This window comes from Cydia splendana, chromosome 1, assembly GCF_910591565.1.
Source record: "Cydia splendana chromosome 1, ilCydSple1.2, whole genome shotgun sequence".
NCBI lineage: Eukaryota > Metazoa > Arthropoda > Insecta > Lepidoptera > Tortricidae > Cydia > Cydia splendana.
This window is the reverse complement of record NC_085960.1, coordinates 26,480,314-26,763,178: the sequence shown is the minus strand read 5'-3', so window position 1 is coordinate 26,763,178 and position 282,865 is coordinate 26,480,314. Positions and strand designations below refer to the sequence as shown.

The 282,865-nt window shown below is 36.8% G+C and overlaps 5 protein-coding genes across 8 annotated transcripts; 3 read left to right on the top strand and 2 right to left on the bottom strand.

Moving 5' to 3' along the window:
• Nucleotides 1-40,897: 40,897 nt before the first annotated feature.
• Nucleotides 40,898-45,929, top strand: LOC134798298 (uncharacterized). The gene is made up of 2 exons (XM_063770698.1): nt 40,898-41,826; nt 45,005-45,929. Exons 1-2 carry the CDS (start codon nt 41,057-41,059, stop codon nt 45,114-45,116), a joined length of 882 nt encoding a protein of 293 aa, XP_063626768.1. The 5' UTR covers nt 40,898-41,056; the 3' UTR covers nt 45,117-45,929.
• Nucleotides 45,930-63,381: 17,452 nt separating this feature from the next.
• Nucleotides 63,382-71,317, bottom strand: LOC134792398 (zinc finger protein 658B-like). Its single transcript, XM_063763694.1, has 8 exons — nt 71,113-71,317; nt 69,757-69,885; nt 68,748-69,036; nt 68,582-68,668; nt 66,413-66,542; nt 65,987-66,214; nt 65,033-65,141; nt 63,382-63,926 (listed from the first exon to the last, which is right to left on the bottom strand). Exons 1-8 carry the CDS (start codon nt 71,257-71,259, stop codon nt 63,447-63,449), a joined length of 1,599 nt encoding a protein of 532 aa, XP_063619764.1. The 5' UTR covers nt 71,260-71,317; the 3' UTR covers nt 63,382-63,446.
• A 10,243-nt stretch (nt 71,318-81,560) lies between these two features.
• On the top strand, nt 81,561-168,128 carry LOC134797725 (uncharacterized). Of its 2 annotated transcripts, XM_063770079.1 has the most exons (8): nt 81,561-81,835; nt 94,956-95,140; nt 131,241-131,353; nt 153,711-153,806; nt 160,232-160,367; nt 160,787-160,920; nt 162,645-162,861; nt 167,436-168,128. In XM_063770079.1, the coding sequence occupies exons 2-8, from the start codon at nt 95,083-95,085 to the stop codon at nt 167,564-167,566; spliced, it is 885 nt and encodes a 294-aa protein (XP_063626149.1). In that variant the 5' UTR covers nt 81,561-81,835; nt 94,956-95,082; the 3' UTR covers nt 167,567-168,128. The 2 variants fall into 2 exon arrangements, with proteins under 2 accessions (XP_063626149.1, XP_063626158.1); XM_063770088.1 differs by lacking the exon at nt 81,561-81,835 and having other exon boundaries at nt 94,951-95,140.
• A 73,058-nt stretch (nt 168,129-241,186) lies between these two features.
• On the top strand, nt 241,187-261,391 carry LOC134797815 (neuroendocrine protein 7B2). 3 transcript variants are annotated; one of them, XM_063770191.1, is made up of 6 exons: nt 241,187-241,390; nt 256,961-257,051; nt 257,351-257,574; nt 258,016-258,173; nt 260,881-261,059; nt 261,221-261,391. In XM_063770191.1, exons 2-6 carry the CDS (start codon nt 256,968-256,970, stop codon nt 261,293-261,295), a joined length of 720 nt encoding a protein of 239 aa, XP_063626261.1. In that variant the 5' UTR covers nt 241,187-241,390; nt 256,961-256,967; the 3' UTR covers nt 261,296-261,391. The 3 variants fall into 3 exon arrangements, with proteins under 3 accessions (XP_063626261.1, XP_063626254.1, XP_063626263.1); XM_063770184.1 differs by having other exon boundaries at nt 241,192-241,390; nt 260,881-261,063; nt 261,225-261,391; XM_063770193.1 differs by having other exon boundaries at nt 241,202-241,242; nt 260,881-261,063; nt 261,225-261,391.
• A 9,898-nt stretch (nt 261,392-271,289) lies between these two features.
• Nucleotides 271,290-273,892, bottom strand: LOC134792388 (gremlin-1-like). Its single transcript, XM_063763684.1, has 2 exons — nt 273,672-273,892; nt 271,290-273,547 (listed from the first exon to the last, which is right to left on the bottom strand). Exons 1-2 carry the CDS (start codon nt 273,696-273,698, stop codon nt 272,873-272,875), a joined length of 702 nt encoding a protein of 233 aa, XP_063619754.1. The 5' UTR covers nt 273,699-273,892; the 3' UTR covers nt 271,290-272,872.
• Between the last annotated feature and the right edge of the window lie 8,973 nt (nt 273,893-282,865).

Here is a 282,865-nt window from a genome sequence, read left to right as displayed (position 1 = left end):
AAAACGACAACGTGTCGTGATTAGCGCTGAATGGGTTAAGTAACCCGATTCGCACTTTTCCAGTTTTTTTTTTGTTAACTGAACCATTCACACGTATCACTTTGTGCAGGTGTGATATAAGGATATAAATAAACCGAGCGATTTGTCATTTCACTCGGGGACAAAGGAAATGGGAGGTTTTAATAAATTTTCTAATTTATCGCATTTTCCAGGCCCTCAGACTAGGGTGGTTCAAAATATATTTCCGACGGGGCACCCCCTTATTTTGTTACACTTATTATGCTGATAAAATACACCAAGTTTCGTAATTTTATCTCAACTACAAGGGGGTGCTCAACCACTTACAAATTTTTGTATGTTGTATATGAAACCCAAAAAAAAAGTATTTACTATTCAGACTTTTATTTAAGTAGGTATCTGTTTTTAAACTGTTTGCACATGTGATTTATAAGTTTTCAAGTAGAAAAACATTTTTATTTCTATTTTTTATCATTTTTCAAAAGGAAGATTTTTTGAATTTCACCTAAAAAAATCATAAAAAATAGAAACAAAATTATTTTTTTACATAATAACTTTTACATCACACTACACAAATAATGTGAAAACTACTACTTACATAAAAATCTAAAAAATAATAACTAGATTTTTTTGGATTTCATACAACTTTGAAAAATTTCAAAGTGTTTGAGCACCCCCTTGTAGTTGAAATAAGATTAGAAAACTTGGCGTATTTTGTCAACATAACAAGTGTAACAAAATAAGAGGGTGCCGCTTCTTCTAGCTAGAGTTTGAATTTTTCCCATACAAACGTGAACCACCCTACCCCGGAAGACAGGGGCACGCTTAACCTAGAAAACTGAGAGTGGAGAATTCGTTTGTATAAAGCGTAGACATACCACGGGATTCGAAAAGAAATGCCACAAAGCAAAGAAGAAATACGAATACATGCCTACTATACTATTTATAAGTAGGTGCACATCATATGTCACTGATCTTAATGTTATGCCCAGATGTTGAAGTCTGTTTTTTTTAAATATGGAGTATGTTCTGCTGCCCATAGGAAATACTATCGAACTCTAATTTATTTCTTGCATATAAAATGTATGGTGTAGTACCTACTTTATAGTTAAATAAGTGTACCGCGAACAAAGTTTTGTGCGGTACTTACACTAAAAATTAGACTAATACCAATTTACGACCTTAACTGTACGTACATTGGATCTTAAACACTCAAACCGACAGCCAGTTTATCTGAAAGCAATTATTGTTACTAAAAAGGGGCAGTTAAAAAGTAATTTACATAACGGAAAGCAATTATAAAAAATCAGCAGATAATTGAACAAATATCTTACCTAGATACTCAAAACCAAAATATAATTGCTAGACATTACATATTAAAGATAATTTCCAATTATAGCAGAGCAAAGAAAGGTAAATATTAATTCCATTTAAAACGTTTGAATACTCAAACACACAGTCTAGACAGGAATGTTTCAACACAAAAGTACCTAGTTACCTAATAAGTTGGTACCAAAGAATAATAAAGAAGAATAAAGAATAAAGTAGTTATTCAGTTTAGACAATTACTTGTACAATAAGATGTAAGTATATTATTGGTAGGTAGGTACGGGTGTGTAATGCTTAATATAATTATAAAAAAAACTATCATACATTTGTTATAACGCCATTTGATATATTATTGTATGTTATAATGTAATTTTTATTATACGTTTCCTATATTATATTGTGATTTCATCTAAACTGTCATTGATAGAATGCCTAATGTAATATAATTTTCAAATAGTATATAGACATGTTTTATAATGACATTTATTATATTATATTTTTGTATAAATTGTATAATATTTTTTGTCATATTTCATTTACTGATAACGTAAAGTTGTACATAATTTTTATAACTTAGTACGCAGGTCTACTTATTTTATTCTAGGGAAGTCACAGTTCTAACCTAACCTAACCAATTTTTTCACGGTTTTCGTTCTGCGGGGGCCGCAGTTCAAACCTAACCTAAACCACTTTTTTGCTAGAATATTTTATTCTACGGAGGGTCAAAGTTCTAACCTAACCTAACCCTCCTTTTGTTAGGTAGTTATTCGTTAGTGCGGAGTCGCAGTTCCAACCTAACCTAACCCATTTATGTCATGCAACTATTATGCCACACGAATAATTATATGATGTCACTTGTTATAACAAATAATATGCTTTAGAGTATGTAATAATTATGAGAATGTATATTAGACGAAGTGTAAATATACCTTATGACCATTATACCAATAATAACATTATGTTTACCGTTAATTATGTATTACGGTACTATGCCATTTATTACGTTATCCAAAATAACGATATATCAAACTATAATATATGAAAAGTAGTTATAACAAATGTAATGCACCCGGTAGGTACATATGTAGCATAAAAATACAAATTACCTATATACTAATATATTGAGTAATCCATCCAAACCGAATTCCAGACGATAGCTAATACCAAAATCAAACCGCAAATCTTGCAGAATACCAATAATTTTCCAATGGATTGAATTTATTCCAGCCGGGAGATAAGAATACTTAAAAGAGATTTGAAATTTAATTTAAATAATGCCGTCAGGGTGACAGACGCCGGCTGCTGGGAAGGCTGTGATCGATTGCTGACACCATCGAAAATTAATAAGCCCCATTAAGCAACCTCTCTTACAAGTAAGCTGTTAATTGGAGCCTTAAGCCATCAAAGACGGCACCAAGTTTTCGATTATGCTGTCAGTGATTAAATTAAACTATTACTGGATCAGTACAGTTTGAAGGCACAGTTAATTAGTTTAGCTAAGTTTTGTGAGATTTATATCTCTAACACAGACGTTATGATGAGATGGGTATCTCAAACGGTTATTTAGAAGCACCCGTTGTCGACGTCATTTGACGCCATACAATCCGTTAAAATCATTTTATTTCATAATTAGGTTCTGTAACTGCTACTTCAATAATCTTATTTAGCAATAATTGCACAACAGCAGTTGGAACACCCGAAAATTTAACTATTGTTTACGAGAATAAGCCAACATTATTGAGAGCAATTATATCCCAAAATTTGCGAGCAGAGCTGTATTATATTAAGGCGAAACTCGTTAAAGTTTACCTCCTCAAACAGTCATAAAAATAAGCTCCGTGCTTTCCTTAAAATATTATTCATATGGTAATAAATTTTCTGAAATAAAATCTAATGTTAAATTTTTTGAATCACAGGTAATGTTAAATTTTTTAAATCACATGTTTATCTCTTTTTGTAAATGCGATTTTTTTATACATAAAAAGTCCCTTAATGGATCCTATAAGACAACTGTACGCTGGACGTAATTATAGAGGGTTTAGGATAATATATATATATATATATTTATGTATGTATGTAGAAAAACTATCTTATACTAGACCGCGGGCCAGGAGCAAATATCGTCAGTCATCGCCTCCCGCTTGATACTATAGGGACAGATTACGTGTCAGCATTCCCCGCGCTATACGGAATGCCCACCGCGCGGCTTGCTCCTTAGTTGTCCCCGGCCGGCCGTGTACTAAGTAATACATGTTCTAATTAAGTATTCCTGATTATCATTTATATACTAAGACTCCGCTGTCCGTCCGTTAATTCCTATAATACTTTGTCAGATGATAGTTTAGATGCTATCATAAATTAAAAAAATAGTCAGCCGGTTGTATCGCGGTGGAATAACCGTCAGTTGATCATGTCCGCATATCCATAAGGCGTTTATTGAAACGCCTGATGAAATCCTACATGCAAGTTTTCATGATTTAATTATTACTATAATAAAAAGGTACAGCGCTTATTTTTTACATGTTTATGCAAGTAGCTGACGGTCTTTCCACCGCTATACAACCGGCTGACGGTTTTTTTTATTTATACTTAATAACATCTAAACTATTTTCTGGCAAAGTATCAAACGGGAGGCAATGACAAAATTAATTTAATTTTTTTACATGTTTCGGTGGCTGCCATTGCTCAACCCACCAATGGACCGCCAGCTGACGTCCATGAGAGATCATCATACATAGCCGTTAACCAATATACGAGTTATCACCCGGGAGACGATGGTCATGGGAATCTGTTCGTGGCTCGCGGTCTATACGTATATTTTTAAAAACCTTGTGCATGCGTTCTATAAATACACTGGAGCCACGTAAAGTGGGTCATGTCATGTTACACCGAAAGGAGGTAACTAATAAATAATTCGAAGATTAGTATTGAATTTCTTAGTTAAAAATGATTGGACACTTAATACGACACGACCACTTCTTTAAAACTATCCTGGAGGGGCGGATAGGACACAAGCGGGGAAGAGGAAAACCCAGACGCAGCTTTTTGGAGCAAGTGAAAGAAAAAGTGGGGGTCGTGTCGTATCAAAAAGTCAAAGAGCTGGCGCAGGATAGGGAAAGCTGGAAGATACTCCACCGACAAGAGAATAACTCTTAAGTTGATGATGAGTTAATTAATTCCTTACTCCCCGCTGTTCACTGGACAACGAGTATTGACATTAATCATGAAGGTAAGACGAATTTCGTGTATAATACCTATAATAGTAATCCTAGTTTCATTAATTACTTATTATATTTACAGCGATCATCTACGTAAACTTCGGAATTCTAAAATTACTTAGTATACCTAAACTAATATTTTATATAAAAAACTCCGCAAAAGTAAGCATTAGCCACTTCAATTTTAACCAGTCATAAAATATCATCTTACTATACGCGTGATGCCCAAAAGTGTTTGCAAAACAAATAGGTATGCATGTCAGATTTAGCCTATTATATTTTTTCTGTAACATTCATTTATTAGCCCAAATGCAAAAATATCTTCTTCGAACCCAATTCCATTAAACGAGTTCAGTAAAGCAAAAACCAGCGCCGACGGCGGTGGATTAAGGGCTCAAGCTATCAAATGACGTTGAAATCCATTACTACTAATCTTTCAACCTAAATTAACTTGCATAATTCCGAATACAAAAGTCACTCAGCTATCTAACATCGTCAAATGGGAAAAACGGTATGTACCTAATATAAAAAAAACATATTCAGCACAGGAATTTAAAAGGTTTAGGTAGCCACAGTTCATATGTAAATGAGACATTAGGACGAATAATTTAATGAAGGCACTAAGCGGATTTGCATACGTAATTTTAGATAAGCTGATTAAATTATTACGTAAGTTATGAGCACTTTTTTGTAATGCATTTATAAACCTTTCAGGATAAACGTTTAAGCCAACAACTAAATCCGACTTGCTTCACAAGACTTTCCTTTATGTTCTCCGTAAGATCTTTCACAACTGAATAAGATTTAGATAGATTCAAACGTTTGTGATCGGTTTACAGGATCCCATATCAACTAACACGTTTAAGAAATTGTTGTTCAGTATTGTTGTAGGCTATAGTTAGTTACATTGCTTAAGGTAAGAAATATTACCATTTTGTCTGTCCATCAAATACGTAGGTATATGCGTACGAAGTAATGCGAGTACGCATTTAGATGTTAGGGCTTCAATTGCTACAAATATATGTTTAAATAGATTCATTAAGTTAAAAAAATGACAAAAATTAAATTTTGTCGCATGTCCTTGCACCAGTAGTTTACATCAAAGTATCTCCTACAATATAGTTAAGTATTCGGATACCATTAGACAATTTTAGTAAACACGAAAATAATGATTACCCAATTATCTCAAATAATCGGGCGAAATTTTATTTAGGTAAGTATAGTTTACAAAACCACGATCTCTTTCAATCGGAATAATGTATAAGTACCTCAAATGTATGTACTTTAAGTACTTATGTTAAGTACCTACTTATATATCCTGGTTAGCGGGGAGCCCGGGAGACTTCCCCAGGTGGAAGACTTGTAGAATTTTATTTGAAAAAGTGCCAACATATAAACATTCATTTATATCAGCACTCCGAAATTATCTACATGGATGCCAAAAATAAATATCGAGCATGATACATGAATGCCAAAAATAAACATAATAATCTCATAAAAGGTTCACGTTTCCCATATTAGGTACCTATATAAGAGGCGTTTTTACTGAATTTATATGAATAAAAACCCAAAATGAGAGTATCCCACGCCAAAAGTAGGTACAGGTAGTGCATTATTTTTTTTATTTATTTTTATTTAATAAAAATACAGTTATTCTTAAAAATAGGCATAGCCCCGCAAAACTCAACAATGAGTTTGACTGTGGGGTCATCACATCAGTCTCTAGTTGTTAACTTAATAACTTATAAAATTGTATGTACTTATTTAGAGTTTAAATTACTGCATAATATACTTTTAATTAAATGTTGCGGGTTTCCATTTAAATTAAGGCGCCTAGGTAACCAAACAAGTCAAACCTGCCATTATTACGTGTTCGCACGGAGATAATAAATCACTTTAAGAAATTCGATACCATGCTCAGATCTTTTGTGTAGAACGACATATTTCCAACCTTTTTCCAGCATAAATAAGAAGATCGTATTGTATATTCACATTATTTGATGGGAACATATTATAGGTAATTTAATAGCCTGCTTTTTATTTGCCACGCGTACCGTGATTGGGTAATGGGTATGCGACAAAAGCGTGTTCTGTGTTATGTGCGAATATTTAATGGTGATTCAAAAAGTTAAAAACAATCTCTATCATGGCTAGTATCGAATCCTGTTTGCCAGCCTCTGCCTATATTTACTGAGTGTTTTTAATCGTAGGCAAAATGTATCTACCTACAAGCTTACCTACCCTAGGTGGCAGGCTATTATACTCACTAATGAGTTGTTATGTATCCCAGTTTAATAACACCAGCTGGCCATGCGACAACTTCCAATTTCAGCGTATATAGGCCAAGAAAGGTACGCTCGGCTAGTATGGCGGAATGGAAATAATTAGTAATAGCTGAAATTTTCGGTGTATGGGACAGATAATAAATCTAGTGATTACGTCGACACATAATCCAAATAAATATATTACATTTAGGTATTTAAAAAAAAATGTAAAAATATAAAAAATCACAGAAAGTTTGTAAAAAATATTAATAACATTTTTTAAATTTATACTCATAGAGAAATATTTGCTTTATGACATTAAGCATGAATCACACAAAAAATAATTCTGTATCCTACATTTAAAGTAAGTAACCTACGGTTATTATTAAATTCAGTATATTTCCGTCCTCAAAAATGGTAATAGGCTATTTTTTCTCTCATTATTTCCAAATTACAATAAGTACAAGCGTTGCAATTTAATCGTACACTAAATAATACCGTATGGGAGGTTTTATGGGGTTGTGCATTAATTGCCTGGTTAAAAATGGTAATAGATCAATATCATATGGGATTTTTATTATGAGTTCTCCTTCATCGAATACTGTAAAAATCGGCTTGAAATATGATTCGTAACACAAAAAACCATCAAAAACGTTATCGTTGCTTTAAAGTTGCCGCGCACGAGCCAGCGAGCTAACGCGATTGGTCGTTGCATGGAGCGGGGCGACGGAACGATGAAACTTCCATCGCCCCGAGCGCAAATATTTAAAAAAGTATTTAGTATATTTACTATTTACTCGGTCAAAACATATGTACCAGTGAACGTAAAAAATATGGGAGACTAGATTCGAACTAATTATCAGCTTTAATCTGGGCAAGAGTGCTGTAAATAAGAAAGTAAATTTTACGTAATTGCAGGCTTTCCGTCTTTGCGTGCGCGTTAAATTTAATACAATAATAGGCCAATTATATAGAGCTATTATACTGACACACACCCAATTTGATAGCAGAAAAAGACGTGAAATTAAAATTTTCTTAGGGAAATCAAATCTTCGCGCCTATAAGTTTAAACTTTAGGTTTCAATAGCGGTCATTTAAGTACCACCCCTCACCACTAAAATGTAATTATCAAAAACGACAGTTGCTAATGTTCCCCAAAGTAAGCATTTCTAGTTAATGCTGCAATACAGTGGTACCGGGCACCTTGCGACGCAAGGCCGAGCAGGAATCGCAAACCTTAAAATATTTGCACTAATTAATTGAGTTAGGATTTTGTTAGTACTCTTTAATTGAATAGCAAAAAATATAAGTTATGCATTAGAAATACCGTTTTTATTCGATTTTTAATTAAGTAATTATTGTTAAACTTATTTTTACCGTGTGGTGTCGGTTAAAATTTCACTAGTAACATCATTTGGCGACTAGGGCAATAAAAGTCGACACCACAACCAACAAATTAACAAACAACAATAACCAACAAATTAACAAACAACAAAAATTTGCAGTAATATTCCAAAACTCGACTGAACGCAAGCGCACCGAACCGTGTCGCTCCCCTGACGCGACTCAGTGTCATAAAACGTAAGGCCGTGGTATTAACGACAGCGGATAGCTGAGCGGCGAGCGGTGACTGCAGGCGGCAATAAGGTGTTCAGTTAATGTTTTTATAATTTGAAATGACTTCGTTTCCATGTAGAAATAACCAAACAGACTTTAGAAGCATTTAATATTTTATTTGTGGCCGTATAAATTATGTTTTATTGGTAAATTAACTACAATTATTCATATTTGTGGATAAAACAATATACATACTATAATTAATACTAAATTAACATTAAATAAATACATTATTTATGACATAAAAATACATTGCGCGTATTTAACTACTTAGCACTGTTTAATTACGATACTTGCAAGCAAGTAGTAAAGTATATGGCTCCATCCTATCCTGTACCACGATATACAAGCGATAACATTTTTGCGACAGTTTTGTATAGATAATGGATTTGTCGCTAGAAAATTACGATATCGAGATAAAAGTCAGGTCTCTGAGCGCTATTGAAACCTAACGCTATACATGTTTTAAATTTGCCGCTCTTTTTCTAGTCAAGCTGAATGTGTTTCACTATAGAATAGTAATCGAATTGGTTCAGATTTAACGTTTAATGCATATAAATAACATAATTAGTAAATAACATAATTAGTAAATAACATAATTTTGGACTAAGTACATTATACATACCTACATGACATCAGGCTATGGTTTGGCGCACCGTGACCCTGAACGGCGCGGTAATGTGTTACGGCTGTTAAGTGAAGTCCAGACGGGATGATCAAATCGACCGATTTGATCAGAAATGAAATTGGGGTCAATCTCCAAATTAAGCAACAATTAAACAACTGTACCGATATTTGGAACCTCAGAATAATATACCCGGCCGGATACCGGATAGTAACTTTGCTTGATTTCAGAGTAAACAAATTGGATTTAAGAAACAGTCACGGTCATATTGTACATTACTCGTTTATTATTTCAAAACAATTTAAACATCCACTCACTTGCACGCGTAGGTACCTACTCATTTCGAACATAGAAATGAGTCCGCGCCAATGTTCACCACGAAACAGGTTAAAACCTGCACAATGCGCACCTAAAAACCGAAATGTAGGTATTGTTAAATTTAGTTTGTAGTTAATTAGTTTTTTGGTGTAAGTGTATGAACCAAGGTCTGAAATAAATGATTTTTTATTTTTTTTATTGTTCCGCCGGCCGAAGATTCGGCGGTCGGATACCGAATATTTGGCCGACGGTCGGGCCGAATATCCGGTATCCGACCAAACAACTATCCATTGCATTTCTAATTGAGAGTGGCAACACTATCGTAGGTCGTATTGCCCTTTTCTAGCATATACGTCCCTCGCTCCTACACTCCCACCACACAGGCAGGTTGCTTTGTCAGTTATACAAGGCAAATTTTCAAGTCATTGGCATGCTGTTTTTCCATCTGGAAGGTCGTGAAGCTAAACTGCTGGTGAGTTTTTGAATTTGTACCTCAGTTTAGCTGACTATATTGAAATAGTTATTTATTTTACAAGGGGGCAAAGTTGTTGTTTAACCGCTCGTGCTAATATTGATACTTGAGCAAGTAAAACATTCGAAACATGGAATCTTGAGCGTTGCGAGGGTTTCAAAGTACGAGGGTTAAACAAAATTTGCCCCAAGTGAAACACAAAATGTTTCACCACACCAACCCGAAGCAAATATTAAATGTAAAAATATCATACAAAATCAAATACAAATGAATTTTATTAAATATTTATGATTTAAAAGTCAATTCTACCAGCAAACATAAGAAAACAACTCAAAATTTGCATTTGATTCCTTTGCCTCACTTGTGAATAAAATGAAACTTTGCTCTCAGTCTTTGAAGTGCAAAGTAAGCCTTTCCGAGCTGGTGTGAAATAAATAATTAAATTTTTCACGCCACTGTTCGGAAATGTGGCAATAGATGGTCTAAAACCAAGCTGGAAAGTAGGCAATAGCTGTAGCACTTGAACCACCACTACTACACTCGCGTGCAAAAGTATTGCATCACTTTGCATTTTTTCGTCCGCACCCAATATCTTTGTAATTCTATACCCGATTCTGAAAATTTTGGTATCAACTGAAAGCTTATAATGTAACGCATTAGAAAAATGGTAAATTCAATGAAATTTCGAATCTGAAGACTATAAAAAATCATAAAACTGAAAGTAGTCGCATAATGCTCCAAAAATAAATCCGGAAACTTGAGAATAAAAGTCATTTTTTTAATACAATATCGTTTATTATTATTAAATTAATACTTGGTATTGCCACCTACAGGCCTCCTTTCACAAACCAAGTGGTTTTTCATAGACGTAATTAATTTTCTAATGTGATCATGAGGAATAGCGTCCCACTCCTCCAGCAAGGCTCCCTTCAACTCCTCAACATTGACCAGGGCAGGATTCCGCTTTCGAACCCTCCTTTTTAGGTAGTCCCACACGTGTTCAATGGGGTTAAGGTCCGGGCTCATCGCTGGCCAGTCCATTGTGTCGATGCCCACTTCGAGAAGGTAGGCTGCGGTGGCCCTAGCGGTATGACACGGGACATTATCCTGCATTAGGATGAACCCCTCATCAAAAATACCGGCATAAGGAACAACATGTTCCTCCAGGATATCAGTGATGTACTTGGCAGCGGTCAATCCACTGTCACGGCCCCCGCCAGGCACGAAAACCAGTTCTGTCCGCCCGTCGTAGGAAATGCCGCCCCAGAACATTACGGATCCACCGCCATAGGCGACCCTTTCGGAGAAGAAACATTGAGCGAACTGTTCTTCTGGCCTTCTGTAGACTCTTCCTTTTCGGTCACATCCATTCAAACACATTCTGCACTCTTTCAAGGAGAGAACTGGGGTTCATTGCTCAATGGTCCAGTCCTTGTGATTTTCAGTAAACTCTCTTTAGGCTGTACGGTGTCGCGCCAGCAATCTGGGCACCGCTGCGGGCCTCCTGGGTGTCAAGTTCGCTTTCTTAAGTCTTCTTCTTATTGTCTACTCACTGTGTTACGTTTCAAACGTAGCAGGGGAAATTCCTTTTTTTAGTTTGGTACTCACAACGACACCTAGCGGCATTGTGGTTGAACAGACCGCACAGGATTGTCTTCAGCGCCATCTATCCGCACAAGATGGCACTTGATCACTTAGTCGCAAGCTGTTACTCTAGGAAACTTTATGGTTCTTATTTTAGTATTAAAGATTTTCTTTAATGATTGCAAGATTTAGGTTTAATTCTTCTAAAATATTAATACTCAATATCGTTAGTCTTTTAATATGATAATTTTCAAATATTGTTTGGGACATCGTTTGCAATGCCTGGCAAAATTCCTTGGCTGTGAAGCGCGGATGTAGATTAAAAAAATAACAAGAGAGGAAATTGATTGTCGAGCGCGATCAAGTCACTGAGATTTCCGCAGCCATGTGAGAAAGTTGGTGTAGATCTTCTCTGGTCGCTTTGTACGGGAGCCATCCCTGTAAAATATGGGAATACATCTTGACTTCTTGTAGCAAGGTAAGTCACAGCGCAAGTGTTTAATGTTAGGAGAATATAGCCCGCTCTCTGCAACGTTTGTCAATACTGATTTTCCATTTCTTTTGTTACAGCAAACAGAACTCAACATGGCGTCCCATATTAAGTCCCTGTAAGGGCAAAATTAGGATTATTTTTTTATAAATGTCGGCAGTGTAGCATCGGCAGCTTCAATTGAACTCCGGGTAAGCAATTGCGATTTTATTGTAGGAGGTGTAACCTTTTTTCTGTCCTTGTCCATGTGTGTCGGATGACCGCATGGCCAATTTGTAAGTTTTCCTGTAAATACCAGATCGGTGTGTCAGTTTGGTTAATGTCTAGGTAATTTCAGTGGAGAACAAGGTCTAACATGTGCGTAACCTCAATCCTTTTCATATTGCGTTTCAATATGTGTTTTTTCCTTTAGCTTTAATGCCGGTCTCTACCCTGGGTTTTTTCTTCGGGCACGTGTCGGCGCTGGGCGCTGTTCCTTATCACAGCTGGATGGTGATGGCCACGAGCATGCTGTTGCATATGCCAGTAGGGCACTTGTCGGTGCTGAAAGAAATCACTCCACTACTGAGAAGGAGTTAAATGCGTTAATTTTTGCCCTAGAAAAGTTTAGAGGTTACATAGAGGGTTCTCCTCATAGAACCAAAGTTTACACTGATCATAGTAGTCTAAAATGGTTAGTAAGTCTAAAATCTCCAACAGGACGCCTGGCTAGATGGGCACTGCGTCTTTCTCAATTTAACTTTGATGTTCATTATCGAAAGGGTTCTGAAAATAAACTTGCGGATGCACTTTCTCGTGCTCCCATCGTCTCTGGTAACTTAAATTGTATATATCCAGTTGGTTCCATACAGGATACTTGGTTTACTAACTTATTTGCTAGGGTGGAAAATACTCCACACAAGTATCCAGACTATAGGATAATCAATGGGAATTTATACAAGCGTGTCAGGGACAAGAATCCGTTAGCTAAAGACTGTGACTGGAAACGAGTAGTACCATTAGAGCTGAGACAGGACATATTGAAACAGTGTCATGATAGGCCGGATGCGGCACACTTGGGTGTATTTAAAACCTTTAAACGGGTTTCACAAAGTTACTTTTGGCCCCGAATGCTAGGAGACATAAAGAAATATATTAAGAAATGCTCAATTTGTTTGGCATACAAAAGTAGCAATGAGGCATCTCCAGGGTTGATGGAACATCCTAAGCGTATACAAAGACCATGGCAAGTTATATGTACAGACATTCTCGGGCCATTACCCAGAAGCTACAAGGGCCATGCTTTTGTTCTAGTGGTCAGTGACTGTTTCACTAAGTATACATGTCTTTTCCCCATGAGAAACTCTTTGGCTAAAACGGTAGTAGATATCATTGAAAATAATGTTCTATTAAAGTTTGGTATTCCCCAATGTATCATAATGGACAATGGCCCTCAGTATATTTCTAAGCACATGCAAAATTTGAAGGATAAATATAAAATACCTAAACTGTTCTATAACTGTAGGTTCACTCCACAAAATAATCCCGCGGAAAGAATTATAAGAGTAGTAGTCACTGCTATCGCATCTTATGTAGGTAAGGACCATCGCAAATGGGCAGAGGAGTTGAGTGGAATTGAGTTTGCTATTAATACTGCAGTTCATGAGGTCACTGGACGCAGTCCCTATTTTCTAAATTCTGGAAGGGAGGCTGTATTGTCAGGTGAATGGTATCCTGCAGGACCTTTGTCAACTGAGGAGTTGGTATTTGTTGATAGATCTTTGTATTCTGCTATGTTAACTCACCTCAAACCGCTGTTTGAGAATGTCAATGAACGCCTACAAAGGGCCTATCAACGTAGTAGAATGTACTATAATCGCAATAGAAGGTCTATAGAGTATGAGGAGGGTCAAGTTGTCTATAAAAAGGAATATCCACTCTCTGATGCTAGCAAGTTCTTCACACAAAAGTTGGCCCCAAAGTTTAAAATGTGTAAAGTCAAAACGAAAATATCAGCTGTTACTTATGAGTTGGAGGACTTAATTACTGGTAAATCGATAGGTATATGGCATGTCAAGGACATTCTGAAATCACAACCTGTGGGCTTGAACACCGATGCAGTTACCTAACTTTCACACTTTCTAAATTGCTTTTCATAACGTTTGTCATGTCTTAACCTCTTTCTTTCAGTAAAGTGAAGTGATTCAGTGCTTTGTGAAGTGAAAATGGTGATTACAAGTGCAGTGATGTGTTGATCCATGTTCCCTCGAACATTGGATGGAATTTCAATCCCATCTGGAGCGAAATTTTTCATTGTGCACTTGTATATAACCTCTATTTTCAATTCCTTTGGCGCTTACGACCTTTTGGAATGGGAAGCCTATACGTCAAACTATATGCGTTCCGTTTCACGTAAAGATTTAATTGGATCTGTGTTCAAGGATTAGTTCTTGTGTTTCGTATGATGAAAATAATTTCATGGTGTGTTCTTACACATATTGACTCTAGAAAAGGGGAGACTGGGGCAATCTAGTGCCCATCTCTTTTAAAACTCTAACTTTTGTAATGACTTTAAACTTTGATTGGAAATTGAAGTTCTCTGAGAAGGTACGTTCTGCTTGTTGTGCACTGTTTCTCTCTCTCTATAAGCAGTGTACGGGAAATTGCTTCCACCTCTGTTGGAACAAATTCTTAAGGACATATACTTACGTAACTTTATATTTTGATAAAATCGTTTACTCTGAATGCTTCTCTTTGTATCTCTGAAAGGGGACGGTAGTCTTCGGTGTGTTTCTGCACATTTGGTACAATAGGGGAGAAAGGGGAAAAATGTATCACCGGTTTTGACACTTAGAATATTTTGTAGTTTCTTTTAATTAGGAATGCATTTGACTGCTAAGTCGCGGTCTACTTAATTTCATGCATTGGATTCTCGCTTGCGGTCCGTGCATGGGGAGTTCGTGTTCTTCTGCTGCACGCCTCCATGGAGTCGATAAGGTTGAAATTTTGTTTTCTTCCTGTCCGTACGCCACGTTGTGGTGTTTCTGCAGTCTACTCTTAGCTTTTAGTGGTTGTGGAGTAGATAAAGCTCGGACGTGCACCCCGCTTAGAACTATTCTTCGCTCGCTGCACCGCCGAGATTTACTCTCCCAATCTCGCACTAGTCGATAGTTTTCTTGCATGTTAGTTATAAACATAGTTTAACTTGATAGTTAGGGTTGTGTATACCTCATGGCATAGTCAATATAGTTAATAAGATGTTAAAAAAAAAATGTTTAACTTACATTAACATTTTTTTATCTAAGTTGGGTGGTAATGTTACGTTTCAAACGTAGCAGGGGAAATTCCTTTTTTTAGTTTGGTACTCACAACGACACCTAGCGGCATTGTGGTTGAACAGACCGCACAGGATTGTCTTCAGCGCCATCTATCCGCACAAGATGGCACTTGATCACTTAGTCGCAAGCTGTTACTCTAGGAAACTTTATGGTTCTTATTTTAGTATTAAAGATTTTCTTTAATGATTGCAAGATTTAGGTTTAATTCTTCTAAAATATTAATACTCAATATCGTTAGTCTTTTAATATGATAATTTTCAAATATTGTTTGGGACATCGTTTGCAATGCCTGGCAAAATTCCTTGGCTGTGAAGCGCGGATGTAGATTAAAAAAATAACAAGAGAGGAAATTGATTGTCGAGCGCGATCAAGTCACTGAGATTTCCGCAGCCATGTGAGAAAGTTGGTGTAGATCTTCTCTGGTCGCTTTGTACGGGAGCCATCCCTGTAAAATATGGGAATACATCTTGACTTCTTGTAGCAAGGTAAGTCACAGCGCAAGTGTTTAATGTTAGGAGAATATAGCCCGCTCTCTGCAACGTTTGTCAATACTGATTTTCCATTTCTTTTGTTACAGCAAACAGAACTCAACATGGCGTCCCATATTAAGTCCCTGTAAGGGCAAAATTAGGATTATTTTTTTATAAATGTCGGCAGTGTAGCATCGGCAGCTTCAATTGAACTCCGGGTAAGCAATTGCGATTTTATTGTAGGAGGTGTAACCTTTTTTCTGTCCTTGTCCATGTGTGTCGGATGACCGCATGGCCAATTTGTAAGTTTTCCTGTAAATACCAGATCGGTGTGTCAGTTTGGTTAATGTCTAGGTAATTTCAGTGGAGAACAAGGTCTAACATGTGCGTAACCTCAATCCTTTTCATATTGCGTTTCAATATGTGTTTTTTCCTTTAGCTTTAATGCCGGTCTCTACCCTGGGTTTTTTCTTCGGGCACGTGTCGGCGCTGGGCGTTGCTGTGGATCTTGGGCTGGAGCTTCGTGCTGTTCATCGCGACGTTGGCGAAGCGGGCAGGCAGCCACCTGGACACGTGGCTGACGGTATCACCGCGTGTCACCGCGACTCTTGGCTGTTCCCCTGCGCGCCTCTGGAGCAGTGCGTGGCCACGGCTTCACCGCCTTCTGCTATGGACACGTGACTCAGGTGTGGTCAGATCTAATTTGTTATTGGCTCTTTCGAGCTCGTGATTACTGTTGCGCATCGCGAAGTTGGCGTGGTAGATAGGCGGCCACTTGGACACGTGGCTGACGGTTTCGGCACGTGTCACCGCGGCTTTTGGCTCCAACCTATGCGCCTCTGGCGTAACACGTGGACACAGCCAGACTGCCTTTTACTATAGACACGTGATTTAGGTGTGCTAGTATTAATAGACTTTGATTAGCTTCACGCAATAGTGGCCTCTTAATAGACTTCAAGTGCTCAGTGCATAATTAGTGTATAGACTTAATAAACTTTAACCGAGACTGCCTAGCCAGTCCGATAGCATAGTGTTCTTAGTATACTTAATAGCATAAGGTTATTTTCTGTACTGCTTTACTGTACTACTACTGTTTTCCTTGTGTGAAGCTTTGGAAATTATATTTAATTGTGTCGAGCTTGAACAATAGTTTTCTTTTCTTCTCATCTTAGCTTTACCTATTTTGTACGCTCTATAGCGTGCTGGCGCCCAATATTACTCATTTTCTCTCTCTAGAATTGATTTAGTTGGCAAATAGATTTTTAGGAATAACACAGACGTGTAGTGTGACAATAGAGCGTCAGACCCACGAACCCTGAGTACCACCAATAGTCCATAGCTTAATAAGACCAAAACGCTTGTTACAACTGGCAGCCACTCCTCGTACCTCACGCAGACGCTGCTGGATGGCAATGCTGGTCTGGTGTCGATCTCGGAGAGATGTTGTGACAAAGAAGCGGTCGTCCCTCTCTGATGTACACTCTCTGCGGCCGCTTCTTGGTCTTGAAGTAAAGGATCCAGTCCCCTGGAACCTCTGGTAAACTCTGCAAACTGCAGATTGGCTTAAATTCAGCTCGGCAGCTACTGAACGTTGGCTACGCCCCGCTTGCAGGGGCTGGATGATTTGGCGGACTTCAGCTTCAGTGGTTTCCATTTTTCCAGGTCTTTTTCACGGGAAAATACGCGGAGATATGTAACGATCGACTTCTGATAAGTGACTGATAACAACCCCTTCTCTACCCCCGTTTTATAAGGGTCAAGGGTAACGCAACTCGTGTGCGTGATAACGTGAAACCGCTCACAAATCGGGAAAATGCCGATAATTTGAAAAATACTGGGCCGATTTCCATGGTTTTTTACTTTTCGTAAAGCTAAAACTTCAAGGAACATGATTACATTAAAATAATTTAGAGAAATTAACCAGTTTACAAATATATTGGATGCGGACGAAAAAATGCAAAGTGATGCAATACTTTTGCACGCGAGTGTACAATGTTTCATTATTATCATCATCTGTCATTGGTGACAGTTCGCTACAGCAATGAGTATAATTTAAAACATAAAAATCAATAAAAGGTCTTTTTTGGCGCAACTTTTTCCTTCAAAAATAAATTTAGGTTATTTATAGGACCAATTTCTTGTTTAAAAAAAAACGAAATGTCAAACTATTCATTCATTCAGTCAGTTCATTCGATTCACGCTTAAGGCGTTTTTTACCTTTGTAGCTGTTTGTGGTTTTTTTAGCAAAAACGCTTCTAAGTTTAGAGTCCGTTTGAAGCAAACAACATAAAAACGCCTCTTAAATGTGATAAAAAAGAAAAAAGGCGGGATCGGAAAATTCTCACTGAATTGGATAGTACTATAAAATATAAGAAACACGTATCTACGCTCGCTATAAAAATGAGTTCTTCTAGTGAAGAAAATGATATTCTTACGCTGACGCCTACCGAAATTCAAGAGACAGCACAGGCAGTGGCTAGTAATTTGCTACCAGAGAAATCGCGGGCTAGTACTTATAGTTATCCAAATGTTTCCTTATTTCCTCGCAGTAGTCGTGAAAAGCACTATGTAATGCCTCGGCCGGAAACGCTAAAGATGGAGTCGTATTATTCGAGGGCCTCCACCAACGTGTCGGCCCTCAAACTCACTCGTCCATCTTTTAGCGGTTTTACAACGTACTATAGTTGTCCGTTAAATTATCTAGCAAATAAAAACGATCCGGAATAGTGATGTGAAAGTGCAAGAGGATATTAGAAAGAGAGATGCCTAAGAGTAGCATACCATAATGAATACATGTGTCTTAGCTGTATATTGTATTGTTATAAATAATGTTAAAAATTAGTGTCCGACCGAAGGTTCGGTTTCGGTTTCGGCCAGTTTCGGCCAAAAAATCATGTTTCGGCTGTAGTTTCGGTTTCGGCCAAAAAACGGCCGAACCTTTCGGCCGGGCCGAAACTTACGAAATAGTACTTCGTACTATGAAACTAAACTATGTGACAAAGACCAAAAGTTGGGGAATAAGTAGGACAACAATATTAATATGTACCTACCTACATATACTGATTCATGTATAGGTACAGAAATTAATTGGTTTATTATAAAACACAATTCCACTAATGAGGGCGCCACTAGACGGTCGACGCAGTCTTAAGAGGCTGTTAATACCTATAACGCGCACACTGTCTAATTGTATCGGAGTAAATGAGATAGCACTGTCGTATGTTACTGGGCCTGGGCAAAGGAATAATAAGAAAACTCATCATCTTCCTCGCGTAATCCCGGAATTTTTGCCACGGCTCATGGGAGCCTGGGGTCCAATTGACAACTAATCCCAAGAATTGGCGTAGGCACTAGTTTTTACGAAAGCGACTCCATCAGACTGACCTTCGAACCCAGAGAGTAAACTAGGCCCTATCGGGACTAGTCCGGCTTCCTGACGATGTTTTTCCTTCACCGAAAAGCAAATAGTAAATATCAAATGATATTTCGTATATAAGTTCCGAAAAACTCATTGGTACGAGCCGGGGCCGGGACCTGCGACTTTCGGATTGAAAGTCGCACGCTCTTACCGCTAGGCCACCAGCGCTCAAGGAAATATCTCGCTTTTTAATACAATGGACATTGGTTGGAGTCTGTGCTCAACTACTTATCCTGAAGCCTGAAGCACGGCTTTGACTTCGCATGAAAGTTCGCCTCACTGGGGCTCTTCGGACGTTTAGGCCCAGATGAAGATCGGTACCCGGCCTTGCGATATTGTCAACAAAAAATTCGCGCTCGCTGCGCTCGCGTTTTTGGTTGACACTGTATCTACATGTTGACTTGACTGGTGAATGAATAGAGTTTGACCAAGAAAGTTCTACAATTATTTTGATAGCATACGCAGTGCAACTAGTGCAAATGTTATTTATACGTCATAATTTCACACAAGTTTTGACGTTTAAAATAACACTTGCACTGCGTATGTTATCAAAATCGTTGCAGAATTATCTTGGTCTAACTCTAGTAATTTTCTTAAAAAACTGCTTAATTAACATCAATTTCAAGGACATGGGGTGTTGACAGCCCCATAATATGTGTGTAAAAGCGGTTTTATGACATTTTTTCAACGATTTTAACAAGTCTACAAAAGGTTCGGTTTCGGTTTCGGTTTCGGCCGAAACTAGAGCCAAAGCCGAACATTCGGTTTCGGTTTCGGTTTCGGCAAAAAAACATGTTTCGGTCGGACACTATTAAAAATGCTTTATGTTGTTAATGTGTTCCAAATTGTGCTGCTTTGGCATTAGCTGTAAGGTGCAATTTGTTATTTGAATTAATAAATAAATACAATAAATGTTAATTTTACAAAATGTACCTATCAAATTGTATACTTTACTAAATATCTCTCTCCTCACAGGTGTTACAATAAAGGGTGTACGTACTACATTATTAATTAAACACTCATAATATAATTATATTACATACACATAATAAGTATATCATAGGATATGTATAATCACATTGGTTTGGCGTCTTCCCACCACCAGGCGATAACAAACATGTTTCAATATTATTCTTAGGTTCCGAATATCGGTACAGCTGTTTAATGACAGCATTTACACAAAAATAAAACGCTAATTAAATAACTTATCATATTCGGAACTACAGATGCAACGGATAGTTGTTTGGCCGCATACAGGATACGGGAGGTACGGCCTGACCATAGGCCGAATATTCAGTATTCAGCCGCCGAATATTCGGCCGGCGGAAATATTCAGGTTTTTCAGGTGCGCATTGTGGAAGTTTTGGCCTGTTTCGTAATGAACTTTCGCGCGGTATATAGGTCTATCACTAGGTACAAAATTAGTGCGCGAGCTAGTGAATGGAACGTTTAAATTGTTTTAAAATAATAATCGAGTACGATTATATTCCGATATCAAGCATAGTTATTTAGTACCCTTATTTTAGTATCCGGTATCCGTCCGGATATTAAAATAAGGGCGAGATAGGATACCGGATAGTAACCGAATATCCGGTGCATCTCTATTCGGAACCTAAATTTTTAATCCTGCATGGTGCAAATATGTATAATATTGAGACAATGACTTGAAAATTTGTCTTGTATAACTGACAAAGCAACCTGCCTGTGTGGTAGGAGTGTGGGGTAGAGAGGGAGGTATATGCTAGAAAAAGACAATACGACCTAGGGGCTGTCCATACATGACGTCATCTATTTTTGACGATTTGTGTCCCCCCCCCCCATAAAATCATCAAAAAATCATGCTTCGAATGACACCGTTTCCACCTGCGTCATGCTACCATCATCCGATGTCCAGACCCCCCCCCCCCCCCCCAAATTTGAAATGACTTAAATTTATGAATAGCCCCCTACGACACTGTTGCCACTCTCAATATTATTTATTCTTAGGTTCCGAATATGGTAAGTTATTTAATTAGCGTCTTATTTTTGTGTAAAACGCTGTCATTTTAAAGCCGTACTTTTCGCCTTATTGCAAAGGAGTAAGGTGCAAAAGTGTAAACATATATTTCACGTCGACTCTTATTATACTATGTTATACTTATTATGGAACTTACTATGTTATACTTATTATGGAACGTAAACTATGAATTGAAAGAGCACGAAATAGTCAATATAATACGTTTGTTGAAAAAAAAAGTCTACAGACGCTTAGGCGCGAAGGGTTATTGTCTCATAGAAAATTTGAATTTCGCGCCTTTTTCTACTGACAAAGTTGTTGGATAGACGTTAATATCAAATTAAAGAGTGGGCCTACACACTTCGCTGTGACAGAATGTGAAAGTGTCACCAAAACTGTCAAATGACTACGATAATAAGTATTCCTTTTATAATGCCACTCCACACTATGCCATTCTGAAATTAAATAAGAACGATAGATAGTCATGCGCAATTTTTATTTTTGTAGTGGGTCATAATTGACGTATATAATTACGAATATAATTTGAACATCAACCAATAATATTGGATATGATATCAGTTATTTTTAATCAGCTATCATTCACGCGCGCGTTCATTTTGCTCAGACTTGGCCGCACAAATATTTGGTGCGAGCGAGACGCCCGCGCACGTTCGAATTGGCCTGTCACTTGTAGCAACTTGTAGGTAAGTACATACTTACCTACATACTATCCACGCGTCCTTGGCACGAACTCCCGCCACCGCCCGCATTGAAACTGTCCCCGCGCGCCGCAAGGAAATGTAATCCTTAGCATTAGCGCAAAGAGTTCAAATTTGGTAGTTTCATTTAGCGAATTTGATAAAATGCACATATTTATTACATTGACCATATTTTTGTGTGATTATGTATTGAATATCACTTTGAACGTTATCAGAACAAAGTCTGCAAGAAATTATATCTATAACCATTTTTTCTAGCATGTTTAAGGCGTAAATATATATACAAGTGATACAAATAATATTGATGTCGGATTCTCGGATAAATAGCTTAATGAGGTAGTTTTATGGTAATTCAATCAAAGACCTAATTATTACTTTTTTTTTATATCAAGTCACGACGTATATCCGTGAGGCCCCGCCATTTATTGAATGAGTTATTTTCCGTGTTAATATTTTGACTGATTCCATTGTCGACTCATTATAAATATTATTTTCGTCACGTTTACGAACTAAAAATACTATTACTATTTTTAACAAACAAGAACGGCTCTTTTTTTTAACTATTTTTTTTTACCTACTTCCGGACAGAAAGTTTTTTGGATTCGAAAATAAAGTATCTTAAAATGATCTAAAGAACAGGAATAAAAAAAAAATTGCCTATTACTAATTAATGTTTAACGTAAGCGTATCTTTACTGGAGTAATATTGCAGTCGGGTCGCGTTCCGCAGCACAGGCGACGGATGCACTACGGTCTTCTGTTTTATGTGACCCGACTCGACATCAATAACTTATTTAAGAAAAAACAAACAAATTGAATAAACAAAAATCGCATAGGTTAATATACATATATAGGATGCGCGTTATAAATTATCAATCAAAGAAATCGTTTCCAAAAAAGTTAATCGTTTTCTTTGACAAGTACTTGGAAAGAAAATTAATATAGGTAGTATTAATATAGGTACTAACTTTGAGGACCAAGTTTTTGCTGGTGATTAAATGATTGAAATACAATGGCTTCCTGGCAACCGATAGTTGTTAGCCCACAAATAAGCCTGTAACGGGCATTATGCCTAAGGGAAACTCGTTTAAGAAAAATATAAATAGGTAGAAAGTATTGTTATAATTTCCTGTCATATTATTTACGTACCTAAGGCTGGCATTCGGAGTTTATTTGCCAACTACCATGAAGAGACTTTATCCGAGAAAAAAAGAAGTGAAATCAAAATGCAGAGACCATAAATTAATTCAAATGTAAGCATCTCCGCGGACAACTCGCGGAAACTTTCCACAATGAACTATTCAAGCTGTGCTTTCTCGGGCCTAAATTGTTATTAAACTGCGAGTATAATTTAAATAATATTTCTACAGCTTCGTCAACTATTATCCGCTTTTTCCACTAAAAATGACGTTACTAAGTGAGCTGCGCCAGTGCATTGAAGTTGTAAAACTATGTTTAATTACTTTCAAGAGAATAATTTTGCATAAATTTATGTGTTAATTTTACTGTAATTTCCTATGAATATTGTGTCATATTTATATGACACAATGGGTGTACTTTCGTTTGGGCCAAATACCTTTCGCCAAATTTCACTTCCCAAGAAACTTATCGCAATAGTTTCATTTCCCAAAGGAACCTTTAGCAAAGTTACACTTCGCATATAATTTATTTGGTCAAATTATCATTTGGCCAGATTTTACTTTGTCAAATGTTATTAGGACAAAAACTTATTTAGCAAACGTTTTGGTTGGACTGGAGCAAACTGAGACTTAGATTTTTTTTGACAAAGTGGTGTCACTATGACACTATTTTTAAATGATTGTAATGTGTAGGTCACGTCAAAATAAGCCTAGGCCAATAGCCTAATAGGTCTTTTATTGAAAAATATTTTCTCAAAAATAAAAAATGGCCGAGTTAGACGCCTCCAAAGATTGATGTTTTAAAGGGAGCTGGGACTTGGAAAATTTTCATCGAGAGTGGTGTCATTATGACATATATTTTAACAGATTGTAACGAACACGTCAAAATAGGATACTTTTACTTGGAAAACTTTTTTCTAAAATTGAAAATGGCGGAGATAGAGCGTTTAACATAACACTCTTTAAAGGCAGGTCGGTGTAGGTACGACGACGAGCGAAGCGAGGAGGATTGTTAGGTAGAACTGCGACCTTTCAGTGCGCGAGCCGAGCGAGCGAAGCGAGCGTGCCGCGGCAGCGGCCGGCGAAGCGCCAGAACCGACTTTTTTATAATAAAGTCCCAGCTCCCTTTATGCAAGTAAGTTATACTTAATGATATAATGATACATTTGACTAAATAATACTTGGTAAAATGAAACTTGTCCAAGTAATTATTTGCTAAACAATAACTTGCCAAAAAAGACTATTGCTAACTGAAAAATTGCGATAAGTTGTTTTGCCAATCATTTTTTCGGGAAATTATAATTTGGGAAACATAGTTTGGGATGTGATACTTTGGGAAACGTTTTTGGCCCATTCGTTAATAAACCGACACAATGATTTCTTTCTCCAATAATTACCTATTTAATAAGTACTAATTTCTTAAATAGGTACCTATCCAAATTGTTTATACTTAGTTCGTTTTTTTTAGCATTAGAAATAAGATAAACAATCTTGATGTGTCTTTTTATTGAAAAACACGTTTTAAAAATAAGTCACGGCAAATTTGTAACAATTATGAATTGTGTTTTTTTTTTTTTTGTACAGTCGACGCGCACTTGGCCCCCACGGCCCCAAAGTTTCGACACCAAACGCCGCAAATATGTAGCTGCTTCCCAGAGCGGCATATTTGCGGCGCTTGAGGCTCTCGGCTGAGGAAGCCGCAGCGCCAGCAGAATCTTTGGTGCTTGGAACATGGGACGGTGCCAGGGTATCAACGCAACTAGCGTCCCAAACTAGCGGCCGACCCATGCTCCAAGGCACCAGTGTCAATCCGTCGGGTCTCTTGCCATCATCCCTGGCCAGACCGCTGGGCTCGAGGACTGCAGGTACTTTGGCACTAACAAGAGCCTGACGGATGACATCATTTATACTGGCATGGCGGGGGATCCTGCCAGCGCTTCGAACACATGAGAGGCCATGGTGGCCAAGAATGTCCACTGTGGTGCCACATTGACAGCGATGTGGCTGATTGGTAGATGCCCCTACACGTAAGCTAGCTGCTAGGCGGAAGGTAGTGTTGTCTAGAAAAGTCCCAATGTTTGGAGAGGGTAGCGCCTGCAGCCACAGCCCTGACTACCACCCTGCAGTCGCAAGGAGACGAGCTCGGTCTGTTGAACTAGGTGACGTATCTAAAAGGTTTTTCCGTACTAGTTGACAGATCGGCTCGTCCCACTGCCTCTGCGAACAGGGATTTTCAGGCAGGTCTGTGTTGGGACAGGTTATAGACCAGACGTTCTTGGCCTCGGAGCAGTGTGCGGCCTCCATAGATCCAATAGAAGGATCTAGTATTTTCCCTATAAGGCTTTGAGCACCATGCACCGAGGACAAGAACGCAGGTAAAGATACACAAGAAATTTTGCGGATGCCCAGGCCGCCAAACCTAATGGGCAGGCTAGCCTGGGTCCAAGACCTTTCGTCAAAAGAGATGTTAAAGATGGATGTGAGTGTTTCAATTACTAATGTGTCTAATTTTGAAACCAAATTGGGGTGTTTCCAAAGATGGATTCCGCGAAGAATATACGTGAATTTTGGAACGAAAAGACAATGCTTAACGATCGAATAGGCTGAATGTAGATTAATTTTGGCCAGGCGATGTGATGTCGCTGTAAAATTTTGAATTTTTGTGTCAACGAAATTTTCAAAGGATTGGTCTAAGACGGGACAGCCAAGGAGGTGAAGCGATTCTTTGTTTATAATTTTGATACCAGGGGCGAGTTGTCTAAAAAGGTTGATTGTATTTTCCTTGTCCGGACAGGAATCTGTAATTAAAAGTTCGCACTTAGAAAAATTTAGCGAGAGGCCAAATTCTTTCAGGTCTATGTTGATTTTTTTTTAATCTTCGAGGACGGAAATCGCTTCGCCGCCGAGGGTCCCGTCATCCAAATACCATATGTTCAATTTTGAATTTAGTTTCTTAATAATGGGATGTATAGCGAGGCTAAAAATTGCCGGGCCGAGCGGGTCGCCTTGTTGACAGCCTACAGAAGATGCTAGAACGTTAGTTTTATATAATAATTTTGAAGGCGAACTATAGCATTGCCAAAGGAATTTATATATCAAAGGAATTTGGTCTTTTATTTGGGTCAACAAGGCGCCCCGGTCTACGGAATTGAAGGCATTGCAAACATCCACCTTCAGCAGGACCTCTCCTGCATTATGCTCCTGTAAGTAATATAATATAATTTTTCTTAGATTGTTTTCTCTTGGAAATTAAATAAACTGCGTTCCTATATTTTGAAATTTAAATCTCTCCAGCTGTTTGACGCCATGGCAAACCTTTTCTTATTTCTTATATATTTTATTTAAGGATATCTCGTGTATTTTTTCTTTTTACTTTATATTTCAAGAGACTGTCCCCATAAAACTCGATAAAAACTAGTGATGTAACGAATAATCGATGTAATTTAAAAAAGGTTTTCCATTTTATCCAGTGCTTGTTCCAAATTTCTATCATACCTATTATTAGATTAATAGTAATGTATGATTAAGTATTACATCAAATGCCGTTGAAGAATAGCATTGCGAGTTTTTCAGGTTTAAAAATTAGCCCAGGGGTAATCTGTTGATTTAATGTAGGTACCTAATGGTTAAATGAAAACTATGTACACTCAGCTGCAGAGAGAAGTGGCCCCTTCTGCTAACAAATTTCTATGCAGAGGGGGGAGGGAGGTCACCTCTCTCTGCAGCTGACTGTACATTTGTGATGACGAAGTTATGTTTGAGCGTGACAACGCTATGCGCGTAATTCAAGCGACATCCCGCCCGCACATCGGAGCGACGTGCGAATCGGATCCAGTGTGCTAAGCGCCTACGTTTGTAGGTACCTACCTAGGTACCTCAATCATAGCTGCTATTCGTATTCGTAAAATTCTGTAAATACTGCGCGCCCCGCCGCGGGCCGCTCTCTGCGACTTGGTACATTCAGCACAGACGAGGTCTACCAAATAATAACGTCACGAATTCCGCCGAAGCCATCCAAGGATGTGTATGGCGTCAACATGTTACTGTTGAGGATGGCCCCAGGGTCATTTGCAACGTGCTTGGCGAAACTGTTTAACATGTGTATTAAAGAAGGTCGATACCCCTCTCCACTTAAAATCAGCAAGGTTGCGCCACTTTTTAAAGGTAAAGGGAAAAGGGTAGACATGGATGCCTATAGACCTGTCTCTATAATCCCAGCAATAGCGAAAGTTCTAGAGAAGGGTCTCAGCAGTCGCCTCTCGACCTTTTTAGCTGCTACGGGTGCCCTGTCTGAGAAGCAGTTTGCATATAGAGAGGGCCAGTCAACGACATCTTTGACTCGTGAGTTGTTAAAACGTATCATGGTCGCAAAGGAGAGAAAGCAGCAGGTCGCAGTCTTGTGCTGCGACCTGTCAAAGGCCTTTGATGTAGCAGATCATGGCGTGATTACGGAAAAGCTGCGCCATTAAGGGATAAACGGCGCGCCGCTATCACTGTTTGAGAGTATGCTGCGCAACAGGTTTCAGATAGTAGTAGGTGATAGAGGAAGGGTGAAGTCAGACCCTCTGGGGGCCTCAACCCAACTAGCAAATCTATGTGCTATAAAAGTTGAGAGCACGTTTTTATTTTCGCTTTTTGGTGCTATAAATGGTGTAAAAACAGTCGAGTAAAAGTCCTGTAAGCGTTTACTCAACGCGAAAAGGCGCACTTATACAGACTAAAAGTTTAGTGTTATAAAAATCGAGTAAGCGCTGTATAAGAAGCAAATCGATGCTGTAAGAGTTGAGTAAAAGTGGATAAAAGCACTTCTAGTGTTTTAATAGCAACGATAGTGCTTTTACTCGACTATTTGTTCTATAAACATTAGCAATTTACTATTACTCAGTAAAAGTGTTCTATAAAAGCAGCCGCACTGCTTTTTCTCAGCAAAAATGTTTCGTAAAGGTAGCCGGATTGCTTTTACTCGGCATTTTAAATGTGTAAGAGTGCAGTAAATGCTTTTATTCAACTAATATGTGCTAAAAACGATCTCAGGTAAGCGATTATATTTCAATTATTTGATTAAGTTTGAGGCCTAATCGTCTTCGCGTGTCTAATAAAACAAAAAGGTACTTAAGTATTTTTTACTGCTGTCATCCATGACATTTATTTTTACCGTGATTGTGTACATAAGTTTTTACTGTCTGTAAGTACACGTAATACAGTAAAACCCAGCGCGAAAAAAACTTTATTGATAAAACCAAAGGCACTGGTTCATATATATTCATGGGCCGCCTAATTTCTTAAATTTCAATAAAAAAATATTAATAAAAATAAGTAAAAATTTGCTTACACGATCTAGTTTCTGTTATATCTCATTAATTCGACTATAAGTCGAGTAACTGCATTTACCGCTACACTTATAGCACATGATGTCGCCATGTTTATGGATTTATAGTCCGATGGCCGACTGCATGAAACCCTACCTGATAAAAAAATTGAAAAATCCTACTCTGTAGGGGTAGCTGACTTTTAGCAGCTTCAACTGCTCTTGGTCGGCCGTGGCTTAACTTGGCAAATTTTGCGCAAATGGCAAAAAAGGGTACAAATATTCATCAAAAAAACAAAAGTGGTCAGCTACATCCTGTGTTGGCAGGTTCCTGTGTCCGACCGAATTTGTGGTACCAAGTGAGCTACAATTTACCTCATCGAAAAATAGAATGTCACTTGTATGGTAGGATAGCTGCCATTGACTTTTTTTTTATGCGGACGGACTGAAAACGCTGTCAGGCTAAGGTGAGGCTGACCAAGATATATGTCAACAAATTTAATGTAGGTATTACAATCAGTTGTTTTGATTCTATTTTTCGATGAGGTAAATTGTAGCTGTCACGTGGTACCACAAATTCGGTCGGTCACAAGAACCTGCCAACACAGGATGTAGTTGACCAGTTTTGTTTTGCTGTCCTCAAAGGCAGCTATCCTACCATGCAAGTTTCATTCTATTATACGATGGGGTTTTTTTTATGAATTTTTGTACCACTATTTTGCCATTAGCGCAAAATTTTCCAAATTAAGCCGCGGCCGACCAAGAACAGTTGATGCTACTAAAAGTCAGCTACCCCTACAGAGTAGGATTATTCTATTTTTTTGTCAGGTAGGGTTTCATGCAGTTGGCCACCGGACTATATTGAAACGTCAACATGGCTGACTTGTGCTGTTAATGTAGTTCAAAACTCTTTAAAAGTACTCTAAGCTGAATACATTTTGAATAAAACCTGTAAATACACTTCAGCTCCTATAACAGCGGTTTGAACCCCATTACCCGAATTATGATATAAGCGCGCTGTTACAGCAGCATTGTTGCCAAATGGTTATTTGATTGCTTTTAATAGGCTTTTATAGCAACAGAGAAGAGAGTTAAGTAACAGTTGTATTAAAGCGCCTTATTCAGACAATTAGCTAATCTATAGCTGTTATATGATTTTAATAGAACAATTATGCTGAATAAAAGTGATTTAGTAGCGCTAACTCAGCATTTATTAAAAGGTGGAATAAAAGTGCTAAAAGATAGTGCTATAAACGTTTATACGACATGATTATAGCACTAATTAGCGAAAATAAATAGTCGAGTTAACCGCTATTATACGATATATTGGTGCTTCAACAACCGTAACTCGGCTGTTATACGATTACAGGCTGAGTAAATCAATTCTTATACGACTATTTTGCTAGTTGGGAATGGACGTAGCACAGGGGTCATCGGTCTCCAACCTGCTTTTTTCACTGCTCTTAAATGACCTGCCTGAGTCTATAGACACTGCCGAGGTTCTGATGTATGCTGACGACGTCGCCGCAATTGTCACTGCACCGAGCATCGAAAGTATTGAGGAAAAACTGAACCAAACTACTGCACAGCTGGCCGAGTGGTTTGATGTGAACGGGCTATCCTTGAACCTGAAGAAAACTCATTACCTTGTTTTCAATCTCGCTGGCCGCCCGACAAGACCGCTCACTGTCAGGGTAGGCGATGAGATGCTTGAACAAGCCAGCAACTCAACCTTCTTAGGTTTTGAGATAGACACGTGCCTGGCATGGAATCAGCACGTAGACAGACTTTGTGGGAAATTGGGGAGCGCGTGCTTCGCACTGGGCCGGGTTGCGAGGTCGGTGTCTGCAGAGGCGGCGCGCACCCGCTACTTCGCCACGGTGCACTCACTGCTGCAGTATGGCGATGAGCTCTGGGGTCGCAGTGCAGAGTGGGAGCGGGTGTTCCGTCTCCAAAAACGCGCAGTGAGGATCATCGCTCGAGTTCCCCACGATACCCATGCCAAGCCTCTTTTTATTAAGCTAGGCATATTAACACTGCCGGCAATAGTCATTCTGCATGTGGCCGTATATGTGAGAGTGAATCTGGCGTCATTTAAAACATTTAGAATGTTAAGCTTGTACGAAACGCGGAACGCAGATAATATTGTGGGTATAGGCCGGAAGTTGACCAAGTCATCTAAACTCACTCACGTCATGGGTCCCACTGTCTACAATAAGTTGCCAAAAAACATACTTGATGCTCCAAGCTTGGGTAGCTTTAAATTTCGCTTAAAGCAGTGGCTTATCGAGCAATCGTTTTATAGCTACGACGAATTCATTGCGTATAAGGTGCAATAATTATACTGTTTATTGTGTTATTGTAATAACTATCATAAGTACCATGTTTTTTAGTAAATTACTATAGGTACTATTACTAATTATTTATTAATGACGTATAAATTGGTTTTATAAATAAATTATTATGATTATTATGATTATGATTATGATTACTATTCGTATTCGTGAAGTAAGTACCCACTTTTCGTTGCATCACTATTAAAAATACCTATAGCCTTAATTGTTTCCAAAAGAAATTATATTAAATTGACAATTGTTTTCTTACCCAAATTCTTTTATAATGAAAACTCAAAACAATTCTTTCGACATTCAATCTTACTCTCGAACAATTCCAATGTTTTCTGTTTCCGTTCAATTTCTTCGAAACGACAATTCCTAGCAGTCTTAATGGGTCGAGTTTCACTTTGCTAAGCAATACGACACAGGTTACCGGCTACACCCTTTTAAATGAGATTGCTTTTAAGAGTTTACCGTTGATAGATAGGTATTTCTTAACGTAAAACACAAACTGGTTAAAACGTTTTCAAAGCCCTCATCATCATGCCCGCATCAAAGAAGAGTCTTTGATGCTTAAAATTATTGAAAAAAATACCTTGTCATTTCATAGTTAATTAATACCAATTTAACATTATATATGGTATTCATGACCTTAACCTTTTGGACGCCAGTGACCGATATATCCGCAGCGCAGGTTCAACGCCAAAGACTGATTAATCGGTCACAGAACACAGAGCAACATAGACCTACGTGCATATGCATAAAGTTCAATTTCAGTTTTGACACTTCGGTGTCGTGGCGTCCGCGTGACAGCTTTTGTGTTTGACACGGCGTCGAAAAGGTTAATCCGATTGGGACTGGCATTTTGTTACAATCCTTAAGTCATCCTTAGTAAGTAACACGTTAATATACGTATTTTTTATCTAACTACAGCAAAAGACTAAAAGAGAGGGCTAAAATTTATTTAATTTATTTACTTTCACTGTATACGTAACGTATAAATATAATAATTCAGCCTATATACGTCCTACTGCTGGGTACAGGCCTCCCATGCGCGAGAGGGCTTAGGCTATAGTCCCCACGCTAGCCCAATGCGGATTGGGGACTTCACATATGTACACCTTTGAATTTCTTCGCAGATGTATGCAGGTTTCCTCACGATGTTTTCGTTTACCGAAAAGCTAGTAGTAAATGTCAAATGATATTTTGTATAATTATAAGTTCCGAAAAACTCATTGGTACCTACGAGCCATTTGAACCCGCGACCTCCGGATTGAAAGTCGGACGTCATATCCACTCGGTCACCACCGCCTACATACGTAAGTAACGTATGTTCCGCCCTTAAAGGCGCACAGCACGTACCTACACCTACACCTAAATTACTAAGCCGAAATTGATGAATGTCAGTCGATTCATAACGGAATCGGTTCTAATGACTTGTGTATCGAGTAATGGCAGGCGTTCACTCCGCGATTTCGTCGCTTTGCAACAGGTAGCTACAAGTACATCCGTTCCACACCAATTTTGGTGGCTAGCCATAAGCCGCGCGTGGCGCTGTCGCCAACTAGCGGCCATATCTGTCCTGATCGTAACAGACGCGTTGTGTTAGAGAGTGAGTCTTCTATACCTAATACTATTATTTATTCTGTGGTAATGGTCCGGATAAAGTTCACTTTCTATGTGCTATAATTATTTTTTATCGCAACACTCGCAACACGAGGCACATGCTCCTCTCCTATTCGTTTGACGTAGGTAAAATATCCGGCAAAATATACGGATACGCTCGCTTACCTGCACTTCAGGAAAACGTTGGTCAATAAAAGTACGGCCGCGCCGCTCGAGCGTCTTGATGGCTTGACAGCTAAATGGTGAAAGCGAATATTACGACTAAGCAGTTTTTCTCATACGTAATCGGTTAAATCCTTTTTCGATTTATTACCTCACGCAGATAACCTAACCCAAAGAGAATATTTACTCCTGGATTATGTACCTACCCATGTATAAATAAGTCGTTTTAGTTAGTGTTATGATTATGAACTAAATGCAGACTAAATGTCATTAAAATATAATATATCGGTACATATTGTCCAGAACCATACTAAACTGAGATCATTTGCGTCAGTTACACGTATTAACAGTTTGTCATAGTAGTTTTGTCGTATTTAATTGTTTACGTGTTGTAATAAATAAAATAGAGGCCTGGGGGCCGATTTTTGAATTTCGACCACTCGATTTCGTGTAATTCGTTAAATAATATCTCCACTACTAGGCATTTAAATTCTACTAATAGAATTGAAATCGAGTGGTCAATACCAATAGTTTCCAAATTTCGATCGCTCGTCTTTCAAAAATTAGCATTTCGCCGTTTTCCACCGATTTTCGAGTGACGAAATCGAGCGAACGAAATTCAAAAATCGGCCCCCTGTTTCTGTATCATCGCTTAAGATGCTCTTTAAGTAGCGTTATTTTGGAGACGATGTTTGTAGACGAACCCTTTTCACGTATAAAATCGCCTCAGGGAGCATGCGTCGAAGGTACGTGCTTAGCGAAATCTTTATGGCTCGTATCTCGAAGCTTTTTACGAGGTAGGTACCGACTCATGCCTTCATTCGCCGGCGTTGCCCATGTTTCGTGCGAGAGCTATATAAAAGTACCTAGGTACTCATTAACATTTTCAGATTCCTTATTATAATATGTATATGTATACAGGGTGGCTAAAAATAACTGCATTCCCGTTGCCAGGGAGGTTTTATACTGAGCAACTGTTACTATGGGACCAACCCCGAAATCGCGAATAAAAATTTGGCTGTTTCATACATTTTGGCTGGTCCATTTTCTATGGGACGGTAAATTGTTTTTTCGCGATTTCGGGGTTGGTCCCATAGTAAAAGTTGCTCAGTTTAATCCCAAAGCCTCCCTGGCAACAGGAATGCAGTTATTTTTTAAGCACCGTGTATACCGGATGTGGCCTGTAATATGAGCAAAAAATTAAACTGTAGGCTGTACTCCTCATACTGACCAACATTTATTCAGCGACTTTTAAAAATAACTTGTGGTTTGATTTTTAATATACTTTAAAGTTTATTCTACGACGCAATGTATTGCGAATTTTGTTATGTTTAAGGCGTGACAAGCAACGTCAATCACAATGATATGGCGTGGCGATGGCGCCTATTGAAGATAATATTTATTTTGTATGAAAAATAGGGAGTCTAAATACTTCATAATCTATAAAAGTTGTTGAACAAAAGTGTCACCGTTTGAGGAGTACAATCTATGTTTTAATTATTTGCTCGTGTTATAGGCCACACCCGGTATACCTTACCTAGGACTAAGGATGACATTTCTATTTAGAACACTCGTGACTTCATGAGATTAGTAGTATAATTAGCAGGGATCGTACATTTTCCAGCATTTTTGGTGCACGAAGTGTTGTTAACGGAATTGGTATAAATAATTTCAACCCTAATGATTAATTAGCGTTTATTACGTTGATATTAACCTTAATTTACCATTTCAGTTGAAAGTATCTATACCAATTCCGTTAACACCACGCGAATCGATTTGGTGCAGCGGAGTGGTGTTAACGGAATTGGTATAAATAATTTCAACCCTAATGATTAATTAGCGTTAATTACGTTAATATTAACCTTAATTTACCATTTCAGTTGAAATTATCTATACCAATTCCGTTAACACCACTCTGCTGCACTAAAAGTGCTGGAAAATGTACGATCACTGATAATTAGGTACTTATAGAAATAATATTTTACGAAATAGAAGATTATTTCAGTTTAGTGCATCTAGAGGTTATCTTAAAAAAATGTTCTTTATTCAGAAGAAATTTGCTTTTATTTTTTAATTTATGCACTATATGAAAATATGATCTAGGACGGCATTATAGTTAAATACCTAGGTAATTAAATTTTTCACAACGAAGTACTAAAGACAATTTGCGGAAAAATTGCACCTTGTTATGTGAAAACGCTTAAAAAACGTTTTTTGTTTTTACTCTTCCAGCGATAATTCAAGTTAATACATATTGCAGTCTAGGTTACTGTACCTATATAAGTACAATGTAGGTAAACATTTTGACCCGTGTAATGCCTCTATTTCGTTACAGGCATTACACGGGTCAAAATGTATAAAGGTATTCGTAATAGCTGAATGTATTCCTCATCTTTGTCAGCTCATCACTCATTCATTCAACGCGCAACCATGCGAGGAAACTTCATCTCAGCGAACACAACTTGAAGCTTATGGTAGTTTCGTGAAATTTCCGACGCGTATTCAGTCAGTGTACATATTCCTAATCTTGTTCAGTATTGGTTAAGGGTGAACGTTAACATTAACTTTGTTGGTTGGTAGTAGGAGAAACGAAAGCCTCAAGACTCCGATGTTTCGGGCACGTGGTCCGTATATATGGGTGAAGATCGAGCGGTTTGGAGAGCGTAGGTACTCGGGCCGTCCGGATGGTCGACGACCGGTTGGGCGTCCTAGGTACCGCTGGAGCGATGAGGTCGTGAAAAATCTGAACGAGCTCGGTGCCGTCGATTGGACAGAAACGGCGCTAGACAGAGAAGCATGGCGTTCCTTAGTGTCAGAGGCCAAGATCCACTTCGGGTCGCTGCGCCACGGCAGTAAGTAAGTTAACATTAACTTGCTGACTTATTTTTTGAAAACAGGTTTACACAACAATAAATTAAGAATTGTTCTTGGTAAAAAAACAAACCCAAAAAAAAAATAAGAATTTGTAATAAGTACGAGAGAAGTGGCAAGAAAATCGCCAGTTGAATGTTTTAGTAAGTTTATAAAACTAGCAAAAAGCAGAGCTTTGTAAGGGCTCGCGGAGTTTTTCTACCTAAACGTACCGGACCGCGACTTTGATCCAGTCCGACGCTTGATCCATGTTCGATCGAGTCGAAATATACTAAACGGACCCCAGTCGCTGTCCGGTACGCCTGTCTGTTACAGCTTTTAATTTGTCCATTAAAAACGTGTCCAGACGACAAAATCAAATTGCCAATATCATCCACACGTAATATACAATTTCATAAGCGCTTATTACATCCTTCACGGTCGCCCAGTACTTTTTGTAAGGAAGCCAACTGGCTTTCCTACATAATTTGGGTCAGCGAGCCAATGTCCTTGAATTTATTTTTGCGGCCATACCACACAATTGAGCGAAAAAGTATCCCGTCTGGACACCTACTGGCGGTAATCACGCTGCTCCGCATATAAACACACGTATAATTTGCTCTCCTAAGTGCTCATCAAGACGAGTGAAATGTCCAAAACAGCGTTTGCCTATGTTGCAACAAACTTGAGTTCCAATAGGTACTGCCAAGGTTCAGCATCAGCTCTATCTTAGGTACTACTCTCCTAAGTGCTCATCAAGACGAGTCGGATGATCAAAACAGCGTGTGCCTATGTTGCACCAAACCTGAGTTCCAATAGATACTGCCCGGGTTCAGCAACAGCTCTATCTTGGATACTACTCTTCTAAGTGCACATCAAGACGAGTTGGATGACCAGAACAGCGTGTGCCTATATTGCGCCAAACCTGAGTTCCACTAGGTACTGCCAGGGTTCAGCATCAGCTCTATCTTGGGTACTACTCTTCTAAGTGCTTAACAAGACGAGTCGGATGACCAAAACAGCGTGTGCCTGTGTTGCACCAAACCTGAGTTCCACTAGGTACTGCCAGGGTTCAGCATCAGCTCTATCTTGGGTACTGCTGTACCAAGAGATCATCATGACGAGTCGGATGTCTAAAACAGCGTATGTCTATGTTGTACCAAACCTGAGTACCACTAGGTACAGCCAGGGTTCAGCATCAGCTCTATCTTAGGTACTACTTTCCTAAGTACTCATCAAGACGAGTCGGATGACCAAAACAGCGTGTGCCTATGTTGCACCAAACCTGAGTTCCACTAGGTACAGCCAGGGTTCAGCATCAGCTCTATCTTGGGTACTACTTTCCTAAGTACTCATCAAGACGAGTCGGATGACCAAAACAGCGTGTGCCTATGTTGTATAAAACCCTAGCTCCACAAGGTACTCCCAGGATTCAGCATCAGGTATATTGGGTACTGCTCTACCAAGTGATCATCATGACGAGTCGGATGTCCAAAACAGCGTATGTCTATGTTGCACTAAATCCGAGCTCCACTAGGTACTGCCAGGGTTCAGCATCAGCTCTATCTTGGGTGCTACTAGGGCGGTTTGATAAGTAACTTGGTTCGACCTGAAAACAAATGAGTTGAGGAATGTTGTATACTTTTTATGAAACTAAGCCTTATGAAAAATGTGAAGAACTCACTCACTTGAGATGCTTATGGCTACATCTAATTCTCATTCTTTTATTCTTCTGCCAGCTAAAACCAGATCCTGAATTTCTATCGAACCAAGCTACTTCTCAAACCACACTCGTACTCTCCTAAGTGCTCATTAGTGAATATACAGCAAGATTGAATGTTCCGTTCCAGTATTCACAGAAACTTTTAATTGCTAAATTGGGAATCAATCCGAGCGAAGCGCGGTGGGTCGGAATCCAAAATTTTAAGCCACTTTTGTATTCATCGTTGTTAATGGCGTAAGCACCATCGACGATATTGAAATTGAAAACACCACATTAGGTATCGTTGTTTGAGTGAGTACCCACAACACAAGCCTTCTTGAGCTAACTGTGGGGCTTTACAATTTGTGTAAGAATGTCCATTATTATTTTTTTACTACTAACGCCATCTGTCAGAAAAACAAATAATTACTTAACATTAGCAAGAATGTTAATTTCATCACTTCTCCAACAGATGGCGTTAGTAGTAATACAAAGTATTATTCCTTTATTTTATTTTTTTAGGTTTATAAAATGATATTTTTATGTTTGATAACACATCTAGACATCAATTTGAATTACTATGTTAAATCTCAAACCTAACAGTGCAGTAGTTTTTCCGTAAAGTGTACCACAAGAATGCATAGATTGTCGAATAGTGATAGGGCTCGCTTCGCTCGCCCTAATAATTTAGAAGGGGTTTTGGGTATTTTTCAGTCTATATCGATTTTGCACGTAAAATGTCCGGAAAAATAAAAATAAAATGTGTAGGCATTGAATAGAACGGTTTTGCATGACTGGCCCCAATTTCACATCGGTGACAGGTGCGACAATAGGGTTATTATACTGTATTTAAAATAAATCATTTTACACCATGCATGAAATAAAGCACCAGATAATTATTAGAAAAACACAGATAAGAGTTATTTTTAAACACAAGTTCTATTTAATAAAACGGATAGAAATATAAAAAGTAGGTGAGTTGACCGTAACGTCACGATGTAATGTTTCATATAAATTCCATATTAGCAAATCGTTTTGACAGCTCTAAAAAAGTAACTGATTTGACTAGTAGGAAAATACCCTATTGTAAAACATCACTGTTGCTGACGTCACAGGCATCCATGGGCTACGATTACTACAGGAAATGAGTTACTTATATGTCGGAATTTCGTGACAATTGTCGTGTTTCTTGTGACAATTGTCATAAACTTAGCAAGAGAAATATCTGTTTTTTTTCCGATATAATAAAGTTTTTTTTAATAATACAATGATTGTGGCAAACAGGAATAATAAAATAAGCGGTAACCGTAGCCCATGGATGCCTGTGACGTCAGCAACAGTGATGTTTTACAATTGTCGCACCTGCCACCGATGTGAAATTGGGGCCTGTATATTTATTTACTACTAGCTGAATTTAAAGCAGAGCTTTTTTTAACCCTTTGACCGCCACAGACACAGGCTTTCCAAGGCCGCCAGGGACGGCTACAGTCGTCAGCTTCCCCAATGCAATTAGGACTTACGCGGGACTCCGTAAAATTCAATTTCCCTTAAATAATCGCTATCGCCTGGCGTCCGGGGCAAGGCATTCCTTCGCCGTCTGGCGTTCAAAAGGTTAAATCATTTAACTTATAGAAGTTTAACCTATTCATTTTAAAATTAATTTAATACCACGACGTGGGCAAACAAGTGAGCGACCCACCTGATGTTAATCAACAATAACAGCCTATGGGCGCTTGAGATTTAATTAAATAGGTTTATTGTATGTCAGGCACAAGTACCTAAAGTGTAATTCTATGGAACTTGCTAACTATGTAAACAAAAGTCACTAGTAAATTCATCTTTCAGAGACAATTTCAATATAGCGGTTTGTTTACATAGTTAGCAAGTTCCATAGAATAACACTTTAGTTAATATTAGGTCATTACCTATGAAATTGGCGTTTTGTTCGGAGAATTTTTCCAGTAATTTTTGACACCTTTAAGGTATGTTTTCAATATCTCCATTTCTTGAAAATTGGTACCATTAGAAAAATATAAGTAATTTTAATACTCGAACCGACAGCACATGAAAAGACCTATTTTCAAGGCTTAATTCTGAACACTTAACAATAAAAAATAACAATTAATTGTATGTAAAATCGTTGTTTATTGAGTGCACTGTAGTTTTATTGTAATTGTGTATGTACTTTTGTAAAAAAAAAAAAACTAGGATCAGACTTATATCTATGAACAAAAACGCCAATTTCATAGGTAAGGACCTAATACTTGAATAGTTACTTATACCAAATTAAATAAAAATAGGCAGATATAGAGTCTGGCTAGCCAAAAATTGTTAACAGATATTTCGTTGTTGTATCACCAATTGTCTATGATTAAAAAAAAAAGCTAAAAGTCAGTTGTCAATTTATGTCATTCATTCAAATTGTTTGCGGTTTATAAGGGGTTTATTTTAAATAATTTTAATAATGTCTATACTGAGTGAGGTTCGCAAACTATTATTTAAGCTCGTAAATAATTACAACAATATGCGAAGTCGACGTGTAGCGTTGTATAACGAAAAACTGCAATGTTTACAACTTATATCCTTAGGTACCTTATGTGTGCACAGAAAATCAAAAATATTTTCTAGTATCAAAACTATAATTCCTACTACACAAAGTGTGACCAGCCCAAGATTTTTTGAATTTCCCGCCAAACATTTGTGTAATATTTCAGTAGCCAGACTCTAAAAAATAAGATTCTTTTACGAAGGCAACTTCATAGGTATCAGACGTGTAATCAATAAAAGTTATATGACGCTCCCATAAAAACCAGATGCTGCTTACAATACCCATCTTGGCCGGTCGCAGAATGGCAAGTGTCATTACAAAGATCTGTCAACCTACGTTTCATTCGGCTGAATTTGTAAAGATTTTTTTGCGAACCTTCTGAACTTGATAGTGATTGATTACAGCTTTTATTGAAAGGCGTCCTTCAATACGTGACGTCTTCATACCTACTAAGGAATACTTGCGTAGATAGAGTTAGACCAAGAAAAGTTTGCAGCGATTTTGATAGCCCACGCAGTGCAAGTGTCATCTTAAACGTCAAACTTCTATGAAATTATGACGTATAAATAACCCTTGCACTGCGTGGGCTATCAAAATCGCTGCAGACTTTTCTTGGTCTAACCCTAGGCGGTCTTCACATTGGATCTGGATTCGCACGCCGCTCCGGTGCGGTGTAAGAGCAGGACATAGCCAATATTACTCTGTCACGCTCATACACCAGAGCGACGTGCGCATTCGCATGCGTCTGTCATATATCTGCTTGGTTTTGTTAAGTTCTTAAATTTCGTTTTTTTTGCATTAGAAAGAAGGTAAGCGATCTTGACATGTCTTTTAATTGTAAAACGCTTTTTAAAAATCAGTAACTATTACTTATGAAAGCAGTGTGGGCTACTTTCCCACTTACACTTATACCTACTCTTATACCTACACTACACTTAACTAATATTAATACACTTATATAAAACATAATATTAATATATACACATATTTATTTACATACATTTTATACATTTATTTACATTTACACAATAATAATATACACGTTATATTTACATATCGTCCGTCAATTCTTGACGTTGCCAACAAGTCGGGTGCAATGCACACGCGCACCGTGATAGCATTCCTTTGTTCAGAGCGGCCGGTTCTGAGACCCGCTCCTGTGCCGGCCGGCCATCGCCGCGCCCCGCTTCAGTCTATGCACATTACTGACGCGAATCGCATGTCGCTTGTGACCGCTAGACGCATTACGTTCGCTATCGCTTTTGCCTTGTATTGACGCTTTATTTCTATTTCCATATTTCTTCCGTACTTTACCTTCTGTGTTTCTATCTTCCGAACTTTGGACATTCCTTCTGTGTTGTAATAATATTTATTGGAGAAAGTGGACGTTTGGATTACTGTGGCTGAGATACGTCACGCACCCTATCTACATCCCCATACTGGTGACCCCTGAAGAACACAGTACCAAGAGGATTTTATCAGAAAACCGTACGTAGAAGTGTCGAGCAAAATAGACAAAGGAAATACCGTTATGTCGCCCATCACACAAGTACCGGCGGGAGTGCCTGTTCCCACTGCACCATCCGTCACAACTGCGCCGCTCGGTTCCACAACAACAACGACTCCGTCATCCGAAGTTTTTAGAGTCGGAGTACGACTTCCACCATTTTGGCCGGAGGAACCCGCGATTTGGTTCTCGCAGGTCGAGGGTCAGTTCAACATAGCCGGCATCACCAATGACCTGACAAAGTTTCATTATGTCGTCAGCCAGTTGGATCGACAGTTTGCAAAGGAGGTCAGGGATATTATCACCAATCCACCGGCAACTGACAAGTATATTAAGCTGAAGAGCGAACTCATCAGTCGCCTGAGCGATACCACCGAGCGACAGATCCAGCAACTCCTGCATCACGAAGAGCTGGGAGACCGTAAGCCGTCTCAGTTCCTGCGTCACCTGCAGGCTCTGGCAGCTAAGCGCATATCGGACGACGTTTTACGCATGATGTGGACCAACAGATTACCCGCGAGCATCCAAACTGTCCTCGCAGGGCATCCAGATGCTTCGTTGGACATTATCGCAGACCTTGCTGACAGGGTCCACGACATCGGCCCACGCTGCGCTTGTTCGTCGCACGTCGCTTCTGCAGGCTCCGAGCAACCTGGCTCCAGTAGTGACGCCTTGGCAAGGGAGATAGCTGCGCTCAGGAGAGAGGTTCGAGCCTTGAAGATGGACCGTGAAGGAGGAAGATCCCGCTCAAGGAATCCCAGCCGCTCCAAAAGGCAGAGTCGTTCCAGCACCAGGTCCCAGTCCAGTTGATAGATAGATAGATAAAACCATTTATTAGCTTGCCACAATACACACATTGATAGAAAAAACAGAAACAATAACAATATCAAACTAAAACTAGAATCAGGAACAAGATGTATCAATAGGTAAAAGTGCTGTGTGCGTTGCAGCAAAACAAACGGGTTCTGGCTCAGCAATACGCTCCACTCTTTCGGGTGAAGCACTGATGATTCTGCCAGCACCCAGATCACGGACAGATTAAATAAATAAATATAAATAAATATTATAGGACACTCTTACACAGATTGACTAAGTCCCACAGTAAGCTCAAGAAGGCTTGTGTTGTGGGTACTCAGACAACGATATATATAATATATAAATACTTAAATACATAGAAAACACCCATGACTCAGGAACAAATATCTGTGTCATCACACAAATAAATGCCCTTACTGGGATTCGAATCCAGGACCATCGGCTTCACAGGCAGGGTCACTACCCACTAGGCCAGACTGGTCGTCTCGATTATCGATGTATAAAATAATAATAATAATATAAAAATACAAAAATATTTAAAACTTGCCTATTAAATAATAATCATTGTCTTAGTACCTACGGATTGTGTAAAAGTGTGGTGCCTGTTAGTGTATAGTATGATATCAGACGAGGAATAAAAAACGGCCTACAATAACATAAAGTATTTTGTATATACAGACTAGATCCGGTAATCTGCAACCAGATACCCGTGCGGAATTCCTATATTTTGTTTATTTAAAAGGTATATTTTAAAATGAAACTTGAAGGATTGTTTTGTTTTAAGACATCTTAATGGTGGAGGGATATTATTCCAGCACTTGGTTGCGAGATACCGGAAGCAGCCCGTAAAAGCGACAGTTTTGTGTGGGTGTGTTTCTAAAAGACAACGCCTGGTGGATCTAGTGCCATGTCGTCTGTGGAATGAAGAAACATGTATTTTCGAATATAAATATTCCGGTTTTTTGTCGTTCAGGACACTAAATAAAAGACTTGCAAGGTGTAGGTGTCTGCAAGATGTCATATTAAGTATTGAAGCCTTATTTAGATGCGGTGTAATGTGACTCCTAGTGAGTAGTGAGTGTAATGTGACTGAATAACAAAAACGGTAACAGGCATTCTGAACTCGCTGTATAAGACGACGAGTTTTTTCTTGAAGACGTGGCCCATACACTATGTCCCCGTAATTTAGTTTGGAGAGAACTAGTGATTCGCATAGAGTCTTACGTACTTGTTCACTTAAGAGGTTTCGAATTTGGTATAAGACTTTCAGGCGAAAAAAGCACGACTTGACCAACTCATTCACATGTTTTTCGAACCGCAACTGTCTGTCGATCACGAGCCCTAAGTTCCTAGCCTCCTCCACTCGTTCTATTAATGAACCTCCTATTTTTATCTTTGGGTCAAGATCCAAAATTTTTGATATTTGTGATTTAGAACCTAATACCATAAACTTGGATTTGAGAGGGTTCAGTAATGATCCATTTTTATCTGCCCAAGTAGATATACTTTCCAGATCCGCATTTATTTTGTCAATTGATTCGGCTAGATCACTAGGACGGGTTGAAAAGTACAGTTGTACGTCATCAGCATATAGGTGGTATTTGCAGTAATTAATACTTTTTATTATATCTGCACAGTAAATAATAAATAACAATGGACCAAGTATAGAGCCCTGGGGGACTCCCCGGGTTAAAGATCTGGCGTCAGAAACCGATGGAGTACCATTTTCGTTATACAGTTTGACAGACTGCGTTCGCTCACCAAGGTAACTACTAAACCAAGCTAATGACTTTAAGTCTACTCCATAGTAACTCAGTTTTGAGAGTAGCAAGGCAATATTTATACAGTCAAAAGCGCGCGAAAAATCTAAAAGTACCAAACAGGTACCCTTACCTGAATCCTGTTCAGAAAGAACATTATCAACGACATCAATTAGAGCAGTTATGGTACCCATTCCCTTACGAAAGCCTGATTGCACTTGAGGTAGGATATTTGTGTCCTCTACATACTGGTATAATTGATCGTAAACAGCTTTTTCTAGTATCTTAGATAAGAATGGTAATATGCTTATTGGCCTAAGGTCTTTAAGTTCATATGCATTATCCACCTTAGGCAATGGAGTAACCAAAGCAGATTTCCAGATAGCAGGCACCTCACCGGTAAGAATTGACCTATTAATAATAGCTGTGATCACAGATAATGTACGGGGTAATGTGAGCACAACCATGTCCCTACAGATAGAGTCAACACCAACCGCATTCGTTGTAACAGATAATATATATTTTCCAACCTGTTGCTCGTCGACAGGTTTAAGACTGAAAATTGTATCCCCAAATCGGTTACACTCAAAGTCCATTATTGTTGACAGCGAAAACCTATCACAACCAGGAACATTGAGAAAGTGGTCATTGATCATATTAGGGTCATTAAAACGATCAGAGAGACCTTGTCGGCTATTAGAGTCATCTAATACCGTTTTTTTAAGATTTTTCCATAGGGACTTCGAGTCTCTACACTGAGAATTTATCTGGGTATTATAATAAGATTGTTTTTCATGAAAAATGCTCTTAACAACAAGCTTTTTTAAGTCATTGTAGTATTTTTTGCTGCTATCTGTTCTGGACTTCCTATATTTCAAATGAGCTTCATTACGTTTCTCAATCATTACCTTAATAGTGTTAGTTATCCAGGGCAAGTTACGATTTTTTCTTATTGTTAAAGATTTCATTGGTGCGTGCTTATCATACAACGTTATTAATAATTTATTGAATAAATCTAACATACACTCGACCGAATGGATATTCAAAATAGATTCCCAGTGTATAGACTGCAAATCCCTATCAAATTCTGCAATATCAATTTCTTTTATTGGCCTATACGTAATTAATTTCGGGATTGTTTTGGGTTTTTTAATTGGCACGGTGGCTGTTACCATACAGTGGCCGAGAGAACCCGTTATGTTTGAAACCCGTAATTCGCTGACAGGTGCATTTGTACATACCACGTCAATAAGTCTCATTGTCAACTGAGTAGTGCGTAGGTTCTGTCACCACTTGTTTCATACCCAGATAATCGAGAAAGCTTGTGAATTTTGCTACATTACTATTACCAGTATCAAGCATATTGATATTAAAATCTCCAAGTAAAATTACATAGTTATAGGAAATTTCCCATCTGCTGGTACCATTCAAGACATGGCGAGAACGCTAACAAGTGCGTACAACCCTGCGACTACAAGAAGTCGGGAAATGCCATGGGCAGTCGGTAATGGCGACTCCTGACCGCCCTGTCACATCGCGTCGCCTGTTTGTCACCGACAGAAGGTCGAAGCTGCAGTTTTTGGTCGACACCGGTAGCGACCTCTGCGTCTTCCCCAAGTCGTTACTGCACGAGCGTCGAGCACCGACGGGGTACAACCTGTCCGCAGCCAATGGGACACCCATCGAAACCTACGGTTACGCGCATCTCAACCTGGACCTTGGACTTCGACGCGACTTTCCGTGGCGTTTTGTGGTAGCTACGGTTACTAAACCGATTATAGGGGCGGATTTTCTAGCGCACTATAATTTAATTGTAGATTGTGGTGGTAAGAGGCTAGGTCGTATTATAGATAACGTCACTAGTTTATACGTTAATGCCGTTTCTGCTGTTAATACTAGTGATATATTTTCTGTAAAGGTCATGAACGGCAGCGATTCCTGCTACCATCAAATATTGTCACAGGAATATCCTGAGATCACACGACCTGCTGGCATACACCGCACTATACCACACAATACACAACACCACATTCGCACCACTCCAGGTCCCCCGGTATCCTGCGCTCCGAGACGTCTTGCCCCTGACAAGCTGAAGCTGGCGAGGCAGGAGTTTGAAGGTATGTTGGCTAGCGGCACGGCACGACCATCAGAGAGCCCTTGGTCTTCACCACTGCACCTGGCGCCTAAAAAAGATAATGGGTGGCGCCCCTGTGGTGATTACCGTCAGCTCAATGCCCGTACCGTCCCTGACAAATACCCCATCAGGCATTTGCATGATTTTACCCACAGCATATCTGGTTGTAAGGTCTTTAGTACCATTGACCTCGTAAAGGTTTACAACCAGATACCTGTATGTCCGGAGGACATACCGAAGACGGCCATTACTACACCCTTCGGTATGTTCGAGTTTCCGTTCATGACATTCGGACTCCGGAACGCAGGCCAAACCTTTCAGAGGTTCGTGGATGAGCTGACACGCGGGCTGGACTTCGTCTACTGCTACTTGGACGACTTTTTAGTATTTTCCAGAGACGAGGAGCAGCACAAACAGCACCTACGTGAAGTTTTTACCAGACTCCGAGACTACGGCATGGTTATCAACGTGTCTAAGTGCGTTTTTGGGGCTCCACAGGTAACTTTTTTAGGTTACCTGATTTCTGAGACCGGTACCAAACCCTTAGACACGAAAGTCCAAGCCATACGCGACTTTTCACCACCCAAGGACGTCAAGCAGCTGAGGAAATTTTTGGGTATGGCCAACTTTTACAGGCGATTTCTGCCACATGCCGCCCAAATCCAAGCACCTCTCAACGCACTCCTGGGTGGAGCAGTCAAAGGTTCCAAACCCATCAACCTAACCGGCGATGCTCTGAAGGCTTTCAACGAGACCAAGGAAAGCCTATCCAACGCAGCATTACTTGCTCATCCCGATTGTCGGGCTAAGCTGGCGTTGGTCACAGACACATCAGACGTGGCACTGGGTGCAGTACTGCAGCAGCAGCTGCAGGACCAGGTATGGCAGCCGTTGGCTTTCTTTTCTCGGAAGCTGAGTCCATCCCAGACCAAATACTCGCCGTATGATCGCGAACTGCTTGCGATCTACGAGGGTATTAAATATTTTCGGCATATGCTAGAGGCGAGGCACTTCACGATTTATACTGACCATAAGCCGATCAGTTTTGCTTTCCATGAGAGGAAACATAACTGTTCGCCTAGGCAGTTTAGACACTTGGACTACATATCCCAGTTCACCACCGACATAAGGCACATATCTGGCAAAGACAATGTCGTGGCCGACACCTTATCTCGGATTGAAGAACTGGCGATACCATTCGATCTTGCCGACCTAGCTAGATCTCAAGTGTCTGACCCCGAGCTTGCCGAGTACTTGACCTCGTCATCCCTGCGCTTGGTAAGAATGCCATTCCCGGGTAGCCCTGAACCCTTGTACTGCGACGTCAGTACGCCGACTCCCCGACCATTCGTTACCAAGCCGTACCGAAAAGCCGTTTCCGACAGTCTCCACTCCTTAAGTCATCCTGGTGCCAACACAAGTGCTAAGATTGTAGCCCAGCGTTTTGTATGGCCCAGCGTAAGGAAGGACTGCCGAGACTGGGCACGAGCTTGCGTGCCATGTCAACGGTCTAAGGTGAGCCGTCATGTGTCTGCACCTCTAGGCACATTTGAACTCCCTCGGGCTCGCTTTCAACAGGTACATATTGACCTAATCGCTCCCCTCCCTGTGTCACAAGGCTTCCGCTATTGCTTGACGGCCATAGACCGCTTTACGCGGTGGCCAGAGGTCGTACCAATAGCGGACATCACGGCAGAGACGGTGGCCAAGGCTTTATTGGCTGGCTGGATATCCAGGTTTGGATGTCCTGTAGATATTGTCACAGATCGTGGTCGACAATTTGAGTCCACACTGTTTCAATATCTATCCAAGGCCATCGGCTTCCAGCATAGACGCACGACCGCATACCATCCAGCATGCAATGGCATCGTGGAATGCTTCCACAGGCAGCTCAAGGCCGCCATTACATGCCATGCTGACGCCAATTGGTCCGAGGTATTGCCTCAAGTGCTTCTCGGCATACGCAGCGCTTTTAAAGAGGATTTACAAGCGTCCTCAGCCGAAATGCTTTACGGTGAGCCGCTGCGACTTCCAGGCGAATTTTTTGACCCAAGCGTACCCGGTACCACAGATATCACCGATTTTACCGCACGGTTACGCTCATTCGCCTCGAAGTTGAAGCCTACGCCAGCTTCACGCCACAGCAAGAACAGGATCTTTGTGTTCAAAGAGTTAGCGACAGCTGAATACGTCTTCCTCCGCGAAGACGCTTCACGCGCTCCTCTAACGCCTGTTTACTCAGGCCCGCACAAAGTTCTGGAGAGAACTGATAAAGTTTTTAAACTCCTCATTAAAGGCAAACCGGTTACCGTGACTATCGACCGATTAAAACCAGCGCATTACCTGTCCGAGGACTTGAAACTCGCTGATCAGGGGTCGACCACACCTGCCGCACCAGACAACATCCTGCGTGGGAGGCAGCATAGTGACCCTGGGCCAAGTCAGGCTAACGTACCTAGAACTACTCGTTCGGGAAGGCAAGTACGTTTCCCAGATTATTATCGCCCTTAACCAGGTCTCTGGGGGGGAGTGATGTGGGCTACTTTCCCACTTACACTTATACCTACTCTTATACCTACACTACACTTAACTAATATTAATACACTTATATAAAACATAATATTAATATATACACATATTTATTTACATACATTTTATACATTTATTTACATTTACACAATAATAATATACACGTTATATTTACATATCGTCCGTCAATTCTTGACGTTGCCAACAAGTCGGGTACAATGCACACGCGCACCGTGATAGCATTCCTTTGTTCAGAGCGGCCGGTTCTGAGACCCGCTCCTGTGCCGGCCGGCCATCGCCGCGCCCCGCTTCAGTCTAGTCTAATCAGTCTATGCACATTACTGACGCGAATCGCATGTCGCTTGTGACCGCTAGACGCATTACGTTCGCTATCGCTTTTAGCTTGTATTGACGCTTTATTTCTATTTCCATATTTCTTCCGTACTGTTACCTTCTGTATTTCTATCTTCCGAACTTTGGACATTCCTTCTGTGTTGTATATATTAATGACATTATAATATTTATTGGAGAAAGTGGACGTTTGGATTACTGTGGCTGAGATACGTCACGCACCCTATCTACATCCCCATAGCAGAAATAAAATGATCTTAAATACAAAGACAAAGACTTGTCGGCGCGCCTAATAGAGGCTTCTGGTGACCAGAGGGCTGGCCACTATTTCACCCAGCGTATTAGTATCGCCTTACAGCGGGGAAATACAGCCAGCCTTCTGGGCACCTTGCCCGTTGACGGCGATCTGGGCCAAATTTTTTATCTTTAGATTTTTAAGTTTTATTATATTACTTACTAAATTACCACTTTCAAGTAAAATGCAAATATTTTTAACCTACATTTTATTACTCCGTTCCACCCAACTTTACCTACATACGCGCTCTTTCCCTTACCGTACATGATTTACGATGGAGTGGGTGAGATTTTATCTCAGGAGGGTAATGGAATCATGCGCCTAGTGTGTTTAAATCACTGTCACTTTTGTCATTTTAATCACCGCCGCATTGTCTAAACTCATTATAATTAAGGTCTTGACGTGCTGCTGACGGTATGATGAAAGGGCAAAATGTCAAGATAGGTACCTAGAGAAATGTTTTGAGCCCCTAGGTATTGTTTGGAGAACGTGGGCCTCTGTTCGTTCCAACAGAAGGTTCGTTCGTGCCAGAAATTTCTCTCTGAAACCAGACATCTCTAGTTTCTATGACCTGCCGAAAATATACCAGAAAGTTGCTCACTCGAAATGATGGTTACAATATCAGAATGCCTAAAATGAATTTACGTAATGATAGAAACTTTTGTTTTGTAAATAATAACTATTCCTAAAACCGGCATGATATAAATACATGTAGGTTGTTATAGACAAAAAAGTCAACATAAAAGTCTTACTTATAGGACCTAACAATCTGTTGCTATCCTCGAAAGATCCCAATTACGAATACTAACCTAATATTCGAACTCGTATAAATACACTAAACCTCGAAATGGGAAAGGTAAATCCTTGAGCAATAATTTCGGGCGGAAAACTAAGTAAAACATACGGTTTTCCCCCAAGCTCCACATCACTCGGAAATGGCTGTATTTACGAGTCGTCGGGACCCTGAAGTAGTTAATAGACACTAGCAGTGTGCTCGAGTAGATCCGATGAACTTTGGGAATGATTGACATTATTATTATTAACCATCAAAACGCCAAATAAATGTTAGGGCATGCACCTCGGAGGCATGCACGGATGAACTGCGTACGTGCACTGACACTGATAGTCTGAACTGTGGGACTGACAGACTGCAATATTTATGGAAACTTCAGCATTTTTATTTCAACATAGAAATGAAATTCCGCAAAGTAACGTACCTAGGTACATACTGATTTAATTTAGGCATCACTTAAAACTAATATTACCTACTCATACAATTTGATGTAGGTATTAGGAACCGATATTTTAAAAAGTGAATCAAAGATAAGAACTTTAATTTTGAGTATGTAAATATGTACCTCTGTCATTTTCATAATTAATAGGTGAATAAAAAAAATAGCGACCATACTATACGTAAAGTTAATATCGACTCGGATGTTGTTAAGGTGAAGTCGGTTAAAGGTAGGTAGATACCAAATACAGAATAGGGGTTCAAACACAGCCGATAGAAAAAGCACCCGTGGTAGCTTTGATCTTGACTTATTTACTGGATAAAATCCTGATCGCAATCAAGAACTTGAATAAACATATATATTTACACTATTACAAGGTTACAGGGTTCTGCGGAACAAGGAACCCTTTTAGTTTCGCCGTCCATCTATCCGTCCGCGACTTACAGGCCTATTCGGATTTCGAGATAATCACAAGATCTAGAGACGATTTAGAGATCAACTGGATCTACATTAGATATCGACTAGATGTGACTTGGATATCTAAGTCATAACTTGTCGACATCGTTCAAGAGGACCTCCAGAATCGCGGAAACGTCAAATTTGACATATCTATCTTACAAATATCTTTAAATTATCCATATCGTAACTTGTTGAAGTCTAGTAGAAATCTAATTCATTTTCCGAATCGAGCCGTTAGCTTAGCACACTGGAACCCGCCCATACATTGCAGTGCTCAAAACTCAACTTTGCAATTGTGGGTATTTTGTACTCAAATTGAAATATATGCATAAACAGGGAGATATTGCACCTCACTGCAGAAAAATACCTTCATTATCAGTTGTCATTACATAGTTGCATTATGTCAAAGGTCTAGGATTTTATATGTCACATCTCAGTGGTAATTTGTATTGATTAACAAAATAGTTATTTCAAGTAATTGTAGTTGGTATGAATAACTCAAAATCCGCAATGACTTATCTTGAGCAAGGTATGTAGATTATGTTTTACGTATTTTATGTTCTAAAACAATTTTGGGTTTGTGGTATTCCGACAAATAGTAACATGTATTGTAATTTAATAAAAATGGTCATATTTCCGATAATGGACAACATCTTTTGATAATTTTTAGGCATGATAGCTAAAAAAGTTGTCGTTATTAAGATTCTTTATTCGAAAGTAAAAGATGTTGTCCAGTTTTCGAAATGGGCCAAATTTTTTGCTCCGACTATTTGATCAGGCGTTTTTACTTTAGCGAAAATATAACTTTTTCTCACTAAAACAATGTTTTAGTGCGTAATATTTTACCTTAAGGTTATTTCTATGCATTTCGACTGTTTCAGATGAAAAAAGTGATACAATTTTACTTAATAATAACTTAATAACTTCCTTAATAATAGATCAACCAAAACCAGGTTTTGGCAATATTAATAACGGTAATGTGGCTCGAAAATTTTTCCAAAACTACGAAATATCAGCCGAAATTACTAAAATAGATGAAGAACTCATACGTCGCTTTTACATAATTTTACAAACAATTTCCAGTGGCTACAAGATCGATACGTGTAAATTCAAAAAATACTGTCTAGAGACAGCAAAGTTATATGTAAAACTGTACCGGTGGTGTCGCATGACACCTACTGTTCATAAAATCCTTATTCAAGGAGTCGCAATAATATCTGAGCACCTGATCCCAATAGGCAATTTAAGTGAAGAGGCCCAGGAAGCGAGGAATAAGGATTTTAAAAACTATCGAGAGAGATTTAGTCGTAAAACTTGTAGATTCGACAACATGACAGATGTTTTTAATAGGCTCTTGGTTTCTTCTGATCCCATCATCACCTGCACACGACCTCTGCCAATTATTAATTCAAAAATATTTCACCCGGAAGCTGTCAACATGTTTATCGGTGAATATGTAACGTCATCATAGGAATATTTTATTTTTTAATATAAATATAATGTAAATAATTATTATTATAAGCACTACTTGACATTACGAATGTAGAATAGTATTTTTTTTGCTTAATTTTACTTATTGTAGTTTTGAGCACAGCAATGTATGGGCGGGTTCCAGTGTGCTTAGTGACCATGAAATGAACGAAGCGACCTAGAAAATAGTGATTCCATTTTGGCGTGGGTACACTGCGTGTGTATACGAGTACGTCTACATTGTGTGTGTAATATGAACTACCTACAAGATGCTTTCTATTTCTGTATGCCATATCAGTAAATGCGTAGGCGGTGTGACGATGACACGTCGAATAGATTTGATGGGCGGCGGCATGATCGCCGGTTTGGGGACCGCCGGGACAGGGCACTGTCGTGAATCGCTTTTAGGATATTAAACTGACTCATGACCATGCATGGACGAGTTTAGGCATTTAATGGTTGACACACTTGTGTGTCAGCGAAGCATGACGAGCATTTTACTGTGTGTGTTGATCGGATGATGTTATTTTCTTTTCAGATAGCAGGTACGCACCATTTCCAACTTACCTACTTAATACTGTTTTTACTCAAATAATGTGTATATTCAGGTTTTCTAGTCACTCTTAGTCACTCGGCAAGTTTGTACTTAGTAAAAAGAAACTGTAGGTAGGCATTTACAATAATTTTCGACTGTCGGTTTAAGTAGGTACTTTTTATTTGTCAAGATCTCAGGATGACTATCGACGGATACGTGGGAGGACATCATCATATTATATATGATGAGATGTTTATTTACCAGTAATAGGTAGTTATACTTATGTAATAATTTGCCTTAATATGCCCGCTATAAGTGCCAATGAAAAAAGGTTATCACTACGTAAAAATTACCCACTAAAGAAATTAACCTTCATTCAAATCTCATTTTGTTCAGCCCCGATCCCTCCGAAGTTCCTCACTGCGACCTTTTTCTCCGGATATTGTTTTGGATGTCCTCTCGATAAGGGAACATTATCGGTTATCGTTACTGAGAGGTTTAATAAAAGTGCAAAACCTCTAAAACTTTTAGCAATCTCTCATAAAGATTCAGGACACGGCCGATGTAACATAAAAAATGCCTTAAATGTGGCAGAAGCTGTAAAGGTGCTCGGAATTTTAGGACGAGCGGCGACTAGATGAGATTTCTTCTTATTTCCACATATCTGCCCAATCTAACGAGTATCTATTCGACTGGATTGGTTCGTCTAGCTGCTAAGCAAACAGATACTGGATATACAAATATCCTTAAGTATTACATTACTAATAAATGATGGATGAAGAAACTTTCTGGCATAAAGAAATACCTAAATGATCAAACCAGTAAAAAAGATGTAGTACATAATTGTTTTCCATCGTATTTTCAAGGAAACGTTCGTATATTTGTCTAGCACTTCAGCCAACTTCAGTACTTTTTGTACCGAGACTGACAGCCGTATCCGAACAATGAGATATGTCAAATATATTGAAACGATATGGATTGGATATTTCAGTGTCAAACAAGTGTCAAAAGTGACGTTTTTGTTTGAAGAAACGTCACTTTTGACACTCGTTTGACACTGACATATCCAATCCATATCGTTTCAATATCTAGTATTTGACGTATCTCATTGTTCGAATACGGCTGTTAGTACTGAAACAGCAAGTCACGTTCGTACGTTTCCGTAAAAATACGATGGAAAACAATTATGCGCTACATCTTTAATTGTTAAGACTGTTTGTTACCTTAGTAACATAAACTTTATAACCTAACTACATTATGTTGTGTTGTGTCTGATGCTACGCTCATCGCGGCATCGGCAGACGGGAGGCGGCGTTGTCATTCCAATCGCAATCAAATTATTCAAATTCATGGTACCTACTTGTATAACTACAAATAACACCATATTGTTTATATATCTGTACTGTACTCATTATTTAGTCGATTGGGTATTAATGTTCCCTGTCATTAGGTAGAGTAGTGATTCGGTTAAATTGTGTTCTAATGTATGGGGAAGACAAACTAATTATAGCCAGCCTTTTATGAATGTAGTATGATACCTTAGGGTATGGTGCTTTACGCACACTAGCGTCCCTTCCCCTCCCCCTGACGCAACCCCCCCTTTTTGCATGAAATATGTCCCGGTTCACAGTTTTTACATTTTTTGAGGAAAGTATACATTTTAGGAAAAAAGTGTCAATGAAAGAAATAATCCTTAATAAATTCTTAATAAAAAAGGTCATATCTATTTTTTTATATGATGCACCATATTCATGTAAGTATTAGCTTGTTAAAATTCGAAATAACATAGTTTTTACTTAGGATTAGAAACTCATTTATTATACACAATGTAACACGAGGAATCCGAATAATTTTAACAGCGTACTCCTGATCATATTTAGAGACAAAAATGTCCTATATTTTTTTTTGAAATCCGGCTAGTTTCAGAGTTAATACCGGTTAAAAACAAAACAAGTTTTTATTGTTACATAGTGCAAAACGCCTTTTTGATGGCGATGTTACTACTATGGGACGTAGTCTAAATATCCTTATTGATAGATGTCAAAAAGTGACAAGTAACACTTTGCAAAAGCCAAGTTTTACGAAAAAAAAAGTAAAAATCCATTTTAACTGACAAGTTTACCAATAACATTTACTTTTTATGTACAAATATATTCAAAAAATAAAAAAATATAGAACAAACAAAAAAACATTTTTTTTTGGCGAAATTGACCTAAATTCATATTACGTTTTTTCCTTCTTTTGACCTCAGAAATAAAATCTTTCGCATTTCTTGAGAACACCTTGTATATTAAGTTAATAAGTGTTATAAAATGAATATAACCTTTTTTATTAAGAATTTAATAAGGGATTATTTCTTTCATTCACACTTTTTTCCTAAAATGTATACTTTCCTCAAAAAATGTAAAAAACTGTGAACCGGGACATATTTCATGCAAAAAGGGGGGGTTGCGTCAGGGGGAGGGGAAGGGACGCTAGTGTGCGTAAAGCACCATACCCTAAGGTATCATACTACATTCATAAAAGGCTGGCTATAATTAGTTTTTCAAAAAACACAATTTGACCGAATCATAGGTACTTATGGTTATTTTATTAAAATACAAAGAGTAAAAAGCGTCCCTATATCTATATTTACTTAGTGCTAGCACCCTGCCATGTTTCTGTAATACGGATTTATGTATGAAATAAGCTATCTATGAAATTCTGCGAACAGCGTAACGAACAGATCGCCGAATGCATATTTGATGTTGAAATAAGGGTGTAGGCAGCTAAAGGGTGACCTTTGCAATTTGCCGGGAGCACAAGGCTTTACGTCCCACAAGGGGTTGTCTGGCCAATATTCTATTGAATTGTGCGGCTCATGTTTGGTACACAACAGGCGTTGTATGAAATAGGATTGAATGCGCATAAAAACCTTTACGTAAAAGGTACGCTTAGGCCACAGATCCCTTAGCGACTAGACGAAATGTATAAGACGAGTTGCGGTCACCACGCACCGGCACTCCCATAAATTTAGTACGTGTTTAGTACCTAGGTACCTCCATATCCACATCCATACCTACATATACATACATATTCGCGTCCATATTTACGATTTAAAAATATATTCTCTTGTAAATGACTACCTAATAAAATTTGAGTTTGAGTGGTGAACATTGAAGAGCCTTTTTGTTTGTTGTGTTATAAAATGATGAATAATATGTAATGTAATTAAGTAGTATGTGTCAGTATTTAAAAAGTATGTACCTACCTAACACAAAAGTAAAGAGTGCATAAGACGTGGTGAGCGTGTGCTTATAAAGGAATTATTTTTTTGTGGTATGTCTGCCAAAAATGCATGGAGAAACAAGTCTAATATTGTGTCAGGTCAGATGGAACTCCTACCTACATTATTTACCTACTTAAGTTTCAATATGGAATAAATAGAGCAGTCTTGTAAGTTTCAATGCTCGAGTAATACTGAACACCGAAACAAACTAATATTACCTACCTACTTACTACCTACGACCTGTATAATCTTTGAAACTTCCTCTCAACGATCTAGCTAGTAGGTGGATATTATCATGGTATAATAATATCCCATACAACCATTTCCAGTCGCCGTTCCGACGCGGTGTTGACACATCTTGTGTCGACACCGTCTGTTTCGGTCACAATTCCAGTCGCAGAGTCGTCGCCGTGTCGACACAGTTACCAGAAATGGGGAAGGGTCGACACATGACACAAAGTGACATAAAGTGTGGTCGCCGTGTGCACACATTGTTTCGGGTTTGCGACTACTTTATGCCAAAATCATTCGTTCATTCGTTCATTTTGTTCCTGTCAAATGGAAACTGTCAGATGGAAAAATACTTAAATAAAAATAAGTGACATTAATACGCCATCTCTAAAACGGATTACAAGACGTAATTATATGTTGTTTGCATTTATATTACAATAGGACTTAAATTATTATGGGGAATTAAACTGCTCGAGTGATTTGATAAACTAAGTGTAATATAATCAACGCGCCACCACATTGTTTTAGTTTAGCCGGAAATGAAATTGTTTACTTCTCAGTGCCTGTGTTCATAACTATATTATTTGAAGCATTTTTAGTACTTCGATGCGTATACTATACTTAAATAACAGAAATAACGCTTTACATACTACGAAACTTGTTAATTATGATGTATAAATATGGTTTAAGGCTGAGAAATATTGCAGTCACAAAGTAGTTGCAATGTTTCGACTTTGTGTCGACTCTGTGTTGACACATGACACGCGCTGTCAAAAGTAATAACAAAGTTACTGGTATGTTTACTGGATTTGCAAAATGGCTCCTTGTGTTGATTTGTTTTCAGATATTCCAAAAGTGTAAAAATGCCGTGGTCAGAGATGGGCATCGATTAACTGTTTATTCGACTAATTAATGGAATAAAAAAAGTTAATTCTAAAATTTTAATCGCGATTAGTTTAGTCGACCTAACATAGATTGAAATTGAATTAATCTGAATATTAATCGAATAAATTATCGATTAAATCTCGATTGAAAGTTGACAGGGGGCCATTTTTGTACGTAAAAATAATAGAAATGTCTTGCATGCAGATGGTAGCAAAACACTTTGTCATAAAAGTCGAGATGGGTGTCGATATATAGGTTTTAGGGAGTGCCGATTTCGAAAATAATGACCATTTTGGAATCCGAAATGGCGGCCATGCACTGTGTCATAAAAGTCGTCATGGATGTCGTTTTATAGGTTTTAGGGGGCCCCGATTTAGAAAATGATGACCATTTTGAAATCCAAAATGGCGGCCATGCACTATGTCATAAAAGTCGTCATGGGTGTCGTTTTATAGGTTTTGGGGGGCGCAGATTTAGAAAATGATAACCATTTTGGATTCCAAAATGGCGGCCATGCACTATGTCATAAAAGTCGTCATGGGTGTCGTTTTATAGGTTTTGGGGGGCGCAGATTTAGAAAATGATGACCATTTTGGAATCCAAAATGGCGGCCATGCACTATGTTATAAAAGTCGTCATGGGTGTCGTTTTATAGGTTTTGGGGGGCGCAGATTTCAAAAATGATAACATTTTCAATTTAAAAATGGCGGCAATGCACTATGTCATAAAAGTCGTCATGGATATCGTTTTATAGGTTTTAGGGGGCGCAGATTTCGAAAATGATGACTATTTTGGATTCCAAGATGGCGGCCATGCACTATGTCATAAAAGTCGTCATGGATGTCGTTTTATAGGTTTTCTCGGCGTGGAAATAGATACGCATTTAAATTGGAAGGCACACATAAACAAGATAAATAAAAAGATTTCTAGTAGATGTTATGCTTTATCCATTTTGTCAGAAACTTGCTCCGAAAAAATAGTTATCAATGCTTATTATGGAACAGTCTACCCACTACTTACGTACGGAGTAATTTTTTGGGGCAATTCTGTTGAGGTTGATAAAACATTCATATTGCAGAAAAGATGCTTAAAAACTGTTTTTAGAATGTACACAGATGAATCGCTACGTGACGTATTTAGGGAAAAGCGCTTTTTGACTCTTACCGGCATTTATATATTAGAATTAAGTCTATTTGTAAAAAATCACCCTCAATATTTCACAAAGCGTTCATGCAAAGAAAATGTCAGATCGCAATATAAATATAATATGGTACTTCCAAGAGTTAGCACCTTAATATATAAAAAAAGCACATTCATATCTGCCATTAATATCTACAATCATCTGCCTAACGAAATAAAATGCCTAGAAGGAAATACTTTTAAAAGTGTCTTAAAAAACTTTCTAATAGACAAAGTCTTCTATAACTTAAAAGAATTTTATAACACGATTAACCTAAATGTATACTAAAATTAAGTTAAGGTTTAAATATAAAAATTTAGTTTAAGATAAAATATAAAAACTTAGTTTAAGATAAAATAAATTGTATGCCCGAAAAGGGTAAAACTGTTGATACTCATCAAAAAATGTACTTAGTTATAGTTCTTGTACCTACACAGTTTACACAATAAATATTTCTGATTTCTGATTTCTGATAGGGGGCGCAGATTTCGAAAATGATAACATTTTCAATTTCAAAATGGCGGCAATGCACTATGTCATAAAAGTCGTCATGGATATCGTTTTATAGGTTTTAGGGGGCGCAGATTTCGAAAATGATGACCATTTTGAAATCCAAAATGGCGGCCATGCACTATGTCATAAAAGTCGTCATGGGTGTCGTTTTATAGGTTTTGGGGGGCGCAGATTTAGAAAATGATAACCATTTTGGATTCCCAAATGGCGGCCATGCACTATGTCATAAAAGTCGTCATGGGTGTCGTTTTATAGGTTTTAGGGGGCGCAGATTTCGAAAATGATGACCATTTTGGATTCCAAGATGGCGGCCATGCACTATGTCATAAAAGTCGTCATGTATGTCGTTTTATAGGTTTTAGGGGGCCCCGCTTTCGAAAATGATGACCATTTTGGAATCCAAAATGGCGGCCATGCACTATGTCATAAAAGTCGTCATGGGTGTCGTTTTATAGGTTTTGGGGGGCGCAGATTTCGAAAATGATAACATTTTCAATTTAAAAATGGCGGCAATGCACTATGTCATAAAAGTCGTCATGGATATCGTTTTATAGGTTTTAGGGGGCGCAGATTTCGAAAATGATGACTATTTTGGATTCCAAGATGGCGGCCATGCACTATGTCATAAAAGTCGTCATGGATGTCGTTTTATAGGTTTTAGGGGGCGCAGATTTCGAAAATGATAACATTTTCAATTTCAAAATGGCGGCAATGCACTATGTCATAAAAGTCGTCATGGATATCGTTTTATAGGTTTTAGGGGGCGCAGATTTCGAAAATGATGACTATTTTGGATTCCACTTTTATGACAAAATACGTAGCCGCCATCTTGGATTATAAAATGATCATCGTTTTCGAATTCTGCACTCCCTAAAACCTATAAATCGACATCCGTGACGACGCAAGTTATCTTTATTTTCAGATCTAACAAATTGCTACAGAATACAAATGACAAAAAAGAAGCGAGGAGGTAATGAAACAAGCAAAAATACAGATGATTCCTCGACGCAATTGGGTGATTCTTAAATAGTGTCCAGATTTTTTTTGTCATAAAAGTTTTAGATTTTTTTTTGTGTTTTGTATCTGTATTTTTTATGTAATTCGACATTAAGAGACCATATACATCTCTTAGTAATTGTAATAAGTTAGATTGAATTGTTAGTTTTATTTTATAAAATTGTTGATGTTATTATTTTTGCTTGTATGTAAATTCAATGATGATGTGTAAAAGTGCCCTTGTGGCCTATTTGCTGAATAAATGTTGATGTTTGATGTTTTATTTTTCACATATTACTCTCACAAGTTCCGTGACATTTCGACCTTGTAATTTTTTAAGTAAATGTTTTTGTTTATCTATGAGGATCTCACTAGAATAGTATAATCAAGGTATGTTTATATTTGATGAATGAAATAGTAACGCAAAAAAAAAATATATTTGTGTCTTATATTCCTGCCGAAGACTTTTGTTTTACCTTTTCCTTCTACACAAGTTTGGCCAAGTAATAAGAATTTAGGGCTCTCAATTTTATTTTGACTTCTACAACAGTAAAGCTACGAGGCCATGTTTGGTATCGTTTTCGTATAAATTCGCAGTACCAAATTTAGTTAAGATATCACATTGACACCATTCCGAAGTAAAAACATATAAACTTATTAAAATACTTTCTTTTAAACTCCTCTTCACGCTTAAACTGCTGAACAGTTTTAATTTAAATTTGGTACACATATATTTTGAGTCCCGAGACAGGATATAATAAGTTATCTCAAAAATCATCCTTTAAAGGTGTGAAATGAGGTGTAGGGGGAATTAAGAATTGACTTCTTGAAGTTAATACAGTTTAAGTTTAGGTTTGAAGTCATGTTTTTTCATCATTTTTAAATAAATCAAAGATGTAGACCATCCCAAATTTCATATAAATCGGTTCAGCGGTTATTGATTTCCCGTACAAATTTCCACGCCACTTTTCACACCTTCAAAAGATGATTTTGGTTATAAGATCTATCCTATGTCCTGTTCCGGGACGCAAACTATTTCTATACCAAATTTCAACGAAATCGGTTCAGCGGTTAAGCGTCAAGAAGAGTTTCAAAAAAACCGGCCAAGTGCGAGTCGGACTCGCGTATTAAGGGTTCCGTACATTAAGTCCGACTCGCGCTTGACTGCACATTTCTAATAGGTTTTCCTGTCATCTATAGGTAAAGAACTATTTTGTGTATTCAGACGGACATACATACAGACGCACGAGTGATCCTATAAGGGTTCCGTTTTTTCCTTTTGAGGTACGGAACCCTAAAAAGATTTATTTTTATTTTGTGGAATGGTGTCAATGTGATATCTTAAATGGATTCAGCACCCCAGATTTAAACGAAAACGATACCAAACACGGCCTAGCACCTTCACTGATATAGATATATCAAGATAAAATTGAGAGCCCTAAATAAACTTTCAAGAGCGGATATCTCAAAAACTATTCAACATATCGAAAAAATTGACTGAATAAACTTGTAACAAATTAAATTAACTTTCATTTTGTATAAGTGGCCATGTCGCTGAGATGCATAGTTTCCGAGATATAATCGAAAAACGGGAAAATGGGACCTTCAAAGCCCCCTCTCTCCCCCCCGCTCAAGGGCTACGACCGGGGACTTTTGATATGTTCACCTCCTAACTTGTCAAACCGAGTTACGGAGTCAAAAATTGTGTTCCGAGCATTTCCCTCTACAACTTTTGGAGCATTCGTTGCCTGACCTAAGTAGCTTATTGCATTTCTTTAAAAACTTTTCTGTAAAAGGTTGACGGGTGTTGGGTGTTTATATGGTTTCGGTCGATTATTATCATTTGCATTGCCCATGATGACTTACTAGAATTACGAGCACACGAGACACTAATAGTAGTTTGACAAACCTTGGTTTTCAAGAGGTATTTTATATTGACATTTGCTGTCACAAATTTGCTGTCAGATTTAGTCGCAAACCGCACGCAAAGTGCACACAAATGTGTCGACACCTTGTTACGGAAAAGTGTAGACACGGCGACGACACTTTGTTTCGAAACAATTCTAGACACATTGTGTGGACTCTGTTACGACACATCTGACATTTAGTTACCACTTTGTGATTCTGCGACTGGAATGGTTATATGGGTATACTCCGCCTGGTACTCCATTCCGAGATTCGCGTATGACCTAACTGACAAGCGCCTACGTCATCATGCTGTTTACAGGTTCTCAAACTTTGAAATGTGGGAGAATTTTAACCAACGGTGAAAATTATTTTAACGGCATTAATTTTAAGTTATTCATGTAGAAACATAGTAAAATAAAACAAATCTAATGTATTAAATTAAACTTTATTTATCTATACAAGACAAACGTTTGAAAAACTAATTCACAGTTACACATTAATTACCAAGCTTACGACGTGAAAAGTTTGGAAAACACTGCGACTGCTGACACTGAGCGAGAAGGAAATAACAATTAACACGCGTTCGACAAGGATGACGGTCAGGGCATGAAGTTATCTAGATCCGAATTGTCAAATGTGCACAGCGCTATCCTGTGTTGCCAGTAGTATAAACAGAATTACCCGAAAGTCTGAAATTTCTTTCGTGAATCGGAAGATATTGCTAACGAGTAATTAAAAATGACGTGTTATTGTAAAATTTAAGCTAAAATACATATAAATGAAAATTATAAAATTATAAAGAAATATTTTAACTTATTAACCATAGGTATAATGTACCCATGTAACATGTTATGTTGAAATAAAGTGGCAATGTTATTGTGACGTAGGCCCGTGTCACTCTGGGAATGGAAGACCATGTTTTATTAGACCATGGATATTATTTAAGTTTGTTTAACGTTACCCGACCACTCAAAGTTACCGGACCTCAAATAAATAACTCAACTGTTAGGTAGGTACTTATACGTGTTTGTTTTTGCCGCAACCATAAGTCAAGGGTGAAGCGGTAACCAGCTTATAATGGTCCTATCAAGAGGCACTAATTCATTATGTTAACGAGACACTGCCTCCGACGTTGATGGATTACGCTTTTTTCTCCCTTGCATAAACGTAAGGACCGGAGAAATGCGTAAAAAATGGACCAATAACTGTATGCAAAACTGGAGCGTCTCCGTCATAAAATATTAGGTTATTGAAATTTTCCACCCAGCGGAGCGGGGCAAACGAAACTGCGTATACAGCTTTTTCTCAGTGAAATCAGAGTGAAGAATGCATACTATCTGGAAAGTTTCACGTTTCTATTGCAAATTGGACGTCGTGAGTTTTAGACGTAAAGTTATGAACGGTTGAGCGAAGCATATTAAATAGGTGACTGGAACAGCCTAGCTTTCGCATTGTTATGACTAGATACAGGTATGTATGTATAATATTTACAAAGAATTCCTAGATAAGCGAACCCCGGGCTTTGAATAGGTAGCAGTTGAAATGCAATCGGTTTAAACTCTAAGACAAGCCAGTAATTTTATTCCTAGAATACGTTTTGATTATGACATTTCTATGCACCAAAGGAAAATAGGTAGGTATCCTACGATACCACTGCCACTAGTGGTACCTACTGTGCGAAGGTACCCCGAGTGTGAGGACTGTGACTGTGTGTTACATGGACAAAACCTAGACACAGAAACGAGTAAAATAGACTACTTAATAATTGAAGAGCAGATTTTTTTTTAATGAAAAACAATTTCAATTTTACCAATGTTATTTCTGTTAAGTACTTACATAAATAATTAACATATCAAATAATAACATCTAGTTTAGTCTGTTTGTCTTTATGTTGCGCGGCGCAATGGGCCTCTACCAGCTTCCTTCCATGAAAAGTCCTGTGACAATAATTGCACTTATGGCGACGCACACCTGTATGGACACTGGAGTGTACCTTCAACTGGTTTGAACTGGCAAAACTTTTGTCACAATATTGGCATTTGAATGGCATTATACCCGTATGCTGCCTCATGTGAATTTTTAACTGGCTTTTAGCTTTATACTTGGCTCCACAAATTTCACAGCTAAAGGGCCTTTCGTCGCTATGCCAAAACAGGTGGTTCTTCAGGGTGACTTCTGATGGAAACCCTTTAGTGCAAACTGGACAGCTATAAGGCTTTTCTTTATTGACGAATCTTAAGTGATTTTGTAAAGTAAAGTCGGATTTAAATGTCCTGTTACAGTGAGAACATTTGACCGGGGCGTGTTTGATGTGACGATTTGATACGTGGCACTGAAATAAAGAGTTTTATATGATCATTTGGTTATTTTTTAACTGAAACGTTCTAGGTGACGACTTGATTAGATCTGAGAGTGAAACATTAATAACGCGTCATGATAAGCACATTTCGTTACATTAGAAGGAAAATATGACGTAGAGAGACTAAGAAAGCTACCTATACATTATTTCCAGCGCCATGGAAGTTGAACATAAGATAGATTCGATATATCCTCTCCTACACTATTTCTCTATTTTAAAAAGTTTCACTTGTACAGTTGAATTTAAAAAAATGTGTTTTAGTAGGTACCGGCATAAGAAAAAGACACTATATGATTATCTCTACCTATGCTCCACTGACATTCGACTCTTGTTCCCTGTCATTGCCAAACGATTGCGTTTATGTCCGCTTCTCAGTTTTGCATGACCGGCCGCGTGGTGCTGCGAATCGCGAGGGTTCCATTGAATCGCACTTCAGCTACATTTTAAAATGAAAATCCTACCATTGGCTGTAATCAAATCTTGCAGGCTACATTAGACCCACTTCCCATTATTCGTTTCAGTCCAATCAGGGTCAGTTGGGTGACAATGCAATATTATGGCACCATCGAGTTGATCTAATTATGGAGACCGGCGGTGGCCATAGGAACTCTGTGACAAAAAACGCAACCTCATTGTATTTACGTTTGTTAGTATTGTACTATTGATGAGCATTAGTTGACCGTTGAACGAAGTGCAGTCAGAGATAGCAACCAAAAAGAAATTAAGTGTTTCTTATGCAAGTACGTATTATAACACTAAAAGTAAGGGATGCAGAGGTATAGTTATTTTTATTCCACTATTATTGACACAAATTGTTAGCCAGAACTTACAGTTAAATAGCTATACAAAATGAACAAAAAGAATTAATGATTAAAAGCTACCACTTAAGTTTACCATTTTATGCCACTTGTTGCCTGAAGGTGAAATGAGCCCTTTTCGGGGTTTGCGAGTTATCAACATGCAAATGACGAAACGACTTGGTATTCGTGGTTGACGTTCGTTGAATGTTTCCACGCGCGATTCGCGACTTGAGTGTGGAGCGGGCATAATCCTCGGAAAAATCAATAGGTACAACGTACCTTCAAGTTGAAGAGTCGCTTGAAACCACGGCCACAAGTTTCGCAAATGTATTTGTTGAACTCGGCATGGTCGATCATGTGGGCTTCGATTGCATTTCTATATAAAAATCTGGAATATAACAAAAGGGTTAAAATGGATACTTAGTAAAGATATTAACGCCTAAAGATCTGTGAGATGACATAAAGATGATAGAGGTAAGAATTCCTGAGATTCTGCTAAATTTCAGAATATTGTGGAGCACCAGGTGGCTACACAATATATATTTCAAATTTAGCAATGTGTTCTGCATTCAATGAATTTCTTCAATAACGTATACGTAGTACGTACCTATAGACAATAGATACGTTATATATGTACACGTATACGTTACTCAAGAAACTCATGGTACAGTCGACGTCAAAAATATCTTTACACTTTTGCACCTTATTCCTTTGTAATAAGGCGAAAAATGTAAACATATCTTTGGCGTCGACTGTACGAGTCGGGGTTCGAACCCACGACCTGCGTTTTGTAAGTCCCACCAGCGCTTTAATAATCAACATGAAAACTTCTGCCTCCAATCCGCCTGTTTTATGATAACAAAAATATTATCTAGACTTAGTGACTGTTGATTTCTTTCAATTGAAAATTCTCTATAGTATCTTTTTTTTCTATGTTCTCATATTTGAGAGTTATGAATTAACTCTTATATGAAGATAAGACCTACCGTTTAATTGATAGTTTTGATAAGGGTCAATTCATATCTGGATGCTGATACGCAATAATGTGTCAACCCACATTAATTTTTCAATAAGATGTCAACTAAAAATATTGACGCTTAAAGTTGACATTTTATTGCAAAATGGATGTGGGATAACTCATTTTTGCTAAACACCACCCATCTGTCACTTAAAATTACCACTGTTAGACATATCCACCAAACAATACATTACCGTAAAATGAAAATTCCTTACTTTTTTCCACATATATCACATATGAATTTATCAACCCTGTGCCACCGATCGTGGTCCCGCCAGCACTTGTACGTCTTGAAGGACTTTTTACACAGAGTGCAATCTAACCCTGGCTTTTTTAAATGTACTGTCCTGTAGTGATACTGAAGAACAGCAGATGAACGCATAGTTGCGTCACAGACATGACAAAAGATTTTGGCCTTTAAATCTTTTGGTTGATGCGAATATCTGAAAAAAAAGTTAGAATGCTGCAAAATGTTGGTTTTGAGCTATTAAAAACGGAGAAAAAAACAATTCCAAGAATTTGTATAGGTACTTACATGCAAAATAATTTTGCTGTGCGAAGAAATAAAATTCGCCTCAGAGTTTCGACGAAAATGCTCGTAAAATTATCTTCAACGTACAGATTCAAAAAAAAATACTGACCTATGTGAAACCATACTCGCGAAATCTTTACCGACAAAATCACAATTTCTGCAATTCATGTCACTGGCGTTATCATGGCCATCTAAATGCTGCTTCATTAACTCCCGATCGGATGTAAATTCGCATAGACCTTAAAATATTAAAGCATTAAAAATTTTCAGAACATTATTTTCCAAGTACCTATCACTTATACAGGTTGTCCCTAGCCATTGGACAAGGCCGAAATGTACATATGCATTAGGGTATTTAGAACAATTAGAACCAGTATACAAAGTATCATAACAATCGGTGTAGCGGTTACGAAGAAATTAACAAATTACGATTTTTTTACTTTGGAGCAACCTGTATGTGTAAGTAGCTCCTTAGGTAATAAATAGTATGAAACCTTCTTTGACCGTTTTAATTATCTTTTTTATTTATGACATTAATAAGATTCAGACTTTTGACAAATGTCATCATTGCCGCACATTTTCAAACAAATTGTCAAAAGCACTGCCAATGATTAATACAGTATGTTTCTTTTTGTTGTCGATTATTGGAAATAACTTTTGTTTGAAAGTTTATTTTTTTATCTATTGTTCTAATTAAAAAAATATTACCGTTTGAGCATTTCTGAGAAGTAACCCTACGTGGGATTTCAGGATTTGTCCAATGGCTAAGGTCACCCTGTATACCTACACCTTATAAAACAAAGTCCCCCGCCGTGTCTGTCTGTTAGTGTATTTGTTCGTAATAAACTCAAAAACCACTGAACGGATTTTCATGCGGTATTCTCCTATCAATAGGGTGATTCTTGAGGAAGGTTTAGGTGTATAATTTGTTCACCCGTGCGAAGCCGGGACGGGTCGCGAGTGTAATTATAAAAGTATTAGGTACACATTGGAGCCTCGCTTATACTTAATTGTCCATTTACGATGGATTTTCTAATGAGGTTTAAACTGTTAATTGCTTACAAAGGGCGCCCGTAGATAAAATCTAGGCTGAAAAGTTGTCACAGACTGTTTGCGGAAACGAGGCTGCGAGGCTTATGGAGATTATGAAAACAGGGCGCCCCAAAGCGCCAATTGGCGCTAATACGCCTTCGTTTAAGATGGCTAAAAAACTGGGTAATTTCTTTTATGGAACACTTTGAAGCGTTTTGGAACGTTAGTAGTCATATATTCTGTTATTAGGCGTTTTATAACTTAGCTAAGAACTTAGCGGTCTATGTCTCTCAAATGAGCTTTTAGATTCAAGCTGTGTTCAAGTTACTAACAGGCCTATTCGGATTTCGAGATAATCACAAGATCTTGAGACGATTTAGAGATCAACTAGATCTACATTAGATATCGACTAGATGTGACTTGGATATCTAAGTCATAACTTGTCGAAATCGTTCAAGAGGACCTCCAGAATTGCGGAAACGTCAAATTTGACATATCTATCTTACAAATATCCTTAAATTATCCGTATCGTAACTTGTTGAAGTCTAGTAGAAATCTAATTCATTTTCCGAATCGAGCCGTAAGTAAGCCGACGAATTTATTCATGTGTAAAATTTAAGTACTCCTTCAATCTTTGCTTTTAGTTTATTAATATAACGCACAGAAATTGTTTTATTCACGATTTTAATTTTCGTTTTTCTTGCAATACTTCCTTACTCGGTATCACCTCCTCGGACTGACAAAGGCACGGGTATGCTTCACGAGAAGGCGGTGCTACGACGCTACGAGTATCAAAATATGTCCGAACATCAGTATAGTAGCGGGCGATTTAAAAACAGCAGTCAAACAAGTATCACGTACTCTCTACCGTTCACATCTGATGAACTGGTTAACGTTGTTGTTGTATAATACTTTAAACTCTCGCGTTTTGTACACATATTTAATTACTCAAACGGTAAAAACAATGAAATTATATCGCGGTAGACCCGTTTGTGTAATTAAATATGTTGTTACATTTGCTATTCCATACCCATAAAATAGAACTATCTAACGTATCGATTTTAGTAGTATAAATGACGCGCAAACGCAATTTAAGATTTGTAGAGTTGTTAAGTAGTTTTTAAGTAGATGGAAGTAGCTAAGATGATAAGGCGTTTGTGTGAGAAGGGCGATGCTTTCTTTGTAAATAACATTTGCGTGTTGTTACGTGCGAAAACATTCAATTTAATTAAACACAAGATCTTACCGCAATATAACATTTCACTTCTAGTAACTGCTGTTCTATTTGTGTTTTCACAAGTTTTTAAATGATTCAGTAACCATCTTTTATTTTCTGTAAAACAAAAAACATTGCTTCAAAGTTTTGAACTAAGCCATGACCACTTTATCTAATTTTATAAAATAAAACTTACTGTACTCCCTCTGGCAATTATCGCATTTCAATTTCTTTTTGATATCTTTGTATTTTTTCTGTTTTATTACATTGAGGCCAATGTCTGGTATAAAAGAATCAGTTCCTTCAAATATGCTTTCTTCCAATACTTCGACAGACTCTTGTTTAAGTGAATCAATGTCATCATGGTTTTTACTAGTATCAATTGCTGAGTAGAATGTGTGTCCGTCTATATGTAAACTGTTACTTTCAACAATGTGAATTTCATGGTTTTCCACCTTTATGTTGATCTTGTTTACAGAACACTTCTACAAAGAAAACGATAGGGCATTAAATACTTGTCATAAAAGTAACAGGCTTATCAAAAAATATATTTTAAGTCAATTTTCGCAAACTATGAAGGAACCCCAGGTATATCCTAACCTAAACCTACATCTAAGTGGATGGTAAGATGATCAGAATCGACTGTTTAGAATTACGTAGGTATATTACAGAAATCTCCTAAATTAAACTGATGGTTAAGCATAGGGATAATGGCAAATTATCTTCAAACAAGACAACAAGTTTTGGTAAACAAATATTTCTTTGATACACACTTTTATTGCTGACTGTACTTCCACTCTTTTGTCTTCATGTCTTTCAAATATCTAGTTTTTCCATGAGAGTACAATCAATGTGTTTGTGTTTTTCCATTGAGGAATTTCTTTGGCGACCCTCAACTACATGATCAGATTACCTCTCTGGAGGATTCCTAGTCTATGCCTCTCTGTTAGCATATCAATGCCTTCTGATCAGAATTACAGAAATATGCCAAAAACTCAATACCAGACACCAGGAAGTGGTTCAAAAATTAATTGACAAAAATATATATGAAAAACATGACAACTTAAGACATGTAAACTTAAGTAACACAATTGAAAGTATATTTCTGACAAATACTATTAAATATTTCTGCTCAATATTTTTATAAGCTCCCTTACAAATTCACAAAATATTATTAAACAATAAAAACATATCATTAAACTCACCATTTCATCTGACAGTAGCGAACACCAAAACTCTTCCGACTTATGGCACTGCTTTTTGAATTCTGCGTAAAGCTTTACAAGATCTGCACACTTGCAACATAACAGTTGTGAGCCACCGTCAACTGATACCTGTACAAAGTACATAAAGAATTACAATTCCAGACTGATTGGGACAATTATAGATATCATACTGGGCACATAGACTTGCTTTTTGCTTTGATGTTAGGGGTAAATAAATTGTACCTAATTTGCAGAGGTGTATAAAATGATGCCAAATCAGACTACCTACTGATATGTATTAATTCTAAAATTTTATAATCATGTTTACAATAATATGTTTACACTTATTAATTTCGATTAGTAGTCCACTGTATATATCTTGTATGTAAATAAATGATTTTTCAACTGAATTAATATACAAAGTGATATTAAAATATGTTAAGAGTAATTTGAGCCAATGTCCGATGTCCAATATTTGCAGTTGCAAGAAGAATAAATCAAAAAGATTAGTAAATATGTAATGAACAAGCTAAATCTCTTTATGTATATAATTTATTTCAAGGAAGTGTCACATTTAGACATTGACGTCTTAGAACAATTTTATTCAACATTACATAAAATGACAGCGTTAACAGATAGTGTAACACATTTTTACAGATATACCTTAAATTAAGACTTAAAAACTAAGAAATTGAGTTGCACATCTAAGGGTGAAATATTGATGAGTGTTAAATAGGAGCTTGCCTCAGCATAATGTTGCAGTGTATTAACTACAACGCTGGTTTTCAGGCAGACCCTTGATACATGATCCCTTGCTCGCTGTTATTCAGAAACTAAATGGCTTAAAGTTATGTTAAATATGTACCTATGAGTGTAATCTATATCTATAACATTTGTTATTATGAATTAGGAATCGCTTCATATTGATATATAGATAACATTTTAGTAGATATTAGCTTAGCTTCAAACTGGGGTATGTAGATAAAATATAATATATGTGCTATATAACGTACTGGACATTATATATACACAGTGGAAGTCTCATAGCATTGTGCGGGCAGCTCAGTTGAGGTAGAACATAATATAACCTCTTACAGCAAAATATGCCAAACCCATCCGGTATCCTTACATATTCAGGTCCTATAAAGGCTGGCTTTTAAATGCATGCAAATATAATGGAAGCATTTTCTAGGATTGATAAAAATAGGTACCTACCTACCTGCTTTAGACTTGTGACTGGTAATCTATTCATGTTGTAATTTTTTCTTTATGTCGACCATATAACATAAAATCAACAAGAACATAAAACCTAACGATTGATTCTAATTTCTTGAATATTAAGCGATAGTGACTTACCGATAAATCAACGCAGGATTGATATAATTCTTTCCAAGCACCGCCTTCACTACTCAGTTGAACATAATTTGTGCTTTTTGTATCAAGACAGGCACGACAGGCCTCTATAAGCGCAAGTTGAACATGGGGTTGGTCAGGTAAGGACATTTTAATAAAAAATCTAAAACCTGGACACAATTCGAAGGATAAATAAACAACAAATTTCCATCAATTCGGTGAATTTCACTTAAATATTTTTTTTTTGTACTAAGAACGTTCGAATATATCGTAAGTGTATAAATTTCCGAACTACGCTACGAGGTACAAACCAAAACTATTGTAATACCTTCTCAATTATTATTTTCTTTAGTTTCATGTTTTAATTCAAAATCCGAAAAGAAATTTGTCGTCAATTTAACTGATTAAATTTAAAATTGTAATTTTTTCCGTACTTTCATTTCATTGTCCTTTGAAATCTGAACGCTCTTCTGTCAATGTCAAGCAAGAGATGTTTTTTTTTGTAACAATTACAGTGTGGATACAAAAGTCTTTTAAGCCAAGTCTTTGTTTTACATTATTTAAATTTAAACACTTGATTCGTTCAAAAAACAATACACTCTTTTTGTTTGGGCAGTCGTGTAATAAAGTGATATCGTGAAATGTTTTCCGCATACCTACTAAGCCAACGTGACGTCATGACAATACAAATGTATATTAAATAAATGAATAAATAAATCGGACCTTGGTAGAATACCTACGCCTACGTTCCGAGGCCGACTTCGATGGGCTGAATTTGGTTCGCCGCACGTCCGTTAAAGACGAAGCTATGAGTGAGAGCGAGAAAGAGATATATGCAGACCGGACCAAGGCCACAAACCAATAGACTGTTATCACACTGGATGCGATTCGAACGTCGCTCTGACTGATCAGATGTTTGCCCGAGACAATGCTATGCGCGTAATAGCTACATCCCGCTCGCACATCGAGCGACATGCGAATCGCATCCAGTGTGATTACCGCCGTACTTTCGTCTATTAGTGCTTTTATATTATAATTTGCAAATGCTTGCACACGATGTATAGATGGCCAAGCACATTTTGTCAGTAGAAAAAGGCGGCAAATTTAAAAATGTAGGCGCGAAGGGTTATCGTCCCATAGAAAATTTTAATTTTGCGCCTTTTCTACTGACAAGATTTGCTTGACCAACTTTAAATAATATATAATTACCTAGCTAGTTAATTTGGGATAAGTACCATCATGTAATGTAACCAAGTGTTTTTTTTTAATACATATTATTGTTCAGCAAGTTCATTACCTATTCGTCTGCTTAGATAATATTTTTGTAAATAATAATTGATATCAGCAATACCGCAGTATAGTAATCGGCAAAATAGGAAATAGGTATTATTGCCCCATCATACATAATTATATCATACTGCTCAGGAATGTTTATAATTGTAAGTTCATATTTTGAAATCCTTCGCTTCGCTTTGGTTACTTAAGTAACAGTCGACGGGGACGAAGCTATAGGTATCTACGTTAGAAATGGTCATTGATTATTAATTAGTTACTTCGTAAGACATGGTAGTGATATCTGCATCTCACTTCTACGTATCGCCGCGTCCCTGGCGTTGGTTACTGAATAAGTAAGGTGTGTGAAGCGCAGAATGCAGAGCCTTCTGCGCTGCTGATTTTATTACAAAATTATTTTCAAACAAAACCTCGACGCAACAAAACATTATTTTAGGTAAGCGTTGCCAAGTGGAGTGTAAACAGCATCTTCGTGTGTAGGTGCTTGTAAATAACTGTAGGATGCGAGCCTCACCTGTAGACGTGGCACGTACGTTCCTGCCAGACGCGTAGGTGGCTACGTGTCGCGAATTAATACGGACCTCTTTGAATTCACTCATTATTTTTTCTTTATCCTGGTGAAAATTATGCAAATAAGCAATAAAAATGACTATATAATAGGCCATAGGTTACAAAAAACTATTTTTAAAAGGGTAGTTCTTAAATATGGACAAACAGAAACAGGTACATATATATAATTAATAAAAAATACATCAACTGTGACTTGCAGACCTATTCGGATTTCGAGATAATCACAAGATCTTGAGACGATTTAGAGATCAACTAGAACTACATTAGATATCGACTAGATGTGACTTGGATCTAAGTCATAACTTGTCGAAATCGTTCAAGAGGACCTCCAGAATCGCGGAAACGTCAAATTTGACATATCTATCTTACATCTTTAAATTATCCGTATCGTAACTTGTTGAAGTCTAGTAGAAATCTAATTCATTTCCCGAATCGAGCTGATACTTACGGACAGACAGCGTGAATAAAACTACAGATATAGTGCATAATTGTTTTCTATCGTATTTTCTCGGAAACGTTGGTATTTGTCATGCTTAGGGATTGCAAACCGGATTGATTTTCAATCCGGCCGGATCCGGCCGGATTTTGGTTTCAATCCGGCCGGATCCGGCCGGACGAGATCCGGTTAGGTATAAGGATATTAAAGTTAATTAATGACATATTTTTCAAATTTAATGCGTTATATGAGAAACAAAGGGTATTTTTTCTGTTTAATGTGTTCATAAAACAACAATTTGAAATTAATAAGAAATAACTTTTTAACAATAAAATAAAACTAAGTACATATTAAAAAGTGCACTGTCAATCTCAATTTAAAAATAACATTTGAAATCTAAGTCATTTATTAATTTTATTATATTGAATTAAACAGTCCGCCGGACGGTATCGGCCTGTCAGTTAGAACAAAATTTTGACAGTTCCGAACAACTGACAGGCCGATACCGTCCGGCGGACTGTTAATCAGTGGGCCCCTTTATACAGATCGACCTACTCGTAGCCATAAACCAAGCAAAGCTTGTACTATGAGGGCTAGCTAGCTGGGTAGTACTACTAGGCGACGATATAGGTATATATATATATCGAATACCGATGGTCTCAAAGGCGGTGGGCGCGTGGGGTAGTATCTCGATGTATTACTTCACAGCTAAGCCAGTACCTACCCTACCAGTGAATGAAATAAACATTCGGACTCGTTAACCATACTAGTGCCTACTATATTTCAGAACTAAATGATGAAAAGAACTAATTGCTATTAGAATGTTGACTGGTTAAATTGAGAATGAAAAGATCACATGAAACCGTTCAAATCTTTATTCAAGTCAAGCTAGGCCGGCTCCAACCCTACGCCTCTAACATGAGAAGATTAAATTTAGCCCTATATGGGACCGGCAACAAACTCAGAGGGACAAATCTTTTCAAAACAACACAACACATCCTTTCTTTATTTCACAAAAGTAAGCTTCTAATGAAACATAAGAAATCAAAATAACACTTGAAATAAAACACTTAGCTAAATGGTTAAACAACGCGGGATTCTATAAGCTATCAGAATAATCCTTCAGGTATAAGCCTTCAGGAACGTAGCGAGTTAGGCACGAGGTTGGCTAACGAGTACGTCCGATCTCTAGCGCGGTCCGATCAAGAAGAACTACCAGCGGCGGAGCCTCTCCGCTCCCGCCTCAGTCAAGTTGGCAAACCTGCTCGACCAGTCTACCAACATACCGACAAAAACGCCAACTCGTGCCTACGCTCACTCGAGAGAAACCTCTCGACGTTCCAAAGCCTTCTACCTGTCATGTCAGTTCAACAACACGCCAATAGATGGCGTTACTCTCTACGCAACTTTATTTCAACAATGCGCCAATAGACGGAGTTACTCTCTACACAACTTTATTTATTTTGTTACAACCAAATAACACGTAGCTCAACATTGCTAATCGATTTTATACAGGCGTCTAAAATAATGAACAATAACGCTGCAATACGTCTTTCTGGTGTCAGGGTCCGACATATATATATACGTATAATATATTGATAAATGCATGCTTATATACATAGAAAACACCCATAAGTCAGGAACAAATATCTGTGTTCATCACACAAATAAATGCCCTTACCGGGATTCAAACCCACGACCATCGGCTTCATAGGCAGGGTTACTGAATGGTCACTACCCACTAGGCCAGACCGGTCGTTACAAATGCCTTCCATGACATCTCCAATATCTCCATCCTTTAATTATTAGGGTTCCGTACCCAAAGGATAAAAACGGGACCCTATTACTAAGACTCCGCTGTCCGTCCGTCTGTCACCAGGCTGTATCTCATGAACCGTGATAGCTAGGCAGTTGACATTTTCACAGATGATGTATTTCTGTTGCCGCTATAACAACAAATACTAAAAAGTACTGAACCCTCGGTGGGCGAGTCCGACTCGCACTTGTCCGGTTTTTACTTCTAAGTATTTAAGTAATCGTCGTATCGTGCCAATTCGTGCCACCAACATGAAAGAAGAGGGAATCCTCTTCTGTTCTCAATCATCGTCATATTAAATATCTTCTTATTTTACTAAATCTTGACTTTTTCATTCGTTCTTTATTCTGTTTAACTTCTTTTTTCCATCCGTCGCCTTTATCTAAAACAAATAATGAATATGGCAATAGAGTTTGGAATTCATACTTACCTACTATTCTAAACAACTTTCCTAATAGAGTATTACTAGAAAGAATTAATAAGCCTAATAAGATTAAGTATATAATAAAAAAAGAACTGAATACCATAGTACAAGAATAATTAATAGTTAAGTAAGCACATAAATATAATACATATACACATACACATATATAAATACATAATGTTAATGATAATAAATATTAGAATTTAAGACTAGGGATTAAGTCCCCCACACTACCTAGTAAATAAAATCTTAAATATCAAAGATTGTAACTAGGTTTAAGAAATTGTAATGCTATTAATATTTTTTTGAAATAAACAGATTTAATTCTAATAATTCTATTCTTCTATCTCACCTAAAACGCACAGTGGGTGCTGTGTGCGGTCGTTTTTTCTATTTTGATTGTGATTTTAACCGGATCCGGTAGCTCCTAAAAAGTGCCGGATCCGGCCGGATTACCGGATCCGCCGGACCGGATTGCAATCCCTAGTCATGCTACTTCAGTTAACCTCAGTACTTTTTGTACCGAGACTGACTGAAATAGCAAGAACGCGTTCGTACGTTTCCGTAAAAAAACGATGGAAAATAATTATGCACTACATCTTGTTTTTTACTAGGAAACCCTAAAACCCGCCCAGAGAATAATGCCAACTTGCCATCGGTAAAACAGCATCAAAACGGGTCTTAAAATTACGACATTAATATCAGCATAATATAAAATCACTTTTTAACGATTCATAAAGAAAAAACTGAGAATAGTTTTTTTTTAAACTTCAATAAATACCTAAAAAACTATTAAAACGTATTTTTGACACGATTAAAAATAAAAGTTTTACCCCCAGACTAATACTGCACTATGAAACGTCTATCATACAAAACGAAGAATTTGACTAACAATAAGTACCTACCTATAACAAATTTATCACTACCGGTGATGAAAAATCCCCTACCATTCCCGAATACAAGGCTCGCTAGTCGCTACGCTTGTTTGGATGAGACTTCACGTCGCAGGCAAACTTAAAATTGTAGGACAATACCTTTGTTAGCACTAGCCATTCTATTCCTCGACTGTGACGTCACTTAAGATGACATCATGCCCCAGTTTCCTGGTAATGGGATGGCCCGGGTAATGCTAATGAGCGAGCCATTTATGATTATACACATCGATAAAAACTAAAGACATCCATGTTCTCCTATTTTTAGGAGTATTTTTATTTATTGGTACCTACATGCAGAAGGGATTTTTTTAAATGGGGCATTTAAGGCTACCTGATCCCGTGCTGCTACACCAAAATGGTTTTAGCGTACCTTCCATAACTTTTGAACAATGATTGGCATTTAGACCTTCTTAGAGACCAACTTAGCTAAGGGCACGGCTGGAACCTAGGTACTGAAAATAATGTTTTTCATAAGTACATTTAGTAAGAAAAAAAGTTAAATTTTTAACCGATTTCAAAAAAGGAGGGGGTTATCAATTCGGCCGTATTTTTTACTTTTTTGTATGTAACATTATTTTTTGTTTGAATAGTTGAAGTCCCTAAATGGTCCCGTTTTTGTTAAAACCTAGTGAATCTAGTGGTCCATGAGGAGTTTAGGAATGAATTGAAACTACTGATGATGATCGGAACGGGACTCTACGGGAACGACGCATATTTCAATTTTGGCAGTATGTCCTCTCTTCGTTATGTTTGTTAAGCAAGTAAGTACCTAAGTTCTGAAAGAACGTGATGATTCGTTTCGTGAGATCCAATCCAGCTCCTCAAATCTAGATGACTTCAGATCCAGATCTTGAAACTTGAAATGTACCCGAAGCGCAAAAATGTTTAGTGACATGATAGTTTGGCCAGACATAAAGAAAAACTAAAAATGGAAAATAAAATTAATCTTTAATAAAAAGTAAAATCGACTTCAAGAAAAGACAAAATTAAATATTATCCCGTTTTATATGCGGATAGCAAACTGATAGGTTTGAAGTCGGTACCTATACGTATTCGACATTTTAAAAGGTTTTAGGTCCTTCATTTGTCAGGTAATACGCAGGTATACCTATCTAATATTACCTACTAATTGAAAAAAAGAACTTACTCCGTTGGCTCAGCGACCCAAAATGAGACCCAAATTGGCCATTTCTCGGTTCCGTGCGACCTCTCGCCAATCGTTGACTCAACTGGAATCGCCCCAGCGATACCTGGCCCTATTTCACCAAGCCGACATTTGTCAGTGACATATGTCGAGTGACAATTGTCAAGTGACAGGTGACAAGTGACAATTTCGTAAACTGTTTTTGTATAGAAGTGCTTATAAACTTGACAGGCATTTAGTTACAATTGTCAATCTTTCATTTAATGATAATCATTTGGTGAAACAAGAGTAGTTTTTATAAGTCGACATGTTTGTCAATTTGTCGGTAATTCTTGACATGAAATCGGAGCTGTGTCAGGCTTAGGTGACAATTGTAGTGTTTTCGTTGTTAGCAAACCCCGTTATTGGCAAACCCTAAATTCGCCTTTAGGGTACAAATAAAAATCGCTTTAAATCGCTTTTAAATTCTTCTTAACAAGCATGAAATCATAATAACACTATAAATAGTAATTGTTGCCTACGAAGGCGTTTAGTACTTCAACATTTAGGATTTCGATTTGGAATAAGTCTCAGTATAGTTTTGATTACGTTGGGGACCGGTAGCGAAATTAGGTATGTTTAGGTAGGTATTGTTTTTTTTTAATAATTTACTTGGGCGAAGTTGGGCACTAACGGTAAAGTTAGTGCCCAACTTCGCCTTCGTTAGGGTTTTGGTTAGAAAATGAATCTCCGCGAAAGCAACAGAGGTGATATATAAAGTAGGTACGGATAGATTTCTACTTTGACGTCACTGCACTTGGCATTTGCAGAAAAAATAACTTAAAAGTAACAAAAAAATAATGCTTTCACGCCTTGTCAACAAATAATGTAGGTATACGCTGCATTAGATGGGGTTGGGATCTTAATCGATATCGTGTTAGTGATGACAACATGGCACATTGAAAGCAACTAACGATCTCTTGTCAAGAATTGACAAATATATCGACTAGTAAAATTACCCTTGTTTCACAAAATAATTGTCATTAAATTTAGGATGGACAATTGTACCAAAATACCTGGTTGATATGAAATTCTATACAAAACAATTTACGAAATTGTCACCTGTCAATTGTCACTTGACATGTGTCACTGACAAATGTCAGTGTGGTGAAACAGAGGTCTGTAATTTTTTGACAATTGTCGTACCTGTCGTACTTGGTGAAATAGGGGCCTGGGACGTCCTCCTGCTGGGCGGTCCAGGTACACCCTTTTCATATTCCGATCTTCATTCATTCTTTCGAGATGGCCCAACCAACGGAGTCTGTAAGCTTTAGTCTCCCCATATGGGCCATTATGTTAGGCCCACACTATGTCTTCATACTCAGAAAAAAAAACTTTTATTTTAATTTATGTCGTAGCATTTTTAATAAAGGTATTATAGGTACCTATACTTAACAACATGTATGCGAATTTTCGCTCGTAAACAGTATCTTCTCTTTATACAATTCCTTATGTGGTATTATTAAATCTTTAATAATCCCGCGACATAGTTTAGGTTCTCCTGGGATGCAATTTAATTACTGAGAAATTGCGTGGATGGTGAAATTCCAGAACGCGATATACCTACTTTGAATGAGAAGGTCGGAGTGTATTAACTCCTTTCGCCAATTACTTTACGTAAATTACGTAGATCTGTTTTCTAATAAGGACTGTGTTTAGCACGAGTATACTTAATATTATATTCATGGAATATTTTAACGGAGAGCTCTTATCGGCAGAACATCTTTGCTTTCAGTAGATTACCTATTAGTTTTTAGGGTTCCGTACACAAAAGGTAAAAACGGGACCCTATTACTAAGACTTCGCTGTCCGTCAGTCCGTCCGTCTGTCACCAGGATATATCTCATGAACCGTGATGGTTAGGCAGTTGAAAATTTCACAGATACTGTATTTCTGTTGCCGCTATAACAACAAATACTAATATAACTAAAAACGGAATAAAATAAATATTTAAGTGGGGCTCCTATACAACAAACGTGATTTTTTTGCGTAATGGTACGGAACCCTACGTGCGCGAGCCCGACTCGCACTTGGCCGGTTTTTTAATCATGTTTAACAATGCTTCATTTTGCACTACTTTATTTATTTATTCATCAACTATATATACCACTTAGGTACAGACTAGTCCAATACGTGAAATATATTGTATTACAAAAACGAAACATCAGCAATAACAGTAAGCAGGTACCTACTTAAAATATTAAAACAGTACTTAACTAAGTCTCTTAAATTAATACTTATTTATTTGGCAATAAACTTAATTGCCGGCTTGTAACTTCTGTGAAATAGACTGAATTCAGTCAGCGTGCAGATAAATCAATCTATTTTGGTAGAGACCTCATTTAATATTATTACAGACATCGGGATCTAGGGGGCGTAATTTATTAACTGATAGAGAGTTCCTAAGATATCGATTATAATAAATAAAAACTAGAGATTTATTTTTAATTTAAAAATTAAAATCTTAGTTTTATTATCTGTATCTCACGTGACCGCAAAAGCCCACCGCTTTTTATTCTCATGAGTGACGTCACTATAGCAAAAACTAGTGTTAAATTTGCACTTCACATTTGAAGTTTCTTTGTTAACTGCTATGATGACGTCACATAGTCACACGAATGGCGGCTGCCTTTTTGGCGCGAACATTATTTATCTTTTTTCTACTCGTCTACTATAATCTGTGTATTACAACTTCATATACAACTCTATAACCTTACTCTTTTTAACGTTGGATAGTCTATGGCACTTCCGACTCAACTATAATAATTGTATCGATACGGTTTAGTCATTTATAAAAAAAAAATTAGAACTGCATACATTTCGATTAAATATTGCTTGTTTAAGGAGACTCCGCTCAATACAAATTAGCCAACGATGGCGTTTCGGAACTAATACCGTCGCGGCTTCTGTCATACTTTCGTCTACTTAAACACGCTGCTGGGTCGCCTCTGCTTTGTGATTGGTTGGCCAACACAAACATTTTTTTCACAATGGAGGCCCACGGGATTTTCTCTGCATTGAAATTTAAAAACTTGTTAAAGTGTTAAAGTTTTTGTTTTGCGAGTGAAACTGTGAAAAATACTAAATGAAAATGAGTGACAGCGATGAAAATATGTTGCCCACTACTCAGGAAACGTGATTAGATTTAATGTTGCATTATTCATTATTCAGTAGTAGAACTAAGTATTGCATTCGGTTAATTTTGGTAACACTATATTTTTGATTTTTTCCCCGTAGTTACCCCAATGCACCTTAAAAAATGTACGTAGTAGTTTTTCATATTAACTGTTTTACTATTTCAGTTAACTTGAGTAAAATAAGTCAGGTAATAGAAGTAGAAAGTATGGTATTATTGACTACTTATTTTAGTTATTTTAGTTAACTCGTAGAAAAAGTATTGTATACAATAGTGATATAATCACGCTTTTCAATCTCGTACCTTACTTAGACAACTCAGCAAGCTTCGTTGCCTAAACACGGTACTCGACTGAAAAACTCTATTATATCACGATTGTATAAAATAGGTACTATTAAATTTTAAACAATTTGTATTTGGATATAGCGATGCTATTTTCATGGAATAAAAATACCAGTTGGCTATAAAAGCTATACGAACATTTATATTTGGAAAAAAAAATGTGGAATACCCTATTTGATTTTCCTATTATTCGGATTTTGTTATCTTGCCTCACTTATGGAAAAGCTGTTAGGACGATGAAGCTCTGCCCTCCGCCATTGTACCACTAAGTACCACTCCCAGGCGTGAATACCTCGCAATCAAGGACAGGTTCACGTGACCTACGGCATATCACCATCAACATATCAATTATTCACACATTTAAAATTGCCCCCATAGTTTTATTGCGTACAGGTGTCTGTAATTTACCGCCCTACTTAGAGTTGAGTTGAGGGGGTGGCTCCGTGCTTATAGATCGCGCGGCGACCAGTGAGTCTCGAAGTGCCGGTTCGCGCGGACGCCTGCACGAGGCCGCGAGAGAGAGACGCGTATACACGCTTACCCGCACTCTGCCACGCTAGAGCGAGACGCAGCGCATCGACGTTTCAACAGGTCGTTATTGTTGCCTCTACTAAATGGTGTTTTTGTGCAATAATTCTTCCGTTTTCCGCGATGGAGTTTGATGACGCAAGCAATTTGTTACGTTTGCACTTTTGAGAGCTTTAATAACATTTCTAATATTTAGGTTAAATAATAAAACAAAAATTAATTACCAAATTTTAAGAGCAGGTGAAAACTTTTTAGGAACCCCTAAAGTACAGCGGTAAAATGTTTAGGCTCTCATTAATATTTTATAATGAAGACAGACCTTAAAAGGGGATCATGGTTCATCTGTGAGAAGAGACGTAGTAGCTAGGTACCTACGTGAACTATGGGCCACCCTGCCTTTCGATCTATACGGTTACCATCAGTTTGTCACTGACATAAACGCCGTCGAGAACGTAATTTACTTTCTATACATCCCGTTTGCACTAATATGCGAGTGCGAGAGAGATGTATAGAAAGTAAATTACGTTCTCGACGGCGTTTATGTCAGTGACAAACTGATGGTAACCGTACTGGTGTCTACGTATAAAGCATAAATAGGTACTGCAACTGTTTTCAACAGTCTGTTGTTTTGAATGGGTAGGTCTAATTAATGAATTTATACATAGCCCCACTTGCACCATCCCAATAACCCGGCGTTACCCGGTTAAACCGTTAACCTAGTGTCAAATTGTACTGGTAACCATGGTAACTCCAGGTTTAACCGGTAAACCCCGGGTTAGTGCGGTGGTGCAAGTGGCCCTTAGATACACGTATGTCTCGACATATTGATTGGCGCACTTGATATCAGTAATTAGTGATGTTGGTTAGAATTTTCCATACTAATTATAAAGTTAGCTACCTAATTATTACCAATTATGAAAGTATTATATGTACATATATTTAATGGAAGTTTATTTTTACAATCTAGGTATAGTTAAAATAAACTTACATTAAATACCTAGATCATGCATCTATTTATTGAAAATAAGTAAGATATTAAAGACACATTCACTGCCAACGACCAGCTAGGCGGGTTCTCTTTTCGCAGGCGCTTTTTGCTACAAAGCTCCACTAGCTCCACTCAGTTTATAATCTACTATATTTTTTTTATAGTACGAAAAAATAGGTAGGTACTATTTGATTTTTTTGCATTGAAAAGTGAAAACTTATTCGATTATTAAGTTTGGGCAGTATTCTACTTTTAACATTGTTACAATGACAGCAAATTTGAATACCATGAGGAATTTTTGATCGAGCGAGCACGAATTTCACCACACGTCCCCAACTTCGCCTATTTTTTTAAAACTTATTCCATATCCTAAATGTTGAATAAAGTAGGTACTTAACACTCATGATACAAGTTATAGTGGAATTATGATTTCATGCTAATTAAGGCGAAGTTATGTACTAAAGGCGAATTCAGGATACGTATTTATGCCAACCCTTATTTTAATTTAACTGCAACATTTATAATGGGGTTAGCTGATAATATTAAGTTTCCTTTTACATTATTAGGGTAGAGTTAGACCAAGAAAAGTCTGCAGCGATTTTGATAGCCCACGCAGTGCAAGTGTTATTTTAAACGTCAACCTTGCGCTGCGTATCGAAATCGGTATAGACTTTTCTTGGTCTAACACTAGGCTACACACTCGCCCAGATTTCAAATTAATTGACTATTTTTTTTTATTAATTTAGAATACAAACAGCCTTTTACAAATAAGTCTTACAAAAATTACTAAAACAGGCCTAAAGTTTCATGCGTTACTGAGTTGACTATTACAATGAAAAGTAGGTTACTCAATTATAAATTACCCATAGGTATATATTTCTAATAATAGTAGGTACAGCAAGCATCTAATTCTAGTCGAAGGTTAATTCAAATAAGTAGTGTTTAGAGACTCGGGTAATTGAAACATACGCCCCCCCGGCCCAAGAGGGCCCTGAAACGGATAATTGTGTTACAAATGTTATCCACCTACACTGAGTGTTAGAACATGCGTCACATGACCGTACATATGTTACCGTCTACGTAATGTGCAAGAGTGTGCAGATTAGCACATTCATTGCCACTAAGTGCTACGGGTTATGCTCGTAGCGTGAGTTTTCGCCGTATGTAGCGCGTAGTCGCTACGAACAGTGTACCCGACTGTCGGGTTCTTGGCCCTGAATGTGTTAATTTGTACCGACCAAAGTTACCTATTACATAACAGGTACCTTGAGTTGAGACATATTCTGATAGTAATAACAGATTGTGAATTTGATCGGGATTTGTTGTGGGTGACATTTCTTCAACCGGGAACGCCAGTTTTGACATTCAGGCCTATTCGGATTTCGAGATAATCACAAGATCTTGAGACGATTTAGAGATCAACTAGGTCTACATTAGATATCGACTAGATGTGACTTGGATATCTAAGTCATAACTTGTCGAAATCGTTCAAGAGGACCTCCAGAATCGCGGAAACGTCAAATTTGACATATCTATCTTACAAATATCTTTAAATTATCCGTATCGTAACTTGTTGAAGTCTAGTAAAAATCTAATTCATTTTCCGAATCGAGCCGATTAACAGAATACGACTGCTGACGAGTTCAATATCTATCGGCCGTATTCGAACAATGCTTGATGTCACAGTGATACGATACCGATCTGTCAGTGTCAAAAGTGACGTTTTTGGTTGAATAAATGTCACTTTTGACACTGAAAGATCGGTATTGTATCGCTGTGACATATTATAAACATTGTTCGAATACGGCCGAATGTGTCTCACTTGTACCAATGATTTTACATTGTGATTCTTGTCGTAGCGCTACGCCGTAGCGCTCGTAGCGCGTATGGTTATCATTATCACCCATAATTCTGGGCTATAACCGCGAAAATCGAAGTTCGCAAACTGCGTGCATCTTTCTCTGTCACTCTAATTACGCCTTCATTGGAGTTAAAGAGAAATATCCCCGCAATTTGCTGATCCCGGTTTTTTGCGGTAGGCCCCTGGCCTCAAATTCCATAACGTCGGATGTTAATTAACATATTTGCGCCGATTTGAACTTACAATAACATATCAATAATGGTTTTTAAAGTTCGAATAGGTACTGCTCGAGATTAAGCTACATACAATACACGTCATGTATTTACATGGAATCATGGTATTATTGTGGCTGTCAGTTATTTTTTTTTAATAAAAAAATATTTTCCACGCATTCTTTTAAGGTTTGATGATTCCATTAGGTAATTCCATTCGCTTCAGCTTCTATTGGTGAATTTAAGGTGAAGGTTTTGGCGGCGCTAAAGCGTAAATAGCTATGTCATGCACATTGAAAGCTGAAAGGGTTAGGTACCTAATATACCCATTTTAATCTAATATTTTTAAATTATCTTGACTCAATAGGTATTATATCTGATTTCTGGTATCTTTTTATTAAAGATGAAAACAAAATATAATACAACTGATCTATAGTTCGTTTTTTTAGCATTAGAAAAAGACTACCGTAAAACGGGGTGAAAAGACACGATTTTCAACTTCAAGGACGATTTTCGCCAATAATCCAAATGATAAAAGTAATAATTTTGATATCATTTTTTGAGTCTTGGTTAGTTCTTCAATTTTGCATTTGTGAAATAAATTTTTACCTACCCAATTCATAGAAAATCAAAGAAAACTACCTGTTTTCTCCATATCCTTAAAACGGGGTCGATAGACACAAGAAAGGGGTGAATAGAAATATTAAGTTTTAGCTGTCATAGGCATCGAATTTGGTCATTATTATGTGGATACTCTATTGGCAAATGGTATATGTATCTGTTAAACAGCTATTTGACACAGAATTATTTTTTCGTGTCTTTTAACCCCCAAGGCGTGTCTTTACACCCCTTTGTTGTATCTAATCACCCCCTATGGCGTAACTGTTCACCCCAGATGCGTGTCCACTGACCCCTTTATCACGTAAATTTGCTTGTTATTGGTTTTTTGCAAAAAAATGCTTTACTATAGAGAAAATTAGTAATATTATTTATTATTTAGGTACTTCAGATACTATATTACCAGGTTAGTTAACTTTTACTTAGTTAATGTCAAAACATTTACCGCTAGAACAAAGTTCAGACAGGCTTCATTTCTTACCTCGGCGAGACCTTACTTTAGAGTCAAAAAAATCTAACTTTTAGGCAGTTTGATTAAGTTCTTTTGGTATCAATGTAGAGAATAAATATTCTACTTTATACGCATTTCAAAAAATCTAATTTTAGAGATGTACGTTTTTAAATATAACAACTTGAAAGAAAAAGTTCAAAATTTCTCTATTCACCCCGCGATTTCTGTTCACCCCGTTTTACGGTACGCGATCTTGACGGGTCTTTAATTGAAAAACGCTTTTGTTTTAATCAGTAACTATTACTTATGAAAGGAAAAGAATGTAAATAATCGTATATGATTGTGCCTTATTTTTCAAAAGTGTTTTTCCATAAAAAGACACGTCAAAATTGTTTACCTTTTTTCTATTGCTAAAAAAACAAAGTATAAGATACTTATCTATACTTTATATAGTAATTTGCAATCAAATCGATTCTAATCAAAATATTTTTAATTATACGGATGTTAACTAGTTTTATCTTGACATAAAAGCCTTTCTTGAATATGCATGTCAGAGAAACACAATGTAGTTTAGATATTTCGTTAAGTTTTACTTTCACACTTTATTCACGTTTGGCTAACCGATAAATGTACGCTCGTAAAAAACATTTGTTCGAATGCGTGAAAATGAGGGATAACGATTTTTTCCACCAATGAAACAACTACTTATACCTTTGTCCTTTTTCGTAAAATAGAAAACATCATATAATACGTTGGAACTGTTATCTAAATTTAATTTACACATTTTGTATTTTAATTATTACACTCCTTGTTTTTTTCATAAATTATTAAAATTTCGGGTTTATTAGAATAATAAAAAAGAAGAATGAAATAGAATTTTCCGACAAGCAAGTAACTGAATTAATTTAATAAGCAAAAACCAATACGATAATATTTAGTTTATTCTACTTAATTACCGTTTATTTTATAACATGTATTCCCATTATTTGATTGGCAAGCTCGAGACATTCATATGCTAGGATATTTCACGTACCTAAACCTCTGTCTACTTTTCGTTCCTTTATCATACATTTTTATCTTCCCCCAACTCACGTCTCCACCTTTATCACATCCTTCATATTTACATGTAAATATAAGACGAGGGAGCAAATAAACGACACTTTTATAAGGAATCGTATCAGAAGGATAAAGAATGGCGCAGAGCAACAAGTAAGAGCTTGATAACGACCTACTTTTGCCCACGCTCGGCTGTAAAATGTCAAGTTTAACTCTGTACACTTCTGTTTATAATGCTTTAACATAAAAGCCTGTTTTCGGCCCTAAAGTTGTCATTTAAGCTCCCTTAGAATAATAAAACACAAGATCATAAAATATCAAAATAGTAACTTCGCCTCATGAAAATGGAATAAGTAAAACTACGTAAAAATTGTTTTAAGTAACAAAAATTCTCAAAATAACCTAATTTCGTTATTTGTTTGTATTATGAAAACTATACTTAAACTTATTTCAAACTGAAATAGTTATAGGTGGTGGAATTATATTTCGATGCTAAATAGTTAAGTAAGGCGAAGTTATGTATTAGTACTTAGAAGTTAGTGTGAATGAGTGAGGTAGATACGCCAAACACGACAGGGTTCCACATCCCACAAGGGTATAATATATGTGAAACTCAACGAACCGAAACAGTTTCATAAATATATTGAAATGGTTGCGTGTCATCATATTTAAATATTTCGGGTAGGTACATGTGTTGGTGCCAGTGGATTATAATCACATTAGCATAACTCTTTATTGCAACAGTTAAATGACTACATTTGTTTTGACAGGTCATATCATGATTTTGCAAACCTTGTGACATGGTATGACATGACTTTTTGTGTGTGTGTGTGTGTGTGTGGGGGGGGGGGGGGGGGGGCGCAGGGATAGAAAAAAGTACAAAAAATGTTTTATCGCGAAAAACTTTTTCTGAAAACTCAAAAACGGTTATAACCGATAGTAATGTCCGCTATAGATTTCATTAAAAGCTTTACTTTCGTGTTTTTTCTGTATTTTTTGGACACATGGTTCATAAGTTAGAGGGCATTATATTTTTCTTTCAGAGTGATTATTTCCGAAAACATTTATTTTACCAAAGTATTGTTTTACAAGACTCATATTATTCGTTTTAAAATACCTATCCAACGACACCCACCACCACAGGTTTAAATCGAAAAAAAAATATATTTACGTGTAGGGGAGGCACCCTTAAAATTCTTATAGTTTTTATTTTACCATTTTGTAGGCGTGATTGATTTGTCATGATACATTACAGCATTCTAGCACTAACGATATCGGCGACTACGAAACTATACGAAACTACTATAAGGGTTTCTAGTTGACTACGGAACTTTAAAAATGACCTTTGATGTGTTCTCTATTCTTGCGATTAAGTAAATTACAGATGAAATAAGGCTCAATATTTTTTTTGGATTTTAATAAAACTCCCATAATTAATGATACACTACCTACCAATCCAAACCATTAGCTAAATTAAGGTAAGTAGATATTTGTTTATATTCTGAATTAGTTAGGTAACAACAAAACGCGAGTTTAGTGATCGCGCACATAATCTCATACTAGAGATTTTGCACACATATGTATGTAGATTTAAGTACTTTTTTGGGAAATAAATAGATTTAAATTTTAATTTTTTTTTAATCCTGTCGATTTCTGTTATAAACACCTTACAACAATTTGTTTCCAACAACGTGAAATTATCTACTGGACTTTTCTAGATATCACTCACTCTCTATACTTCCTACAGCTATAATAATATCAGTGCCACTCATCCACGTCAACGGCATTGAGTTGTTTAAATATTACTCCGTGTTGCCGTTTGATCTAAATAATTGGCTGTCCTATTTTATTCACAAATTGAATACCAGTTAAATAAATAAGCTTGCTGAATCACATTACTTTATGGAGTATGATAAAAATATTTTGGAATTTTATTCATCGTTGTCTTTAAATACTCGTGTTTTCCTTCCTCGTATGATTTACGTAAGGCATAAATTATCACTGCACGTTTTTTAATTAAAGTAATAAGTTAGTAAAAAATTTAAGCTTCTCAGTGATGCTATGCATGCTACTGATTCATTATGTCGACTCGATATCGATACAAGCAATTTCTAAATCATAATAACAAATTGAACTAAACGTTATTAATAAAATCCGTAAGCTCTTTCATTGCCTATTTACTTGTTAACCTTATTCAACTTATTCTTATTGAAACTATAAATATTTAACATCTGACATTGATTCGAGTTACTATAACAACACACATCAAATGAACATATGAACGTTAACAAAAGTTACAATTATATTAAATATGCATACAGTTCATATTATTGTAATAACCATTATGATATTTAAGAATTACATTACGGTGGCACGATAATTTAGGTCAAAGTTTATTGATAGGTACCTACCTATCTACTTTTATTTAACATCAAACCAAACTTGTCCCTATCAGACCGGGGTATGATGTATGATTATGAAATAGCATTGCAAAATCAAATACCTTCCAAGGTTTCAGTAATATAGATGTGTAAAACAAATAAAATAAGTATGTAGATATGTAGAATCTATATCACAGGAGTTTTTTACAAATAGTTTATATTTATGCAGTTGCAAGTAGCACATGCGGTTTTACTTAACAATAGACAATAGGATTAGCCGTCGGACTCTATTAGAAACCTACGAACTATCTGTGTAGCTTTCAAATAGAGCTCGACGGCTAATCCAATCTATTGTTAAGTAAAACCGCTCGTGCCACGTGCCACAACCACCTGCATAAAAAATACGTACTTCGGTTACTGAGTGCCGGCGAGTCGAATGCTAAAGAACCAGTCTAAAATGTGTCATCGAGATGCGTAACAAAGGCGCGTTATCGGAGAGCGCACCTACACTGGTTTTTTGAGCGTTGGACTAGCCCGCGCTCAGGTGCCAAATAGAATAATTAAGACCCTTTTTTGCAGGTAAGTAGCACGTGCGGTTTTACTTAACAATAGACAATAGGATTAGCCGTCGAGCTTTATTAGAAACCTACGAACTATCTGTGTAGCTTTCAAATAGAGCTCGACGGCTAATCCAATCTATTGTTAAGTAAAACCGCTCGTGCCACGTGCCACAACCACCTGCATAAAAAATACGTACTTCGGTTACTGAGTGCCGGCGAGTCGAATGCTAAAGAACCAGTCTAAAATGTGTCATCGAGATGCGTAACAAAGGCGCGTTATCGGAGAGCGCACCTACACTGGTTTTTTGAGCGTTGGACTAGCCCGCGCTCAGGTGCCAAATAGAATAATTAAGACCCTTTTTTGCAGGTAAGTAGCACGTGCGGTTTTACTTAACAATAGACAATAGGATTAGCCGTCGAGCTCTATTTGAAAGCTACACACTATAATACATGGTGCTAATCTCTTGCACTAGTGCAGTAATGAGCACTTTCCGTGCCTACTTATGTCGAAAGTTTAAAGGGCCATATGTAACGTTGTACAATACAAGAGCGAATAGGTAATTCGCAACTCGTGTCGATTGTATCGCCACTCATTGCGAATTTCCTACTTTCCGCACTTGTATCGTAAATATTTAACTGTTACCTATATTGTCTGACCAACAAAGAGGATTCAATACCAAGTTCACTGGTTGTGTTGTAATTGTACCAAATTCTATTATACTTTGAAGATCTAGGTAAATCATATCTGTCAGGAAATATATACGACGGGAGCGCATTTAACTATATGAATAAAGAATAGCGGCAAACCGGAGGCCATATTATGTAGGTACCACCCACCCTCAGCTCACGAGCATGACACGTGTCACTGCTACATAGTCCTTTAGTTGTCACCTCACACAACAATATTTCCGTTAAGGGGAAAGGGGACGACTGGTTCTCTATACTTATACAAACGTAGTACCTGTTTTCCTCTCTGGATATTGACATAATGTATGGAATTATATGGTTATTTACTATGTATATAGCTACGCCCCTTCGTTGGATTTTTTAAATGGTTTGATTGTTATGGGAAACTAAATCCATACAATTTTTAAAAAGGTAACTTTTATAATGATTACAAAATAAACGTAGTGGCAAAGCTATGGTCAAAATAAGTACATTAAATTGTGTAAAAACATATTCTACGAGTACATATAAAGTCTACCCAGGGAGGAAAATGCTACGTTTCACAACATGCACGAATAAATTCATTTCAGTCTTTCTGGACACATTTTCTGTTTGATAAATCGGAAAAAAAAATTGAAAAAAAGGTGGTTGAAAAATGGTTCCGACGTTACAAACAAGTATTCCGTATAAATTATAAAGGTTAGCCAATATCCCTATTATACCGCGTGCAGTGTTAATTTTTTTGCTATAAATTCCATATGAATTTAAGGTTTGAGAATTGTGCGTACATACATATTTATGTTTCCCAATTATACGTATACATGTATGTTAATCCCTGGTGAGGCAGCACTGTCTATCACATGCATGCATTAAGTTTATGAGCCGACAAATCAGTTCAAATCTTTAACAAAATAGACACATACGAGAGTGTACATTGGGCCTTACGAGGTAAATTGTATTTTTACTCCCGGCGAGACATACATTCATTTATAGGGCGAAAGGCTGTTTGTTTGTTTGCGAGTTTATTTTCTGTTTGTCCATACAAATATCTTAGCCGTATTAGTTACGAATTTCGCGGAAGTTTTCGTGCTACACAAGTGAATGTTATTTTGGTGGTGTACCTATTCGGATTTTAATAATTAGATCTGGATCAGTTATGGACCTGTTAATGTTAAAAGCGACATTTCTTCAATTAAAAACTTCACCATAACTGATCCAGATTTAATTATAAAAATCCGAATACGTCTGTTAGTTTAACGACTATGTAAGATGGGCTGTTATAAATTTATAATTTTGACGGAGTTTTTAAAGAAGAAACGCCCACTACTTATTATTAAGTAAGAACTTGTGCTCTTGAATGAACAACAGGTTAACTAGCGTAATAAGCAATTATTATAAACAACAAAAACAAGCGCTCCGCTTTTTTTAATAACCAATCAAACTTCTCCTTTTATCATCTTCCTATCAAAAACTTTGTGTCCCCGGCCGATTCCGTCGACCTAATTACTCAAAGTAAACTTTTCTTATAATCAACAAAGTCACTGGCTCGATTACTGTTACAAACAATATTGGTATTAGATACATATACCCTGAAATTTACCATAATATAGGCTTCTGGCCTGGGGGCAAGACTTAACATAGGTACTTAGTTTTGCTTCGTTTTTTTCTCCTTAACAATTAATGATTGATATTTTTGAACGGTCAAATAAGCCAATATCTTCAAAAGACTGCTGAAATATTAAAAAACAAACGTCCAATTAATTAAAAAAACTTAATTTCGGCATAATCCTGTTCACGAACGATGCCAATTATGACGAAAACTGTCCCAAATAAATAATTCAGTGCGTAAAATATAAAGCTCGTAATCTTGGTTTAAATGGATTGTCACCTTCATTTCGAGGAGCATGTGATGGACACGGTCCGCAACTGTTTCTATAGGCTGAAAGTGCTTTACGGGATGCGTCAATTTATTTCTGTAGACCTGAGAATAAAACTTTGTGAAGCTCTGGTACTGTCCAAATTTAATTACTGTGACACAGTTATCGACCCGTGTTTGTACAAGAAAACTCAAAAGCTGATCCAAATGGTTCAAAATGCCTGTGCCCGTTACTGTTTCAACATTCCTCCTCGAACATCGGTTTCACCTTACCTATCGAGTGCAAGGATGCTTAAGATGGAACATAGGCGACACCTTCACTCAGCTTCTCTTCTGTTTGGTGTAATTAAATGCGGCAAGCCGTCCTATCTTTTGGAGAAATTACTTTGGCGACAACAAAGGCGGACCGGACGTAATACAGCTAACCTGAAGCCGCTCATTGCCCCGAAATATAAATGTGCTGCATTCCGTGGCAGCTTCCGGTTCCAAGCTACCAAGTGCTGGAATGACTTGCCACCTCCTATTAGAAACTGTGGTTCCAAATTCGGTTTCAAACGGAAACTGCGTGAAATACTTTTTAACACTCAAATTGAATCTGGACCCGCTGCACATTAGATTTTTTTTTCTTATCAAAACGTTTTTGTGATTTATAAAACGCCTTCTGTACGCCACTTTTTCTTTTTATGCTGCTATAAAACTCCAAATAACTGTAAATTTATTTTTCACTTACTTATTCTTTATTCATTTCTCATCTTAAGTTAGGTTATTTTATAATATGAATATAAAAGTAAAATATAAAAACACTTACAAAACCATAAAAAATTATATAAACACATTATAAAAAACCTAACCTAGGGTGCCGCCAGCAGCGGGGCAAGGCCCAAGCTACCGGTGGTCAGGGCTGCAGAGAGAGGAACCGGCGGACTATCCGCGCCGTGTCCAAGATCACCGCCTTCTGCATCTGCCCCTCACTTACTTTATTATTATGGTTTTTTTTCTATATATATATATTAATATTTAATGTCACTCCCCAAGGCCTTGGCAGAATAACAGCGTTGGAATTTGCCTCGTTTGCAAATTGCAACAATATGCTGAGACAGGGCCTTTTCCCTACGGCACACATTGCTGGACCCAAGTGTGTATTTATTTTCTCTGTTTTGTTTTTTAATGTGTACATAATTTCTTTGTTTTGCTGTTCTAATTATTTTCTCTTTATCTTATTTCTGTCTTATTGTCCTGTGTATGTGTGCTTTATGGAATAAATGTCTTTCTTCTTCTTCGTCTAAAATGGGGTGACTTTAGGAAATTCTGGGGTTTTAGTACAGTATTAAAATGGCGACAAAATAATCATTATTCATTACTTACTTTCTCAAACTGATCGAATAAAAAATTAGATTACTATTAATTCTTATTTAGGTACCTACTACCAAAAACCCCGTTAAAAATATATAATGGCTTAAAAACTTAAATTTTTAAGTCGCCCCTGCATTTTAAAGTCACTTCGACTTACAAGTATTTTTTTCCTTGTCTTTTAATTTTTAATTTTTCTTGGATTATAATGTGTTTCATGAAAATTATACTGACTTTGCATATATGATATAAATTTTGTAATTGTGTAATAAAATTTTTGTTAAATAATGAAAATACCCCCATTGTAAAATAATATGGTGGTTTCTGGCGGCGTGGTTTGTTCTTTAAGCACCCGAGGCATTTTCGTATCAAAGTAAATTCCCTGTACCTCATACAAATCTTTACGAGTAGACTTAATTTATTTAATTCAAAGAATGGAGCTATCTTTTCTCTGGTTTGCCTTTTACGACTTATCCTGGTTAATTTTACTTAAATTAAAACGATAAACTTAATTGAGGGTATTTTTTTCCTACCAATGAAGCCAAACAAACGTTATCTGTTGGTGATACTGGTTTATAAGTTTCACTAGTTGTAGGTAGTTTCGAACTAGCGACACATTACTGAAGCTAGCATAGCTTTTTAGTTAATTTGATCCTGGCATATTCCTCGCGTTGTCCCGGCTTTTTGGCGACTGCCATCTGACCTTACACCCCAGAGGGGAAACTAGGCTTTATTGGATTAGTTCGGTTTCCTAATAATATTTTCCTTCACGGAAAAGCGACTGGAAAATAGCAAATGATAAAGTAAGGACTCTAAGCACAAAGGATTTCTTACATTAACCCGTCTGTTCTGATCTCTATCGCACCCGCGTAATTATATTGCTCATATTGCTGTCCGTGATGCCGGCGGACAATGCGATATACAGAGGAAGAGACGGGTAAATGTACGAAATTCTTCGTGCTTAGCATTCTTACCTTATATCGTATTTTTTTGTCCTGACAGCTTACCTTCTATTTACATATATAACCACTATTTACAGAAGTGACTTAATGGTTATATACAATTCACTTATTTAAACAAGTTACATAATGCCAGTGGCATTATAGCGTAACGTCAGTTTATCAGCTTATTATGAAATTAAAGTGAATGTGTTTTTTTTTTCAGATACGGCAACGGTTCATCATGTGCTACTTCAGCATAATAGTGATCATATTCGATGTTGTGCGTGTGTGAAGTGTGTGTGTGTAAGTGATCGAGTGTCTGATGACCCGGCGACTGAATAATCATCAAGATGAAGACGCATCGGTTTTGGAAGATACCCCTGTTTCTGCACATGATGGTGGTGTTAGGTAAGTGAAATTCAACCAAAATTTATTTGTTTATTGAATTGAGTTATGACGGCGTCAGCAGTGACTCCAGATGGTTTGTGTAACCAGGGACCATTACCGGTACCTATAACTAAAAATCAAAATATCTCATACCTTTCACAATATTTCTCGGATATTATAGTATAGTATTTAGGTAAGCATAATGATTGATCACAGTAGCTAAATTAAGTACATAAATATACATAAATACCTAAATTGAATACCGCGGTTTATTTGTATGAAAAATATACCGGTGTGTAACACAACATGAGTTGTCTGATTTGTGTATCAGGATAGTGAGTTTAATATACAGAAGCCTGGTATTAATATTAACTTAGAGATTTATTTATACCAGTACGAATGTATGTAGAGATAAAATATCGACTACCGTAGGCTCAAAGGGCTTAACAGACACAACGCGATTTTTCAGGAGAGCCAAAAAACTGTTTTATTTTGAAAAAAAAAATCATAACTTTTTTGTTTGTTTTAATAAACTGATGCTTGTATGTTGCTTATTCTTAACTTTTTGAGCTCTTTTAAACTGATTGGTTGAACTTTTAAAACAATGCTTATTTACGAAAATAGCATGTCCGTTACGCCAAAAAACACGACTGTTTTTAAGAAGGGCGTCCCCCCCTACGCCTCTTTTTTTTGATTTATCATATTAGCAAAAGGGCTTAATGTACAAAAAATAAAACTGTTTTAGTACCATTTGGCGTAAATCCAACAATTTCGGTGCAATATTGGCAACTTGCAATTAAGTAACACTATACATACTTCTAAGTACTATAATTTACAAATGTTTTATTCATAACTTACTTCATAACTGTTAAGTTTTTTCCCCATTTTTGTTATTTTGGATACTTAAACGTGGAAAAGGTCGTTTTTTAGCCACAAAACCAATGTTTACTTTTTTATTTCTTTATATTACTTCAACAGAATCACTGCTGTCCAACTGTCTATATCTATTTATGTATATCAAAACAATTTATAACAATTAAGTACTTTTATTATAAAAAGTATATTTATGCGTTATTTCTGTTTGTATATCTTAATATGATCATAAATTTTACTTGTACAAGTAGGTAGAATAGTAGTTTTGACATTTCGTATGTCTGTTTGGTCAGTAAAACTTAATTAATATTTGATTATTTATGACATAACATCAGAGTAGGTAGTAAAAAAGCCATATGGCCAGGCGTACGTACTTCTATGGATTTAAATCCAAACGTTACAATACACACACAACGTGACAATAACTTTCATAAGGTTAATACTATAAATTAGGGTTTAAACGCATACAATATAATAACATCCTCAGGATGCTGTTGAGGCTGCCGAAGCACTGCAGTGCATCTGGCATGTTTGCCGAAGCAAGGGCGGACGACTTTTTTGCTATTAGGCGAAAAAGAATAGCCTCACTGCTGAAACGTGTGCGCGGCAGTGGCAACAGCATGCTGAGGTGTATGGCCGAACGTCTAGACTGCCCGCTAACAAAGTATTGTGTTGAGGTAGTGGTAGGGAGGCACAAGTAGTCCTAATAGTCGGGGTGGTTTTGATTTTAATTTTAGTTTTTTTTGTTTTATATATTTTTATTTTCTCTGCATTGTTTTTATTTTCTTTGTGTACACTAACCTTTAGGCAATTAAGATGAATGTTACTAACACTCCTATGGACTTTGTTGGTCTGCAATAAACGATTTTTATTTTAATATTTTATTTTATTTATTTATTTAAACAAAAAAGTATGTATTAATATTACGTCTAAATCAAAATTACAAATGGCCAAGTGACATACAAAACCAAAAAGTTATCAGTCTCACCTTAATTAATCACCATAAATATCATTTAAATATAGTTATTTTAATAGAACTGATGAACAAAGTACCCACTAGTTCATTCTAAATTGTCAAATTTTAGTAGCCCTATAACTAAAGCATTAATGAGCACATGAGCAGGTAATGCAAGTACCTACTTAATAAAAAAATTGACAAGAAAAGTACAAGGTCATCCCACTTAAACACAAAAAAGCAACAATTATAAACTCGAAATTGTACGTAGTATCTTGACGTATCTCTTACATTTAATTCTCTAATAGTTGTATAAATATCCACTAGTTATGGGCGTAACGTACATTTAGCACTTAAAAATCTACTGCAAATAGGCGTAACGGACAAAAAATTAGCACAGATTTAAGAAAATTTTCCGATGCAAAAGGGCGTATCGTACACAAAGTTGGGAGTTACGCCAAAATGTCTCACAACATTTTTTTGAGTTGGCAGATACGGCAAAATGCGTTGGCAAATTGTGTTCAAGCATTGATTTTTCATAGGGCTTAAAGGACATTTTTTTTTAAGTTATTTAGACGTTAAATATACCACTCGATAGAGAAAAAAATACTGAGTATAACTGCATTCATAACTCATTTTCGCCATTTAGTCCCTTACGCCCTTTGACTTTTGAGCCTACGGTAGTCGATATGTTACAGTCCAGGGCGGAGAAAAGGAAAGTACCTACCGCAATGGAAAATAACTTGTCAGATAGAACAAATATATAGAAACTAAACAAATTATTCCAAAAAAGGTACCTATTCTGTCATCGGCTCAATCATTCATGAATTTTCTTCGAAACACTTTCGAAGAAGGGTCTTAGTGTGCCTATGGACGTAAATTGTGCAATTATACGCCCTTTTACGGTATTTTTTACAAATTATCAATCTTCACTGTAATATAAAACAGTAAGGCCCACTTGCACCATCCCACTAACCCCGACGGTTAAACGGTTAAACCATTAACCTAGTGTCAAATTGTACTGATAACCATGGCAACTCCAGGTTTAACCGGTTAACCCCGGGTTAGTGGAATGGTGCAAGTGGGCCTAAGTAACATTTGCGACATGTCATTTGCATAAGTGATGAAATTTGCGGTCTCGAGTAACTTATCTAGAGAGGTGGCACCGCTTTAAGAGTATTAACATTCATTATCTCTTACAAAAACGTGACTCCCTAAACTTTGACAAAGTACGATTCAGCTTAATTGCTGTTTAAGTTATTGTCGTCGTGCGGCTAAACCACGAGACCAAAATGTTAACAACTCCACAGTGGCTCAACGATTAGGTCAGTAAATACTTACCTAGTTAAAAAACTAGACTTACCTATATATATATATATGTATATATTATCGAATTTAATTTAAGTAACAACTCGAGTAACGAGTAAACATCGAGTAAATAGTAATATAAACAAAAAATAAACTCGTTGAGACGTTGTTAAAGTATGATGATGTATATAATAATATGCATACTACTTACATAAATTTGTTTAATAATATATGCTAAATAAAAATACGTAGGTACGAGTACTAATAGGCATAACTAGACAGTATACACTTATATTTCTAATGAAATAGGATCCGCCTTTTCATATTTACGTCAGAAAACGGTTTTTGCAATGCAATAGTAACTTAATTACAAGATTTGATTTTATTTTAATATATTCCCGTCAATAAATAAAATTACCCCAAAAAGTTAAAGAAAGTTAAGAATGACTTAATTGTTTATAATTATGTAATCAGTTGTTTTGTATTAAATAGTTTTAAAAATAATTATTCATACTAGTGGAAACTTTGATATCAACCTTAAGTTCTTTCTCTTAGGTAGGTACCTAACTCTTTAAATTCTTCCTGTCTTTCAAGTTTCACTCCGTCTGTAGACTACCGTCTCCTAAACTGTGTAATGTAGAACATACTATGCGCGTCTCAAGTTAATGCTCCGTGTATCGTGTGTGGGTACTTTAAAAGCAGTGTTGGCTTGATAAATGACTGTTGTAGCCCTTTCTTCGGAGTGCGTAATTTACACGCCAGTGTGTTGCGTTAATATTTAAGAGCAAAGCCACTTCTGTTGTGTGGGCGATGAGCAACAAGATTGAGCGAGGGAAAACGCGAAGCAAAGTAGCTGCGTAAACATAAGAAGAGAACCCAAGTAAATAGAAGAAAAAGAATTCGATTACTCTCTTGAACGTACACTAGAAGAGGCTAAAGGCTCTACCGTGAGAATTTAAAATCGAAATTTCATTGGACATAAGATAGTTCTTGGAAATCATCTCTGAAGGGGGGAGAGGGGAGTGGAAGGGGTATATAGAAACAAATTCTATGCAGAAGCTAGAAAATAAAAGTAAAATATAAAAACACATACAACAATAACCCAACGCAATCTATATTCAAAGAAATTAACAGAGACATCGTATTTATACACCTACGTACCCTTTTTTCTTCATACATACAAATATTATTTAACACTCTTGGTTGAATTATATTTACTAAAATAAAGTTTGACTTTACGTTAACATATTACATTATATATAAAAGAAAGAAATATCAAAACACACATTAAGACTTTTGTATTAATAAAGTATCTTCAAAAGTCTAAAGTAAACTTTCAGGGTAACATTTATTAATAACGTCTTAATGGTTAGTAACTGTCTAAAGTTTACCTAAACTGTAATGAACTATATAAAATATTAAAAGTTAACAGGTTTTTATTTTGTCAGTCAAAAAGCTTTTAGGCTTATACCGTGAAACCAGTATTTTACAGATTAGTAAGCATGACTTGCAAATTGAACGAATAAATATGAAAATAGAAAAATAAATAAAACTTGTTTACTTGTTGAAAAAATACTACGTTATACCCTTTTTTCAAAAGTATAAATGTACGTTGTTACAGTATTTTGCTTTAAGCCTTCGAACTAACTTTACTTAACTAACGTTTAAATTAACTGGTTCTTAAAAAGATGCGTCTCTATGCGTATGTAACTATTTAACTATATTATAGGGATGTACCCTAATAATATAATTTAAAGGCGACAGTATAACTCTTCTCTTCTTATCTCTCTCTTCTCTGTCTGTCTGATACCTCTTCCCGCTTAAGCCACTGAACTGATTTAGGTATATGGAATTTGGTATTGGTAGGGATATATTTTGAGGCCCAGGAAAGTACAAAGGATAGTTTTTATCATCATCACTTTCTTATGAGGACAAAATCGCGGGGAGAAGCTAGTAGTTAATAATGATTATAGATTTTGTAGGTCCCTTACCTAATCTAATATCTAATCCGTGTGATTTCTTGTAATTAATACCTCTACTTGCTCTTGTAGCCCCGCTAGGAGTTAAGATTGTCATACTACTTTATTATGTTAAGTATTTAGGAAACTAAATATCGCCCGTCGCTTACTGAGCTCTTTTATTTATTCATAATGTCATTATCTTGGCGGTCGATATCAAAAACATTCATTTAAGAGCAGTGGACAGAACACATTATGTAATATTGTTCATATAAAATATTTACGCTGTACACCTTCTATCTACTTATGTTGACACGAAATCGATTGTTAACGATTGTTATTGTTACGAATGGTATGTACTTAAAAACCAAGTAATAATCTAGCGTGGAAACTTTCATACAGGGTAGTATATTATGTAGACACGCTCCATTTTAACTTACAGGTTGCAGCTGTAACTAAGTTGTGCGTTTTATGAGTTAGTCGTTTAATCGGTCAACGTTAAAATACGATTTCATGGTACATTATTTCGGTATCTACAAAAACAGCTCCATTAGCAAATTAAAAGCAGGCCGTTGTTTGAAGAAATACATAAAACCTCTCCCGAATTATTTAACCAAAAACAAAACTCGGTCGGGGCTTCAAAAACATCAATGTTTGGACAGATGAGTAAAATTCCGGGACCGGGAATAATAAAACAACATTACAAATGTGTTCACGTGCTTCGATCGGGAAACTTCTTACTCACGTATTCGTACAGGCAAACTTTGCTGAGGGGCCTAACTAAATTTACCCGTGCGTCTCGACCATTAGCGACTTTCTGCCTTAAAGATCTGTTTCTTGGTTAAAAGTGACTGACAAAAGACAATAAAACGTTCAGATATAAGTACCATATATTTGATGTAATACTCGTAGCCTAGATATCTGTTATCAGAATTGAACATCAAATATATAAGAGAACGAAGCTAAATGAACCAAAATAGATCCACGCCGGCTGAGTATTAATCCTTTATCCCTATAGATCATCAAACGCGTTTACGAAACGTTTAGTGAAAACAGAATCAGAATGTGTAATGTGACCGATATGCAAAGAACATACAATTTGAGGAAATTGTCCCATAAGTCTGTTTGGAATCCCAATTTTACACAAGAATCCAACTAAACGAGGATTCTCTAAACGAATGACAACCTTAAGCGCCCTTTACAGACTCATAATCTGCTTAAGTTGCGTCGACGATGTTAATTATATAATTTTGTAGTCCATAATTTCCTTTCTTAAGAACGCCATAACAAGATAATATTTTATTTTTAATGTAATGTTACTCTGAGATTTAATTCAGGTACATTTTTATTGTTACGTAGATTAGCTAAGATAGATAAAGTCACGAAAATTTTAGGTTATTTCTCTTTATACAGTGTAAAATTTTTACTACATATTGCCAACCCTCATCGCTAAGCCGAAATCAGGCAATCAGGCAAGTGAGATACATATCTGTATGTACTCGGGACTAAGTAAGTGAATCATGAAAGAGAATCACTGGGGCAGAAACAGGTCAATGAAGATTAAAGGATAACTTAGACGTATTCCTGAAGCTATGGCTGAGACCATTAAGTCAAAATGTCACAGGAGTCACACTGCCCGATTCGAACTTTAAGATTCGTCAATTAAAATATCTATAGTTCGTTTTTTTAGCATTAGAAAGAACTTGATAGAAGGTAAGCAAACTTGACATGTCTTATTATTGAAAAACGCTTTTTAAAAATCAGTAACTATTACTTATGAAAGCAGAAGAATATAAATGATCGTATTAGATTCATAATTGTTACATATTTGCCGTAACTTATTTTTAAAATTTGGTTTTCAATTAGAAGACACATCAAGATTGTTTACCTTATTTCTAATGCTAAAAAGACGAACTATAGAATCGATATGGATTAGAAGTGTCAGTGTCAAAAGTGACGTTACTGTTTGAAGAAACGTCACGGTAGACAGACTTTCTCGTATTAGTGCCAAATTAAACATCAAAATGGCAATAAGGAATAGAATTTTGTTTGGATTTTAGGTTACATAAAATACCAATATAAATGAATGACGAAGACGATAATAAGTAGGATATCACTTCTATGAAATATAAGTACATAATATTAAATTTAACCTTTATTTTACTACTGGGTGTTCAAACATAAGTAACATTACCGTTTTTGAAGAGGTAATTGTTATTAATCAACTATATATTTTTAATGTAAGTTGAGCTCTTTTACGAACAATTATTTAGTTATTCGCGATTAATCTGAGAGTAATTAGAGAAGCTTACTAATAGGTGGTGCTATTGTTACAACTTAATTAGGCTCCATTATTGCTTTTACCTCGATCGGATTTCAAAGTCACACCAGAAAGGGAATTTTCTGCAAGAATTTACTTTAATAGAACACTACACTTTATAAGAGTAGCTTCGGTCCGTCATCAGGTAACTAATAATGGGTTAGGTACATATAAGAATACCTAAAATCGATTTACCTAAAGTTGAAACACCTACATATTAGGTTTTTTCATATGGAACCCTGATAATTACATGCTACCTAAATGGAGATCATTAATTTGTCAACGAAATACCGACCTCGGCGACACATGTTACGAGGAACATATTATTAAGCTATTTGTTTTTTTGGAAAACAATTTTAATAATTGTAAAGCTTTAGGTGTAAAGGATGACTTATGCCAGACCGGGCCAGGGCCGGGCCGGAGCTTCCGGCGCTTCGTTTTCTATGGGAAGCACCACGTGATCACCGATCAGCCGTCATAGAAAATGACACGTCGGACGCCTCGGCCCCGGCACGGCCCGGTCAGGCGTGAGTCATCCTTAAGAATTATACCAATACCAAGCCATAGCCATAGCCATGTACCAAGTACCTTCCTATCTATGTTAAATATTAAACAAGTAATCGTCAAAAATATTTATGGATGCACACTTTTATTGCCGACTGTACTTTCTCTCTTTTGCATGTAAATCCAGTACTTCTCGAGACGAGACCTTTCAAATGAGCCTAAACTCAATGTGTTTATGTTTTTCCATGAAAGAGTTCCTTTGGCTACCTGCCCACTGCATCATCAATTCATCAGATCAGCTCCATATTAGCATATTATAGCATTATCATTGGAAATACGGAAGTAGGTACCTATGCCAAATTGCAGCTCGATCAGTTACTTTGTTTTATGTATGTTCCACCCTGGGTATCGTATTCCTAAAACTATTGAACCGATTTTGGTGAATTACGTATCACTTGATTCGTTATTGTCGTACGGGTGACATATGGCTACATTTTTAACTAACTTCCAAAGAGCTTTTATACCTAAGTACTATAAAATCCTTGGGTTAAATTATATTTTTCCCTTGACAACATGATTGAGACTGGAGCGTTACATGCCTTGCTGAGTTGTAATGATAGTCCCACACTCGCTGTTATATAACATTGTGTGACAGGGACAACATAATAAAACACCATCAAAGGGCCCTGTACACAATGGGCCAGCGCCGGCCAGTCCAAGGAACGCAGCCATACGGTAGAATGAGATAGCAATATCACTTGTTCCCTCTAACGCATAAATGCGTCCCCCAGACTGGCCCACGCTGGCCCATTGTGTACAGGGGCCTTTATATAACAGCCAGCGTGGGACCACCATAAAGCTGTCGGACTGCAGCAGTGGAAGCACTGCCAGTAGAGGATCTCTGGAGCACAATCGGTAGGTATACCTTCTGCTTCGAGTTTGAGCGTAGAAAGATCGGTTGAGGCGGTTTAAACCTCTGCATTCCCGAATAACTATCACTCGTTATTGCTGGCACTCGATTTTAAAGAAAAAGTTTGACTTATTCCTAACCTTCTTAGTTTAGTTCATGAATATGACTAGTGACATAGGTACCTATAGTTACAAATTGTTTTCCTTTCTATTGATTTTTTTTTGCTATTTAAAAAGTAATATCTATTTCTTTATTGTATCACAATATCTTCAGCCTATATTTATAGAGAAGTTCTAATGCGAGACCATGATTACTTTTTCTGTGATACTACTTATATCAATCAGTAGGTACCAACATGATTATTTCATATAGGAGTAGCACAAGGTTGGGTCCATATTTTAATAATCGACGCTCAATCAAACCCAACCCTTCCATGTTTAATATTTAAAGGTACTTTGTTCTGTTTTCACTTTGATCGAGTTCGAGTTCTAAAAGCGTCCACTTATGAATTCAAACAGTGGCAATTAAATAAAAAATCATTTTCCAACAACAAATGCCGCACGTGTGGGGTGTGGGATTCCCGAGTCCCGACAGTGGACAGTTTCCGCCCACCTCGTGCTAGCTCAAAGTTTTTCTGTTAAGGGACCGGTAATAAAATTACGCGCAATTTATTCCCTGAGCTGGCCATTTGGCGCACCCGCGCTGCCTTTCAAAGTGATTCCAGTTAAATCTTCCGGAGCTAGAAATAGAAGCCCTGGAACAAACTTAGACGACTTGACGACGTGTGACCTGATTCTTGGAGAATCTTGATTTAAGGATCGGTTGTTGGCGTTGTTGCGTTGCCAGCGAGCTGCAAAAGTGCACATTATTTAAATCCATTCATAAAGATGCCATGTTATTTTGTAGGTCATTGTACTACATGTGGTGTAAGTTCCTACATAATTTTGTTAGTATTAAGCACGTTTTGATGCTCAGCATGTAAAATATTCAGTTTGATTTGCCTCAGCTGAAGGCTGAAGGTGTCATTTAGACTTGGGGTAGCCGGGTCAAAAACAATACTGTGTTCGCGTCTTTCCTGTAGACATACACAAGAGTTAAGGACTATTAAGGTTAATTTTCTTATTTAGCCCTTATCCACGTGAAAAGGTCCTCCTTTTATTTAGAGAACTATGATAAAATCATTACTAAACATGCCCACAAGCTGTTAACTATTGCCCACAGGAGAGAAAACTAGCGTGTTCGCGCGAACTGTACATTTTCACGTGCATAAGGGTTAAATAAGAAAATTAACCTTTATAGCCCTTAACTCTTGTGTATGTCCACAGGAAAGACGCGAACACAGTTTTGTTTTTGACCCAGCCGGTAGATATATTTTTATTGTTAAAGATTAAGGGCGGGTCGGACCAACAATCAACCACGTATCAAAATCAGTAATTTATTAGTATAATTTTCAAGTTATCATTGGTTCGATATTACAAAATAAAATAGTATAAGGTGTTTTCAAAATAACTTGGTTCTCACTTAGCAATTTACTAGTAGGAGCGATAGCGTGTTTGCAATGTCATACATTTATTAGAATCTAAATAAAATAAAGTAAGTCGTAGAAAATTTAAGTAATGAAGTAATCACTTCCAGTTGGCAACAATGAAGTTACAAGAACTAGCATTTTTTCCGGCGTGTAACGCGGACGTTTACGTGCACGTGCGTTAAAATGTTCGAGCCGTATACACATGCGCCACACAAGCGGTGGCTAGTGGCTACCTCTCATAAGGATCTGTATATTACAACCATTGTCTTATATATTACTTCCTTACGGTACGGGCACTAAAAATGGTACCAGTACAGCGGTGTCACGCACACGAGTTCGAGCCAATCGTGCAGTCTAACGCCACGCCACAACGCGATTGGTTGATGAGTTCGCATCATGCGCGCGATTGGTCGCAACTAGTTGCGTTAGACTGCACAGTTGGCTCGAATTCGTGAGTGACACCGCTGAATTAGCACCATTCTTAATGCCCGTAAGGCCCGTCTTTATATATATAAGTCAATGATTACAACGCGCACATGCACGTGCGCGTTTACACACACTCATCCGGTGTGAACAGGCCTTAAAAACTTACGAATATATCTATTCTGAATAGTGAATAATATGGTCTAAGAGCTAGCCACGGAAATAGGAATGCAATTTATAGAGCAACGAAATCCCTCTAGTTAGTATGCCATACTATCATTATTAATTAATCCGGGCGCCTGGCAGCTGTTTAGCGGTGGGTGCGGGAGTGGATGGGCAACAAAGGGGTCGTAAAATCAATTGAAGGTGTGCAATTTATAGAGCTCTGTGTTTGGTGTGACATAATAGCTAATTATGTATTTAATTCAAATATAACAATGCCAGGCGTTTTAAATGGGGGGAAAGTAGTGCCAGGTGATGAAAGTACACAATCACTTGAACGCCTGCTGAAGACCACGAGCAAAGTGCACCTGACTCACAATTGCTTTACGCATAGTGTCGTATATGTCGTGTATTTGAGTTCATGGCCATAAAATAATTTGCTGAATGCAATTTATATTTACAAATTATGTTTTTCATATTCCTTGCAAAAGGCAAAGTAGGTACCTATGCAGGCAGACGGTTTTAAATTAACAAATACCCACACAGGTACGTAGCGGTAAAAATAGTAACCCTCTTTTGCTTTAACTTAGTCGGGTAAAAAACTAAATTTAACTAAATTAGAGCAATTTGGATTTCATTTAGTTTCATTAATGTCACCGCTCAAGACAAAACATCTTTATATGTATAATAAGATTATTCGTCCTCAAATAAGTATTTCAATAAATAAAGTCAGACCAAGACAAGTCTGCAACGATTTTGATAGCTCACGCAGTGCAAGTTTTATTTTAATCGTCAAACTTCTATAAAATTATGACGTATAAATAACACTTGTTGCACTGCGTGTGCTATCAAAATCGATGCAGACTTGCCTTGGTCTGACTCTAGTGACTTGTGTAGGTACCTACCCTTTTTAAATAGCAACATAAACAACAATAAAGAATATATTTATCTTTAGTTTAATATATAACGCGTAATTGACTGTTACTTAATTATTGTCTTCCATTCTTGTTTCGCGCTCCGTCCATCTCAAGTGACTAAGGCCGTTTCTAAGTGAACCTCTAAGCTGCATTCTATTCGTTTTCACAAAGAACCAGGCGTAATTACATTTCTTGAAGTAATTACTATTTTCTTTGTCGAAGTATTTCTTGCTACTTGTTTCAACCTCTTCGCTGTACCTCTTTGATGGGTTTCTTTCATTTGCGTGTCCCCTCTTCTTAATTGCGTTGATTAAAGTTTTCTTAGGAAATCCCTTAAGAAACAAGTACAATCCAACTTATTAAATTAACAATAAATATGTGCCATGACGTGACGTGACGATGAACGGATCTTATTTCTTTAAATATTTTGCCCACATTCTTGTGGCTATAGCTCTGTGGTTATAGCTAAAGAGGCCCAAAATAAAAATAAAACTTGTGATGATGGGCAATGTAAAGGATGACTCACGTTAGACCGGGCCGTGTCTGGGCCGGAGTTTCCGACGCTTACTTTTCTATGACAGGATGACAGGTGGTCACGTGATGCTTTCCATAGAAAATGAAGCGCCGAAAGCTCCGACCCGGACACGGCCCGGTCTAACGTGAGTCATCCTTAACCCAGAAATGTATAGAAGATTACCCGCCATCAAAATTGCCAAAAGAGTGGCTTAAATGTTGATTTAAAAATTAATTCTTGCGTACGATCACAATGGATAAAACAGGCAAGAAAACAATGTAGGCTTTTCATAATTAACATTTTAGAAAAAAGCAGACAAAGGGAAAACTCTAGTTTGACGGTACATTTTGGCATCAAGAAAGACATCTAAAAGGTGTTATTTTGTTATAATTCACCCGTGCGTCTTGCTCGCTCCAATACATGTACGGATACGGACAAATAAGAGCGAAATGCACGTGTTAAAGGAGGCCAATTGGAACGTAGGTACATTACGTTCGAATTGGCCTCTTCCAAATGAGCAAGTTTTTTCCGAATAAGTATGCACATAAAAATCGTAACAAGCAATGAGACCCTCAAAAATATCTAAACTTTATAATTACTACTTGTTTGTGCTTCCTCGCTTAAAATATCTTCTCTTTAAAATCGCTTGCTTTCTGCAGCAAACAATATTTTTATCGGGGCAAAATCTCTGGCGCTAATTAGGTCTTGCGAGAATAAATATGCGAGTAACTAGAGTTACGAGCGAACATGGGGGCAATAAGTTAACTGGATCAGTACTGTATTCACGCTAACATGCATTTCCCGCGGGGGTCTTTCTGACATGTAATTATTTCATTACGAAAATTAATTCCCAGAAGCCTATCTATTATATTTAATTTTATTAATAATGATTGCAATTATGTTCGTGGTTGTTTTCCTGTTCCGATATTGCGTAGTTTGATTTTTACCCGGCTAGTGATAAAAGGATGGTACACAATATGTTTGAGTGGATGTATTTTTATTTTAGGAACGACATTCATTTCACGATTTGTGTCCTTTGTTAGGGTTGTTATACAATATTTTTGTGAATATCCAGTCCCGAAAATAGAATCTATGAGAAAATGATGGAATACTTATTTCAAATATTATACCTACGTATTCATATAATAACAAAAAACACTGCGTTAACGGAACTTTGATAAAATTTTACAGCACCGGGGAGAATAAATGCTTAGTTCCGATTTTATAGTCAGTAGACACGCGACAATACATAATATATTACTCCTACTCTTCATATATGCTTTTTAATACATTCTCGACCTATCTTTAGAAAGATTTTGCACAAAATTTTGTGTTTATTGCTTGGATACTTAAATAAACTGATTGGAACCTCAAATGCCCTAAAAATTAACGGCTTTTATTTGTCGCATCTTTCAAAGTGCGGATTTGGAACATCTTGAAAATCAGCATTGTTTTTACTTATTTAAAAACGTTCCTAGTTTTATGTATTGCATAAATTTATAGCATACTAGCGACCCGCCCCAGCTTCGCACGGGTTAACAAGTTATACACCTAAAGCTTCCTCAATAATCACTCTATTGATAGGTGAAAACCGCATTAAAATCCGTTCAGTATTTTTTTGAGTTTATCGCGAACATATAAATACGTACACAAAAAGACAGACGCGGCGGGGGACTTTCGGCTCGATTCGGGAAATGAATTAGAGTTTCACTAGATATGAAAAAGTAAAGATATGTGACGTTCCACGGCAAAAGGTACCTTATATATTGTATATATATTGGAGCGACGTTAATAATAGCGTAAGCGCCAACCGCCATAAGGTACCTTTACCCGTGGGACGCCACATATCTTTACTATATCGTATCTAGTTAATCTCTAATTCACATCCCGAATCGCGCCGTTTGTTTAATAATGTGTAGTGATAGTGATACGCTCGGCGTCAAAAAAATCGCACCTCGCCAAATATTCGTTTCAAGCAAATATAGCTCTTATCTTATGCATTAAACCCTATTGATATTGGTATCATTTGAAAGCACAAATAATGAACTTTAAAGAGGGAAATCGTCATTTTCCGGAAAAGCAACCATCGCCAAACATCGGCGTTTTGTTTAAAAAAGGGCCGAGATCCGATTTTAATGGGTCTCTTGTTGTGCAATCCTGGACGGGTATAAAATGGGGGGTAAAGGTTAGTTATGGGTTATTCGCTCTCCAGAGATCACTGTGGTCACAACTGTACGTTACAGCAAGAAAAAACCCTTTGACATGGATACCAAGCCAGAAGAAGCACCTCAAGAGGTGGCACTGTTGCAAACAGGACTATGGCAGTATCAAGTTGCTGAAAGATTTAACATAAGCCGTTTCCGAGTGCGTCAAGTCTTGCAGCGGTTACAGGAGACTGGTGGTTACATCAGGAGGCCTGGATCTGGGAGACGACGCTGCTCTTCTGCTAGAGACAACCGGTACATTGTATCGAACTTTTTGCAGAACCGTTTCTCAGACGCTGTTGAGCTTCAGCATCAGCTTCGAGAAGCTCGAAGAACAGCAGTGAGCATCTCTACGATCGGAATAAGGCTGAGAGAGAAGATGATGTTGCCCCGTAGAGCTGCTACAGGCCCCCAACTAAAGCCAGAGCGTTGAATAGCCAGAAGGCAATTTTCCCGAATGCACGAAGATTACACCTTTGAAGAATAGAGGAATGTTCTCTTTTTCGACGAGACGAGGGCATGCCTTTACACCAACGACGGATGCAGGAGGGTGTACAGGAGGCAGGGAGAGCAATTCACGCAAGCCTGCATCGAAGAAACCATCTGCTACGGGGGCGAATCTCGCATGTTCTGGGGCGGCATTTCCATCGACGGGAAAACTGATCTCGTGTGCATTTCCTGCACTGAAGGTGGTCAAAGCTAGGGATCCCTGATTGCTCGGCGTTACATAACGAATATCTTGGAGGAGCATGTGGTCCCATATGCTGGTTTTGTTGGACTCAAGTTCCAGTTTATGCATGTCAAAGCGCGCTGCCACAAAGCGTTCTTTGTGCGAGACTACCAGCGTGAGGTTGAGATCACCGTAATGGAGTGGCCAGCAAGAAACCCTGACCTGAACCCAATCGAACATCTCTGGGATCAGCTAAAAAGGCGGGTGTGGTCGCAGGACCCTGCTCCTGGCTCTCTCGACAAGCTTCAAGACGCCATTATTGAGGAGTGGAACAACTTTCCTCAAAAACACATCGTGGCACTCATGACAGTCATGAGTGATAGCACGGAAGCTACTCGGAGGGTAAGAGGAGGCAGCACTAGGTTTTAAGTTCGGTTTTAAGTTTTATTTTTTTGTATCTGTTGATTTTGTAGTGTTTTTATTCTTCGAAATTTTAGCCTGAATACACGTTGATTCCTTTTTCCTGAAAATTTTCTTTTTTTGTGGAGACAAATGTCAATTTTATGAGATTTTCCAATAGAGAGTTTCTTAACCTTTCAAATAAGGCCCCATAGTCGTGTAACCCCTTATATAATAAAAGGTTTAAAACCGCTTGAAAGAAAAAAGTTAAGATGTGCGATTTTTTTGACGCTGAGTTTATTTCCATACTGGAATATTTAATTAACAAATCATTTCGTTCCATAAAAACCTTAACCTCGGGCATAACATTGTTTGAGACACTGGTACTACACACGGTGGCTAAAAAATAACTGCATTCCAGTTGCCAGGGAGGTTTTGGGATTATACTGAGCAACTTTTACTATGGGACCAAACCCGAAAAAAAGTTGCTCAGTATAATCCCAAAACCTCCCTGGCAACGGGAATGCAGTTATTTTTTTGCCACCGGGTATAGAATATATTATTGTCCTTTATCTGTAGGCATGTAAGGAAAATTAATTAGTTTGAGGTTAACAAATTAACCAATTTGTCTTCAATCCACGGACCGCAATATTTACGTAATACATATATGGAAAATTACTCTTCCCAAGGCAGCAGTGTTTGAACTACGCGTAACCAAGAGAATATAAACCTGTTTATAGAGCTTAATCAAACCTCAACTAAAAGGAGCATATAAAAGGCATTAGCTTTATTTACCACATTTAATGTGGGTCCAGTTTTCCTTTAGAGAGTAGGTAACCCGGCCAATATATCTACCGGGACTGAAGTTGAACCTTTTTAGGGTTAAACCCTTATAGTTTCGCCATGGCTGTAGTCTGTCCGCGTCCGTCCGCAGCTTTGCTCCGAGATAGCTAGTGCTAGAAAGCACAACAGTTTATTTGACCCTCGCCATTTTGCGGATTTTCAATGGTACTAATTTCTTTTACTGGAAACAAGTACTCTTTGACAACGAACGTTGGATGTCATCGAATGTCACCGATGTAAACAAACGGAAAATATCTACGAATATATTCATATATAACCGGTTTTATTACAAAAATGCCAAAAAAAATACCAAAGATGCGAAAAAATTGTAGTGAATGCAATCAAATACTTACAACTTAAAAAAGACGAAGGATTACATAGCATTCCAATAAACAATGTTTTGAAGTTGGTTGTTGACATGACCGGTATTGACATTTTATAGTGCGGTTTTATTGAACTGGTTAGTTGTTTGGTTTAAACTTTAATATTTCATTTAAGGTTTATGTATTATGTAGATCGACGATAAAAATCCTATAATCGAATTGGAGACTGAACGTTTTATAATCGAGGTTGGTGGTCCTGAAAGCGACACAACATCTGATGAAAATCAGACTTCGTCAGAGTCAGAAAACGAGGAATATATTAATATTGAATATTTAGAATCAGATTTGACGAATAGGTAAATTGAAAGAACTGAATTATCTGTAAGCAATGTTTCTGACATTATACGAGTATCAACATGAAGCCAATGCCCACTACCCCGACTATACATGACGTACGCACATTATTGCCATACGTAAGCTGTTTGCAGCGACACTATCTCAGGGTTAAATAAACTGTTGTCAGGCTTTACCTACTATACAATTTTTTTTTTGCTTTAACCCAACGGTGTGGGGTATCGTAAGATAGGTCTTTTAAAACTTATACGGGCCTCCAACAACAATTTTTTGATAAAGTGAATATTTTCGGAAATAATCGTTCCGAAAGAAAAATGTGTCCCCCTTTAACTTTTGAACCCATAAAATATGGAAAAAAAAGTTAAACAAAAGCTTAAATAAACTATAGCGACCATGATCGATCCAGCCGTTTTTGAGTTATTGCAAAAGTCTTTTCTTAGTAAAAATACGTACAAAGCGCTGTAAAGCTACTAGGTAACCTTGTACTTTACTAATAGCCCCCGTTTAGCCTATTCTGACAGAATGGTAACTACGGAACCCTTCACTGAACATGGCCCGACATGCTCTTGGCCGATTTTTTAGTTCTACCTGTGGGCTTAAGTCATTTATTGAGAGTTGTGAAACCCAATTATAGCCTGTCCGATTTCTAAGATTACATTTACTATGCGGACAGACTTAAGAGATATTCGGTTCTATCTATTTTACTGATTTTGAGAGGTTGCTACAGTGCGTGAGATCTTAGAAGAACCTTCGTAATTTAGAAAAAGACTTCGGTTTACGGCGGTAACGTACGAAGGTGATACTGCTATTCTGCTTTCTTAATAGCTGATAAAACTTTTTGAAGTTATCGTAAAAAGTTAAGTGGACAATTAGCATCAACATAAAATAAACCCTAATCTAAAGACACTTAAATTAAATTTCGCTAGATAACTATATTGCGATTAGACTTATTGTCATAATTTAAATAAAATGGAATCAGAATTTGAATTTCGACCGGAGGTACATTTGAAAACAGAATGTCATCTCACCATGTATCGCTTCTGGAAGAAATTATATAGAGCTGAGAATACCTATCGCATATTGGATTTTCTTCGATCATACAATCATCGTGGCACGCACACGCATTAAAAGACGTATTATTACTGGGAGTGTCGATGGACGAATGAGTAGAGGGCGTGCACCCAGAAGATGGACAGATGTGGTCCTAGACGTTACCAGGACTTCACTCCAGGCAACTATACAAATGGCTGAAAATCGAACGGCCTGGAGAGCAGTGACAGAAAGAATAGCCCAATGTAGTCACGTCCCTCAGTCATGAGGTCACGACCAAGAAGAAGGAGAAGTAGATTTGAATTTATAATATAAAAGTAAAACTTCAAGATTAGAAAATTGCGTTAATATTACCATTTTTAATGCTATGGTGTGAGCCTATCATCATCACTATCGGAGTCATGTGTATCAATTATAAATTGGTCACTGTAGTTATCAATTCTATTTTCGTATTTACGGAAATTTTCTTCACATTTAACTGCGTGCTGACAAACTTTTCGCCAGTCTTCCGGACCGATCATATTAACCTTTTCTTGGAGAAGATTCCTGATGCTTATCATGTTCATATCAACATTACGCTGGGCTACATGTTGTTTTATTTGAGCCCATATATTTTCGATAGGGTTAAAATCTGGGTGATACGGAGGTAACCGCAGAACAGAATGACCATGTTCAGCCATTATTTTATCTATTGAATATTGAATATGTTCTGGTTTGTGTTTTGGGATAATTTCGTAAATATCGGGTTCGTTTAGTCGGGTGTTTACTGGAATGTTGCAAGTTTTCAACCAATCTATCATATCTTGTTTCCTGGTATTAGAATTTGGCATCTTTTCGGTATGTTTGTTGTGATATGGGGCATTATCAACTACTAGCACGGAGTTTTGCGGCAAATTTGGAATGAGCTGATTTTAAGCCATTTCTCGTAGTTTTCGCTGTTCACCTCCTTATGATCATCTCCCGTTGTGTCCGTAGATTAGTACATAAGCAACGCACCAGGTATAAAACCATTTTCACTGCCGGCATGAGCTATAATAAGACGTTGCCCTTTGGAAATTGGTTTTTTAATCCCGGCGTTGCTAGAGTCTGACCAGCCTTTGCCATTAACGTGCGAGGTGTGTATGTACGATTCATCCATATACACTATTTATTTTCCTTCTTCTCTACATTTTTTTAATTTAGATAAAAATTGTGTCCTTTGATGTGCGACTTACATCATGTTTTTCCATTAAAGTTTTTCGGTTATCTTTGGTTTTGCAATACCGAAATCCCAATTTTCGTAAAATTTTTCGTAGCGTGAACGTAGAACCCTTGAAATTTATCGCTTCTATTAATTTCAATCGCATTTTTTTTCAAATTAGGGAGTTCTTTGAATCTATAATGAAAGTCATATATTATACCATTCTCCTGATTACGTCGTAATCAAAACTAAATTTAATAAATAATCTATTTTCGGTCTCTTTCTCTGTGGCGTTTCAAAAGGCATAGATGGAGATTTTTGGTTGGCTTCGTTTAAAATTATTTTTAAAGTACTTTTTGAAATGCCTGTTGCTTCTATCACCCGGTCTTGAAGTTTATTAAAATATTTACAATTATCGCTCTTCTTAAAAGTTGCCGCTTCCTTCGCAAAATATTTATATACATTATATACAATTTCCCGCGATTGACTATTTACAGATATACCCTTTTTGAAACGTGTCTCCATTAAAATCAATTTTTTAAAATATCTAATGAAATAATAACGAATATATTATGGTGGTATTAACTGCTCTATTTTGTTCAAGACGAGAAAAACGACTGCACTCTTTGGGTGTTGGACTGCCACTAATTCGTCAACCAAAGTATAATAATTGAAACTCTCATTTTCTATTACACGATTACGTCCGATTATAGACGAGACCCGAAGGTTCTTCTAAGATCTCACGGACTGTACCTAAGTTTTATGAATAAGGGGGTATGTATTCGCAGTGTTTGGAAGACTCAAACATCAAACAGTTAGCGTTTATCTACTCGTAGTTCTCAGGGCAATATTAGAAAACCTAATTACTTTTGCTGTTCTAACCACTGAAAGCAGTGGCAGCAGTTGAAACTGCCGTTCATCCGTAGTTACGGTACGGTCATTTTGACATTAATTGCCTGTCCATTTGCCTCTGATGATTGATGACTGCCCAAACTATGCGTTGCGACGCCCCGGTGTAGTTGGGACCTTGGAACCTGTATAGGGAGTCACCGTGCAAAAATGTTTGTGTAACCCTGGTGTAGGAAGAAGTAATACGCTTGCGGCTTATTATTTTTCATGTGAAATTGCACATGATTGTGTGTGTATGTGACACTTGCGCTCGTAGTAAACTCTTTATGTTCCTTCTCTGTGCTTGTCGTTGCGCTTTATATCCATAGTCTGTTAACTGGTTCGTCTGTGATTTAAGTACCATACTTATCTTACGTCTGACTTTAAAGTAAAATGAAAATAATAATTTCTATGTGGTACCTTGTAGAATTACGATCAAGTCTAACTATCTTATGTAAATAAAATGTGTCGAAGTCTAGTCACAGGTCCCAATTTGTCGCTTACCATAAGGACGAGATTTGCTTGTATATTTATACGAAAGACCTGTCAAAGCGTCCTTATGGCAAACGACAAAGTGGGACTTTTTGCATTGCGGAATGAATACGAATAGAAACTGTTTTAGATAGTTTCATTGTAACAAAGCAAAATGTATCATGAAACTCTCAGCATTGTAGCTAAGATAAAGTTTATGACTCCATTGCGGTATGCAGATAAAAAATATTTTAAATATTATGTTCGAAATTCTGCTCCAATAGTACGTAAGGGCGTCCGCTAGCTGGCGCGGTAGCGACGCTAACTGACGCGGACACGATTTTTTGATTGCGTAACTTTACTTATATCCGACCATTTTTTTTATTAGCCCTTTTAGTGTGTCCCACTGCTGGGCAAAGGCCTCCCCTCTTATCCGACCAATTATGAAGTTAATAATAGATTTTACTGTTTCTACAATTTTGCATATACCTGTTGTTATTTTAGACACTGCTTTTATAATTTATAATTCCTTAAATCACCGATAAAAATGTAATGTTACTTATAACAACACATTTATTTATTTCTGACTGTACTTAACGGCCGTACCATGTCTAATTTCAGATATATGTTATGATATTCCTACGCGACTGACGGTATTGGGGCAATAAGGGTCACAAAGCTATTACCTATACATATTTTTAAGTTATATATAATTGGAATAATCGATAAATAAATTTAGGTATAATATAGTATAGTAGGTAGGTGGTGGTGGTGGTGGTGGTGGTGGTGGTGGTAGGTAGGTAGGTAGGTGGTATAGGGTAGTAGTAGTAGTAGTAGTTTAGTACCCAAGCTGCCCAGGACCGGAGTCAGTGGAAGAAAAAGATTCGAGCCCTACACCCCAGCAGGGGGTAACAGGATGGAAAGAAGATAGTATAGTAGGAGTATAGGGTGTCTTATGAAACGATATTCATATTTTCCATTAAGTAAAAGTTATTAACGTAACGACACCCCATGCCTTTTGTAATGAAAATGTCCGGCCATAGTGATCAAATACAGTTGAATACAATAAACAGTAATTATTTATGTACATACAATGTTAGCTTTCGTGAAATTCTCCTTGAAGTTATAATTAAGATATTCGTCACGAATTCCAACAATAATAGTTCTGAAACTTCTGGAATAAGTATCATTAAGAGCATGGTAGGTAATTGCAGTGGGTTATTTATGTTATTTTGTGTCACATTTATGTCTGTCACTTTAAATATTATCTACCGGTCAAAAAGCTGCCAAGGTCTGATTTATATAAATAGAATTCAACAGCGAGGGCAGATAATGTAATTTATAATTTAATGTCAGAAACCGTCAAAGCCCCGAATCCGTCATTACGTATTCCTGTCGACGGGGTGTGGGCAAACAAAAAATTACTGTTTGCTCGCCTGGCGTTGTTTGCGAAGCTCGTTGGAGCTGACGCCGCGATTTTTACCAATTTTGAGAAGCTAACTAAAAAGCCCCTTTTCCAAGTCCCGTTTTCATCTTATTTCTGTTTTGTCGTAAACAACGTTACTCTCAAACTCTGTTATTCGACACGATGAACTCGGCAGCTAGTAATTTAGACCCGATTTGCCCACTCGTTGCTAAAACAAATTGTGTTCCGTCCTTGAAACAAAGCTTTCGTTTTGCTAATGGCTCCGAGTTTATGCAAACATTTGAACAAACTAACCTTTACTCGCGGCTCGGTAATTATACAAATTTTAAACAAACTACATGGCTTTTATTTTTAATGTCGAAAATGTGAGGTAAGATATCAATTTTAAACCTGTGGGAAACGAGCGGATATATCTAAAATTTATATTACAATCAGCCTAGGTTCAAATACGCTGTATGGACCTAAATAAATAGGTACCTATACAAAAATTTGCGCACGTTCTATTTTAATCTTTGTACTATAGGATTTTTCATGACGCGCACTTTATTCCTACACCAATAAAGAGAAACGCTCAATTTCAGATTGTAACAAATCCTGTTGTTTGCCAATTAATTGGTTTGCTCGTGCACCGATCATAATAATAATATATGAGAGTGGATAATGGCATGTCCATTCTTTCATACTCTATATTCCATCACAATGTTTGCATACTAACTGGACCACAAATATTGGCTCGCTCTGTTTTTCTGTGTACCAACGCGAAACTATAAACGATTATACCTACAGGTTTACAGATATAGCTAACAAAAAGGTGCGTTACTACACCACCAAACGTGATAAATTCATGCGTTTAGCCAAAATGTATCATGAAATGAGCTAATGAGTGCTTTTACCACTGAAAATAGATGCAGAGATTTAAAGTAACGAAATTGAATATCGGAGCAAGATACTATTTAAAAGAAAACGCGAGAAATGCTTATAGATCATCACATTATTCTAAATCAGAATAGAAAACTCCCCCAGGAGAATCTCTTCAAGAGATACAATAGGTACTTAATGAAAAAGATGAATAATCAGATCGAAAAACCCAGTTTAAACTTTACGGCATAATACCTTTATTCAGAAGGCTTCGTTTTGATGAGCGAAGTCAGAAGAAATCAAATTATGGTAATTGGACGTTGCACGAAGAGAGATTTGTGGTTTAAAAATATTATCAATTGTTAAATGCCTTGTCTTATGGCTTGTATAAGTAATAATAATACTTCGGACATATAGCAAGGAAAGACGGTGGCAACCTCGAAAAGCTTTTTGTGACCGGCAAAGTGCAAGAGAAAAGACTTGGACGTGGACGCAGTCCAATATGTTGGTTTGACCAGATCCGCACCGCTCTTGACTCATTCACATGGCTCTCCACACCGCCAAAGACAGAAACAGATGGAGAAAGATCGTAAGAGATAAAGTGATACAAAAGGGAGGTCACGACCCTCAATATTGAGGAATACGACGCAAGAAGGACAAGTAATAATAATATGTCGCGTTGGTTAGTCCGGCGGTTCCGCTCTCTGCGGCCCTGACCACCGGCAGCTTGAATAAATTAGGTATTTTTTTTATAATATATTTATATGTGTTTTGTATTCTTTTTGTATGATTATTTTTATATCCATCATCATCTTCCTCGCGTTGGCCCGGCATTTTGCCACGGCTCATGGGAGCCTGGGGTCCGCTTGGCAACTACCTAATCCAAAGAATTGGCGTAGGTACTAGTTTTTACGAAAGCGACTGCCATCTGACCTTCCAACCCATATCCATTCCCATATTCATTTTTATATCCATATTATAAAAAAATCCTACTTAAGAAGAGAAATAAAATGTAAATATTGATTCTTATAATTTTTAAAGATGACCATTAAAGCATCAATGTTAGCGGATAAAACGACACACCAAAGGCATCTGCCATCTAATAGATTCTTCAGTTTTGTTACTTCCACTGAACGCTTATTCTAATTGTAATAACATGGTCATGAATTAAATAGATCTGGATTTGTTGAGGTTGACGAAGTTTAAAGTGAGCCGATCTCTCAGACAACATTTGAACAAGATCGGCTCACTTTATATTTCGTCAAGAAGGACATTGATACCTCAGCTGAGAGATCACATGAAAATCATATCCAGATCTAATTCATAATCAGTTATTAGTTATTACAATCAGAATAAGCCTCAAGCAATTGCAAATAAAAACATATGAACACTCGGTGACCTCTTTCGTGGTTATTTGTAAAGTCTAGCTATCACTTAAAGCTGGCCAACAATGGCAATGCTCTACGAGCACACTTTTGCCATTGGCGAAATCATATCATCATCATCATATCAGCCAAAGGACGTCCACTGCTGGACATAGGCCTCCCCCAAAGAGTGCCACAATGACCGGTCTTGCGCCATTCGCATCCAGCGGACTCCTGCGACCTTAACCAGGTCGTCAGTCCATCTTGTGGGGGGTCTACCCACGCTGCGCCTTCCGGTATGTGGTCGCCACTCGAGAACCTTTCCGCCCCAACGGCCATCGGTTCTACGGGCAATGTGCCCCGCCCACTGCCACTTAAGTTTAGCGATTCGGAGGGCTACATCCGTTACTTTGGTTCTGCTGCGGATGGCCTCATTTCTGATGCGATCACGCAGAGAGAGTCCAAGCATAGCCCTTTCCATTGCCCTTTGGGTGACTTTGAGCCTTCTTATGAGGCACACAGTAAGCGGCCACGTTTCAGTTCCATATGTCATCACTGGCAACACACACTGGTCGAAGACTTTCGTCTTGAGACACTGCGGAATATTGGACAAAAAGATGTGCCGTAGCTTCCCAAACGCTGCCCAACCGAGTCGGATTCGTCGATTAACCTCTTTCTCGAAGTTGGACCCTATGATCTTTTATACAAAGATGTGTTATGCACGTTCCAAAATTGAAGCACTCACCTCGTGTCATGTGTACGAGTTTGTCTCAGTCTGCCTGACGCAAGCGCGAAGTGTACACCGGTTAATACTTTTCCACAAATAACGTGTATTAAGCAACAAAATGCCGACCTGCGTTATGTTGAAATGCTCAAATTATCCGCGGAAGCGCAAAAAAATTGACGGCGTCACATATCATTCGTAAGTAAAAGCTGAAATAATCCGTTTTTCTTCGGTTTAATCTTGAAAGAAATAAAGCTGGCCGCCATTTTCGCCGGCTGACAGAAAGAGATAAGTTTATGTTCTTATCAGCGAGAATGACAAGGACGCACCAACTGCGTACATAGATTATCATAGCAGAGGCGTCATGGTAAGTTGCATTCATTGTTTGGTGCTTGTCGTACAAATAAGAGAAATAAATTTCAACTTTAATATTAAAGTTTTTAACTTGCACGCATTTTTTCTTGTAATTAATTACAACAATTGGCAAATTAAAGATTATTATTGTCCGGGTCGCGTCAATTAAGTAAATAGGTATATTGCTGTTTATACAAAGATTACTACAAAATTAGTATTTTTTTAGGCATTTCATTTTCTCACACAATAACGTTTAAAACAAAAGGTTTTGTTGTTATTGAATTTGCTTTTTTTTAACTCGGTTTCGTGGAAAGGAATATAGTTTATTTTCATAGTTATATATTTTTACCGCTTTATTTACATTTGCGTATGAACTGTGCTAGTACCAGTATATAATATCACTTGATCAAAGGGAAGGTGAATGTTATTAATAGTATTCACGAAATAGGTGTAATCCAGTATATATAAAATATAAAAATACGGGGTGAAATTTTAACCACCGTACTGAACCAGCCAAATTTTTTTTGTTACAAAAGTAACAATGATAAGTATAATATAATATCTTTTATTTACATAACTAAATGTGAAACTTTTTACTTCGGTAGCGAGTACATTACTACATAGAACTGCACTAAAATGATTTGCACCTTCTGTCAAACATCTTATTCTTTGATATTTTTTTTTCTTAATAAGTTTTACGGTTCGCGCCATCTTCACTATTTGCCGTCGTGTTATGGTAGTATCACTGATTTACCAAATTCACGCGCAAGTGACAAACACTAGCCGTCTCTTTTTTACTTGGGTATTCTTTTAATTGTGCCGTCTCTTTTACGCATTTGCGTATGAAGTTGTAAACAAATTGTTACTGATGCTGCCGTGACGTTGGCAGCATTGGTTGGCATCATTTTTTTCGCTTGATATGTTAGTGTATGGCATATCTACATATAAAAGATCATAGGTTGGACCTACCTAACTGGACAGTCTGTCCTAGGTATATATAATCGTCTACAACTTCAAGTGTAAAGTCTCCGATTGTAACAGGAGTTGGTTCTACACGGGCATTTGACATGATCTTCGTCTTGTCCATGTTCATCCTCAGACCAACTCGCTCGGAAGCTTTACTGAGGTCATCGAGCATCATACTCAAATCCTCCGTAGTCTCAGCCAAGATTACTATATCGTCCGCTAACCGAAGGTTTACTGTGTACTCGCCGGTTATGTTGATGCCAAGCCTTCTCCAGTCCAGAGTCTTGAAAACATCCTCCAATGCAGCGGTAAACAGTTTAGGAGAAATAACATCGCCTTGCCTGACTCCCCGCTGCAACGGAATAGGTTTCGAGTTCTGGTCCTGGAGTCGGACTGACATAGTGGCGTTCTCGTACAAACACTTCAGCACTTTGATATAGCGGTAATCCACTTGGCACCTCTGGAGAGATTGTAGTACGGCCCAGGTTTTGATCGAATTGAAGGCTTTCTCGTAGTCCACAAACGCTATGCAGAGAGGCAGGTTATACTCCTCAGTCTTCTGTATTACCTGACGGAGCGTATGGATGTGGTCTACGGTACTAAGGCCTCTTCGGAAACCGGCTTGTTCAGGAGGCTGGAAGTCATCTAGCCTACGTGCGAGACGGTTCGTAATGACTCTTGAAAACAGCTTATAGACATGGCTCAGAAGTGAGATGGGTCGGTAGTTCTTGAGTAGGGCATTGTCACCCTTTTTGAAGAACAACACCACCACACCTCTGTTCCATGCCTTAGGCGTTCTCCCTTCGAGTAAGATGGAGTCGAACAACTTCTGAAGGGCCATAAGGACCGGTTTACTACCCGCCTTCAGAAGTTCGGCTGTGATTCCGTCTTCACCGGGTGCCTTGTTGTTTTTGGGCTGTTTGAGAGCCATTCTAATCTCGTACAGGCTGATGTCCGGGATGTCTTCGGTATAGGCGAAATCATAATATTTTGTTTAACTAGTTTTTATACTGAGACTATTAAAGAATACCTTGAAACAAGGAAATAACAACCTTAATACACTCAGCAGCAGAAGTTGCTAAGCGGGCCAGGTGTTCAAATGATCTTGACGCGACTTTATTGTTTAGATAAGAACGTGTCAAGATAATTTTCAACACCTCGCTCGCTTAGCAACTTCTGCTGTTGACTGTACTAGTAAAGGGGGTAAGAAACTTACGTTGATTATATACCTACGATTGATTGTACATGCTATAAATAAGTGAATTTTTCGAATTTATTGTAGTAGGTACCTATAATAATTCAGTATTTTCTAGGATTCCCACTTTATTTTACAATTGCCATCCAGTTTCAATTCCTTCTTAGTTCCTCCAAAACCCAGCTGTGTTTCTAAAGAGTAATGAAAATGTTGACTTGGCAGGAAGCAGGTTGGTACACGGCGAGTGGACCCGGCGTAAACCTGTAGAATGTAAATTCGGTTCGCCTTCTATATCTGAACTCGACCATAGATTTCATCGCATAGATGCCGCATTATGAAGCATATACGAAGACATCCGCTCACCACACAATCTCATATAATGTACCAACTTTTAAATTGTGACGTCGTAGTCACCTGCCTAAATAACACTATTTTATTGAGTAGTTCTACTCTAACTCTCTGATTTTTAGCCATCAAACTGGAGATAGCTAAAAAGCCTATTTATTGCTAGTCCGCTTAGTTGTGGAAAGATTGTAATTTATCTATTGAAGCTATAACAACAAGAAATAAAACAAAATCTTTAATTAAAATATAAAAAAACACGTGATTTTCAGCAATTTGTTTCGCAATTTTAAGGAACTGTATTATCCATTGTCCGATAGGTACGTAAATCGCACCCACAATTTCTTATTATATACATATGCGCCGGTCGTTTACATAGACACAAAAGAGATAATCAGTCTCACGAATTATTAATATTTATGGTTCCTTTATATGGTGAACGCGAGTAGTTTTATTGCACTATCCAGTGGGTAAGGATCTAGCAGCTCGACTTACTGAAAGGAGATTGGTCGCGGACAATCCGATTGCACTGTCGTTCCTTATTTTATAGACGAAGAATTTACAGTCCGACTTTTCAATTTTACGCAATCGTTTTGCTAGAGTAGATATTACCGAAAATATAAAGTGCTTATTATAATTTTGACTAGATTTACTACATACTCTTGACACAGACATTTTGATAATAACGGATCAAAATAACAAGACCGTCCTAGTGCTCACCATGCTAATGGCTAATAGAGGACACCCTGCTGCTTCCTCAATAGTCAATGAATATAGTTTAAAGGGGCCCACTGATTAACAGTCCGCCGGACGGTATCAGCCTGTCAATTAAGAAGAAAATTTTGACAGTTCCGAACAACTGACAGTCCGGAGGACTGTTAATCAGTGGGCCCCTTTAAAATGACATGTTAGTACGTCTGCAATCCAACTAAGTGACCTGCGGCAAATATACATCTCATCGTGTAAAAATAATATCAGAAAGGAAAACAGGGACTATGTTTGTATGGAAAGCGGTTTGGAATGGTCGTCGACTTTCGTCTTAAGTATATATCCTCTTTCGATATATATTAGGGAATATCGTGGGAACAAAACTTGGATATTATAGCGCCTCTAATTTTCTGCCCCCTACAAAATATTCCCTTCAAATTGTGGAGAGAGGTTATCAAAACCATGGTGATTCATCAGCACTCAAATAATAAAAACAATAATGAGTATAACATATGAAATTGAAGTCGGTTAAAAAAGTAGCGCAAATAAAATGTAATGTGTCACACATAGACTAGGAATCCTCTAGACGGAGCTTAGAGCAATTATTTCATGAAACCGATGCTGCCAAAAATACAGGAGTGCGGGGGACGAGGTGAGCGAGTCCCATGCCGTGATTGGTCCGTTCAAAGGCACGGGCGACACACAAAGACACATTGACTCGAAAATGAAGTAAGACCAGGGGTCTGAAACCGGTATTTGCTCCATACAAAAATACCGGTATTATTACGTTCGTTTTCGTTATTTGGTTTATTATTTCATTTTTAATGGGACAATCTAATAATACGACGTTGTTACCTAAATACATGATTCAGTCCTACGTAAAGAGCATAAAATAATTCAAAATATTGGGCTATTTCGGGGGTTTTAAAAAATACCGGTTCCGAGCCCTGCACAAGACTATCTCAATTTAGTGCCCATTTATATCACGGCATGTGCTGCGATTGCTTACTTACTTACCCTACTTCTTTGTGATCCTCGTGGAAACAGAAGCGGTCAGTAAGAAGTTATTACGATCAACTACGGACTGCTTGAACGCTTTTCTGCATTTCTATGAATCAGAAATGCAGAAATGTAATATATTATATAGTAATTTTAGTCCCAAAACTCAGCTGCCTTCTACTAGAAAATCACCGAGTAAACCGACTGAGATAAGAGGTACTCGTTGACCTGTAGGGTTACGTGATTACATGGAGTGTGCTCTGATTGTTGTTCCAACGAGTCAAAATGTTTTTGTTTTCGTTTCATCCTTTTGTCGAATTCTGTAAATTGGCAATTAATCGTCGGATTTTGTTTTCCTTCGGGCAGTCAATAATAACTAAACAAAGTTTGGTTGGCTGATAATTTGACCCAGAGCAATGCCTGACTAACCGTTTAAAGTTCGAAACATGTAAAATTGTAGAAGCAATATTTCATTTATTAAACATGTTTGACACTGTGTCCTAACCACAATGGCAAAAATATAGGTATATTATGTAATATAATAAAATTAAACTATTTCTTAACGTACAACTAAGCTCTTTACGATTAACAAAATAACAGACACAAGTATTATATTTTCGTCATTGTTAATAATTTTTTACACACCCTAGAACACATTAAATACAAAGCCTGACCAGTAATATTTGATCAATGTGAAGAGGGCGCTGTTATTCTCATGCATGGGGTGACAGTTCCGTATAGAATAAAAAAGATAATTCCAGTGAAATTCCGCAACATGGCGCGTGACTATATATTCCTGGTCGGGGGTCATTCTACTCTAATTACCTTGGAATCTCATTCCCCTGGAAATACCTATTCGCCAATTCCCAAGTGGCACGAATAACACAGTAACCAAAAATGAGAAGATAATAAAGCGGAATTTCCTGTGATATGTGTGGCCACTGTGATCAGGGGAATGAGATTTTTGAAGAATGGCCTTAAGGAGGAACGCCTTTTACTGACTCTCAACCTACAACACACCTTTACTTACTGCACCCTTTAATTTTTGTTGCACCTGATATTCCTACACTAAGCTGGACTAAAATGTTGTTTATTTTTGAGTGATTCTCAAAATAGTGGCATCTTAACTTGTCATCGAGTTTTGACTTGAATGTATGCTCATTTGCTCTTTTTGATATGAAACAAAAATGTTTATAGATAAACAAAATCAATGTTCATCGAGGCCAAGTCATTATTTTTATTTTTATTTAATACTTATATTGAAAAAAAATAAAGAGTATCACTTTTCACTGTAACCTGTCTTGTTCAAATGCATCGCTCTTCCAGTTTTAGTTCTTTAGATTTTATAAGCACCAATTAATGTTAATAAAATATCATGCTATATAATAACATAGACAATATCTTTTAAAATGTACGTTGCACGGGTCTTATATATAATTTTTGTACAACAATATGCACGCACGAAGTTTGTTCAAGGATATTTTCACTGTAACCTGTACATCCGCGGTATCGCATCACACTCACGCACACAAAATTGACAACTGTGACAAAATATTAGCTATGTATCAAACTAACCACCGTAGGGAACTATTATGACCCAAGTGTCGTAGTTTCGGAGAGACAAGTGATTAAAGGCTGAAAGGAATCTGGAGTTTGTAACAAAATGTTAACTTTAACTTGTCTCGATTATTTTACGAAATTGGTATGGGGCATAATGTAATAATACTATTTTAATTTTGTATGAAGGTAGGTATATTGATCTATGCTAAAAGTGAGACATTCGTATTATTATCCGTTTAAGAGATAAAATATAAAAGAATGTATTTTTCACTATAACCTGCTTAACTTTAACCTGTGATCAATGTACAGGTTAATGTAAATCTTGACAGGTGATAGTGACTTCTGACTCGATACATATATGTACAAGACCTTTGAGTCTATATATGTCCGCTTTCACTACCATAATAACGTCAGCTCATGCTGGCCGTCTGGATGTTCACACAGGAAATGCAGGACGTGATTTTAGACTCTTTCAATCTGATTATACATAATTTATTTTATATTAAAACTCACTTTAACCTGCTACATTTCCCTCCTAACCTATGTAATGTAACTTTAACCTGTATCTCAAAACTTCAACTTGCCATAAATTCGTTCCCTTTTTGAAATTTGGGTTACTTGAAGTATTCAAAAATATTCTTCATTCTTAAAACTGAAAAAAAAAAACACAAAAAAAAACAGTTCGAAAACGTTAACTTGTAGATGCCACTATTTTGAGAATCACTCTTTTATTCAAAACGACTTCATGGTCACACAAGTATCAAAAAATAATTTATTTACAGTAAATTAATTCCTTGTCAACAAATTCCTATTGGGAGTTGAGTCTCTACTCAGAGCTTATTCAAGCCTGAAACTCTGAGATACCTATTCAAATCTAATTTAAAATTGTTAGACAAGATTCTAGTCATATCTACAAAGTTCCAGGAACTAACAGCCGTATTATTAATTTTGGAACTTAAGAAATAACATACCTAAGTATATAGTATATTTCGAATCCTTCTTTTCTTAACCCCAATAATTAAGCACTAGAATTCTCGGTCGAAATGATCCGTTGTTAGAACCTTTATAACACTTACATAAAAAATGCGGTTAGAATAGGCCTCAACTTTATTTCCTGAAACTCAGTCGTAGAACTCGACCTAAACTTAAGAACAAACCAAAATTTCACTAAGTAGGTATGTACAATAGTCATAAAAATCAATCAATGATTAGTCACTAAGTAGGTTGTCTAATTCAGTTAATAGGTAGGCACAGGCAGTGGTAGCTTGGGTAGCTAAGTTAGTTTCGATTTTAATAAACCCTGGGACCCATGACATAAACTTTAACATGTTTTGGCTTATATCAAGTAAAGTGTAATAGTAAATTTAGATTAAATACTTATAAACAACTCCTTCTCTAGATAAGTACAGCCAACCCTTGTAATAGCGACCCATAACAAGTAAGTAACTTGCGAAATCATGGGTGTTACGTCAAGTAGTTTGCCTAACGTCTTAATAAGTGAAACGTTGTCTTAATAAGTGAAACGTTTAAGTACTATACGTGGCATACGTAACACAAACTAAGGGGTTGCGGTTGAGTTTAAGCTCAACTTGACAAGTCCGTTTGTTTGACATGCCCGTTCATAGACTTTGAATTTGAAATACAATACGCTAGACTTATGTAAGTAAATAGAGTATTTAATTTCTTCTGTTGAAACCACATTAAATAAATAAATGTAAATATTATGGGAGAATTTTACACAAATGAACCCTACAATAAGGCTTGTGTTGTGTTTTAATTATTTCAACAAACAGATCAAAAAAGGATTTTCATTATTTTGCAAATAAAGAGCGAATCAATAGCAGATTTTTAATGTTCGAATGCCGCTCCTAGATTTTGGTATATAACAACAAGAATAAAATATAGGTACATATATACTCTCCTAGTCGGTTTCGACCACGGCGACTGTTTCAGCTCCGTTGTTGGATCGGGTACGTTCGTGTGCTCGCATATGCGCAAGAATAAAATATCAAAGCATAGATAAAAATAGGATTTAAAAAGATTTTACACACGATTTGTGTTTAGCATCAGACTAAAATAAGAGTTAGAATTGAATTTACAGAGTATTAATTTTACACGTTTCCGAGCCGTAGCTACCGCGTACAGGATGGTTTAGCCCCGTGAGTTATGGCATCATCAACCCGACGCAACCTGCGAGAGAGGAGGAGGGAGAGAGTACTATCACTGGAATATATACTATCATGAGGATCTTCAGTGCTTTAATACAATGTAGTACGTAGTTTGTGAGTCGGCAATTTTCGATTTATTCAGAATACCTAAAATTTATTTATCTAATGTGGAAATACCATTGCTCGTTCACCAAATTTTAAAATACCTAACGAATATTTTACCTATTGCACGAAACACCTCGAGTCCTAAAGCTAATATGGAAGATAAACCTTATGGAAGATTTATATGAAAGAGTTGATTTACCCAATTATACCTAATTTTAAAAATGCTAAATTCCTGTCACTTTCTGAAATAAAGGACACAGATATTTACCTACATAAGTGCAATTGACAACAACTTAAAACTCGGGTAAATTAATTTGATCTTTTCAGCAAATATCTACCCTATTAAATTAACTTAATACCATAATCTCATAATCTGACAGATGGATTAACCAGAGTTTGAAGTTATGCGAAACAATATTAAACGACTTTAAAAAAGTAGGTTCACAATTCGACGGATTCCTTTATTAAATAATTACATTGTATACCTACTGAGGTTTCTCTTTGTCAGTTTTTTTTCAATCGTTATAGTTTTATTAATGCATTAATTAGTTAGGTATTTACATTACAATTTACCCCGGTATTACAGAATTTCTGTAAAATCGTGGCGACTCCATCAGGCACTCGCTTCAGTATACTTAGGAGGGTATCGTGTTAATAAAAAGAGTCAACGTGGCGAATAAGTTAGGGCAATGATTCGATCACTCCAGAAACCCCATGCTGATCTAATAGCCATACAACTAACAGAACCAAGAACCAACGCCTAACATAAATGGTTGATAAGAATACACCATGGTTGTCATTGTTCTTGAGTTTCCTTGGGCTGATACTGTTTTGAGAATTATTAGCCTGGACTTAACAAGGTCAGCTATATTACGAGTATTACCTGAGTAAACGTTCTGCAAACATCTGCGAAGAAATTCAAAGGTGTATGTGAAGTCCCCAATCCTCATTGGGCTAGCGTGGGGACTATAGCCCAAGCCCTCTCGCGCATGAGAGGAGGCCTGTGCCCAGCAGTGGGACGTTTATAGGCTGAAATTATTATTGTATGGTCAGTTGCCGCCCTGAACAGTTTTCTCAGCTTCTTCTCTGTCTGAAGGCGAGTATGTGATCATCATAAAACGCGTAACGTACAGCGCTCGCCGTACGCGCGTCACATATTAAACGCCTCGGAAATAAGTGTTTCAATGAAAAAGGACGGTATTTATTAGCGCCTATTACCTTTACGTTTAGGTTTAGTTTCGCAGATTACAATCTATGTTATAGGCCAATCTTTTCGTAATGGACTTTCATTTTCAGTTAGATTCTTCCTTAGTTTAAAGACACAGCAGCAGTATTTATTTATATTAAAAAAAAATATTATGAAATCGTTCTCTAATAAATTTCTTTCCATCGCTATTTGCTGAAGCATTTTAGTGTTCTGTTAAATTTTATGGTGTCATTAACCGTTAATTTATACTGCCCCTTTTTATGCAGATCGAAAGAAAAATAAACCTACACAATACCTACACATCTTTCACGTTAATTTATATCATTGAGAAAATAGAGTTATCAAAGTACATAGTTTAAAAATCATCACGATTATACACGGCAAACATTTTTATTTATTACCTATATGACATAAACTGCACTCTATTTCATGAATAAGTTGACCAGTTTCCTTTTTTTACCGATATACTCGTAATTTATTACCAAATAACTAGCTGCAACCAGCAACCATTATAAAGTGTTCAGTCACCTGTAATAATAATAATAATCCCCATGATGAGAATCTCGTGAAGGCCGAGAAGGACAAGTCCAGTAAGTAACTAGACTTGGCTCACGAGATAACCGCCATGTGGGATGTTGATTCGACGATCATTGTCCCGATAGTCGTTTCAGTAAACGGTCTAATAGCGAAGAGTCTCGACCAACACCTTGAGAGACTCTCGCTAGGTGGTTGGATCAAGGGTCAGATGCAGAAGGCGGTGATCTTGGACACGGCGCGGATAGTCCGCCGGTTCCTCTCTCTGCAGCCCTGACCACCGGTAGCTTGGGCCTTGCCCCGCTGCTGGCGGCACCCTAGGTTAGGTTTTTTATAATGTGTTTATATTAATTTTTATTGTTTTGTAAGTGTTTTTATATTTTACTTTTATATTCATATTATAAAATAACCTAACTTAAGATGAGAAATAAATAAAGAGAATAAATATATTACACAACGAACGTCGCAAAAATATCTGACTTGATCTAATTTGTAGAGCCATAAGAGCGTGTCACATATTATTGCGGCCTTCGAAGAGTAACATATTATTACAAGTGACTGTACCTATATAGTCATTTACATAATAACGATATTTTAAAGCTAAGTCAACTGAAGGAGGAACGATCATGGGACTATTTAGAACTAAATCTGAAACTATAATCTCGATTGTTTTATATCATCGCATGGCTAGGACATAGGTACTTTATATCGATAAAAGGTTTAAACATTATACCGATAAAGTTTCTATACTCCTAGTAGGCTCATGGTATGCCAAAGAACTGAAGTAACTCCTAATTCCAGATAATAAGGACATCATCTCACACTTTTAACATGAAAATGTTGTTCGTTGCCAACAGTTGCCGGCATGTCAGACGTGTGGGTGGACCTGCGGATGCCCCGGTTCGTCGTGCACCAGCACAACGCCACACTCCACTGCGACCACAACGTCGACGCAGACTCTATTTATAAGGTAAACTGCAGTTTGTCATTTTGCAAGCAATAGGGAAGCAATATTGAATATTTTGAGAGCCCTGACTGACAATAACAATTGACTAAGAACTGATTTTTCGGTCGCCAGTTAAACAGACGGATACACTTGATTCTTATTGTTGGGTTATTACCGGGTCGATGATGAAAACTAATACTTGTACCAATATTTTAACTTTATTCATTTGTTATAAACATAATAACAACCAATTTACAATCAAATATTCAAGACGTCTTCACTCTAACTTGTCCGTACTCGAACTGGCCACTTGTCACTGGTATACCCCCTTTTTATTACAATTCAACATGGCGGGAACCAGTGACAAGTATGAGTCAATTGATACTCTTTTATAAATTATTCATAAACAAAAGTAAGAATGATCAAAATATAAGCTATTAATAAATAATGATCCTTACAGCTCGGCCATCCTGTTCGAGGCGAGACCCTTCGCCAAACCTTAATATAAAATAGTTAAAAATAATGATAAAAATAAAGACAAATTTATGAAAATAATGAATCAAAATGTATACATTAAAACAAACCAAGATTCACTGATCCAATATTACTATGTGAATGATATTTATGCACATAATATGCATATTAAATAATAATAAGTAACAAGAGAAAATAAAATTACAAACACGTAATACTCATGTGCACTCATGATTGCACGATATATACTATTAATAAGATTATAATTATAATGTGTATTATTGTTAATTATTAGGCATTAATAAAATGATAATTAATGATAATTAGGAAATAGGTGGCCGATACCAGAACATAATATTATTAATCGTTCAAATTATGGTTTTCGAAGAATTTTCACAAGTCTGTTATCAAGGTTATAGAAACTATATGTCATCATAGAAACGAATAAATTTAATTAGTTCGGCCTGCAGAAATATAACAAAATATTAAACAATAGAAAATTCATACGATAAGCGTAATAGACGGTACACTATGTTTCATTATGTAATAGTAAGATTACGCAATCTAGCATTATTAAGTTTTCTTTAACACTTGTTAAATTTCAATAATTATGATCAAGAAATATAATATAATATACGTACACAACACCATTCACTTTCGCACGTAAATATTCAAACCGCTATACATGGATCACTTCCCCAACAGAAGATAGTTGCGTCACCGCGGGTTGCGCCGTCTGCCTAACCGACGCCACGTTCTCATTAACTGCAATGGTGCCACCGATCATGCAAGCTCTGCCCACTGCGATAGTGCCGTCGACACATCTGAAGCTGTCCTCGATGAAGATGCCGCCAACCACGCTGATGCTGCGCAACACGGGGCACCGGATCTCGTGCCGCTACTAGCCGCAGCTTCGCGTGCCATGATGCCAGCATTCGAAGACTGTGCGGTGTAGTCAACGATCGTACTTCTGCGTAGAAGCACCTTAGTTCTGCTAAGGAACAGGAATGTCATCACCCTGGCCATCTCACCTAGGCACTCCTGGGTCGGAAGTGATTCCACACCCCGACCCTCTCACCTGGGCACTCCTGGGTGGTAATGGAATACCAAACCCTGGCCCTTTCACCTGGACGCTCCTGGGTCGTTCTGAAACTTTCAAGACTTTCTTTAGATATATGAAATTAAAACTTCCTTTTTTAAATTATTATTGAATACTCGTGGTTTTATTTCATTGATTTATTTAATCATTAATCTTTATAGTTATATCGATTTAAGCATGTTATGAATTTATTGTTTCACGTTTCAATTATTTTAGTACATAAACGACATGGCTACCAAATTGTACCTAATTTGTATTAATTATTATAATATTTGTAAATAAAATAGTCCACAATTCACTATATCATGTATTGCGCAATAAGGTTTAATAATGAAAATAGGACATAAGTGTCACATCTCTATAAAGAATGCATGGTTCTGATTTTATATCTTCGGGCCCAGCCCGTAGTTGACATGAATGCAATCATAAAAGTGACAGATTATGTATTTTTTTGTTTGGGCTACTGATTATCTGATGATATAATATGTTGATTTAAATTAACACAAACTTTTGATATTACTTCGAACGTTACCTGTTGCCAACGATTTTTTTTTATTATGATATCTTATTGTAGAGGTAGTTCTATTAACCTGCTATTATCAACAGTCAAAGTTTTATATTTTAATATGAATGCGACCGACTAATCCTCATTACACGCCTTAGGTCATAAATATAGCCATTAAAGATCCATCAAGTAGGTATAAGAACATAAACTAAGTAACCGTTAGGTTTTATAAATTTGAATGAACGAATGAATAATTTTATTACACAAGTTCATAACTTCATTACAAGAACAAATTCCTCATCACATAAAATGGATTTAAACATCAGACATAAACTAGTTAATTAATTATTCCACATGAATGATGAACATCTACATTGCGATTTATTTTTAAAAGTATTTGGTCATTATAACAATACTCTTAGCGAATCTAGATCGAATAATATTCATGTTACAAAGTGACTAAGAAATACTATGTTTTTTTTTCAACAGGTTTTGTCTGAACCAACAAGTTTATTATTGTAGTTGAGTTTGAATACCAAATATTTAATTTCCAGCTATAGTCGTGTTTTTTTTTTATTTTTCAGAAACTAAAGTCTAATAGGTATTACGGTGCATTTGTTATCCTAATTCCTTATTCGGACATATCTAAAGAATTAATGATAATACTAATTAAATCAGATTCGACAATTAATGCTTGTAATTATGTATGTATGCTTGGAGTATGTTATTCTCTTTATTTATTTTCCGTCTTAAGTTAGGGTTTTTATAATATGAATATAAAAGTAAAATATAAAAACACTTACAAAACGATAAAAAAAAACATATAAGCACATTATAAAAAACCTAACCTAGGGTACCGCCAGCAGCGGGGCAAGGCCCAAGCTACCGGTGGTCAGGGCTGCAGAGAGAGGAACCGGCGGACTATCCGCGCCGTGTCCAAGATCACCGCCTTCTGCATCTGACCCTTGATCCAACCACCTAGCGAGAGTCTCTCAAGATGTTGGTCGAGACTCTTCGCTATTAGACCGTTCACTGAAACGACTATCGGGACAATGATCGTCGAATCAACATCCCACATGGCGGTTATCTCGTGAGCCAAGTCTAGGTACTTACTGGACTTGTCCTTCTCGGCCTTCACGAGATTCTCATCATGGGGGATGGTGATGTCAACGAGCACGGCCCGACGTTGCGATCGATCTATTATCACAATGTCAGGCTTATTGGCTACAATAGTCCTGTCTGTGATGATAGATCGATCCCAATAGAGCGTGGCATGACCATTCTCGAGAACAGGCGCAGGTAAGTACTTGTAGTACGGTACTTCGCGCTCCACAAGGCCATATAGAAGAGCAAGTTGCTGGTGAATAATTCTGGCTACGAGATTATGTCTGTGCAAGTACTCGCCGTTAGCAAGATGAGAACAACCGGAAATGATATGCCTGAGTGACTCTCCGGGACGGCGGCATGCCCGACAAATGTCGACCGTACCGTCCTTCAGGATATATTTCCGATAGTTGTTCGTCATCATCACTTCGTCCGCAATTGCACAGGCAAAACCCTCGGTTTCTCCGAAGAGGTCCCCGAATCGTAACCAGTTCACCGACGCGAGCAGGTCCACATCGGGTCCCGTGAGGGCCTTGTAGAACCGCCCGTGTAGCACCTTACTCTCCCATGCCGCCTTGCGATCCGCAGTACTTAGTACCACAGGTTTGCGCCAGTTCTCGTTTGCCAAGGAGAGCGGCGTGAGGTTCCTGTCTACTGCCACCACATCACGATGCATCCCACACTCGTTGTTAAGGAAATAATTCCTGAGATTGTACACCTCGCGGTTGTGGAGATCCTTGGCGTTTAGGAAGCCTCGGCCTCCACACTTCCGTGGGATGTACAATCTCATAACTGACGAGCGTGGGTGTAGCATGCGATGTGTGGTGAGCAGTGACCGGACCCTCCGATCCAGGGCGTCCAGCTCGGTCTGAGTCCACCTTAGTATGCCAAAGGAGTATGTGAGTAGGGGCATTACCCAGGCGTTGGTTGAAGGCGCGCACTTTGTTGCCTCCTGACAAAAGACTGTTAAGGACTTTTGTGAGCCGACTGAAAAAGCGCTCCTTCACCGACCGTCTAATACCCTCGTCCTCAATACCCAACGACTGTGACATACCAAGGTATTTATAGGTTTCTGATTCAGAGATAGATCTGAAAGACATTGTCTCAGAGAGTTGTAAATTTGTTGAATTTACAACCTTCCCCCGCTGTACATGCATAACCGCACATTTATCGACACCAAACTCCATGTGGATGGCACTACTGAAGACTTCCGTGGTTTTCAGTAGCTCCAACAAGTATTGGCTATTTGGTGCAAATAATTTGAGGTCATCCATGTACAGAAGGTGAGAAATGACTACACCCTCTCTCCGAAGCCGGCAACCTAGTCCCAAATCCTTCAGCAGGGTGCTGAGGGGATTCAAAGCTAGGCAGAACCACAGGGGACTCAGACTGTCGCCCTGAAAGATTCCTCGCTTAATCCTTATAAAATCCTGCGGGCCAGGGCGGTCATCTCCGCCTCCTGGTTGACGAAGGACTGTGGTCCACTGTCTCATACACGCGCTTAGGAAGGCTCTCAAAGCTGCATCAACTTTATACAGCTCTAAGACCCTCCCCAACCATGAATGAGGCACCGAATCATAGGCCTTCTTGTAGTCAATCCAAGCGGCTGAGAGGGCCCCCTTGTTCCGCCGGATTTGTTGGCAAATGGTCATGTCTATGAGGAGGAGCTCTTTAGTACCACGGGACCCAACCCGACATCCATTTTGAGCGGAAGCCAGAATATTGTTTGCGATAATGTGCGCGTTGATTTTTGCTCTCAAAATGGATGTAAGGAGCTTGTAGAGTGTAGGCAAGCATGTAATGGGTCTGTAGTTCTTCGCTTCCGTGGTACTACCGGACTTATAGAGCAGAAAGGTGACACCAGTTGTTAAGGAAGGTGGGAGAGAACCAAGCTCGAGGGCTTGTTGAAATTGTGCTGCCAAGCGCGAGTGCGAGCATCGGAACCACTTTAGCCAGAAGTTGTGCAATCCATCCGGCCCAGGACTTTTCCAGTTCTGGGCCGTGCGGATGGCACAACTGACGTCATCGGGGCTGATGGTGACTGCCCCCATAGGTTCGATGGACTCGCACTCACGTTCGACAACACTCATCCAACTCCCCTCGGTGTGTCCGACAGGCACCGACCAGATGCTACGCCAGAAGTCGGTCATGGCAGTAACATCCGGCGGCTGCGTGTCGGGCGTACGAAGGTTGGTTTCCTCCCACTTTCGGTACACCCTCCTTTGGTCACTTTGAAAAAGGCGATTCTGCTGAAATCGATCCACACGCTCTCTGTAGCGGCGAATACGGTTTGCCCATGCATAGACTTTCTGCTTTAGAAAGTCGATGCGCTCTGTGACATTGGCCATGTAGTCGCGGGGCCTGATATCCGTCCCCGCGAACGCCTGGTTCACAAAGCGCATTACTCGGGGGCGATTGTTGCCCTCCCTGAAGCAGATCAGCTTTGCGATGAGAGTCCTAAACGAGCTGATACGTCGCTCGATCCGCACTTGCCATGCAGGGACACCTCCGGCGGTCCTAGGTGCACGTTCAGCGTCCGGGAACTTGACGCGAGCAACACGGCACGCCGCGATGGCTCCGCAGTACATGATCGAGTGCGTATCATCTAAATCTTTACTAGTCCGCAGATGTGGTTCTAGTAAAGCGTTTAGGGCTCCCATGAGCGCTAGATTGCGTCTATTCATAGGCAGACGTGGTAATCGGGGCCTAGAGTTGGTTGTGGCGCGATACTGCGTAATCGTCTCTTCCAAAGTCCTCCTCAGTTGCTCATTAGCAGTTGTACTCACATTCTGACTCGCGAAGTCCCCCTCGTCGGTACAGAAATCAACCCGTGGCGCCGCCGGTGCCAGGTCGGGTGCGGGCACCGGATCCGGCGACGTGGCGGGCAGATCCCGCACCGAGGTGGAGTCCGCGCGAGCAGAGAGAGCCTCCTGGCGAAGCCGATCAAGTGTCGCGTCATCCAAGCGCTTTAGCCGCTGAATGACGCGCACCTGATCCGATAATCGCTGCTCCGACACGGTGATGGTAGGTTCAAGAGACTGAAACAGAGGCAGTATTCTCGAACGATAGGCGGATAGCTGTGTTCCCCCCTCTGTAGCCCCATAATAGGCGCGCATGACATTCTCGTTCATGTCTCGAGTCCATCTCATGCGTCGCACTATACCACCGGCAGCGGGAGCCGTGGGCGGGGCAGGATGTCCCGCAGGCCCCAAGCGTGCCGGCAGCGGTGGCCGCCCTCGTCGCGCAGGTGGTCGTGGCGGCGGCGGCGGCGGCCCGCCCTCGTCACTGGATCCGTCTGTGTCAGGCGCCGTTGCGAACTCGTCGCCTGACGACGATGTGGACGAGGAACTGGACGGGGCGGGCGGGGGTGGTGGTCGTGCGTTGTTGGTCGACTCCGCTGCACGTCTTTGACTCCTCGTAATCATTCTTTGCATACGTTATTACTGTTTTGCCGTAATGTTGTGTTGACCGTTTTGTCAAACAAATGTCAATGTAAGTGGTTTGTGTATGGGATTTGAGTCACACGTATTGTAGTCGATTTTTATGTTTCCACATAGCCAGGTCAAAGGTACATTAAATGGCAAAATACACAACAGTTTTAACAATAAAAACGTATAAAAATATAATTATAGCAAATAAAATTTACGAGACGTCTGTCATTGTCAGAGCGGTTTTTTATTAAAATTATTCTGGTTTTACGAAAATAAGACTTATTTATAATACTATTTTACTAGATCGAGATATTCGTACATAATTAATGTGAGACAAATTAAGAACCGTTTTCTGAAGCCTCATTAAATAAAAACTATATATTTAATTTTTGTAACTTTATAACTTGTATTGAAATTGACATTCAAATAAATGGGACTTTCTTATGAATTATCGATTATCGAACACGGTATTAGAATACATATAAAAATATGTAAATTCACATATGCATAATAATCATGTTTAATTGTCAAGTAATATTGAACAGTTTGACAGTATATTAAAAGCGAAGCACCTTATCAATTATTATTTGATATATAAAAGTTCATAATGATGTTGTACTATGGTGGTTTAAATAATGGAAGAAATGAGTTCCCGTGTAAATTTAAAAGCTTTACTTATGAATTAAACATAACAACATTTATTTCTTTTGCAGAGAATTTACCGTATATTCCTCAGTAATAACCATTGGTTTTATATATATTTTACATTATGAATGTCTAATCTCTATGGCTCACGCGCCCAGCCAAGTTCAAGTTGAACATTAAGAAAACGGGCATCATTAATCTACTCGTATATCGATTTCCATTACATGTAATTTTATATTTACGAACGAGCGATAATCGTTGTTTCCTTTATTAATCAAGTGTCGTTATCTATTTCCTTCGTCTCTTTTTTTTTTGTGAATATAAAAGTATTATTACAATCTTAGGATTTTAGCAACTCGTGTATAACACACATAATATGATATTTCATACCGTTTTAATCTAAACTGCACTCAGATGAGAACTCAACATATTAGTAATAGACGTGTAGAAATTTTATTAATTTTTCTTTGCTTATTATTACTGTTTATTATGTTTTTATGATTAAATTATACTGATATATGGTTGACTAATGATTTTAAATTGTTGTAAATATATTTATGAAAGTTGGAATAAAAGTGTAGCGCATTCATCCACGCGCGTCAAGTCTCACACGTTCATCCACGCGCGTCAAGTCTCACACGTTCATCCACGTGCGTTTAAGTCTCGCACGTTCATCCACGCGCATTAAAGTCTCACACGTCCATCCACGTGCGTTGTATATTGTGTATACCTACACAAACACATCGATTCCACAAGATTAACATGGCGCTTCTTATCTACTGATACTAGTGTCTGCACATACGTCATCGACTCTTTATATGAAAACCACTCAACGTATAGCTCTGACTCTCTACATATGACTCTACATATGACTCTACATATGACTCTACATATGACTCTACATATGACTCTACATATGACTCTACATATGACTCTACATATGACTCTACATATGACTCTACATATGACTCTACATATGACTCTACATATGACTCTACATATGACTCTACATATGACTCTACATATGACTCTACATATGACTCTACATATGACTCTACATATGACTCTACATATGACTCTACATATGACTCTACATATGACTCTACATATGACTCTACATATGACTCTACATATGACTCTACATATGACTCTACATATGACTCTACATATGACTCTACATATGACTCTACATATGACTCTACATATGACTCTACATATGACTCTACATATGACTCTACATATGACTCTACATATGACTCTACATATGACTCTACATATGACTCTACATATGACTCTACATAAGTTACAACTTTACAGTACTACACAATAAGTTACAACTTTACAGTACTACACGCAACTTCAAAGATATCCACAGAATACACTATTATTCCAATTAAGGTCCTTTGTTTTTCATTTAGGTACCTAAGTATGATTTGAATTTACTACTATTACAGAAAAACAAAAATAATAAAAATGTAGCAAACGATACTGTCCTGTCAGATAAAACACAGGAGATTATTAGTGGTTTGCAAGACTTAACGTCATTCAAAATATTCACATCCTATAAATAAAGGGGTAAATGAGTTTCTAAATGTTTAAAGTATGCGTAGCTCGCAATCAAATATTATATCAAATAGTTAAGCATATCGATGTCCCATCGACCTCGCATTTCTCCATGATCATCATGGTAACACACATACATTTATATACATTGATTAAGTACTCGTGCCAAAATTACTGGCCCTTACAAGGTTGTTATGATAAAAAACTGATTACATTAAGACTTGATGACATACAGTCATACAGTCTAAACAAAAGGTGACAGGTTATTAAATTGAATCCATTGAGATGCAAGTTCACGATATCTAGTATGTGTAAATTGACACAAAAAATACTTAATGCTCAGCGCACAAAGTTACGAGTTACGTATCTTGAGGAGTGTGCAATAATAAAACAATAGAAAAATATTACATAAGTACATTCGTTAACGAGTTACTACTCGTGTATTCAACAAACGACATACGCTCCATAACATGGAGATTTAATATAGATGTATGTTCATACCAGAGTTGGGCAAAATTAGTTAAATTAAATAAAATGAGAATGGTAACGTTAGTTTTAATAACGGCAACTTATTTTGTCAATTTATCATGAGTTTACCAATTAGCTTGAATTCGACATGACACAATTATGAATTTATCATCGACATGGTTTTGGAAGTATTTTAATTATTCGAGCAGATGGTTATCATGGTTATTCAAACTAACGTTTTAGTTGAAGTTAGAATAAGGTTCGTTTTACGACCGCTACTTCCTTTATTCCTTATGAAATCATTTGACTGAGCTTTATTTTAGTTTAATCACAGATTGCAATTATAAGTGCCCAACTCTGATTCATACTATTAATACGTTTAATATCCGATATGTCATAAAGGTGTTGTATTTCCATACAAGAAGGGAAAATAATTATAACTACGTGTTCTAGTAATTTAGCTTCATCGAGGCTTTCATAAGTAATGCTGCGTTGGGCAGCGTCGCTGAATGAAAACCGATATCGGTATAAAAGCACTAGGTTAAAAAAAAAACCATGTTAATAGCTAATAGCACTAGGTACACAAGTTACATAACGTAACCCTGCATTATGGTTTCCAATTTGGACTTAGATCGTCACGTTATTTTCTTTTAAATAATGTATCGTCTTGTCGGTCTTGTGCGCATGGAATCGCAATATTATGTATAAACTTACATATTCACCAGAATGATTTTAAAGTGGAGTTCCGAAAGGTCATATATTATAATGCCCAACATTTTAATAAAAGCAATATCTTAGATGCATTCGTAACAATATTACGTTATACACTGACGCCAATCGCGTTTAAAAACTTCATACTAGAGGCATTGCTAATACAAACTCAACAGGGGTTTACTTCAGAGGTATTCAATTGGCAAGATTTAATTTTTAGTTTACTCATCGGTGTCACGGTTACAAAGCCAGTGTATTCATACAATTTTAGTACCGCAAACTGACCTCAAAAGGTGCAACGGATCGTAAATCTTAATGTACATGAAACAATATCCTACTGTAGTTTGCTACTACAGTTGTACTATGCTATTTTGCTACGCAACAAAACTAAATAATGAGTCCTTAGCCTGAGTTTGAAATAATCGATGTGGTACACCATCATACAATCGAGTTTGATAATATAGAAACATTATAATGACATTCGATCTAATTTTCACTGACTCATATGTAATATTCAAAAACGCTTAAATGACAACTGTAGATTTTAAATTTCATATTTTTATTATAAGTGAGACTACCTGGCATCCGTTCGTACGTTCTTTCTACACATACATATACCAAAATTGGGCAAATCATCATCATGATCGTTAATAATATATACAGTATATTTAATACAGATATGACGGTAGGTTCTTAAACCAATTTTATTTAAAATGAAAGCGAGTAAAAAAAATATATAAAGAAATGACTTACCAAAATTTAATACACTTTCCGGTAAACATAGTTTACTCACTGATACAAACGAAAAAGAAAAGAAAACCTTACGTTCGTGCGGCGTGGCAAAAATCCTATCGATTTTTGTTAGATCCAACTTCTGAAATTGTTGGGTTATTACCGGGTCGATGATGAAAACTAATACTTGTACCAATATTTTAACTTTATTCATTTGTTATAAACATAATAACAACCAATTTACAATCAAATATTCAAGACGTCTTCACTCTAACTTGTCCGTACTCGAACTGGCCACTTGTCACTGGTATACCCCCTTTTTATTACAATTCAACATGGCGGGAACCAGTGACAAGTATGAGTCAATTGATACTCTTTTATAAATTATTCATAAACAAAAGTAAGAATGATCAAAATATAAGCTATTAATAAATAATGATCCTTACATTATGTGTCCTTCTCATAATTTAATTCGTTGGAGGAATAGTTATCGATTGAGCTAAATGGAACTAAAAAATCGGCCCTAAAATGGTTACCTCATCATCATGGGCCTTCGAGTTTATTACAGACTATACAAGCAGTGTCAGGTAGGGAGACAACGTTTTTCGTGGCTGTGTTTCCACGCGGCAAACCATCGTGGGTGAAGTTTCCTCTCCACAGACACTGCACCGCCTGGGACACAAACAAAGGGACACAGGGTTGCCCAAGACCTGTGGCTCTCTCTCGGCCTCACCGACAAGATCCGCGGTAAAGACAAGTCTTGACAAGTCAATACGCGCGGAGTTGGATCGGCTGCAGGTGCATGACGGCTGGCACCGAGCCGGGTTTGTTTCAAGTTTTCGTTCTCTGTTGCTATCTCTTCCGTTAAACAGCAGGAGGGCCACGTGCAGGCGAGATAAGCCGGGGCACAAAGATGTTATTCGTGCCCCTCCCCCAATGGTTACCTACGGTTTAAAAAACTACAGCCATCGGTATCACCGATCAACTGCCCGCGAGAAACTTATATAATTTTAACCCTTTCCATCTTCTTGTGACTCTTCAAAATATGCTTTTTGTCCAAAGTTGCAACTATACCTATTGGTTTGAATTATATAATTACTAAATTTTATGTGTATATTCCGTTAAGCCACTCACTACCCCTAGGAGTTTTAACTGTTGCTGGGCATCGTCCTTCATCTTCCTCGTCGAAAGCACTTCACCAACCATTAATACACCATTCCGTTAGAAGGGTTTTGTTAAACCTGTTTATCTAATCAGCTACGTAAACTGTTGCCGCCTTTCACCGGATCATTAATATGTAATTAATGTAAACAATTTAAACTTCAGTTTACTTGACCTTTCAAAGGAAATTGAGTAGGCGTTTGGTATTTTGAACGAATTTTAGTAATGAAGTAAAACTTATAATAACTGCTGTCAAATAAAGGATGACTCACGCTACCCCGGGCATACTTAAAGTGGTAACACACTATCGCACCGCACCAAAGTCGCGGTGCGGTGCGATAGTGTGTTACGGCCTTTAATATACTCTTTGCCCCGGGCCGGGGCCTGGCCGGAGATTCCGGCGCTTCGTTTTCTATGGAAAGCACCACGTGATCACCGATCAGCCGTCATAGAAAATGACATGTCGGTCGCCTTGGCCCGGGCACGGCCCGATCTAGCGTGAGTCATCCTTTACTTAGACCAAATTTCAAATTGGTGAGGTAGGTAAAATTATTCGTATTCTGTCAAAATAGAAGTTGTACGAAACAACGGACTTAGGCCTGCGTGCGAGTTGTAATGGTCGTCGTGGTGGACAAACGAATGCAATACCTCTACAATTAATTATTTCAATTGATTTACCTATGGTAGGTAGAGTTAGACCAAGAAAAGTCTGCAGCGATTTTGATAGCCCACGCAGTGCAAGTGTTATTTACACGTCATCATTTCATAGAAGTTTGACGTTTAAAATGACACTTGCACTGCGTGGGCTGTCAAAATAGCTGCAGACTTTTCTCGGTCTGACTCTATGTGTTTTGCCATAACTTGTCAGGCCTACCCAAAATTTTTGTCTCGTTTAGTAGTATGTCTCGAAAGATAGAAAGAAAGAATGAACCCTAGTCCCATTATTTCAACTAAACGAAGATTACAAATATATTTGTTAAGCTGTGAACCTGAACTGGACCTAACAAAAATCATTGGCATTATTTTAACATAAATACTTTGGTGAGTCGTACTCGTACTACACCAATACACTTAATCGACAAAATTATTAATTACTTACGTATAGGGCTGACAGAAGGTTTTCCATTATAAACTGTCAAATTTACTTGCAAATTTTATCATAATATGAGTAAGCACAATAAAATTGCAGACAGTTTAGTTTAATAGTTAAACTTTAACTGAATCTGCAGCCATATTAAATTACTGTCCGTTAACCGCATACTATTTCACAAACTAATAAAATAACTAAGGAGAGCAAAAGAAAAGGACAGACAATTAATGTCGGCACTCAAGGGCACTTTGCAAAGAAATCTCAGCGAAAAGTGCTCACAAAGAATGCAGGATAACCCGAGGTTTGATCGAGGCTTTCCTCAATCTCCAGCGTTTTTTTGAACTATCTGGCGGTATCCGAATATATTTTGATAGGGTCCAATTTCATTGGCGATATGCATAAAACATTGATTCTCAAAATTCGATGCCGGCGATAGCTGTTATAGAATATAAAGAGGCGCCGCAATTACACTCAAGAGCTTTGTATAGAAATTTTCATAAACAGTGCCCCGTTTTGATGATAGATATTTTTGTATATAAAAACGTAAAATATTATCAAGGCAATTTATGTAAGTATGTACCTATTTATCTGCTACAATGGTATTTACAGTCCTTGATTTTTTTAATTGTCTGCTGACACTTTACCAACAATAATGACTAATTATAATTTACTGATAGAATAAGTACCTATAAGGTCTGTTTAAATCCTAATAGATATGTAGATACTAAAAGAACAGTTCGATTGGCCAATATCTGTGCATAACTACTAAAATAAATATAAGTACTGCGATCATATATAATATAAGTAATATAGGTACAGTCGACGTCAAAGATATGTTTATATTTTTCGCCTTATTACAAGGGACTATGGTGCAAAAGTGTAAATATAATCTTTGTAGTCGACCGTACTAATATGTACCTAGAGAAAATGTATATGACGATTTGCATCTCATTTTAATATTATTCATTAATTTTTTTACTTGCTCTATTTATCGATAGCAAATTTTTTGATGTTTCATTTTGCTGATCCCTCGTTTTGCTAGAAAAAGGTCTTAGTATATTTATGTAATACATTGCCAGATTAATTGTTCCTCCCCTCTTTATTGTAATTAACTACTTAAAAGGTTAAGAGTGTTGATCTTGGGATTATAGCTATAAGGGAATTTTCAGAAAAAATGGTACCATTTACTTTTTTTCGAAAAACTATCAAGTTTTGGGTTATTTAGACTCAGAATCACGAGTACTATTGAATGAGACAAAGAAAAAAAGTGTCCCCAGTTTTTCATACAAATTTTGGGTGTCAGTTTTGTAACGGTCCATACAAAATGTATGTATGTGGAAACACATTTTTTTTCTTTATAAATCGATAGTCCTCGTGATTCTGAGTAGAAATAACACAAACGTTGATGGATTTTCGAAAAAAAGTAAATGGTACACTTTTAAATGAAAATGCCCATAATTGCTATCAATCTACTTATGTCCCGGAGTAGGTATCGTAAATGAAGAAGCTTTCACTTTAACATAATATGTAATATCACTTACCTACTGAGGGTACAACTAATACTCAATCGAGGCCGAAATAATATTATTATGTTCCCGGAAAACCAATTAACAGTAGACACAGTGAGTAGGTGCAGGTACAGTCGCCATCAGATATATCGGAACGGCCAAGGTGTCCACAATATCTGAACACGCACACTAACGCCTTGACAATAGAGGCGTGTTCAGATATTTGTGAGCACCTTGGCCGCTGCGATATATCTGATGGCGACTGTATTGTAATCATGTAATGGAGGGTACGTAAATAAGTAGGTAGTAGGTATTTAGTTACCGACATCGGCATCAGAAAACCAAACTATTTTCATTTACATAATTATTATGAGCTCTTTGAAAAAAAATTGAAATAGTTATTTGTTTTACAAGGGGGCAAAGTTGTTGTTTAACCGCTAATATTGATGCCCGAGCAAGCGAAAGATTCCAAAATTGAACCACGAGCGTAGCGAGTGGTTCGAAAAATGGAATCTTGAGCGTTGCGAGGGTTTCAAAGCACGAGGGTTAAACAAAATTTGCCCCCGAGTGAAACACAAAATTTTTCACCACACCAATACGAAGCAAATATTAAATGTAAAATATCAAACAAAATCAAACCAAATCAAATTCAAATGAATGTTATTAAATATTTATCATCCAAAATCATCATTTAAAAGTCAATTCTACCAGCAAACATAAGAAAACAACTCAAAATTTGCATTTGATTACTTTGCCTCACATGCTATCAGTAATTCAAAGTGCAACTTTGCTATCCGTTTTTGAAGTGCAAAGTAAGCCTTTCCGAGCTGGTGTGGTGAAAATACTTTTTTTTGCCTTCCGAATAAACATTACCATGGTTACTTAAAATTAAATATTTGTCTCTTATTTCTTTCTGACGCCTCTGGACCTGGGATTTAGTGTTTGTCAAAAGTCAATATCAAACAGTTGGGTAATTATTTAAATGCCTCGTGTCTAAATTAATATTAAGTATTTACCTACATTCTGTTTTAGCAGGAACAAGAATTCGCCATATTTAATTGTTACGTTACGACCAAGCCTCGGAACCGGTTTTTTCTTCATACAAAAAATACCGGTATTATTACGTTCTTTTTCGTTCTTTGGTTTATTATTAAATATTTAATGGGGCAATCTAATAATACGAAGTTGTTAACTAAATACATAATTCAGTCCTACGTAAAGATCATAAAATAATTTAAAATATTGAGCTATTTCGGGTTTTACAAAAAAACCGGTTCCGAGCTAGTCGGACCAGCAGTCCATAGCTCGATATTTTTATTTCAAGTCGTGAGAAGCCACGTTTCTCGTTTCGTTACATTTGTCTTATTTAGGGGAGTAACAAAGGCAATTATTTTTTAAGAGTCACACGAACTTGCCGCCAAAATGCCACATACTCGTACAATCGAAGTTACGCTCTCATTTTGAAACAACATGCTTAAATTACATGAAACTTGCTATTTTCGTAACATGCATATATAATACATAATATATATACCTATGTCTGGTACAAGTTTTCATTGCTAAATTGCTATATAAGAAATAGAAAATATCTTTGTATTACAATTTGTAGTATAAAAAACCGATGTAGATACAGTCAGGAGTGTTGCTGTTTGTACGCAATAGATAAATTAAACACATAAGTATGGTCTTTTATGGTCAAATTCGATAAAACCGACGATCGTGCACTATTTAATAAACGCGAGAATGGCCTCATATCGCCCCAAATAATGGTTTACTCGTAATGAATAGCTGTAAAAGTACTAAATAAGAGAACGAAACCCTCTATTATTCAATTCCCTATAGTTGTCAATAAATCACAATTTAATATTTATTGTCAGAAACTTTGAGACGAACGTAAACTTATTGTGAAGTTGTGGGTCCTACTTTCGTGTAATATCAAACGATTGGGCTTTTTAATCTGACTCTTTTAAATGTTAAAAGACTCGTGTAAGTTATTGACTTCATTAATTTTAAAGCAGGGACCGTTACCGGTATTCTGACTACAGGTTATTATTGAGGTATAACCGGTGTAATTTGAATTTGGGTATTTATATCACTTAAGCTCCGAATAGAGGTATTCGAATACCGGTATTCAATAGTGTTATCGGTTTAGCCAATTGACAACAAATACCACTATTTGATAGTTTACTCCTAAAGCTATTACCGGTAATAAGTAAGTGCCAATACCGGTTGTAGTAGTACCACGATTCGTTCCTTCGCTACTCGTCAAGGACGTTGTCCGGCCCGCTTGTAAAGTTGTAAATACTTAAGATCCGGATCTTAGAATGCCCGTTTTCATGTTGGCTGGTAAAATTAGCTGTTAGGTGATGATTTTGAATGATAAATATTTAATAGCGTTCATTTGATTCATTTAATTGTTTTTTTTTTGTTGATTTAATTGTATTTTATTAAGTATGTAGTTTATAATCTCAAATATATGAGCGCCGATTAGACGTGCGCGCCGCCGCCATAAGGAGTCCGCGCGCCGCCGCCGCCGCCGGTAGATTAAAATGCGCGCCGAATATTTTTTATAAGACAGTATTATGCAGCGTTAAAATATGTAATAGGTTATAGTCCGATAAGAAATAGTTGAAATAGGCGCCACTTCCTACGTAACTCTCACATTTTTGACGTAAAATACTTACTTAAACATGGCAATAATTACGTATTCACGGAAATTTTTTGGTCATATAATTTAATTTCTACTATTTTATGTCGCACCAACACCATACTAACTATTTATTATGTGGCAGTACGATTTACATAAAAATGTGTTGTATGTACCATGTACCTAAAACACATTTACAAAGTATAATGTCCAGTGTTTTAACCGTTGTCGATTACAGGGCACTAGTGCCAAGTATGCGAAGAGTAAAATTATCACGTTTTCTGGTAGTTTTTATGAATATGAATATGAATTAAACAGAGGGATTTTAGGTGTTTCAAAACCTTTTAAAAAGTCATTACTTGTCGTATTGCAACGTAATGAACCAAATAGATAAAAAAATATTATTACGGTTTTTTTTTTCCTGTGCGTTCATCAAGACATCAAGAGACAGACCCGATTTCATTTGAGAAATTTCTTACGAAAATATTGATAAAATTGCATGCATTGTTGTATACCATTGCTCAGATGTTGCTGCATCCTACGATACCCCGCTAAGTTTGATTTAATGTTAATAAAATGACGCCAATGACTGGTAAAATTTTACCACCTACGAGCTGTAAAGCTTTTGGAAAAATATAAAAATAATAGGTTTTACTTTAGTTCATAACATAAGTTGACATTATCAGTAAGTGTATTTGTAATTAAAAATGCAATTATTCTATATTTATTAAAAAAAAACATGAATTTGACAAAAAAAACCTTATGCATATAAAGTACTGTATACTAACTAGGCAACGTCCAAAATACTAGACGTCTTTTCATTATGCGGCGTATCTTTTTATTTACACCGACTGGCAACATCCAACATATTTGACATACCTATGTTTTTTTCGAAACTATTATAAATAGATTTTTTTCATGATTTTTCTACAATAAACAACCACATAATAAGATAATAACACCAAAAAAATGATACTAACACAGTTTTTTGAGATTTTTTTTCCCTTGTCGATTTAAGGGTTAAGCATGGCTTTTCATTATACGTCTTAATATTGAAAAGTTGAAAAATTCCACGCCGCCGCCGTGGATTTTTTTCTGGCGCGCCGCCACCCAATTGTTTTCGACCGGCGCGCACGTTCTAGCGCCGCCCAATAGGCATTTAGCCGGCGGCGGTTCGCCGGTCATAATTGGTTGGCGGTGGCGGCGAATCGGCGGCGTAGCCTTGAAAACTTGGTTTATGCGAAGAGAATTCAAACCTTAATTCATTTAATTTAATTTCATTTAATTTATTGAATTATGGTATGAAAAAAGTTTTTCATGGCATTAACTGTAGATAAGCAGCATAATGAACATCTCTTTATATTGTGAGGTTACTGTTAATTGAATCTATCACTAATTCACTACACTTTATAAAACAAAGTCCCCCGCCGCGTCTGTCTGTAACTATATGAATGTATGTTTACGATGAACTCAAAACCTACTCAACTGATTTTCATGCGGATTTCAGCTATCAATAGAAAGATTTTTGAGGAAGCTTTAGTTTAGGTGTACAATTTGTTAAGGTTTTGTGTAATCCGTGCGAAGTCAGTGCGGGTAGCTATAGTCAAATATAATAGTTATTATATGTACGTATCGCCAGGAGAGGTGAATGATTACACACACTGCTCGCACAGACCACCTACTAATCGCAAAAATAGTATGAATGAATCAATGAGTGAATGTGACTTAAATGTACGATATTAAAAGCCTATAAAAACCCCTTCAAGAAACTTTTTTGCAGTTGATATCAACTTGATATTGGTACGAAATACGGAACCCTAAAAAGAATATTAATTTCAAAAATGTCTAAAAAATTGTATTGAACAACTATTTACAACTAATATTGCTCAAAGGTTAACTGGAAGAGATCCCTTAAAGGCATAAATTCGCCTTTGTACTAATGACGAATGTTATTTTTCCTGTTTTGTTTTGATTTTTGTACAATAAAGTGTTTTACTACTACTACTACTACTATATTAAAGCAGAAGGAGTTGAAAATAAAGTTCCAGTTAATCCTTGTTTAATATTCGCTGAAAGTTGTTGAGCATTAGACTTTTCTGAGTGAGCACTCTATGTATTTTTTTCTTTATGTGGTTTAATGCACGTAATGATTATTTTTAGATATAATTTTAATTTATATTTTTATTCGGTAAATAAAACAAAAATATGATATGAAATGTTTTCTTGATTTCTATTTAAAGTTAATTGTTTTTATATAAAGTACCATCTCTTAAAATATCGGTACCTAATTTGTTAGCACGTTATATAAAAGCAATAAATTCCCGATCAAACTAATCTGCATAGCATTTGCAACGACAACGTGTGTAAATATCATCGTTAATGTCAAAGTTCTATGAAAATATGACGTTTATATTATAATAACACTCCCTCACTTTGTTCTGTTCAAATCGGTGCAAAGTTAGCTTAGACAGACTCTAGTATCTAACAAGGTCACTCCGATGCCACACCGATAGCGCAGAATTTTGGCGGCGGCGGCGGCGCGAAAATTTTGGCGGCGCGGCGCTCATATTTCATATGGAAATGTTTTCTGGGATTAATTATTTTCATTAATTCATTCATTAACCTCGTGCCTTGAAACGGTCGCAACGCTCAATTTTACACATTTCGAACCACTTGCTACGCTCGTGGTTAAATCATGAAATCTTTCGCTTGTACAGCGATCAATATCAGCATGAGCAAAAAGAATAGATAGTAAGTTACATATGTCTTTGGCATGAGGACTTAACAACAACTTTAACCTCTTGTCGCAAAGTTTTTGGTTACTCTTTGATCAAGTGCAATGAATACCGGTATTAAATACGAAAACCATTACCGGTATACTGAATACCTGTTATTATTGAGGTATTAATGAATACCGGTATTTCATTATGTCAATTAGTGTACAAATAGCGATAAAGACAAAAACGGAATGACAGCAATACCTCTAATGCGAATATAGGTATAATATTTCAACCGGTATTCGTTTGACAGTTTTTATACAGGTATTTAATAAAACCGGTTATACGGTCCCTGTTTTAAAGGAAATGGGAAATAAACCTTATCAGTGGCTTTCTTTATATTTTTTTAATAATACCTATTATTATGGGCATAGTAACGGATGTACTTAGATTTATACATGTAAAATGACATGTTCGTGAAATCATTAAGATTAAGGGCGATTCATTAATTTAACGAGTTATTTTAAGATAAAATCAATTAAGTAGGTATGGCGTATTATACAATACCTATATGTAAATACATGATAAAAAATATAGCAATCACGATGCAAGTGTACTGCAGAATATTGTACTTATTCATAAATTATCAATATTAATCAAGTGTCAAGTGACCATTTACTAATTTGCGATCAAACCAATGCATAGATAATCAGTGTAACATGCGTTTTAGCACATACGCGAGATCAATGCAGATGTATTTGCACAACAATTGGCTCAATCACTGTTTCACTTCAATAGGGCGTCACAGTTTAACAATCTGGGCGCCGATTTTTGAATTTCGAGCGCTCGATTTCGTGTGGCTCCCTCCAATACTATCTCCACTACTAGGCATTTAAATTATTTTATTAGAATTGAAAACTAGTGGTCAATACCACTAGATTTCCAATTTCTATCGTTCATATTTCAAAACTTAGTATATAAATGGGCGCAGACGTCCCATTTGATCTCTTCGAGCCGAACCCGCGGAGCCACGCGCCTGAGGTCTATCTGCCGGATTCGAAAAGATATGGATTAAATGTATCAGTGTGAAATGTGACGTATTTGTTTGAAGAAATATCACATTGGACACTGACATATCTAATCCATATCGTTTCTAGATCTATTAATTGACGTAACTTAAAATTAGAACAGTGCCTTATGAATCACGCCGTGCTTGGTACCGTGCCGTGCTGAGAACAGGAATCGGCCACTGTGCGTACCTCCGAAAAAAATGGCAATGGTGTGATCAGGAATACTGCAAATGCAGATGCCCAAAGCAAACTGTTCGGCATATCGTCTTGGAGTACCCACTAATAAAGTACCTACGATGGCCCAATGGAAAATTTAAATACCGGTACGAGTGCAGCCATTACCTACTTGGACAAAATGTGGATTTAGATTATAAACTAGTTAATTAATGTACAGTGTAAAATAATTGCCATACGATAAATAAATAAATGCCGAGTATTTCAATGAGATTTTTTTTTTTTATAAAAATACCCCGATATGATGAAGTGTCATCTCAGGCCCAGAATATGGTATCTATAACCGTTTCACAACGAGAAATCAAAATCTGAACCGGGCTCTCGGAGAGTCATCCGAACTTTATACATAATGAAATTAATATTTTTCTGTATTTTTATTTATACAAAATACTTATTTATACACAGCACAACTAGCAATGGACTCACGAGAACTTTCCAAAGTTGCGAAACTTTGCACATGAGAATTTCTCGGTAACTTCTGAGAATGTTCTCGAGAACGAGAATTTATTTATTTATCGTAATTTATACCATGAATATTCACGATAGTTTAGGTGTAGTATCCTTACCCCCAGAAAATTCCGTCTTTTGGTCTACCGCTTCCGGTCAGAAAAATGATGACGGCCCGGCCAAACGGTCAGATCTAGGTGGGGGGTGCTCGACCAAATGTCATAGAGGGACCCTGGCGGTTTTTGACGCCGCCATGTTTTTTTCAATATGGTCGACTTTTTTTTTAATTTTTTCAAGTTTGTCCTAGCGCGCTGAAATTTTGGTCACGGAATCTCGGGGTCCCCTAGATACCTATGAAATTTTTTTTGGAAAAATAAATACAATTGCGGGAAAACTGGCCACTTTTATTTTGTATGGCAACTTTTAAACGGTGCGTGATAGGTGGGGGGTGCTCGACCAAATGTCATAGACAAAACAAACCCCGAGACAAAACAAACTGCATTAAAAAAAATCTAAATGGCAGACTTTTTTTTTTTTCAAGTTGGTATGAGCGCGCTGGGATTTGGCATGGCGGGAGATAGAGGCCTCTAGATTCCTATGACAAAAAATTTTTTTTGGAAAAAATCCAAGATGGCGGAACAATAATTTCCATGTTGCAGGAATGTTCTGAGAACATTCTCGAGAACGTTTCCGCTTTTTGGGAATATTCTGCAATTTGTACATTGCTAAGCACAACACAAACAAATACATGTCACTAATGGAATTATAATTTCAGGTTGTGTTCTACAAAGATGCGAAGCACTTCATGAGGTACATTAGAAATCGAGACCCCCCGTATGAGATCGTTCCACTAACTGGAGCTGTTATTGATGTAAGTAACCTGTACATACAGCAACACTCCTAACAGTACATCTGTGGACCTTATTACAAAAGGACCCACCTAAAGGGCCCACCTAAAGGGCCCACCTAAAGGGCCCACCGATGTAAGTACAGTTAACAGTGTGGGCGAGGGTAAGTACCATAGAATTGTGCGGCCTAAGCTTACATAATCGTATTGTTTTATAGGTATACTCTATTCCAAATAGGATTAAGTAAGCAGAAGGAAAAATGAAAGAAAATATCTTTATTAGCTAACTAAAAATGTGGTCTCTATGATTCGGTCAAATTGTGTTAGTTTAAAATCCCAACAAAAACATAAATGTGAAATGAGAGCCAAGTTCAATATTAAGAATATGTGTCGTTGTTGACTCGCTGACAAAAGAATTGAGATCTATATGGGTGCCAAGTTCTGTGTTATGTAGAAAATCCTGAAATTATAAAGGATTTGACTTGGCTAGTTTTTACCAACAAACCAAATTTTAGAAAAGTAGCCTATACGTAAAAACTAGCCAAGACAAATCCTTTATAATTTCAGGATTTTCTACACAACACAGAACTTGGCACCCATATAGATCTCAATTCTTTTGTCAGCGAGTCAACAACGACACATATTCTTAATATTGAACTTGGCTCTCATTTCACATTTATGTTTTTGTTGGGATATCATTACTTTTTGTACAGAAATTACTATAGTAGGTATTCATCATAAAAGCAGTTTGCCTAAGCTGAAAAGGAGACCCTCGCTAACGCGCGGTCAATTGTTAAAAAGTTTCAGTTTTCAGATTTTTTTCTTTTTTATACGCCTAATAGTCTACCTTCATGCCAAATATCAAGTTTCTAAGTGATCTAGAAGTGGGTTAGGTTTTTGGTCTATTAATATTACCTAATTATTTTTTTTACATCTAAATATCAATAATTTCCCGTTTACAGATTTTTCCCTCTATACAAACCTAATAGTCTACCTTGATGCTAAATATCAACTTTCTAAGTCATCTAGAAGTGGGTTAGGTTTTTGGTCTATAAGTATCAATTTTTTTTTATCGAAATATCAATAATTTCCAGTTTTCAGATTTTTCCCTCTATATATACCTAATAGTCTACTTTTATGCCAAATATCAAGTTTCTAAGTGATCTTGAAGAGGGGTTAGGTTTTTGGTCTATAAGTATAATTTTTTTTTTCTATCGAAATATCAATAATTTCCAGTTTTAAGATTTTTCCCTTTATATACAACTAATAGTCTACCTTGATGCCAAATATCAAGTTTCTAAGTCATCTAGAAGTGGGTTAGGTTTTTGGTCTATAAGTATTAATTTTCTTTTTTCCATCAAAATATCAATAATTTCCAGTTTTAAGATTTTTCCCTCTATATACACCTAATAGTCTACCTTGATGCCAAATATCAAGTTTCTAAGTGATCTAGAAGAGGGGTTAGGTTTTTGGTCTATAAGTATTAATTTTTTTTTTCTATCGAAATATCAATAATTTCAAGTTTTCAGATTTTTCCCTCTATATACATAATAGTCTACCTTGATGCCAAATATCAAGTTTCTAAGTCATCTAGAAGTGGGTTAGGTTTTTGGTCTATAAGTATTAATTATTTTTTTTCCATCGAAATATCAATAATTTCCAGTTTTCAGATTTTTCCCTCTATATACACCTAATAGTCTACTTTGATGCCAAATATCAAATTTCTAAGTGATCTAGAAGTGGGTTAGATTTTTGGTCTATAAGTATTAATTATTATTTTTTCCATCTAAATCTCAATAATTTCCAGTTTTCAGATTTTTCCCTCTATATACACCTAATAGTCTACCTTGATGCCAAATATCAAGTTTCTAAGTGATCTAAAAGTGGGTTAGGTTTTTGGTCTATAAGTATTAATTTTTTTTCCCCTCGAATTATCAATAATTTCCAGTTTTCAGATTTTTTCCTCTATATACACCTAATAGTCTACCTTGGTGCCAAATATCAAGTTTCTAAGTGATCTAGAAGTGGGTTAGGTTTTTGGTCTATAAGTATTATTTTTTTATTTTTCCATTTAAATATCAATAATTTCCACTTTTCAGATTTTTTCCTCTATATACACCTAATAGTCTACCTTGATGCCAAATTTCAAGTTTCTAGGCCATCTGGAAGTGGGTTAGGTTTATGATCTATATGTCAGTCAGTCACAAAAATGCTGGTTTTTAAACGATAATTTATCAGTAACTATTTGAGCTATGTTTATGAAATTTTGTATTTTGGACAAGCTAAGGGGCATGAATACATGTGCCAAATTTCATTAGTTTAGATTAAGTAGGTTTCAAGTTGTGAAGGGGTCAAAAGTGGCTCGAAATGGTTCGTGTAATATTACACACGGTTGCTGCGTCGCCAGTTCCTTTTTCTTTGAACTTAGCTGGACACGCTACCGCGTGTCTAGAACTAATTATTGCCAGCATTCAATGAATGTAGTATGATACCATATTCATGTTATGGCTAGATGAACTTCGACAAAATTAAACCGTTGAAAAACTTGCTGAAGTCCAATATAACATAGTACGTGATAGTACTGAAAGAAATCTTACACGGAAAATAACCTTGCAAGATTATTCTCCGTATAAGATTTATTTCAGTACTATCACGTACTATGTTATATTGAACTTCAACAAGTTAATACAAGAAAATTAATATAACCTTTTTTGTTAAGTAATGCAGTAAAACAATTGATTTTTGCAGATCACGTATAATTTTACACACTTTTATCAAAAAATTCACAGATTTCGTGCCTCACACGACTATCGAGCACATTGGAAATGAATCTACGGAATTCGAAAAAATATTGTCGCTGAGCGACGAGAAAGTCTGGATAAGGAAAAAGTTACAAAATAAAACTACAACGTTGAATGATAATTATTTTATTCTTAGACTAACACAAGTATCCTGGACATAACGCATGTGAACAAACAAATTGCAAAATTTCCACACGCGTATCCAAGTTTGAATAATTGTCGCCGTGGCGCATAAGTATAGGTACATATTTCATTTTTCGATTAATAAGCAGGATATATTAATGTTCAAAGTACAAGAAAATTATTACACGGCAAATCCGTAGTCAACTCGAGAAGTGGTGATCGGCAGCGGCCCATTTGCTGCAAGATATGAAATTTTCTTGACAGCAGTTTGACGCGACGAGAGATGACCATAACAGCGTTTGTCTATGTTGCACCAAACCTGAGTTCCAATAGGTACAGCCAGGGTTCAGCATCAGCTCTATCTTGGGTACTACTCTCCTAAGTGCTCATCGAGACGAGTCCGATGACCAAAACAGCGTGTGTTTATGTTGTATTAAACCCGAGCTCCACTAGGTACTGCCAGGGTTCAGCATCAGCTATCTGCTAGCAGCCGCCAGCAACATGCTGAGGTGAGACCATTTCGTGGCACTTTTTCTTTTTTATGTTTCTCTGTATAAGTTTTTATTTTGTGTCCCTCTCCCTCTCCCTCTCCCTCTCCCTCTCCCTCTCCCTCTCCCTCTCCCTCTCCCTCTCCCTCTCCCTCTCCCTCTCCCTCTCCCTCTCCCTCTCCCTCTCCCTCTCCCTCTCCCTCTCCCTCTCCCTCTCCCTCTCCCTCTCCCTCTCCCTCTCCCTCTCCCTCTCCCTCTCCCTCTCCCTCTCCCTCTCCCTCTCCCTCTCCCTCTCCCTCTCCCTCTCCCTCTCCCTCTCCCTCTCCCTCTCCCTCTCCCTCTCCCTCTCCCTCTCCCTCTCCCTCTCCCTCTCCCTCTCCCTCTCCCTCTCCCTCTCCCTCTCCCTCTCCCTCTCCCTCTCCCTCTCCCTCTCCCTCTCCCTCTCCCTCTCCCTCTCCCTCTCCCTCTCCCTCTCCCTCTCCCTCTCCCTCTCCCTCTCCCTCTCCCTCTCCCTCTCCCTCTCCCTCTCCCTCTCCCTCTCCCTCTCCCTCTCCCTCTCCCTCTCCCTCTCCCTCTCCCTCTCCCTCTCTTTCTATTTCCACCACCACAAGAATGCATAGATTGTCGAATAGTGCGTTATCTACGCCCGTCTCAAACAGGATAGATAGAGTTAGACCAAGAAAAATCTGCAACGATTTTGAAAGCCCACGCAGTGCAAGTGTTATTCTGCCGTCATAATCCCGATAATTCATAACAAACACCGATAACGAACTCTGCGAAACATGAAGTCATAAATGTCCTGTGAAAATTGTCGTTCTGACTTTTTGACTATTTTAAGGTTAGGCTACAGGGCAAACCCTTAACCCGATCGTCTTTGTTTTAGGCTCAAATTGTAGCTGACTAAATTGTCCAGAGCCGTTTTTCTCAAATTTTTGATATCATTCTTCGTTTCCAAATTATCGAGCACCAAAATCAAAAATTCGGAAAAAATTGAATTTTATTTTCACTATTTCGACCATAACTTTTTTTGTTTTTGACTTTCTCGAATAATTATTTTTGCACCTTACAGCTCTCGTGATTATGCGTCTTTTGAGCCTAATTTTTAATATCATATCTTCACAACTTTCCGAGATATAAGGGGATCGCACTTTTTCGTGAAATCGGACCGTATACTGGAGCGAACGAAAAGACATTTCCAATGTCAAAAAAATGACACACTCTTACTTTCACTGTTACTGTTAATTTTTACAAATTCCACTAAAAAAACTAATTGATCGTTTTAAACTAATTTATCTGCGTTCCGCATAGTTGGTAAACATGAAAGGTAAAAAAAAGAATACGGTTGAGAATTTAGCTGGAAAGGAAAAAGATGTATCTATGAGGCGAATATAATGGACGATGGTGGTTGACAATTTGGCGAATGATACCTAAATTTTGAACCGCTTGTTTATACCGCCCGTCAAGCGAGGCTTTTGAATTTTGAGGAGTTGTAGGAAGAAAAAAAAAGAGGTATGCGGATCACAGATATTAACAAATGGCGAAACAAAAATATGGCACAAAAACACAAAAGCACAATAATTAGGTGGTTATAAAAAAATTGGGATTAGAAAAACTATCGCTAAAATTAAGATATTGCAGTCTTGAATTTCAGTTAGGAAAGGGGACAAAGGGTAAAGGGGACAAACGTGGAAGCATACGCAAGGGTGCCGACAGCTGGATCCAAATCCAGTTGCATATAGCATGGATGGCGCACAAGTTGGTGTCCGCAAAACAGGCCTGACGAGGCAAACCTCACTCGCCTCCTGGAAAGCGCTGATGGTAGGCAGTAGACGGGACGGTAACGATGGGGCCACCTCACTTCATCAGTGCCCGGCACCGATACACGCTCGGCTTGGTGGCCAACTGTCTACGAGGAGCGTCTCTTCCCTGACGCCGATTCATGCACGGCTTGGGTGGCCAACTGTTTACGAGGAGCCTTTCCGCCCGTGGATTTACGCGCACTTTAAAAACTTCGGGTTATATATCAAATCTGGTTAAAAACAACCCGGGAGCACAAACCACTTTTTCACACAAAATTCACAAGCCATCTGCCAAAAAACAAATTCAATTTTTTCTTTCTCGAACATTCCGTCAAAATTTAAATTCAAAATAATCGCAAATATGCATTTTATTTTTTTACAAACGGCCAGTAGCGTTTCGCTACAGTAAGTATTAACTTGTTGAAGTTCAATATAACATAGTACGTGATAGTACTGAAATAAATCTTATACGGAGAATACACTTGCAAGGTTATTATCCGTGTAAGATTTCTTTCAGTACTATCACGTACTATGTTATATTGGACTTCAACAAGTCTTTCAACGGTTTAATTTTGTCGAAGTTCATCTAGCCATAACATGAATATGGTGCGTCATATCAAAAAAATGAATATAACCTGTTTTGTTAATAATTTAATAGGGATTATTTCTTACCTTGACACTTTATTCCTAACTCCAATACTTATCTCAAAAATTTAAAAAAACCGTCAATCGGGACATATTTCATGCTAAAAGAGGGGGTTGCGGAAGGGGGAGGGCATGGGACACTAGTGTGCGTAAAGCACCATACCCAAAGGTATCATACTACATTCATTGAATGCTGGCTATAATTTGTTTGTCTTCCCCATACATTAGAACACAACTTGACCGAATCATCTATTTGCCGTTTAGTTGATAAAGCAAAACATAAGCAGAATAAAACTATCTGTCAGTAAGACAACAACATTAATTTACTGATTTATACAGAAATTTATTGGTTTATAAGAAAAAACACAATTCTCCATGCAGTCTTAAGAAATAGTGGGCGATAATATTTTTTTTAGTACCTATCTTGTTAGTTTTCAGGTTAATTTTCTCTTATAATAATTATTACCAATTAATCAGGCTATCAATAATTACCTACTTGTCTAAAATAAAAAAAAATAATTTGGATTTATGCACACCTATGTACCTATTTCTCGTTTTCCACATTTGCTTTAACCATTCGTATTTTATTTCAGATAGCAACCGTATCCTCTACCACTGTGACGTTAGAAAAATTAGATTTCCCGGCCTCAGGATCATACGCTTGTGAGATTGCCTTAGATTCGCCTTTATACTCAAAAGTCTCTAGAGTATATGAACTCAATATTATTGGTAAGTTAGCCTTATACAATATACAACTTTAAGAGAAAGAAAACTATTACTGAACTTACATCTAATAAATGTAGGTGCGGCATAACACCAACCTTATCCAAGGTTTCGAAAACTTTTTGCGAAACTATAATTGAGTCGCTTAACTTCAAACTCGGGTAAATCCATCTGTCAGATTTTGCGATTTTGGTATTAAGAAAAGGTAATAGGGCAGATCTTTGCTGAGAGGGTCGAATGTATTCACCCGAGTTTGAAGTTAAGCGACACAATTCGAGCTTCAATTCATTGTTCTTTCATATTTGTTATGGGACTACCGCATCTTGTTTTTTAGAATCCGAAAGGTCTCATAACAACAAATTGTACTTAAGAAATTATTTGATCAACTTGTATCACAAACAACTAATTATTCCTATTATTTACAGTGCGTCAGAGGTATCGGCCGAAAATAAAGATTAAAAACAAACGTTTTTCACCTAATGACTTTCTGGATGCCACCTGCCACAGCGCCCCCGCGCACCCCGCTCCGCACCTCACCTGGTTTATAAATAATGTCAAGGTAAAGTTTAGGTAGAACTCCACAAGTTTAAATAAGACTGAAGTTGAACGTTCTGTGTCACTGAACACCTTCGTCCCTCGGAAGGAAAAAGTAACCGCTGACTAACGACCTCACTTGAAGAGAACTTTTACTGTAGCAGATGTCGAGTACCATTGACCGGGGTGACTTTAAAATTCTAGTTTTTTAGCCATAATACATATTTATGCGAGATTTTTTACAGTAGGTGAATATGAATATATAGTAATCTAACTAGTTACAGGAACATTTTCAGTAAATAATGAATAATGGTAATTCTATGGCCGTTTTAAATCTATCAAAGTAACCCCAAATTTTCTAGAGTCACCCTGGTCTACGGTAACGAAATACGGCGGATTGTAAAATATGTGATGTACATTTCAGATTATTATGGTATTTATAGTACGTATCGATTATTCCACGTTAAAAACAATGGATTAAAATTCCCCATTCTGAAATGACTCATTTATTTTAACATTTTGTATAGATTTTATCAGACATTTTATGTTGACGCTAATCAGATAATGGATTCGGGCCAAATTAACATGAACTACGAATAGCTTTAGAATTTAGTCGTCGACAGAAAAAAATATTTAGTTAAATTACGTTTTAAAATATGTAAATTTTTTGACATCAGTAAAATACGAACTACGTTTTACCACCAAAAATCGGATTATACACTATGCGCGTTGTTAAAGATTATTACGCGCTCTTTTTCAGATTGAAACCTTTTTCAGGGAAAGTTGAAAAGCCCTCAGTTCCAGGTAAACGAGAAACGAGTAAAATGTTATTACGGGCATATGCAATTTGTTCACCCAGCCGCTCTAGTTAGCCGGGCCGTATCCTGCTCGAACCCGAGCCGCGATTTTATCGTAACATCGCTATCTGCGGCCGACGTAACTAGTCAAAAGATACTCCTTGCATTGCAGCGTTCATTTATTTGCCTTATTTTTAATGTAACAACAATTTTGTATTACGTACCTACTTTAGACCCTATTTGAAAGCATTATAATCGACTACTTAATATGAATAAAATCCTTGAACTATGTAAGTCGTAATGTACTTTGTGTAAAATTTAAAGAAATCATTATCATGTTCTGAGATAATTAAATTATTTATCATATTTTGTTTAAAGTAACGATCCCAAATTTTCTTGTTTGAAATAAGTTAGTATTCTTTGATTTCTGACAATGAATAATGGACTGAATAATAGACGATTCAACCTTCAACCTCATCGTTCACAGAGATATTATTTGAATATACTTAGGTATATCAATCAATAGGTATAATAGCAGGACTTAGGTCCTGCTATTATAAGTATACATATTGATTGATTAGAAAAAAAAATACAATGATTCATATCAAATATTTATTGAAGAACTAGCATTACTATTTCAAAAATATAAGTACTAATTATATGAGGACAGCTAATAATTTGTGGTTTTGATAGGTATTAAACAACATGTGCCCAAGCTCTATCACTCTTTCATGCCTAATTTTATTGTCGATTGAGTGGTATTTTTTTTGTTTTTTAGTCTACTTCCTTACAAGAACTACCATCTCTCCGCAGCTTCTTCTGCGTAGAATTAGTGCCTAATATAAATAGTAATTTCAAACATTATAATCGCTAAGGAGTCGTTGAAATACGATTGATTGATCTTCGATTATTAGATCGATTAGTTTTATTAATGCTTTAATGGTAACGACAGGTAGACGAGAAGTTGACGGTCCCGCACGGCACGACGCCGGTGCACCGGCGGCACCACGGCATGCAGCTGAGCCTCACGTCGTCCTCGCTGCATTTCCCGTTGTCTGAGCTCGAACGCACACCCAATCAGACTGTCGAGATCACCTGCCTGAGTACCATCCCTAGTTATGCGAGCGTGGTCGACGGGTTTGCTGATATTCAAAATCACACAATTTCCAGTAAGTTTCTTTTTTTGCTAAAATTAATCAATCAATCAAAAATATACTTTATTCATGTAGGCCTAGCAACAAGCTCTTATGAATCTTAATTAATCTTAATCTAATTATCAGAGCAATTTATTGATGTTAATATTATTCCATAATAAATCCTTTGTGAGTTTGCAAGTACAGCAAAGTGCGTCACAGAGATATTAGTGGACCGATTTTTCTTCTTCGTGTGTGCCTAAAAACAATGATTTTAGGCACACACGAAGAAGAAAACTAAAGCATAAGCTCTAAAACAATAATATAACACCAGCTAACAATTTCTTAGTTCATTTGATTTAAAACTAGTAGTTCGCCCCGAACTGAGAACTCGCAGTTAACCAAAAATTATTATAGAGCGATTGACTTTGTTGCACCTACTTAGGTATCGTATAGTGCGACATAAAATAGTAGAAAATAAATGAGAGCACCACTTTCTACGTAACTGTCACATTTTTGACGTAAAATGCTTACACATGGCAACAATTTAGTATGGACATTTTTGAGTTCCATTTTATTCAATTTCTAAGTACTATTTCATGTCGCACTATACTGCCCAGGCGGCGTAGCACGGTCGCGTTTTTATCCCTTGTCGCCATGCCTGTCACGTTCTAACAAGTATGTAAGTGCGAAAGGGACGCGCATAGTGATAGTCGATAAAAATGGAACTGTGCTGAGCCCGCTGCTAAGCCAAAGATCGCTATCTCAAAAGAAAATTCATTGCTAACTTATTAATACAGTAAAATTATACATTTTGCGTTTGCGTCAAATCCGGTAGTTCTGATTTTTTGCAGGCTTGTTTATGATGTTGGCCCAATGAATAATCCAAGTTTGTGACCACGAGCGCCGAACGCAACTTTGTCAAAAATCTAATAAACCGCAATTTTTTTTAGATTTGGGCGATTATAACCCTGAAGTACTAGTTTTTGATAGTAACTTCCTAGGGCGTTTCTATAGTAGACTAAATTTGCTACAATAAGACACTAGAATTGTCTCTGTACATCTAATATTTTCCAAGATGAAGCCTTTCAAAATTTTATAATTTTACGTCAGTTCTTAGCTATAATGTAAGGGTTAGGTTGGTTATTTATACGGAATTCATCACCAGCATGTTCTACAAAATATTTATTTTGTAACTGATGTAAAATTATAAAATTTTGAAAGGCTTTATCTCGGAAAATATTAGATGTACAGAGACAATTCTAGTGTCTTAGTGTAGCAAATTTAGTCTACTTTAAAAACGCCCTAGGAAGTTACTACCAAAAACTAGTACTTTAGGGTTATAATCGCCCAAATCTAAAAAAAATTGCGGTTTATTCGATTTTTAACAAAGTTGCGTTCGGCGCTCGAAGTCACAAACTTGGATTATTAATTGGGCCAAAATCATAAACAAGTCTGCAAAAAATCAGAACTACCGGATTTGACGCAAAAGAGCCAGGTTACAAAATTCGACAAAGTTACTGGATTATATACTTTAGTTTCTATTACTGAGAATTCCATTTGCAAAATCATTTGTTTTTGAGATAGCGCTATTCGGCTTAGGAGGGCAGTATAGGCGGCAATAAGGTGGCAATGGATCAAAAATCGCCTGGATTTATTGCAAGGTCTGTGGAGCCCTTGACTGATAGATTGAAGCAAAGAGTAATATGTATAATATATAGGACAAAGAGAGCCCTCTCGTGGAACTTTTTTGCATCCATTTTGAAGTGCCATCTGTAATTATTAACCAGAAATATCAACGTCAATATCAGGGGGGGAGAGGCATAAATAGCGTCTAAGTATGTTGTGAATGTAAAAAACTTTGAAGAAAGGCTTCAGGATATTTATTAATACACGAAAACAGATTAGATACTTTTAAATTGACTGTTGATGTAAATAAATTACCTATCATACACGGCTGGAATAACACACAATTGACCACGAAACACAATTACACGCAGCAGGTTGTGAATCTACCCGCCATAATCTTTTTAATTTTTTGGTAATAAAGTTCTCAGCAACTGTGATAGCGTATGAAAACTTTGTTTCTTTTAACATTGTAAAACTGAAAGTATTTTTATTTATCTGAATTATGTAGTAGTACAGACAATAAAAGGGGTGCTATAATATTTTTAGTTTTATTTGACAAAGTTGTTTTTTTGGGACAATCGCCTCCGTGGCAACGATGGCCATAAATAATCTGTTCTAACAGATGTTTTTTTGTTTGATCCATGCCTTAGATACAAGACTTTTAAGACGTTCTGACGAAATAAAGTGAAGCCATATTAAAAAAAAAGTTTAGCGTTAAGTAATATAGATGTCGTAATTTTTTAGAATAAAGTGCTTTATATACAACTGTCCCTCCCCTAGATTTAAGTCATCATAGAAATCATAGAGATTAAAATAAACTGTATCTGTGTTAAGCCGAAATATTTCCTGTCAAATGTCAAATACCTATAATTATGTTTATATTATTTTATTTTTATCTTGCTAATTATTTCAAAAAGGTAAATTTAAAAACGATATTATAAAAGTGCAAACCGAGCACTTTCATTTGATACTAAATTCGACCATGTTTTTTGCAAATAAAATGACCAGAATAGCTAGGCCCCTCACAAACAGCTTTTTGGCCTTCTAAGCTCTTCTACCTCAATAATCCCTTAATCGAGCCTGCTCATAATTTAATGACTAAAATATAATGTCCTCAACTACACGTTTACCCAATTTCATTTAAATTAGAACAAATTTAATTAAGTTCTTGAGTATCAAACTATCTTCTGACAGTTCAGCTTAAAAACATCGAAATGCCGGGACGTGCCGCTAGCCAGCCGCGTGATCCAAGTCGAATGTAAGAACTTCGCTTCGCTCGTTCGATAAAGTCATATAGTTCAGTCATTATAGATTTTGACCTGTGAATAATCAGTTCTTGGATTTTATTTTCGTTGGTCCCTCGCGGGGGTCACTGGGAGTGTAAATTCAAAAAGTAGACTGAATCAGGCTCCTGTGTATATTCAAAAAACGGTTTTTCTTGAATAACTCGGCCATTTTTGATTTTACAGTAAAGATGATGAAAATATTTAGAATTTGTCGCTTTTTTCAAATTTAATTTCCAATATCGATCCTACAAGAAAAATTGTGAGGACCAAACTTATAGAGAATCAAATTTCCTACAATTTTTGTCCTCACGGATTTACTGTAAAATTAAAAATGGCCGAGTTATTCAAGAAAAACCGTTTTTGAATATACACAGGAGCCTGATTCAGTCTACTTTTTGAATTTACACTCCCAGTGACCCCCGCGAGGGACCAACGAAAATAAAATCCAAGAACTGATTATTCACAGGTCAAAATCTATAATGACTGAACTATATGACTTTATTTTAAATCAAATGAACTAAGAAATTGTTAGCTGGTGTTATATTATTGTTTTAGAGCTTATGCTTTAGTTTTCTTCTTCGTGTGTGCCTAAAATCATTGTTTTTAGGCACACACGAAGAAGAAAAATCGGTCCCCCCGAGGGACCTACGAAAAAAAAATCCAAGAACTGATTATTCACGGGTAGGGTCGGTTTTTTGGATATAATGACTGGACTAATATAAGTACAATATGTTAATCAATTAGGTACCTATCATATACATATACTCATAGGAATTGACGAAGAAAAAACTTAAATACCTAAAAAGGCTCACCCGGTTGCCAATTTACAAAGACTTGATAATTTGTTTATTTTATAAATATGTATGTATTTATAAATACATTTTTACTTTTAATCAAAACAAATAATAAACCAGTAAGGATTTAGAAGAGCCTACCGGTATGAAAGTAGTAAATTTTTTATATGTTAAGATCATATTGGTATGATCCGACACAGCATTAAGGGATATCAATACAATAAGATCAGGGACTTACGATTTAGACGTTTATTGCTATTGCAATTCTTTGTTTATTATTTCAAAGACGATATTCCCTTATATTCAGACCACTTCTGGATTGCAATAAAACGAAGGCCTATAATAATGTGGAATAATGTATCAGGAACTTATGTAATAACTTTCTTATATCGTTATTGCGTTTGCTACTTCTTTATAATTTAATAGGTTTTTCATTTGAACTAAATGAGAAAGCATAAAACAATTGATATCCTAACGCAGAGAGCATTATAATAATGATGAGCGTAATCTTGTGCAAAAAATTTAGGTATATTTTGTCCTCGTAAGACCTAAGCCAATTTTTGCGCTTTTGAATTCGGAACTTTCTTTTTCTATCAGTTCAGAGTTCAGAGTTCATAACTCGAATTTAATTAATATTTGTACAATTACGCGGGGACTTACGAGGTTAACTTGTATTTTGCTGTCTACTTATTTTAATTAACAAAATGCTCAGGAACAAGCTTAAAGCTTAACAAAGCATTAAATGAATGAAGTGGTTGGTAAAGTTAAAAAGAACATAATATTTAGTTAACGGGCGACTACATGTTGCTTCTCTTTCCATTCGGTTATCCGCAAACTTTAAATATTAACTTAACTACTTATAGTTAGTAGGCAGTTATTGTATTTAAGCGTCCATTTCCAGTGAACGTGTTTCGCATCGAGCCCGCGCCCACGCAGCTGCCGGTGATGATCGTGAGCCCCGAGAACTCCTCGTCCCGAAGCCACGCCGCCCGTATAATAATCGTCTTTATGTTCTTGGTGTATCTTATCTAACTTGTAACACTTCATCGCTGTAGTGAATACATATAAATAACTGTGGTAGGAATTGAATGTATTGTCGGAAGCAATGTGATTTCTTTGGTATATTAATTTATTTTTTACTATGGATATTTCTATTTTACTCAATTCTAGGCAGCTACTAAATAATATTATGGACAATTACTCTAAAATGCAATTAAATTAGTATTCAAAAACAGTGTTGTGAAATGACTACGTACTTAATGTATTTCTATTTATATTGAGCTTACTAATAGCATCATCATAAAGCTATCAAGCACCAAGAAATGGAACTTGTAACTATTTGGGTTACTCAATCATTCTGTTTGCTCGTCCCTATTAATAGGGAGCTTCATGATAATTATCTTTTGTAAATTTAAATTTTTCACTTTCTTACGCAATTATGAGACTGAATTAGGAAGTTAGCGATTTTAAAATGACCTAACCAGCCCTATCCCCAAAGCTAGAAGTCCCTATACATGTCCTTACTTATCTTATAGAATAGTATTGTGGCAAAAGCCATTTTATAGATATAAATGGCGAACACAAATCATATTTTTAAGCCAAAAATAAAATATATCAACCAGATTCCATTAAGGAAAACTGTAAAAATGCAACATAAATCTGGTATAAAATGATGGCAATGCATTTAACCACTCGCTCCTTCATTACTGAGCCTCTTAGTTTTTTTTTGTCGTAATATAGATTTTTGTCTTTTTATGTCATAATATGGGTGTTCGCTGTTAATCCTAATAAACCACATATATTATATAGGATAATGAATTGTAAGTTTTGTTTAACTTTGTTGCCGATTTTTGTAATAAATTTTCGTATTGAATGTTTATATCAGCTTAGCTATTTTAAGTGAGAACTAGGAGCAATCGTGTAACAAAAACATATCATGACTAGGAGTGAGTAATTTGTATCAAATTTATATGTGTTGTGGGGTGAAAATGACAAACAAAGAGATAATTATGGATAAATGCTTCTTGATAACGACGACTAAATAAGTGTTTGTCAACAAATGTTACTATGTACATTTGTGCGTTTGTTTTGTATGCTTAGGGAATTTATCAAAATTTAACCCACAACTACGCAAACGTCACTAAGTGCCACTTTCACCATCCCACTAAACCGGGGTTAACCGGTTAAACCGTTAACGCAGTGTCAAATTGTACTGGTAATCATGGTAACTCCAGGTTGAACCGGATAACCTCGGGTTAGTGAATGGTGCAAGTGGCCCTACGGACCGTAATAGAACAGCAGTTGCTGTTCCGTTGGATAGATCTGTTTACTTGTTGTTCTGTTGCAGTGAAGCTGCACTTACGTTTTAGTACACATTGAGTACCGAGAACCCGCTCGGCGGGTTCTCTGTTCGTAGTCGCTTTCCTCTACAACGCGGGAAAACGCTCGGATCGGCTACGAGCGTAGCGCTACGGAAACGTTGGCAGTGAATATGCTGAAACAACTATAGACATTTTGATAAGATAGCTGACACGCCTGGCCGACCGCGTAAACTGTTGCCAGCTTTCTTACATAGATATTTTTGGCAACAACAATGAAAGTTCGGTGCCGAATGTGTCATTAAACTCATTAAGTATATTATTGATGAGGATAAGATACATCATGACCATGGAAATCAAGTTCTATGGACATCTCGCCACTGGAAAAAAATGTCGTAATGCATAATATTTAGGACAAATAAATAAAGCTTAATGCTACAAAAATTAAAACGATACAATAAAAAGCATGTCATCGTGGACAAAACACTTATAAGTGAAAGAAATTAAATTGTACGTATTCTGTTTGTACAGAAAGGCAAATGAATATTAAGAAATTCCCAAATTTTATTAAACTCACAATGTAGGCATTATTAAACAGGTATGTGACGGCTCCTGTTCCTTGCTACCTTCATAGAAAATGCTGAATGTATTTACAATCAAAGATAAATAGTAATGTTTATAATTTGGATGTCATTTAAAAAAAAAACTACACCGCAAAATACATTATTTTTAATTTGTGAGCTCGTTGTACCTCACCACTAAATTAGATTTGTTTACAACGGCAATTTAGTAGTTGCTTTTTACAGTTTTTTTACCTAAACTTAGATACAGTTAGCTAAGTGTACCTAATTTTATGTATTAAATTCGTCTAGAAAATTTCCTACAGGTAACTAAACATACCTAAGGTTATTTGAAAATAATTACATTAGGTTTTAAAAATACCAAGTGACTTTTTTCAGACGAATGTCTCATTTAGGTACACATTGTCCGAATTCGAACCGAAGATAGTAGTGAATTTGCCTAAGTACCTAGATTGAAATCAATAAACCAAATGAAAATGTTTTGAAAGCTAAAAGTTATGGCCTGCTATATTTAATTTTATTATGTAATACCGATACCTACCAATATTGCTTCTTATTCTGTCTATATTTGTTTTTCATACAATTACCATTGAGTTATTATTACCATAGAGAAGCCAAACAATGAAATTGTCGTAATCGCATTCTGTATCACGCGACCAAAGCGCTTACGGCCGTAAAATTTTTGGCGCTTACGCGTTTAGGTCACGAGATTCACGCTCCCCTCCTATGGTTTGTTGTCAAAACAACAACAACTTATGGCGCAACATTGTTTCTCTGTGCCTGTTCTATACGTTAGTAATAATAGTTCAATGATAATTACATATCTACTAATTGATATTCAACAAAAACGGTATCATTCAAACAAGTCATATCTAGTAAAGTTTATACTTATAGTTGGTGAATGTTTGGACAATAGTTTTACGTTTTAGACTTACTTAGGTATATTTAGCAAAGCTTAAGTCACCAGTCATATTCAATCCAGAGAAACCAAATAGCGATTCAGACAAAAAGTATGTGCCTACGTAAAACCCATACATACCTACTTGTAGATATTGCTTATGTAGCTTTAATTTCCATTTAGCCACCACATTACACCGTATTAATTACTAAAATCCCCCTGAAAATTAAGCTTATAAAAATAACATTTAACTAATAATTTGGCAGTAATGTGCTTCTCCACAACATCGGCTATTTCGAACATAATACCTATACGGATATTGTTTTTATATATAAATTACCTATTACAAACGGGTCAATATAAAGGTAGCGTTAGTAATGATGTTCGCGCTGATGTTTCCTTAGAGAATCACGTGGCTGTATGTACTGTATTTCTATATTGATGAAGAAATTCATGCAGGCTATCGATGTCTTCCTTATTGCTATACACTCTTTTTATAAATTTTAAGTATACTGTAAGTTAGATTGTATAATGATTAGAATTGTGAATTACAAATGGATATGACAAAAATATTTTAATGTATGTACTACATGGACATCAATGCTTAATAGCGTTGTTATATGTTAGACTATTACTGTCAATTACAATATACCTACAAAAAGTTGGTAACTGACCGCTATATTTGAGGTTTAATATCATTTCTTTTTTTGTAATTTTCGGCAAACCCGGCCCGATATTGGATTATTTAATCGAGTCAATCAAATTCTGACTGAAACAGCCCTCCACTGGATGTGAAATATATGTGAATTTGACTCATTAAAGTTGCAGGTGTGATATGCTATATTTTCAAGTAAATTTATAAACAAAGTTGACAATTGGGCATAATATGTAGTACATATAGCTACATTATACTGTCATTTTGATGAGTGGAATCGTTCCACAGATTTCTCAAACAGTGGTAAGAGAGGTTACGAAAGATTGTGCTCCAATTATATATTTTGATAAAATGGAGTCTTTATATCAATATCACACGTATTATCTAAAATATTGATTTATTTATTTACAAGTAAGTAGGTAATTAAAATCTTGCTCTATGCAAATGAGAACTCTTGTAATTTTTTTTTACTTTCTTCTACAACAATATTTAAATAATCTTGGTAAAGTAACTGAAAGTAACTAAAGTACTTAGCCATGAAAATTGCTACTATTTTTGAGATTATGCACTAAAATAAAACATCATTTAAGTATTAGCACTTATAGAAACCGGTAACTTATAATGGAAAATTTTATAGGTACGTAAAAATATAACAAAAATTTACTTTTCGATTTAAATTTCCAATTAAAAATAATTGGAACAACTTTGATGAACGCTTATGAAATGGAAGATTAGTTCAATCTATACGTACCTATTTAAAAAATATGGCAAAGATAGTAGGTATTGGAAAATTGAGTAGGTAGGTATAATTTGTCGTTATGAAACCAAAATTGTTGGTGTGGATAAAATATAGATGTTTATTGGTCGTGTTAAAATTATGATATTATTTTTTAAGTAATTGTAAAAGATTTAAAAAAAATACTCACTTGGTTTTAAATTAAATTTATATTGTGTAATTAATTGAACATTTTTTCGCATCCACTTAAGTACATATTAAAATATACATGGAAAATTCTAAACATAATTTTACGTTGAAAATACCTACAACTCAAAATGAAAGCCAACTTTTATACAGAGCCTAAGTAGGTAATTAGTATTTATTAATAAGTCTGATAAAATGAACGAGATTAAAACTAATAAAGGGATTAAAAATCTGATCACATCAAATACTCAGAAAGTTCGTCTCTAGTGTAAGTCCTATGCATACGACTACATTGTGTAACGAACACCCCAAATATGTAGCTGGTTTGTTAGTGCACACCGTGTTTGTATGGGGATCTTGCACTTTGAGACTATGCGCTGAAACTTGGCACAGTTGATTGTTAGCTGGTCTTGAGCAGATACCGACCGGGAGCCGTCGAGAGCCACCTCTCATTTAGTGGGGGGAGGGGGGGAAGTTCGACGCTGCGGCGCTTCACTTGGAGCAACATTTCTCTAAAACTATACCTATATATCATTTTCGGATAAATTGAGGATGAGGAATCTATTTTTAGAACAAATACAATGAACTTTCTAACAAAAAAAAAAAAATTAAGTAGAAAAGACTAAAAAACGTATTATAGTTTTTTTTTAAATCACCACATTTTTTAAAGAAGCGCTGGTGGCCTAGCGGTAAGAGCGTGCGACTTTCAATCAGGAGGTCGCGGGTTCAAACCCCGGTTCGTACCAATGAGTTTTTCGGAACTTATGTACGAAATATCATTTGATATTTGCCAGTCGCTTTTCGGTGAAGGAAAACATCGTGAGGAAACCGGACTAATCCCAATAAGGCCTAGTTTCCCCTCTGGGTTGGAAGGTCAGATGGCAGTCGCTTTCGTAAAAACTAGTGCCTACGTCAAATCATGGGATTAGTTGTCAAGCGGACCCCAGGCTCTCATGAGCCGTGGCAAAAAATGCCGGGATAACGCGAGGAAGAAGAAGAAGACCATTTTTTTTAAAGAGTAGCAGGAATCTGATAACAAAAAATACAGTCGTAAAGCTACACTTATTACGTTTAAAGTCCTAGCGAAAAACAGTAGCACTTATTTTATAAAAAATCTGAAACAGATTATTTACGTAACAGATATTTTTTTGCTGTAGGCTACCGTTTACGAGTTATTTATGAAAAACTAAAAAAAAACGATTGTAGAACAAATTATAAGTAACTTTCCCACCTTAATAATATTTTGCATTGAGATCACTCTGACCCACGCTTAATAATTTTTTATCTCTCATTTATCAACAGATTTGTATAATAAACTATTTTTTTAAACGTTATAAGTGTAGCTTTACGACTGTATTTTTTGCTTTCAGATTCCTGCTACACTTTAAAAAAAATTGGCGATTAAAAAAAAACAAAAATACGTTTATTAGTCTTTTCTACTTTATTCTTTTTTTTTGTTAGTAAGTGAATTGTTTTTGTTCTAAAAATAGACTCCTCATCCTCAATTTATCCGAAAATGATATATTACATGCCCTAATATGTACAGTTTTAGAGAAATGTTGCTTCAAGTGAAGCGCCGCAGCGTCGAACTTCCCTCCTCCCCCCCACTAAATGAGAGGTGGCTCTCGACGGCTCCCGGTCTGTATCTGCTCAAGACCAGCTAACAATCAACTATGCCAAGTTTCAGCTCATAGTCTCAAAGTGCAAGGTGTCGTGCCCTAAAAAACCAGCTAAAACGCATTGTTAGACATACTTATACATACAGGCACTACTGGCCGCGTAGCCAAGATGCCATTCGCTTACGCTCCGTAGCGATAGAAACGCAACGTAATATGGAAGAGTGATAGAGAGACATAATGCTTTTCGTTGTCGAAGGCATAGCGATTGTAACCTTGGCTAGGCCGGCCGGCTGAGTAGGTAACAAACAGTGTTTGATGTTTAAGAAACCTTCTTGAAGTATCCTCTGATCTTTTATAATGTATTTTTCAATTCAGTTTCAAACAGAGACAAAGGATATCCGTTTGTAGGTATAACCTAAATAATGTTATTTTACGTGTTTCATTGTGTATGTTTGTAATAAATTGTCTACGTATTTACAAGATGTGGAATTTTATCTCTTTATAATATAAATGTATAACGCGTTCGATTTACACATGAATATTTTTGTTTTATTCCTCTCAATATTCACCCAACAAGGACAACCATAATAGGAGCATTTCACCAAAAATATCGGTTACGGTTTCTGCCAGTATATTTATTTATATATATTTCTAAAGTGTTAAGATGTTCTACATTTGTACATTTTGTACATTTCATCAAAGTACGTATAATGAATAGAATCAGGCGTTACTTTGCGGACATCCATATTAATTAATATTAACAAAATATTACTTTGCTAATCCACGAAAAGATTTATAACGTGCTAGTCAATCAGTGCTAACCCGTTATACTCACTTGCGTATTTTTTACATGCATTTAATATAATACTTTGGTATTAAAGTATTTATGTATCAGCCGTACCTTTCTCATTAGCCACAAAAGTTGTCGTCCCACAGGAATGCAAGATCTATAATTCCATTAAGAGTTTGCACTTATGCCGTTCAATATTGATGCTAATTTAACTTTAATTACTTCATTACTACGTACATGAAAGATACTATGTACCTGACCCAATTCTAAAGTAGCACCCACGCCAAACTAAATCCATAAAGTTGCCCTCAGTTGCTCAATACGTCGAGTTGTGGAGACATCGATTATTCTGGTTTATTCCTACCCGAATTGAGAATTACCGATGAAGGGTTTTTGCTATCGTCCTCACTCCTTGCATTAAATTTCAGTAGGTGAGTATAACAAACTTTGCACGCAAGATTGATTGTTGATTTAGTTATTTTGAATAATCCTTCTGGAACCTAAGATAAGCTACGTAGCCATATGATACTGCTAAATACTGCATAGCTTAAGTAACTAAGCGAAAATTTAAGTCTTCGCAGCGATTAAAGCAAATCACCAGATCGTGTGAAAGCAAATTTACTTTATACGATAATCGGTGAATGTAATGTAAACGACCATTTATTTTTATTAAGCGATACGTTTCCTCGGCACATAACTTTCGGCCTAATCTTCGACTTCCGACTCTGAGGCCGTAAGCTTCTCCGGTGACGTCACTTCAGTTAAACTCAATAAAGTGCCAAACTAAAGTTGTTCCACCGTATCGTTACAAGTTCGACCCTCGACCCTTGGAGATCGTCCCAGCAGATTCAGTGATATAAACGCTCGTATTTCGTTCGGGATTTGCTCAATAGGATAACCTTGTGGATCAGTCAAGCACGGTCGGGAGCCTAAATTGCCCCCTTTGTTTTTATCCCTGAGCTCGTCTTGGGGAAAATCTTGTTACTGCCAGTGTTATGAACTTGTTTGTATTCACTGCGAACGCCCGGCATGGTCTTCGGATATGGATATTGCTCGCGGCCTGTAGATGAAAGAATGATGTAGAGGCGGTCGGGGCGGATTGCGGTCTGGAAATGGGCAACAGGTGACGGTGACGGGTTTAAAAAGGTTATTTCAAAAAAGTCAGGAAATCCAATATATTATTATTCGGCTTTGCGTTAAGTGAAATTAAAGTTAGGTAGGCATCTTTTTTGTATGACCTTCGAAACACTAAATAGTTATTTACGATACAAGTGCGAAAAATAGGAAATTCGCAAGGAGTGGCGAATTTTAAAACACGACTGAAGGGGGGTTAAAGACGACACGAGTTGCGACTTGCGAATTACCTATTCGCACGTGTTTTACATAAAGCAGTCACAATTTGTATACTCGAGCTATCTACTATACATATAGCCAAGCATAAAAAGTATTTTTATTATGGCAGTTATGACCTATTTCATAAATGATGGTTCTACGGTAGACAATAATTCTATTAACCGTACGTAAGTTTCGAAAATATAATCTACGCTCCCATTATGACCTTTACGCACGTGTTCTGAGAATGTTCATAGTCCAATCCCTATAAATATACCTACCTAACTGTTTCAATGAGCAAACTGTTGCTTTACAGGCAAATTTATCATAATAAAAGTAAGTATCGTAAGACAATATAATAAATAGACTAAAGATTGGAGTTTTAGTCAGGTTAACGTTTATTTTTGTACAGGTACTTGTGCTTCCTTATTTAGGCCTATAAGCTTCCCAGAGGCAAATTGAGCCCATAATATTATCTGCGAATAATTTTATTTTTTCTATGAATTTTGCATTTTCTTTTAGGCTTTTTAATCATCATTCATTTTACGTAGTTCATTTATCCAACATTTAATCGAAAACTATTTATTTTTCGTTTTATCACATGACTGACAAGAGCGTTCTTATTCGAATTTCGATTAAAATAAACCATTGTTTTATGTGGAGAAACGATAGACATACTGTCTTGCTCAATGGAACAACGATATTCATTCATTCTTTTAAAATTATGGCTTCAGCCCATTGGGGCTATTTCGCCAGTGTCAAGGTCGTAGTAGCAGGGTAAAACGATTGAAATTGTACGGTTAGTACAAGACAGTGTACGGTGATTTAGCTCTTGTAAAGCGATAGCGGGCTTTACAAGAAACACGTGGACAACCGGCCGTAGACTCCAAAATGATGGTTAAACGTGCTTCAAGATAAATTCTCCATTCACTGCACACTACCACATTAGTTTACTGTATAATAGGCTATCGATATTACACTTTAAACAATATTAATGAGCAAAAAACGAATCAATTAATCTCGCCGCGTGCCATCAAGATGGCGCTCGAACCGGAAGTCCGGGACAACGATATGTGTGTTGATGTGTTTAGTGTCAAAGGAGATTTTCTGCAGATACCTACCACATAAAGTAAGTCGATTGTGCAAAACAGCTCGACCCTTTTCTGGATTATTCCGTCAAAAAGGCCTGAAGAATGACATTCTCATCGCAGATGAGTCTAGTGAACCAATATTAGTATGATCTTTGATTATGCAACGTGCTTACGGTTCTTGGGGCCACGTCATCACAGATCTGACTGAGTTTAACTCTTTTGCACTTGGTAACCATTGGGAAATGGGAATACAAAGCCTGGCGGGAAAATTACGATGCAGTAAAAAGCGAGACGCCCGCGAGGCTCTTCTCGGCTTGTTTTTACCCGTTTATTATGGGAACCTTGTTATTCGGAAGTTATGGACTTGTTTACATTCGGATTGGGAGCTCCTAGCGAGAACCAACAGGTGAGCAGCGAATACTACGAGGGAAACGTTTGCTCGGAACATAATGGTAAACATACTGCGCTCAAAGTCGGGTTGTATCGAGTTGAAATAATACAAAAGATAATAATACTGCAAAATATAATTAGGCAAGTAACATATTAGAGTTTATTTTTAAGCAAGTTTCAAAGATTTAGACCCGTACCCGTACCCGTGACTAAGTACCAATATCCTGACAAAAAATCGTAGTATTAAATGTATATCTTCAAATATTTTGGTAGGGTAACCTTTTGAAATCAAGCTTTGGAAATCACTGTTAGGTTAATATTAGTTAAGAAATCAAAAGCTATTTAAAGTTGCCTTGATGAACAGAATATAAATTATGTTGTTCCTAACGAAAATAGGTAAGCTCCGTGGCTGAAATTTGAGGAGGATAAATTCGCCCAACTTCGTTATTATATATAGTTATATCTGTTCTTGTAAACGAAAATAAATAGGTACCGAATAATAGGTTTCTGTCTATGTTTACATAAACATATCGAGAGACTCGTTTCAAAACAATAGGAATATTTATGACTTTTATCAGGCATATTGCAAATTCCAAAATACGATGATCCCATAATAGGTATGCCAGCAGTTTAATCCTACAATGGAAAACTTTTTCTTTTTATTCTTTTGTATCATGCTCCCAGGTCAATTCAATTGTATAATTTATTATTACAATATCGTATTAATATTACAATAGGTACCTAAGGACATTACTAACTATTCTATATTTATATTACATTATTTTACATTCATTATTAAAATTAAGTAAGTATGTACCTACATAAATTATTATAAATTCAGTCGTATTAAGTCAATGTACATATTATATGACTATTGTTAACCTAATGTATTTACTTACACCGTTTATTAAAATGTAACTGGCGTCGGGTGTAATGTAAGGGTACCTACCTATGTATGTTATTTTTGCAAGGTGTAGTACCTACAAGGGAAAAATATTGAAATAATAGGTAGTACATTTCGATGCTAGGGCGGAAAGTATGTCATTACTTCACGAGTGAAGAATGGTATTTCCGCACGTGTATCGAACGACGTTTTTTAATACATGTTGCGAAAAAATAAGAAAAACAACAAGGTCAACAAGTAAGGAATTCTAAACTTACTTCTTTTTAGATTTTTCAGGCAAAGCACTCTCATTTGCAATTGCAGCCTTCTCACAAATGTCTGGCGGTGTTAAATCAATTTCAAACTCGTGAATCAGAGAGTCATTTTATAAGGACCTTTTTGAAAACTTAAGATTGGAAAACAAAGTCGTTGTAAGTTCGATCTTTCGCAGTGAAATTTTATGACATTATGAAGAGGTGTTTTTTTTTTCTAGCTTTTATTCGACTATTGAAGAAAGATTTTTTTTTCCAAATGCTTGTTCTATAAGACATAAACAATTGTAAATATAAAACATTATATTATTATTACCTAAGTATCGTTATTTACGATTATTTGTGTATCGTATATTTATAAAAACAATATCGAATGTTGCCTTTGGAAACTTAAAAAATGCTTGCAGTAAGAAAAACGCCTCTTCTTTGACTGACGTTTAGGCAGCTATTCCGTTCCATTCAGACAACTTATTAAGAACGGTTTTCAATATTCAATATTAAAAAATAAACGTGTTATAATGATGAAAAGGTAAGTAATAACATATGAAATATGTATATTTTTCATATTTTTACATTAACAGTAGGTTTTTATATTGATTACGACGCTTAAAGGAAACTAATATTAACACTCATCAATAAGTAGTCGTGAATTGGAACAAGTATAAATTTAAAAAAATTGGAAAAGTGAAAAGCACTTGTTCGCGAAAACCAACATTCCGCACGCTAAACAGCTACCTACGTTAAGTAGCACTTTTTGAGCAACTATATTAAAAAAGTTTTTAGATCACATGTTATAAAAATGTATGCATTTAATCAGTTACGTACCTACCGTTTCTTTTTAGGGTTCCGTACCCAAAGGGTAAAAACGGGACCCTACTACTAAAAATCCGCTGTCCGTCTGTCTGTCACCAGGCTGTATCTCATGAACCGTGATAGATAGACAGTAGAAATTTTCTTACATGATGTATTTCTGTTGCCGCTATAACAACAAACACTAAAAAGTACAGAACCCTCGGAGTCTGACTCGCGCATGTCCGGTTTTTATTAAAATGTATTAATTGTTGAAAATGGCTTGATGGTTAGTTTCACGATTCTTAGGAGGATGAAGTTGCGAGCAGAAATATACTAGCAATAGCATCGTTCGCAGACGTTTCTGCTTGTTAAAAATTAAAATTAGGTCGAAAATGTCCTTATAATATTTATTTATTCGTTATTTACTGTAGAATATATTTGTGGTATTCATAAAATATTCAAAGTGCCGTGACGGCGGCCATTTCGGGCTCACTCTCTGCTTCCGTGATAGCGTTCGCGTGTATTTCGGAGATTTATTATCAGATAAGCCAAGGATAAGGCAGATTTGGACTAGCAACACTTAAAATTGACCAGTTTAAGGTAATTTGAATACGAAGTTGCCTAATGGTGGCGGTATCACTATGACGCAGTATGCTTTGCACCTACTGACTAAATTGGATTACCTAAAATAACATTATGTACTTAAACTTATAAGTACTAAACTGATTGAAACCAACCAACTGAGCATAGGCTCAGCAAATTTATTGTTACTTATTGACATAGACGAACCCGACTATGTATGTTACAGAATGATACTCTCTCTTTCTATCTCTCTCACACATACACACACCCATACACACACAATTATAATAAAAAGTAAGATTGCACAAACGCTTTCTGTAGAAGGTCATCAGGTTTCTCCATACAGCACATCATTCAACAGTTAGTTTGATTTTTCCATTCTGCCTAAGTATTATAATTTAAAAAATAACAAAAAACATAAATACCTTTATTCATACAACAACTAAATACTAATCATTAATTCTATTGTAACCCGTATTATTACCCTGAGTACAATGGGACTGTTCAGTCGAACAGAATTACTTCGTTCACTAATTACGCTGCAGTGAAATGTGGCTTTGATGTCACTACAAACAAGTAGGTATACCTACAGCGATCGCGGTGAAATGTGTTGGTAGCAGTGTTGGCCGAAAGTTAATCCAAATTGAAAATGCTGGCCATTAACCATTATAAATTGAACCGTAATCTGTAATCGTCCGTTACGGTTTAAGGTTCAATTTATAATGGTTAATGGCCAACATTTTCAATTCGCATTAACTTTCGGCCAACACTGGTTGGTAGCGTCATTAATACGTTCAGTTCTTCAGTTGTAAGTCAACTTAGGAGCACAATTACATATTATGAATGGAACGTGTTTTTAACAGTATAATATAGGTACTTAATTACCTAGTTTTCTCCAAGACGTTTATTACTTTAACATGTTATGGGTCAAACAGATCACTGTGTTATGTCTTTCCTGTAGACATACACAAGAGTTAAGGGCTATAAAGGTTAATTTTCTTATTTAACCCTTATCCACGTGAAAAGGTCCTCCTTTTATTTAGAGAACTATGATAAAATCATTGCTTACACGCCCACAAGCTGTTAACTATTGCCCACAGGAGAGAAAACTAGCGTGTTATCGCGAACAGCACATTTTTCTCTCCTGTGGGCTATAGTTAACAGCTTGTGGGCGTGTAAGCAATGATTTTATCATAGTTCTCTAAATAAAAGGAGGACCTTTTCACGTGGATAAGGGTTAAATAAGAAAATTAACCTTTATAGCCCTTAACTCTTGTGTATGTCTACAGGAAAGACATAACACAGTGATCTGTTTGACCCTTATACACGTCGCCAAAGCCGATCAAATTATATAATATGATTAACAGTCACGATATACACTCATTTATTGTTCATAGAAAGTAGCAAAAAATATTAATGTACATATTACAAATCCCAATACCTAAATCAATATACGATATTTGCATACCTGTAGAAGTGAGCCCATGTCAAACCTTATTACGTTACCTACATACTTATACAAAAGTTACAAATCAGTCTCCACCTTTAAACGCCATAACAGCGGGAAAGGTTACACCTACCACCAGTACGGTTACCATCAGTTTGTCACTGACATAAACGCCGTCGAGAACGTAATTTACTTTCTATACATCTCGCTCGCACTCGCATATTAGTGCAAACGGGATGTATAGAAAGTAAATTACGTTCTCGACGGCGTTTATGTCAGTGACAAACTGATGGTAACCGTACAGTTTGTCACTGACATATTCGCTAGCGTGTGCGTAACTTACTTTCTATGCATCTCGCTCGTACTCGCATATTACCTAGGCAGTCGTGGTGTAAGGCTACTTGTGCGAGGGTTAGCACACATTGTAACCGTATAGATTTTTCGTTCGAAATATAGGTACTTATATTTATATTTATATTTACTTGGTACTGAAAAATTCATAAAAAGTATAATCTCTGTGTATGTTGATATAGGTTTTGCATGTAAGTAATAAGATGCTCCCGCGTCGTCGGGTGTAATACGCGGTACAGCTCGAGGGCACAGTTTCCAGCCGAGGCAAAAGGATGATAGAATACATAAAGGGAAGCTTGCAGAAATTAGTCACTTCCTTTCGTAGACATTTACGAGTACATATATTATTCATTCATTATACTCGTATAGATACCAGACAGCGGAAAGGACAATAAAAAGGGTTATGATTTTTGCAGTTTTCGTAGCTAGTTTATATTTGTGTGCTTTGTTCATGTACCTGACATCGAACTGCAAAAGTGCATATATGTGCCTACTTTATGAATGAATTCCATTCATAGTCGGTAGGTATACCTAGGTACTCTTTTGCAGCTCGCTGTATCTGCATGAAATCTTGTAACTTGGTGGAATAATTAGGAGTTTCAAAGTGACTTCCGTTTGTAATATCTACTAGTTACAAGTTACAAGCTTTAACGGGCTCGAGGCCCTATTCTCCTCTAGTTAGCGGGAGTGCCAAAGTTTAAGTTGGTAAGCGAACCAGTCGTACATAATAAGATAAGTATCCTAATCCCACACAGCTCTAACTAGTCAAAAAATAATTTATAATACCTACATATTTCTTGTAGTCATTATGACTTCAATTATACAGAATATGCCCTTCTCAGACTAGCTCTATATTTATTTGTATATCAACGGCGGTTAACATGTAGCATGTTTAAAATTTATTTGTTTACGTTATTACATGTCCGTCTTTGGGTCACAAACTTACATATGTGTAGCAAATTTCAATTTAATTGGTCCAGTAGTTTCGGAGGAAATAGGCTGTGACAGACGGGCAGACAGACCAACGTAAATGCACGAGTGATCATAAAATAATAATTAAGGACGTTTTTTGCCTTTTGAGGTACGGAACCCTAAAAAGACCTCGCATACCTACTCAAGGTAAATAAGAAACAGCTATTCTCAAACTTACCTGCGGGCTTAGCAAGGTTGTACGACAAGGTAGTTATCACGCAATAGGTGTGGATAAAACGGCCGTTATCGTCGGTTTTATCATCCATACTATGGTTGCAGACGATATATGGAGTTATCCACATTTGACAGCGGTAGATGATAGAAGACAATTTGCATAACATGGTCGTTGGATAAGATGTGGATAATTTGACAGATTGTCCCATTTTGACAGTTCAACTTAGTTAATTTTAACTACGTGCTTCTTAGATGACGATAAGCCTTGTCGTGAAAGCAAAAGTAGTGAATAATCATATTTTAAGGTATAAATTACAGGTAAATATCAGTTTTTCTATGATTATATTGAGAGTTATTAGTTACAATGTTCCGCTGTATATAATATTGTCAATATTTTCTTCGCAGGGAAGTCAAATTTTATTATTCCTACTCGCGGCTGCTGTTGAAGAAAAATATCGTAAACAGCTTTAAGAAACACTTGCAGCCCATTTGATATGACGGACGAAGAGTTTCGGCATATTTACAGAGTGCGTAAGGAGTGTGCAGTGCATTTACTTATGTGCCGAATTTAACGCCGAGCTTCAAAACGGTGATGGGTTACCTACCAAAACATCTCAAAGGTAAAGCTATAAAATTGCAGTGTTTCTTATAAAGTTAATATGTATTCTATGCATAGACCCTATTATATTTGAAATCATTGATTCTATGTAAAACAGACGTCTTAATGACAATGCTACTAAACTCTTCAATACTAGGTACCGGCCTCATTATTATATGTAAAAGTTAGTATGTTAAGATATCTGTTGTACAATCTCTTACTTATGCTACTAACCTACTAACAGAGGTTACTTAAGCTACTATTTACTTCAACATTCATATCCTAACCTCCAGGGGGAAAATCTACTTGACAAAATTAGATTTACAGTACCGGTCAATAACATATCACCTTTGTGTGTTTTTGTATGAACTTGTAGTAGGTTAGTTTGTAGATTTCATATTTTACTAGTCATTTTATATAAATATGCATGTTTTTCCAGAGATGAGACCTAGCTAGATTGATTTTTCGCCCCCGAAAACCCCCATATAGCAAATTTCATCGAAATCGTTGGAGCCGTTTCCGATATCCCCGAAATATATATACATATAAATAAATAAATATACAAGAATTGCTCGTTTAAAGGTATAAGATATTATGAATACTGAAATACTGTGAACTACAATAAGAGACTCAGCATATTACTAAAAAAGCTCTTTAAAAATAATGAAGTTGACCATACATTAAAACAAAAAACCTCTATGAAAAAATCATTACATAGACCAATTTTTCTCATCGCTGGACAAGGAATACTACTAAACTACCTAAAGCTGTGGAAGTCACTCACAAATATAAAAAAAAGTTATACCGTAAAAGCATGGAGGTGATATATTATTGGCCGGTACTGTAATTAGGTACTTATTTGTTTTAGGTTCTAACAGTATACACCACACCAGCAGCACACCTACACCAGCAGCAGCAGCAGCAGCTGCTGGTGTGTAACAGTTACACCTGCTAGCTGATGGCAATTAACTACCAACGTGGGACTAGTCAAGATCATGGCTTGTCCATTGGAGCACTACTGACTGGATTGGCCACATTACTGTAAGCCTGAACCTCGAGCAGTTTGTAGATGCTGTAAACAGAAGGTAAGTTCTTTTGAGCACTGAATTAAGTATTAGACATAAAAAACTGTGACTTTCCACAAGGACTGTCTTAGTAACTTTTCCTTTTTTGAATAAGTATGAGTGCGGCTGTATTATGCATTGAGATATGTACCTACCCATTGTTTGATAGTTATGTATGATAAGTAGTTATCTCTGGGATATATAATCTGGGAATGCAATACTTATTAGGTTTAACTAAGGCACCTAGTTCTAATGTGCTGCCTTGTTTAATGGATATTATTCCTGGCGATTGTTTAGTATATATCTTGAGTGCACTAGACTGCACTCATGTAAAATACTTACTCCATCGCTGCCACATGAACCTACTTTTACTTATTTCCTTCTTTTTCTTCCAGAAAACTTCTCGTGGATCAAGGGAAAAATTAGAGAAGACGCTCCTAAAAAACTTCCTAAGCATGCAAGCATGCACAAAACCGGCTCTTAATAAGCTTAATAAATACATATTTCGCCTATTACTATGTTTTACTATCACACAAATACCTACCTAATTTACCTATATTTCTATACAAGTAGAGACTAGTAAACATTCAAGACGGATAATCTTCACACAGAACACCATTCCCGGGCATGCTTCAATGTAGGTGTCACTTATTCTTATTTTTCATTTTAGCCTTATGCGTACAAAATTTGTGATATTATAGCTTCTAAATGTAAAATCCGACTCATATGCAGTATAGTACAATGAAAGCATAGGTAATAAAAACATTTTAGGCACGTTCTTACTTAAGAGGAAAGGGAGATGGCCGCTTCCGCTTCTCCATACAAACGTAGTCCTCATTTTCCTCTCTGGATATTGACATTATGGAAAATATTTTTACATAATTTAATGTATATTAACCATATAGCTATGCCCCTACGTTCGAATTTTTGATTATTGTAAAAATTAGGAGCGGAAGACAGATTACATACAAATTTTTAAATGCTTCTAACTCTTATAATAATTAAAAATTAAAAAAATAGAACAACCGTAGGGGCATGGCTTTAGTTGATGTTGATATGATATACAACAAATTGTATCAAAATATTTAATGTTATTATCCAGAGAGAAAAATGTGGACTACGTTTGTATGAAAAGACGCGTCTTAAGGACGCGTCTAGTGAGTCTGGCGGTGAAAAGGTCAAATAAGAATATTCCTAAATGCTCTATTATGCTAATAAGTCTACTTTAGTGACTATAACTGCGGTCAGACTCAATACGCCAATAACTAATGTTGAATATTAAAAACTATGTTAAATTCCATTTAGGTAGATACAAGAATGACAATTCTCGTCACTTGTGGTGTTGTCAAGTCTTTTTTGTTTACTAAACTCTATAGATAAGTTAACAATTTCGGCTCTGTGCTAGAGAGAATATTATAAATGGGTAAATAAAACAACTATTGCCAAAAAATTAAACAAAGTTTATTTACACATTAAATGTAGGTGTACAAACAAATCATTGGCTGCCGTACCCGGTGTGAAAGTGCCCATCATGCCAGCAGCTTTATCGCTGGATTACTATGAAGTATGAACAGCTTTTGTACCAGGAACGTCATATGGCGCCCGGGGCAGGCACCAAATTTGCGCCTCCCCCCCCCCTCTCCGAAACGAAATGGGACCAACCCCTAAGTCGCGAAAAAAAATTTGGCTGTTTCATACATTTTGGCTGGTCCAATTTCTATGGGAGGGTAAACTATTTTTTTTGCGATTTCGAGGTTGGTCCCGTAGCAAAAGTTACTCAGTATAATCCCAAAACCTCCCTGGCAACGGGAATGTAGTTATTTTTTAGCCATCCTGTATAGTGTATAGGAAGCCTCAGTAGTCCACATATCGATGAATGTCGTCGATAGACAACATGTCACAGATATGCAGCAGCAGCTATTGAAGCAGGTTCCGTCAACTACGGCTCATATGCGCCTGCCGGACAAAGGGCTAGCGATCCACTTGCATAATAGGCAGTCTATTGGACAGTCCATAAGATGGTAACTTCGACAGGAGACCCCTAACGTAAGACGCGCTAACACTGGACACAACTCTGAAGCACTTGGCCCGCTCGCCTTATAAAACGAAAGCATAGCAACTCCCGCCGAATATCCCTCTGCTTGATAGAAGTTTCTGGCATAGAGTATTCACACTACGGGATGGTGGGCGGTAGGGCGCTACCGTCGTCTTTCAAGGTCGAGTTCGATGCAAAAAGAGTTCCTAAAAGATCGTCTTTCTCTTTTGCGCTGTGGGCCAGATTACCATCCGCATTTCACACTTCACAGTGGTGGTAAATACGACTGACAAAAGTTTCCCTGCTGCCTCAGTTTCGCCACTGAGCGGGGGCCCTTACCATTCTGTCTGATTCGACGGCCTAACTTACGTTGTAAAACGCTTAATGATAATACTAATGAACTGAAAAGGTTGTTTGTTGTTTTATTTGTGGATAGGTATGACACATATATATATTTTTGGAATGGTCTTCTCACTAGCTTTTATTTGATATCCATATTATTGTAGTATTGCTATTTCATAACTGCTCATCTATAAGTTTCGTTTCCAATATAAATAGAATGCTTAACGGCGCAGAAAAGATCAACATTCCTCTCAGACCTCCAACAAAAAGGGGCCAAACTGAAAACCAGCGCTGGACGCCAGTCTAGCACATGCTGAGCTTGGTACCCACGGCCAACATGTCTTGCTAAGTGTAATTACCTATGTATAGAGTAGACAATAAGTTAGTACTTAACCTAGAATAACTTAGTACATACTTATCATAGAATTTATATGTAGGTATATGGTTTGTATTCCTAATATTTTTTCTACCATCAACTTATCATGTTTTGGCAATGGAGCATTCCATGCAATTGTCTACCGTTTGTCCCGTAGAAATGCAGATTTTCTGGAGATTTGCAGGTATAAGAGTTTCCTTTTCTATGACAAATGGTCAAACATGCACGGAAAATTAATCGCTTGCTTTAAATGGCGAAAAAAAAAGTCGCAACACAGGAAATAAAATGCGTTTGTACGGGACAGCTCGTGGAATGCTCCAATAAAGTGATTTCATTTCATATCATAAACTGATGAGGGCATTCAGAGTGTAGCCTTGAGGTTGCCAAGCCAAGCAACCAAGTCAGGTGTCACGGTCTTCAGGTCCTCAACAGGCCCAGGAGTGGAGGAGGAGTGGAGTAGGCAGCGTTGGAAGATATGCTAAGTGGTCTGCATTCTGCATTCGCAAAGTGGGAAAGCCGTCTATCTCCATTTGTGTGGCTGAATTGCAGCGGCCATGTCCGGTTCTCAGGCGGCACCAGATTTTCCGAGGAAGGTCAAACCCTTTTGGTTTTTTAGTTGGGTCAGATATACAGCAACTCCGAGCTGCCGAAGCTGACCATTCCGCTATCCACCTATCCGAAATATTAAAGCTGCTCAGGCTCCCAGCTGTAGCACAGGGTCGGCGGGCAGTCGGGCGGCAGAATTCCTCGTGGACAGGCATTGTGGGGTTATTCGTGATATTCTCAGCCTCCCTCTTCAACGCCTTGAGTCGTCGGATGTGAGGAGGGGCAATGTGACTCAATGCCGGCAGCCAGTGGCGGTTGTAGATCGGATAGTGCCTGAGATGCATCGCATGGTCTCGTTGAGCTTAACGTCCAATCTATGGGTATGTGCACTTTCAAGCCTCCAATATGTTATGACTGAAACAGAAACAAATTATATTAGATGAGGTCAGGCGCAGGCTAGTACTTACAGCGGTTCATTGGCAAATTATGTGAAATTAATGTCACTTTTAGAAAGCTCTCGTTTTTAAGCCAGGGGGATTTTTTTGTTACAGTTGTCCAAATTATCAATTGAAAATAAATTGAATTTTGTTCTAGTAATTATTTATCCGTTATTAAAGTTGTATTATGTATCAAGTGTAGTTCTGTACCACTTGCGTCATAAAAACAAACCAACCAACACCTTATTTATCAAAATGTATCTCAGATATTTTACTGAAAAATGTAAATAGTATAAATTAATGTTGTTAAAATGAATCATGCATGATGTACCGTTTTTCTATTGGAATTAAATGGCTAAATTATTATCTCAGATATTCTATGCTAGGGTAATATACGACACAAACATACCCACACACATACATAGGCTGCTAAAATCATTCCCATAGTCAGGTATAGGTACAATAGACCACTTTACCAAACACAAAAAAAATATTCCAGCTGCCAGCAGTAAAGAAACCAGCTTCTACTCCCAAGCCCTAACAATATAAATAAGTTTTTGGCAAAAATATAATTTTTGGTACAAGCTTTTATCGCTGACTGTACTTTTCTTTCAACAGGCAACTAATACTCCATGAGTCCATTCTAACAACACCAAGCACAATTAGTTTGCGTTGTTTTATCACAGTGTTCCCATGGCCACCTCATGTCTCCATCATCAGATCAGCTCCATGTCATCATAATATTGCAATTGTCATCCGATTTACATATTGTTATGTATGCAAAATTTCAGCTCAATCGGAAATCGGGAAGTGGGTCAAACTTAACTGTCAAATGTATATGGCCAGCTTTAGTGCTAACATAACTGTTCCTAGTATTCCTATATTACCTACATGTTATAAGTAAGAATATTGTACGAGTAGGTATTATATTATTTTATAATCTTAGTAGAATAGGTACTAATACAATTTATTTGTATTGAATAAGGCCGGCGCCCCACTGCTGCGCACGCTACATCCACGGCCCACGTTTTAATACAAACCGTGGGCAAGCCCACGAAATTTTGTATAGGAACGTGGGTCGTGTACATAGCGTGGGCAGCAGTGGGGCGCCGGCCTAACTCTTGCAGGGAATTTGTAAGTTACTTGTGGGTATGGCTACTTTATTTATTTAATTTATAAACTTTATTGCACAAAAATATAGAATTACGTAAAAATGGCGAACTTAATGCCAAACGGCATTATCTATCACCTACTAGTCAACCATAGAAACAAATATGTGACGTTCCACGGCAAAAGGTACCTTATGGCGGCTGGCGCTTACGTCGCATAGCGCCGCAATAATATTGGAGCGGCGTTAATAGTTAATAGCGTAAGCGCCAACCGCCATAAGGTACCTTTACCCGTGGGACGTCACATATAAACACTAAAGGTTGGTGCAAAAACCAATCAAAAAGCAAATGCAGTAGGTATATCTTAGATATACATACTAACATAAACATACATATATGTTATAAAAATAAATGTACTAATATGTATATGGGATGATAGACACTAGACGAGACATTTAGCAGATAACTACCGAGCATGACTACTCAAAAAACAAATTTTCTTGGGGCTTGTCTTACAGGTAGAGGGAGTGCATTCCATAGATAGGTTGCCTGAACGGCAAAACAATCATACATAAAACGGTTATGAAGAGGAAGGACTTAAAGTTTAAGTGAGCGGGACATCCGGAACGGGCATAAAAACTAAATACTTATTAATAATATTTTATCTTTATGTCTTAGATTTATGGCATAAAGTGTGTCTTTTTCTTTTTCAATAAACTTTTATTCTTGCTACAAAACCAGCTTCTAGAATATACAAACAGAGTAAAAAAATATATAAGTTTTTAAAGTGAGGTCTACGGGTTTCAAAGATTTTAATATTTGTTAGAACCCTTAAGTATGCACTTTTTATGCAGTGTGAATAAATGTAAGTATGCATAGGTACTGTTGTAGTGTAACTTTTACACATCCTTGTTGCCAAATCAACTTCCTGCAATTATAGTAGTGATAGAACAGGTTTTTAACAAACTTTTGTCACTTAGTAGAACATAATAGATAGAATGAGAAGAAATAGATATTAAGTGTCAATAATATTAAAAGGCACCAGAAACTTTTCATGATTTTAGTTTAAGAAAGGTGTACTTACATCTTCAATCCTTTCTTCTAGATCTTAGAACTTGTGTGCACTGTGCAGCATTGCATTTTGTATCTCTGGGTTCCGAGAGGCTCATGAATCTCCCTGTAGGTGTAGGCGAACAGGGGATGCTGAGTTATATATTTGGCTAGCATTTTCTTGTGCGCCGAAGCATCGACTGAAATTAAACATATTCATGACAAAACCAGTTAATGATCAAACGAACTATAACTTTTTCTATAAATAAATTAGAGAAACTTACATTTTGGGTGGCATTTCCTTTAGTTTACACAGCAAATCAGTATTTTTCTTCGACTTGGTTTGTATTTTCACTAAATTCACTGAATCATGCGCGTACGCGATGCTTGTCAATGTCAAGTGAATTGTCAGTTGAGAAAACACGATTATCCGTGCATGTTATAATGTAAGTCAATTTGTATAAAGCTGTCACTCATTTAAACATTTTTCAATTTGGAAGTGTAGTAATAAAACTAACTATTCGTTTTCAAACATCGTCCGACACACGTCCGACATTTTAATAAAGCCAGGCATTAAATGGATTTTTCATAAACTCTAGGCATAGACAATCGTGGTCACTTACGAATGATAGTGGATAACTTTATACGATATCGACGTGGTATTCTTATCGTAACCCGTAACCATGTTCAGCAAAACGATAAAAATACGACTATCGTTAAAAGACGACAGTAGATTCCACGCGCAATATGATATAACCTTGCTAAGCCCGCTGTTTACTTTAAAAATAACGGGGCTAAATAAGCGACCTTAACAACTATGGCACGTGTACCTAATAATTATGTGTAATTAACTTTGTTCTTCAAGAAATACAATTGGTGGGCTGCTGACGTGCTTAGCTTATACCTAAGAGTATAGTTTTACTTACCCAGGTACTTAGACCAACCACCAACACGTGTACATTTTATAATACACGTGTAAGGCTTTCAACGTGTTAATCTTATACCTTTAATCGAGCAATTCTTGTTTATTTATTTATATATTTATATGTATATATATTTCGGGGATCTCGGAAACGGCTCTAACGATTTCGATGAAATTTGCTATATGGGGGTTTTTGGGGGCGATAATTCGATCTAGCTAGGTCTTATCTCTGGGAAAACGCACATTTTTGAGTTTTTATATGTTTTCCGAGCAAAGCTCGGTCTCCCAGATATTTTAAATATATTTCGTAATTGGATGTTCTGCAGCGGCGATTAAATTCATAACAAATATGTGCACTCAAATCCCCGCTAATCGCTAAGAGAGAGACCATGTAACTAGCGAATGATCGCTAGTTGCATGCAGGCCTATTCGGATTTCGAGATAATCACAAGATCTTGAAACGATTTAGAGATCAACTAGATCTACATTAGATATCGACTAGATGTGACTTGGATATCTAAGTCATAACTTGTCGAAATCGTTCAAGAGGACCTCCAGAATCGCGGAAACGTCAAATTTGACATATCTATCTTACAAATATCTTTAAATTATCCGTATTGTAACTTGTTGAAGTCTAGTAGAAATCTAATTCATTTTCCGAATTGAGCCGATCCCGATGGTCTCTCCGACCGCCAAGCGAGCATCGCTTAGCGAGTGCCTTTCAGCGATTTTATCGTTGACAGCTTTTATCCCTGCGAGTAAAGAGTGTAAAGAGAGTCCTCGCCGGCAGTGTTAACTGCCAGCGATCAACTATTAATGCATCTCTCTCTTTTACCGACACGGAATCTCTATCTTTTGTTTGTTTCTTGAGCGAGAAAATAGTCGATAGCTTATCGTTTACTCGCCCGTGGTGGCACTAGCCATATCTATGACAAATCTATATCAATTTAATAACCTATTATTACAATCAGAACAATCCTCAGAGCCTTTTTCCAACAAGCGGGCACGGGCATATATGACTGAAGATTAGGGTGTTTCATTTTTACGAATTTTCGATTTGCACGTGACTAAGGCTCGTATTTTCTTACTGATGAAAAAAATGTTATAAATGTTTATAAAAACATGACAGACTTGTAAAAACTACTTGCCACCTCTTCAGAGTCGACTCCAATGATATGCTCATATTGCAGACGAGCGACCGAGGTGGTAATTTCCGACCATCATCCCAACGCAGACGAAGTCGCGGTAACAAGCTACATTTTCATAAATATCGAAACCAACAAACAAACAACCAACACCGGAAACTTAAAACATTTGACCGTTATTCTGACAAATAGTCGGGTATTCGGCATTGCGAAACCCAATCGTACATCAGGCAGGATTCCGGCATGAAAAATTCAGCAGGCTTAGAAGTGGCTGGAGTGGCCCTGTTCGCTAAGAGCTTGTCATGTACAGAGCGATTTGGCAAATTAGATACCGTCTTAGAAATTTTCAGTGTTCCTTACTTAGCATCTTTTGAAGCAACCCAAATCCAATAAACCTCTTTATGAAGGATCCGTCAACAACGAAAAGTTTCACCCTAACCGTAAGTTTGCCCTACGCTCATCTCATCGCAACTAAACTCGAACACTTATTATAGTATTTGAAGGTAAAAAAAAGAAAATGTTACGTAACCTACTGTACCTAACTTTAAAAAAGCATTCAGCGATTCAGTGATCCATTTACTAAATGTGATAGTAACCCATATAACCATTCCAGTCGCAGAATCACAAAGTGGTAACTAAATGTCAGATGTGTCGTAACAGAGTCCACACAATGTGTCTAGAATTGTTTCGAAACAAAGTGTCGTCGCCGTGTCAACACTTTTCCGTAACAAGGTGTCGACACATTTGTGTGCACTTTGCGTGCGGTTTGCGACTAAATCTGACAGCAAATTTGTGACAGCAAATGTCAATATAAAATACCTCTTGAAAACCAAGGTTTGTCAAACTACTATTAGTGTCTCGTGTGCTCGTAATTCTAGTAAGTCATCATGGGCAATGCAAATGATAATAATCGACCGAAACCATATACACACCCAACACCCGTCAACCTTTTACAGAAAAGTTTTTAAAGAAATTCAATAAGCTACTTAGGTCAGGCAACGAATGCTCCAAAAGTTGTAGAGGGAAATGCTCGGAACACAATTTTTGACTCCGTAACTCGGTTTGACAAGTTAGGAGGTGAACATATCAAAAGTCCCTGGCCGTAGCCCTTGAGCGGGGGGGAGAGAGGGGGCTTTGAAGGTCCCATTTTCCCGTTTTTCGATTATATCTCGGAAACTATGCATCTCAGCGACATGGCCACTTATACAAAATGAAAGTTAATTTAATTTGTTACAAGTTTATTCAGTCAATTTTTTCGATATGTTGAATAGTTTTTGAGATATCCGCTCTTGAAAGTTTATTTAGGGCTCTCAATTTTATCTTGATATATCTATATCAGTGAAGGTGCTAGGCCGTGTTTGGTATCGTTTTCGTATAAATCTGGGGCGCTGAATCCATTTAAGATATCACATTGACACCATTCCACAAAATAAAAATAAATCTTTTTAGGGTTCCGTACCTCAAAAGGAAAAAACGGAACCCTTATAGGATCACTCGTGCGTCTGTATGTATGTCCGTCTGAATACACAAAATAGTTCTTTACCTACCTATAGATGACAGGAAAACCTATTAGAAATGTGCAGTCAAGCGCGAGTCGGACTTAATGTACGGAACCCTTAATACGCGAGTCCGACTCGCACTTGGCCGGTTTTTTTGAAACTCTTCTTGACGCTTAACCGCTGAACCGATTTCGTTGAAATTTGGTATAGAAATAGTTTGCGTCCCGGAACAGGACATAGGATAGATCTTATAACCAAAATCATCTTTTGAAGGTGTGAAAAGTGGCGTGGAAATTTGTACGGGAAATCAATAACCGCTGAACCGATTTATATGAAATTTGGGATGGTCTACATCTTTGATTTAGTTAAAAATGATGAAAAAACATGACTTCAAACCTAAACTTAAACAGTATTAACTTCAAGAAGTCAATTCTGAATTCCCCCCTACACCTCATTTCACACCTTTAAAGGATGATTTTTGAGATAACTTATTATATCCTGTCTCGGGACTCACAATATATGTGTACCAAATTTAAATTAAAACTGTTCAGCAGTTTAAGCGTGAAGAGGAGTTTAAAAGAAAGTATTTTAATAAGTTTATATGTTTTTACTTCGGAATGGTGTCAATGTGATACCTTAACTAAATTTGGTACTGCGAATTTATACGAAAACGATACCAAACATGGCCTCGTAGCTTTACTGTTGTAGAAGTCAAAATAAAATTGAGAGCCCTAAATTCTTATTACTTGGCCAAACTTGTGTAGAAGGAAAAGGTAAAATAAAAGTCTTCGGCAGGAATATAAGACACAAATATATTTTTTTTTTGCGTTACTATTTCATTCATCAAATATAAACATAGCTTGATTATACTATTCTAGTGAGATCCTCATAGATAAACAAAAACATTTACTTAAAAAATTACAAGGTCGAAATGTCACGGAACTTGTGAGAGTAATATGTGTAAAATATAAACTTTTATGACAAAAAAAATCTGGACACAATTTAAGAATCACCCAATTGCGTCGAGGAATCATCTGTATTTTTGCTGTAGTTTCATTACCTCCTCGCTTCTTTTTTGTCCTTTGTATTCTGTAGCAATTTGTTAGATCTGAAAATAAAGATAACTTGCGTCGTCACGGATGTCGATTTATAGGTTTTAGGGAGTGCAGAATTCGAAAACGATGATCATTTTATAATCCAAGATGGCGGCTACGTATTTTGTCATAAAAGTGGAATCCAAAAAAGTCATCATTTTCGAAATCTGCGCCCCCTAAAACCTATAAAACGACATCCATGACGACTTTTATGACATAGTGCATGGCCGCCATCTTGGAATCCAAAATAGTCATCATTTTCGAAATCTGCGCCCCCTAAAACCTATAAAACGATATCCATGACGACTTTTATGACATAGTGCATTGCCGCCATTTTTAAATTGAAAATGATATCATTTTCGAAATCTGCGCCCCCCAAAACCTATAAAACGACACCCATGACGACTTTTATGACATAGTGCATGGCCGCCATCTTGGAATCCAAAATGGTTATCATTTTCGAAATCTGCGCCCCCTAAAACCTATAAAACGACACCCATGACGACTTTTATGGCATAGTGCATGGCCGCCATTTTGGATTCCAAAATGGTCATCATTTTCAAAATTGAGGCCCCCTAAAACGTATAAAACGACATCCATGACGACTTTTATGACACAGTGCATGGCCGCCATTTCGGATTCCAAAATGGTCATTATTTTCGAAATCGGCACTCCCTAAAACCTATATATCGACACCCATCTCGACTTTTATGACAAAGTGTTTTGCTACCATCTGCATGCAAGACATTTCTATTAGTTTTACGTACAAAAATGGCCCCCTGTCAACTTTCAATCGAGATACAATCGATAATTTATTCGATTAATATTCAGATTAATTCAATTTCAATCTATGTTAGGTCGACTAAACTAATCGTGATTAAAATTTGAGAATTAACTTTTTTTATTCCATTAATTAGTCGAATAAACAGTTAATCGATTAATGCCCATCTCTGACCACGGCATTTTTACACTTTGAGAATATCTGAAAACAAATCAACACAAGGAGCCATTTTGCAAATCCAGTAACATACCAGTAACTTTGTTATTACTTTTGACAGCGCGTGTCATGTGTCAACACAGAGTCGACACAAAGTCGAAACATTGCAACTACTTTGTGACTGCAATATTTCTCAGCCTTAAACCATATTTATACATCATAATTAACAAGTTTCGTAGTATGTAAAGCGTTATTTCTGTTATTTAAGTATAATATACGCATCGAAGTACTAAAAATGCTTCAAATAATATAGTTATGAACACAGGCACTGAGAAGTAAACAATTTCATTTCCGGCTAAACTAAAACAATGTGGTGGCGCGTTGATTATATTACACTTAGTTTATCAAATCACTCGAGCAGTTTAATTCCCCATAATAATTTAAGTCATATTGTAATATAAATGCAAACAATATATAATTACGTCTTGTAATCCGTTTTAGAGATGGCGTATTAATATCACTTATTTTTATTTAAGTATTTTTCCATCTGACAGTTTCCATTTGACAGGAACAAAATGAACGAATGAACGAATGATTTTGGCATAAAGTAGTCGCAAACCCGAAACAATGTGTGCACACGGCGACCACACTTTATGTCACTTTGTGTCATGTGTCGACCCTTCCCCATTTCTGGTAACTGTGTCGACACGGCGACGACTCTGCGACTGGAATTGTGACCGAAACAGACGGTGTCGACACAAGATGTGTCAACACCGCGTCGTAACGGCGACTGGAAATGGTTGTATGGGAAGTATAAGCGTTAAAATATAGTAGCCAGCCATTTGCATGGCAATCGCGTTATTATTAATTATTATCTTATCACATTTTAACGAATCTCTCTAATTTACGATATCACACAAGGAATAAGTATTTTTGTAAAAATTGCACGGTAATTATTACGGTGCCCGTTATATTCCACTTTGGATAAAACCCGACAGCAAAAATTCGTATTTTTTTTTTTAAATAAAAGCATCTGGTTTGGCTCAAAGCTTTTATTGGAACTGTTTAAAAGGCCCATTCCAAGTGCCGTCGGCCGCACCGCATCGAGGATTTCTCGTCTATTTTCACGAACCCTTGAGGGCTCAGGTCAAAAGAGCAATATTCTCGTATTTAGGCGTTCATTCGTCACAAATCTAGTTTCGATATTGATAACAAGAGTCAGCTTTATTATTTAAAATCTTTAACCCACCTAGAAATCAAATATGTAGAGTACATACAATGTATTGTACCAGTATTTTAGTATTCACAAGAATATCCAGATCATGCGCTAACTCAGATGAATTTCCAACATCATGTTAGTAATCCGTTTGCTTATTGTAAAATATAAGTAAACTAGGTGGCCATACCAGTCTACTTAGACCTGGCAGCCTTCAAGTTAATTAACTCTCTGAACAAGTTTAAACTAACTACATCCGGCTCTTCCGGAGAATAAAATAGACTTTGATTTTATTTTTACCTGCTCAAGAAGTTGCAACGGAAAACCCTGAATCAAGAAATTGCACATTGGTTTATAAAACCTACTGAAAACGCTTTCCCAGTAAATGGTTTAGGATCCTTAAACAAATAAATAAATAAATATTATAGGACATTATAACACAAATTGACTAAGCCCCACGGTAAGCTCAAGAAGGCTTGTGTTGTGGGTACTCAGACAACGATATATATATAATATATAAATACTTAAATACATAAAAAACAACCATGACTCAGGAACAAATATCTGTATCATCATACAAATAAATGCCCTTACCAGGATTCGAACACGGGACCATCGGCTTCATAGGCAGGGTCACTACCCACTAGGCCAGACCGGTCGTCAACATTGAACCGGGCACATATTTTAAGCGAACTTTCGGATTGTTATTTCCGAAAAGTTACTTAAACAAAAAAATATTTAAAACCTTTTTATTTGAACTTATACTTAGAACTCCAATCGAATAATGTATCACGATAATGCATCAGAAAATGTTGACCTATTTATTTACTTGTGTAAAGGGGCCCATTGATTACCAGTCCGCCGGACGATATCAGCCTGTCAGTTAAAAGCAAAATTTGACAGCTCCGAACAACTGACAGGCTGGTATCGTCCAGAGAGGTAATTTGTGGGCCCCTTAAAGTTCCCCCTCTAAAATAAGAAGCGGCTTCTTAAAAACACATATGTAAGGTAAGGTGGGGTAAGACTATCACCGGGGTAAGACTATCACTTATATGGAATCCTCATACTGTTTGTCTTGCCCTGAGCAAAATAAACTATGTTAGTCTTATCCCATCTTACCTTATATTATGATATTTTTGAAATATAAATTTTACATATACAGTGAAACCTGGATAAGTGGGATCTCAAGGGACGAGCAAATTTGTCTCACTTAAAGAGGTTTTCCACTTACCCAGGCTCCCAGTTAGCCAGGTACAAATAAATTTCTGTCTCATTTACAGAGGGTCCCATTAATAGAGGTGAGAATAGAGGATATATCTCAGTTATAGAGGTGATTAATTAGGTATTTTGTAATATCTCTAAATATTTTTTAAGTCTATTTAAATATTTCTTTGAATTTATTTTGAATGATTTTCCGGAGGATAGATTTTTTCAATTAAATTTGATACGGACGGAAGACGCAATGAGTCTTAGAAATTAATTAAATGAAATTTTGTTTATTTTTGTTACTTATCAAGATTTCAGCTTTCGTTTCGATAGTATTAACTACATAAAGTAACTAAATGAAACTTAAAGTCGTTTAGACACAATTAAGCAAATGCAAGATTTGTGGATAGACTAAAAGTTAGGAAGAATACGGAAACAGATCAATAAAGTCCAAGTTAGAGAGGTCACAGATTGACGTTATCTCAGATACAGAGGTAATTCGTATAAAATTCTAAAAAAACAATTAGGAAAATGTAATCTTAATAAATATAGTCTCAGTAACAGAGGTAAAATACACTCTCTGTCTCAATTATAGAGGTAAATGTGACTATAAAATCACAACAACTAATCTCAGTTATAGAGGTTCGTTTTATCTCACTAACAGAGGTAATTCAGTGCTAAAGTGTCGGGACCGCACCATGAGTCTCAGCTATAGAGGTTTCTCACTTATCCAGGTCCCACTTAACCAGGTTTCACTGTATTATGTATACATATGGCATACCAGACATGTGGACAGTCAGACTGACTTGAGGGTATTGCCATATTGGCTATGGAACCCAATAAAAAGAAATGGTACCTACGTTGAAATAGTTACGTCCGTATTTATTAAGTCTACCTAACTTATTTCCAAGTGAAGGAACTTTGTTTTATTATTGTTATGCATTAGCAATGTTTTCCAGAATATGAAATAAATGCAGCACTAAAGTTAGGCGGGGATCCTGAATTTCCATATAGAACGTGTGGAATATTCTGCGTAAGTATACTCGTAGGTATGCAGGTTTTACAAACAGGTTGACAAACTTAACATTAACTTACTTTAGTCTCTACCCACCCTTGAACCCCATTATTAACCAACGTGACCTACTTACCAGTACGGGTATTGTACTTTTGGTAATATTTAAATGTGTAACATTAAGGGCCGGTTGCACCAAACTGTCTGTCGCCGTTAAAGCGTTCGCTAAATTTTATTGCATGGGAAATTTCATACTTTACTGTTGTTTGACTTTAAAATCGGTCTGTTAAATGTGGTTGGTGCAACTGGGCCTAAGTAGAACATTTTTTCACGTACCTATTGTATGTAAAATGTACCTATACTATAGGTACCTACTTACAAGCTTTTACACGCCTAATTTCAAGTCTGACATAGTTAATAACTGGAAGTGAATGAATAATAATCGTCGAAATGATTTTACAAACATCAACATACTTATATTTAAATAAATCTATAAGTACTTAAAAAGGAACAAAAAGGCTTGTATAAATAAAATTAGGTAATGGGTAAGGAGGCCTCGTATATTTAGAAAAGCTTACCGCCTACACAGCTTCACTTCACACCCACGCGTCCTTATTTTCGCATCATTATTAGGTCGTTGTAATATTTTCTTGTATTTTATCATAATTATATTTAACAAGCTACCTACCGAACGTGAATTCGTCCACGTAAAAGTTTTTAACAAAACGATTTGTGTCGAAAAAAGTTTTTTTTACCTAATAATAAAGTGTCGATATTATCCCCTAAGAAACACAAAGTATCATTTCATAACTAAAGTGAATTATGTAGGTGTACCTACGTATATTTAATTGAACACATATTCCTAATTGGTTATTTATTTCCTTAAATAAAATATGTAAGGTTTACTCGGGTAATTCCGAATGTCGAAAACTGTCGGATAATTCTGAAAAGAGACTTTTATTATGATGGAATTAAGGGTGATTTTCATCTGAATTTCGGAATCGAAATCAAAATGGAACGGAATGGAATGGAATGGAACGGAATATTTACATGTCATAGTTTAAATCTAGAAAATCTAATAAAATAAATCGCAGAAGGTTTTAATATAGAACTGTAGGTAAATATATAAATGGGACATGCGGCAAAAAACTTCACACCTTTTTGTACTTTTGTATTCGTAAAGATAAAGTTTTATGATCAATCGGTGCAAATTATATTTCGTCAACTGTACAAAAGAGTCAGTTGCAAAACCTAAACATAATATGTTTGACGTTGACTGTAGTAGGTAAGTACATAGGTACAATAGTGACTTATTCCAATCGTTCAAATGAGCAGTAAAAATCAAGTGAAGTCGACAGTACAGTCGACGTCAAAAATATGTTTACACTTTTGCACCTTACCCCTTTGTAATAAGGCGAAAAATGTAAACATATATTTGACGTCGACTGTACACGGATTATGGTCAAATGATACCAGAGAAAAATAAAAGTTTCCCCATTTACCAACACTGTGAAAGTGTAGGTACTAGGAAATGCAGTCGGAAAAAGGATTTGAATAATTTTTGGATGGACCCAGCTGTCTCACGGCTTACGGCCGTCCACGCGCGTGCTACGGATTTATTTTGAAATGGAAATATGTATATACCTACAACTATGAATTTTATGACGTTCAAAATAATTTTAATAGGTATATTAATATAAAATAGGATGTAATACGACTCATTTTCAAACCTAAAATGTCGCTGCAAAGCTAACTACCTATATAAATTATCTAATCCACAATATGTACATGTTTATGTTTGCGCAGTAATTACCTTAATTTAAGCTTTGTTAGCACGTGTTTTTTGTCCCATTAAAACAGTGATTTTCTGTAATTTAAAATACTACGCATGTTTTTAAATACTGTGTTACAATATTTCGATCAAATAGGAAACAATGTTTCTACTGTAACAAACAATTGTCTTCTGACGACGGGGCATTTCACTAGAAACCAGACCAGAAATAATTAATCGACCTAAATAATTATTTTACGAACAAAATGTAACTGAAACTAAGACATATAACTAATTTTTGTAACTAAGTTTGATGCTGATTGTGAAAACATGTACGAGTAATATATATTTAAAAATCTCCAACTCCAGAAGGCCAATTCGAACGTACATTTTAGATATCGAAATGATGTCCGTTTCGTCGGTGCGAATAAAAAAATCGCCACGTATTTTTAAGCTACTTTTCAGGAGACAAAAAAAACTTTTTACAGGATAATCATGAAGAAAATAAACAGTATTTTCGTAAATTTTTACAATATTAATTATTCTAACCAGAATTTTGCTACATGGCGACTTAAATTTGGTTCACTGCGCTCTTACAAGAAAAGTCGAAATAATGCAAAATTGATGATACTAGTCGACGAAATTCAGGACTTTGCGCTCATTATTAGAAACAATGAGTACTTGTTTCAGTAAAAGCGTCTTCTTATCTTTATAAATGTCGTTGTAAATATTAGAAAAAGGACTTATTAAATTAGTAATGATTTTTTTTCTGATGGTCGTTTCCGAAAAACCCCGTGAAGCACTGAATGGCGAGCTCTTATTTGGAAATGTTGAGAATTTTACTCTGCTAAACCTGGCTATTTTGTATTACTAATACCCTGTACTTTAGGCATATCAAACTATATTTTTCCTACATACCTTTGAGAAAGAGAAAATCAAAGTAAAACGAACTCGATTTTCTCTCCGAAACAAGTGTCAATTCCTACGAAAATCTACTTAATATCGAAGTCATTTTCATACTCAAGCAATCTGCAACGTTTGCTTATACTGTTGGTATACATTAGTGTTTATGAAATTCTACTATAATTTTTTGGCAATTTTTTGAAAACTACTCTATATTACCGATGACGCGCGCTGCGCCAGCTCAGTGCCGCGGCAGAGCTTGTAGAGGCAGGACGTGTGTCGCTCGGCTCCGCACATTTTCAACGGCGACGACGAGGTTTTTTATCATTGTGTGCGGCGGGCGCCGTGTAAAACGCTATACTGTGTGCGTGTAAACCGCAACGAGAGACTTTGATCCTAGCACCGTTTTTATAGTATTATAATTTATAATGGTACAGTTTAATAAACTACCGGACAGGATTAAAAATATTTGAAACGACCTGACATTCTATATGTATTTATTTGACTCAAGATAGTACTCAGGGTCTGATGATGGAGCCGGAAGGTGGGCACCGGTACCAATCAACCATGCAACTAAACCACTTTGTGTTTAGGCTCGTTTTATTCATCTCAACAAGATCTTTGACACAAGATAGTACTCAGGGTCTGATGATGGAGCCGGAAGGTGGTCACCGGTACCAATCAACCATGCAACTAAACCACTTCGTGTTTGGGCTCGTTTGATTCGGCTCAACAAGATCTTTGACTTAAGATAGTACTCAGGGTCTGATGATGGAGCCGGAAGGTGGTCACCAGTACCAATCAACAATGCAATTAAACCACTTCGTGTTTAGGCTCGTTTGATTCGTCTCAACAAGACCTTGGACACAAGATAGTACTCAGGATCTGATGATGGAGCTGGAAGGTGGCCACGGGTACCAGTCTACCATGTAACTGAACCACTTCGTGTTTGGGCTCGTTTGATTTGTCGCAACAAGATCTTTGACACAAGGTAGTACTGAGGGTCTGATGATGGATCCGGAAGGTGGTGACCGGTACCAATCAACCATGCAACTAAACCACTTCGTGTTTGGCTTCGTTCGATTCGTCGCAACAAGATCTTTGACACAAGTTAGTACTCAGGGTCTGATGATGGAGCTGGACTGTGGCCACGGGTACCAGTCTACCATGTAACTGAACCACTTCGTGTTTGGGCTCATTTGATTCGTCGCAATAAGATGTTTGACACAAGATACTACTCAGGGTCTGATGATGGAGCTGATGATGATAGACAGGTACCCGTCGCCACCTTCGCGCTCCATCATCAGACCCTGAGTACTACCTTGTGTCAAAGATCTTGTTGAGATGAATAAAACGTGCCTAAACACGAAATGGTTTAGTTGCATGGTTGATTGGTACCGGTGACCACCTTCCGGCTCCAACATCAGACCCTGAGTACTATCTTGTGTCAAAGATCTTGTTGAAACGAATAAAACGAGCCTAAACACGAAGTGGTTTAGTTGCATGGTTGATTGGTACCGGTGACCACCTTCCAGCTCCATCATCAGACTCTGAGTATCACCTAGTGTCAAAGATCTTGTTGAGACGAATCAAACGATCCTAAACACGATGTGGTTTAGTTGCATGGTTGATTGGTAATGGTACCTTCCAGCTCCATCATCAGAGCCTGAGTACTGTCTTGTGTCAAAGATCTTGTTGAGACGAATCAAACGAGCCCAAACACGAAGTTGTTTAGTTACATGATAGACTGGTACCCGTGGCCACCTTCCAGCTCCATCATCAGACCCTGTGTATCTTCAGTGTCAAAGATCTTGTTGAGACGAATCAAACGAGCCTAATCATGTTACTACATGGTTGATTGGTATCCGTGACCACCTTAATCATCATCAGATCCTCAGTACCAGTTCGTTTTTAAACCCTCGTTGATACAAACTTTACAACCTATAGGTACCAAATGCAATGACGAAACATGTAAATAAGCGAGTAGGTACCTATAATTTCTTTCGAGTAATATACCTTCATAAGTACAAGTATGGGGTTATTCATAAATTACGTCGTTTCAAATGGGAGGAGTGGGGGGGGGGGGGTCTGGACATCGGATGATGGTAACATGACGTAGGAGGAAACAGATTCATCCGAAGCTTGATTTTTGGATGATTTGAGGGGTGGGGGGGGGTCAAAAATCGTCAAAAATAGATGACGTAATTTATGAACAGCCCCTATGTACATTTGCACTGCATTTAGTATTTTCGTACTTACCAAATAACAGTTTTAGAACTTTAAAAGTTAAGTACAGTTAGTGTTGTTATGGTTGATTTCAATATGCTTCGCGAAGGATCAAGAATGTTTAATCCATCATTGTAGTGCGAGTGTGGTAGAAGGGATCGGCGTACTGAGCTCGCACGGCCTGCCGCAGCGCGTAAAATACCTAAACTCGCTCAACGCCGAAATGTAATAGCGCTCTTAAAATCGTCATGTCTCAAGTTTACACATTTATTGCCAAAGTAACGTAGCACGAGAGATGACACACAGCGGATTTTAAGGTAATACACTCTACAATAAATCGCCATGTGCAACAATCGCCATCACCCTCAACGGAAAACAAGGCATTTAATTTCGTTATGTGTAAAAAACATCACAAAGCTATTTTTTTGTTCAAATGTTGTTCTGTGTTCACATAGCGGATTAGTTATTTATGGTTATTTTCAAAACAAATGAAGATATTAAAAAAACATTTATGTGGGTCGACGGGAAATTGAAAAAGGAATTAAAACATGCCAAAATAAAAAAAAAACGAAAAAAAACACATAGCGATTTTATTATTCGCACCGTTTGTAATAACTCGTGCGTACATTTCGACAAACTGGCATCATTGTGATGTCAAAATAGTAAGTTGTTGGCCTCCAGATTGAAATAGAAACACCTGCAAAGACTTACGGTAGGTAGGTATACTCATGATGCTAGGTAATGGGTAGTTCTGTTGAACCTCCTGAAAAATACATACATAACCACGCGTCGCCGGGTAAACAGAACACACACACACAGTCAGTTTTTTTTTAGAAAAACGCTATACTTTGTAAACAACTAAACACTAAACGTAAATGATCAAACACGATTATTAAACATTTCTTACCTACTCATACTCGTAAAAATTTTGCACACAAAAAAATCAAATTGACGACTGACTTGTAGGTACCGTTCTCCTGATTCTTCCATATTTGATACAAAAGCGTCTCCGAGTCTTTATTATTGTTACCGAACTTTTTCTACCTTACTTAAGTGAAAAATGATATTGTCATTTCACATTTTATGTACAAACAGCAACACTCCTAACTGTCCATCGGTGGACCTTATTACATAGGGCATAAGGTCCACCGATGGACAGTTAGCAGTGTGGGCGATGGCACAATGAAATTTCAGTCCATTTCTTCGTGTTCATCTGTGTGATTTTGTGGTTAAGCAAATGTGCTTTTAGGTTATGAAAATGCAAAATGTGGTGATTTAATTACTGGTACCTACTTGAAACTACGAGACTGCGGTCGAAGTTACAGACATAGAGCTGTTGATTGGTCGCAGCGAGCATTAGTCGACGGTCATTATCATTAGTTACTGATGTGGTGGTCAGGATTTGTAACCAGTTCTAATTCTATGGCAGTCATCGTTGAACTACAGATGATTTTTTTTTTCTTTATGAAGGTGCCTTTCGAGACAAGTCGCGCATTAGATAGTCGATAAAAGTACTTAATCTTAATTTTTTTACAAGGACATTATGTGGTATGTATGATAATGAAATAACCTCAACGGGTACTGTGCAGAGTATACATGGTATCAAATCTATAGTTACTAAGTTCTAAAATTAATGCCCTCCCATATATATGTTAGACCTTTCATATGTACCTACATATATGACACGAACTTATCAAACTGACAAAAAATGTCGTTTCTACTTCTAGAAAATAACAAACATGTTCATTGAAAATATCGTGTTCGTGAAACATAGCCAGAAGTTAATCTTGTCTACGCTGCTTTGTCTGGTCCGCGGGGATTTCTATTTCAGCTCCACCCGAGTTCCAGCCTAGATGCCTTAATTAATAATTAAATTAGACTTAGACTTGAGACTAAATTAGAATTAGACTTGATAAAACGTTTCCTATTATTGAGTCTATTCAAAGCCATTTCATATTCCGATATTTCTATTTATTTTTATTGCCTATCTATGTTCTATGGTTGTCTTATTAAGTATTATCATTAACTCCATGAAAACCTACTAATCCGGTTACTTACCATTTTCTACAATTGAATTTTGATCTGCCTAAACCAACGTAGACTTAGTCACAACTACAACATTCAAAGAGAATACATAATTATAATAATATATTTCATAAATAACTTTAAAAAGTAGGTTTTGCGTACAATATAATATAGAATCAAAAAGTTACAGTATTGTCACATTAAAGATTATTCTTATTTTATGTACATACCTGAAGAGGCAAAATTTAATCGATAACAATTTCCAAGGTAATTTTTTACATTTTGGTTATGTCAACAACACTATTTGTCAACATTATGTCATAAACACTCAACTTGTTGACGGCAGTTTTAGTGAACAAAATTTGCTACTTTAAAAATTAAGTGTCCCTTGAGACAGATTGTGCTAAGCGGGCCTCGACCGAGCTTTAACGCGGAAAACATTAGTAGTAAAGTAAACACACCATTAGGACGTACCGTAAAATGGGGTGAGTAGGGTCAAAACTGGAATTCAAACCTCGATAACATTTTATTTTTACATATGAAAACTGAATGGTGTATATAATAAATAATAAGTGTTCCGGACGTTTGTATATTAGTTTTTATTTTATTTTGGGTAGTTCCATTTCATAACCTTGACGATAAAGAGGAAAACCCACCTCACCCCGTAGTGCCTCGTATTTGGGGTGAAAGGGGTTTTCATACAAAGGTGATTTTGGAAGATTGTTGGATCGTTTTTTTTTTTATTATGCGTATTACGATAGCTCCATTTTAAATTGGAATACATTATTTTTGTAGCAGTAGCCTTAAAATCCCTTCTCACCCCCCTCTCAAACCTTCTCTCCCCATTCATAACCCACCTCTCCCCGCGAAACCTACTCACCCCTACTACATATCTTACCTACATCCTACGTATGCTTGTCCTAAAAAGACATTTAAAAGTAGGTTTTATGTTCTAAGAGAATCAGTCGAACTGGTCGAACACCAATGCGTATTCTTATTTCAGTTTTTAAGATAAAATAGTTCGTAACAGTCACTAGACTTTGTCAGAACTTTAAAACCTACAAAACTTTATCTCTTTGCAAACACTTTCCAGCAGAGGACGGCATATCACGGAAATTGCCGATTCATCTCCGGTCGAAACACTTTTTACGACTTTTTTAAGAACCGCGTTTGATATCGACCTTTTAAGTTCCATTTGCTTCAAAGCGATTGAGAACATACACATTTACCATTTCAACGGTTGAGTTTCTTGTGTTTAGTATGAGTTGGCGCCTAAAGAAAAAATAACCATTGCTTAGTTAAATATTAGCTTTCGAAATAAATTCGTGCACTTTTTATAATTATATTATCTAGTATTCGATGGTAACTACCTACATATTAATAGTTCTTGTAAACGGTTTTGACGATTTTTGAAAATAAAAATAAGACTTATGAAGACTGAAAAAATAGAGCTTAGGTAATTTTCATTCTTAAGAAAATCCACTTTTTTGTAGATTTCTTTTTGATGGTACATTTCAATAGGTGTGGTTACATTATACCATATCCTCTTGGTGTGTGCGACATATAATAATGTGGGTAGTGGGCAAACTGCAGTGTAGCGTTAAAACAGCGGGAAAACAGATAATTTCACTGTCATTCTCCTTGATAAAATGAGTTACAGACTTGAACAACGTTCCAATCGTTTCCTGCTGCTGCAATTCGCAATCCGACTGTAACCTTTATTTTATAATAAAACTATACCTGCGCGTATCTTTGAGAAAACCTTATACTGGTCCTAGTAATTACCTAGGTACTACTAATTGTATCGTTGTTTATGGAACTTATAAATCAATTACCTATTGAGTCAGTGGTTTAGGCAGTGTCAACTACAAGTAAATGACTCACGCGATGGATATACACGTTTTAATTTTGTATAATGCATTAATTTAACCTAATTCCATTCGTTAGATAAATTTATCGTCACGCAAAATACAGCTTTTACATTTATTTAGTAAAGATAAGATCTAGATCCAATTAGGTAATTTATTCTTAGAACCATAAACCTACTTTTAAATGAAACCAAAGATTATGGGTTCTTCTGTCTTGTACGTCTCTGAAATTAAGTAGCTACACATATTTCCCGCTTATCATTTTCTTTCAGTGAAGGGAAATATGGTCTACCGAATATATTTATAATAACTAATAAGCATTTAAAATGCAACCGGATTATGAGAAGGCATAATATTCAATAATGCACTTAATAAAATGCTAATTCTATTCATCGAGCTTCCTTTTATTGCAGAACTTGACCAATTTCGTTGATCGCTCACCAACAACTCTCAACCCGACTTTTACTGTTAATGCTCCAGATGAACCTAATGTAATAAGCAATAAGGTTGAAAATGCTTTGTTTTCGAAGCCACAAAGTCGAACCGACTTCACAGTTTAGACGTTATTATCTAAGTTCAGAAAGCGTCTCGGCCTTCATCTCCCCGGGGCCGTTAGTTGGGCGTACCTATTATTTTTAAGGTTCCGTACCCAAAATAGTAACAAACGGAACCCTTGCTGTCTGTCTATCCGTCTGTCGGACAGTGTCGGTCACTTCAAATGTAGGTACCGTAATAGGTAGATGGTTGAAATTTTCACTATATGGCTATTTTTTCGCTGATGTAATAACAAACTACAACTAACAACTACGTAAGCTCCATACATAAAAAGGAAATAGGTGATACTTGAAATGAACAACCAACCAAAGAAACGGTCGAGCGTGAGTCCGTTAAATATAGGTACAATATCCGTCATTTACGGTACAATAAAACTAAAAAAAAAGTGTTCGGAACCCGTGCATGAGTCCGATTCGCACTTGGCCGGTTTTTTATTTACTAACTTTACTGTCATTATTTTACGGATCTTAACTTTTATTTGTTTCAGCAACAATGATCACTAAAGTTTGAAAGTGTCGTTTCAGATTTGAACCAAATCTAATAAGCCTCCTGAATCACTTCAAATTGAAAGACAAATTGAATTGCATTCAGTTATTATTATTTATTTATTTAAACTTTATTGCACAAAATATATACAGCAATGTACAAATAGCGGACTTAATGCCAAATGGCATTCTCTACCAGTCAACCATAGGGCCAAGCAGAGATACCTATAAGCAGTTGTTTGTTGAGAGGATAGTAGACGACCGGTTTTCCACAGGTTCTCCATTAGCTCATGCGGTTATTATGAAGTCTCACGGTGATTTTCTACCTATAGTAGTAGCGGAGTTGTGGGCAATACAAATCAGCTCCCAGCATCAGCGAACCTACTACTTTCAATCCTTATAACCTACGAATCGCCTCAGTTTAACGGTAGACCTACTTATATATTTTTTATTTTTTTTTATATTACAAATATAAAAAGTAATATTATGGAAATTTACAAATTTACCGACTGGGGTCGATAGGTACCCGGATAAATAAATGTGCCTAGCATAAAATTTTTGTATGACAATATTTCAAAACGCAAAACATAGACTCGAGTAATCTGAAACATGTCTGGTCGAGGGATGTTTTTCCTTCTGTAGTCGCAAGTGTGTGATTCAGTACTGAGATGCGTACTTAGTTTAAAAGGTGGCATTGTTTGTAGTACAAAGAGAACGTATGCGCGCTCTTAGGAAGCGTTTATACGGAAATGAGGAATTTACTTCGGTGTTTTACTAAAAGTTACAAAAGCAATAAGCATGCAAATACAAAAATACGAGTCAGTCAATAATTAACTAAGTTATGACCTGCTTATTAATACAATCTGATCCGTAATAGGTACCTACCCTTAAATGGGATTAGTTAAGACGAAACAGGAGCTGAGTTTTAAATATTTTAGGTAAATATACCCGTCTCGCTAACGGAAGCGGCACCTAAAAGTAGTGCGATAAGGACAAGGCGAAAAATCCTGCGTAAAAATCTCAAAAATCGAGGTTTCGTACTCCTCTGTTTCCTCCTCCAAAACTTAACCAATCGTAACCAAATTTGGAAGTCTAAATGATAATGAAATTATCTGTGTCAGACCGTTTTGCTTTTTTGGCTAATTGATATCAGTTTTGAATGCCACGCCTCTCATTGCGGCATAGTCAATTAGGCCATTTTGGCCATTTTTGAAAGGCTCTAGCGCCTTAAAAAATAAAAATATCAAAAAAAGCAAAACGGTCCGACACAGATATTGACAATATTAATCTGTGTTGAAAAAATCATTGCTCTAGCTTCAAAAACCACGGAGGAAAACGAGGAGTACGTTTGTATGGAGGAATGACCACTCCCGTTGGCTCTTAAAGGTGGCAAGGGGGCAAAGTTTTTGTTTAACCCCTCGTAATACTATTAATGTCCGAGCAAGTAAAAGATCCAAAAATTGAACGTTACAAATCAAATCCAAATGAATACTATTAAATATTGTTTCATTACTCCAGCTCGTAATATATCTTTAAAGTTAATGAGAAAGTTGTATTTTATCCACAAGAGTGACAAACTAATCAGATGATCACTTTTTTTTTTTTTTTTTTTTTTTTTTTTTTTTATTTATTTACATACAATATATATACAGTGGTACTACTAAACTAAATTAATAACTAGCTTAAATCTAAAATAGGCCCTTGAGGCATTGTACCCAGGATGCTGGCGGCATTTCCTCGCTGTATCGCAATGCTGATACGTTGTGCGAGGTAGCCGCCAGCTCTTCGGTCACCAGTTACGTCAACCAGACGCTTCGCGATTTCTGCGAACAACTTATGCGCGCTGGGACCCCATGGACCTAGAGTTTCAACTCCAAATGGTACAAAATGGTACTCTCTACCGAGGCTCTTATATTTGTTACGTTTTAGAATTTCGGCGCTTTCCGCCGCTCCGCCCGCTTTTACAGTAGTCCGTTGGAGGTGGGACGGTGCCAGTGTGTCTACGCAGGTAGCATCCCACACCAACATCCGTCCCAAGCTCCAAGGAACTAAGGACACTCCATCGGGCCTCTTGCCATCATCTCTGATAATGCCAGTCGGCTCAAGAAGAGCAGGCACATTGATGGTGGCAAGAGACCGACGGATTATGTCATTAAGCGACGCATGTCTCGAAAAACGGCCTGCACTTTTTTGACAAGATAATCCGTGGTGTCCCAGTCGGTCCACGTCCGTGCCACAAGAGCATATGTGTGGCGTACACACCGAAACCCCGAGTCGCAAACCAGTCGCCAGTCTAAGGGAGGCCGGATCCAAGAAAGTACCAGTATTGGGCGAAGGATGGGCATGTAGCCAGTAACCGGCTTCCCGGGCTCCGACCGCCAAAAGCCTCGCGCGGTCTGGACCTGTACAGTTGTTTAGGAGAGTATTGTAAGTTAAATCACAGTAAACATTATCCCAACTCCTTTGTGAATTTGGGTTGTCTGGAAATTGTTTGCCTGGGCAAGCAATTTTAAAAGCATTTTTGGCGTCCTCAAAGCCCGCGATCTCACAGTTTGTGGGCAAAGCCCTTAAGATATTTCCTATGAGACCAGACGTGCTATGAGTGGACGCCAAAAAGGCTGGGGAAGCCACACTGGAAATTTTGCGAATTCCTAAACCTCCAAACCGAATAGGGAGGGACGCTTGAGACCAGGAAGGCTCACTTAGCTGAATGTTTAGAATCGTCTCTAAACTAATTTTGATCAAATCATCTATGGGCGACAATAAATTTTGATGTTTCCAGAAAGGACAACAGCGGAGCACATACGTAAATTTAGGGACAAAAAGGCAGAATTTAAGAATCACAAGAGCATAATGAGGGCTAATTTCGAGTAAGCGATCCGTGTGACTTTTGAATTTAGTTATGGAGTTAGAAATATAATCGGGAAAAGATTCTTCGAATATAGGAGAACCCAGGAGGCAAAGAGAATACTTCCCAAGTAGCACAGATAGCTCTATAACTACTCACTTTTAGTTCTATCTAACGCTCTGTGCGTATTAAGACACTTATAAGAGCACACTCGTGGTCCTACAGCTGTATAATAGATCTCAGTGATATTTATATAGCTTAGGGCTGATTAAAAGCTGCATTACGGCTCTGAAAACTACCATTAATATGCAAAGAGTCATATAAAGGTATATTTGCTACGACCCTATACAGCTTTAAGGGTTATCAAATGCTTTAACCGTTATAAGGTCTGTTTAGTGGATAAAATTACGCCATGTGCTGTATAAGGAGGTAATTGTGGACTTTTATTACGTTGACTTATTAAGGAAGCACAGGTGAACTATTATGAAGCTAATAGACGTATAATGGAACACATGTGGCACATAATACAGCTTGTCGCTTAACATGATTACCGCTAAGCAGCTTTTATTACACTGACTTTTAAGGGACCATGAGTGAACTAATATGAAGCCAATAGACGTATAATGGAACACAAGTGGCGCATAATACAGCTCATCGCTGAACGTGTTTACCGCTAAGCAGCTTTTATTGCGCTGACTTTTTAAGGAAGCACGAATGAACTATTATGAAGTCAATAGTCGTATAATGGAACACACGTGGCGCATAATACAGCTTATCGCTGAACATGTTTACCGCTAAGCAGCTTTTATTACGCTGACTTTTAAGGGAGCACGAGTGAACTAATATGAAGTTAATAGACGTATAAATGGAACACATGGGGCATGGGCATAATACAGCTTATAGCTGAACATGTTTACCGCTAAGCAGCTTTTATTATTCTGACTTTTTAAGGAAGCACGAATGAACTATTATGAAGCCAATAGACGTATAATGGAACACATGGGGCGCATAATACAGCTTATCGCTGAACATGTTTACCGCTAAAGCAGCTTTTATTTCGCTGACTTATTATAAGGGAGAACGAGTGAACTATTATGAAACCAATAGACGTATAATCGAACACATGTGGCGCATAATACGGCTTAGCGCTGAACATGTTCACCGCTAAGCAGCCTATTATACTACCATTGGGACTGTCTGCATAGCGGCTGTTTAAACGTTCACAAGATGCCTTATAATTGTTTAGAGGTTCACTCGTGTATCGAAATAACGACTTGGACTGTATAGTGGTTCACTTAAGTATCTTTGTCAGATATATAACAGTCGTATGCTGCATATTAGAATTTTAAAGGTTCACGTTGCTTTTTAACATTGACCGCCATTTTATTGTATATAACCTACAAAATTGAAATTGCTTTTCCAACTTTTAAGGGTAACAATAAGGTTTTGTGCCTGAGTTCTTAACCTAAATCATTAGTTTAGTACTTCCTATAACGTATTATTAACTTTTTATCTCATAATTCTGTCCAAACCACTGAAATAGTTTTTACACATAGCTTATTTATATCATTTATTTAAATAAATACTGTTTATTTTCGTGGCGCACTGAAATTTTCTTAGATAATGTATATATATAATGTCAATAAACTTGCATTCCCAAACATCTTTCTCGCATTAATATATAAAAGATCATGTACAAACATTTAACTAAACACTTTAACAAAATGACTTATGGTGTCGTTGCGCTTAACGTTTTTGTTTCAATATAAATATGTTCACCTCTGCGTTCGTCGTCACTATACGAAATATAATAGCTGATTTTTAAGGCAGAGGTGTAAAAGTATGTTATTAATTATCTTTTATTCAGCCCAACGTCAATCTTTCCCGGTATTAGGGCGCACATGTGACATATTAGCTGAATAAAGGGTAACTGGTGGTCTCTTACCCAGTCAATATACATCTCTTATAACTCCTGTTACCCCTTATAATTCCGTTAAATTGCTGCTACAACGCTCTTAAGTAGCTATGTGAACTTAAGGCTGCCTAATTTGTGCCCATTTAAGAGTTATAAAAGCTGAAAAGACGCTTATACAGCTCTTATGCAGCTTTTATATTCCAGCTTCAAGCGTATTCGGACTTCATTATGCGGCTGCTATACAGCTAATCTGTGCTACTTGGGTTGTCTACTGATTTGATATTGGGAGTCAGATCGTCAAATTTGGGTTGTAAGTTGGTCAAAGTACAAGAAGATTTTTGAATAAAGAGTTCGCATTTACTGAAATTCAGTTGTTGTTGTTGATGATCACTTTTAGTTGTTGCCTCATATTTGGCTGGTAAAATTGACGTTTAAGTGGTGATTTTGAATGATAAAAGTCCTGAAACAACTGAGTAGGGCAAACCTTGGCTTATCGGTGATACTTGGTAACTCGGTGATACTCCGTTATAATCTTACACAGTTCTCACCATGAGGAAATGCGAGCTATAAAATCGTTGGCAGCTGTTAGTTTTGATGCTTGCAATCGGGTTGGCAGCGATTTAATTGCTTACATTTCAGCATTGTGAGCTCAGCGTAATTTACAATGAATTATCACCGAATTACCAAGTATCACCGATAAGCCAAGGTTTGCCTAGGTACTTAACTATTGTTTGTGCACCAACGCCCTACAAGATACTTATTTAGATTCTCTAGTCGCTGACATTGCTTGCTAAGCATTTTCACACTATTACAGACTTCCAAGAAAATGCAATTTCCTCCAAAGTTGTGTGAAGTTCGCCCTACTGTTTATTGAAAGAGCGCCTTTCGCTTCGCAAGCAAGATTTTCATTTACGTAAGCGCCATGACATGCCGTTCGAAAGGGGATATGCTTGGCTCTGCCTGACAACAAGTGCGGAAACGCTGGGATGATATATTGTGTGTTTATGTGGGCAAATAAGACCTAACACTAAATTCAATGACGTGCTTACCGAAAACAAAAAACACAACAGTCGAATATATAAAAAAACCGGACAAGTGCGAGTCGGACTCGCCCACCGAGAGTTCCGTACTTTTTAGTATTTGTTGTTATAGCGGCACCAGAAATACATCGTCTGAGAAAATTTCAACTGTCTAGCTATTACGGTTCGTGAGATACAGCCTGGTGACAGACGGACGGACGGAAGGACGGACGGACAGCGGAGTCTTAGTAATAGGGTCCCGTTTTACCCTTTGGGTACGGACCCTAAAAAACTATATTGATGTTAAATCAGTTTCAGTATCAAATCTTTGAAATAAAAAAATTGGCAGTAAAGCTCGGAAAATAAAACGTGTTTCGATGGTGGTCGGCCATAGTTTCAAGTAGACACATAATGATTGCTCATATAATTTTAAAAACAGCGTGATTCTAACTTTTTCTGCAAAACATAATCATGAAGCGCTACTAAAAACATTAGTTACATACATCCCATTTTTAAGCGATGTTAATGTACGTACAGCTCTGGTAGTTTATGTTAGTTAGGTATTATTGTGTGACATACTACTAAAGATGTTTAGGAATGTTACAATTATGCACGGGTTATGCAGGATTTTCATTCTTTTGCCAGTCGAATCTCAATTTGTAAGGTTAAATAATCAAACCAATAGGTAGTGCATTCACCACCGTCAATAAAACCCCAAAACCACTTATCTCATGAAAGAAGTGCCGAACATTTTTGCTTCCCACCAATCCGGGATTATTAAATATTTGCCATCTCGTTAACTCCCCCCGAATTCCTGTCACCGCCTTTGTGCACAATTGACTATTTTTTATTTCTATTTCAAATGCAAATCGAGTTTAAAACTTCGTTTGTGGAGTTTCGTCAGTACTCTGAGGGCGCGTCATTATTTGCCTTTTTTGTGTACAAACTTGTTTTGTTGTTCAAGCGTTCCATCAGAATATAACTAAGCAAGCCTGTCAATTTCATTAAGATTATGATTTCTTAAACATACTTATAATAGGTATCAGTTGATAACGCAGACTAGCTCGATGCATACGTTACGAGTAGGTATGTTATAGTCTAGTCAAAGCATTTTCTGAACTATTTTTCTGTATGATACCTATTTGATCACCTTCCGGGTCGTTTCGATATAAATTCTAACTTGTGTTAGCTGTTACCCAAAATCAAGGACAGTGGAGCGTGGACATTAAATTCCCCCATTCCTGTTCAAACAAATTAGAACTTAAATATTACCATATCAAAAACTTCTACTATATTAAGTAAACCTCTAATACGAGTCAGTGATTCCTTCACCGCGCGACTTAGAGTGACATTCCATTTCCAACTGCAGCTGCAATACCTACTGTTCATTTTACTATGGAAATTGACAATGGCAGCGACGCGTTCAGTACTGGTAGTGCAGCTGCGGTTAGAAATGGAATGTTACCATTACGCTCACGGTACAGCCCTGTGATTCCTATCGCTAGCGATACATGTACCGTGCCAGAATAAGAGAACTTCCATGTAAATATGTATTGTGTGAGTAGCTTTAACAGGAGTAGCTCGGGCATTCCCTCTTACACTGGTTTGCCCAGAGCCGACGTGTGAAGATGGCAATAATAGACATGGACTTTATGCTAATTTGTGTTGTTCTGACCGCCGTCTGTGCTCTCTGAATTTACATCTTGTTTCTCTGACATTGTGGTGTTGAAACCCCTTCCTACCCATGATTCGTGAGCGAGGGGATAAGAACGTTGTATCTATATATCAGAATATAATAATATTGGACTTAAAGGTTTTTCAATATTGGATACCTAAGTAGGTTAGCAAAAAATTTAAGGAAACATATTGAAAATGCAGCTTTTCATGTTTTCTTTTCCTATTTAAACTCGACGATCTGGAAAACTCTATTTGAGAACTTAAATCAAATTAAAATGTTTGAAGAAACTACGTTTTGATAAAATTAATATCGAACTTGGTGGAAACTATCACCGTTTTCGGAAATAACAAACGACGCGCGTTTTTAGGGTTCCGTGGTCAAAATATCCGTTATGATTTTTCCATGTCTATATGCAAGGAAAAAATATTATGTGTTTAATTATGTACCGTAAAATGGGGTGAGTAGGGTCAAAACTGAAATTCAAACCTCGATAACATTTTATTTTTACATATGAAAACTGAATGGTGTATATAATAAGTGTTCCGGACGTTTGTATATTAGTTTTTATTTTATTTTGGGTAGTTCCATTTCATAACTTTGACGATAAAGAGGAAACCCCACCTCACCCCGTAGTGCCTCGTATTTGGGGTGAGAGGGGTTTTCACACAAAGGTGATTTTGGAAGATTGTTGGATCGATTTTTTTTTATTATGCGTATTACTATAGCTCCATTTTAAATTGGAATACATTATTTTTGTAGCAGTAGCCTTAAAATCCCTTCTCATTCCCCTCTCAAACCTTCTCTACCCATTCATAACCCCGCGAAACCTACTCACCCCGTTTTACGGTATATGTACATTTTAGTGTAAGAATAGGGCTTCTTAGTACATGATAGGTATTGCTAATAAGTGTCGGTCTTCCATGGATTATTATAATTATTTTTATTAGATTAACAAACGACTCGTATCGTGCGATAGATCAAGGTGCTTCATCATTGAATAGAATAGAATAGTATTTATTCAGTAAGTTTATACAATAAAAACTTTACAAAAACATGTCACAAAAACGGTTTAAAACATCACTGAAAGGGTTTCCACTCAGCTTGGTGTCAAGGTACCTTATGAATACCTTGACGATGGTCTTCCGTGGAAACCTTTCATTCATTCAGTTTGATGAAAGTGGGAACACGAAATAAAAACTGGCTTTGACATCATATCGTGACAGACACCGTATTTTTTACCGTCTGGGACGACGAGGCTCCAAATGTTCTGTCCGGTGGATCGAAATTAACTTGTACAAATTTAAACCAAGTCTGGTTGGACAAGCCAAGTTTTCTTCCACTGTGGTGCAGTCGCCAAACGAATCCGAGTAAATGTCTATTTGAGTTAGCTGTTTGTCTATACATACTTGCGATTACCTTACATTGCAAATATAAAGAAACCGACTGGCTTATTCCTGCTACAACCCCACTAATTGATGGATATCGTACGTACTCGTACGTCATTTATAGAACGTCCACATAATGGACGCTGTTTAAACCATCATCTTATTGATGTTGCAGGCCAATGATGATGACGTCGAACATATTATCTTTGATTAATGATTACGAAATAATTATTTCTGACATACAAGGGACGTACTAACAAATACTTATTTTCGCGTAATATTTATAAATAAGTTATTTCTTGTACTACTTACATTACAAGGGTTCCTAACATTTTTTTTTGTTTTTCACCTCTTGGCATTCATGGTCACCATCAACGCCACACTTAGGTACGCGGTGTCCTTCGTGAGCGATCAAGATGCAAACGTGAAGCGGCGCGGCAGAAACAAACCTTTGATACCTAAGGAAGTGTCCTACCTAGTCTACCTACCGTACGTAACCCAACTAACATTAGGCGCTAAATATAAGGATTAAAAGAGTTCTACATAAGCGTTTGTTTACTCCAGAGGTTCTATTGATGTTCGAAAAATAGGAGTTATAGCCGGCTATAACTCCCTAATACCCCCGGATTAGGCCCAATTTTTATCACCTTGGGTTGTAAAACGGCGCTACAATAGAGAAATAAGAGGTATAAAAGCGCTAAATTAGTGCTGTAATAGCGTTGATTAAGTACCTACTTAGGATTTAAAAGGGTGCCAAATAAGCGACTACTAACTATTTGAGTAGTAGTGTAGGGCCGTATAGATGATACTTTGAGCTTTAGATGGTATATTAGCATTCAAAGTCAATATTTGTAACACTCAAGAAGGTAATTGCGCATTTTTTCCTTAGCCCTATCTGTTATGGTTGCAATGTTTCCATTTTGTATTATTATTCGCAAGCTTGCACTGTGACAGCTTGAAGTGAAATGTAATGGCGGATAAATAAAAGCAAATAATTATTTTAGTTCACTGATGCCGGCGTTATCTGCGGATTTATGATGGCGAAATTAATTACACTGTCAATAACTATATGTATTACTAACAAAATTTTAAAGGGCCTCTGATCCTTTGCATATTTATCTGAATATAATATTTTATTACTTGTGGTCCACCGTATTTAATTTTCGAAAAATTGCACAATATACGTGAAATCCGGTTTTAAATATAACAATAAGAACCAAGCCAATATTGAGTAAAAGTATCGATTTTTATTAAGTATTTACGTTCTAATTAATAGTTTTTGTTTTGCTTATTGATTCATCGGTCATCTCAACATGGCGCTATAGGCTTAGGTTGCAAGTAAGACTCTATTAACAGTATAAGATGTACTAAGGTATTGAATAACGCTCGTCTGCGACTACATGATCTATAATAGTGACTCGTAACTTCTCTTTTCGACTGTAAGTGATACAAGAGAGTTAAATAGCGATTGCGATACACGGAGCTATAAAATACTTTTTATCGCCTGTTTATAACCTTAAGTGAAAATTACAGCTGCTTATTACTCATATAGATGTTAAGGTGGTAGAATTCACTTTGAGCTATAATACTAGCTGCTTAAGATGCATTATAGCGGCCAAAACGGCTACTGTGGATCTTAAAGCTATACATGGACCTCTTAAAGACCTTGATATCACCAGAGCCTGTAAGTTTAGAATATGTAGCTATTCTACAGCCGTTCTATGTCTTTAGGTGATAAAATAAGTGCTAAGTGTCGCCTAATTGTTTGTTGGGAAGCCACGCAAAGCGGCGCGGCGCGGAAGAGAAAATCGCGCGATATATATCTTTAGTTTCCTTCGAATTTGGCTTTACGCCCATTCAAAAATCAAAAAAAAATCAAAATTATTTATTCAATCAAGAGTAAATTACAGATAACATTATAGTATTTAGTACCTCTTTTTAAGTAAATTATTACCTGTGTTAAGAGGTACTGCTCTTCTCTTATTTTAACAATAACTCTTAATTATATTACAATAAAATCTAATGAAATACAAACTAACATAACGTATTCTCTTGAAATAATATATAAAACATGAGTTCGGTATCTATGATCTATGTATGATGTATGTTCTTTCCTTTTCGTATTTATGTGCATTGGATGTATGTATATAAGTAAATTTATTCAATTTCAGCAATGTTTAGTAATATGTTTTCTATATTAAGGTATGTTTTCGACTTAATCCAGTCCATTATATATTTTTTGCATTCATAATAAGGTAAATGGTAAATGTTTATTTGTTTATTGATGAAGTTATACAATTTATTCGATCTAGTGGTGTATTGTCTACTCGCAAAGGTAGTGTTAATAGACGTGGTTGGTAAAATATTATCTTTTCTTCTTCTATTTTGTACAATGGATTGAAAATGCAAAGATTTGTGCCGTCTTAAAGTGGTAAAAAGAATGTATAGTTTTCTAACAGATAAAACGTCGGATAGCTTATACAGGTCTATGGTAGGGTATCTAAAAGGCCCATTGATCAATAGGTTTTTGTAATATCTTGGTAAAAAATATTATTGTATTTTTTATTTAATTTTAGACAAGGAAAATCGGAACTATTCCTGATTTTTCCTGAATGGTACCTGTAGAATAAGTATCAAGGCGGTGGGAATAGAGTTCTATGAATTGCCGGCCACTGGTTTGTAGATATAGTCTGCCAAAAGAAAAGAAAAACGACTCATGAAGAATAAATGTAACAATAATTGCTGTAGCACACAATATAAATATCTATTATAATAAATAGGAATAAGGTGATCTTTCCAGCATCAAATTCGCTTCGCGATCTCGTCAAGATCGTCAGAAGTAGCTAATCAAATACGAGCGTGTGAAGATCATTTTGAACACTTCGCCCGCTTAACAACTTTTAATATTAGCACTACACCGTGCATTTATTTAAATGAAAATATCTTTTTTTTAGTTAATTAACTGATTAGTTAATTAACTAAGTAATTACTTTCATCAAAATATAATTTCAAGCCGCTAATTTGTTAATTAAAGGTTCCTGAAATGGGAACTTTTTTTTTTTCAATTTTCATCTGGGAATTATGAGGGTACATTAATGACGGTAGCAGAGCCGGTACTTACCTTAATATATTTAATAACCCTAATTAATTTTATAATATTAGAAAGGTATCCATAATTCAATAATATGTAACATGTTATATGTTTTTGACGTAGATTAGGTAGTAATACCTACTAATTAAATTAAACCACTTTTGAAATGATCGGAAATCGGACAATTGCTGTTACTAGTGAAACTTTGAATATAAGGTTAATCTTATATGTATCGCGTAAAATTAAAACGTTTGTATATTATCAAGAAAGTCTTTAACAAGTATGGTTCATTTTTTATTACGTAATGTTTGGACGGACATTCATGCGAAGATGAGAAGAGAAGCATGACTTTCGGCTTCAACAAGAATGAATTAGATTTCTACTAGACTTCAACAAGTTACGATACGGATAATTTAAAGATATTTGTAAGATAGATATGTCATATTTGACGTTTCCGCGATTCTGGAGGTCCTCTTAAACGATTTCGACAAGTTATGACTTAGATATCCAAGTCACATCTAGTCGATATCTAATGTAGATCTAGTTGATCTCTAAATCGTCTCAAGATCATGTGATTGTCTCGAAATCCGAATAGGCCTGTTTGACATTGAAATATAAATCACTAGCGACCTGCCCGGCTCGGCTTGGCACTGGTCACACACACAAAACCTTAACAAATTATACACGTAAACCTTTCTCAACAATCACTTTGTTGATAGGTAAGAACAGCATGAAAATACATCCAGTTGTTATCGAGTTTATCGCCAACATGCAGACAAACAGACAGACGGGGCGGGGGAGTTTGTTTTGTAATATTATTATGTAGTGATTACTCCACTATCACATGTACTCGTGTAAAATAATACAAAAAATAATATATGTAGTGCTATGAGAGTTAGACAATGACAAGACTACAACGATTTTAATAGCACCCGCAGTGCAAGTGTTATTTTAAACGTCAAACTTCTACGAAATTAAGACGTAAAAATAACACTTGCACTGTGTGTGCTATCAAAATTGTTGCAGACTTATCTTGGTCTAACTCTAGGCATTTTATTTTAATGTGCCCCAAATAATACCTACACACTGAAATTACAAAATTAAGATCTGTGGATAATTTTATTCCATTATTATCAATTAAATTATAAATCAGCTAAAGTAACCAAACAACCTAACCTGAATACAAAACAATAATAAACATCATTTATTTAGGAACCACTAAATAACAACGCAGAATGGAAATTTCAAAATTAAAATTGGCAGAGAGACAGTGCGGTAGATACCTAAACCACAAAATTTTAATTAAAAGCGCACGATGTTACCAGACTGTACCTACTAAATAACTTGTTTAAATTTCGTAGATATGTGCATGTTGAAAGTTCAAATACCTAAGTAAAAAAGGTGCTTATACCTACATAATAGTTGAAGAATAAACCTCCGATTTCTCAAAGATCCCTGCATCAAATCCTGACCTGATGCCAATAGGGGACCAACTGTGACCCTTGAATACTACTAGTTTATACGGGAATTGAGTTTGGACCTCTGCCTATCAATTATTTAAGTCAGTTAAGAATTCTCTTCACATGTTTTATTACTTACTGCTATACCGTTAGGTTTTGCTCATTCTCAAAAAATATGACAACTGCAGACATATTCTCAATGAATGGCCCTTTTTAGCCAGGAAATAAACAATTCTAGTGACTTCCGCCAAAGTGACACCTTTGAAATTAAATACCTTTAACATTAACACCAAAATGAGAAGGAATGGAATAAAAGGCATGTTAAAATTACTTAAATGTAATATTCATATTAGAAGCTGCAACTAAAATCACATGAAATGAGGTGCATTTTTTAAAGTAACTACCTATTTGATACTAGCTAGACAGATGGCCATCTCCCCGTTTCGATGAAATTTTTTGAAATTTGGATATCACGTTTTTTTTTTGTCTGTATTTTGGCAGGTATTTTGCAAGTTCATGAAAAGGGTTGGCATCGATCCTAGAGTAACCTGGAGCAGCTCCTAAGGCTTTGCTCACAAATATTATTTTATCCCAGTAAATTCACCTGAGAGCATAACTTTCTTATTAAAAACAAATGAATAGGGCAGGGCGCCCACCTTATTATGGAATTCAAAGCCTCCTTCGCGTGGAACAATATTCGCGGAAAATTATTATCATTACACTGTCCCAGCGAAAGCTAAGTTGATTCATCCAATTTTCTTCGTTTTCCTTCACATTGGTATGACTCCGGGGATTCTTTCTGGATGTTATCTATGATTTTGATTATTATAGATTATGTAATATATTACATATAAGGTATATAAGTATTACATACTTAAGCAGAGCTTATAAATTGTGTTCCCACATATTCTCATAAGTAGACCTGCGGGCCGATTTTTGAAATTCGATCACTCGATTTCGTGTATTTCGTTTTAAGGTCGTTTCTCAAAAAGTTGGCACCGCCACCTGTAAATAGGTTTATGTTAGAACTTTTTTTTCATTATGTATAATTTTTATATATAAAATTTTAACACATATTTAGAGAGACTTTTTACACAGAGGCCTAATACTTTGAAAAAGATTTAATAAATATTGATTAAGAAAAAAAATATTGTAACTACGTTTATCCGTTAACCTGCCGTGTCCCAACGCGAGGTACTGATGTTCCGAGCTATGAAAACCACACAAATGATTAACTTAATTTAACGTTATTACCGTATTTTATTAACATATATCCTTAACTTTTAAAGTATTGCTATCGCATAATAATATTATACTTATATTTTAAGTTATTCGGCTTCAAAGTTTGTCCAAGGCAATTCTTGACAGTCACCTGGCGCGTCACGTTCACGATGATTGTATAACCCCCATCGCACCTTTCACGTCTCACTCTGCACGAGCCGAAGCCGTCACTCATCAGCTATCACCTGGTAGGACGAAGACGTGGTTATTTTGCTTCGCAAATAAAACACAAACCACAAAGTATCGGAAATTGGAGTTTGTAATGGGTAAGTACTCTTTATCCTGGAGTCGATATCTTGCTAATTATGTAACCTATCGCATTACTATCACGATATGTAACGTAAACAATAGTTTAGTTTTATATGCCTAAGTATGGAGTTCATCAAGCTAATACATTTTGTGTATTCGCGATATAACTGCCATTTTCTCCATCACCTGCATATCGTCCACCTGGCTAAAACTGCCAGGTGGCTGAGATTTTGCGGCAGGTTAATGTCACTGATACCACAACTAATACTCGTAATTATATAATTATATAGCGGTTATATCGCTTTTGTGTGTTAATTTAGGAATAAAAACTATCCTGTCTGTTAAAGCTGCATATTATTGAAATTTGTGTACTTTTGTCTTAAGTCTCGTTAACCTGTCCAAAAAAGGCAGGTGAATGATGCAATGGCAGGTGAATGAAGCGTCATTCACTTGCCATATGACAGGTGATCGATAACTATTTAAAATCCACGTTACATATACTCAAACTAGATTTGTGACGTCCCACGGGAAAAGGTACCTTATGAGGGTTTTTAGTTATAGACATATATTAAAATGATTTGTAAAAAGGTGAATACATGCTCATTGGTCCCGATACAGATTGGTCCCGTTTTTGTCAAAACCCAGTTCTGATGATGGGATCCATGAAGAATCGAGGGAACTCCTCAACTCTTAAAGGCATACATATAGTGATTTTTGTGTTCTTATTTACAAATCAAGCATATACATTCACAAAAGTGACATTTGATGAAGTGGAACTGCTGATGAAGATCAGAACGGAACTCTTCAACGACGCATAGTTCACGTTTGGCGATTTGTCCTCTTCGTTATGTTTGTTAAGCAAATTAAGTTTTTGAGCCACATTTTTGTCAATCTCGAGTTACGATGATGGGATCCATGAGGAATCGAGGGAACTCCTCAAATCTTAAAGGCATGCGTATTGTGACTTTTGGATTTTCATCAGAAAATCAAGCATTTTCATTAAAAACTGTCGCATTTGATGAAGTGGAACTGCTGATGAAGATCAGAACGGAACTCTTCAACGACGCATAGTTCACGTTTGGCGATTTGTCCTCTTCGTTATGTTTGTTAAGCAAATTAAGTTTTTGAGCCACATTTTTGTCAATCTCGAGTTACGATGATGGGATCCATGAGGAATCGAGGGAACTCCTCAAATCTTAAAGGCATGCGTATTGTGACTTTTGGATTTTCATCAGAAAATCAAGCATTTTCATTAAAAACTGTCGCATTTGATGAAGTGGAACTGCTGATGATAATCAGAACAGATCTCTTCAACGACGCATAGTACACGTTTGGCGATTTAGATTTGGACTTGGATTGGGAATGGGGCTGGGACCCGGTCTCAGACTCGGGTCCGGACTCGGACCCGGACTCGGACCCGGACTCGGACCCGGACTCGGACCCGGACTCGGACCCGGACTCGGACCCGGACTCGGACCCGGACTGTGACTCGGACCCGAAGCTGGACTCAAACCCGGAGTCGGACCTGGACCTGGATCCCGGCTCTTATCTGAACCTGAACCCGGACCTGGACTTGGATCAGGACCTAGACCTAGACCTGGTCCTGGACCTGGTGTTGGACCCGGACCCGGACTCGGACTCGGACCCGGACCCAGGGCTATAACCGCGAAAATCGAAGTTTGCAAATTGCGGGTATTTTTCTCTGTCACTCTAATTACGCCTTCATTGGAGTAAAAGAGAAAGATCCCCGCAATTTGCGAATTTCGGTTTTGGCGGTAGCCCCTCAGACCTTGACCCGGTTCGGTTGAGAAATCGGTTTTTTTCTATTAAAAAATAATGTTATAAGTTATATAAGCCTAGTAATGTCGTCTCAAAGTTTAGCAAAAAAGGTACCTTATGGCGGAGTGATGGAAAATTCCCAAAAAGAGCTAAAGTTTGGTAGAGAATTGTATAGCATACTGATCATCCTGATACATCATAACTTAACCACAAGGTACCTTTCTTTACATACAAATTATTGTTATTTTTTAAGATTATTATGACGAGGGGAGGAACTTATTATATTTGTGGCGTTTAATGTATAATTTTTATTTTCAATTCATAAAAAAATATACTCCAATGTAATTGATGTTTTGTAGTTAGTTATTAAGTTATTATTAAATTTATTTCCATAAGGTACTTACATACCTTTCTGGCGCGGGCCGGATTACCGGCCGGCCGGAACTACGTTAATATGGAGAAGCCGTCGTCCCCTTTCCTGTTCAATATGAATGAAAAAACTGGCATGAACATGTCGAGCCGTGCTGGATATTGCGTTCCGTAGACACTAATAATTAATACTAACCACATAAAGTCTTTATATGATGCGCCTGGCGGATGTGAGTAGGTCAGGTATTTAAACAACATAGCTTTTAAAAAGAAGGCTCTTCAGGGCCTAGAATTTAGTTTAATGTCATGAGCTAAACAGAGGAGCTCTGCCCCATACGAGTTTTCGTGTTCAAGTCCCCCCCGCACCGCACGCCGCCGCCATCCCCGCTCGTGTTACCGTTCAGTGGCGAGGTTCGTGATAGACAGATAGAATGATCTTTATTGGTACACCTCAGTAAAAAGATTCAAAAGAAAATAACAATTGATACCTACTTTATTCACCTTATGATTCGTCGGTCGCTGGGTTATTGTTTTCGCGACTTACTGTCCACCGCTGCCGCCATATCATTTAGTGTTACCTACAATTTACACTTATTATAATTCGCACGTTCATTTCGCTCAGAGTTGTCCGAACCTATATGTACTTATTAGTGTGATTGAGACGCCCGCGCAAATAATAATGAATGTATGCACGATCCGGCGTCGCTCACTCGTCCATTTCGTACGTCGCTGCAAGTACATGCGGCCCAAACCAATCTTGGTGTCTAGCCTAGCAGTAGTAATTGCCGCGCACTGGTACGGAACGGACGCCTGCACGCGTTATTTAATGTTCATGTTCATCATAATTCTCCTACACGATCCCCAAGAATATGATTTCTCTATCTAGGGTACCTACTGCTCTCCCAGCACGTGTTGGATGACCAAAACAGCGTATGCCTATGATGCACCAAACCTGAGTTCCAGTAGGTACTGCGAGGGTTCATCATCAGCTCTATCTGGGGTACTGCTCTTCCAAGTGCTCATCAAGACGTTTTGGATGACCAAAACAGCGTGTGTCTATGTTGCACCAAACTTGAGTTCCACTAGGTGCTGCGAGGGTTCAGCATCAGCTCTATCTTGGGTACTGCCCTCCCAAGTCCTCATCAAAACGTGTCGAATGACCAAAACAGCGTGTGTCTATGTTGCACCAAACCTGAGTTCCACTAGGTGTTGCGAGGGTTCAGCATCAGCTGTATTTTGGGTACTGCCCTCCTAAGTCCTCATCAAGACGTGTCGAATGACCAAAACAGCGTGTGTCTATGTTGTACCAAACCTGAGTTCCACTAGGTACTGTGAGGGTTCAGCATCAGCTCTATCTTGGGTACTGCTCTTCCAAGTGCTCATCATGACGTGTTGGATGACCAAAACAGCGTGTGTCTATGTTGCACCAAACCTGAGTTCCACTACGTGCTGCGAGGGTTCAGCATCAGCTCTATCTTGGGTACTGCCCTCCCAAGTCCTCATCAAAACGTGTCGAATGACCAAAACAGCGTGTGTCTATGTTGCACCAAAACTGAGTTCCACTAGGTGCTGCGAGGGTTCAGCATCAGCTGTATCTTGGGTACTGCCCGCCCAAATCCTCATCAAGACGTGTCGAATGACCAGAACAGCGTGTGTCTATGTTGCACCAAAACTGAGTTCCACTAGGTACTGCGAGGGTTCAGCATCAGCTCTATCTGGGGTACTGCTCTCTCAAGTGCTCATCAAGACGTGTTGGATGACCAAAACAGTGTGTGTCTATGTTGCACCAAACCTGAGTTCCACTAGGTGCTGCGAGGGTTCAGCATCAGCTCTATCTTGGGTACTGCTCTTCCAAGTGCTCATCAAGACGTGTTGGATGACCAAAACAGCATGTGTCTATGTTGCACCAAACCTGAGTTCCACTAGGTGCTGCGAGGGTTCAGCATCAGCTGTATCTTGGGTACTGCCCTCCCAAGTCCTCATCAAGACGTGTCGAATGACCAGAACAGCGTGTGTCTATGTTGCACCAAAACTGAGTTCCACTAGGTACTGCGAGGGTTCAGCATCAGCTCTATCTTGGGTACTGCCCTCCCAAGTCCTCATCAAAACGTGTCGAATGACCAAAACAGCGTGTGTCTATGTTGCACCAAAACTGAGTTCCACTAGGTGCTGCGAGGGTTCAGCATCAGCTGTATCTTGGGTACTGCCCGCCCAAGTCCTCATCAAGACGTGTCGAATGACCAGAACAGCGTGTGTCTATGTTGCACCAAAACTGAGTTCCACTAGGTACTGCGAGGGTTCAGCATCAGCTCTATCTGGGGTACTGCTCTCTCAAGTGCTCATCAAGACGTGTTGGATGACCAAAACAGTGTGTGTCTATGTTGCACCAAACCTGAGTTCCACTAGGTGCTGCGAGGGTTCAGCATCAGCTCTATCTTGGGTACTGCCCTCCCAAGTCCTCATCAAAACGTGTCGAATGACCAAAACAGCGTGTGTCTATGTTGCACCAAACCTGAGTTCCACTAGGTGCTGCGAGGGTTCAGCATCAGCTGTATCTTGGGTACTGCCCTCCCAAGTCCTCATCAAGACGTGTCGAATGACCAAAACAGCGTGTGTCTATGTTGCACCAAACCTGAGTTCCACTAGGTACTGCGAGGGTTCAGCATCAGCTCTATCTTGGGTACTGCTCTTCCAAGTGCTCATCAAGACGTGTTGGATGACCGAAACAGCGTGTGTCTATGTTGCACCAAACCTGAGTTCCACTAGGTGCTGCGAGGGTTCAGCATCAGCTCGATCTTGGGTACTGCCCTCCCAAGTCCTCATCAAAACGTGTCAAATGACCAAAACAGCGTGTGTCTATGTTGCACCAAACCTGAGTTCCACTAGGTGCTGCGAGGGTTCAGCATCAGCTGTATCTTGGGTACTGCCCTCCCAAGTCCTCATCAAGACGTGTCGAATGACCAAAACAGCGTGTGTCTATGTTGCACCAAACCTGAGTTCCACTAGGTACTGCGAGGGTTCAGCATCAGCTCTATCTTGGGTACTGCTCTTCCAAGTGCTCATCAAGACGTGTTGGATGACCGAAACAGCGTGTGTCTATGTTGCACCAAACCTGAGTTCCACTAGGTGCTGCGAGGGTTCAGCATCAGCTCGATCTTGGGTACTGCCCTCCCAAGTCCTCATCAAAACGTGTCGAATGACCAAAACAGCGTGTGTCTATGTTGCACCAAACCTGAGTTCCACTAGGTGCTGCGAGGGTTCAGCATCAGCTGTATCTTGGGTACTGCCCTCCCAAGTCCTCATCAAGACGTGTCGAATGACCAAAACAGCGTGTGTCTATGTTGCACCAAACCTGAGTTCCACTAGGTACTGCGAGGGTTCAGCATCAGCTCTATCTTGGGTACTGCCCTCCCAAGTCCTCATGAAGACGTGTCGAATGACCAAAACAGCGTGTGTCTATGTTGCATCAAACCTGAGTTCCACTAGGTACTGCGATGGTCCAGCATCAGCTCTATCTTGAGTTCTGCTCTCCCAAGTGCTCACCAAGACGAGTTGGATGACCAAAACTGCATGTACCTATGTTGCACCAAACCTGAGTTCCACTAGGTACTGCGAGGGTGAATAGACAGTAAAATTGAATTTACTTATTCACAGAAACCTGTTGTTAAATTGGGAATCGAATCGAAGGAGAGGTGGGATCCAAAATTTTAATCATCATGGTGGACAATAAGGTCCCTTCTTACAGAAGATGACACATTTTTCGATTATTTTTAGAAGGCATTGAAAATGATGTGGTGGACAGGTGGATGACACTCATTACAGGTGAACGATGACAAGAAACCAGGTTAACGGCAACGGACACAGGTTAATGACGCCTCTCGATAACCTGTCAATATTTTCATTGGAATTTGTACTTATTTCTCGATAACCTGCTTCTACTATCGATAACCTGGAGACAAAATATCGTTCACCTGTCCTTGATATCATTAACCTGAATTTCAAACGCCTATATCTCCTAAACTAATTGAAGGAATTGCTTCCCTTCCACATTTTCTAATAGTTAAAGTTGCCTTTTAACGATCCCAATAAAAAAAAAAGCGAAAATGCAAAATTTTTGAAAAACGTTAACGTTAACCTGGCGGTGCCAACTTTTTGAGAAACGACCTTAGCTAAAGTGATTACATTTATTTAAACAGTGTTAAAAACTTAAGTGAGTCGAGTCGTAATTACCTCTGTCTCAAATAAATCCCCAAAGTTTCACAGTAAATCAACAGAGCCTGAAATTATTTTTTGAGCCGGCAATAAGTCACGGAGACGGTTTTTGTTTTAATGAAACGACCAATTTGTCACACGGGATATGGTGGTGATGGTGATAAAGGTTAAGACACCAGTGTAAAGGCGAAATGAATGCTTACGAAGGTAGGTACATACCTAGGTATAAACTTAACATTATCATTGCTACCCGGTTATAGTTAAATGAAAATCATAAGCAAAAGTATCATGGTAAATACCTGGGGGGCGATTTTTGAATTTCGATCGCTCGATTTCGTCACTTGAAAATCGGTGGAAAACGGCGAAATGCTAATTTTTGAAATACGATCTATCGAAATTTGGAATCTAGTGGTATTGGCCACTCGATTTCAATTCTATTAGTAGAATTTAAACGCCTAGTAGTGGAGATATCATTTTTAAATTTAAAAATGATATCTCCACTACTAGGCGTTTAAATTCTACTAATAGAATTGAAATCGAGTGGCCAATACCACTAGATTCCAAATTTCGATAGATCGTATTTCAAAAATTAGCATTTCGCCGTTTTCCACCGATTTTCAAGTGACGAAATCGAGCGATCGAAATTCAAAAATCGCCCCCCAGGTATTTACCATGATACTTTTGCTTATGATTTTCATTTAACTATAACCGGGTAGCAATGATAATGTTAAGTTTATACCTAGGTATGTACCTACCTTCGTAAGCATTCATTTCGCCTTTACACTGGTGTCTTAACCTTTATCACCATCACCACCATATCCCGTGTGACAAATTGGTCGTTTCATTAAAACAAAAACCGTCTCCGTGACTTATTGCCGGCTCAAAAAATAATTTCAGGCTCTGTTGATTTACTGTGAAACTTTGGGGATTTATTTGAGACAGAGGTAATTACGACTCGACTCACTTAAGTTTTTAACACTGTTTAAATAAATGTAATCACTTTAGCTAAGTGCTGTTTAAATTAGTGAAAAGCTAGATTATTTTAATAAGTTTGCATGTATAATTGGCAAAAAGTACCTCCGTTAAAGTTACGTAAGTGTGTTATTTCAAATCGAAAAAAATTGTAAAGTATGTCAGTACACAATCTAAAAAAATATATGTCAAAAAGCATCGAAGATACAAGTTTTTATCGTTGACTGAACTTTTCTTTCAAATGTCAGTGTTTGAAAGAAAAGTTTGCGTTGTTTTATCACAGATTTCCTGACTTCCTCCGGTCTCCATCATCAGATCAGCTCGGTGGTATCTTAATAGTGCATTGTCACCCAACTAAGTTACCTTTTAAGTGAAGTTTAAAATCAATTTAATTTAACTTTAATTTTTAATTTTAGGTTTAATTTAGCTTGCAATTTTTCATTAACTTATTCAATTAGCTTTTAGATTTGATTAAAAACATGCAGACAGCAGGACAGATAAATCTAATCAAACTTTAACTTCTTTCAAACTTTCTCTTAATATTTGATTGAACATTCTGTTAAATAAATCTATTTCCAACTATTGTACTTAATATTAAATACACTAAATACATTGATGCGTTTATTTTGGTTTGGTTTTGACATAACATACGTATGTATTTTATTAGAATAGAGTATTCGAAGTTGAACCAATTTCGTACAAATGATCTTAAACCTCGAAATTTTCTCTTGAATTTTGGCTGATAATAATGGGAGGATAATAAAACACAATATTCATTTAGTACAACATTTTACAAAATGCAACAAACACAAACGACAGCGGACAGTTTCAACCGGTGTACAGTCGACGTCAAAGATATCTTTACTTTACACTTTTGCACCTTATTCCGTTACAATAAGATGCAAAAGTGTAAACATATCTTTGACGTCGACTGTAGTCTGACCAGTTACTTTTTAATTAATCCTGGTTTTACCTTTTACGCGTGTCGGTCGAGCTTAGATTACTTATGGGAAGTAATTTAAATTTTCGGGATGTCGAACCCTTTTAAAGCCTGTCGCGGACGAAGCGATAATATACTTACCAAAAGATATCTGATATTGCTATAACGTAAATATTATTTGACAGAGCCCACATACGAAACTATAACATATATATTGGTATATTTCGTCCCTTTCATAATTTAGGTGCTAGACAGCCAGCAATATACATATATTTCGGTATCTTACGGCGTATTAATATAAATAATCGCTCTGTCTGTGACGGGTTTACCAATTATTGTTTTTCCATAAAACATTAATTGTTGCTCTATATTATAATTATGATAATTAACGGCCCAAAAATATAAGTATTGAAGATCAAAACCCACCGGAATTACCTTCAACGTGAAATTCATTAACCCTTATGTACCTCACCTACTGTATTTTTTTTTAATTTAGCTAACCACTCCAAATTTTAATACTTGCTTATTTTCAGACTCTACCTACTCAGAAAGTAGCAATAAAGAGCATTTTTGTAAAACTTCTATGGCAAGAACTCGATAACTGCATGTACCTATAGGAATTTACCATGTAGTTTATATTTTCGCGTTGAGTTGTTTCTGTTCTGGCAAGGACAGTTATCACTGCTAATCAAGTTGAACCGAAGAAGATTTTTTTTAAATGTCACACATTACTAAAAACCTATAAATAACCTACTGATGAATCAAGAGCTGTAGTTGACCCAAAAACGTATTATAAATTATAATCTAAAAGATTTGTTACATTGAGCCCTATAAATCTATTCTCACTTTCCTATGGAATATGCGACCGTGTTTGGCCTTTAATAATTCACAAACGTGAAAAATAACTCGTATCGTACCTATTAAAATACATTTAGTAAAAGCAGGTATAGGTAAATACCCATGTTAGTTAGTATGTGTTTCAAATCAATACCAAGATACGAGGACGTGTGTCCACAACTTGAACTAGTGTCGTCCAGATAATTTTGAACACTTCATTCACTACGCTATTTGAACTGTTACGGGTATAACCACCCCGTTAACGTTCTCCTGCTCCAAACAATTGATACACTTTTAGAAACCGTGGTAAATTGAAATTTATTCCATCAAATTATGTTTAAGGGTAATGAATTTACCTAAACGATTCACTCATAATTGATTAACGTCGGTGGCAATGTATGTTTAGCGCTTCACAGGAAGAAATCAGAATAAAACTTATTATTTAACATGTGATTAAAAAAGGAAGAAAACTGTGATGCACAAAATGAAACTGAGAACTACTAATAGGCATATTTGCAATTTGTACATGTACGCATGTAATGAGAAATTACTATGGGACTAACTGATCATGTGGTGCATACCAAATTGTGACTGACTATGCCTCAAATAATTGTTAGTAAGGTCACTGTGGCGAAGTCCGGCATACTTTATTTTTTTTTGACTTTGGAGTGATCTAGTTCCGTTAAATATTCACCTATGTTACTGCTTGTAATCGCATACGATGAAGAATTTAATAATTAATAGTTTAGCCTTAGTGACAGATCATTTCAAGCACAAATTAAGCAAAAACACTGGCATTTTTTAAAATTCGGCGAGTAGACGGACTTCCCGTGCAGTTTAAGGGAAGTCCGTCTAGTTATGATATCAGCCAATCTATAGGTGCGTATATGTTCGTAGTCAAATTCCTAAAAAGAACGGATCAAGACAATGAAAAGTGTATTTTAAACTTGTTAATATACGGTTCAGATTCGAAATAAACACCATTTTTCTAAAACAAAGGCAAGTCCGGCATATACTACCAAAATGGGGTGGTAAACATTTTTTGGCAAATAATTAAACATAATTATTTTTTTGATTTCCGAAATAAAAGATCAATAGTAATTTTAAAATGAATTTTAATCGTTTCTTTTAATTTACTGAGATCAAAATTTAATAAAGTAACGTCATGCGTAAAGTCAGGAGGATTTTTTGATACCTTATCAAATCGTTATAATATTAAAGTCGCAAAAACAGTTGGTAATCTCTGATTTAACGAAAGTCCGGCATATGACGGACTTGCCTTGAACATAATAGACGGACTTCCCAACTTAGTCAAATTTTAATATGATAAATTGTAGAACGTATAATTACAAAACTAAGCTAATTTCTGATATTTTAAAAATAGAATAAAGACAACTGGTTCTTATGCTACCTACGTAGTTACTTTCTGATGCACAATCTTTTCAAAAACTATTTTTAACAATTTTTTTTCGAACGGCTGTCGCACTATGACTTCGAGTTCAAAACACGAAATGACTTGTTGAGGCGGATTGCTCTGAAGTTGGTTGGCACAGCGCCATCTGTTTTACAGTGACGGAACTAGCGCGAAAAACTGGTTAATCGACTGGACTCCAAAGTCGCATACGCCTTCAAATTCAAAAGTTATAACGTGTTGACGGACTTGCCTTGTAGACGGACTTGCCCACAGTGACCTTACTTCATAATTCATATAAAAAATATAATTCATATAAAAAAAACCTTCCCATTACCATCATCGTATATGTATTGCACATAAATGTATCCTACACGCTATCTGAGCGTGTTCCGGGGCTGAGAAAACCTGTAATAGCTCAGAAGCGAGGACTTAATCCAGCAAGCTTGTAATTTCCGTCGAGGATTCTTTCTAACGTGCTAATAACCGTTTGGGAAATTATTCAGTAATCAAATAACGTTCGCAGAGCATAAAATATAAATATCAAGAGCAGATTGTTTGCTTTGAAATTTGTTTTTAATATTCTGTTAATATTCTTTGTTGTCTATCCCAGTAAGCTTATTAAGTACCGATCCCGGTTTTAATACTCAGGATATATACTAGAATGATATTTCGTACACTGCTACAAATGATGGGCCCTTGTCAAATCTACGTATATACTTGACTGACGTTATAATTATTTATTATAAGTATTTATAATGTTGCAGGTTGTCTTTAGTGGTCTGTCTGAGCCATAGCGGGGATGTCCTTAATACAAAATCCACTATTAAATACATGATTAATTGATTATAATTATGTTCCGCTCTCTCATTTTAAAACGACATCCTCAATTGACATGAAACTTGGCATAGACATTCAAGTAACATAATTATATCTGATAATTGATCCTCACATTCTCCTTTCCAGTGTGTATTTCAGACTGTGTGTTGTTAACAATAGGTTTTCATTATTATTTTATACCAAGCGAATTTATCAAATGCTCTAGTTTTTCTAATAACACTTCACTAAAACTGCGGTCGGCTATAGAATCTTAAAATTACGTCAAACGGAAGTTTCATTTTCAAAAGAACTAAAAAGTGCCTTAGTCAAAGTTAAAGTTGAATATACCTACCTAGTTACTTTAAATCCTATACATAATAACTGATAATAATACATATACGCATCTAGGTAGATATAGATATTTCTGTCAATAGGACAAAGTGTCAGGTAACTATCAGATGATCTTAGTCAAGTGACTGTTCCTTGCAGTCACCTTGGATTTTAGTAATTAAAATACCCAGAATTTGTAAATGAATCTAAACAGAGTAAACTACTGTAGGTACATGTCAACTGACAACACACAACTTTTGTTGTCACATAAATATTTCACACTAAGTCAACGGCCGCAAGTCGGTGGCAATACAAATATTCCCGTAACCCGTAAGCCTTTTATCTCCAGATGGGACGTTAGACAAATACTACAAGTGGATAAACGATAATGTTGTTTACATTACCTTCCTCTAAAACTTACAATCCAGAAAAAACCTTCAACTAAAATACGTGTCATTGTTTGCCTAGAAGCTTTTTTATGACAAAAACGAGAACTTGGCAAAGTTAAATCTAGCTACAGCGTAATACATAACACGGTTAGGACGAGGTTACGGTACTGTATAATAGTACTGTATCCTAGACTTTTTATATTTACGTACTTAATATAGTAATTAGTGTACTATGTAAAGTTATATGTATGTTGAGTTTCATTCCATTTGCATATTGTAACTTATGAATTAGTTAGTTTAGAGCACATAATTTTAATTTAGTAAAGATAAAGTTTTTTTTTAATAAGAAAATATAAAATAAAATAAGATAAACTGTATCCATGTGAATATTTTTCTGAAATAAACGATTTTTATTATTTAGTTTTTATAACATAAAATTGATAGCAAATAATATACGATAACTTTATTTCAATTAATACATTTCAAATTCCTTTGACTCAATCGACCGTTTCCTGGAATCTTGCCTCACTTAGGATTAACACTAATTCAGGCTTTCGTACGATAGTTCTTTCATGACAAGCATCAATCAAAAAGATATTCCGTACACATGTTCCGTGAATTATTTATTATGAGCCGGGATTTAAAATGGAAGGTACAATTAACCTCCGGGTTGGAAACTGCCACTCTTCTCAGTTCTACACACTAACAGCTCCACTACCTAGGTTTCCTACTTGGTCAGCTAGTCAAAGTCAAAGTTAGTTGCATATTTAGGCACTTTGATTGTCACTATCTATTTTATGCTGACTGTACCTACACCCAGCTGCAAAAGTGCATGGCCACTTTATGAATGAATTCCATCCATAATGTGTCCATGCAATTTAGCAGCTCGCTGGGTAACCCAACCTATTGTCAAAAAAACTTCAAAACTTCAATATTTATTCAGCAAATAGGCCACATCACTTTTACACGTCAAAATTGAATTTACATACAAGCAAAAATAATAACAATACATCAACAATTTTCTAAAATACAACTAAGTAACTAATTCTTATACATATTTATGTACATTTAATAAAACTTTCGGCGGTATTTTTAGTAAGTAACGTCGACGGTAGCAATCAAGTTAATTGAGCATTGGTATTTTTAGATATTAAGCCATTCAATAAATAATTTAATAATCATTATGCCTATACGTACCCCACCAGGTCACCAGGCAATCAGGAGCTTGAGTGGCGACCTATAATGTGGTAAAAATAAACAAATGAATATTATATCCACTTTAATATCAACCTTAATAAGTATGAAATGAAAGAACAATATAGCACTAACAATTTAAAATATATATACTACAAATTCCCTGTAGATCATTAATAAACACATTTTAATTTAGTAGTGTCGGACGCCCTCCGACCATGTGACGATCTGCGAAAGACTTCAGGCAGATGCTGAATGCGGCAAGCTGAAGACAGGGCGCTTTGGCGCTCTTTAGGGGAGGGCTATGTCCAGCAGTGGACTAATATAGCATGATGATGATGATGATGATGATGATGACATTTTATTTTAATGCATTGCAATCTTTTTTTTGGCATGTGTGTTAAAAAATTAAGTGGGAATTCATAAAAGTTCTTTAATCGTTATATCAAAGGTTATATGTAAGTAATTTAATCCTAAGTAGAAAAATATTTCACCTCCAACCTTTTTGAGCAGGGCAGGGTATTATTACAAGCTCGTACGAAGTTAAGCGGTATCGCGTATGATCTCCGATTTCACACTAATTACGGGTCTTAAGCTCCAGATATACTAGGGTTAAGTTCATACTCAAGTCAAAATGTTTTAGCTCAAAGTTGAACGCTAGTGGGATGGAAGGCAACATCTACCTACACTTTTACTGGGCAACTTTGTTTTCTGAACAAATTCTTAATGAATATTAATATTATGTATCTTATGTACCTAGATACTAATAAGCTATACGGACGAGGAGTTATGTTTTGGAAAAAACCGCGAGTGTGACACGTCTCACAGACTTACTGTGCGCATTTTAACCCCACCTAACTTTTTTTTTTTGCATCTATTAATTTTTTTTTAAATCCCCTACGATACATGCAAAAAAATATTTTATGCCAAAAATGCCTTGCATCAGTTTGGAAAAGAGCATACCTACTCTTCAAACTTCTGGATTGATTTCTATCAAACACAAGTTAACAAACACCGCAAGGAAACTCGCTTTCACGTAAAAAACCGCAACAAAATCGGTCCATCTCATAGAGTATCTAAGGCCTTCGACTGTGTTTGTCATGAAACATTAATCAGGAAACTTCATTATTACGGAGTTAGAGGATCGGCACTGAATTTACTTAAGTCCTACTTAAATGGTAGAATACAAAGGGTCGATGTGAGTGGACAGCGATCACCTGGGGCATTGGTCTCTATGGGTGTACCACAGGGGTCAATATTGGGGCCTTTCCTGTTCCTTATCTACATAAATGACTTGCCATTCCTTGTTAAGACCCACCATGATATAGTATTGTTTGCAGACGACACCTCACTTATTTTCAAAGTCAAACGTCAGCAACAAGCTTACAATGATGTAAACAATGCTATTTCAAAAGTAGTAAATTGGTTCAATGTTAATAATTTACTGTTAAATGAGAAAAAGACCAAATGTATTAAGTTTGTCACTAGTAGTAACGTAAGGCATGTACAAACAAGTGTCATTGTGAAGGATGAGGAATTGGAATTAGTTGATAGTACAGTTTTTCTTGGAATAACTTTAGATTCTAAACTCCAGTGGGGTCCCCATATTGCTACTCTTTCGAATAGACTGAGCTCTGCAGCTTTTGCAGTGAGCAAAATCCGTCAGTTAACTGATGTGAAAACAGCTCGATTAGTATATTTTAGTTACTTCCATAGCATTATGGCATATGGTATTTTACTGTGGGGCGGTGCTTCAGAGATAAATACCATTTTTGTTCTGCAGAAGAGGGCTATTCGAGCAATATACAAAATGAACCATAGAGACTCACTTAGAGATAAATTTAAGGAAATTGACATAATGACAGTGCACTGTCAATACATTTATGAGAATATTCTGTATGTACATAAAAATATTGTAAATTTTAGGAAAAATTGTGAAATTCATAATATTAATACTAGAAATAAACATAAGCTCGCAGTGCCCTTCACTCGGCTCCATAAAATTAAAAAATCATTCATGGGTAATTGTGTAAGATTTTATAATAAACTTCCAAACCATATTACTGAATTATCTATTAATAAATTTAAGAATTATGTAAAGCGTAAACTTATTTCTAAAGCTTATTATACCACACAAGACTACATGAATGATATTACAACGTGGGATTAATTGTTATTCGAAATGATTATTTATTTATTAGGTATATTTGATTATTGATGAGGAAATGGATATTCCGATGTAATACTATCTACTTCTTTTGTTACTTATGCTTTTTTTTTGACATTTAGATTTTATTCTAGAAATTCTAGACTAGTATTTTTTTATACAATCTTTTTAATGTTTGACGATCCTTTTGTGAAATTTTTAGTGTTAAATTTGATATGTATAATAATCCAATTTTATTATGGCATAATACTAACATCAATAAATTGCTCTGATAATTAGATTAAGATTAATTACGATTCATAAGAGCTTGTTGCTAGGCCTACATGAATAAAGTAAATTTTGTTTGTTTGTTTGTTAGTATATTGAATTGGTCCATCATGGGCCATCTGTTGGAGAGCTACGATGCCACAGATAGACTGACAAGATCATAAGTAACACCCATCTTATTACGTTGTCGGTTAAAAATAGTATGAAGTATTTACATATAATTTCCCTCTGAGCGTCATCTATGCAAGTGTGTGACCATTTTGTTAATACATATTTTAAGCTCCCTCTGTTGAACACTAGTTAAACTATAGGCGATGGTAGACCATGGAAGTCCTACTGAAATGTATTCTCACTTTGTTCAAGTGCTTTCCGCTAGATGGCACTATGGTCATTTACCATTAACTTAATAATAATATTAGTATAGGTAGATTAGATAATATAAAATGATAAATCACCTAATAATTGAGTTGTATTTTTATAGGAAAGTCACCACTGTTGCGTTAAAATAAATTTAAAAGTGCTTGCCGCGTGTGGAGTACCGAAAATAGAGCAGTTTACCCTACATAATAATAGTACCTACGTAACTATCGTAGAATGTGCCGATTTTGCTCCAAAATTGGAAATTAAATTAAATTTTTATAACTGTTATATTACGGTAGGTATGTTGAGATATATTATGCCTATTTAAAGTAGACCATGTCCATCACTACTAACATATTGTAACATATTATAACAGGTTGTGATATAGTTTAGTTAAAAAAATAATTATCAAAATCGAACTACTCTGTAAAAAGTTATGCGTGGTCAGCATACATAAAAAAAAAATATACGCGTCGACTTGAGAACCTCCTCCGTGTTTTTCGTCGGTTAAAAAAAATAAGCACAATTGGGAGTGGGGAGCCCAGTGGGGAGCAAAGTAGGCACATTTAATGTTACTTAAACACACAGGAGAAACCCACAAGAGGAGGCTTCTTTAGATCCGAAGGAATGTAGGTAGGTACCTATACAAAATACGAAGAGTTCAGGTATACCTGTAGACACCGGAGAGACGAATTCCAATTAAAAAAATATGATTATTCTGAATTGAATAGACACGGCTTAATGTTAATGTAGGTACGGTAAGCTGCAAAGGTAACCGACATTCGATACTCGAAATGCAAGAACGACCTCTGTGGGCGCAGCACGGTTCCATTTTTATCGTCTATCACTATGCGCGTCCCTTTCGCACTTACGTACTTGTTAGAACGTGACAGGCATGGTGACAAGGGATAAGAACGCGACCGTACTAAGCCGCCTGGCCTCTGGTATAAATATTGTTTTGAAGTTTATTACAGTCCGTGTGAATATAATATAAACTGATCGTGATCAATACATTTGAACTTACGACCTCTGTTTCTAAAGTCTACCGCAGCTTCTGCCTCTAAACCACCCATTCTGAAGGTTCAGGACGAATTTTGACATGACGACTATTTCCAAATCGTATCGCTATCGTGAGCACGTCGCCAGTGTCGCCACCCCCGACTGCGTAAAAGAGCAGCGCGCAAGCGCGACCCCATCGATCCCATACTCGAGGACAAGCCATCATTCGTCCGGCGTTATTTAATTGGTGAGTACATTTCCAAAATTTCCACCAAGTGCGCATCAAATCGGATTTCTTTTCAAAATTTGAACTTTTCGGTAGTAAAGTCAAAAACAAGTGCATGTACCTTGCGGTGGCGTTGATCGTTATTGTTGCGAGTTTGGTCAAACTGCACGTAAGTTGATTTTATTATAATTCCCGCATCGAATCTTAGTAGAACTATGACGTGGGCACGTCTCTTTCTGTCTCGTTTTCATCTTTGACCACTTTTTGGCTTTATTTCAACGCAATTTAAGCCTTTCCATAACACTTGTTATGTTACATAACTTGATATTCGATACGCACCTGTGTTTTCGCTGACACCGCTTGATTCGTGTTTCATTATTCTTAGGTACCTAATACCTATACGTACGTTTACAGCCAGTGATTACTTACCTGCTTTTGAGATACTTTATGCCGCTATTTAACAGAGAGTACTGAAGGCTTTTAATAATAAATATTCATTTATCACACGATAAACACGTTTATGATAGATCTTCAAATTTAGGTACTATTTTATGTCTTAACTAGGTACTACTAATATAAAATTAAGTATTAAGCTAATTTACGGTTTCACTCGCGCGACATGTTTCGGAGAGACACGTTAGGTCTCCATTTTCAAGCACTAAACATGTCGCCCGACTGACTAAAAATAAAATGGTGAACCCGTAAATTAGCTTAAAGTTAGTACCTATTTCTCACGATAGTTTAAATTCGATTAAAATTAAGCACTTGACGGTTTAAATTAAACTAATAGAGTGGCTCTTTTCTTTTGTCGTGGCACTTTCAACATGGGTTGTTCAATCTCCTACGAAACCTTTTGCCTCCTGAACCAGTACAATTGTGTTCTCCAATTACTCATACTTACAACGGATCTCATAATTACATTTATACTGGCCAGAAACGCGATGCGATTTGTAAGCGACGGGTATAAACCTGTAGGAGTGCCACGTCACCTCGCGAGCAACAGGTTGCCACGGAGGCGGCTCGCCCAGCTGTAAGGAAGGGGTGCTTTAGGGACAATCGATGCTTAATGTCAAGGGCGAAACACCCACGACGTTTTCCTATTCCAAATTCTACTTTTCGCCACGTGTGTCAAATCGGTTAATTAATTGACAGTTTTAAATATGCATTCTTATCGATTTAAATCAATAATAAATCAATCAAAATGTCTAGAATATAAAGTTTAGTAAAAAACTGCAGAGCCAATGATATGTACCTATATAAAAATATACCTAAACAAATCAATAAATAATAATATGTAACAAATACCTAAATAAATATTGGACAATCTTATACAAATCAACCTAGTCCCGCGGTAATTTTAATTAAGCTTGTGTTGTGGGTGTCATACGAGTATAAATAGTATAATTGATATACAAAAAACATCCATAACTGCATAATGCGTGATAAATACACAAATGTATGTAATTATACCACCACATAGGACTATATACACTTATTTTTTAAACGATTAAGTACCTAATTGGTACTAAAGAAATAGGTATATGTGAAATTCTGATACCTATTTAAGATTTGGCATGTTTTTAAACGCATAAAGAAATAGGATGGCTGAAAATGTATATGTAAATGTATATTACGTTCCTTTAGCCATATATTGTAACTCTAAACTGACACTTAACTAGACAGAGACACCGCCTACCTTATCACTTATCATCTATCAAACCGATGGGCTGTATAGTGCCATGCCATGTAATGGGCAAACAGGCATAATAATATACTTAAAACATGAACACTTTATTGTCAATTGGATAAAAAACGGGCATGTAGTATGTATCAAGAGTAATTCTGAACAGTGACACTCTAAAGAAAAAAATATTTTTTGTATGTAAAATGTATAATTATTGGTGCAGTAAAGAATATTTATATACTTACTTACTTACTCTAACTAACATACACAGTATCAATCAAAACACATATAGGTATCTCTTAAATAAGCTCGTTTTCATCCATTAAATCGATACAGGTAGTCCTTGGCCACCCCGGATGCACTCGGACTTGCGCCCTGCATCCCTTTTTGGCATTACCTACAGCGCAGTATAGCTGTGATAACAAAGTAGTCATCACACACGTCAACAACGTTGCTTAGCTATACTTTAAGCTAATTCTATTATTAAAGATAGTATCCATGTGTGTGTCCAAATTCTGAAAATCTCAAAAATTTAGTCGTTTTATGTATTTAGCGGTAGCGGTGATAATAATAGTTGCCATACTGGTTAGATTGTGCGATTCGTGCGTAAGTATTGTTTTATATTTCATTACATTCATTTATTTTCATTAAAATATTAAAAAAAAATTACTTACACACGCACACTTACAATTTTATATATTTACAATCATTTGTTTAACTTATTCACTTTTATTTTGTCTAGAATAAATGGCAAAAAAATACAGTTAACTACTTATGTACTGATATTTACTTAACACATTTTTTAGCTTAATTTAAATGGATTTAGGTAGGTACAAATACAGAAACAACGATTAAAATCGCTCTAAACAACATGTACAGTAAGCATCAATAGTACAACGAAATGAGATCTCTATATAGCTATAGAGATCTCATTTTGTTATTAAAGTTATTAATTGAAAAAACAAAATATTTATTTGGTATCTAGATTATAGAAAGATAAATATTTTTTATGCGTAGTATCCGTAACTTTTGATGCTGAGGACTGACTATATTGCACGTGCACAAAGCACGAGCTTGTACGAACGAACATATCTCAGTATGTATTTGGTTCGACATAGTAAATATACACAGTAGGTACGACATTTCATAAAGTAATGACTGATTTGCTAGTCAATTGTCAATTAATGTTTTGTAGTTTAATTTATTTGGATAGGTTATTCTTTTTTTATACTTATTACAGTGTAGGTACTTACTGCTTACATTGTAGGTATAACCAACTAGGAAACTACAAAACGAAATAGGGCTCCAATCAAAATAATATGCGCACCGATCAAAATAACTGTAGATGGCATATTATTATTGCAGTAATATTATTATGCAAATCTCTCAAATATGTAGGTATGTAAATATAGCTCTTTGCATAAAATGTACCTTTGCTTAACGTCGTGACAAAATAGTAGTTGCAATCTAATTATGGTTACAAAATATATCTACACTATTACCATCTACGACTAAGTGCTCCACCTTTCTCCTCATCTAGAATAATTATGAGTAGGTACTTTAGCATAATATATGCATTATTATCAGAAAACACTTGCGTCAAAAGTCCTTTTTACCGAGGTCTTCGTTCTCACATTCGTTATTCAGCATTTAAATGCGTACCTACCTAGTTACTGAAATCGATAAACCCATACTAGGTATCTGTGAGATGCACTCGAGCCTACGTGCTGCACCTTCTATGTCATTGCAATCATTATCTAAACACGGGTGATCCGATTTTATTGCCCTTATATGTTGTTCTGAATGTTGTAAACACTTTCTCTCTCTATCGCTCTTGCGTATTCGAGGTATAGAGAGATAAATATATGAACGAATGATCAAAGTGGTTTACGGTAGAATCTCTGGTTTGTACGAAGACCCGAGTTATCCGTACTCGCGCAAGCAATGAGAATACACAGAGCTCCTATCGGCAGAGTATCGACGAATCAGACGTGTATAAATAATTTAGACCAGACAGACTACCTGTTGCGTCCTGTAGGGCTAAGATGGTTGTTTTTTTAGCAACTGTCATCATGCCTGATACGTACTAACCAGTATGTAAGTGCGAAAGTAACGTATGACATGATACCGCCGCTGGACGCGATTTTCTTATTTAAGTGCACCTAGTTTACTTTCCGTTGAAAGCTTTTGCTTTGTTGCTTGATCTTACTTAATTTTATAACATAACGTTGCGTAGAAAGCGAAAGGAAAGCGATGGCAAAGCTAACATTGAGATATAATGCCCAACTTTACTACCAGAATGTACGAGTACACACGCGGAGACACTAACTGATGTGTAGGTCACGCAGAGATAGGGCGGTGTTCTAGTGTGTACAGTGTACCTTTAGTTTGAATCTTACGAGTATCGCCTGTTGCGTCGACTCTCGTTGTTACACCGGGAAGGGCGGATAGATTGTGCTTAAAACTTCTGCAATATGCTACAACCCTGAAAGCTACCTCTAATTTCACAAAAGAACGTTATTTAATTACAAATAAAACAAATTACATTACATTTTGTAAGGATAACATATTGATAAATTACATATCGATATACGATAGTAAATAAATATGTAGATAAAAAATAAATTGCAGTCTTGTCTAATCCTTTGGCGGTCGGTATATGATTCATTAGACAAAGTATGACTAATGAGTCATTTGACATATTATAATATTAAAAAACAACCATCAGACGCGTGTCAGATTTGCACGCGCAGGGTTCCGTAGTATCTTATCTTACGATATTGTCACACGATCGATCCTATCTTATTTCCAATTGTATCGTATTGTGTTCTATCGCATAAAATAGTATTTTATACAATCGTGATATAATAAGCTTCGTTGCCTAAGTAAGGTACGAGATTATATCACTATTGTATACAATACTTTTTCTACGAGTCTAAAAAATTATACTTTAAACTAGTAGAATGATATGGTAAACAAACCAAAAGTATACAGCTAAGATACGCGAGCAGTCGTGATACTTTCATACTCGTAGCTCCCCGGCCGCGGCCCGGCGGGTTGGTCAACGACACCTTCTCGTAACTCATGAGGCCCTGGTACATGCTCCTTGCTAAATTCAATTTTTAAACAGTTTTTTTCTAGATTTTAGCCTAACTAACAAGTAACGCTAAGCGGTTTTCGTAGTCTGTGGCTGTTCCTATATTATTGGTGTCACATGCGCGTTTCTGACTTATGAAATAATTGTTCCTACAATAAAACCTCAAATAAATAATTAATTTGAACCATGGTTTTGTTTCGTCCTCTTGACCGCGGCGAGCTGTGATTGGTCAATTTCATTATAGTCGACTAAACTGTATCGAAAATATCGAAATGAATATTATAGTTGAGTTGGGAGCCCATACATTAAAAGTACCCAAATTCAGTTTGGTATACGAAATATTAATTCAAGAATTACAATCGACGAGTAAAAAATCAAATAATAACAATCACACCCAATTTGCCAATCTTCATGTAGGAATGTAGTAAATACCACAAACAAAACTTAATAAAAACCGGGCAAGTGCGAGTCGGACTCGCGCACGAAGGGTTCCGTACCATAATGCAAAAAAAAACGAAAAAAAAAGCAAAAAAAAAACGGTCACCCATCCAAGTACTGACCACTCCCGACGTTGCTTAACTTTGGTCAAAAATCACGTTTGTTGTATGGGAGCCCCATTTAAATCTTTATTTTATTCTGTTTTTAGTATTTGTTGTTATAGCGGCAACAGAAATACATCATCTGTGAAAATTTCAACTGTCTGTCTGTCTGTGTTTGTCTGTCACGGTTCGTGAGATACAGCCTGGTGACAGACGGACGGACGGACGGACGGACGGACGGACAGCGAAGTCTTAGTAATAGGGTCCCGTTTTACCCTTTGGGTACGGAACCCTAAAAACTACCAAAAAGAAATTGACTTGATTGAATACATGCACAGTCACTGTGAATATCCCTGACTGTCTTTTAGGTACGATTCATGATCATGATATAGGTCATCATCCGTCCGCTGAGAGCCAAACGGATGAAGTTTAAGAGTCCCCAGCAAGCTCGGAAACGTAGTTACCGTCTCATTTTAAAATGACTAGCTAGATTGCTCTGAAACTTTGTACATACTTACAATAGGATAAGATATATCTAGTCGTGTAATTAGTTTATGTACCTTCAGATACCATAATTAAACAAATACAGCGAAATAAGTTTTTCATACTAAACTTGTTTTTGAAGTGAAAACTTCTTTAGCGGCGCTGTGCACTTTTTGTGATGGGGGAAAAAGGTTAAACTCGTAACAGGTGTCACGTGACCGTAAGACGTAAGACGGACACGTGACCTGATCGAAAAACTGTTACAATGTCATTGAGTTTTTCTTTATTGATTTAAATGCCATCTAGTGAGTTTCCCTCTAACTGGTACTAATATAACTCGAGTACTAACAGTGATGTGCTTAGGGTGGAATCACATCTGTCAGCATCGAGCCGCATTTTATATATGGGAAATTGCTCGTTAGTATGAAGATGCGTACGCATCGGAAAGCTGAAAGCATGCATACGCATGTTCATACTAACGAGCAATTTCTGATGTGACAGATGTGATTCCACCCTTAGGGGTTTCAAGTAATACGCTAGATCGCGTTAACCTCAATTATACATTAGTTCTGCAGACATTTTGCACTAGTCATTGAGTTTTCACTTCTGCCGGCACTCCCGGAGTGCAACCCGTTGTTTTTTGGGTCAGAGTATAGCAAAAGTGGCCCGATTTTAGGACTAAGAAAATTTTTTAGCAAAATTTTTTTTGTTACTTAATTTTATTAAACTTTAAAGAAAACTATAAAATAAGCATCTTTTATTGATAGAACTTTTTTTATAAAATTGACCGTTTAGGAACTAGAGCGATCTGATGTTTATTATGAAGCTGTTGAATCTGGGTAGCTCCGGCGCTGCGGAAGGGCAGCCCTTCCGCCCTCGCGTGACAAAGCACGCTCACTACACTCGGCTCCGCAGCTTCGGCTTACTGGTCGTTCCCTCCGCGCCTCCGTTTTTGGAATTGCTCTCTAGGGGTAGGACAGACAAGACCACGTGGATCGTGGGGTGCTCTGATTCGGTTTTAAGGGACCTTGACATTTTGGGTACCTTGAGATTCTGGTGTTCTTAGTAATCCTATGGCCGAACTCGCAACTTCAGATCGCTCTAGTTCCTAAACGGTCAAGTTTATAAAAAAACTTCAATCAATAAAAGGTGCTTATTTTAATGTTTTCTTTAAAGTTTTTAAAGAAAACTAACAAAAATGCAAAAAAAAAATTTACTCGTAAATTTTCTGTCTTAAAATCGGGCCACTTTTGCTATACCCAACCCAATAGCTAGCATATACCCCATGTCATTGTATGTGCAAAGTTTCATTAAAATTCAATATGTAGATTAAAAATGAGTACGAAACTCCGTTTGTATGAGAAAGTAAAATTCAGCCGTGCATGCTGGGGACTTTTAATATTATTTCACCATTTCGTTTTAAAATACGAGCGTTACATCGATCGTAAGGCAGCGACTAAGTTATTGTGATTCTTATGACACGTTGGCTCTCTCGAATACTGAACCCTAAAATATATACGTAGACCGAGAATCGATCACACCCGGACCTGAGTACGTGACCGAAATGTGCAAACTTACCACCACGTATCAACTACGTAAATATACTGTATTTTACTAGCGAAACCACGATCAGTGACATCATTTAGCGGGTCATTTGTTTTAATATGCTGTGGGGTACAATCGATAAGAAAAGGATCTGTTTGATAAGCAAATCTGTAAAAAGAAATCCAATCATACTTCATAATAGTAAACCTGACACTAAAATCGTAGCAGTACGAGTTGAGGAGTACGACGGCTCGATTCGGAAAATGAATTAGATTTCTACTAGACTTCAACAAGTTACGATACGGATAATTTAAAGATATTTGTAGGTTAGATATGTCAAATTTGACGTTTCCACGATTCTGGAGGTCCTCTTGAACGATTTCGACAAGTTATGACTTAGAGTTATGTCACATCTAGTCGATATCTAATGTAGTTCTAGTTGATCTCTAAATCGTCTTAAGATCTTGTGATTATCTCGAAATCCGAATAGGCCTGCGAGTCAAAGCCTAAACGTATCGATTTAAAATTTACTACATAAGTACTATATTGAATACTTGTTTTTTATATTATTAAAGGCAGGGGAGGGGCATATGCTCGAGTGCAACAAATACAAATCTGAGAACGCTACATCCAAGTGCGTCAATACAGTATTAATATTAAAATATGCATAGGTACATAGAATCCGAAAAAAAATACAGACTAAAACTTTTGACGATAACAGTACATTAATCGTCTGTTCAATTACATTTATTGGATCAACAGGATCTAGCGAAGTCCTACACAATCTGCACCACGCGATAAGTTGCAAATAAATATGATTAGACATTCTTCAAAATATCAAAAAAATACTAGGTACTCTAAAAATTAAACAAATCTATTGGTTCGAGCAGGTACGTACCTAATTCGAATCCTGATTGAAATATCGAAGCAACATTTTTTCAGGCAGAGTATAGGTTCTTAAAATTCTTGATTAAGCCAACTCTTAAGAAATACAAATTCTATTAAGTAGGTATCTCATAACCTTGAAAAAGACATAGTAGTGTTAGAGATGATTAAGTTAGACACTATTTTTTTAATAGCCTATCTTGATCATGAACTCCTCTCGCTGAAGTTGCTGAAATATGGTGTACACGGCAGTCTTCTAGATTTCATTAAGTCTTTTCTGAAGAATAGAGAACAGGTAGTGTCGGTGGACGGAGGTGTGACCAAGTCTGAAATGAGGATGCTTGATGATTGTTCTGTTCCTCAAGGTTCAGCGGTAGGAAATTACCTGTTCCTTATCATGGTCAACGACCTCATTGGCTTGTTCCCAGAGGGTGACTTTGTAATGTACGCGGATGACGGTTGCGCTGTTGTTGCCGGAGAGACATTTAAAGATCTAAAGGAGAAAATCACATATACTCTATTAAAATTGGTAAATTGGTTCGAAGTAAATGGCTTTTTGATAAATCTCGATAAAACGTTGATTATCCATTTTTGGTTAAGAGGTATTTATCAAACTCCCCTTGACATTGAGATCAACAACGTAAAATTGCCACAGGTACATGACACAAGATTTTTAGGATTTCAATTTGACTGTGGATTAAAATGGGATAAGCACATAGACTTACTTACCGGTCGATTGGCTCAGGCATCTTTCGCGCTGTCACGTCTTTCTCCTACCCTCTCTTGTGAAAATGTCTGCATGGCATATTATGCTTACGTAAACTCCATTATTCAGTATGGAATTGACCTGTGGGGCCTGGCCGCTGATACAGATAGGGTTTTTGTGTTGCAAAAGAGAGCCGTTAGGATATTGGCTGGGGTTCCGCCTTTTAATCCGACGAAACAATACTTCCAAAAACTTAAAATTCTGACGGTCCCTAGTTTATTCGTTCTGGAAGTTGCGAAATATATGTGGAAGCACAAGGGCGAATTTAAAATGCGACGCCCAGAACAAAGAAAAACGGGAAGAGATGTTAAAGTGGTATTTGCGCGGGTAGCGGTAGGGGAGCCCACGATGCTAAATCGGGATTTACTCGAGCGTCATACAGACCTATTGGAATCGAAATATTAGATGATAAGAAGAACCCACCAACCCGCCGCCAACCAAGGGCTCAACATAGATGGCTAAAAGGGGTAAAGGTAGACTACACGGGGCAGCAAGATATCATTCATATCTTAATCTGATGCGCTCGAGTAAACACAAAAATCCCCTCTTGGGCTCCCTTACCACAACTCATTGAGGGTAGTTGGCGTAAAAATATTCAATAGCTTGAGCCCGGAAATCAAAGAGGCAACTTCTTATGAGATGTTTGTCAGTAAACTCAAATATTTAATTGATAAAGCCTTTTATAGCGTTGAGGAATTTTATGATTATATGATTATTTTAAGAATTTATTTTGTAGGTATTAATATTGTGTAATATTTTTTCTTTAAATTAATTGACGTATGTGTAGGTTTAATTAGTTTTAGATGTGTGTGTGTGTGTTTTTATTTTTGTATCTTATTGACATGTACGTTTGCACCGTATTAAACGAATTGAATTGAATTGTGTCCCACTGCTGGGCAAAGGCCTCCCCTTTCTTCCGCTACTCAATCACGGTTTGGTGCATGCTCCCCCCAGTTGCTGCAAAAAGCGTCGAGGTCACCCCGCCATCTCTTTTTTGATCTGCCTCTGCCCCGGCAGTATGTTCAAACGTTTACAAAACTGTCAAAAAAAGTTAATAAAAAAAATGTTGAGAGCATATTTTATTGGCCGGATTAATGTATTACCTCAACTTACAAGTCGAACACTTTAACAGTAGTCGCATGCGATGCCAGTGGGGTCATCCCCGACAGTGTTCGGTTCAGATAAGTATGGAATAAAAGTTACGTTTCACTATCTAGGCGCCCCCGCACACAAACTGGTTGCTTCGGTCTTAATAGTGATGAGCTCTGTCGATACCCATGTTTTAAATTGGATTTATTTTTTAACATAGATGTCTCGCAATTATAAATATTAAAATAGTTGTGAAATTGTTAAATTCTTTCATTCAGTTTTGTACCTACTTATTAACGTAAGGTTCACCTTACAATAACCAACTTGGAACGAGAAAAGTGTCGCAAAACATTTGCGTCTAAAATACAGGACATGAGAATGAGTTTATGATACACGTGAAGTCTTTCTAATCTCCATGGACATCCGATTCCTTCCAAATAATTCGATAGGTATATAATATAATCTCAACTTAAACTTTATTGTCTTCTTTATAAATTATCTGTTTTAACTTTAAGAATCAACATATAAATAAAACATTTGCTTCTAATATGAAAATAAGTAAACGTACATGACTTAATTTACCGATTATAAAGCTACCTAATCAATAAAATTACCATAACACCGCAAGCCGTACCGTATGAATCCACTTTCATTATACCTTTTGGTAATTTCATAATCGTTGAAAGCGTATAAATAAATTTGACTTTATCCTTTTAATATACATAGTTTAGTTTCATGATAGCTGTGTACCAGTTACTATTATCGATATCGATAGACTACGGGCACGATTAATCCGCGCGGGCGGAGGACGCTCTCGAGCGGACAGATCGCCCGCCCACGGGCGGCGCGGGCGCAGGTGCCCGCCACGCCATATTCTACAAACACCGCCATACAATAAAGCGCCTATTCAATTTGGTAATCACTTTTCAACGGCTTCTTATTGTTTTTATCCGGCCATTAAAAGGGAGGAAAGTAATGTGTAAGTTTTTATTTAGTCTTTTTTTAGAATCGTTAGACATATTCGTAGTAACTCGTACTAATCTCAAAATATTGAATGGCAGCTACTGTTTGATTATTTTTTTTACTTAAGGTAAGGTGGGGTAAGACTAACATAGTTTATTTTGCTCGGGCCAACAGAAACAGTATGAGGATTCCATACACTAGTCTTACCCCACCCTACCTTATTTATTTAGACTTAACTGATATTTTCCAACAACCTATAACTGAAATAATTGGTCTACTAGTAATGGCGACCATCAGGCGTAGACATACTTTTTTCCGAAATAAGCTTTTTTAATAAGTTTGATTTGTTTATTTTGTTATGTTTCAGGTAGCGTAAGCGACATTTCTCTACAACCAATACAATATGTGAGATATTGTTTCAATTGGATTTTATAAGCTAGTTATAATGACCATAGAATGAAACTTATCTGTAGATTCTAAAAATAATTAGCACTAGGCGCCATATAATCGTGACGCTTTAAATGTATATGCTAATATTAGCAATCAAATCTTTACATCGTAGCGTAGGCTCCGTAGAAAGCTTGAATGAGCGCTGGTGAATGGACGGTGCTATATTACATGTCGTTTGTATGTCGAGCTTAAGGCCAGCTGCACATTTCCTCTACGGTGACCAATTTGCGAGCACACATGAGCCAGACAGTATGTCTGCAAACAATGTAAAACCAGGTTGCGATTTTTAAAGTTCTAATGCGGTTACACGAATGAAACATACACCGTTATTGAACAAATTACAGCCTGCAATTGAATGTTTTAACATAAAGAAAGGGAAATAATTTCTAATTTAAAAATGCGTATACTGGGTGATTCCAGAATCACTCCAGAGTCATGGTTTAAATAATACCAATATGAAAATCGCAAAAAAGAAGCGACTGCTCTCGCAATTTCCTATGGAATGGTTTCCTTTCTTTTATGTAGAATATGGAATAATTCCATGGAAAAAGTTATTCATTCCGGATCCTGACCCAGACATCAGCCAGTATAAAATGTATGAGTTCTTAGCATATCTTTTTGTCATTAAAATGTTAGCACCACATTTTTTAGGTACCAAAATTAGAACATTTTGTAGCATTTCAAGTCGTTTTAAGTCGCTTTTTCATTTTTTTACCTTTTCCGTCCAGCACGACTAGGGTCGAAATGTCTTTCCACAAGTTTTAATATATCCAATAACCTCACCCGCTTATTTGTTTTTATCCAAGATCAATCCTGACCATTCTCTTTGATCTAAGTAAACCAATTAGAACATTCTACATATTATAATTTTAGGCGGTAGGTCAATAAGTACCTACTGATTTGAATATCAGTATGTACAGTCAGCTGCAGAGAAAAGGTACCATCCCTGCATATAAGTTTGTATACCTGTACCTACTTACCGACTTTCCTTCTAGAATCATGAGTATATGCCTTCTAGTTATACACGGTGGCTAAAAAAAAATTACCCTCTCTCATAGAAAATGGACCAGCCAAAATTTATGAAACAGCTATTTTTATTTTTCGTGATTTCGGGTTTGGTCCCATAGTAAAAGTTGCTCAGTATAATCCCAAAACCTCCCTGGCAACGGAAATGCAGTTATTTTTTAGCCACTCTGTATATGATGAAATCTACTATTATACCTACTATACAAAAATGTAAGGGAAATGTTCACTTCTTAGACTTTCTTCCAATAAGTATGCAGCCGTCCTAACAACCTGATTGGAGCCTATGCGATGTCTGGCGCTTGTTTATGGCACGTTCGGAATAGGCTCGCAAACCGGTATTTACTTTGCGCTACAGTCCGAGTCGTATTTCGATTTCTGATAGTTGATAGTTTAATGCGTGGACATCACCATAATATGTACTTACTGGAAGGTATATGGAAAGTGTAAGAATTACCTACTAACAATTATTATTGGTTAGGTTAAATTTTTTTGTAATTAAATACATCTATTTTGGATTTGACAGAATTTTGTGATATTTGAAACTACCTGATACTTAACTTATTCAATAATATCAATATTTTGGTTACAACTCTAGTCCTCTTTTGACGTGATAACGTCTTATAAATCGATGAACACCGGTAGCATGCACGAAAAAGTGTCACGTTGTGGACAAATCTCCATGGTAACGTTGTGGACAGATCTCCATGGTAACGTTACGTAATGTAATGGTCTAATGATAATGTTTTCTTATGACGTTATCACACAAAATAAATTATCGTCCGTAAACCGACTTTACAGACAACCATTTTTTTTTCTCAACTGAACTAGATGACTAGATCAAAATACGCTTAATCATGAGATCAATTAATCTGATAATCGTAATAATAGAGTATGACGGTTTAACGCTTAATTATAACCTTGATAACCATATTACACATTTGACAAATAGTTTATATTGTGAAAAGTGAAGGGAATCAATTAAATAATTATAAAAACATAATTCAAAGGATGCCGATGGATAAAACTGTTGATAGCATCTTAATCGCCAACACCCACTGGCCGCGCTACAATGGGGATCGGGACCGTTTTTTTTTTTTCGTTATAAAAACATCAAACAATGATGTTATGTCATGTTAATCCGTGTATCGTTTGATTGATTTACGTCATATCTGCTTTGGACACGAGGCAGAGATGTTTGCGAAATAGCTAGCTGAAAACAGAAACCAAACCTTGTTTACCCAGCTGCAAAAGTGCATGGCCACTTTATGAATGAATTATTTTCAGAGTGTCCATGCCAATTTGCTGCTCGCTGAACGATGCTGTACGAAGACCTAGTTAAATAACTAAATGAAAAAAAATGGTACAATCTTACACAAATCATCTCAGCTCCACAGAAAGCTCAATAAGGCTTGTGTTGTGGGTACTAGACAATTAATGATGAAAATACAAATAAATGCCCTTACCAGGATTTGAATCCGGGACCTCCTGCTTCGTAGGCAGGGTCACTACCGATACCGACTAGATTAGAAGGTTGTCAACCACCGCCGTCGTTTGCTGTTACCAAGGAAAGAACAAGCTAAAGAAAACTTGGCAACTATTTTTGGGATGCCCAGAATACGTGGGTGATCAGTGATTGTTATGTTCCATTAGTGGCAGAAATAGGGACACATGTCTATTTTTTGTCATGTTCCATTAGTGGCAGAAATAGGGACACATGTCTATTTTTTGGATGCCAACAATATGAAACCAAACAGAAATTTACAGCCATTATAATACCTGCATCCAAACATTTATTTACTTTTTCTTATTGCTGAACGTTCTTACTTATTAATGTAGATTGTGAACCTAAGTACACAGTTATTACCTAAGCATATCTATCATCTCCACGAACTTATTTTATCTACGATCATATGACTCATATAATTTCATCCAGTGTTAAAAAACTATGAATCTAATTTGTCTCAGACAATCCTGCAAGCTTCGCTCGGCAACCGATGACTAATTTATGGCTTTGATGAACTGTAACCAATTAATTATGATTGATGTGTCTCGGGCGTGATGTAAGACTTGGCTGAATACGATCAAACTATTGGGACCAATGCTTAAACAAGATTGTGACGATTACACAATTTTTATAAAGATATGGAGGCCAGGGAGTACGTATAATATTTTATAGAATAAAACCGACTTCACACAACAGTTTGAAATGTTATGAATATTATTTACAAGTACATGTCATAACAATTACAATTAGCCCTAAAACCTGAAATACTTGTCGTGGAGGAGGTTCATTCTGGTCTTCAACCAAATACATTTCACCAAATAGCACAGTTTTAATGTAAATACAAAAATAAATATATTCATTTTTAAAATTTGAGGAGTTCGGTTGAGAAATGATGTAGTTCTGAGGTCTCAGACATCAGAAAAAACACAAGTAGGTAAACAATTTAAAAATCTCCTCCTTTTCAAATTTTTAAGTTGGTTAAAAATAGGATACCTACAAATTTAATTTTCATAAAATGTGCTTGCAAACTTCTACCACCTTGCACACCTTAAATATTGAAATGTATTCGTCACCTAGACGAAAAACCGGCCAAGTGCGAGTCGCACTCGCACACGAAGGGTTCCGTACCATTATCTATAAAAACCGTCACCCATCCAAGTACTGACCCCGCCCGACGTTGCTTAACTTCGTCCCACTTAAATCTTAATTCTATTCTGTTTTTAGTATTTGTTATAGCGGCAACAGAAATACATCATCTGTGAAAATTTAAACGAAAATTTAAACTGTCTATCTATCACGGTTCGTGAGATACAGCCTGGTGACAGACAGACGGACGGACGGACGGACGGACGGATGGACGGACAGCGGAGTCTTAGTAATAGGGTCCCGTTTTACCCTTTGGGTACGGAATCCTAAAAAGAAATGTGAAAAGAGATACCTATACGAGGAAATAAAGTGAGCACAGAAAGGGTTATTATGGAAACCAAGCACTAGAACACCGGAAGACGCAGCAATCGCAGCGTGCCAGGCTGTGTTGTCCCATAGGCGCACTCGGCGTTTTCTACAACAATTTGTTGATCTAAAACTGTTTCATATTTTTATTGTGACGACAGTTAGTGTCATATAATCAATGACCTCATGACAATTAAACGTGTCGACAAGCATTTATATATGGATATTCCTGAGCAATCACCATTTTTGTTTTCAGATTCGGAATGGGCCCCCAAGAAACTCTGGTTTTGGCGATAAGCATCGTCGGGGCAATGGGGTTTATCCCCCATGGTTCTATTGGGGAAAAGGTATGTACAGGTTTTCAAGTTATATCTAATTTCACTAGCAAACTACTTAGGTATTATTAAAATCATATGCCAAACCAAGTCGCGTAACAAGATCTGCCTTTAAACTTATGTTGCTTTGTTGCTGAACACGGTTGGGAAAGCTGCAAATTTAACTATAATTAACTAGTCAACCGGTATATAACTAGATCGTTTTAATGTAATAATTATTTTGTAAATCCTCTCAGGGTCCTAGAATAGGTAGTACACTATTCATGATCAAACATAACGTAAAAAAATCTTCCCTACTTCTCTTTCCACAGGAGCCTATGTTAACCGAAGCTTTACTTCGTGAAGTGGTGGAGCGCATGGGCAAGGAGTTCAACGAGGCGGCGTCAGGATACCTGGAGTTCCCTCAGAGCGAGCGCCACTTGGCGCTCATGGCGCGCGCCTCCAAGGACCTGGAGAATGAGCAGCTGGACTACGACTCGCTGATCAATGGCGATCCTAGTCCGAGCTTGCGCGACCAGGAGTATCTGCAGCACAGGTAATGAAATTACGGTTTATAGTCTGCCAAAGCAAGTTGACAGCTGTCGGGAAAGTTTTATAAAATTAGCCGCGTTTTTTTTACTGGCAAACGTCAGAGAATATTTACGAATTTTGCCAATGTATTTCCATTCGAACGCGTGAATCATGCGTTGCGTTGATCGTGCTCCTTCGAAATACTGAAGTAGTAACTAAAGTACCTACAACTTACCAACCCAAGCCCAAGCCCGAGTGAACGCATGCAGGAATTGTATTATTAATCTGGAAAAAACGAGAATATCCCGATGTTCTTGATAGTGCAAAAATAATGTAGGAAAATTAATAAGTTTATCTATAGGTATGAGGATTAAAAACCTTGATTGAATATGGTACAAACCGTTTATATGTATATTTACTATGAACTGCATTAACACTTTATATTACCTGTTTAATTTCTGTTTAGCTCCCTCTGGGGTCACCAGTATGTCACTGGCGGCGCTGGCGAGGGTCAGCAGCGGCTGCAGCCGTCGGGGTTGGTCCCCAACCGTCAGATGGTCAAGACCGATGCTGTGCTGCCCGCCTACTGCAATCCGCCCAATCCCTGCCCCGTCGGATATACTGGTGAGCTAGAGCTATTACCTATTACTATGGGCCACTGTGAAAAAAAAATGGTGATACTTAACAAAAAATGTTAATACTATGTAATTATGGAAGCTAGAAAATAAATTTTATTGTATTTCTCGATGATTAATGAAGCACCGACGATTTTTTTTTAAGTTGATCAAACGTATTCCCTGTTAGTTGGGGGGGGTTGTTTCCTATATTTTTAATCTTCTTATTTTTTTTATACAGCACAGCCCGTAATATCAAATGCTGCACCCCAACTAGCAAAATCACGCTAACAACAGTCTCTAGACTACAATTTTGTCGCTCTTATATTGATTTTATATCATCGTATAAGCCCGGGTTTGGGCACAAAGCATAAGCGTATTTATTTTAATATCGTTCTAATATCAGTCTAATTGAATGTTGTTTGCATTCACAGTAATCTTTTTCAAAACTATATTAAGCTGCTTTAGGCTAATATCGCTTTTACGTAAGTATCTTGTAAGCCTACATAGGCTTATATTGGTCGAACGTAAGTATCTTGTAAGCCTACATAGGCTTATATTGGTCGAACGTTAGAATCTTGTAAGCCTAAATAAGCTTATTTTGGTTTGAAACATTCTATTTGTGAAGTATAAATATACGGGTGAAATTAACTGCAACGTGACAAAAACATATTAGTGTAAGTGTTTATCAAACTTTTTATGAATTATGTTTAAATATAATAACGTGCTGTTTATCATCGTCTGTTTATGTTTCAGGGTAAGTATTCACATGGGAAAATATTATTTATTGTAAAGTAGACCCTGTTTTACACTTCAAACTTCATGCGCCTACTCAAATATGGTGTTTGAATATTTTTATAATTATTTTATTTCTTTATTTTGTATTGATAGTCAGCCATTGATGTAGGTGTATTTTTCAAGCGCACTATTAGAGTATTTTAAGCATTCTGAATACAAATGATGTGGCCATGTTGAATAAATAACGGTTCCTTGCTTTACTTATACTAACAATAGTGTTCCCAAAAACGATTTAAGATCAAACCATCTTATATTGATCTTCTCTTTTGTGATATAAGTGTCTTGATCTTATATCACTCTAATATCTTACTAAAGTGCTGCTGTTGATCTTATTATAGCTTTAGTAAGATCAGAAAAGTACGTACTTACAGTGTTCTTATGCTATGTTGATATTAGTCTTACATTCTAACAATAGCATTTAGAAATCTAATATAAAATCAAATGAACTAAGAGAATGAGGATATAAGACCAGGTACTCTCAAGTTCAATGAGACTTCGTAAATGTTGTTGTAAGAGCAAGAGGCTTATAATAGTATTATGCTATGTTGATATTAGTCTTACATTCTTATAATAGCATTTAGAAAGTCTAATATAAGATCAAATGAACTAAGAGAAGGTGGATATAAGACCAGGTACTCTCAAGTTCAATGAGACTTCGTAAATGTTGTTGTAAGAGCAAGAGGCTTATAATAGTATTATGCTATGTTGATATTAGTCTTACATTCTTATAATAGCATTTATAAAGTCTAATATAAGATCAAATGAACTTAGAGAATGTGGATATAAGACCACGTACTCTCAAGTTCAATGAGACTTCGTAAATGTTGTTGTAAGAGCAAGAGGCTTATAATAGTATTATGCTATGTTGATATTAGCCTTACATTCTTATAATAGCATTTAGAAAGTCTAATATAAGATCAAATGAACTTAGAGAATGTGGATATAAGACCAAGTACTCTCAAGTTCAATGAGACTTAGTAAATGTTATTGTAAGAGCGAGAGGCTCATAATAGTATTATGCCATGTTGATATTAGTCTTACATTCTTATAATAGCATTTAGAAAGTCTATTATAAGATCAAATGAACTTAGAGAATGTGGATATAAGACCAGGTACTCTCAAGTTCAATGAGACTTAGTAAATGTTATTGTAAGAGCGAGAGGCTTATAATGGTATTATAAAATGCTCTTATATACATATATAAGACTAGGTAATAAGACTAAACTTACTAAAGTGCGTATTAGCTTGTCTAAGACTAATATAAGAGCGATGATAAGTTCAAAACAAAAATAAGAGCGCTATAAGTTCACTACTCTTATAAAGTGCGCAATCTGAGACTTTTTTGCTAGTTGGGACGTATGGCTTCTCTAATGATCGCTACAATCTCGAGCTGTTATCATTATCATATCATTCAGAGAACGTCGCAACGTTCTCTAAAGCACCGATTCATATAATCTCTCTCTCTCTCTCTCTCTGTCTCTGGATTCACTCCCTCTCAACATAAGACAAGCCCCGAGCAAATTTGCTTTTAAGAGGATGCTGCATAAACATCTGCTGAAACAAGAGTATGAGTAGGTAGTATCCATCGTAATATATTAGTATGTATGTGAGAATTATGTAGTAGTATATTCATTGTATATATTTTATTATTTTTATCTGTGTATTGTATATGTAGTTTATTATGTTTTTCAGTTGTTTGCAATAGTTCCTAATTGAATTCTCTTACTTTTCTTTGTCGCACCATTTTTATTACATCTCTGTTTAGCCCTATGGTTGACTGGTAGAGAATGCCTTTAGGCATTAAGTCCGCCATTTGCACATTTTATTTGTATTTTGTGCAATAAAGTTTAAATAAATAAATAAATAAATAAATAAATATAGTCTGACGCAAATAATAATAACGTACATTTGGATTGCAGAAGACCAAGGTTGTCTGATCGAGTTCGAGAACACGGCGGCGTTCAGCCGCGAGTACCAGCTGTCGCAGCGCTGCATGTGTGACGCGGAGCACATGTTCGGCTGCCCCGAGCCCCAGTCCGACCTGGAGCTCAGGTTCCCTGAGCACAAGAACCTCGTCGCCAAGAAGTATAAACCCGATGTAAGTCAACGAATTTGAGACGGTAACGTTTACTCTTCTTAGTATTCCTTGAAAATTGGTACTTATTTTACTGCTGTTAACTCTTTCTTTCGTCTGCCGAGTTGTAAATATGAAATTGTAAGAGTAGGTATATAATTTTATTTTTTTTATTTTTTTTTCAGATAGAAAACCCGTATCTCATGGGCGAGCGCCTTCCGATCGCAGCCAAAAAAGGTTTCGATGTGAATTCTTATTAAAATATGTACTTACTTAATTATTAATTATTACAACATCTTAGACGGGTCTTATACAGTATCCGTTAGTTGAATGTCAGATTAAAAGTGTTTTACTAAGTGTGTCCATTAACCTGCTGGTTCTAATTTAGTAGATATATTTCAGACTATTTTTAAGCAAAATTATAGTTTTGAAAGCTAAGCAACTACTGATTCTAAAAAAACGTTTGGATAAAAACCACAGCGTCTATAAGACGATATTTTATTGTATTGTATGCATGCACTGTGCGCTGCAACCTCATAGGATGTGGATGGTAAAACCATAGATAATATTCTAGTCAACTTATTCATTCTTAAGTTATTAAAACTTACGAGTTTTATTCTATAAGCATTACACATACTTTGTTTTGAAATGATTTGCGGTAGATTTTGTTATTTCTAACTGTTTTACAATAGCTTGATTTAGAAAAAAAAATTGCTAAGTTTGACTAATAAAGTAATGTAGGTAATGTAGTCAAAAGTTTAAAATGTACAAAAGATGCCGTGAACTCTATAATAATATGGGGTGAAAACTGTAGGTATTTTCAAAGTAATCGCATATGTATAACATTAAATTACCGTTTTTATACTGTTACGTTTCTAACATTAATTAATTAATTAATTATTATTAACATACTTACCTATAATGTGCTAATTTTATTATATTCTTAAGACGAAAGTGGAGGACCCGCACAAAATCGCCTTTTCATACAAACGTAGTCCACATTTTTCCCTCTGGATATTAACATTATTGAAAATATTTTGACACAATTTGTTGTACATCAACCACAGCTAAGTTTGATTGTTTTCGAATAACAGTTAGGAGCATTTTTTTTTTATGAAATCAGTTTTTCGCTCCTAATTTTTACAGTAATCAAAATCTCGAAAAAAGTCAAGAGTAGGAGCATAGCTATTGGTTTACATCAAATTATCTAAAACTATATTCTCCACAATGTCAATGTCCAGAGAGGAAAATGGAGACTACGTTTGTATGGAGAAACGGCCGTCCCCTTTCCTCTTAATAAGGCTTTTATTGTGCTTAGTGTAACGTTGACGATGCTGTGAACTTTATTACATGTACTCGTATATAAGTGCTAACTTTGTTGGGTTTTGTTTTTTAATGGCATTTAGCATTTTTACATTTTAGAGGCATGTCTGTATAATTATTGAGTTAAGTACAATTAGATTATATACCCGCCAATCCGCACTAGACCAGCGTTGCGGGTTGCGGTCTTTGTACAGTCGACGTCAAAAATATGTTTACACTTTTGCACCTTACTCCTTTGTAATAATGCAAAACGTGTAAACATATCTTTGACGCCGTCTGTACATTACAATCAATGAAGTGTCACCACTAACTTGTATGTAGAATAACAAAACCTGCAGAGTGACCTTAGAATGGGAAGTAAGGAATTATACTAATCAAACAATACACATTAAAATTGCAATGACTTTGCATGGAAACTAAAATTATACCAGTCAAATACCTGAAAAAATCTTGTGAAATCTCTGCAATATTTATATACTATAACTATATAGGCCTACACGGCTAAATCTTGCCGTTGGTCAAGCAAGTAACTACTTTACAGCTACACTGGATTGGCCTGATTGTGTATTATAGAAAGTATTATAAAGTCCATTTTGTACAACAAGGCACCGAGGAAACCATCATAGCCCTACAAACAGATTGGTACAGTTCCAACACCTGTAATCTATTCTCTCTAAGGCCGCGAAGTAAACTGTCAGGCGTATTCTAATTTTAATAACAGGTTATGAATTAGATCTATAGGTATATCTAATCCAAATCTAATTTTTAACCTATTATTAAAGTCAGAATACCCACAGGGGTATACACAGGTATATCGACAACTACGAGAACAGAAACCATTAAAAGAAAGTAGTTGTACATAGACGTCTCCGAAAATACGTCTTCCTTAGTGTTTATGTAGTTTGAAGTAGGTACATAATAATTACATAATGATTTATTTGATTGTAGGTAGGTATGCTAGTCCAGCGGTACCTCACTTGATGTAATCGATGTATTCACAATAGGTTTCTAGTTGTAAAACGATGGTTACCTCACCAATAGAATGGAAATAAGTCTAATGAATTAGGTTATAGAACCTTCAAAACTCTCAACTAGAGTCCAGTTGAACAACTATGGTCCAAAATTAAGGTAATTTGTTTCCATTCAATATTATATTAAGCGCATTAAATATTATATTTTTCTAAATTCTTGTTTGACTTTTTTATTTTGATCATAGATTTAGATTTAGATTTATTTATTTCATAATATGAAATTACAATATAAATTATTTTACAGTAATCTATACGAATTTATATGATGATCGTCAAGTAAGAAAATAACAATTGATTATAATTATACAAATGTCAAGCAATACACAATTTAAAAACCATTATAAGCAATCGATTAATGAACAAAATTATTAACAATGTCAAATAATATAAAATAAAAAACAATGTCAATATGGCTAAGCTAAGCACGGATCTATCTCATAATGATCGTCAAATTAAAACAAAATGAAAAACAGGTCAATAGAAAAATGAATTACATTCAATTTGGATAATTGAGTACATTATTGGACCATAGTTGAAAAGTTGTAACAATCTGGTTTTATTGCATTGTGTCACAGTAGTTCGTCAGGTCAGGGCTGAGCTAGTTATGACGACGTAAATGTAAGTTGCTTTTCAATTAACGCCAGAATATTTTTTTAAATTAAAAAAAAATTCACATCTACCTACTTACATCAGTAATACGAACAAAATATTTTCTCGACTTTATTAGATATTCACAAAACAAAACAAGACGACCGATTACACGGTGTTTATTCCCTCTAAATATTTACGACACTGCACACGCCGTAAGCACCTATAGCAAAGTATGAATTATTTTTATTGCAAAATGTGACTGTAACTAGTCCTGCTAGTCATATTCGAATAATACCGCAACGCCTTAGAATAAATTGGGACGAGTAGATGCGTGTTAACAAACTTACATCTAGGTACTTTAATGTCTAATGTACATTAGACTAACAGCCCGATTCTAACTTTAAGATACATCAATTAATAGATCTCGAAACGATATGGCTTAAATATGTCAGTGTCAAATGTGACGTTTCTTCAAACAAAAACGTCACTTTTGACACTGACACATCTAATCCATATCGTTTCTAGATCTATTAATTGACGTATCTTAAAGTTAGAATCGAACAGTAAGTCGACGGCATCAAGGCTATAAATATATTATACTCTACGAGCATTGAAACAAATACGTAGTCCTAAGTTAAATATTCCTAAACAAGTAACTTAACTAATAAATATAGAAATAAATAGGTAATACATACCGTGTGTTACTACACTCACTATAAAATTATAGTGTCTAAGTAACCCTGTAAAATGCCAGGTGCATGCAGACGAGTCGCTCTAGTCAAACGAGTAGATGTAAATAATTAGTACAAAGTAATAATATATTTTTTTAAGAAAATGAACGCAAATTAGGATTGGGATACGACTTTCAATTTATAAAATAATCTGGTAGAAAATAATTTGCTGTAATCAGTTATAAATAAAATATCGCTCAGGTTTCATCTGTCTCTACTTCAAAATCAGGAAAGCATTTTGCGATACGCACTTTACAGAGGTGTGTATCAAAAAATTGAGTAAAACAAATAAATTTATTATTTAGGATAATAATCATAACCAGAAAAACTGTTCAGATTCAGAGTCACCTAGTTCCTACTGTATTTACCTAAGTCGTATCTCCAAAAAAAAATGATTAAGGATGCTTGAAGCAAAATTAGATTTATTGGTTTTCAATGTTATTCAATATCATCGTCGTTTTTAATCCACTGTGTATATTTATCGTCAAATTGTACGTGGGAATTTTTTATTTTTTTTATCTAGTTATGTCATTAATACTTAATATTAGTTAAATAAGACAACCAAAATCTTTAGCTTATTATGTGTAGGTACCTGTTATTTTTTAACTTTGTATTTTGTGTTATTTAAGTGAATAATCGATTGTTACATTTATGTCCTAGCGTAAAATTACATATTCCTACAAGAAATATAGCTAACCGACATACCTCTTTACAAAACTTACTGGAATTACTAAAATAACCTATTTATATCACCATATTACTAAGCGATCGATACTGTCTTAAAATATCCCATTAAAAACATCACATCATTTCAGGTTAAAACCCTTTTTTAAAGTAATTATTATTTCAAATATTCTATAAAAATACTAGGATAATATTATTCTTAAGTACAGGTTAGGTATAATTTGGTGTGGGCATGAGTACCGTGAAATATAAAATTGGTCTCCTGCCTCTCGATGTTTCCTGTGTTTACTCTTGGGACTTCTTGTAAGTCAAATAGGTATGTAAATTAAACCAATGCATTAAGTACATAAGTAGTACCATATGATTAATAGAATGTCATAAACAAGTACAAGTAAAAATAGTAAAATCTCCGTAGTTATTTAATATTTAAACAAAATTGTATATGAGTACGTGCTACACAGACTTCCTATTAAATGAATAAACGTATGTGTATTATAAAAAGTAACACATAGTAATGATTTCTAACTGCTATTTAATTGTTCATAATACAATAACCATATAACGAACTGTATTTCAATAAATCGACATGAATAAAAACAGTATAATCCCACACATACGAGCCGAATGACTAAATTTTCTTAGTTAGACTAAATTAAATTAATGAACGTAGTCTTAATTGTTTTATTGGCATGGAGCTGGGTTAAGATCTGATCAAAGCATTATTTTATTTTATTGATCACTTGTATTTTTATCGAATTTTCTGTATTTGTGAAATAAGTATACTTATCAGGCTTTTGGTAGCTAAAGCTACCAGCCGTCACCCTTAATTACCTACGCAACCTAGTACTTACAATGACAAAAATCTAGCAAGTGAGTCGTTTATAATAGGTATTAAATTAAATGTAAGTAGTTAATAACTTATAAGTAATAAAACTTCGAAAAGTGTTAGTTCATTTAAATATAGCATTTCTTAATCTCATACAATCCATTGTTTAAAAATCGTTAATATTGTTCGATTATGTGTGAAAATAAATATGACGTAATATGTATAAAAAAAGAAACACTGTTTTCTGATGATACTTAATTGCATTATTCTATTGGATATGATTGAAATCCTAAGTTAAGGATTACCTAGGTACTAAATATTGTTTTATTAATAAGTGTCTTTCTTATTCCCAGCTTTACGAGTATAATAAAGTAATAAGTTAAGGTTATACATATATAAAAAATAATAGCTACGGTAATATAGTAATAATTTGTAAATTAGCCAATGAACGGCGCACCGTACAGCAAAGACCAAAGACATTTATTTGCGAGGGTTGAACGAAGGAAAGTATATCTCTTATAATGTTTACTGTCACCTTTTTTACTTGAGTGTGTTGTCCATTGTCCTTATTGGTAGCTTTCATGTCGGAAATACCGCACTTTTAGACATATTGCAAATACAGACCCGAGCAAACTGGTGGTGATCGTATTATTCCATCGAATAGAATATCAACATGCTATAATAAAGTCAATTTAACACAATATTTGTTAGCCGACCTATAAAAGTAATTAAATCACATTATTTTTACGTCTACATTTTATTTTATGTTTTATTTTCTCGTCTTGGTGCGGTATGAGAACAATTAAGTAGGGATCTAATTAATTTTGAGAAATATTTGTTGTGTCAAGTATTTTTGTGTAAACCTTATTTATTAAGAATTATTATTAATTAATCCCTAAAATAACTTTGTAGAGGTTTCGCACGAAAACGAACGGAATAAAACGTGGGCTTCCTGCTAAGAGAAGATCTTATCTCATATTACCTTATTAATTTGTATAATTAATATGTACTCATTATATATAAGTTATGTTAACCTTTTGTGGTCTACCTATTTAATCACATTATTCATTTACTAATTTGCTTGGCAAGCCTTAGAAAATAAGAGCTGTACTTTTTGTATATGATGTCTTTCATCCCTCGTTGTTTGTATTGATTAAGAATAGTGTTACACTACACATGTATTATACCTACATTACATTACATTTTATACACAGAATAATGTAAGCATTTTAGTTATATAATATTGCTATCATGAAATGCGGTCATGTGCATACAAAACAATTTATAGATAAGTATTGAAAACAAAATAACATACGAAAAGTTTGCTATATATACTTGTTTCTGCTGTAAATTATATTATTTTTTTGTAAATTTGACAGAGTAAAGTCGAAACTTAATTGGGAGTGTTGGGACCTATATTACATATAGTAGGTACATATGTAAGACGGTGGTCAGAAGCATCTTAGGCCATAGTGCGGTACTGCAGTAATGTATTTTCCATCACCTACAACTGAAATTGAAAGAATATGTACATCGCGGTCCCATTTAACTGTTGGCTCTTTTAGATCTTAGTGATTTCTCAATTTTTTACAATCTTTAAGAGTTCCGAGTCTAGTCGAATCGGGGCTTGGAGCCCTGAAACCAAGATTGATTTGGCGCACGGATCATGTTATTTTGGAAAGCGACTGCCATCGTACCTTTCATTCCTCCTGGTACTCTTACGTTGTTTACTTATGATCAACTGGTAATAAATACCGTTTTATTATATGTAAATAACTCGAGTCGAGTCGGTTCGGAACAACCAAAGGTTTGGAAGCCGAATGGTTCGCCAGTTCGCCTACAAAAAGTGTTGTACCTGTTTCAACTAATACATAATTTTGTTATATTTACCATTTAATTTATTTTTATACAGGGATCTTTAATCCTGATAATGTCACTTATATAAAATCACAGCATATCATAATAAATAATAAAATAATATATTCATTGTTATTCGTAATTATGATATGTAACACATACACTGCCAGACGGGTTCCATGTTCCTAGGCGAGTTTCTCCAAAAAGCGAAAAAAACGTCGTCGGCCTAAGTCGCAAACCTCGTAACTCCTCCGGGGGAGTTAGGAGGTTTCCGACTATAAGTATTATTGTCCAAGGTAGCAATTACTAATTTCCTTGAAATGGAGTTACGAGGTTTGCGACTTAGGCCGACGACGTGTTATTCGGCTGCAACCGTAGCAGGTCGCTCGCGCCTGGTCCTGGTAGTGAATGCGTGTTGGTACAATAATAGGATTCAAAGATCGGTACTTACATTGTAAAACTTTTACTTATATATCTAGTTTAGAAAGTAGTAATATAATATAATAAAAGTAGAATAATGTTTAAAAATTAATTAAGGAATAACAAAAAAAAAACATTATTTATCTCATAAATTTAAATAAATTAACTAATCAGTAAATATCACATTTAAATAAGTATGTGTGACATTTATCATGCATAATAATTATTATTTAAAAACTTTAAATAGCATTTATAAAATCGTAGACGATTAAATATTATTAACTTTATAAGATAATTAACAAAAGTTAACTAATATATAATGTATATAGTTAACTTTTGGTAAGCTTCAATCATTTATCTTATTTTTGGATGATAAAGAAGAGATCATTTAATGGAGAAAAGTAACTAAGTATGTATGCATTTCATTAAGAAGTGAAGAATTATGTTACTGCAGACTTAGCTTGGACAAAGTCTAGTCATACATTTATTATTAATATATTTATATTTTAGAGTTATATATTATTATACATATTTTGTGTTTGAGTCTACTTCTATTAGTTAATCATATCTACGATTCTAACTTCTATTAGTTACTATACTAGACAAAGTGCTTAAAGGGTAAATGAGGTTGCAGCGCAATGTTAATATTGATGTTCTATACTTATTGCAGTAAAACTTAATCATATTACTAAACAATTGATGTAAATTTGTCTTTTATTTGTGCTAAATCTTTTTACCTACAGCGGAACGGAGGTGTGAGCGACGGCGTAGCCGTAGAGCTTAAAGCATTTAGTAACTGGAGACGTCATGGCTGTCATTTTCTGTACGACATAGTCTGCCGATTTTTCGGGGGAGGGGACGTCAAATGTGGGTATTGCTATTTCTACATGATTTGTACGTAACGTACAAATAGCCATGTCAGTCCCTACAAAAGTTTGCACAATTGTGCAAGTTTTTCGGCTGAGGGGTAATCTCTTAAAGGCGACTCCAGTTATTAAATGCTCTAAGCATGAGAGGCTCTTTCGGTTCGGCCCGATTCGAACAATGCTTATTAAGATGTCACAGTGATACGTCACGTCACGTACTGTCAGTGTCAAAAGTGACAATTTTACAACTCAAAATCGTATTGCTGTGACATCTTATAAGGATTGTGCGAATCGGACACGCTGCATCGTTGTATGCAGGGGTGCTAAGCTAATAAATAGTGTTGCTGACTGCCCAATTCGAACAATGCTTCTAAGAGATCACTGCGGTACGATAGAATGTCACTTATGATACTGACAGATCGCAATCGTACCGCAGTGTTCTCGTAGAAGCATTGTTCGAATACGGCCGACATCCTAAGATAATTTCAACCGTCTATCTATAGCGGTTATTGTGATAGAGCCCGTTGATAGACATACGGACGGATAGTGTAAGCTTAGGGACTGTTTACATATTGATTAGTATTTAGTATGATTTCATAGATGACGACCGGTCTGGCCTAGTGGGTAGTGACCCTGCCTATGAAGCCGATGGTCCTGGGTTCGAATCCCGGTAAATTTGTGTGATGAACACAGATATTTGTTCCTGAGTCATGGGTGTTTTCTATGTAGGTATTTAAGTATTTATAAATATGTATATATTACATATTAACTCACATTTATAGACGGGTCTAACGCGAATTTTATTCAATTACCTTGATTTACCGACGTTTCGACACAGGTTTCACTGGTCGTGGTCGCGGCTGACTGATGTCCCAGCAAAATGTCAAAACAGAGATTTGTGTACTACGGTAATTGAATAAAATTCGCGTTAGACCCGTCTATAAATGTGAGTTAATATGTGTTCAAAACGCGAAAGTTTAAAATATTATATGTATATATTATATATATCGTTGTTTAAGTACCCACAACACAAGCCTTATTGAGCTTACTGTGGGAATTAGTCAATTTGTGTAATAATGTCCAATAATATTTATTTATTATTATTTATTATACATACTTGCGTTTAGTAGCAAATATGTATATGAACTCGCACTAAACACTAGTCAATGTATAAACAGGGCCTTAGCAATAGTGTTCACCATTGGGTACGGAAACTTTAAAATCAATTAAGAAGAGAGCATCACCAAGAATGTCGTCGGATTATATTAAGCCATAAGTACCGTAGCGGGATTAACACATTCACTGCCAAGCACACGCTAGCTGTTCATTTTGTATTGGAAGGTGAGATGGCATGAGGAGGTGACATGAGGTACTAAGCACATGAAGTGTTAGTAAGGGGTCATCCATTAATTACATCACACGATTTTCTAGTTTTTTTATCCCTCCCCCCCTCATTGTCACACTTGGTCACATTTGGCAAAGCCCTCCCCCCCTAGTGTGACGTCACATTTTTTTCAACGAAATCGGCAAATTGAATTAAGTAGGTTGTACCTATTATTAATATTTTATCAAAATATTTTTGAAAAAAGAAATATTAGTAATTTTATAACCCAAAACGAATTAAACGAATAAAAATGATTATCGTTCCAAAAAATTGTTATTTAACTGTACAGCGAATTAAATAAGTTAAATTGACGTCACAAGGTTTGTGACTCCCCCCTCCCCCCTGTCACAACATGTCACATTTTCTAGACTCCCTCCCCCCTCCTAAACGTGTGATGTAAGTAATGGATGACCCCTAACCAATATTCTTACTTCAATGTAATATGATATAATGTGAAAAATAAGATTTCTTTTAATCGGGAAAATGATTGCTGAGGATATCAGGGTTATACGCTTAATAAAAAGCAAAAATATGTACAGGACAGGAGTGACAACATTTTATTGAGACAATATCAACAGATCAACTTTTTGGGTTTGCCAAAAATACATGTTGTGTTTAATTTTTGGAACATATGCTGCAGTTCCATGGTCCACATTTTTACTGACACACAATATAAAAATTCTCTAATACATTTTTATTGCCAAAAGCGTACAGAGATACAGACTACAATAGTTAGGTTTATGCCATTAGGTAAGTGCTAGCAGTACCCGCTAACAAAGCATCTAAACTAACTCCAGGAACAAAAATGGATGAAGGAACCTTCCAAATTTCATCAAAATCGAAACACTTAGCTACTTAAACACTTTCGCATTATTTAAACATTTCTCAAAATGTTTATGGTTTTAACCATTATTTTCCCATTTATGTTACCTTTTTTTTAAATTACTAACAAAACTGTGGTTGAATGTTTATCATTAGCAACAAATACTTGTCAACAGTATTGATAATTATTTAATAAAATAAAGTTGTAATTTTGTCATCCAAAATAATTTGAGATAAACTTTTTTTAGAAATGCGCATAATACTGGTAGTAGAATGGCAAGATTAGAACTTAAAACTCAAAATAATATTCTATTCAAAACATACATTGGCTTGAAATGTCAGTTTGGCGTCAATGTGTTGAAACAATTAGGCTTTAAATCAAACTCAATACAAACAAGACACAAATCACATTACCTACGCAATCACAATATTCACAATTAGCTTGCGGTTATGACATGTATTAAAATTTTATGACATTGATTGAATCAAGACGATCACTGTTATGACTAACTGCTCCATGTTTTATATTTATAATCTTTTCCTGTTATATAAATAAATTTCGAGAGCATACAGAGATTTAAAATATTCTTCGTTAACGCAAAATTATGTTAAGTTTGTTGCCGATTTATTTATCAATTATGTATATCTATTATAAGCGTATTACGTTTCAGCAACAATATTAGTATGTATCTACTTAAATCTACTTTAATAAATAAATAATTCTACGCCGACAAATTGTACATAGGCATTAAACGCAGTGCACTGGGTAAAATATCAAAACGCTATGACTAATATCACACTTTTCAATTCCTAATTATTTCATACTTTAATGATTTATATATGATAATTTCTTCCGTTTTCTGAGTACCTACCGAATTCCCATTCAGATATACATTTGAAACTGTGCTAGAGTCTGGAGTTGCACTACCTACACTACGGTACCATTAAATCGTCCTCGCTAATAATTTAAAGCTCTCGCTCACGACTTGCAATCGAAGCCGCTATAACAAACTACACTATATTATTCCATATAAATGCGTCACATGACGTCATGCCTATTGACGTATGAGAGCACGCGATAGAACTATTTAACCAGTTTTCTCCGAGTTACAATTGAAATGCACAAGTAATACTTATCAAAACAATCGGTAACAATTCGTTTTGTACAAAACCTCGTGATAGCTGAATTCGCTTTCCTCGGAGTTACACCCCGTTCGTCGCTCCCGCGGCCGGGGGCGCGGCGCGGCGGCGCCGCTCTGACGGTTGCACCGCCTCGGCTGAGGGTTCTGCACAAGTTCATGATCAATTCACAACTCCTACCGGTAAACACTTGCACTGTTTTATTTTCTGCAGCCGCTTACGCTTGTAAAGCGACCTCTGCCCCGGACACTTAAGTGTGACCGTGATCCAAGTAAACTTCTTAGGCTTGCAGAACGAACAGGACTTGAAGGCAGGCGCCGGTCGGTCGTCGCTTCCGTCTCGGCGGCGCGGTCCTTTTGGAATGTAAAATGAGTTGCACTGTCCATAACAAAAGTTGTTAATGACGGTCGCCGGTAAACAGCCGTTTTCTCTAATTTTCTGCACCAAAGGCTCCGTTTTACACCAATCCTGCTTCAAGTATTCTTTCTTTGTAACAACGAGGGCATTTCTTGAAGATTTTAGTATTTTACGGAATTCAACTCCCGGGGGCAATTCCGTACTGTCCTCTTGATCTGGCATCGAAACGATCATAGTGTCAGAAGTGCCTTCCCCTAGCTCGTTTCTCTGAACATATGAAGGCGAGGTGGCGGTGGCCTGCTCGGCACGACGGCGCGCCGCGAGGATCCTCTCAACCTGCTCGGTGTCTATAATGTCAAGGATAGAGTCGGTGGGAGTGAACGGCCTCCTGCCGCCGACGCCCGCGCCGGTGCACCCTCCGCAGGCCGCAAGCAGTGCCGCGGCGGCGAGCCAAATGTGAGATTTGGAGAAGTTCTCCATCTGCAACAAAAAATATCTAAATCAGTTCGAGTGCTCCAAGTGATTTCGATCGAGGTCATTGACGCAAGGCTGCATTAGTTTTAAAATAGGTTCCGATGGAAAGGAAGTCGTAGGCGAGACTCACGTTGCATCGAGCGTTAGGAGCGAACATCGTAGGCAGTGCGTCGGAGACGGCGAGCGGCGCGAGATGCGTGTGCGCTGGGCCGGCCGGCGGAGCGGTAATGAGGCGCTCAATGGATCGCCGTTGCCGCCGCCGCTCAATGGACGAGATGACTCACGCACACCGCCACAGAACCGTTACTACGAAACATTTCCGCAGACCCAACACCTGTCTGATTAGCATCTGTTTCGGATTAAAAAAACTACGTAATCTTAATCTCGCCATTGTTGAACACTATGAACACGGACTACCTATTTATTTGTAAACAAAGGTCTATTTTTACAAAGATAACAAAATTCGTTTACAAGTAATTATAAATACTGGGATTAAACGTAGGTACCTGGAATGTTTAACGATCCTAACCAAACCTAATCCGTTGTAATAGGTTTTGATGTTTATAAATACATAGTTACAAATTGTAATGGTACCTATACTTACTGAACTGTATTTTAAATCTTCCTGAGACTACGCCGCCTAGGCATTATCGGTACGATGAGGTATGTCGGTGATCTGTGGAGAGCCCGGAGAGATTTTCTCACTTCGGCGGCGCCAGCGCGCCCGGTGATGCGACGGAGGCGCAAGCGCCGGGCAGATGCACGCTAGCATGCACCCGCCTTCTGTCGCTCTATTATTTATGTATGTACTTACATAAGTACTTATTTAGGTATCGACTTTTTGACTAAGAATATTTTTAATTCCTTGGTATCGAGATATTTTCAATGAATGTGTTTTATATAAACATTGATTTTGATTTACTATTCATTGCATTATTTATAGTAATTTATAGGAATAACCGGTACAGGTACCAATGGTATTATAGATCACCTTTGACTGCTAGATAATATGGCAATGAAAGCAGCGCTGTCACAAGGCAACAAAGCTTTTCAAAATCCATCGGCTATAGGTCCCATAAATAAGAAACAACATTTCTTATTACGTACTTAAGTGCTTTCGAAAAAATCTTCACGGATTTTTACTGGGTTCTCAATCGGCTTCAAATTAATTTACTTGAAAAGAATTAGCTTACGAAGTAAAAAAATAGTAAGTGTAAGTCGCTGACGCTAGCATGCACCGGACCCGGTAGCCGGCGCCATCGGCAATCATGTATTATTAGCGACTAATTTAGCTATTTTATTTCAGCAATAACTCAGCTTCGTTTCGATTTTTATCTTGAACAGAATAAGCGCCGCGCACTAGCGCTTTCGGAAAGTGCATTTTGTTATTAATAAACGGAACCGAAATAGGACATATAATCTCAATTCCGCGCGACTCATGAAGATCCAAATTTATTGAATTTGAAAAAACAGCAAAACCATTCGATTGTCAGCTAGCATTGCAATAATTTCATCATTAAGTAGGGCCTTAAAATATTTATTATGTTTTCTTTTAAGAAATTATTTAAGCAATGAACATACCGACCAACATACCTATCATATGTCCTAAGCAAATAAGTAAAGGGATACTATTAACGAAACTGGCGACCGAAGAGCTGGCGGCTTCCTCGCACAATACCTTTTGAAAAAAACTATTTTTAACATATTTTTAGAAATTTTACATCTGGGGAAAAACAGAACAGAAAATTAAAAATTGGGAATTTTAAATAAATATTATTTTACGCTACTAGAAATATTTGAGAAGAGAAATAATACTTTTAGAAATTTTACATACGGGGAAAAAACAGAACAGAAAGTTAAAAATTGGGATATTTTGCGAATGGAAAAATCGCTATCAGTAAAATTCGATTTTCGTTAAATAATCGCTAGGTACTCTCTGTATCAGCATTGCGATACAACGAGGAAATGCCGCCAGCGTCCGTGGTTGTGCCTCAAGGGCCTATTTTAAATTAAGCTAGTTATTCGTTTGGTTTAGTATTTGTACACGTAGTAATTCTGTATATATCTGTCGCAGTCGGATCGTATAATCCGCCGTATTACATTACGGCTAGCCGTTTTCAAAAACAGGGGCGTTTTGAAATGCGGCGGTTTAACGATTAGCCGGATTGAATGCGGCTGAATGAGAATCCGCCGGAATGTATTCGGCGCCATACGTTCTTCAACACGGCTAGCCGTAATGTAATACAGCGAGTCATTAGCCGCCGCTTTGACAGTTTTTAGTTCCCATTTTTAACACCCGTGGCGCTGCCTGACAAACGCTGGGGTGTCCATCAAATCTGGAGTTCGTCGGACTGTTTCTTTTCAAAAAACATTTCTTTCGCAATTTAACTAGACGGAGCCCCGCTTCGCGGGGCTCCTATTTCTGAGCGGTTTGCCCTTCGGGCATCTGAAGCTACCTAACGAACCTAACCTACCTACCTATTGATTTAGTGAGACGTCCGTGAAAACATTACACTTTGGGGAAAAAAGCGTAGGTAGGTAAGTAGGTTAGGTTCGTTAGGTAGCTTCAGATGCCCGAAGGGCAAACCGCCCAGAAATAGGAGCCCCGCTTGCGGGGCTCCGTCTATTTAAGTTGTGAAGGAAATGTTTTGGAAAAGAAACACATGTAGTGCGGTGGGACCATGGTAAAAATAAATTAAATTGCAAACATTGTCAAACTCCGGTTACGTAGGCGACCGAAAGAACTGGTCACTCTACAATCTAAAATAGTAGTACGATGCGGCTAAACGTTGGCCGCCTTATTGAAGAACGTATCGCAATGACAATCCGGCTAATCGTCGAACCGCCGCATTTCAAAACGCCCCTGTTTTTGATAACGGCTAGCCGTAATACGGCGGATTATACGATCTGACTACGACATATCTATTATGTTAATAAACGATTTTTCTTTGCATTGTCAAAGAAACGAAAGATATGTTTCAAGGAAAGTCAAAAAGTTTCTCCTGCTCTCAAAATGTTCGCAGCTGACGTCATTATTTTTCTCTCTATGTTTTCATAGGCTCCTAGAGCATGCTGGACCTTTTGATCAATACGTTTCCGCCCATTGCTTCCCACAATGCCATAGAGACGAGCAACCGGAGCCTTCTCAGAAATGTAGGCGCTGCGTGGGCATAGGTTCAATTATATTTTTAACAAAGTATCGTTAAAATCGACGTAATATATTGAAGATGTAGCAATTGTCTGGTTGCAACAAACAGGAATATGAGATGTCAACTTAAATACCTAGCTTTACTTGGAGATATTTGGATCATACACATTTTATAGTATGGTTAACTCGTACCCGTCTTTCGTGTAGACATGGCAAAGTTAAAGGCATCAAAAAAAATGTTTTACGCTAGGTATACGTCTATATGTACGGGCGGGCTACATATGGGCATTTTCACTTAACTGTGTACCATTAACGCTGTGGTTAGCAATCGTCACGAAACAGACGATCAATGTCAAATCCAGATTTTGTAAGGAATGTGACGGTTAAGTAGACGTGAAACACGACTTTAGTCGCGTTTAAAGTATCTACAAGTTAAAATGAAATTGCCCATATGTACCAGAGTCGTTAACTTTTATGATAGGTATTGTCCACAGAAGTGACTTTTTTGTAAAATGTGTTTGACCCATTTATATAGAACCCTTGTGGCACGGTAATTTTTCAGCACGTCCTATATAGACAGGTTCCATTTTGTATGGATCATTTTTGAAAAGTGGATTCAAAGTCAAGCGTCGTTACATATGATAGTGCATAATTGTTTTCCATCATATTTTCTCCGAAACGGTCGTATTTGTCATGCTACTTCAGTCAACCTCAGTAGGTACTTTTGTACCGAGGCTGACTGAAAGAGCAAGACACCTTCGTACTTTTCCGTGAAAATACGATGGAAAATAATAATGCACTACCTACATCTGTAGTTTATTCAGCCGCTACCATTTTACTCTTGAGTCGTTTCAAATACCCACATACGTCATCATTTTCGCGACCTGTCGATTTAGGTCAATCAAGACTAAATAAAGTGAGGAAGCTTAAATATAGAACGAACAGGATTGCTGTATTTTCTGTACAGCAAACAGTACGAGTAGGTAATAAGCGCCTTATCAGCAATCAGCCATGATGAGAGGAAAACAACACCGCTATAAGTATGCAAAACTGAGAGATACCTATACTCTGTATCTTTAGGTATTTAAATAAAAGTAAATAAAATGTACCCTCAAATTGCTCCTTAAGCCAGTTGAGGGTAGATGAAAACATTACACGATCAAGTAATGTAGGTTAAAGTCAAGTCGTTCAGAGACTGATCCAGGCGGTTTTGTATTTGGTTGGTTAACCAATAAATGTTATAACTACCCGAAAATTACCAAATTGTTTATTTACTTTTATTTAAATACCTAAAGATACAGACTATAATGATTAATTTTGAAAGAAAAGTTTTGCGACACAATCCCAAGGGTTTTTGTAGTAGTACGAATTTGTAGACTTATCGTAGATACGTTTTTCTCATAGTTACATCTCCACATTTAAAGATGTAAATACCTACAGCACACATGGCGCTATAGCTATACCAATTGTACAGTCGTCACCAAAACCTACTGGAGCATTTATGAATAACATTGTACAAAATTAACTTGACATTCATTGAAAAAATCAACTTTTAAATTATTTAAGGCTTATTATAGTTATTAATATTCTTCGGGCATCTAAAATATTAAATAGGAATTTTCATTGGGCATATAATAATATAATTTGGCTGTATATTAATAATTTAGCGCCAATAAATTTATATTAGCTTCAAATATATGTAAGTTACGTATTATTAATAAACTGGCAGCAAAATCAAGCCACCCAAAAAAATATAGGGGACTTGATAGGCTGGCGTCTAAAATACCTAATCAGTTGGCAACTAATATTATAAAACGAATGAATTAAATTTTTTGTTGGCATCTAGTTGTTTTTGAGCATATCGTAACAGGTTTAATACGAAAGCAGCTAAATTTAATAAATATGTATTGGTCATTACTTATAATAAAACTTAGTTTGTTTATGAAAACGGGTAGCAACGTAAACATTATAAAACATAGGTATACAGAATATATTATCTAAAATTACCTAATGTTCAGATACTTACATAATGTAAGCTCTAAATACCCCATTTTTAAATAATTTAAACATACCTTTGCATACCACTACTAGGTATGCATAGGTATGTTACCTAATTTATAAAATATGAATTTGTTAATTTAAAGTTAACTTTAAATAATACATTTTTTTAATCCAGCTACTTTGACCCCTTGTAAAACAAATAACTATTTCGGCCCTGACTGTACAAATAATACAAATATGTCGCACCACCTTAAATTCCTTAGCGCAAGCCTGGAATCTCTGAATAGGGAGGAAGTGGTTCTAAATCGATAGTTTTTTTACAACCGTCCGCTTAGCGTAGGAATTTCATTCATGGGTCCCTCATTCATTGCTTTGTTTGTGAAAAAAAGCCCTTAGAGACAGGCCGTCTGCATAGCGCACATAAATGGCGATTATCTACGGGTGGTGTTTTTGACAACCCTATTCGGTAGGTGGCGGGCGCCTTTAAGTTTTTTTTTTTGGTGCGAAATTTTGTATCAAATGTTCGTTGTCTCCAAATAAGAAACAATACATATCCTTTATTCTATAGAAAGCACAGAAAGCAATTTAATTAATTACAGTTAAGTAGCTGTTCCTAACTAGCTGTTCTAACTCTTCCTAGCCTATATATATTTGAAATGTGTGTTTTTGTAAAATGTAACTCCCATCTATTCTTAAACTTTAGAAGCTCACGATTACGGAGTAAAATATGACATTCTGTCATACCCAAAACGATGCTATTCCAAAAAAGTGGTCGGAATGGCCCCAAGAATATTTAATAAAATACCACAAGACATTCAATTGCTAGAGCTCAACCAGTTTAAAAAAGCCTTGAAACTGTTACTGATTCGAAAGAGTTACTACTCAATAAAAGATTTTTTAGATGATAAGGACTTGTAAATACCTATTATATTTTGACATGCATGCTCTCAACATTTGTATGCCGTAAGGCGCCACATAGTGAAACTGACTGAACTGTAACACCCTATAACCTATGTTGGACAAATAAATAATTTTGTATTTTTTTGTATTTTTTTTTGTTGCGATGTTAATGTGTACTTAATTACTTTGGGGAAAAAGGCAATTTTTCTGGTAAAAAGTTTGTAGAAATATAAAATCTCCGGGAATGGGAACACCTCATTTATAAAATTGCTGCTGCAGAATTGCAGCGTGACATTTTTTATTTAGCGCAATTTCTTATTTAATGGCATAGAAACTAAAGCAGGGGAGACCGAGATGAGTTGTGACAGAGTAGAGTTGTGACATTGTCGATTATTTGGAATCTAATAACTGTTAGTGAGCTCGCATCATTGTGCGTTTGTTAGCTCGCAACTTGAACTAACAAACGCGCGCTATTGCGATTGCGACCTAGTTTTTATTTAATAGATTCCAAAAAATCGACCCCCCACTGGTAACAGCGGATGGTGCTGGAAAAAGGCTTTGCTTTTAATAGCCATATAGTTAAGGATAATTTTAAACATCCCGTAAACACACCAATCCTAATCCGAGTATTATATCTCAAACAAAGTTAAGATCCGATGGTATTCGGTCAAGAATGCCGACCTTCTCAGAACGTTCGAATGGCAGTTTGACACGTTCCCTGATATAGATTAACTTTTTATAGCCTCACCTCCGATTTATATTAATTTCATGGCTAATCTGTTAAATAACAATAAGTGACACAAAGGCAAAGTTCATTTTGGACTTATTCAGGTATGTAAGCCTGATATCGTTCGCGGTTGGGCTTGGTTCAGATTCAAAGTTATGAAAAATATGTTATACTTGTAATTTAGAATAACGTATGTGGATTTGTGGAGATTTTTCTCAATCATAAAGCGGAGTAGAAGCCAGAATTGGGGTTCCCTATTTCCAAAGGTAAACATCAGATTTAGTACATATGTAGGTACTATTAACTCCATTTTAATTTTCACCCACTTTTCAGCAAACAATCTGATTTCGGTCAGAAACTACAAAAATGCAAGAAAACTCAAAACTATTCGATTATACCTTGTCACGTTAAGTTGTTTGTAAAACTCATTGTCAGGTACCATTATGTGTCGATATTAATAATTCTCATCATATGATTTAATACGGCACTAAACGTCATTGCGTCATGACTGTACGTAAAAGTGTTAAATCGAATTGACATGGAAAAACATGTAGTTAAGTACCTACTTACTTTGTTACGTAGGTACCTACTGGATAAAAAATATCGAAACTTCAGTTTTATAAGATCTAGGATCACCGCACTCAACTTGATTTATATGTGCATTTTTACATAAAATAAATAAATCGTTGCCATACTGGATTAAACACAAAAAGCTCGACACCGGAGAGTGGTAGTTCTTTTACCTATCTTGTACAAAAAACTGGCGACTAGCCTCGATGTGCTTAGGCTATTATGAGAGCGATTTGCACAGAGTGAGCAAAAAATGAAAGCATTTTACGATACAAATGCGTTTTATCATGATTTGATGAATGCATGCGTCTCGAAATGCAGGCGACGCCGAGGCGCCAGGCCTATTGTAAACCTCCTATACATCAAGCTCAGATCAGAGCCCACGCGGCATCCGAGAGAGTACGTTTTTATTGTGTACACGAATTAACATTTTATTATAAACGTTCCGGATAGCAGTAGCTATACTCTGTATCTTTAGGTATTTAAATAAAAGTAAACAAACAATTTGTACTAACATTTTCGGTTAGTTTTTACATTTATTGGTTAACCAACCAAATACAAAACCGCCTGGATCTGTCAATGAACGACCTGACTTTAACCTACATTATTTGATCATGTAGTGTTTTCATTTGCCCTCAACTGGCTTAAGGAGCCATTTGAGGTTAGATTTTGTTTACTTTTATTTAAATACCTAAAGATACAGACTATAGTCTAAGTATATGTCATTGTGATGAGCAAGGAATGTAAATGTCAGCAACGCCTGCACAGCAAACTATGATACATATTTTTAAGTTTGTAGTAAAGGCGTAGGTTGTTGAAATTTCCAAGGAAATATTATTTATAATGTTTAAAGTCATATATTTGGTCTAATATCAAACTATCTATCATTCTCAATTTGACCATTACTGTTCTAATCCTAAACGAGGTACTTGGGTATATTCAGTGAATACGTCCCTTGAGATAGCTGTGTGCCCTCGCGGGCGCGCTCTCTGCGACAATCGTGCCCAATCGTTTCGATCGCTATTCTGAGCGCGTTAAATATTTCTATGCCGCGTCTATTCCGTGGCTAACAGTGAATTATTGTTGCCTACCTATTGTTAGTAATTAAGAAGGATGTTGGTGTAAATTCAATAGAAAACTTTTTATAATAGTCGGGTAGTCGTAGTATGCGGGTTTCTACGAAAATACGTGACGAATCTAGAGAATTCAGAGTTAATGATAATGACAAACATACCTTTTGCTTTGCTTTGAATTTAGAAATACGATATATGCTTAGGAAATTCCTATTATATGTAGGGTCTATGCGGAAAGAGAAAAGTCGTAGAATGTATGGGCTCCCCTACATTTCACGACTCTTTCCGCATAGACTCTACAGGATTGTAATGTTTGATTTTCTTTTTAATAATGACATTACATACGGGCTTTGACATTATGATGTGTTATCATTATACAGATGGGATCATTAGAGATTGCAATTAGAAAACCAAATTCGCATTAAGAATTTACAGATTGAGTTAGGTGTCATGAAAAACGTGGTATATACAGGATATTACTATTTATTGGCGATTATAGGGTTTAGGTAAGCTTTCTTTGAAAATTGTTTTTATTCTAATTATAAATAACATTCGAACATTTCGGGCTTTTTCCAGAAACTAAGGACACATAAAGCAGAGGCGGACAACTTTTAACTGTGGCTTGCCTACTTAAATGAATTTCAGATTGTTTCGTTTATACTCTATGCATCATTATTTGCGATATTAGACATCTGTCACTCACAACAGCAATACAACGTAAAAATGTCTTGCACATCGAAATCACAAAGGAAAACAATTGCACTGCGAACGTTTACGTTCTACGTCTTTTTTTAGGGTTCCGTACCCAAAGGGTAAAACGGGACCCTATTACTAAGACTTCGCTGTCCGTCCGTCCGTCCGTCCGTCCGTCCGTCCGTCCGTCTGTCACCAGGCTGTATCTCACG

Coding starts and splice junctions, on each gene's coding strand:
- LOC134798298 (XM_063770698.1), top strand. CDS start 41,057: ATGTCGCCCATCACACAAGTACCGGCGGGAGTGCCTGTTCCCACTGCA. Junction 41,827..45,004: donor CAGAGTCGTTCCAGCACCAG/GTCCCAGTCCAG, acceptor AAAATTACATAG/TTATAGGAAATTTCCCATCT.
- LOC134792398 (XM_063763694.1), bottom strand. CDS start 71,259: ATGTCCTTACCTGACCAACCCCATGTTCAACTTGCGCTTATAGAGGCC. Junction 69,037..69,756: donor CGCTACTGTCAGATGAAATG/GTGAGTTTAATG, acceptor TTTTCTTTGTAG/AAGTGTTCTGTAAACAAGAT. Junction 68,669..68,747: donor TAATTGCCAGAGGGAGTACA/GTAAGTTTTATT, acceptor TTTGTTTTACAG/AAAATAAAAGATGGTTACTG.
- LOC134797725 (XM_063770079.1), top strand. CDS start 95,083: ATGAAGACGCATCGGTTTTGGAAGATACCCCTGTTTCTGCACATGATG. Junction 95,141..131,240: donor GCACATGATGGTGGTGTTAG/GTAAGTGAAATT, acceptor CGTTGCCAACAG/TTGCCGGCATGTCAGACGTG. Junction 131,354..153,710: donor ACGCAGACTCTATTTATAAG/GTAAACTGCAGT, acceptor TTATAATTTCAG/GTTGTGTTCTACAAAGATGC.
- LOC134797815 (XM_063770191.1), top strand. CDS start 256,968: ATGGGCCCCCAAGAAACTCTGGTTTTGGCGATAAGCATCGTCGGGGCA. Junction 257,052..257,350: donor ATGGTTCTATTGGGGAAAAG/GTATGTACAGGT, acceptor CTCTTTCCACAG/GAGCCTATGTTAACCGAAGC. Junction 258,174..260,880: donor CTGCCCCGTCGGATATACTG/GTGAGCTAGAGC, acceptor TTTGGATTGCAG/AAGACCAAGGTTGTCTGATC.
- LOC134792388 (XM_063763684.1), bottom strand. CDS start 273,698: ATGTTCGCTCCTAACGCTCGATGCAAC. Junction 273,548..273,671: donor CTCCTAACGCTCGATGCAAC/GTGAGTCTCGCC, acceptor TTTTTGTTGCAG/ATGGAGAACTTCTCCAAATC.